This window comes from Phalangium opilio, unplaced genomic scaffold, assembly GCF_054372755.1.
Source record: "Phalangium opilio isolate 3A_F unplaced genomic scaffold, DU_Popi_V2 ptg000042l_1, whole genome shotgun sequence".
NCBI lineage: Eukaryota > Metazoa > Arthropoda > Arachnida > Opiliones > Phalangiidae > Phalangium > Phalangium opilio.
The window spans coordinates 6919043-7150164 of NW_028324166.1; the positions used below are offsets into that span (position 1 = coordinate 6919043).

General features: G+C 37.9%; 21 protein-coding genes and 4 long non-coding RNA genes across 43 annotated transcripts; 12 read left to right on the forward strand and 13 right to left on the reverse strand.

The window, feature by feature from the left end:
- The first annotated feature begins 8897 nt into the window (after positions 1–8897).
- Positions 8898–10038, forward strand: LOC149678755 (uncharacterized). Of its 3 annotated transcripts, none has more exons than XM_089836698.1 (4): positions 8904–8998; positions 9126–9202; positions 9259–9325; positions 9748–10038. In XM_089836698.1, the coding sequence occupies exons 1-4, from the start codon at positions 8909–8911 to the stop codon at positions 9922–9924; spliced, it is 411 nt and encodes a 136-aa protein (XP_089692824.1). In that variant the 5' UTR covers positions 8904–8908; the 3' UTR covers positions 9925–10038. The 3 variants fall into 3 exon arrangements, 2 of the variants coding, with proteins under 2 accessions (XP_089692824.1, XP_089692825.1); XM_089836699.1 differs by having other exon boundaries at positions 9751–10038; XR_016366133.1 differs by lacking the exon at positions 9748–10038 and adding an exon at positions 9359–9461 and having other exon boundaries at positions 8898–8998; positions 9126–9290.
- LOC149678756 (uncharacterized) lies at positions 9975–12371 on the forward strand. Its single transcript, XM_089836697.1, has 4 exons — positions 9975–10118; positions 10183–10403; positions 10809–11119; positions 11183–12371. The coding sequence occupies exons 1-4, from the start codon at positions 10082–10084 to the stop codon at positions 11556–11558; spliced, it is 945 nt and encodes a 314-aa protein (XP_089692823.1). The 5' UTR covers positions 9975–10081; the 3' UTR covers positions 11559–12371.
- A 5582-nt stretch (positions 12372–17953) lies between these two features.
- LOC149678757 (uncharacterized) lies at positions 17954–21860 on the forward strand. Its single transcript, XM_089836700.1, has 9 exons — positions 17954–18135; positions 18202–18228; positions 18331–18473; positions 18584–18660; positions 18725–18791; positions 19957–20123; positions 20185–20319; positions 20390–20602; positions 20848–21860. The coding sequence occupies exons 1-7, from the start codon at positions 18129–18131 to the stop codon at positions 20204–20206; spliced, it is 510 nt and encodes a 169-aa protein (XP_089692826.1). The 5' UTR covers positions 17954–18128; the 3' UTR covers positions 20207–20319; positions 20390–20602; positions 20848–21860.
- A 769-nt stretch (positions 21861–22629) lies between these two features.
- Positions 22630–23293, reverse strand: LOC149678758 (uncharacterized). The gene is made up of 3 exons (XM_089836702.1): positions 23035–23293; positions 22843–22976; positions 22630–22779 (listed from the first exon to the last, which is right to left on the reverse strand). The coding sequence occupies exons 1-3, from the start codon at positions 23291–23293 to the stop codon at positions 22726–22728; spliced, it is 447 nt and encodes a 148-aa protein (XP_089692828.1). The 3' UTR covers positions 22630–22725.
- A 760-nt stretch (positions 23294–24053) lies between these two features.
- LOC149678759 (uncharacterized) lies at positions 24054–24677 on the forward strand. Its single transcript, XM_089836701.1, has 2 exons — positions 24054–24521; positions 24592–24677. The coding sequence occupies exons 1-2, from the start codon at positions 24054–24056 to the stop codon at positions 24604–24606; spliced, it is 483 nt and encodes a 160-aa protein (XP_089692827.1). The 3' UTR covers positions 24607–24677.
- A 20452-nt stretch (positions 24678–45129) lies between these two features.
- On the reverse strand, positions 45130–157543 carry r (carbamoyl-phosphate synthetase 2, aspartate transcarbamylase, and dihydroorotase rudimentary). Of its 2 annotated transcripts, XR_016366145.1 has the most exons (3): positions 157367–157543; positions 150308–157276; positions 45130–45143 (listed from the first exon to the last, which is right to left on the reverse strand). XR_016366145.1 is itself a non-coding variant. In XM_089836710.1 (2 exons), the coding sequence occupies exon 2, from the start codon at positions 157190–157192 to the stop codon at positions 150434–150436; it is 6759 nt and encodes a 2252-aa protein (XP_089692836.1). In that variant the 5' UTR covers positions 157193–157276; positions 157367–157543; the 3' UTR covers positions 150300–150433. The 2 variants fall into 2 exon arrangements, 1 of the variants encoding a protein (XP_089692836.1); XM_089836710.1 differs by lacking the exon at positions 45130–45143 and having other exon boundaries at positions 150300–157276.
- On the forward strand, positions 56562–59544 carry LOC149678761 (uncharacterized). Its single transcript, XM_089836721.1, has 7 exons — positions 56562–56986; positions 57084–57160; positions 57217–57282; positions 57731–57899; positions 57965–58105; positions 58175–59346; positions 59409–59544. The coding sequence occupies exons 1-4, from the start codon at positions 56957–56959 to the stop codon at positions 57786–57788; spliced, it is 231 nt and encodes a 76-aa protein (XP_089692847.1). The 5' UTR covers positions 56562–56956; the 3' UTR covers positions 57789–57899; positions 57965–58105; positions 58175–59346; positions 59409–59544.
- Positions 66913–71496, reverse strand: LOC149678762 (uncharacterized). The gene is made up of 7 exons (XM_089836708.1): positions 71349–71496; positions 71200–71267; positions 70981–71062; positions 70808–70912; positions 70179–70310; positions 69241–70090; positions 66913–67692 (listed from the first exon to the last, which is right to left on the reverse strand). Exons 1-7 carry the CDS (start codon positions 71418–71420, stop codon positions 67241–67243), a joined length of 1761 nt encoding a protein of 586 aa, XP_089692834.1. The 5' UTR covers positions 71421–71496; the 3' UTR covers positions 66913–67240.
- LOC149678763 (uncharacterized) lies at positions 74535–80033 on the forward strand. The gene is made up of 8 exons (XM_089836707.1): positions 74535–74949; positions 75018–75112; positions 75197–75469; positions 75605–75686; positions 75756–75860; positions 76358–76489; positions 76578–77397; positions 79083–80033. The coding sequence occupies exons 3-8, from the start codon at positions 75420–75422 to the stop codon at positions 79697–79699; spliced, it is 1806 nt and encodes a 601-aa protein (XP_089692833.1). The 5' UTR covers positions 74535–74949; positions 75018–75112; positions 75197–75419; the 3' UTR covers positions 79700–80033.
- LOC149678764 (uncharacterized) lies at positions 80765–87554 on the reverse strand. 7 transcript variants are annotated; one of them, XR_016366141.1, is made up of 4 exons: positions 87055–87554; positions 82417–85714; positions 81335–81448; positions 80765–81096 (listed from the first exon to the last, which is right to left on the reverse strand). It is a non-coding gene; the product is annotated as an uncharacterized LOC149678764 (long non-coding RNA). The 7 variants fall into 7 exon arrangements; XR_016366142.1 differs by having other exon boundaries at positions 80765–80858; positions 80962–81096; positions 81335–85714; XR_016366140.1 differs by having other exon boundaries at positions 80765–85714; positions 87055–87301; positions 87359–87554.
- LOC149678765 (uncharacterized) lies at positions 83449–104978 on the forward strand. 3 transcript variants are annotated; one of them, XR_016366134.1, is made up of 8 exons: positions 83492–83631; positions 83710–83778; positions 83924–84005; positions 84075–84179; positions 84659–84790; positions 84880–85699; positions 88211–89413; positions 104630–104978. XR_016366134.1 is itself a non-coding variant. In XM_089836703.1 (7 exons), exons 1-7 carry the CDS (start codon positions 83585–83587, stop codon positions 89062–89064), a joined length of 2109 nt encoding a protein of 702 aa, XP_089692829.1. In that variant the 5' UTR covers positions 83449–83584; the 3' UTR covers positions 89065–89909. The 3 variants fall into 3 exon arrangements, 1 of the variants encoding a protein (XP_089692829.1); XM_089836703.1 differs by lacking the exon at positions 104630–104978 and having other exon boundaries at positions 83449–83631; positions 88211–89909; XR_016366135.1 differs by lacking the exon at positions 83492–83631 and having other exon boundaries at positions 83740–83820; positions 104630–104977.
- LOC149678766 (uncharacterized) lies at positions 95951–98214 on the reverse strand. Its single transcript, XR_016366143.1, has 3 exons — positions 97193–98214; positions 96939–97116; positions 95951–96261 (listed from the first exon to the last, which is right to left on the reverse strand). It is a non-coding gene; the product is annotated as an uncharacterized LOC149678766 (long non-coding RNA).
- Positions 99153–104536, forward strand: LOC149678767 (uncharacterized). Its single transcript, XM_089836705.1, has 7 exons — positions 99153–100061; positions 100145–100212; positions 100347–100428; positions 100498–100602; positions 101105–101236; positions 101326–102127; positions 103647–104536. The coding sequence occupies exons 1-7, from the start codon at positions 100017–100019 to the stop codon at positions 104246–104248; spliced, it is 1836 nt and encodes a 611-aa protein (XP_089692831.1). The 5' UTR covers positions 99153–100016; the 3' UTR covers positions 104249–104536.
- LOC149678768 (uncharacterized) lies at positions 100038–120191 on the forward strand. Its single transcript, XM_089836704.1, has 7 exons — positions 100038–100063; positions 110726–110793; positions 110928–111009; positions 111079–111182; positions 112171–112303; positions 112393–113257; positions 115203–120191. Exons 2-7 carry the CDS (start codon positions 110744–110746, stop codon positions 116009–116011), a joined length of 2043 nt encoding a protein of 680 aa, XP_089692830.1. The 5' UTR covers positions 100038–100063; positions 110726–110743; the 3' UTR covers positions 116012–120191.
- Positions 102042–102719, reverse strand: LOC149678769 (uncharacterized). Its single transcript, XR_016366144.1, has 3 exons — positions 102681–102719; positions 102580–102605; positions 102042–102180 (listed from the first exon to the last, which is right to left on the reverse strand). It is a non-coding gene; the product is annotated as an uncharacterized LOC149678769 (long non-coding RNA).
- Positions 121193–123194, forward strand: LOC149678770 (uncharacterized). Its single transcript, XM_089836718.1, has one exon. It carries the CDS (start codon positions 121241–121243, stop codon positions 122399–122401), a length of 1161 nt encoding a protein of 386 aa, XP_089692844.1. The 5' UTR covers positions 121193–121240; the 3' UTR covers positions 122402–123194.
- LOC149678771 (uncharacterized) lies at positions 125062–129468 on the reverse strand. The gene is made up of 2 exons (XM_089836711.1): positions 129238–129468; positions 125062–127870 (listed from the first exon to the last, which is right to left on the reverse strand). The coding sequence occupies exon 2, from the start codon at positions 127844–127846 to the stop codon at positions 125456–125458; it is 2391 nt and encodes a 796-aa protein (XP_089692837.1). The 5' UTR covers positions 127847–127870; positions 129238–129468; the 3' UTR covers positions 125062–125455.
- Positions 129867–130844, forward strand: LOC149678772 (uncharacterized). Of its 2 annotated transcripts, XM_089836720.1 has the most exons (3): positions 129885–130070; positions 130189–130301; positions 130371–130844. In XM_089836720.1, the coding sequence occupies exons 2-3, from the start codon at positions 130202–130204 to the stop codon at positions 130706–130708; spliced, it is 438 nt and encodes a 145-aa protein (XP_089692846.1). In that variant the 5' UTR covers positions 129885–130070; positions 130189–130201; the 3' UTR covers positions 130709–130844. The 2 variants fall into 2 exon arrangements, with proteins under 2 accessions (XP_089692845.1, XP_089692846.1); XM_089836719.1 differs by having other exon boundaries at positions 129867–130070; positions 130189–130844.
- Mcad (Medium-chain acyl-CoA dehydrogenase) lies at positions 133182–145950 on the reverse strand. Its single transcript, XM_089836709.1, has 14 exons — positions 145789–145950; positions 140902–140992; positions 138818–138915; positions 137660–137729; positions 137221–137321; positions 137030–137110; positions 136796–136926; positions 136100–136208; positions 135948–136019; positions 135799–135867; positions 134989–135084; positions 134736–134912; positions 133498–133569; positions 133182–133417 (listed from the first exon to the last, which is right to left on the reverse strand). Exons 1-14 carry the CDS (start codon positions 145807–145809, stop codon positions 133346–133348), a joined length of 1260 nt encoding a protein of 419 aa, XP_089692835.1. The 5' UTR covers positions 145810–145950; the 3' UTR covers positions 133182–133345.
- A 1108-nt stretch (positions 157544–158651) lies between the features above and the next one.
- On the forward strand, positions 158652–165639 carry mdlc (RING finger protein mdlc). The gene is made up of 3 exons (XM_089836722.1): positions 158652–158986; positions 160346–160574; positions 164926–165639. The coding sequence occupies exons 1-3, from the start codon at positions 158814–158816 to the stop codon at positions 165580–165582; spliced, it is 1059 nt and encodes a 352-aa protein (XP_089692848.1). The 5' UTR covers positions 158652–158813; the 3' UTR covers positions 165583–165639.
- A 1058-nt stretch (positions 165640–166697) lies between these two features.
- thoc6 (THO complex subunit 6) lies at positions 166698–177597 on the reverse strand. The gene is made up of 12 exons (XM_089836723.1): positions 177408–177597; positions 172792–172868; positions 171734–171785; positions 170324–170416; positions 170016–170064; positions 169509–169586; positions 169145–169247; positions 168405–168457; positions 167513–167581; positions 167344–167454; positions 167151–167276; positions 166698–166834 (listed from the first exon to the last, which is right to left on the reverse strand). Exons 1-12 carry the CDS (start codon positions 177521–177523, stop codon positions 166751–166753), a joined length of 1011 nt encoding a protein of 336 aa, XP_089692849.1. The 5' UTR covers positions 177524–177597; the 3' UTR covers positions 166698–166750.
- Positions 177598–182609: 5012 nt separating this feature from the next.
- Positions 182610–205871, reverse strand: LOC149678776 (multidrug resistance-associated protein 1-like). 7 transcript variants are annotated; one of them, XM_089836726.1, is made up of 22 exons: positions 205311–205863; positions 205158–205230; positions 204659–204835; positions 204398–204511; positions 204201–204338; positions 203996–204133; positions 203210–203268; positions 202813–203115; positions 202327–202501; positions 202012–202266; positions 200663–200866; positions 199347–199493; positions 197512–197602; positions 196904–197274; positions 193455–193622; positions 192464–192648; positions 192144–192246; positions 191508–192032; positions 184829–185028; positions 184617–184743; positions 182954–183723; positions 182610–182884 (listed from the first exon to the last, which is right to left on the reverse strand). In XM_089836726.1, exons 2-22 carry the CDS (start codon positions 205200–205202, stop codon positions 182773–182775), a joined length of 4407 nt encoding a protein of 1468 aa, XP_089692852.1. In that variant the 5' UTR covers positions 205203–205230; positions 205311–205863; the 3' UTR covers positions 182610–182772. The 7 variants fall into 7 exon arrangements, 4 of the variants coding, with proteins under 4 accessions (XP_089692852.1, XP_089692850.1, XP_089692853.1 ...); XM_089836724.1 differs by having other exon boundaries at positions 205158–205863; XM_089836727.1 differs by lacking the exon at positions 205311–205863 and having other exon boundaries at positions 204659–204856; positions 205158–205193.
- Positions 205872–208713: 2842 nt separating this feature from the next.
- On the reverse strand, positions 208714–211249 carry LOC149678777 (uncharacterized). Its single transcript, XR_016366150.1, has 4 exons — positions 210940–211249; positions 210711–210842; positions 209494–209751; positions 208714–209412 (listed from the first exon to the last, which is right to left on the reverse strand). It is a non-coding gene; the product is annotated as an uncharacterized LOC149678777 (long non-coding RNA).
- Positions 211250–217136: 5887 nt separating this feature from the next.
- On the reverse strand, positions 217137–218484 carry LOC149678778 (uncharacterized). Its single transcript, XM_089837203.1, has 3 exons — positions 218191–218484; positions 217907–218130; positions 217137–217548 (listed from the first exon to the last, which is right to left on the reverse strand). Exons 1-2 carry the CDS (start codon positions 218475–218477, stop codon positions 217911–217913), a joined length of 507 nt encoding a protein of 168 aa, XP_089693329.1. The 5' UTR covers positions 218478–218484; the 3' UTR covers positions 217137–217548; positions 217907–217910.
- Positions 218485–218941: 457 nt separating this feature from the next.
- LOC149678779 (uncharacterized) lies at positions 218942–220165 on the reverse strand. The gene is made up of 5 exons (XM_089835931.1): positions 219993–220165; positions 219752–219913; positions 219516–219687; positions 219088–219308; positions 218942–218998 (listed from the first exon to the last, which is right to left on the reverse strand). Exons 2-5 carry the CDS (start codon positions 219908–219910, stop codon positions 218942–218944), a joined length of 609 nt encoding a protein of 202 aa, XP_089692057.1. The 5' UTR covers positions 219911–219913; positions 219993–220165.
- Positions 220166–231122: the final 10957 nt, after the last annotated feature.

Sequence of the window (231122 nt, forward strand, 5' to 3'; positions counted from 1 at the left end):
AATCACATTTTAGTTTTTTCATTAGAAGGACTAGATAGTCTAAAGGTAATTTCATTGCGAATTGCTCAAGCTTCAATCATTAGAATCCTAATAGCGCTACTAATAAATCATAAAAAATCAAGATTATTAACAAGAATGATAATAAGTATAGTTTACTATAGACAAAATATATTAATATATGACGTAGTGCATAAATGTTTTTGCTTAAAATGAAAATAAAAGTTTAGTTGGATATTTTACTTTTTTAAAAGTGTTTAAACGAAGTCCTACTTTGTACCTTGGCACGAAGTCGGGTCGATTTAAGTAAGTTTAACCGCTTAACACACACGAATGTTTGTCCAAACGCAAAATGAAGGAAATTCAGTTAACATGAAAAAAAGTAAAATTCCGTGCCGCTTCCACCTATAGTCGCGTCTACTTCACTTATTTTAAGTGATTTACTCAGAAATGTTCCTTTTGTCCGCAATGCGGCAAGTTATAAATTTTAAGTTATATAAACTTCGATAAAACTCATTAAGCACCGTTGCCATGGCATTTAGTTGGGTCGATTTCAGTCATAATAACGTCTTAGGTCATGATTGTTTCCTTAGGCTAAAAAGAGGGAACTTAAGTGCACAGGGAGGAAAAGGCCTTTTTAAAAATAAAATTTTCAGTGCGTTTCTCTCGATTTGAGAAAAGCGCATACTGGTATGGTGCAGGGCGTAGTCAAGTGCAACGTTTAGGATATACAAGTTTTGCTCCGGCACGTCCATTACTTGTCGCACGATTCAAATAAAAAGAGGCGCTTAGGAATTCGAGTTCTCGCATTATGAGTGCACCAAATATATTTTGCTGTAAGTAATGAACTTTAAGACAATAGGTGAGGTTTTTGAGTATTCTAAATCTAAAGATATGGTAAAGCGTACTCTTCGCTAGTCATACAACTTCTACGTTTGTTGCTAGCATTTAGTCCTGCAAAGATTCCTGAACGTCTCTCAAATATGTTTATACAGTCTTGAACATCGCTCTGCTGAATAATATCCCTTGATTCAGACACCCGTTGGATTCGGTGTAATTGAAAGATCAATCAAAATGAAGGATATGCGGTTTGGAGTAGTCGCGGTAAGAGTGTTTAGTCAATGACAAAAGCATCTTTCAACTCGGCTCCAAAACTAAAAATCGAGATTTTTCTTGAAATATTAAATTTGGCGATAACGTTGTTCTAAATTTTGTTTTTCGCTTAGGAAACTGAGGATTTTGAGATTGCCAGATATTTCTACACTTCAATTATGGAGTTTTTCCGTAAAAGGTTTAACATTAGGTAAACATCTATTACTTTTCATCTTAAGATGTTGTATGAATAATGTATATACTTTATTGGAAGCACCGAACTCGTGTCCGTACCTCTAGAAGTTTTACAGAAGTTTCGAAATCGGAGTGATTTACCAACGGTAATTTTTAGAATTTCAATCTCGCGCAACAACGTGGCAGGCGCTGCACGCACGCGCGAAACGGAAGTTAATATTGGCACGTGTAAGGCAGGAGTGGCAATTAGAGACGGATTTATTCCTAAATTAACTTGCATTTGACCAAATTATCTAATATTGTGATTTGATACGAACCAATTCTAAATAAGAAACATTAAGAAAGTAAAAAAGAAAACAGTTTTCGACGAATCGAACTTCGGGTCCCTCATGTATGCCGCCTAGAATATAAATGGCCCCCTCTAAAAAGTAGCCTTTGCACTCCAACCGTAGAGTACTGTAACGTATAATGTTAACAAATAGATATAACTTACTAATGACTTATCCTTCTGCAGCTCTAAATTGATCAATCAAAGAAGTAAAATTTGTTTTGTATTCTTTTATCAGGAAATAGGCCTGATGTTTTTTCCTTTCCAAATCGGTACTTTGTATTCTCCGGAGATGAAATGGCGACTCACGACCGTTAGTGATTCAATAATTCAATTTCGACCTTTATCGTCTCTTCGATCCCGAAAATGACCAAGAAACCATCTCTATCTTTCCTCAACATGGAAGGACAAGTAACATAAACTTAATCCGTATACTCCAGGGAAATACAATAATAACTTCTTTCAACATTAACTGCAGTTCTCGATAACTTGGGCAGTGAGTCTGTTGGCAGTTTCCATCATCTTGGCTTTGGCCACGCCCAAAAATGGACGAGCATTCGTCATGAGTTTTGTCGAAATGATCTGGAAGAATTTACTCCTCTTTTTCTTCGAACGTAAGCATATTTCGAATTTAAATGGTGTAATAAATCCATACTTGAAACTGACTGGTATTTGTGGTCACAGCGTACAGCCGTGTCGAGAAAGCGATCGCGTGGCACGTAGCCGCCATGTCCTGGCTGATCGCGACCACTTTCATTTTCTTCGAAATATCAGGAAACCTGAAGTCGGATTTCACAGAGAAGGAATATGATACTGTCGACACTGTTGACCAACTTCTCAAGAAAGGTTTTCACAACGTCTGGTTCTGGGACGGCACTGACGAATTAGGATCTTTTCGCAAAAAAGTGAGTAAAGTAAGACACCAAGAAATCGGCGTTTGAACACGAACCAGAAATAATTTTTTTCTTTGCTTCTGAAATTACCGAATGATTTAAGTAGGACTATTAGCCTCATTTCTAGGTCAACGTAATCATCCCAGAAAGCTCAATACTTCCGATGGTGAACGGAGTTATCGGAGACGAGTTCGTCAACGTATCAAGAAACGTCGGGGACAACAGAAAGTTCATGATCATTGGTACACTGATAATTCAATATCTTCTGCTTGAAAATGAAGAAATTAAGAATAAAATTGAATACGCGAACAAATACTACTTCGTGCCGTCCATAGAAAATGCGCATTTGGGTTTCGTCGTTTCCTACAATTCTCGCAATCAAAACTCATGGAGAAAGTCAACCTGATGTAAGGTTAACGTATCAACATGGCTATTGTCGCTTTTAACGCGTGATCTTTTTTCAGAATTGAATTAATCACAGAAAATGATCTGGGATTCGATCACTTCTACAAAGCGCGATACTCGATGGATCTTATCGAATGGAAACAGCCAGTGGACGATTTTTCAACGATATCCGTGAAGGAAATCGAAAGCCTTCTTTCTCTGTACTAGGGCGGAAACATCATCGCCTTATTGGCTTTAATTGTGGAATATGCCGTTTGGCTTCTGATTTTGATGAAGAAGTCGAAAACAGATAGAAGAGTCTCAACACGACATCCCCATAGAGTTAATATATAATCTGTTTTACAGCAACTGAAGATAGTCAAAACTGTTAATAAAAAGGTTTTGTATGCTGAAAGCTATGATACTGTTACTAAAAAACATACAGACAATTTAAGCCGGGTCTTTCTAAAAATAATAACTGACCCTATTTTTAAATGACACCTTTTAGGATAGGCTAAATCACAATTTAGTTTTTCAATTGTATTGACTAGAGAGTTTAAAGGTAATTTTATTACGAATAGAAAGAAGACATTGTTTACCTTGTAACGTTAAGAACTCTACCACTAAATCATTCAAAATGAAAATCATTAATGATGATAAGCATAGTTAATTATAGTCTAAATACTTTAATATGTGACGTACTGTATATAAAGGCTTTTCCTTAAAATGAAAATAAAGTTTAGTTGGATGATATTTTACTTTTTTAAAAGTGTTTAAACGAAGTCCTACTTTGTACCTTGGCACGAAGTCGGGTCGATTTAAGTAAGTTTAACCGCTTAACACACACGAATGTTTGTCCAAACGCCAAATGAAGGAAATTCAGTTAACATGAAAAAAAGTAAAATTACGTGCCGCTCCCGTCTATAGTCGCGTCTAGTTCACTTATTTTACGTGATTTACTCAGAAATGAAAATATTCTTTTCGTCCGCAATGCGGTTAGTAAGTTATAAATTTTAAGTTATATAAACTTCGATAAAACTCATTAAGCACCGTTGCCGTGGCATTTAGTTGGGTCGATTTCAGACATAGTAACGTCTTAGGTAATGATTGTTTCCTTATGCTAAAAAGAGGGAACTTATGTGAAAAGGGAGGAAAAGGCCTTTTTAAAATAAAATTTTCATAACGAGTCTCGCGATTTGAGAAAAGCGCATAATGGTATGGTGCAAGGCGTAGTGGAAGACATACAAGATTGGCTCCGACGTGTCCACCACTTGTGCGATTCAAATTCCTTCATCCTTCGAGAGGCGCTTAGGGATGCGAGTTAGTGCTAATAACTTCTACAGCCTCTATAATATTACCATAATTAATTTACGGATGTTGTATATCAACTTTGTTCTACGTCTTCTCTAAATCTAATTTTGCAAATCAGTCAACATGAGTGATATGCGAGTGGGAATAATTGAGGTAAGAATATTTCGACAACTAACTTTCAAGTTTCTACAACTTCAAAACGCGGATGTCGATAAGTTTTCACCCTAAAGGACTCAAATCCTTTACCATTTGTTAAAAATTACCATTTTCCTTTTGTAAGGAAACTAAGGCATTTGAGATCTGCGAGAAACTCTACTCTTCCCTAGGGGAGTTTTTCAGTAAAAGGTTTAACATGAGGTGCATATCTGACACGCTTTTTCTTAACGCAATAATAAATGTTAACTTTTTTCAAGCGTCGAACTGGTGTCGATAAGTTTGGATGAGGGTAATGAGATTAGGAACCAGGGATATTTACCTGAGGTATTTTAAATAATTCGAATCTTTGAAAATTAGATGTAGAAACATTAACGTAATATGGATTCAAAATCTGGCCCAAAAACGGTACATTAACGGATGCGAGGTGGCACCAAATGAAGTTGGAAGTAGCTAGTGTGGGGAAAAGGAGTTATAGTTCAATCGAGAAAACCGAGTGGTGGGTTTGAAATTTCACCCATGCGCAGAGAGAAAAAATACGAACTACCCTCTCACTCACAAGGTTAGGGGGTAACAAGACTTATTTTTCTCCCTGCTAGGGGGACGTTAGATATGGAAATCTATAAAACGTTAGTATTTATACAAATCAATGTTTGAACATCCTATTTTACTACGCAATTTTAAATGAAAACATAAGTCTATTATGTAAGGTCCCCATATGTGGGGACCTTACATAATAGACTTATGATGAAAAGGATAGTACTTGAACTTTTTTTCACGCAAGAAATATGGGGTTTGTATCTTTTCGACAGAAAATAGACGTGCTGTTTTTTCCTGTGCAAGTGAATAATTTCTTTACTCCCGAGATGAAATCGGGAATGACGAGCGTTTATACTTTCATATCAACCTTTATCGTCTCTTCAATCCCGAAAATGACCAGGAAACCATCTCTGTCTTTCCTCAAAATGGAAGGACAAGTAATGTGAACTTGCTCAGTATATTAAAAAAAAAAAAGACAATAAAAATTTCTTTCAACATCAACTGCAGTTCTCGATAGCTTGGATGGTGAGTCTATTGGCAGTGTCGATCCTCTTGGCTTTGGCCACGCCCAAAAATGGCCAACCGTTTGTAATTATTTTCGCCGAAATGATCTGGAAGAACTTTGTGATATTTTTCTTCGAACGTAAGCGCTTTACAACTGATATGGTATTATATATGCTTGTAACGCGACTTGTATTTGTGGTCACAGCGTACAACTGTGTTGAGAAAGCGATCACTTGGCGGGTGGGGGCCATGTCCTGGCTGATCGCGACCATTTTCACTTTCTTTGAAATATCAGGCAACCTAAAGTCTGATTTCACCGAGAAGGACTACGATACTGTGGACACGATTGACAAACTGGTCAAACAGGATTTTCAAAATGTCTGGTTCTGGGATGGGTCTGACGAATTAAGTTCTTTGATCAAAATAGTAAGTGTAAAAATACACCAATCGAATTTACCGAATTTAACCATAATGCAAGATTGATATCAGCAAAAATAAACAAAATGTGAAACAAGAATCAAAACGTAGGCGACGTGTGATTCGCGGAAAGAATATTTACAGACCACTCCCCCGCGGAATTCTAGGGCACTCGCGTATTAATACTGGGGCGAGCGGCAGGCCCCAACCTATAATTACTTGAAACTGGTGGTCTGGTAAAATTGCGCAATAGAAACATATTTCACGGGATAAAGCGTTCTTCTGTCACGTACCACGGAGAGGACGGGCAAGTGGGGATCGCGTTTGCCTTATTGGCTTTAATACTTGAAAAGGTCACTTCTCTTCTTCTTTCTGTGAAGAAGTTGAGAAGCACGAAGAGAGCCTCAAAACGACGCTTCCGCGGAGTTACCAACAGACTTGTAATTCCTTCAGCATCAGCTTCTCTTAACGAAATCCCACTAACATCACGGTCTTATAAGAAACACAACTCTGTCAGCATGGATATGTATATGTACTAACGTATAATGGGTTCACATCTCTTACTTTACACAAGGCATTCCGCTTGGGCGCCCATTCAGAAGAAATATATGAATTGTAACCTCCTCTCCGTAGCCTTGTGAGTCAGAAGGAAATTTGTAATTTTTCTCTCGGAGCATGGCCGAAATTTCAAACCCACCATTCGAGGTTCTCCGGAGGGACATAGTCCCTATTTCCAACGTGAAGTAAAGGATAATGGGTAAAGATGGGAGATTTGAGATAAATAGGCGCAGTAACTGCGGAACAGCTCAGGTCCGGTGGGACGCTAGAAAATGGGTGAGGCATACTCGGAAAAATGGTGCATGTGTCTCTCAAATTTTGCATCCTCCCCATCATCCTCGCTCTCACTTTAAGGTACAGTAGATTTACACAAGTTGAAGTAGATCATATTTTTAAATGAAAGCTTGAGTAAAAGTTACATTACATTTCGTTTTTCAATTGTAGGGACTATAGATTTTATAAGTAATTGCCCGAGCTTCAACTATTAAAAAAATTGAAATATAGCCTACCTCACAACGCTAAGAAACGTTACAGCGCTACTCTAGATCATACAAAATTATTAACAATAATAAGTTTATTATAGTCAAAATATTTGAATATATGGTGTGACATATAAATGCTGTTGCTTAAAATAAAATGAAAATAAAGTTTAGTTCCTTAATATTATATTTTTATTAGTGTTTAAACATAAAGCCTTGGCATGAACTTGGGTCGATTTATAGGGAGGTTGAAGTGGAAAATAAAGTGGTTTTTTATAGATTCTTCTTCTAATTATAAGACCAGTCTGCATAGTGAAACATTCATGAAATATCTCCGAATTAATTTAAAATTCAAATTAGGTTCATATTTTAAGGATAATTTTAAATAAGACCTCCGACCAATCGCGTAACCTTTCGTTAACAAAATTATCGTGGCACGCATGCTCCATGTCTCGCGAGGAACTTTTATGAAATTTCGCGATAAATTTCATTCAACACGGAACGTGTCAAGAGAATTTTGTTAACGGGAAGGCAGGGCGTTACGCGATCGGTCGGAGATGCTTATTTCAAATTATCCTTAAAATCTGAACCTAATTTGAATTTTAAATTAATTCGGAGATATTTCATGAATGTTTCACTATGCAGACTGGTCTCTTCACCCTCCATTTAAGTAAATTCAATTGCTAAACTCAGGCACGTTTCGCCAAACACAGAAGGTAGGAAATTCCGTTAAATATAAAACCTTAAACGTGCGAGAACTATAATTTTGTATAATTAAGAACCGTTTCCGCATATAGTTGGGTAAGTTTAGTTGTTAGTAAGGGTAAGTTTAATTGTTAGTAAGGGTAAGTTTAATTGTTAGTAAGGGTAAGTTTAATTGTTAGTAAGGAGTATTTCTACCGTGAGTTTCGTCCGTAATGCGGCAAGTAAGTCATAATTACCTTTAAATACACAAAAATGCCTGAACGTAATTATAAACGTCGAGAAAGGTAAGTCCAACTGCTAAACTCACGCGTGTTTCTCCAAAGACAAAATGAAGAAAATAAGTTAATAAGACCTTAAGTGTGCGAGAGCTATAATCTTGTAAAATTACGTCCACTTCGGCCTGGAGTACATTGATTTCTTCTACTAGGAATCTTCAACGAGTACTTTTCTGAGCATTTCTGCTTGAATAAAAGGGGACAAGGTGTTGAAACCATCACCCATGACGTCATGGATAACGTAATTGAACTTAGAAACAACATGATATTGACGTAGCTTGCGACCTACGAGCGTCGAAGCCGAGTGTAAACAAGTTCTTTTTTCGTGTTCTGAAGGAGTAAACCTAGGGTAGACGGTTGTCCTATATTAGCCAATGAAACTCGAGGAAGGAGTAGCGGGGGCTTTAACAGAATTTTAAGCCTTTCACCTAATTTTAAATCATATATTAAACTGGGGTCTATGGTCACTGAAAGATTCCAAGTGGAAGAAATCTTTGTAATCCTCCGAGACTTCATTAAGCGCAGTCGCCTTAGCAATTACTTGGGTCTATTTTTACCTAATATAACACCTTAGGCTACAACGCGGAAACTAAAGCGCATACCAACAGAACCGCCATAAAGTCTTTAGGAATAATCGGCTTCAAAACTACCACGGAGAGCGTAATTGGTAGGACATCAAATTTTAAAATAAATTTCCAATAACTTTTCTCTCGTATAGAGATATATCAATTCGGGGGAAAAGGAGAGATTTTGAGGCGGGATTTCGCTAGTCCCCGCCTAGGCGCCATATTTTGCGGAAATTTAGCATAGAGTTCTTCAGCGGCCCGCACAGAGGGAGGGTGAAAACCGGCTCCGTTTATTGGCTGGCCCAACTGTGACGTTTCCCCCCTTCAACTGATATAGCTCTATTGAGAATAGCGTGGCAAGGTGTAGTCAAATGCCTCATGAAGACATACAAGACCAGATTGGATCCGACGTGTCGACTGCTTTTTACGCAATTCAAATTAAGATTTAGGGATGCGAGTTGGTGTTGATAACTTATAAAGTCTCTATAATATTACTCTAATTAATTTACGGATGTTGTATATCAATTTTCTTCTACGTCTTTTCCTAATCTTATTTTGCAAATCAGTCAACATGAGTGATATACGAGTGGGAATAATTGAGGTAAGAATATTTCGACAAATAGCTTTCAAGTTTCTACAACTTCAAAACGCGGATGTCGATAACCATCAACCCTAAAGGACTCAAATCCTTTACCATTTGTTAAAAATTAACATTTTCCTTTTGTAAGGAAACTAAGGCATTCGAGATCTGCGACAAACTCTACTCTTCCCTAGAGGAGTTTTTCAGAAAAAGGTTTAACGTGAGGTGCATATGTGTCACGCTTTTTCTTAACGCAATAGTAAATGTTAACTTTTTTGAAGCGTCGAACTGGTGTCCATAAAATTGGATGAGGGTAATGCGATTTGGAACCAGGGATATTTACCAGAGGTATTTGTAATAATTGGAATTTTTGAAAATTAGATGTAGAAACACTAACGTAATAGGGAATCAAAATTTGGCCCAAGAACGGTACACTAACGGATTTGAGGTGGCACTAAATAAAGTTGGAAGTAGCTAGGTGGGGAAAAGGAGTTATAGTTCAATCGAGAAAACCGTGTGGTGGGTTTGAAATTTCAAATTTCACCCATGCGCAGAGAGAAAAAAATACGAACTTCCCTCTCACTCACAAGGATGGGGGTAACAAGACTTATTTTTCTCCCTGCTAGGGGAACGTCAGAGATGGGAATATATATAACGTTAGTATTTATACAAATCAATGGTTGAACTCTATTTTACTACGCAATTCTAAATGTAAAGACTGGTCCTTGAACCTTTTACTCGCAAGAAATATGGGCTTTGCATCTTTTCAGCAGAAAATGGACGTGATGTTTTTTCCTGTGCAAATCAGTAATTTCTTTACTAGCGAGATGAAATCGGGTATGACGAGCGTTTATACATCAGTATCAACCTTCATCGTCTCGTCGGTCCCGAAAATGACCAAGAAACCATCTCTGTCTTTCCTCAACATGGAAGGACAAGTAACATGAACTTGCTCCATATACCCTAAAGAAAGACAATAACAATTTCGATCATCATTAACTACAGTTCTCCATATCTTGGATAGTGAGTCTACTGGCAGTGTCGATCCTCTTGGCTTTGGCCACGCCCAAAAATGGCCGAGCCTTTGTCCTTATTTTCGTCGAAATGATCTGGAAGAATTTCGTAATTTTTTTCTTCGAACGTAAGCGCTTTACAACTAATATGGTATTATATGCTTGTAACGCGGCTTATATTTCTGATCACAGCGTACAACTGTGTCGAAAAAGCGATGACGTGGCGCGTTGCGGCCATGACCTGGTTGATCGCGACCACTTTCATTTTCTTCGAAATATCAGGCAACCTGAAGTCGGATTTTACAGAGATAGAATACGATACAGTCGACACCATCGACCAACTCGTCAAACAGGATTTTCACAACGTCTGGTTCTGGGATGGGTCTGACGAATTAAGTTCTTTGAGAAAAAAAGTTAGTGTAAAAATACACAAATCGGTAATTTCGTAAATTCATTTGAACTACTACTAATATTTTGAGTATTGAAGCATTTCTTTACCAAATTTAACCATAACGCAAGGTTGATATCAGCTAAATAAATAGAAATAAAAAAATGTAAAACACGAATCAAAACGTACGCGACGTGGGATTCGCGGAAAAAAATATTTAGAGACCCCTCCCCCGCGGAATACTAGGACACTCGCGTATTAATACTGGGGCGAGCGACACGCTCCAACCAAATTACTTGAAAATGGGGGTCGGGTAAAAACATATTTCACGGGATAAAGCGTTCTTCTGTCACTTGCCCCTGATGGGACGGGCAACGTCTGATAGGTTGCCTAGTTTCTAATATAATGAGAAAACGTTTTTGAAAATTAGGCCAAAACAAACGAGAAGCGCTACAGTAAGATACTCAGCGGAATCCTAGACAGTTCAATTCTCCCGCCAGAGAACGCGCTTTTAGGAGACGAGTTCGCAAAGATCGTCAAAAATGAGGATGGAAGCACGAAATTCATGGTCATTGGGTCAATGAATATTCAATTTCTTCTGATTGCAAATGTAGAAATGGGCAATAAAATGCAATACGCTAACCAATACTACTTCTCGGAGACCATAGACGATAGCTTTTTGGCTTACCCCACTACGTCAAATTTTTCACAATCAAAATTCATGGAGAAAGTCAACCTGATGTAAGATTGACGAAACAAAGTGAGGCGTTTGTGACATTTAACACTTCATCAACGTCGTTTCAGGGTAGAGTTACTGGCAGAAAATGACCTCTCATTCGGATTTTTCTACCAAGCACGATATTTAGTCAATCTGGTGCAATGGCAACGGCCAATGGAAGAGTTTTCAACTATTTCCGTCAAAGAAATCGAAAGCCTATTGTCTGTGTACTTCGTGGGAATCGCGTTTGCCTTATTGGCTTTAATACTTGAAAAGGTCACTTCTCTTCTTCTTTCTGTGAAGAAGTTGAGAAGCACGAAGAGAGCCTCAAAACGACGCTTCCGCGGAGTTACCAACAGACTTGTAATTCCTTCAGCATCAGCTTCTCTTAACGAAATCCCACTAACATCACGGTCTTATAAGAAACACAACTCTGTCAGCATGAATATGTATATGTACTAACGTATAACGAGTTCACATTTCTTACTTTACACAAGGCATTTCGCTTGGGCGCCCATTCAGCAGAAATATATGAATTGTAATCTCCTCTCCGTAGACTTGTGTGTCAGAAGGAAATTTGTAATTTTTCTCTCTGCGCATGGGCGAAATTGCAAACCCACCACTCAGGATTCTCCGGAGAGATGTAGTCCCTTTTAGTAAATGGCGATGGGGAAAGATGCGAGATTTGAGAGAAATGGGCGCAGTAACTGTTGAACAGCTCAGGTCTAGTAGAACGCTAGAAAATGGATGAGGAATACTCAGAAAAATGGCACATATTTCTCTCAGATTTTGCATCTTCGCTCTCACTTGAAGGTACAGTAGATTTACACCTAACAGAAGTTTTCAAAATATTTTACACTTCGCCTTTAAATAGTTTTCACTTCAATATAGATTTAATATGAATAAAATGTCGACAAAGCTTGGATTAGGGCCATTAGACTAAAAAAACCAATACCATTATTATTCATGGAACCTAAGCCTTGGCCCAAATGGCACAGAAATGACTTTTTAGATTTACTTTACCAGTAACAATTTGGACAAATCTCTGCAATTTCCTTCTCTCCCGAATAACTAAGAGTTAAGGGAATTATAAACATGAATAATAACAATTATGTTTACTGACCCTATTTTTAAAAACTTTAGGTTTTTCATTAGTATGGACTAGATAGTTTAAAGGTAATTTCAATGTGAATTGCTCAAGCTTCAGTTATTAGAATCCAAATAGCGCTACTTATAAAAAATAAAGATTATTAACAATAATGATAATAAATATAGTTAAATCAGAGGTGGATTAGGGGAAGTTACGAAAGAGGCCGAATTTCTGGATGGGCAAATGCTTTATAAAAGCGATGGGGGAACATAGAGCTACTCTTTATTTTTAATCCCCCCCCCCCCAAAATGAGAGAGAATTCGCGAGGATAGCAGGGTAACGATATCGCCACCTAACGGATTGAAAATAGCGTCTGCTTTAGTGTATGATGTACAAGGCTTACTCAGTCAAGAGTTGTTTATAGTTAGAAATGGAGCAATCGTCGGGAGGCGCGGACTTTCCCATTATTAAGAAGTTAATAGAACAATTAAAAAATGATCTCAGCTATTTTGTGACTTCCTCTGAAACTAGAGTAGCGTTGGTGGCCCATTTTTTAAGTTCCAAAGCAGGGTAAATACCTTTCCCTTTTAACATCCGATTTCTTTGGTGGTATTGTGACGGGGTTTATTAAAGTCAAGCACTGGGTTGAAACTGATTTAAAGCGCGGCAAAGGCTTAGCTATCTTTTCCGATTTTTCGCTACTTTTTGTCGGTTTTTTATCTATGTTACAACCTACAGACTTATTTCTCATATTTTGTTTGACCATTAAATAAAAATTACATTGAGTTGATACTTCTTCATAACTTTTAGAGCTGTTAATACTCATAACAGGTCGCGAAGAGTTTTCAAGCTTAACTTCGGAGGCCATTTTCTCAATTTCCCGTGTTACTTCTCTTAACATCCACCAGGTAGAGACCTTAATCTTACTTCGTTGAAAGAGGGGAGGAATTTTAACCCACCCAGCCGTTCCTCTTCCTCTCTCTCGTAAATAAAATGCCCCCACAGTGAGCCCTACGGCTCGTTCATAACTTCCCCTAATCCACCTCTGGTTAAATATAGTCCAAATATTTTAATATATGTCGTAGTGTATAAATGCTTTTGCTTAAAATGAAAATAAACTATAAATGGGTGAAATTTTATTTTATTTTTAAACTGTTTAAACATAGTCTTATTTTATACCTTGGCATAAAAGTCGGGTCGATTTAACTAAGTTTAACCGCTTAACTCACGAATGTTTATCCAAACGTAAAATGAAGGAAATTCAGTAAACATGAAAAAAAGGTTCAAGAGCTATAATCTGGTAAAATTACGTGCTGCTTCCACCTATAGTCGCGACTATTCCTTTCGTACGCAATGCAGCAAGTAAGTTATAAATTTTAAGTTATATAAACTTCGATAAAACTCATTAAGCACCGTTGCCATGGCATTTAGATGGGTCGATTTCAGTCATAATAACGTCTTAGGTCACGATTGTTCTTTAGTCTACAAAGAGAGAACTTAAGTGCACAGGGAGAAAAAGGCCTTTTTAAAAATAAAATTTTCACAACGAGTCTCGCGATTTGAGAAAAGCGCATAATGGTATGGTGCAAGGCGTAGTGGAAGACATACAAGATTGGCTCCTACGTGTCCACCACTTGTGCGATTCAAATTCCTTCGAGAGGTTCTTAGGGATGCGAGCGAGGGGTCGGACGTTTAGGAAAAAGTGTACGGGATTTCATTTGATTTCATCGGATATTGTTTGATTTTGTCGGATTTTGTTTGATTTCAGAATTCGATAAAATCTAATGGAATTCATTGAATTTTGAGATTTTTCCCGTGGTTCAGTCGGATTTTGCTATTTTTACCGTGATTTCGACGAATTTTGCGATATTTCCCTTGATTTCGTTGGATTTTGAGGTTTTTCGCGTGATTTCCTTGGATTTTGAGATTTTTCCCCGTGATTTCGTCGGATTTTGTGATTTCTTTTGATTTTGGATTTCGTGAAATTTGTAATGGATTTCACGATTTCTTTACTGATTTTGTGATTTCGCTTCTAATTTCATGATTTCTATGTTGATTTCGTGATTTCTTTGTTGATTTTGTGATTTTATGATTTCTTTACTGATTTTGTGATTTCGTTGCTGATTTCGGATTTTTTATTCGATTTCGAAATCAGCATTGATTTCGGATTTCTTAAATTGGATTTCACGGGTACGGGATTTCATGAATGGCCGACCCCTCGGATGCGAGTTAGTTCTAATTACTCCTAAGACCTCCATAATATTACTCGCATTAAGAAAGTAAGAAATATATCTTGCCGAAAGAAATTAACTTTGAGAGTACTTTTACTTCTTGGAAAGATACAGCGACCGCGATCGAAGGTCATTTTGGTGCCCCTCATTTAAGTCACAAGAAATGTGATTGGGGCCTCACTCTTTAAAGCTTCTGCACTTCAGCTATAAAGCGCTATAACATAAAGACTTAACAATTAGTTTACGTAGCTTTAAATTGATCAGCAAAGGATGTTGGTTAAATGTTTTCAGGAAATAGACGTGATGTTTTTTTCCTTTCCAAGTCAATACTTTGTATTCCCCGGAAATGAAATGGCGAATCTCGGCAGTTTATGACTCGGTGTCGACCTTCATTATCTCTTCAATCCCGAAAATGACCAAGAAACCATCTCTCTCTTTCCTCAACATGGAAGGACAAGTAACATAAACTTATCCGTATAAACAAAGGAAATGCAATAACAATTTGATTCAACATTAACTGCAGTTCTCGATAACTTGGGCAGTGAGTCTGTTGGCAGTTTCAATCATCTTGGCTTTGGCCTCGCCCAAAAATTGCCGAACGTTCGTCATGAATTTTGTCGAAATGATCTGGAAGAATTTACTCCTCTTTTTCTTCGAACGTAAGCATATTTCGAATTTAAATGGTGTAATAAATCCATATTTGAAATGCGACCCGTATTTCTGTTCACAGCGTACAGCCGTGTCGAGATAGCGATCGCTTGGCGAGTGGCTGCCGTGTCCTGGTTGATCGCGACCACTTTCATTTTCTTCGAAATATCAGGCAAGCTGAAGTCGGATTTCACAGAGAAAGTCTACGATAATGTGGAGACCATCGACCAACTCGTCAAACAGGGTTTTCACAACGTCTGGTTCTGGGAAGAATCGGACGAATTAGTATCTTTTCGCAGAAAAGTAAGTGCAGAAATACATAAACCGAAAAGGTAATTGAACACGAGCAAGTGAACATTGTCAAAAATGTTACATAAAACCAACGTCGCCCATAGGGATAAACGGTTGACTTCAACCGAAATTTTAATTAATGTCATGCACTTGATCCATACGGGAAAAAGCTTACGAATAAATTAAAATTCTTCTATTTTTGCTTCTAAAATTAATGGATGATTTCAAAAGAATTATTAATCTCATATCTAGGCCAACGTGCCCATCCCAGAAAGCTCAATACTGCCAATTGAGAGCGGGGTTATCGGAGACGAGTTCGTCAATATCGCGAAAGACGTCGGTGTCAAGAGAAAGTTCATGGTCGTTGGGACACTGATATTGCAATATCTTCTGCTTGAAAATGTAGAAATGAAAAATAAAATTGAATTCGCGAACAAATACTACTTTTCGCCATCCTTAGACAATACGCTTTTATGTTTTCCCGTTTCCTACAATTTCTCGCAATCAGAAGTCATGGAGAAAGTCAACCTGATGTAAGACTAAAGAAACAGAGATGCTTCTGTAATTGTTTAATTTGTAACACACAAATCATCATTTCAGGATAGAGTTAGTGGCAGAAAACTACCTCAGATTCCATCACTTCTACAAAGCGCGATACTCTCTCGATCTCATCAAATGGAATCAGCCAGTGGACGATTTTTCAACAATATCCGTTAAGGAAATCGAAAGCCTTCTTTCTCTGTACTACGTGGGAAACGTCATCGCGGTATTGGCTTTACTTCTGGAAATTGCATTGTCGCTTGTGATATCACTGAAGAAATCGAGAACTGCAATTAAAGTCTCAAAACGACGTTCCCATAGAGTTAATCTATAATCTGTTTCATAGCCCCTGAGGATAAGTTAAATCTGCTGTTAACATTAAGGTTTTGCATGATGAAACGCTACTAAAAGGCAGACAGACAATTTATGCTTGGTCTTTCTTAATATAATAAGTTTGAGTTCTAACTGACCCTATTTTTAAATGACACCTTGAGGGAGAGGTTACATCTCATTTTAAATTTTCAATTGTATTTACTAGGCCTAGAGAGTTTAATGGTAATTTCATTGCAAATTTCTCCAGCTTCAATTAGAAATAAGACAGTGCACCTTATAAGGTTAAAAACCCTAATGGCGCTACTAATAAATCCTTAAAAATCAAGATTATTAACAAGAATGATAATAAGTATAGTTACATATAGTCAAAATATGTCATATATTAATTTATGTCATATATATTAATATATGACGTAGTGCATAAATGTTTTTGCTTAAAAAAATGAAAATAAAGTATAATTGGATGAAATTTTGGTTTTTTTTAAAGTGTTGTAACACAGTCTTATTTTATACCTTAGCATTAAGTCGGGTCGATTAAAGTAAGCTCTTAACTCACGCGTGTTTTTTCAAGCGGAAAATGAAGAAAATTCAGTTTATATGAAAAAACTTTTGAGAGGTATAATCCAGTATAATTACGAGCCGCTTTCACCTACAGTCGCGACTATTTCACTTATATTAAAGGGATACTTTCTTTTAATTTCATTGCAATAAATCCCTATAAGGTTAATTTATTTCGATAGATAGACAAATAAGGATTCTGAAAATATATATGTTTTTATATTTTAGTTTAATTAATGATTTTTAAATTACGATTAAAAGATCCAAAATGCTCTTGTTTTGCGATCATCAGGGCACCTGGTGACACAGAGCCGAACCACCGAAAAACGTTACTAGTTCGTCTCTACCAATTTCTCCGTAGTGTTTTTCCTACTGGTAGGGGGATTCATTCTGTGAGCGCAGTATGATACAGATTGACGGGAATTGGTATGGCTGCACACCAAATTCTTCTACTTCAGAAGAACTACCCTCAGATTCGTTTATTATAAATTGTTCCGAATTTTCTGATTCCAAAGAATCAGAGTTCGAACTTTCATCCTCAGATTCAGGACCGGAATGATTAGAAATACTTTCTCGTCTGACATTCTTAAGCATATAAGCAGACGACGATTCACCAGGCAAGCTGACCTAGATTCTCGTTCCTACTACTTTTTACTCCTTAAACGACAGTTTTCATTCCAACTACTACCAACCAATCAGAGGCCGAACTTTACCTACGTAGGTAATGGGTTGAAAATGGTGGCCGATTTTAAATCTGGCGTTCAAAATTTCAATTTTTATTCACGTTTATTTTAATTAATAAATTTTTCTCGCGATTTCTACTGACCCCCATGTTTTTAGGGGTGGTTAATTTATAGAAAACCAATGTTAGTGTGACCAACTCAGATAAAGCCGATTCTATCCCTTTAATATTAAGTGCTTTACACAGAAATGTTCCTTTCGTCCGCAATGCGGCAAGTAAGTTCGAAATGTTACCTTATATAAATTTCGATAAAATTACTTTAGGCGCGGTTGCCTTGGCATTTAGTTCGGTCGATTTTAGTTAAATGAACGTCTTGGGTCACGAGTCTTTCTTAAGGCTAAAAATCGGAAACTTATGTGAACACCACCTCAACTGCCTTAGGAATAATCGCGTTGCAAACTAACATTGTGAACGGAAAACGTTGCATAATAGGGAGGAAACCGCCTTTTCAAGTAAAAATCCCCTCTTACGTTTTCTCTCGATTTTTCAAAATGGCATAATGGTATGGGGCAAGGCTTAGTCATGTGCAACGTGGAAGACTTGTCCACTACTTGTCGAGCGATTCAAATTAAGAATTCTCCTTCGAGAAGCGCTTCGGTATGCGAGGTAGTACTAATTACTTCTAAAACCTCAATATTATTACTCGCATTAATAAATATATCTGGTGGAAAGTAACGATAATGAACTTTGAGAGAAAAGGTAGTATTTTTTGTGTCTCTAGCGTTCCAAATTTAAAGATATAGTAAAGCGTTCTTTTCACTAAATCTACGTCTTCTACGTCTGTTGTGGCACGAATGGCAGGAATTTTGTGCTGGGAAAGCTCCTGTTGGGCTTTGAAATACGCCCGTGTCACGTTTTATCTGTTCTACATTCATATACCCGTTTTATTTAGTGTAATTCAAAGATCTTTCAGCATGAAGGATATTCAAGTTGGAGTTATCGAGGTAAGAGGATGTAGTCGATGTTTGAAGCATCTTTAAACTCGATTCCGTACCTATAAATCGAGATACTTCGTGACAGATTAACGTTGTTCTAAATTTTGTCTTTCTCGTAGGAAACTCAGAAATTTGAGATCGGAAAAAATCTCTACGCTTCGGTTGAAACGTTTTTCAGTAAAAGATTTAACATTAGGTAAACATTTACTACACGTCATCTTTAAAGTCTTGTATGATCAAATAACATATTTTACTCGAAGCATCGATATCGTGCCCGTACCTGTAAAGGTTTTAAATACGTTTCGAAACCGGAGTGAGCTATCAAAGGTAATGATCATAATTTCAAACGTCAACGTAGCAGAAATATCACTTTCACAAACCAGTTGTTAATATTAGCACACGTATTCATTAAATAAGGCAGGAGTTGTCAGTTGAGCGAGTAGCATTTTGAGATAAATTCATCGCCAGATAGAACTAACAGCGGGTCCCGTGTTCATTGCATGGTTTTTCGAAACATGGTTCCTAAATTGATTTGCATCTGACAAAATTATCTGATATCGCGACTTGATAGAATCCAGTTCAAGATAAAAGTTTTAAAGAGCGGCACCAGATACTTGCGGCTAGGAGGATAAAGGGGTGAAGGAGTCTTCGACTGCCCGATTTCCCATTGAAACGCACTTACAGATTATCGGCCGTGGTTTCCCCCGTTCTCTCTCGTTCTGGGAGATTCATAGCCGCGCAACTAGTTCCGCGCACATCGTCATCGGGCGTCGTCTTTTCTTTTGATTTCATTTTTGGTAAAGGCTGCATTTTTTAGTGCTTTAACGGAACATTTGTCATTATTTCATTTTTTATTAATTGTAAATTATTTGTTCTTTGATAAAACTGTTGTAGAGGTTACGCTTTTTTACTCTATCCCTAAACCAAAAACTTAAGTAAAAAAGTGTTTAAGATGGAGAGTAGAGATAACATCCGATAACATTAAAAAATATCATTCTTTCCCCAAATCTCTTACTTTTTACAACGCCGCCTACATATAGGCGGTGTTGCTTCTAAGGCCTAAGCTAGCATGAAAAACCCGCTCTTTTTTGAATTGGGATTTGCGTGGTCACGTGATGCGCGTAACCAAGGTCACTAGGTGCGCGTGAACGAATCTCCCATGGGAGAGGCCGAAACCTGAGCTCTAAGAAGGGGCAGTCGAAGACTCCTTCACCCCTATATCCTCCTAGCTTGCGGGAGCTCAAACGGCAGACTTGCTTTTACTACTTGGAAAGCTACAGCACCCGCAAGCCTCTGGTTCAGCCCTTAGATTATACAGTTTTCAAAGGATCGAAGGTCATTTTTCTTGCCCCTCACTAAAAGTCACGAAGAATGTGAGTGGTCCTCAATCCAAAAAGCCTCTGCACTTCAGTTATGAAGCGCTATAAAAAATACCTAACATTTAGTTTACCTTTAAATTGTACAGAAAATAATGTTGGTATAATTTTTCCAGGATATAGACGTGTTGTTTTATCCTATCCAAGTCGAAACTGTGTATTCTTCGGAGATGAAATGCCGAATCACGGCCGTTTGCGATTCAGCGTCAACTTTCATACTCTCTTCAATCCCGAAAATGACCAAGAAACCATCTCTCTCATTCCTCAACATATGGAAGGACAAGTAACATAAACTTAATCAGTTTAATACAATCAATAAAAATTTCTTTCAACATTAACTTCAGTTCTCAATATCTTGGGTGGTGAGTCTGTTGGCAGTTTCCATCATCTTGGCTTGGCCACGCCCAAAAATGGGCGTGCATTCGTCGTGACTTTTTTCGAAATGATCTGGAAGAATTTACTCCTCTTTTTCTTCGAACGTAAGCTTCTCCGAATTTAAATGGTGTAATAAATCCATATTTTAAATTCGACTTGGAATTCTGGTCACAGCGTACAACCGTGTTGAGAAAGGGATCGCGTGGCGCGTAGCAGCCATGTCCTGGTTGATCGCGACCACTTTCATAAATATCAGGCAACCTGAAATCGGATTTCACTGAGAAGGAATACGATACTGTGGACACCGTCGACCAACTCGTGAAAAAGGGTTTCAAAAATGTCTGGTTGTGGGATGGCACTGACGAATTAGCTTCTTTTCGCAGAAAAGTAAGTGCAGAAATACATCAACCGAACGGTAATTGAACACGAGCAAGCGAACATTGTCAGAAATGTTATATAAAACCAAGTCCTTCATAGTGGTATAGGGTTGACTTCAACCGAACTTTTACATCCTTTTTAATTACACTCACTCGATTCATACGAAAAAAAGATAACGAATAAATTGAAATTCATGTATTTATGCTTCTAAAACTAATGGATGATTTCAAAAGAACTAGAAATTTCATTTCTAGGTCAACGTCTCCATCCCAGAGAGCTCAATAATTGCGGTTGAGAACGGGGTTATTGGAGAAGAGTTCGTCAACGTCGCGCAAGACGTCAGCGACAACAGAAAGTTCATGGTCGTGGGGACACTGATAATGCAATTCCTTCTGCTTGAAAATCTAGAAATGGATAATAAAATTGAATTCGCGAACAAATACTACTTTTCGCCGTCCATAGAAAAAACGCTTTTGGGTTTTGCTGTTTCCTACAATTTCTCGCAATCAAAGTTTATGGAGAAATTCAACCTGCACACAGAATAAAAATGTTGTAAAATAAACACTATGGTAATGGCAATAGCGTATGCCATCAAGATGATGTTAATTTAATTGCGCATCCTCCCTGTTTTTAATACCGTTAACAATACTGTTTTTCTAAACAGTGGAACTAACAGCTTTAAGTATTAATTGTTCGTGTATTCAGGGGCGTTTGTAGCTTTTAAAATAACCGCTTCAGAGGTTGTTTCAAAGACAGTCTTAACCGTTGATTATATTGTAGGGGTCAATGAAAAAACCAGCACTATATGCTGTTTTACTACCAATAAATCACAGTTACATAAAATGTCTGCTGCTGTAAAACTAACAGCAAAATATGTGGTTTTAAACTCACTAAGCACTGTGGATTAAAACGTGGTTTGCTGTGAAAATAAAAACACATCATGCTGTTTCAAACCGCTTATGGTACACTAAAAACAGGGTTGCTGTAAAAATAACAGCTGTTAGAACAGTTTTAAATCCCGGAGCTTATTTTGATAAAGACGCTCTTTGCTGTTAAACTAAAAGCACTCAAACGTTTTTTAAAAACATTAAGCTCTGTTGGTTAAGATGCAACTTGTCATTTGTATAAGACGACTAGCTGCTTTTAACAGACTGTCCATTTGGGTAAATTTATACTGGATGCTGTTAAACACTCTTAGAAAATCTGGTGTGCTTTAACATCTTTAAAAGTAGTTTATATGGGTCCAAATTTGACACCATTACAGGTGTTCATTAGTAGTAGGGACTATACAGATATGCAGACATCCAAGATGGCCGCCACCCCAAGATGGCCGCCCTCTCCTCATCCACCAAACTCAAACCAAAACTTTTCAGACAAGTCTGGACTAGCCCGAGCTGTTAGTTTCAACCCCCATGACATCATCTTCTTAACTTAAACCAAAACTAAACCTATAGTCAACCTTGACGTCATTCCCTGGCTTGCTAACATTGGGTGTTGCCCTTTAACCACTCCAGCTTTCTGTAAGCCTAAAGTTAATAAAAACACAGATTTTAAGACATCAAATATTTACTTTTTATAAGATGTACAGATATGGGTGATAAATAAATACAGAATATATATTACAAAATAATCAACAACCAACAAGGATAAACAAACATGTTTTAAAGAGTTCATTTTTCACGTTGACCCTGTATCGTTATTTGACTCGGAAGTGCAATCGGCGGAGGGACGTTTGGGCTTATTTTCTAATTGTTTTCTGTTTCGCCGTTCAATTTCGTAAAGAGTTAACAAAACGTTGACTATTAACCCGTAAACAAAAAAGAAAATGAGGCACAACATATTGCGAGGGCTATGATAGCAAATGATATTTAAATTGCTAGTACGTGCTATATGTAACAAACTAGAGAGGTAAGAGGCAGTTTTAATTGGATCCTATTTGTCACCTTAGGCGGAGCGTAAGTAAAGAGATAATATCATTGGATAGGTTAATTAAGGTGGAGTTAGAAAATAAGCCTATAATTATAAGTCTGACAAGAATAACAAATATAGAAATAAAGATTTTTTAATAACAAACAATATAATATATACAATAACAAATATTTATATGAAAAACCCACCACCATTTAAAAAGATTAAACACCGGTCGACCCAAACCCCCCACTGCCGCGTGCCGTCGGGGTCAAAGTCTAGAAACAACATAAAAATGTGTTACGTGCTGAAACCTAAATTAAAAACTTGAAAATATTTACCGCCGTTTCCACCGGTCTTAGCAATATAACCGGGGTCACTATCAATTGGGCAAGCCTATTGCCCCGCCGAATATTGTAGGCGGTGTCCCCGACGTTGGCTATGACGACTTTTATGGGTCCCCGATAGTCGGCGTCTATTATTGTTAAGAATTATTATACTTTTAAGCACTATAAAATAACTAATAAACATACCTATCGTCCCCTCGGCGACAAACAGCCCTTGGGCTGTTAAGCTGCTACGGCCAACAAGGCGGCCGTAGCTGTTCTCGGGCAGCATCACGCCTAACCCAGTCGACACGATTTTGATACCGTGAGGGTCGATTACGGTATCCACTGGACAATATAAGTCCAGTCCGGCCGACTGGGGGGTGGCACGACGGGGAGTAAGCGCTGCCGGATGGATTTTAATCACGGGCAGGCAGGGCAAACGAGGAGCGGTAGAGAAAGACATCTTAAAGTTTTTGGGACTGGTGTTTCAGAAACAGAAGTTAAACAACTGATAACTTTCATTTTGAAACACGGGGCTTATATACAAAATTAGCGAGGTCAAATCTAATAGTGTCTAGCCAATACTTTCAAGATTTTTAAAATTTAATAAATAGCCAAAAAGTTAATTAGATATATAGGTATAAAATTACAAAATCTCTCCGAGGTCTAAGTTTTTTTTTCGTATGCAAAAAAAGTTGTCTAGGTGTGTTTTAAATAATTCAAACGAGATCGTGTTATATAAAAAACCCTTTAGCGAAGGTTAAAAAGAAGTTACTTTGATAAATGCCTAAGGGGACAAATATTATTCGTATGCAAAAGCTTGTTTAGGCGTGTTTCGAATAATTTGAATAATTCTCACGAGATCGCTTTATATAAGAAAAACAATTTATTAGTGAAGGTTAAAACTAATTACTTTGGGAGGGACGGAAATTGTTTTTTTTGACATGATTTAAATCTAAATAAATGTATATTAATATTAAACTATAGAGGTATTTTTTATATAGATAGATATCCTAATGTCTTCTATAATCTTTAGTACCAACTCCACAATAAAAAAATGTTTTTAGGTCAAATTAAAAATAGCGTATCAGACATAATTATATTTTTTAAATTCTTAATAAAAAAAAACCATGTCTAAGCCTGTATTCTAAAAAAAAATGGCCCTGAGATTTTGGGTATAAAAGCTTGAGCATGGGTATTGGATTCTCACAATCGATCCAGCCATGAACAAGTACCAAGAGTCTCAATCTATGTTTGAATCTCCACCTTCTTCTCCTAATAATCGACAAGGATCCAGCAACGGTCAACGAACGCTGAGTCAATTTGTAAAACCCGACCCCGTTGAGATCCTCCTCGATTCTGACGACGAGGAGTTTGTCCAGGACGTGTTGCAGAAACACGTTGTCGGCGTCAACGGGGTTGAGGGGTCCTATCGCTTGAGAAGCGACGGGCAATATTTTGAAACTAAAATCCCCCCGCGAAAAGGGGATTTCTACATAGATATCAGTATATATAAATTTAAAGACATAAAAGACGCCCAGGCGGACAAACTGTGGGAGTGTAGACATAAGCGGCTAAAAAGAGTCGTTGACGCTAAAAACAAAGACGCCGTCAAACTTCTAAACGCTTTCCATCGCTTGGTGGACGACGTGAAGAACGACGCAGAAGCCGCTCAGCAGCCGCCAAGCAAAGTAAGTATCTTATTAACAATAAATTTACAAACCAAACATTTTGTTCCAATTTTTTTTTTATTTCTGATAGAGATTCAAAAAATGAGTTCGAGCAGCGGCAGCAGCGGGAGTGACTCGGAGGGTAGTGGAGGAGAGGAACACGCACAGGTAAACCGGTACTACACAATTGAGCGGCAGATTGACAAAACGAGTCGCAAGTGGCATTGTAAACAAATCGATTTGCGTATAGCTTTCAAAAATCTGGAAGACATTCCAACGCGAGATTTTTTTCGAATTTTTCGAAAAATTCTCGACGAAGTTATACGTAAATTAGTAACCGAGAATCCCGGGTATAATCGGGTTCGATTTGTTTTAAGCTCCCCCGGATTGACGACCCCTGTTAATATTAAATTTATAAAAATTGACAAATTCACCAGTAAGCGAATTATGCGCACCATCTATAGAGTAACGCAATCTAGTCGGGACTTTGTCTTTAATGGGGAAGATTTTCAGTTTGACATTATTTTTCTAAACCTCGATGCTAATATAGGGACTTATTATAAATCCATAAAAAATAGAACTTTGGTTAATTTGGATTATTTCGTTAAGCAAAATAACCAATTTATTTTTATGGAGAATAATGATAATCTCTGTTTTGCTCGGAGTTTAGTTCTGGGTAAAGAGATGGCCGATCGCAATTTTTATCAACAAAATAAGCAAGGTCTGCCCTTTAACCAGGACAATTTTAACAAACTGAGACGCAATAGCACTCTTCAAGGTAATATTGCAAAAATCTTGCACAGGAAAGCCGGAGTCCCCGAAGGTTTTGTTACTCTAGAAGATATTCAAAAATTTCAAAATTATTTAGTTCCCCATTATCGAATCGTAATCGTTGATGCTGCGAATAATTTTACCATATTTTTCAAAGGCCCCCAAGCTCCTAAATTTATCTATCTATTAAAAATTGGCGACCATATCCACCCCGCAAAAACTTGGCACGGCATGATGGGCGGTTGTGTCTCTTGCGATTTATGCTTAAAATCCTTTTACAAATACGAATTGTTAAAAGAGCATAAATGCCCCGAGGATACAAAACCTTATATATGTTTTCGGTGTCAAGGAGAAGCTTTTCATTTAACCAACGAGGATGTTTTAAAACGTTGCGACGAATGCCACCGCTACTTTTTCCCGGGCCCCTGCTACGAAACTCATTTACTTAATGGCACCTGCGCGAGCCAAAAACGATGTTTAGAATGTGGGCGACTGATGGGTGACGACCACGACTGCAATCCCGAATGCTCTCAATGTAAAATAGTCCATCCGCCAGGTGAACATTTTGTTATGCCTTTGGAAACCAAAATGAAAGCCTCGCGGTTTATTTATTACGACATTGAGACTATTCTTAGAAATAATATCCACGTCCCCATTTTACTAGTTTGCGACGTAGAGACTGAAGCTGGCTTTGAAACTAAAATTTTTTACGGCGCTAATTGCGTCGAGCAATTTTTAAATTATTTATTTAGCGTAGAGCAGGTAGTTTTGACTGGACAGAAACGTAAAACGTACCAACCGCGCTTTACTAACACTCAAGTCGTAGCTCATTACGCGAAAGCTTTTGATAACTTCTTAATTCTTAATGCTTTAGTCCATAGACACGTCACCCCTGCCGTTATTTTTGACGGTAGTAAAATTTTAATGATTCATCTCGAGGGACCGCAAATTAGATTCCTCGATAGCTTTAATTACATTAGTCAACCTCTGCGTAATTTCACCAGCATGTTTAGCCTCGGCGATGTGGCGAAAGGATTCTTTCCATTTGATTTTCATACCGAAGAAAATCTTAATTACATTGGCGTCATCCCTGAAGCTTCGTACTTTAACGTAGCTCAAATGAAAGCCAATGATTATCGAGATTTTCAAACTTGGTACGCGTCAATGGAAGGATCTATTTATAACATCAAAGAGGAGCTTATTAAATATTGCATTCAAGACGTCAAAGTTCTAAGACAAGGCGTCGAAGCTTTTAGAAAAATTTACGTAGATCTAACAAAATTAGACCCTTTTTGCTTAAAAAATATTACTTTGGCGGGTGCTCTAACCACTATTTATCTTAACAATTACTATAAACCTTACAGCATGGGTATTGTTCCTTCTAACGGCTATAACGCAAAATTTAATCACAGTCAGATTAGCTTAAAATATCTCGCTTGGGTGGAGAAAACTGAAAATATAAAATTGCGCACGGCTTTAAGCTACGGGGGGGAGTACCGCGTGGGTCGCTATTTAGTCGACGGCTATAGCGAAACTCCTCCCAAAATCTACGATTTCCACGGTTGCTACTTTCACGGTTGTCCATGCCAAAAACTTAATGCCTACAATACCCAACTCAAAGCCAGCAACAGATTTCTGTACGAGCGGACCCTAGATAGAGAGCTGTTTATTAAAGAGAAGATGGTCGGGTATGAATATACCTCGATCTTTGAGTGTCAATTTGCTAAGCTTTTAAAAGAAAACGCCGAAGCAAAGGCTTTCTGCAAAAGTTTAACTTTTCGACCTCAAATATCAGCCCGTAGCGCTCTCTATGGGGGACGAACGGAAAATTTTGTTCTTAACTGCCACGTGCAAGGTGAGGAGAAAATTTTCTACAAGGATATTATTTCTTTGTACCCGAAAGTTTGTCGCGATTGTCCGTACCCTAGCGGCCACCCCATAATCTATAGCAGAGATTTTGACAAATCGCCAGGCTGGTATTTTGGCGTTATGAGTTGTCGTCTGCTTCCCCCTCGAGATCTCCACATCCCCTTAATTCCCTTCCGCAGCGGTGGTAAATTAGCCTACGCCCTCTGTCGCACGTGTCTAGAATTGCGAGCGGAAATCTGCGATCACACTGTCAACGAAAGGGCTTTCGAATCAGTCTGGCCAACGGTTGAAGTCTATGCCGCTATGGAGCATGGATATAAACTCCTCGATATATTCGAGGTGTACCATTATCCAAAAACGGAATATTTCTTTGCCCAGTACATGACTGATTTTATCGCCCTAAAAGTGAAGAATTCCGGATTTCCCGCTCACGCTCAAACGCCTCTGCAAAAAGAGGCGTATATCGCTGATATAAACAAGAATGAAAAGCTTTCTCTGACCGTGGCGGATATTCAATCAAATCCTTCACTGCGTAATATCGCTAAAATTAATTTAAATTCTCTTTGGGGTCGCATGGCTCTGAATACGGGAAAGATTCGCAGCATCTTTATCAACAATTATTACGAATTGATACGATACGCGAGCGATTACACTCTGGAATTAGTCGACTTACGGCCAGTTACGGAGTCGATCGCTCTTTTATCGTACAAAGCCAAAAGCGATTACGTTTCGGACTACAAACTGGGGTCGGCCATTGTGGGGAGCTTCGTCTCGTGCTACGGGCGACTCGAATTGAACAAGATGTTGCTTCAATTAGACCGCGCAGCCTTGTATTGTGACACCGACTCAATAATCTACCGCCATCTACCGGGAAAGTTTGACATTCCAACTGGCAATCATATTGGTTGCTGGGCGGATGAACTCGGCGGTGATTATATAACTTCCTTTTGTAGTACCGGTGCCAAAAGTTACTCGTTTCGCACTAGCAAAGGAAAAGAAGTCAAGAAAATTAAAGGGTTGACGTTAAATCGAGAAAATCTTGAAAAACTTGACTTTGAAACCTTTGAAAGTGTAGCGATGAATCCGGAAAAGGAAGTTACAGTCAATGTCCCTTTTAATTTTAAACGGGATAAATACAAGCTGCAGCTAGAGGCCGTTAAAATCACCAAAAGATTTCGCCAAACCTCGAATAAGAGATTGTTGAACGCCGATTTGACAACCAGTCGACCCTACGGTTTCAAAGAGGCAACACCCGCTTCAACATCTCTCTCGCATGAATTACGAGGCTAGGCGAAGACATACTTTTGAGGGCTTGTGGGAATCTTGCGTTCCTATCGAAGCCCTGGCCAAAGACGGTTTCTATCTTGCAGATGTAGAAACACAGACGACGCGCTGCGCCTTTTGCGGCATCACCTTGTACCAGTGGCGTTGCACGGACCATCCATCGAGGGAACATCGGAAACACAGCCCATCGTGTCCGATGGTTTCCAAAAAACCGTGCAACAACAAACCACTGCGTCAGGGGTTTCCCGAATTCCCGACCAGCGAGGGCGAGGATGTTTGCGAGCCTCTAATCCAAACATGCCCAGCCATCAACAAAGAGCGGTCGGGAAACGAAAAAGTGCGCGTGCGCATAAATCCGTCGTGTTTTCTTCTGTAGTGCGTGTGTACCAACTACCCTCCGAGTCTCGCGTCAACTTTAACCTCCTCAACGTGCAACGCTTCCGCCAGCGTTGTCTGGAATTAGAAGAGAAACTTTTTAAAAAAACAATTACTTCATAGGGGAATTTTTTTTGGGTAAAAGGGTTTCGTTTATATTGTTTAAATATTTTTTAATTTGTGTTTATTAAGGGTCTTTGGGTTTTGGGTTAATTGTATTTTTGATTATATATATATATAAACTGTCAATTAAAATAAAAATGTTTATTAATCAAGATGAATCCAACCGAGTCAGTCTCGCATTCTTTAAAGTTCCAAACACCCGCCCAGTTTCTAATCGTGGGGCCAACGCAAGCGGGGAAGAGTTTTCTTTTAAGTAACTTATTGCAAAATCATCAGCTTATGTTTGACCCACCGCATAAAAAGGTTATTTATTGCTACGCCGCCTGGCAGCCAAACTATGAAAAATTGAAACAATTGATTCCGGGAATTCAATTTATTCAAGGCTTGCCAACGGCGGATCCGGACTTTTGGGAAATGAATCGCGACTCCTACTTGATACTAGACGACTTAGCTAGCCAATTATTTAAACAAGCTCATATTGCCGATTTAGTGTGCGTGACGTCGCATCATTTAGGGTATACGGTTATTATTATTACTCAACAACTGTTTCCCAAGGGTAGCCAATCGCGGATAATTTCTCAAAACTCTTCCTATTTTATAATAATGAAAAATCCTCGAGATGTCGCCTCTATTAGATATTTGGCGCAACAAATAAGTCCAGATAACCCGAAGCGTATTACGGAGGCGTACAGACTAGCCACTAGAGAACCCTATAGCTATTTGTTAATTGATTTAAAACAAGAAACTCCGGAAAATTTACGATTAAGGTCGCGAGTTCTACCTCACGAATCACCTATGTATGTCTATGTCGATTAAATTTAATTGTCATTTGAATAATGGCCCCACGCGTTAAACGTCGATCAGCAAAACGCTCCCGGCTCGTCGTAGCGCGTCCCTCGACTAAGTTTGCCAAATTTGTCCCTTATTTACAGAGTTTGCGTCAAACTAGCTGTAAACAACGGCGAACCCTCTTAAACAATAGTAGCGCGCCTCAATTAAAGAGCATTCAGACAATTTGTAAGAATTTAAAGGGCGGGGGCATTTATTTGAGTAAAGATCGCAAGAAAAAGCTAGCAAAGTACAAGAAAATTATTAGACAACTCGGATCAAGTACCTTGTCGCAGAAAAGCAAAAAAAAGCTGTTGTTGCAGCAATCAGGTGGTTTTCTTACGACGTTGCTTGCCGCAATCTTGCCTTCGATTGTCCAAGCCATAGCTGCTAAACTATGAAACAAATGGTTCTTGTGCCCGCTAGCGCAGTAACTTCAACAGCTGCCCAAGAGCACTCTGCTTTGGACCGAGAGATTGAGGATATTTTAAAATCGCCATTGAATGCCTACGATAAATTATATAAATATTTAGACGCTTTTAAGAAATATTTAAGTATCGAGAAACAAATTCCTTTACCTAAATTTGAGGTCGTAACACAGGCAATGTCTAATGTCCCCACGCCGCCATTACCGGTCACCCCTAAAATGCCCCCGCGAAAAAAACAATTGTCATGGCTGGGCTATGCCACGTCATCACCGACAACAAGCGCTTCGGGCAGTTCTTTTACTACGCCTAAACGAGCCGAGCCTCGGCAAAAGGTTTTCAAAAGCGAAACGGCTGCGGGGACACCAACACCAGAAGATTTTTACCAACAATTTGGGCCGACCTATGTTGGAGATATGGTGAAACGGCAAGCCGAAGTTCTTGCAAATCATTTGCAAAACACATTTTTCACGCCAAAAAGAGAGCTAGAAGAAGGAGCTGTCGGTTATGCAAATCATGACGACGATTTACAAGAGGAAATTGTCGATGAACAAGAGAATTTAGCGGAGGAAAACGGGGACAATTTAACGGACTTGGAAAACCTGTTTGAGACGGCCTCCGCTAAACAGAAAAACAAGAAAAAAAAGAAAAAACCTCGGAAGAAGAAAGACGAACTCCAAAACTTAGGACCGCTGGTTCCATCTAACGAGAGGAGAAAGAGGCATAATAAATGGCGCGATATTGATTAATAAAAAAATGTAATATTTAGACAAATAAAAAATTGTTTTATTGCGAACAATATCTGTGTACATGTTTTTTTAAATGTAAAGATAAATATAATAAAGCGACATAGTCGTTAAGTTTAAGATTCTGGTCATAGATGGCGTCTAATATCGTCTTTCTAGCTACGCCCCCACAGCGGAGTGCTAGGTACAGACTACAATGCAGACCGCACAGTTGAAAGAATGGATGTTGAATTTGTTGTTTATTGTAAACAACTCGTTTCCCGTATCGTTTTAAATTAACTTTATAGTATCGCGGCGAATTTCCGTAAGTGCAAAACATTTCCACCGTGTCATTGTTAGAAAAGCACGCTATCCAATGTTCTCCAGCCTCTCCAGCTGCTTCATTATTGAATATAAAGCAAAATTTGGACCTTTTTGGCCGTTCTGGGAGTCTGTTTACTGGGAAGCATCCTAAATAGTATGGTCGCGTTCTTTTGTCGCAAGTTAAAAGAGCGTTTATTTGCGAAGTGTTCATAATTTATTCTTGACAAAACCCGTCTCGGGTAACGAGACTTTTTGTAGTTCGGCGCCGTAAAAAACACCCAAAATTTGCTCCCCCTTTAAATCCGCTACGCGATAGACGGGCGGTGACCTGGGTATGACGTCAACAACTCGAAATATTTCGTCAGTAAAGGTGCCTCCCGAGCTGGTTTTTCTAAATACTCTACTAGCTATAGAAAGACGCACGTGATCGCCAACTTTAAGCCTCGGTGCGTATCGATTAATTCCGTTTGATTTCCCGTACAGTTTATTCCAAATGATTGATTCGTTATCTATATTAACATGAACCGGTGCAATTCCAGTAGTTGAATGAACCCGTTCATTATAGGCTTGAGTAATTAAAGGTAAATATTTAACGTAATTTTTATTCCCCGTGGCCGTAATAACCCGGGCAATTTGTTCCTTAATTGTTCTAATAAAGCGTTCCGCTAAACTAGCCTTATGCTGACTCCTGGCAAAATGTATTTGCACATTGTTTCGTTTCAAGAAGGAGGCAAAGTTGCGCGAACTAAATTCCCCACCGTAGTCCGTGTATATTTTTAAAGGGATCCTCTCTCGAAATATTTTTTTAAAAGCTTCGATAACCTCGCCAGATGTTTTGTTTCTAAGAGGTACTGTCCATCCGTAGCGGCTTAAGACGTCAATGACGCACAAAACATAGCGAACATTTTTATTAAAACGTTTTAATTTCGGTAGATCCAACAAATCAGCTTGAAAAACGTCATCGATAGTTGAGGCGTACACTTGGTTAGTTTTGAATCGGAAACGTCGAAATCGATGTTTCGTATAGGCGGGCTGTTTCTCGAGAAAGGCGATTAATTTTGCTTTTGGCACGTCCGGTAAGGCCTTTTGTAATCTGGCTAGCGACCCATAAGCGGACGGATTTGTCACGTCGTAATAAATTTTTCTAATTTTAGCATCCATGTCTTGACAAGTATAAATAACGACTAAATGGTTTCCCAATAAACAACTTTATTTAATACACGCAAAGGTATTTTATAAAAACAATATCAGTTAAACAAATACGATATATCAATACATTTATCTTAATAGCCATAAATCAAGGCATTCTTTAAATCGGCAAAACTGTTGACAAAATAAGCGTAAATATCCTCTTGATCCTCGATCCATCCATGGTCGGTCTCAAATTGATGCAAAATTTTCTCACGATCCAGTTGAGGCAGCGCTTCGTGCAAATTACGCTCGACTCGATCGCTGAAATTTGTGTCAAATTCCGAGCAGCTTTGAGAGTGGCATATTTGTTTTCGACACTCGACGTTGGCGCAAGTGGAAGTGACGTCAAACAAGGTGGTAGTGAGCTCGTTTAAAATTAATTCGCGCATGCGACAGACAGCTATCCCTTTAGCCTTGAGATCCTCGTCAATCAACGGCTTTAAGTCGATCAACGTCTGCCATCCTGTTTTGTTCAGGCTAAATCCTTCGCTGGTGCTAAAGTTGAGGAAATAACGACTGCCGCTACCTCGTTCATAGTATCGAAGATCGATTAGACGTTCATCTTTCGAGTTGACGAAGCATTCCAGCTTGATGCGCTCTTTGACGGGCAACCAAATATGATAGCGAGGTATTTTTCCGTCAAAAAAGGACGTGAGTTCATTTTGAAACCGAAACAAAGCGTACCAGGCGTTAGGTTTTAATATAGTTTTTGTACGCGTATCCGATCTTTGAATTAATATTTTAGGTTCAATAGATTCAATGACGCAAATATCGAGCTTTGGCGTGACGGTGTGTACTTGGTGCATCTTGGCTCGCGACTGATATTGTATTTATAAAGTTTTAGTCTTTTATACGTTGGGGTGATTATAAATAATTTCTCTGTTTTTAGATATTATTAATTGGTTGTTTGGAAATTCGGCCATGACAATGCACGTGACGTTTTCGGTTAGCGGAGAGCTAAATCTTAACGATAATCGCAAGTTACCAGTCTGGGGCATGGAATTTAGACCTAACGAAGCGAGATGCTCTCTACTCAGATCAAAAACAACGGCAAAAAAGCCCTTCTTATATAAATCGTAAGAAATAATATTTCCTCGGTCAAGACCTAATATCTCGAGACCCTCGAATAAAGAATTGTAACATCTAACGTACTGGTCGTCGTCAAAATTGGGCGTAAAGGGGATATCGGGATAATTTTGCGAATTTAAAGAGAATTGCATGAAATCGAGTTTGAAGTGTTGGAGATCCAGGGGGTTGGAAGTTGCTTCCCCTACAAATTTTTTATTAGTAACGAAAGCCACGACAGTTCGCGAGGGTAATTGCCCCGTAAACAAGCTGTCCCTAATAAAATCTTGCGTTCCGGTGGTTATTAAGAAATTTTTCATAACAATAGAGTTTACTTCGTAGCGAGCGTTTATTCCCGAGTTTAACATCTGGGCGTGAGCTAGTTGCAGTTCGGGATTAACCTCAATTTCGCGCGTAAACAAGGTGCATTCCGTTAAATCAATCTTATACTTTTTGCCCTGCTCATTGTGAATAATAGCGAAATCCGCGGAGCTTCGATGAAGTCTAATTCGCACCTCGATATTATCTAGTAAGAATTTGGGCGTTTTGAACATATCCAAAAATAATTCGCCAATTACATCGCACGTCTTTGATTGGGCCACGCGTTTAGCGCGACGACCAATACCATTATCTTCTTTGTTAATATTGGCGTTATCTAAAGCCGTCGCCGGTTCGATAATGGTATCCAAATAATATAACATAGAAGTTAACCAGGAATTGGCCGCCGTTTGTCCATAATTTAAAAGTATTTTAAAATAGGCCATATATGGGTACATATTATTAGGTTGCTGGACAGCGACGCCATTAAGAAATAATTCTACTTGACAAAATAGCGAGGCAATTATTAAATTTGTCACCGAGACTTTCTTTTCCGCATCTGGAACGACCGTGCCGTCCTCGTGCAAAACGCGAAATTTTAATCTCAAAAGAGTTTTAGTCAAATCATTATAATTGTTAGAGGGAGGAATGATAAATTCTACATATTTAGCATTAGTTAGGGGAGCAATGGGATAATGAGCAGTCGTTTTAGTCCCCACAATATTATTATTCACCACTGGCTTTTCAAATACTTCAAAGTCGGAAAGAACACTTTCGTAAGTCGACATGATTAGTCTAGAAAATCGCGTTTAGTGCGTCGCTTAACACGTTTGCTCCGGCTTGTTTTAGCAGTCCTCTTTCGTTTTCGGCCCGTCCCGCTTTGAGTGTTGACGAACCGGTCCACGCCTTTATGTAGTAGGGAATTTATAGATTGTTTGACATTTCTTTTAATCGATTCTCGAGGTGATATTCCGGGGTTTTGGGCATCGCTAATTACTCTACTCGTTAACCCAACAGCTTCGGACGCTAAAGTACTAATGGCCGGCCTAATAAAGGGTGTAATTTTGCGCAATAAAGAATTAAAGATACCGCCAACACTAAAACGACCACCCGATTGGAAAACGTTTGCGTGTAAAGCCGGAAGGGACGATCCTCTTTGGAAATACAGAGTGTATCTATTAGGTACCATTGCTTCTGGGCTATTGACGTCGACGCCTAAAAAACAGTTTAATATATACTTTGCCCAAATTAAACGGAATATTTTCCCCGTAATCGGATTTCAATTCAATTTCAATTTCTTGTATATCGCTAGTTGAAATTGGATAGAAGTCGATATTATTAAATATTTCCTGGTTCTCCTCGTCTAGCAGCGAAAAAGCCGGCATTTTTATGAAACGTAGCAGAGGAGCTTGACCACCACCCACTACTTGTTGACGGATAATATTGGTATAAACAAACATGGCATCGACGCCTCTCATGATATCCGCGGGGTAATCCGAAGTCTCGTTATTAAGATACCGATCTAATTGATTGGCACTAAAGCCTAGCAGTCTCCCCAGCCCCCTCCCGGGTGTTGTTTTGGGAAACAAAATGGAAACCGTATCGTTCAGTTTTGAAACCGTCACGGTTCCGTCTACATTCTGCGTAAATTTTAGACTTTTTCTATGCATCGGCGACATGGCTTCGCCCATGGCACTTAAAACATCGCTAATATGATAATAAACCCCGGGAGGAATTTCACACGCGAAATTATCAACTCGTCTGGCTTGAGACCCGGGTAAATACGGTTGGTCAGCATAGTCGGGATCTTCTGGAAATCTATCCACATCGTATTCGCTAGTCCAAAAATTATTATTATCCGTCAATGTCATTGATCTTAATCGGGGATTTACCAAAGCTACTCCCGAGTGACTGTGTTTAAAAAATTCCCCCTCTTCGGGAATGTTAAATAACTTGGCCATTGGTCCAGCTACCGAGACGCGAACACCTGGCTCTATTTCGAGACGAACATAGTATCTATTTTCCGTTTCCGTTTTGAGAATGTACATTTTAAAATACTGGCGAGGCATATATTCTTGAACACCCAATAACTGATTTATAATTTTTAAATGTAAAGAGAAGGAAATTACGGCCCCGGTCGCCGTCAAATCGCAGGTATATTCGCCCGCGGGTATTTTAATTTTTGTAAAATTAGTCCTAGTAAATACATACATTAGCGAGTCATGAACGCGATAATTGATAAATGTGTCATTAGTTGTTTTGAAATGCGTAAAATTACGCTCTAAAGGTTTAGTGGATAAAAACGTCCCACCAACGTATTCAGCTTCTAAATTTAATATATCACGCAATTCTTTTGGCAAGAGCATTTCAATTTTTGCCGGACAATGGACTCTAAAATAATGCTCCGCTCCTTGCTTAATAACGCTAAATTCAGCATTGTGCAATCTTAAAGGGTCAAAATTGCGCGCCGTTATTTGGAGGTTTTCGGCAATATCTTCGTAAATCTTATAATCATCTGTCGATCTAAACTCGCCTGACACTTTAAAAAAGAAATAAAGCCAGGGTTCTTCCCAAGGGGTATAGCGCTTTATGGTTCTATTAACTCGATATTCTAGATACGCATTGTTTTCGTTTATGGTATATTCTTGTACCGTCATCCTCAAAGGACCAGATTGATTGCGTCCTGTGTAGTATTTATTTGGGTCAAGATCGAGCAATTTAGCTAGTTGGGGAGAAAATTTAATTTCCACCCATTCCGGTGTTTTAAAATTATACATGATAGCATCACCCCGATTATCTATAATGTGATATGTTACTTCAATTTTTTTAAATACTAATTTTTCTAAAGTACGCGTTACAGCTCGATAAAGCCCTTCGGCGTTTTTCTCTGGCGTTTTACTGGCTCTAAAAGTTTGCGGTAAGAACAATATCTTATAGTTATCATAATCTTCGGGGTTAATTTGCTTAGGCTTTTCAGAAATAGTTGGCTCGGGTTTTTTCTTTGGCGGATCAACCGGCTGCGGAAACAAGGGTTTTTCATCAATCGCTGGTGGGGAGGGGGTCGGTAATACGGGTAGCTCTGGAGATGAGGGGGGTGTGGGCGAAGGTGTGGGTGTTAATGGTTCAAAGGGGGCGAGGGGTCTTGACCGTGGGGGCGGTGGTGGAGTGGAGGGTTTTGGGGGTGGTGGCGGAGAAGAGGCTTTCGGGGCTGGTGGTGCTGGTGCCGGTGGAGGAGAGGGAGGTTTCGGGGGTGGTGGCGGAGAAGAGGCTTTCGGGGGCGGTGGTAGGGTTTGTTTCGGGGCTGGTGGTGCTGGTGCCGGTGGAGGAGAGGGAGGTTTCGGGGGTGGTGGCGGAGAAGAGGCTTTCGGGGGCGGTGGTAGGGTTTGTTTCGGGGCTGGTGGTGCTGGTGCCGGTGGAGGAGAGGGAGGTTTCGGGGGTGGTGGCGGAGAAGAGGCTTTCGGGGGCGGTGGTAGGGTTTGTTTCGGGGCTGGTGGTGCTGGTGCCGGTGGAGGAGAGGGAGGTTTTGGGGGTGGTGGCGGAGAAGAGGCTTTCGGGGGCGGTGGTAGGGTTTGTTTCGGGGCTGGTGGTGCTGGTGCCGGTGGAGGAGAGGGAGGTTTCGGGGGTGGTGGCGGAGAAGAGGTTTTCGGAGGCGGTGGTAGGGTTTGTTTCGGGGCTGGTGGTGCTGGTGCCGGTGGAGGAGAGGGAGGTTTCGGGGGTGGTGGAGGAGAGGAGCGTCTCGGGGGTGGTGGAGGAGAGGAGCGTCTCGGGGGTGGTGGAGGAGGGGTTATTTTGGGTGGTGGTGAAGGTTTTCGTTTTGGAGGAGGGGTTATTTTGGGTGGCTGTGGTTGTACAAATACTACGGGTTCAGTCGTAGCAATAGGTATCGGAAGAAAAGGCGTAGTTCGCGGTAAAATAGGTATAGATGGCGGTACAGGTCTATATTCTGGCTGGGGCTTTTTTCTTATCGACGGAACCTCGTGGCTTGTTTTACGTTTAATGGCAGCTTTAGGAATGTACTTGTAGTCAAATTTTTTTTTAAAACTATCTCCAACATTATCAATTTCGATTTCCACGTAATTATTAGTGTAATTTAAACTTATATTTTTAGCATGCTTTGATACAGGATATTTGGATATATATGGAACATCTTCGTAATTATTCTCTTTAAATTCAAATAGCGTGGTCAAGGGGGAATCAGCTGGTATTTTGAACCGTATGTTCTCCTCTCCTAAAACTTGCAGGTAAACGGGAAAGTTTGTATCTAACTGTTTTCCCAGGGCCCCGTCCTTATATTTATTGACTAATTTAAAAGATAATTTGCCTTTTAAATACGGATGACTGTTTACATCATCATTTAACAGCTCGACAAAATTTTGGGGTAGTTCGTACTCTTTGGTCTTGGTATAACGATTGACAGGTATCTCTATTTTTTGATATTCAACAGGCTCTCTAACAGCTGCATCGTTGCCATGGTTTGGGTCACTTACAACCTGAATTTCAAACTTGTTAAACTCTTCGCTTATATTCACCCAATGATTTGGAAATATGATTTCTGCCAACCCAACTTCATAATCGCTACTCAAGTTAAGAGGTTGATGCAAATAATTTTTAAAACTTGATTGGGTATTGTTTGGGTATATATCTAAACACGTATTAGACGCTAAAGTTAAAAAGAAGTCGTCATTCATGACTAACGCCTGTTTATCAACTAACCCCAACTTCTTAAACAAACCTTATTTTATACATAAATTTCATAAAAAGATCGGCCATAGCTCGGTAGACTGGCCGGGATTTGAACTCGCCACCTTTTTAGGTATTACATTAGTAGACCCTGCCTTTAACCACTGAGCTATGGACGATCTTAAAATACACGCCGTTTATCTTCATCAAAAAAACTTTAAAAAATTCTTAAACTTTTAAAGTCGTTACCCTTGAAAAAATCTACGTAGCTAGGTAATTAACCTTACCCGATTCCAATAAAAAAGACAACGCCCTGACTAGTTCGAGCCGGTTTCAACCTGTTTTTAAGCGGTTATTATATAAGACACGCGGCTTTAATAGTACGTTTCAGGGTGTGGCCAATAAAAAAATAAATTTCTTGAAAGCATTGCCTCTAAACCTCTTTTAATATTAAATTTGCCCTTCGTATTTTCGGATATAAGCTCCGTGTTTCTTAAAGAAAGTTATCAGTTGCTCAGCTATGCTCTTAAAAGTCCAGCTAACGATGTCTTGCTTTAACTCGTGCCGGTTTTGCTGGGTGAGTAAAGACCAAACTCAATTTTCCAACGGAAAAGGGACCAATTTCGATTTCTCTAGCTGTCTCTTCTCGGGCATCGCCTGAAAAGGGACCAATTTCGATTCATGGGCTAGATTTACGTAGCTTTTCAGTACAATCATTTGGTCGCACCGAAAAGCTGCGTAAATTTGTGTAAAGTCGCATTTTTTTGGCCCACCACTCAACATCGACCATAGTTCGTGACCAAATGCAGGAGATTAATGTCAAAAATCCAGAGAATTTGGTCACGGACTAAGAAACCAGGTGGAATAATGTTGAGGAAGTTCATGAATCGACCTTCATTGCAGCGTCATTTGCGTCCATACAACGGACTATTGCAATGAAGGAAAATCTAATTTAAGTTAAGTCCTGCTACTTCTTCCGCGGCAAGACTTAATTTGACGTGTTTTCCATTGGTCTCTTGAAAGTTGCGTAAAATTTGTGTAAAGTCGGCTCAGCCATTAGAATGCACGAGCAAAGCCTTTTGGTTGTGGTTCGATTTCTTTCGCAAGGTCGGGCTGACGCTGCAATGAAGGAGAAGTTCTGGCCCAAACAACCAGACCAGAACAAGAAGACCAGGCCTCGCAGTGGCTCGGATGTAACTTCCTTCGGGAGGTAAAGGGTCAACGAAGAATTTTATCGGCCCGTACAACCCGACAAGCCCTGCCACCGCATAAGGTTCTGCGTACCCTGCACCAAATGGAGCACGTTCTCTTCAGTGAGGCCTTGACTTCGATGTCCTTCTCAAACTTAACAGCTGTTCGCTCGATCAACGTGGATAGGATTCGGAGCCGAAAGGCCCAAGATCTTCATGAATCAATGGAGGCATGTACCACCAGAGTGCCTGAAAAAAAAGCTAGTGGCCGACGCCCCGCTAGAGTGAATGCCACGTTGATGTCGTGAAATTGTTAATAAAACGCGGCGCTAATTACGATTTAAAGAGCGGCTTTCAGTTAAGATTTTGACTAAAATATCAAGTTTTGAAAATCAAAATGTCACTTTGAGCAAGATGCTTTTTACGCCAGAGATAAAAACAACTACCTTCAAAATTTCGATTTAAAGACATTAGCGGTAAAAGTAGCGGTAAATATTTCTGGTTTTAATTTAATTTTTGTTTATATTTATATTCTTGTTATTCTCTATTTTATTGTATATATTATTTGGTATTTGTTATTAAAAAATCTTTATTTATATATTTGTCTTTGTTTCTCAGACATACTTTAAAGGTTATTTTTTATGGCGGGAAATTCAAACAAGAATCTTACAAAATAACTAGACTGGTTTATTAAAAGAACTACAGCCTCCGAGGGTTAGCCGAGCTTGTTTTGGGGGAAAAATGGGTAAAACCCCTCTAAAGAGTCATAGCATGCTGAAAGGTAGGGTTGATCAGCTAGGAATTTAGCTTAATCTTTGTTTGCAAGTTTGGTGGATGAGGAGAGGGCGGCCATCTTGGGGTGGCGGCCATCTTGGATGTCTGCATATCTGTATAGTCCCTACTACTTTCATTTACACCCCAGAATGGGTTTAATAAAACTTATTTGAGCAATTAGTGTCAAATATAAGAATAAAATGGTGGAACAGAGGTTCAGTTTAACACTTTTTTAACTCTGATATAGAACCATAAGTTAATTTTTACTCCCATATGAGTGTTGCGCAATTCCTTAAAGGGTGCAGCATAACACCTTTCCGAGTTTAATTAACGCTTTCTGAGTGTCGTATGACACCTTCCTAAGTGGTTGATTTATCAACAAATAGCGCTATGTGCTTAGCAAGGTTCAACCTTCAGAGAACTTAAGAGGACAGTTCTAACAAGCAAGGGTAGTTCTCGCATCAATGTGAAACTACATAAAAAGTTGGCCACTTGATCGACTTAAAATCCAGCGTGAAACTGCATGGTAAGTTGGTCATTTTCACCGACTTCATAACTTCTGAAAAAGGCAGAAAGTTATAAATTTGCATAAATGCATCGGGTATTAAATTGGTTTTTGAGGCCCTAATATCCCAGCAGTAGATACAGACGTATTCGTCAAATTTAATAATCTCTTTTCACGAAGAGTTTTTCGAGCACCAGAAACGCGTTTGACCTAATCTACTCTACCATATTTAAAAAAAGAAAATCCATGGAAGTGCGAGAACTTGGAACAGTTTGACACTAACGACGTTTTTGAAGCGGAAATTTCTCTACTGTAACTAAAGTAGACGATTTAGAAGTTAGTGTTCGGATTATTTTGAGGGGGCTAACTTTGAAATTTGGGGGCGCTATAGCCCCCATAAAAGACCTAGCGACGCCACTCCAAGAGTGTCGCATAACGCTTTTAAGAGTGTCGCATAACGCTTTTAAGAGTGTCGCATAACGCTTTTAAGAGTGTCGCATAACGCTTTTAAGAGTGTCGCATAACGCTTTTAAGAATGTCGCCTAACACGTTTTGTACATTTTCGGTCAATTTTAGAAATAAGTAGGTTGAAATTATAATGAAGAAGAGAAATTGCAAAGTTAAAAAATTGGTTTTAAAATTAGCAATTCACTGACTTTCCAAAATATTTTTATTTTCATTTGGGTCCTTTCATAATAAACGCGGACCTTTTCCAAAAGGCTTAGCATGGTTAGGTAAGGTTAGGTTATATTGCTTCAAGGCTTAAATTAAAGTGCTTCAAGGTTGAAAATAAAGTGCTTCAAGGTTTAAAATAAAGTGCTTCAAGGTTTAAAGTAAAGTACTTAATGTTCAAATTATAGTATCAAAACTTTAATTTACGGTGGATTATACAGTAAAATATACGTTAAATTTATACTTAATAGTGTAACTATCTGTGTTTTTAATTAAACACTACTGTATTCTTCACGGCGGAATCCTTCTTTTCCCGGAAAACAGCAACGTTCTATTAATAATAACATATCCTGCACTTCCGTTTGAGAAATAAAAACTAGCAGTTTTTTCCACAGTCGTTAACATAAAAAACAAGACGGCCCAAGGGCACGTAATAGTAGCCATATCGTACGAGTGAATAGCCCCTCTATACCCTACCCTAATGAGTGGATAACCCCTTTATACCTTACCCTAATGAGTGAATAGCGCTATCTTTTTCAATGCTTAAATGATTTACCGTGCATAAAATCAGAGTGAATAGCCCCTCGATTCCCTACTCTAAACAGTGATTAAATTATAACCGTATAAATTTACTTATGCTGTAATTCTAATATTCCGGCGAATCGAAGAACAGATAGTTTTTAGTGATAATCCCCTCGATGAGTTTACAACATAGACTTATGCCGATGCACACTTATCGCATCTTATAAATTTCTAACAAGGACTTATGCCCAGAAACTTTTGAAAGAGAAAGTTTAGTTATAGTGATTACGCATTTTAGTGATTATCCCCTCGAATTACCTTAAGCAATGCTAAAATGATCAAACGCATAACGCTCATTTAACACTATGTTAGCTCTATCTAAACCCACATTTGAATTAACCGCCAAAACGTTCCAGTTAAACATAACATAGATGACGATAGCTACCGAACGAGAACGAAACACATGAGGAGCGGGGAAAATCGTTATCTACTTAATTAGCACATACATAAAAAGAAAATAAATATAAAAATCCCAAACATACAAATTCATAAGTATCCGACCCCACAGATAAAAATTCAAAAGTATCCGACCCCACAGATTAAGAGGTACCCCACCCCACATCACCCCGACATTTTAGAGATAAGAATAAATAATAAAAAACTCGGAGTTTCTATCATGTCTCTATGGTTCAGTTGGTAGAATGTTTGCCTATTGCGCTACCGACCCGGGTTCGATTCCCGGGTCTGGGACCCTATTCTGTAAGCGTTTTTGCCCGTAAAGTTTTCGTGAACCGTAAAGATTACGGTCGGCAAAAACCGTTTGGTGAAAAAGTCTATTCTGTAACTTTTTGGACGAAAACTTAACGGTAACGGTAAACGTTAACTTTTCGTGAGCTCGAAGGCATCCGTTAGGGATTTTACGGTTTAAAAAAGCATTGTTAAGCCTATTTCAAAAACACCATTATAGTGGTATAAGCTTAATTGTTTACATATGTGTTCATTTTTGGCAATAATTTCAATTACGTTTCGAGAGTGATATTTAAATGGGCCTACCGATTAATACAAATGGAAATTCTTCGCGTTGCTGTGCAAGAAAGAAGGCAATGCTTTGCGTGTCAACGCGTTTTCCGTGATAAATAAAAGTTAATTTAATTAAGTTGACAATTTATAAATAATTAAATAGTGAAGAAATACCAAGCCAACAATCTGTCAATAGTTCAACTTAAGCCTAACGAAAACGGTATGATGAAATTTCAACGGGAATTCAAAAATTAACGGGAAAAATGTTTTTACTTAACGGAAAAGTTATAGAATAGCATTTTTCTCGAATTTTCATTTGGCCGTTATGCCAAAAACGGAAAACTGTAAACTTAACGGGAACCGTAATGTTTACGGGAAGGATCGAGAAAATTACAGAATAGGGTCCCTGACCTGAAAAAATTTTAATTAAAATTAAATCTCCAACCGAGCCCAGTAACCCCTATGGGTAGGTTGTGGTAATATAAAGTTCCTTTTAAGCTAAAATCTGACGATAACGAAGCGACAACCCCGGCCACTACTACTACTACTACGACGGCTCGGGTCAAACTAAGAGCCTATCGTATACTACGATATGGCTAAAAACAATGTTTTGCTGTATATTTAAAATTAAGGTAATGTAATTTCAAAAAACAGCGACTACCTGTATACATTAAGGCTTGTTAGAGGTTTTTCTGGATAACAGCATTAAACAATCAAAAACATGGTGAAAACTATCGTTTCTTTGACATTAGTTTCTCAGTGTGTGATGTAAGACTAAAGAAACGAAGATGATTCTGTAATAGTGTAATTTGTGACACACAAATCATCATTTCAGGGCTGAGTTAGTCGTAGAAAACGACCTCTTTTTCCTTCACTTTTACAAAGCGCGATACTCAATCGATCTCATCAAATGGAATCAGCCAGTGGACGATTTTTCAACAATATCCGTTAAGGAAATCGAAAGGCTTCTTTCTCTGTACTACGTGGGAAACGTCATCGCGGTTTTGGCTTTACTTCTGGAAATTGCATTTTCGCTTGTAATATCACTGAAGAAATCGAGGACTGCAAGAAAAGTCTCAAGACGACGTCCCCATAGAGTTAATCTATAATCTGTTTTACAGCCACTGAAGAGAAGTCAAAACTGTTAATATTAAGATTTTGCATGCTGAAAGCTATGAAACCGTTACTAAAAGACATACAGACAATTCAAGCCGGTTCTTTCTTAAAATAATAAAATGACACCTTTTGGGACTAGAAACACGGTATTATACCTTACAACGTTAAGAACCCTTATATTAAGCATGGGCGAATACTCGAGTAACACGAATAACTCGATCGAATATCGAGACGAATAACCGTCTCGATATTCGATAAGCCCCATTTCGGGTATTCGAACGAATATCGAATAGTGAATTTTACTATTCGGGCCTACTATTCGTTAAATATTCGACTAACTATTCGTTAAATATTCGATTAACTATTCGTTAAATATTCGATTAACTATTCGAGAAAACGAAAATATTAACCCTAAAAATGTTTTAAAAAAGTAATGGCAGTTACACTTTTTAATGTTTCTATGGGAAAATAGGCCTGAAGTGCTACTACTCTATAGCGCATCTAAATTCTAAATATAATTTAAATTGATTTTAATTCATCCTTCTATTTCTGACTATTCGATAACTATTCGATAAGGGCAATTTTAAGTTAAGCCTAATTATTCGATATTCGGTTCCCAAACAACTATTCGTCTCGGTATTCGATAAGAAAATTTTTCACTATTCGATATTCGTCTCGACAGTCAAAAACTGGTATTCGCCCATGCTTACCTTATATCGTTACTAATAAATAATTCAAAAATCAAGATTATTACTAATTAACGTAATAACAGTCAAAATAATTTAATATATGATGTAGCAAATAAATATATTTGGTTGAAATTAAAATTAAGTTTAGTTGGATACAATTTTATTTTTTTTTAAAAGGTGTTTAAACATAGAAGACTTATTTTTGTACCTTGGCATGAAGCCGGGTCGATTAAAGTAACTAAAACTGCTAAACTCGTGTTTCTCCAAACGCAAAATGAAAAAAATAAAGTCAATAAGACCTCAATTGTGCGAGAGCTATACCTTGCCATAATTACGAACCGCTTCGGCCAGAAGTACAATGATTTCTTCCACTTGGAATCTTTAACAAATAATTTTCGGAGCCTTTCTGCTTGAATAAAAGGGGAGGACGTGTTACGCATAACGCGTTTCAACTTAGAAACCACGTGATATTGACGTAGCTATCGACCTGCGCCGTGACTCCCGCGACCTATGAACGTCGGACCCGAATGTAAAGAAGCTATTTTTATGAGTTTTGAACGAGTAAACCTACGATCCACGGTTGTACCATATTTGTCAATAGCCAATGAAACGGGAGGGAGGAGGTGCGGGCGAATTAAAGGCCTTCCCCCTACCTTAAATAAGATATTAAAATGGATTCTATGGCCTCTGAAAGATTTCAAGTGGAAGAAATCTTTGTATACCTCCGAAACTTCATTTAGCGCTGTAACCTAGTCATTTTGTTGGATCGATTTCGTCTAAAATAATTACTTAGGTCACGATAAATTCTTCAGTCTACAAAGCGGAAACTAAAGCGAATAACACCAGAAACGCCATAGTGTCTTTAGGAATAATCGGTTTAAAACTAACAGATAGTAGTGAATGGAGAGCGTAATACGTAGGACATCACCATTTAAAATAAAATTTCCCTTAAGTTTTCTCTCTTATTGATAAAAGCAAGTAATTGTGTGTGTGTCAAGGCACAGTCAAATGCCTCATAAGAAGACATAAACGGATCCGACGCGTCGACTGCTTTTCACGCAATTCAAATTAAGACTTAGGGATGCGAGTTAGTGTTTATAACTTACAAAGCCTCTATAATATTACTCTAATTAATTTACGGATATTGTATATCAAGTTTCTTCTACGTTTTCTCCTAATCTTATTTTGCAAATCAGCCAACATGAGTGATATACGAGTGGGAATAATTGAGGTAAGCATATTTCGACAACTCACTTTCAAGATTCCAGAACTTCAAAACAGCGGATGTCGATAAGTTTTCACCCTAAAGGACTCAAATCCTATACCATTTGTTAAAAATTAACATTTTCCTTGTAAGGAAACCAGAAATTTTGAGATCTGCGACAAACTCTACTCTTCTCTAGAAGAATTTTTCAGAAAAAGGTTTAACCTGAGGTGCATATCTGTCACGCTTTTTCTTAACGCAATAATAAATGTTAACTTTTTTCAAGCGTCGAACTGGTGTCGATAAGTTTGGAAGAGGGTAATGCGATTAGAGATCGGGGATATTTACCAGAGGTATTTTAAATAATTAGAATTTTTGAAAATTAGATGTAGAAACACTAACGTTATATCAGAAGTATATTAAATTAGCCTAGGTTAATTTAATGGACTTATGGTTATATGGATTCAAAATTTGGCCCAAGATCGGATGCGAGGTGGTAATAAATGAAGTTGGAAGTAGCTAGTGTGGGGAAAGGAGTTATAGCTCAATCGAGAATCCTGATTGGTGGGTTTGAATTTTCACCCTTGCGCAGAGAGAAAAAATACGAACTTCCCTCTCAGTCACAAGGTTATTATATTATTATAATATTTTTCTCCCTGCTTGGGGAACGTTAAAGATGGGAATCTATAAAACGTTAGTATTTATACAAATCAATGGTTGAACATCCTATTTTACTACGCAATTTAAACTGAAACCTTTTACACAAAATAAATTTGCGGTTTGTATCTTCTCGGCAGAAAATAGACGTGCTGTTTTATCTTACGCAAGTCAATAATTTCTTTACTCCCGAGATGAAATCGGTAATGACGGGCGTTTATGATTCGATTTCGACCTTCATCGTCTCTTCGGTCCCAAAAATGACCAAGAAACCATCTCTGTCTTTCCTCAACATGGAAGGACAAGTAACATGAACTAACTCCATATACTCTAAAGAGAGACAATAACAATTTTTTCAACATTAATTACAGTTCTCGATATCGTGGATGGTGAGTCTATTGGCAGTGTCGATCCTCTTGGCTTTGGCCACGCCCAAAAATCAAAATGGCCGACCGTTCGTCCTAACGTTAGTCGAAATGATCTGGAAGAATTTCCTCCTTTTTTTCTACGAACGTAAGTGCTTTACATTTCAAGTGACGCAGTATTTTGTTCTGGAAAATCGACCCCTATTTGTGGTCACAGCGTACAACCGTGTTGAGGAAGCAATCGCGTGGCGCGTGGGGGCCATGTCCTGGTTGATGGCGACCACTTTCATTTTCTTCGAAATATCAGGCAACCTGAAATCGGATTTTACAGAGGTAGAATACGATACGGTGGACACCATCGACCAACTCGTCAAACAGGATTTTCACAACGTTTGGTTCTGGGACGGCACCGACGAATTAAGTTCTTTGATCAAAAAAGTAAGTGTAAAAATACACCAATCGAATTTGCCGAATATAACCATAATTGATATCAGCAAAAATTAATAAAAATAACAAAATGTGAAACAAGAATCTAAACGTAGGCGACGTGTGATTCGCGGAAAAAATATTTACAGACCCCTCCCCCGCGGAATTCTAGAGCACTCGCGTATTAATACTACTGGTGGTCTGGTAAGATTATGCAATCGAAACATAGTTCACGAGATAAAGCGTTCCTCTGTCACGTGCCCCAGACGGGACGGGGAACGTCTAGTAGGTTTCCTAGTTTCAAAGATAATGAGAAAAGAATTTTGAATTTTTAGGCCAAAACAGACGAGAAGCGCTACAGTAAGATACTCAGCGGCATTCCAAAAAGTTCAATTCTCCCGCCAGAAAACATGCTTTTGGGAGACCAGCTCGAGAACATCGTCAAAAATGGAGATGGCAACACGAAATTCATGGTGGTTGGGTCAATGAATATTCAATTTATTCTGATTTCAAATGTAGAAATGAACAATAAAATGCAGTACGCTAACCAGTACTACTTCTCGAAGCCCATAGATGAAAGCCTTTTGGTCTACCCCACTTCGTCCAATTTTTCAAAATCAAAGTTCATGGAGAACGCCAACCTGATGTAAGATTGAAGAAACAAAGTGAGGCGTTTGTCACATTTAACGCTTTGTCACATCGTTTCAGGGTAGAGTTACTGGCCGAACATGACATCGCATTCGGGTATTTCTACCAAGCACGATATGCAGTCAATCTGGTGCAATGGAAACGGCCAATGGAAGAATTTTCAACGATTTCCGTCAATGAAATCGAAAGCGTGTTTTCTGTGTACTTCGTGGGAATAGCGTTTGCCCTACTCGCTTTAATTCTTGAAAATGCCACTTCTTTTCTTCTTTCTGTGAACAAGTTGAGAAGCACGAAGAGAGCCTCAAAACGACGCTTCCGCGGAGTTACCACCAAATTTGTAACCCCTTCAGAAACAGCTTCACTTAACGAAAACCCAATAACATCACAGTCATATATGGAACACAACTCTGTCAGCATGGATATGTATATGTACTAATTCCTATATGGGTTCCCACCAGACTTATAATTCCTTCAGAAACACTTAACGATATCCCAATAACATCACGGTCTTATAAGAAACACAAGTTGGGAAAACCAAAATATTACCTCTCCGAGTCAAGAGGTCTACTACTACAAACTTATTTACCTAGATATGGAATTATTTCACTTTTTTGAAGTAAAAATTTACGAAATATTGAAGCAGTATTCCAAGCATAGCGAATATACAGTAAAGCAGACGACATTTTACATCCAATAAGGATAAATCTTGGACACATGGAAATCAGTCAATGGGGAAAAGAACAGGAAATGAAGTCTATATACGCTTCAGCTGTTTACCCTATATTCTGATAGCTACATTCACAACTGGTTTGCAGTGCAAACACTATCGTCTCGTCTCACCTCAACAATATTCTTAGTTTGCCAACATGAATGTTAACGTTAATTAACACCAAAGCTAAATTGTAGCTAGACGCACTGATAGTCATCAATGCGCACCACAAAGGGAATAAAAACTCTGTAGCTTAGCCCTACTAATATAATTACCACCATGATCTTTTCTTCTATTATAAAATCTTACCCTGAATATTTAAGAGTGTATTTAACTTTCGGCTCACTCTGAACCGTTGATGTCTCTTCATTTCAGACACGAAAATCAAAACCCATAGTTTACTTCACCACAGGCCTCAATTATTTACTCTTTATTTCACTAAGCCTATTGCGGGTAATACTAGATATACCCGTCGAAGTCTAGATCTTGGCTTTCTTCATGAAATCACTAAACCAAGGATTATTCTATATACAGATGTAGTATAGCTTAAGTAATATATAAACAGCCATTTCAAAAAGCAATATTAAAAAAAATCCCAATAACAGAAATAATGAAACAGAGCTTTAAAGCTACAGAAGTACTAAATGCATCATAATTACGAAAAATACTTCCACATATTCACTTTATATTATGGAAAAAGGCAATATTAAGGTTCTGTATGATTTCTTAACACATCAACACAAGGCTAACTGCTAACGCGACGCGCTAGTGTAACAATGGACGGACACACACAGACAAAAACATAAGCTTCTTTTTAACTCTTTCCGTATTAACTTTGAGTTGAGAAACAAGATTATCTTAAATATTAAAATAAATATAATTAATATTAAATATTTTCTTCGTCAGTTGTTTGCCTTATTGAGCGTTACATCGTTTTGGTAAAGAACAATTAAACATTCTTGAGAGACTTGACTAATATTGGCGTTTGAAATGAAGCATACGCCGGTTGCTTCGCCTTACTCAAATAGGTAGTATATAAAGGATTCGAATCGCAGCTGTAGATAAGAACATCGCAATTGCGTGAACCTTGGAGTAAGACCCCTCCATTGGAAGGCTAGACGTTTCTCGTAACCCTAGCCGATCGCCGCGTATGTCTTAACCATAAGGATGATGGTGGTGTTAGAAGCCAGGTGTACAGACTGGTGTCCATGTTGGATGGACAAAAACAAAGATCAAAAGATGGTGGTGTTAGAAGCCAGGTGTACAGACTGGTGTCCATGTGGGATGGACAAAAACAAAGACCAGAAGATGGTGGTGTTAGAAGCCAGGTGTACAGACTGGTGTCCATGTGGGATGGACAAAAACAAAGACCAGAAGATGGTGGTGTTAGAAGCAAGGTGTACAGACTGCTGTCCATGTGGAATGGACAAAGACGAGAAGGTGGTGGTGTTTAGAAGCCAGTAAGTACAGACTGGTGTCCATGTGGGGTTGTTAGACAGGCAATGGAGTAACAGCCTGTAAGTGGAATACAATTTCCGGGACTGTAAATGCGGTCAGGAAATTGAATACACGTTTGCTCCGATCTGCAAACTGCGAACGCGGTCACGTGGGTGTAACAACGGACAGACACACAGATACGTCGAATTTAGAACCTCTCCGTGACATACGTCACTCGGAGAGGTAACAACCCTGTCAGCATGAATATGTAGAGGTTAACGGTAATAGTTAGTATAGGGCGCTGTCGGTTCAACTCTGTCAGCATGGATATGTATATGTACTAACGTATTATGGGTTCCCATCTCTGACGTTTCACAAGTCATTTCGTTTGAGCACCCATTCAGCAGAGATAAATATGAAGTGTAACCTCCTACCCATAGCCTTATGAGTCAGAGGGAAATTTGCAATTTTTTCTCTTTGCGCATGGCCGAAATTTCAAACCCACCACTCAGGATTCTCCGGGCCAGAGAGATACAGTTCCTTTTCCCGGCGTTAAGTCAAGGAATTTGATGGGGCAGATGCGTATCTGTTTCGGTCAGATACCGCATCCACCGCTCGTTTTTCTCCAGAGTATTCCTCCCCCATTTTCTAGTGTTCCACCCGAGCTGTTCACAGATAGCGTGCATATTTGTCTAAGATTTCGTATCCTCACTCATTATCCTTTTCCCTTGAAGGTACTGCAGATTTACACCTTTCAGAAATCTTAAAACTATTTTGCACCTCACCTTTCAATAATTTTCATATCGATATAAATTATTTGAATGGTTTAAATAAATATAAATAGTTTTATTGTAATATTGACGTTCAAATTAAGGGTTTTACTATATTTAATTTGATTAAAAAAATGTTGTTAAAGCTTGGATTAAGGCCATCAAGCTAAAAAAATCAATACAATTATTATTCATGGAAACTAAGCCTTTGGCCCAAATGCCACAAGAGTGCGTTGTTTTTTAGCCATATCGTAGTATACGATAGGCTCTTAGTTTGACCCGAGCCGTCGTAGTAGTAGTAGTAGTAGTAGTAGTAGTAGTGGCCGGGGTTGTCGCTTCGTTATCGTCAGATTTTAGCTTAAAAGGAACTTTATATTACCACAACCCACCCATAGGGGTTACTGGGCTCGGTTAGAGATTTAATTTTAATTAAAATTTTTTCAGGTCAGACCCGGGAATCGAACCCGGGTCGCTGGCGCAATAGGCAGACATTCTACCAACTGAACCATAGAGACTTGATAGAAACTCCGAGTTTTTTAATTATTTATTCTTATCTCTAAAATGTCGGGGTGATGTGGGGTGGGGTACCTCTTAATCTGTGGGATCGGAAACTTTTGAATTTTTATCTGTGGGGTCGGATACTTAGAATTTGTATGTTTGGGGTTTTTATATTTATTTTCTTTTTATGTATGTGCTAATTAAATAGATAACGATTTTCCCCGTTTCCTACCGCGCTCCTCATGTGTTTCGTTCTCGTTCGGTAGCTATCGTCATCTATTTTATGTTTGACTGGAACGATTTGGCGGTTAATTCAAATTTGGGTTTAGATAGAGCTAACATAGTGTTAAAGGAGCGTTATGCGTTTGATCATTTTAGCATTGCTAAAGGTAATTCGAGGGGATAATCACTAAAATGCGTAATCACTATAACTAAACTTTCAAAAAGTTTCTGGGCATAAGTACTTGTTAGAAATTTATAAGATGCGATAAGTGTGCATCGGCATAAGTCTATGTTGTAAACTCATCGAGGGGATTATCACTAAAAACTATCTGTTCTTCGATTCGCCGGAATATTAGAATTACAGCATAAGTAAATTTATACGGTTATAATTTAATCACTGTTTAGAGTAGGGAATCGAGGGGCTATTCACTCTGATTTTATGCACGGTAAATAATTTAAGCATTGAAAAAGATAGCGCTATTCACTCATTAGGGTAAGGTATAGAGGGGTTATCCACTCATTAGGGTAAGGTATAGAGGGGTTATCCACTCATTAGGGTAGGGTATAGAGGGGCTATTCACTCGTACGATATGGCTACTATTACGAGCCCTTGGGCCGTCTTGTTTACTTTACCAGTAACGATTTTGAAAAATCGCTATACTCACCCGAATAACCAAGAGTTAAGAGAACAACAAACATGAATAATACCAACTAAGTTCAAACAAAGTCTTACCTTTGTACCTTGGCATGAAGTTGGGTCGATTTAAGTAAGTTCAATTTCTTAACTTAAGCATGTTTCTTCAAGCGGAAAATAAGTTAATTAGACTTTAATTGTGCGAGAGCTATAATCTGATAAAATTACGTCCACTTCGGCCACGAGTAGATAGCTTTCCTCTACTTGGAATCTTTAACAAATAATTTTCTGTGCATCTCTGCTTCAATAAAAGGGGAGTTATAGAAACGTCACCCATGACGTCATGCATAATGTATTTGAACTTAGAAACCACATGATATTGACGTAGCTAGCGACCTATGTGCGTTGAACTCAAGTTCTCTTTGCTTTTTCTGAACAGTAGCCAATGAAACGGGAGGAAGGAGGGTCTGGCGGTTTTAATAAAGTCTTAAGGCCTTCCCCTTACCTTCAATAAGATAATAAAATGAGTTTATGGTCGCTGAGAGATTCCAAGTGGAAGAAATCCATGTATTGCTCCGAAATTTCACTTAGCGCTGTCGCCTTAGCATTTAGCTGGGTCGATTTTAGGTACAAAAACGCCTTAGGTCACGATTTTTTCTTCAGGCCACAAAGCGGGAATCTCCAGAAGCGCCACTTGTGAAAAAGAGTGTATGTTTACGCGGTTAAGAAAACTTTACTTCAGTTTACCCACTTCTATAAAGCATAAAATTGTTTGTACAACCCTTTCAATGAGGGTTTTTCAGTTCTTTTAAAATTGTACCCAAATCTTTACAAATATGTCAATCATGTATAGCTTAAGCCCACAGCAAGGGGGAGTTTCTCAACGTCATTGGGTTTAGAACCCAAGTTCTTCGCTCGTTGAGAACTTTCCATTGCTATCTACGTCGTTGGGAAAGGTAATCGGTAAAGGCCCCCCAGGTCAACGTCAACGTCGCCGTAACCTAGCAAAAGAGCCAAGGCATGAACTATGCCGACTCTCTGGCGACGTTGACCTGGGGGAAACACCTTATAAATTGAAGGATTTATCCTTTGTACTTCAGAACGACACGAGCTAGCCAACGAGTACCTCGCCCAATAACGTAGCATCGTACAAGTATTAACCAAATCGCCAATACTTAGTTGTTAAATAAAGAGTTGTTATAGTTAAAGAAGTCGTTTAATTTAGTTAAGGAAGTTTACTAGCCTTAAGACTTGTTTCAGTCCGGGTCTTAAGTCAAAACTCGCTCTCCCAAAAGAACCCTAACGAGGAAATAACATCATCAAGCGCCTAGAAAGTCGCCAAATCGGACTTACGGGTGCCCTTTTTCTTCATGGTGACCGAAACCGAGGGACTTAACCGCTATTAAGATAAGTGAACTTTCGTAAAACTAAACTAAAACAAATTAACCAGTCACGTAAAATCTCGTGAAATTAACCAGTCACGTAAAATCTCGTGAAATAAATCAGTCACGTAAAATCTCGTGAAATAAATCAGTCACGTAAAATCTCGTGAAATAAATCAGTCGCGTAAAATCTCGTGCAACAAATTAATCAGACGCGTAAAATCTCGTGCAACAAATTAATCAGACGCGTAAAATCTCGTGCAACAAATGAATTAGACTCGTAAAATCTCGTGCAACAAATTAATTAGACTCGTAAAATCTCGTGCAAACTAATTAAAATAACATTAAATCGCTAATTACCACGAAAAATCTCGTGGAAGAAAATTAAATTAAATCGCTAATTACCACGTAAAATCTCGTGGAAGATAATTAACTAAATCGCTAATTATCACGTAAATTAAACAGCTAATTAATTACGTAAACTCTCGTGAAAATTAACTAAATCGCTAATTATCACTTAAAATAAAACAGCAAATTAATTACGTAAACTCTCGTGAAATTAATTAGAATAAAGTAAAATGCCTAACAATAACGCTTCAAATAACGTGTCGGAGTCGAACACCAAAACATCGGTACCGGACGGACGAACGAGCGCGCCTACCGGAGGAGCAACTAACACGACCACTAAAAACGCTTTACAACTAGCAAAAGCAAATAGGAAAAGTACGCGAAGTGCCGCGACTAGAAAAATAAATCAAATTAAAACGTTGATTAATGATCCAAATACGAGTGTGGATGACTTAGAAGACGCGCTATCCAGTTTGGCGGAAAAGGAAGAAGACCTCATTAAAATTGACGCACGTGTCGAGGCCCTAATTGAAGATGACCAAGAAATGGAAAAGGAGATAGAAGAGGCGATCTTAAGAAGGGAGGAGATATCCGACTTAAGGAGAAAAACACAGCGGATAATCCAGAGGAAGCAGACCGCCACCCAAACCAACGCGACGTCCAACTATTCGACGTCAACGGTTTACAACGTCTCAACCCTAAACCCACTGGCGCCTCCGATGGTCCCTCAGTTAGCCTTACCGGCAGGATCGCCCGCAATAATACCGCAAAATCCGGCGCCAATTCAGCCGCCACTCCCGACGCAAAACTCGGCGTCCAACAACCAGCCTTCACCTTCAGCTAGTCATCAAGTTCCGGTCATCGGGCCAAGCCAACAAAACATGGTACCGCAGCAGCAACCAATCAGCGCGGGAAATTTCCCCAACTACAACGGCAGTTACGGCACCGAGGTGAGACTACCTACGTACACGGTCCCAATATTTCGCGGGGAGCATACAAAATGGAACGCCTTCTGGTCAAGATTCAAAACAACGATAGAAAACAACCAACGACTTAGTAAGGTAGAAAAACTAATATATCTGAACTCTTTCTTGGAGGGGGAGGCTTTTGAAGCCATTGACGGGTTAACAGAATGTGACGACTCATATGACGAAGCCGTCAAATTGTTGAAAAATAGATTTGATAAGAGTAGGATCGCGGTGCATGTACACATGAATAAACTAAGGAGTATTGAGCCAGTAACCAGTTCGAGCAACGTAGATGGTCTTAGATCAATGCTAAATACTTGCGAAGTAAATCTACGATGTCTCAAGGCCCTTAATGTTAATACGACCAATCAAACATCCTTTCTTTGCCCCACACTATTAGAATGTATGCCAGAAGACATTAGGACTGCATTTTGCGTTAAAAGGGGTTATATGGGGAATAATGATTGTTTAGACGCGGAAGAACTAGTTGCATTTCTGAAGGAACAAACCGAGAGTAGGGAAATGGCACGCTTACTTAGGTCATCGAACAAGTGATAAAATAACCTGATAACCTAATAAGAGCAACAAAAAACAAACAGACAAAAAGTAAATAAAAAAAAATAATAATAATAATAAGTAAATAAATCATAATCTCTGCAATTTAGAATAAACCATTAAACGCGTAAACCAGGGTGATACTAGTGAGTATCACCGCGGGGAGTGTGAAAAAGAGTGTATGTTTACGCGGTTAAGAAAACTTTACTTCAGTTTACACACTTCTATAAAGCATAAAATTGTTTGTACAACCCTTTCAATGAGGGTTTTTCAGTTCTTTTAAAATTGTACCCAAATCTTTACAAATATGTCAATCATGTATAGCTTAAGCCCACAGCAAGGGGGAGTTTCTCAACGTCATTGGGTTTAGAACCCAAGTTCTTCGCTCGTTGAGAACTTTCCATTGCTATCTACGTCGTTGGGAAAGGTAATCGGTAAAGGCCCCCCAGGTCAACGTCAACGTCGCCGTAACCTAGCAAAAGAGCCAAGGCATGAACTATGCCGACTCTCTGGCGACGTTGACCTGGGGGAAACACCTTATAAATTGAAGGATTTATCCTTTGTACTTCAGAACGACACGAGCTAGCCAACGAGTACCTCGCCCAATAACGTAGCATCGTACAAGTATTAACCAAATCGCCAATACTTAGTTGTTAAATAAAGAGTTGTTATAGTTAAAGAAGTCGTTTAATTTAGTTAAGGAAGTTTACTAGCCTTAAGACTTGTTTCAGTCCGGGTCTTAAGTCAAAACTCGCTCTCCCAAAAGAACCCTAACGAGGAAATAACATCATCAAGCGCCTAGAAAGTCGCCAAATCGGACTTACGGGTGCCCTTTTTCTTCACCACTAAGTCTTTAATAATTATTAGGTTTAAAACGTAGTGCTCCCTTACGTTTTCTCTCGAATTGAGGGAAATGCATAATGGTATGTGGCAAGGCCTAGTCGAAAGCCTCCTGAAAGGCGTACAGGAAGACCTTATCGGCTTCGAGGTGTCGATAGTTTGTCAAGCAATTGAAATTACGACGCCTCCTTCGAGAGGCGCTTAGGGGTACAAGTTAGTAATAATTACTTCGAAAACCTCTATAAAATTGCATTAATTAATTTACGGACGTTGTATATCAATTTTCCTTAACGTCTTTATGTAATCTAATTTTGCATATTAGTCAGCATGAGTGATATAAGAGTGGGAATAATTGAGGTAAGAAAATTTCTACAACTACCTTTAAAGTTTCCACAACTTCAAAACGCGTATTTCGACGAGTTTCAACACTAAATAACATATTTCCTTTTATAAGGAAACTAAGGCATTTGAGATCTGCGAGAAACTCTACTCGTCACTACCGGATGGTTTCAGTAAACGGTTTAACATGAGGTGAATATCAGTCACGCTTTCTTTTAACGCAATAGTAAATGTATACTCTTTTGAAGCGTCGATATGGTGTCCATAACTTTGGAAGAAGCTAATAATAAGATTTGGAACCGTATTTACCTGAGGTATTTTAATAATAAGATACGAGTACCAAGAATGATGGGGGCCAGACTTCCATAATGAATATGTATAAATTAAATACGAACGAAATATGGATTCCAATTTGTGAGGTGGTTCTAAATTGAGCAGCGTGTAGTTACTGGTTAGGCCACGTGGCGAAAAGGAGGGAGCTCTGAAGAATCATGACTGATATAGGTTTGAAATTTCGAAGAGAGAAAAAAATAGTAGCTTCTCTCACTCACACAAGGTTGAGTGGGGGGGGGTTAACAATTCTCTCTCCTCAACGGGCATCTAAGCGAAATGCGTTGTGGAACGCAAGAGTATTTAGTATAAACGTTAGTATTTATACATATCGATGGTTGAACAGCCTATTTTACTACGAAATTCCCATTGAAAAGACTATTACATCAGTTTTTACAGTTAAAATATATGGGGTTTGTATCTTTTCGGCAGGAAATGGACGTGCTGTTTTTTCCTATGCAAGTCAACAATTTCTTTACTCCCGAGATGAAATCGGGAATGACGAGTGTTTATACTTCGATATCAACCAACCTTCATCGTCTCTTCGGTCCCGAAAATGACCAAGAAACCATCTCTGTCTTTCCTCAACATGGAAGGACAAGTAACATGAACTTGCTCCATACACTCTAAAGAAAGAATTACAATTTCTTTCAACATTAACTGCAGTTCTCGATATCGTGGATGGTGAGTCTATTGGCAGTGTCGATCCTCTTGGCTTTGGCCACGCCCAAAAATCAAAATGGACGACCGTTCGTCCTAACGTTAGTCGAAATGATCTGGAAGAATTTCCTCCTTTTTTCTACGAACGTAAGTGCTTTACATTTCAAGTGACGCAGTATTTCGTACTCGAAAGCCGACGCGTTTTTGTGGTCACAGCGTACAGCCGTGTCGAGGAAGCGATCGCGTGGGGGCCATGTCCTGGCTGATCGCGACCACTTTCATTTTCTTCGAAATATCAGGCAAACTAAAATCGGATTTCACCGAGATGGACTACGACACTGTGGACACGATTGACCAACTCGTCAAACAGGATTTTCACAACGTCTGGTTCTGGGATGGCACTGACGAATTAACATCTTTGCGGAAAAAGTAATATACTTGAAGGAAAGATTTAGGTAACATGACATTATACCTTCAAAGAACGGCCTTTCTCTAAATATACAAGTCACGTAAAAAAGTTACGTATGAGGCAGAAGTGTTTGGGGGTGGGGAGTACGTGTTAGTTTTGTATATGCCAATGTATTCATGTTTTAAAACTCGCTAAGGTAATATTCGTGACATCGAAGGGTCAGGAGATGTTTTCAACGACAACTATAAATAAATAATGGCAACCCAGCCTTTATACACATAGTGCCCTTTCAGTATGAAAATGAATCTCTCATTCTAGCTACCGTGCCCGCATACCCCATGCCCCTCGCCAACCCAACACAAAATGAAAAATATTAAAAAATGATAAAAGATCTCTTAATTCGGAATAATTAGCAATAACGAGAACTACAGTTCCTCCATTGGTTAAGTAGCGTCTGCAAGCCCTGGGGTTTGGGCAAAGGATTGCTTACATTTCAGTGCCTACATAGACATGAACTCTTTCCTTTTTTAAGTGTCCTATAACACCCGGGCTTACCTAGTTCCTTATATAATGTGAAGGGTTTGCTTGACAATTAGGCTGAAAGAAACGAGAAACGCTACAGTAAGATGCTCAGCGGAATTCCGGACAGTTCAATACTCCCGCTAGGAAACATGCTTTTGGAGACGAGTTCGCCAAGATCGTCAAAAATGAGGATGGAAGCACGAAATTCATGATCATTGGGTCAATGAATATTCAATTCCTTCTGATTTCAAATGTAGAAATGAACAATAAAATGCAGTACTCTAACCAGTACTTCTTCTCGAAGCCCATAGACGAAAGCCTTTTGGTCTACCCCACTACTCACATTTCCATGGTCTACAGGAACGTTTCACTCCGACTCCGGTGTTCGAAACGGCCAGGATGATTATAGTGTCAGCCGCTTCGAAGAGAGTCTTGTCCACTTCCTGGACTTATTTTGGTAAATAGGCCATTAAATGTTAAATATTCTATCCTTCCGACGTCATTGTTGCGTATCTACAGGCATCGCAGGACTCAGTTGTTAAGGAATGGTTAGAAGCACTCGACAAGGACAAAATTTTCACCAGTCCTGTGGAATATCTCGACCGTGATGGATACATACCACTACTTTCTGGGAAAAAAGCCCTGATCACGAGAGACACTTTTATGATTTGGTTCTTTGTACAATTCTTGACTTCCGATGACGAGAATAAAGAATTCCTCCTGAGCAATGGAGGACTTTACTTTTCACAACAAGAACTTGCCTTCGAATACTTACACCTCATGTACAACACGTCTTGGATAGAAAGCAGTCCCATTGTGCACGAGTTCGCCCAGCTGGCGTAGGTATGAATTTTATCGTAAAATGATTAAGATAATTGATGTATGTTCTATTGCAGAATGGAGCCATTATTCGAAATGCGAGCGTTGAACTATTTGGATCTCGAAGTGCGTCACTTGGAACAAACTGTTGAAAAGCGTGGCTGATTTGGACCTGAGTAGCGTCAGCGTTCCCTTCTACTTACTTCTCATGCTGTTGTCAGGAACAGTAGCCGTGGTCACAACCGAAGTATTCTTCAACGGATTTGCTTAAACATTAAATGCCTCACGAGACGAAATTGAATGCTTTGAAAATCTAAAAAATATTTTGCACTTCATTCAAGCACACCAACAATAAAATGGCTAACTTGAACGTCACTTCAAATTTTCTATTTAACCATACTTATAGGTGGTAATTATGCCCTTAATGATACACACAGTTGCAATCGAGTGTTAAATTAATTAGCAATGCAATACAAATTACATGTCTTAACCGCCTTTAATATAAAAAGTCATGGCTTTAGTTTCACTAACAAAACTTTTTGATTGAATAGTTTGACGTCTTTATGAAAGTTCTGCCTTAAAGACAAGTTGGGAAAGCCAAATTATTACCTCTCCGAGTCAAGAGGAGGACTACTACTACAAACTTATTAACCTAGATATAGAATTGTTTCTCCTTTTTTTGACGAAAAAAAAATTACGAACTATTAAAGCAGTATTCCAAGCATAGAGAATATACAGTAAAGCAGACGACATCCTTTTAAGATATGTCTTGAACACATGGAAATCAGTAAATAAGATAAAAACAGGAAATGAGGTGTATAACTTTAGGAGAGATATAACCTTTTAATGTTTGAAAAGGCCCAATAATCTGCGCCTCAACTGTTAACCCTATATTCTCATCGCTAAATTCACAACTGGTTTGCAGTTTAAACACTATTGTCTCTTTCACCTCAACGATATTCTTAGTTTGCCAACATGAGGGTTAATGTTAAATATCACCAAGGCTGACTTGTGGTTAGACGCAATAAAAGTCAATGCGCACCATAACAAGAATGACATGTTGGGAAACCAAAATAAACCTCTCCGAGTCGAGACGAGGGCTAACATTATCGATAAAAATGTTGAATCAACAGAGTTCAATCAGCCAATGAGAAAAACCGGAAATAAATATCACAAATTTGGCGACATATTGCAAAGTGCATTTACTAGAGAAACAAAATATTCTTTTAAATTAAACTTAAACAAGTATAATTAAGCTGAAATTAACCCAAAACACAAATTGTTTTTGATAAAACATCGATAACTTAAAATTAAACTAACAAAATAAAATTAAAACTACACTTATCTTTCACCGAGCCTCCATTTTAATTTTTACCTCTCCGAGTGACGAATGTCACGGAGAGGTATTACACCGGCCGTGTCTGTGTGTCTGTCTGTCAGACCCCACGTGACCGCGTTCGCAGTTTGCGTATCGGAGCAAACGTGTTCCCAATTTCCGGACTGCATTGACAGTTCACGGAAATTAGGGTTTGTCTCCTCTGGCTATTCTACTTGAGTTCCAACACCACCAGCTTTGGTTTTCGACCACTCCACATGGACACTAGTCTGTACTTGCTAGCTTCCTAGCACAAACATCTTCTGATCTTCGTCAATTTCACCTTGCACCAGCTTCTATGCACCACCATCTTCTGTTCTTCGTCAATTCCACATTGACACCAGCTTCTATGCACCACCATCTTCAGGTCTTTGTCCATTCCGGCTTCTTTTCCTTCGTCACCGTTTGGTTTCAAGATATACGCGGCGATCGGCTAGGGTTACGAGAAACGTCTAGCCTCCCAATGGCAGGGCTTCCACCATCGGTTCACGCGAATGCGTTTTTATCTATTATTGGTTTCAAGATATACGCGGCGATCGGCTAGGGTTACGAAAAACGTCTAGCCTCCCAATGGCAGGGCTTCCACTATCGGTTCACGCGAATGCGTTTTTATCTATTATTATAATGGAAACAAATCGTATATATATCCCAAAATTTGAAAAAAGCGGGCAAGAGGGGTACCCTTCACTTTAACGTCAATATTAGCAAAGTTTCGATAATAGGAACAACTTTATTTTAAACGATTTAACTATTTTTAAAGTTATTTACTGGCGATTAAAATAATTAATATCATTTATATTTAATTAATTATTTAAGATAAACTTATTTCTATGTACTGACACAAGTGAGAGTTAATATAGAACGAGTAATGAAGATTGCATCTGAATCGAAACACTACACGCATATCAAAGTTAATATAAAGCGAGTAGGATGAAAAGATCTCTTACAAAACGGTAACATTTCGTTTTGGCAGAATATTAAATGGAAATAGGTACTTAAATATTTTTCGGCATTACGATTGTGTAGCTATAAAGCTCTGTTTCATCCCAATATTCCAAGAACATCTTTTGATATTAACATTTAAAATTTGGTGTTTACTTTTTAATTCATCTTTACTACATTTATATATAGTGTAAACGTAACTTTTAGCTTCATTAAATAATTAGGATGTTAATACTTCATCTCTCCATACGTGTTGAAACGACTGGGTCTATGAGATAAGATAACCTAGATTTTAACCAGAATTGACCTTGTTTCATGTCCTCTTATAGGAGGTCTTAACGGTTCAGAGTGAGCCGAAAGTTAAATACACATTTAAGTGATAGATATTAGGTCCTCATTAGATAAATACACATTTAAGTGATAGATATTAGGTCCTCATTAGAATCATTGAGGATACGCAGGAAATTATTAAACGCTTTAAACTTTACAAATGATCATGGCAATATCTCGCCGGTTAGAACTATGTATTTCCGGTTTGTCTCATTGGCTGGCGGACCGGTGTTTGGAAAGTAAATTCGTCTCGGCTCGGAGAGGTTTATTTTGGTTTCCCAACTTGTTAATACTTACAATTATTTCAATTGTCACTTAGAAGCATTTTTTCCATAGACGTTAGACACGGCTTCAAACAAAAGAACTTTGGTGGACTGGCAACTTTGACGTTGTTGTAACAACGTAATTACACCTACAGATTACACCTACATTTGACAAGACTTAGTTCACGATTTGATAAGGCTTAGTTCACGATTTGATATGGCTTAGTTCACGATTTGATAAGGCTTAGTTCACGATTTGATAAGGCTTAGTTCACGATTTGATAAGGCTTAGTTCACGATTTGATAAGGCTTAGGTCACGATTTGATAAGGCTTAGGTCACGATTTGATAAGGCTTAGTTCACGATTTGATAAGGCTTAGTTCACGATTTGATAAGGCTTAGTTCACGATTTGATAAGGCTTAGTTCACGATTTGATAAGGCTTAGTTCACGATTTGATAAGGCTTAGTTCACGATTTGATAAGGCTTAGTTCACGATTTGATAAGGCTTAGTTCACGATTTGATAAGGCTTAGTTCACGATTTGATAAGGCTTAGTTCACGATTTGATAAGGCTTAGTTCACGATTTGATAAGGCTTAGTTCACGATTTGATAAGGCTTAGTTCACGATTTGATAAGGCTTAGTTCACGATTTGATAAGGCTTAGTTCACGATTTGATAAGGCTTAGTTCACGATTTGATAAGGCTTAGTTCACGATTTGATAAGGCTTAGTTCACGATTTGATAAGACTTAGTTCACGATTTGATAAGACTTAGTTCACGATTTGATAAGACTTAGTTCACGATTTGATAAGACTTAGTTCACGATTTGATAAGACTTAGTTCACGATTTGATAAGACTTAGTTCACGATTTGATAAGACTTAGTTCACGATTTGATAAGACTTAGTTCACGATTTGATAAGACCAGGAGTTCATAATAACCTCCCTTCGGGGGGGAAGTATGAAACTGGCCATAGAGCTAATGGTAAAAATCACGAACAACAAGATTCTGTAGTTGAACATAGAAAGGATTAGACTGTTTATGGACATACAACCTTACAGTATATCGTAGTGGTATCTATGCTCCTTGGTTTTCGTTCCAAAACTTCCGTTGGCTGGGATCTCCGTCGAAAAGAAAAATGGCGATATGGTGGACGTAGAAACACGTTGCAATTCTTATATTAAAGATACTGCGAATAAATTTGTCCAAACCGTTTTAATTTAACCACGGAATTCTCACTCACAACTATCACAACAAAACATTATTGACGATCGTTTAAATGTTTTGTAGAAAACTAGAAACCCCGACTAAAAGCCAAATTTTTAGCCAAGGCTTAATTTACACCGTTCCGACAGAAGCAGACGTGAGCCATTTTTGCTCCCAAAATCACAAGATAAAAATAGTACTAAACCGGAAGTGTGTAAGTTAATGCGCGTGGGCGCTAAAAAATGGGGTAACTATTTCTTTGGGAGTTAATCGGTGTATGAATCCGCTGAGCTTTACAGCGAAACTTTGTTGTTACGGGCTTTTTAACCAGTTTCGTACTTCGGATTATTATGAACGCCTGGTATAACTTGAATACGTATGTTCTATTATTCAACCGACATACACAATAGACATGGACGTCTTTGGATTCTTATACCGGATGTTTCATTGAAACCCTATATCAAGCATCTTTTACAATCCCCACCCCCGTTTTTGTAAAGGGTCTTACTGAACGATGATTTAAAAAAATCTAAATCAAATGAAATTGATGAACTACTTCATTTTCCCTTCAATCCGCCACTACGTACTAGTTCAATGTTTCGTAGAAACCCATTTGTTCATAAAAATGAAACAGTAAGTTTAAGCCCGTAAGTCTTCAAGCTTTAAACATGGACTTTGTAAGTCTAAAAAGAACCAGCAAAGACATCCCTTGCAACCAGAGAACAGTCCCCCAACCCACAAAAATATGAAATGTTATGAATATATATTAGACTAGTTTCCCCGCGTTGCCCGGGTGTTTTAAGGAACTATCTATGTCGACAATAAACAATAAATAGGCTTTGCGCCCACTTCTATGAAATAGCTTCGTTATATTGTCTCAATTTTCTTACAACTTTCAAAATCAATGTTACGATCATAAAGCTAAAATGTTACTGGTCCAGAATATGATGTTCTTAACACGCTTAATGGCTAGGGGTTCGCCGCATTACCAGTCTATAGACGACTACAATCAAACCACTTGAACTTCTAAAACTTTCCCATAGTATTATCGACATTCGGAAAGAACAAGCATGCAAACCAAGAACTTTCGAAAATATATTTAGACTAAAATTGGATCACTAAGGCGGTCCTAAGACAATACAGAATGCCACTTAAAATAATAAACGTATGATAACATACGTGGCAATATGAACAAACAGTAATATTCAGCTATTAAACCTCTATACGTGATACGCCTACTAAGCACTGAAAAAACAACAAGCAAGAATGCAACGGTGAAGTTATAGCTAGCGACAAATTTCCAGTCTTTGTTTTTCCTTTTGAAAACATTCAGTACCTGAGCCGATGACGAAGTTCAAGTAGTTAAAGACGCAAATGACGATCCAGGACCTTTATCAAGTTTCCACGTTAAAACCTGAAGAAACTTCGGACAATTCAAGTGGTAATGAAAGTTCCGATGTGTCTGGTGGCAGAAAGGTATCGTTCCTTTCAACCGAATTCCCAATGGACCGAAATCCCATTCGACCGAATATCCCCCAATGATTTTAGATTTCCAGCCCAATGGCTATATTCCCGATGGACCGAAATCCCAATCGTCCGAATATGCCCCTAAAAAATACATGAATATAACTTGAAACACTGTAGCCGTCAGCGATTCGGTGGTGTAGTGGATACGATGTTGAATTGCGAAGCGATAGGTTGTTGGTTCGAATCTCCGAAAGGTATGTTAATAATATTAAAAGTAAACGTTTCGTGATACTAATTAAAACGCTCACTTTCATTCCTTTCAAGGCAAGAGATATATAGAATTAATAATCAAATTGTGCTTAAAATGAAGTACAGTCTTAATGGTAGTTCCATCAATGTCTTTAAATTAAAATTTTAATATTTTGGTTTCGGGTGGGTTAGGTTAGGTTAGGTTAGGTTAGGTTAGCTTAGGTTAGGTTAGGTTAGGTTAGGTTAGCTTAGATTAGGTTAGGTTAGGTTTGGTTTGGTTCCAATAATTCGTTGACACCTTTTCCAAAATATGCTCCTTTTAATTAGCTACCACCTTTTCCAAAATATTCTCCCTTTAAATAGCTCCCGCCTTTTCCAAAAGATTTTAATGGTAGTTCCATCAATGTCTTTAAATTAAAATTTTAATATTTTGGTTTCGGGTGGGTTGGGTTAGGTTAGCTTAGGTTAGGTTAGGTTAGGTTAGGTTAGGTTAGGTTAGGTTAGGGTTAGGTTAGGTTAGGTTAGGGTTAGGTTAGGTTATTTTAGGTTAGGTTAGGTTAGCTTAGATTAGGTTAGGTTAGCTTAGCTTAGGTTAGGTTAGCTTAGATTAGGTTAGGTTAGGTTTGGTTCCAATAATTCGTTGACACCTTTTCCAAAATATGCTCCTTTTAATTAGCTACCACCTTTTCCAAAATATTCTCCCTTTAAATAGCTCCCGCCTTTTCCAAAAGATTTTCCTATTAATTAGCTGCCACCTTTTCCAAAATATTTTCCTATTAATTAGCTGCCACCTTTTCCAAAATATTCTCCTATTAATTAGATGCAACCTTTTCCAAAATATTCTCCAATTAATTATCTGACATCTTTTCCAAAATATTTCTATTATTGCTAATAAATTGTTCGTGGTAAGAGGCGGGCTTTTAATACTCATATAAATAATCTTTTTACCTCCAAACAAGGTTGGATTGGGTTAGGTTAGGTTAGGTTAGGTTACGTTGGGTTAGGTTAGGTTGGTTAGGCTAGGGTAGGTGAGGTGAGGTTCGCCGTAATTAAAACGTAGTTAAAATAAGTGCAGTAATACATTTTCAACTCACATTTATTTTAACAATAATAAGTGGTGAAATTAAAAATATATTTAATGCAAAACCACACAGTATGTCTTCTTCCAGTTCAATAGAATTTCGGTCCAATGGGACTATAATAAAATCGCACTTTTGGCTACGTTCGGTCGAATGGGACCCCAAAAAAAAACCCCTTCTGTCGAATGGGAATTCGGTTCAATGGGACCAAAGCGGCAGAAATGGAACTCGTTCGAAAGAAAAAAAAAAGCTCAAAAGTTTGGATATGCGTTTGGAACAATTCGAAAAAGGTATCCAAAATTTATTATGGTTTTTTCTAATTTTAGTATCCACTATGTGAATTTTATTATATTTAATATAAAATTAATTCTGAAAATGGGATTGTAAGAATTGGATACAGTGCCCCAAGTGTCTTGTCTTTGAAAATGTGCTCCGCTTCCATTAATACCCTTCCTAACAGAAAAATTTAATGGTTTGTTACACAGTTTCGGGGTATTCATTACAGAAGAGGATGAAAGATTGTTTTTGTCGTGCATATTTAAAATGTAAATCCATCTATTCATTCATGTGACTTTTACGTTTATGTACTATCACGTGACATTTGTGCCTGCATCCATATTCAGTTGTCACATTTGAAGGGTTTTTTACCACTGTGAATGCGTTCATGTCTGGTCAAATCATTCTTCCACCTACTTGCATAGTCACACTCATCACATTTGAAGGGTTTTTCACCACTGTGAATGCGTTGATGAGTGATCAAATTATTCTTCTGCGCACTTGAATAGTCACATTGATCACATTTGAAGGGTTTTTCACCGCTATGAATGCGTTGGTGTGTGATCAAATTATCCTTCTTTTTGCTGGCATAGTCACATTGATCACATTTGAAGGGTTTTTCACCACTGTGAATGCGTTTATGCGTGGTTAAATGGGACTTATGCCTGCTGACAAAGTCACACTGATCACATTTGAAGTGTTTTTCTTCGTTACCCATTCTAACGCGACGCTGTAGACCACTTTTATAATCAGTTGAATATTTGGACCCAGTTGAGCGTTTTTTCTTGAATTTCCCTACAGAAAATTATTAATGAAATATAAAAACGACACATACACCATTTACCTTTTAGAATGAAAAACACTGTAACATCCAAGCGCACTTCATAAAAAAGGATAATGCTAAGGCCTACGAAAACTAAGTTTTAAAGAAAAGAAACAGTACTGATCAGGGGGTTAGCCGATGAATAAACGACCTTATCAACCAAAAGAAGATGTACATCAACTGAAATGCAGGCCCGCGAAACTAGAAAGGTCGTATTTTCATATTCGACTGATGTTCGGATAATCAAATACTAGCGGATGCTGCGAGAACACAAGTTATACCAATTTATTTCGTTATGGAACCCCGGCCCTCTCTCTTGTGACGTCTAGTTTCAGTTTTCACTTCGTTTCTCCGCTTGGCAAAAGCCACCCCCGAGTTCTAATTAATGTTATATTTTCCAAAGAAACACTAATCACATTTGAAGGGTTTTTCTGGTCCGCGTATTAATATGACGTTATAGATTTCATCCATACTAAGTTTAATCTTAAATTAATTTAGCCTGGATAATTGGTTCAAATAAGCTACATCGAGGATGTCAAAACAAGAACAAAAAACTCGGTAAATTTAAGTACGTTCTTAATTAAAGAGGAAGAAAGAGGGAAATTGAGCTAAACATTTTCAGATATAAATCCCAGACACTTTTCAAGATTATGCCTGACTATTTTGAGTTGCATACCAGAGCCCACTTCATCGTAGCATTGCATTGAGCGCCGCATGGTTTGATTGAAACTTTTTACGACACGTATCAAACCCCCGAGATTTTTGCCAATTTTACGTAAATCCCTCACTCAGGTATAGGGATCTGCCTATTTACACCCGGAATGAAATGGGTTTCAGTTTTTCACCTACACACCATAAATGGCAGTAGCGTATTTCATTTGCCGCTCAATGCCGCTAGATAATCTCTAGCTCGGACTTCCGTTTTCCAATTACCGAGCGCTGGATCCGAGATCTCATTGGTGTACAGAACAGATAGCTCGCTAAATTTATTAAAAAACGTCAACGCAGCTCCGGAAAAGAAGCGGATTTTATGTCATCAAGAGCAAATAGAGAGCGGTCTCATAGCAGTTAAATGGAATACGCTATTAGACCAGGGTTCGAATTAAAAAAAAACCCAGCCCAAAAAAACCCCGCGGGTTTAATTGGCTTTTACCCACCATAAAAAACCCATTACCAGAAGGGAATAAGAGATCTTGAATTTTGATGAATTTGAATGCTAGATCGTTTAAGATATTTGTTGTTTCAACTTCAAAAGTATTATTTAACAATATACATCATTTTTAATGAAACATTTTAAGACATTTTTATTAAGCTGTTACTTTTAAATGACAATTTCTAATACGAACGCTACAGCTAAAATAAAAAAAAAAACCAAAAAAACCTAAATACGCAATAAAACCCGGTGGGCTGGGTTTTTTTGAACCCTGTATTAGACTTTACACCGAGAAAGCGGAATTAATTGATTACCATATTTCCCCCATCCTAGGAACTCAAGACTATTAAAGTATAAAATGACTTACCAATTTCCGAACAAGGCGATGAGGTATTACCTTCGAAATTCTTTGGAGTGACATCTTCACGTGTCTCCAAGTTGGACACCAAACTATTGCTTCCAACTTCAATCGGAACTTCGGGTAAATGGCTTCTCATTGAGGCGGAGGTCGATTCTGATATTTCACTTGGGTTACGACCAAGTTTAGGTACACACACTGGAACACTCGATGACCTCGGATCAACAAACTTCCGCTTTCGCAAGCGCAGTTTCATAGCTTCATTTAGTCTATTATAAGTTTTCCTCGCACCTGTCAAGGTGATTCTGGATTGGTTATCATCGAGATCGTTTTCTAGGGCTCCTTCTAGAGAATCGATTTCGACATTTGCGTCAAGATGATTTTCGACTTCAACATTAAATTCTGGACCACCAAATTTCGGCGATCGAGTTGCCATATCCTCAGTTTCTCCCTCAGTCGAGACATTTTGTGATTTACGATAAGAATCTTCGTTAATGTTAATATTGTTCTCGAGAGGTTCAGGTGGCGAATAGCTTTTTGTCGTCGTTGTGTCAGGGGATATTGCGAATTGGTTTTCGACCTCGAGGTTAGAGGGTAAAGGCGCGCGTAGAGGCAAATTGTTACTCGTAATTTGCGTTATAAGCCCCTCATTTTCAGCCTTTTTCGAGGTAATTTTAGTTTCAGTGTTTGTATCGTGAACCTCCGCAACATATTGACACTCAGAAACAGTTGATTCTTTACACGGAATGCCTTGGACAATTGGAAGGGTTAACTCCTGGCCATTATTTCCGGGATCATTTTCAACAGGTTCAGTTTTCACGTAGTCATCGTTGGCTAATTGATGTACTCCACATTGCTCCTATTTTTTAAATAATTAACAATAGTTCTTAAACTAATTAATTTTTCTATTGACCATGAAGATGAAGAATGTTCCATTATTTCCATACCATCAGATCTTCGATCCTCCTTTCCAGCTCTTTAATGAGCCTATTGAGCCTTTCAATTTCGTCAACTTGCTTATTTATCGTTAATGAAGTCCTGATTCTCTCTTTTCCCATTTTTGAAATCAAAACATTACACTAAACAAAATAAGATTCCATTGCAAAAATTAATTTTAAGGATTGCTCTAGAGTTCACTCTGTGTTAAGAGAGGATGAGGAGAAACTTTCATTACTCTTTCAATAAAGACTTATCCCAGAAATTTTACCCACTAAAATCAAATTCCCTGACTTTTCCCTGACTATTTCGGCACATTTTTAAATTCCCTGACTTTTCCAGGTTTTCCCTGACCCGTGGCAACCCTGCAATATTCTTGGGACTTTCTTGGCCTGAACGTATTTTAAAGCAGGGAAGAAGGGGGATCAGCAAAAAATTCCCTTAGCTCTGAGCCAATCATGATAGGGACTTCACCAAGGACCTTAATTATTCACCCACCCCATAGAGTTTGGTTCTACTTTAAGGTACACCAGATTCGACCACTCATCCATTTAAAATGGGCCATGGTCCCAAAAACGTTATCATGATATTTGCGCTTCATTTCACACTACTAAATAAAACCCTATGCTTTGAAAAATACCTTGGCTTCTAGTTCCCTGATTCGATCATCCTTGGCTTTTACTTCTTTGATCAGATCATCTTTGCTTAAGTGATCATAGTTAAAATTTTCCTCATCTTTAATTTCCTAAAAATAAAGTTTCCGTAATTTTGTATTTCCCAAAACTGGGAACATTCCAATGATTTCGCAAATACCTCTTTAATGGCCACCCTTTGAAGATTGACCAAACTCATTTCGGAATTTTGGAAAGAGAGTTTGTGAAATTGTAAATCTTCCCTAAAATAAAATCATTTAAAAAAAAAGAACAATTAACAAGAAAGATCTATTTCTTTTCAAAGTATAATAGTTTCGATATGGTTGGATCCATTACATGCCCTATTGAGATCCAAGTCGCATTAATACTCTTCACTTACCAGCTTAAACGTTCCACCATAACGCGACAATCTTTCATAAAATCCATCATACTTCTAGCACAGTTTCCCTGTTAAGATAACATAAGTAACATTTCAATAATAATAAAAATATGGCCATAAACACAGATTTAGCGTTAACAGTTACTCACACTGTTCCGTTTTTCGTGTCTTTGCGAGAAAGAATTTCCACTTTCATTAAGAGCTGAGTTTTTCTTGTACATACACACTTTGTCACTTACTTCAATAAGAGCGCAACTTCGCAACAGAGAGAACGTGTAGCAGACAGGTTTAACTTTTTCCTAACGGCCGTAGATTATAGCAGCAGTCTGGGTCCTCTGGGAAATAGCACACTTCCTCTGGTCCAAAACCAGTTTATTAATTGCTTGGACTAGTTTTTTAATTCAAGAAGTGGGGGTTACTGGTCCTCAGGACCAGTTTATTACTTGCAAATCTATAGGAGAACAAAGGCTGGGACCAGTCCGGAGACCAGTAAATTATTTCAGACACTAGGGGGTCACTGGTCCAAAGGACTAGTTTAAAAAATATCCTTATTTCCCAGAATGTCAGGCAGAAGTCTGGGAAATAGCACACTTCCTCTGGTCCAAAACCAGTTTATTAATTGCTTGGACTAGTTTTTTAATTCAAGAAGTGGGGGTTACTGGTCCTCAGGACCAGTTTATTAATTGCAAATCTATAGGAGAACAAAGGCTGGGACCAGTCCGGAGACCAGTTAATTATTTCGGGGACTAGGGGGGGTCACTGGTCCCAAGGACTAGTTTAAAAAATATCCTTATTTCCCAGACTGGATAGCAGTCGGGGAAATAAAGATATTTTTCAAAAACTAGTCCTTGGAAGTTGGGACAGTGATCCCCCTAGGGTCCGAAATAATAAAGTGGTCTCCTGACTGTTCCCAGCCTTTGTTCTCCTATAGATTTGTAATTAATAAACTTGTCCCCAGGACCAGTAAACCCCACTTCTTGAATTCAAAAACTATAATCCCACCAATTAAAAACTGGTTTTGGACCAGAGGAAGTGTGCTATTTCCCAGATTGGTAGAAAAAATATGAGCAGGGCAAGAAATAGTCACAGGACACTGGACATTGTCCAATAAAAATTTAAATTGTCCGATAAAAATGTTTTAAAAACAAAGAGGGTCAAAGTTCATTTTGACCAATAATTTTTCCGAAGTTTTGATAGCTTGACTATGCAACATTATTAATATCCCAGTCAAAGGGGAGGCCTTACTAGACGCTTTCCTTATTTACAGCCCTGCTTGTGGTTCTTCCGAAGTTTTGCTTCATCATATTCCAGTATCATGTCTGGAAAGTGGAAAATAGTGGAAATTCTGCATGACTTGAACCGCAAACAATATCTATAATCGTTTTCAAAGCCAACTAATATAATTTAAGACCAGCTCTTTGAAAGTAGGTATTTCACGATTAAATCAATCCATATTGCCAAATTAAATATCTCCCAAAAATTACAAGAGACTCGCTCTAATCAAAAATAATTACAATACAGAGCTTATCGAAGTTAATTTAAAAAAAAAAATTTTGCATGGAAAAACCTCGAATCTGCCCCACCCCCAACTGTGAATTTCCTTAAAAATAAGTATGTGAGTGAAAAACTATAGCGCAAACACCAGAGGTCCAAAGCGAGACCTTAAAATTTTACCATAGTGCCTCTTTTAGGTTCCACCAGGTTATAGCAACAAGAACTACCATTTACATCTCACTAACCTTAACCCACACTCGGAACATTCGCATCTTCAAATTTTACCCCACAAATCGAAAAGCCGAAGTCAAAAGTCATTTAGAATGTTTTAGCAGACGACGCATAGGAGGATCACTACTATTTTAGAATTTGGGGTAATTCGGGAAAATTTCGGCATATCTAACTGTAAGGTAAAATTGTGTCCCCCAGTAAGTTAAGCAAGAATAAAATTATGCAGAATACCATGCAGACGTCATAAATATTTTTTTAAAAAAAGAAACCAGTCTGGGAAAATTTTTTAAACTAGTCCTTGGAGAAGTGACCCCCTAGTTTGAGAAATAATAAAACGGTGCCCAAGACTCCCCATTAGTTTTCCTAAACATTTTGCAATTAATAAACTGGTTTTGGACCAGAGGAAGTGTGCTGTTTCTCTGAGTGCCACTAGCCACCAGCACACCACATCTTCCAGTCTGGTAAAAAAGTATGTCAGTGTGGGAAATAAGGCGGTGGCACAGGGCAAATGACCAGTTTAAAAATTGCCTGGAACAGTTAAAAAATTAAATCGGAGAGGGGTCAAGAAAATTCAAGGGTAACCAGAGTACAGACATTATCTCAACTATTTAATGACCCTCTTCTTTAGTTTAGCAGACGACGCGCCCTGGTCAATGGTCATGGACCAGTTTACTTATTCCAGGCCAGGGGGTCGCTGGCCCAGTGTCCAGTTTAAAAAATATCCTTATTTCCCACCCTGAAGTATGTTATTCCTTAAAGGGATACTTTCTTTTAATTTCATTGCAATAAATCCCTATAAGGTTAATTTATTTCGATAGATAGACAAATAAGGATTCTGAAAATATATATGTGTTTATATTTTAGTTTAATTAATGATTTTTAAATTACGATTAAAAGATCCAAAATGCTCTTGTTTTGCGATCATGAGGGCACCTGGTGACACAGAGCCGAACCACCGAAAAACGTTACTAGTTCGTCTCTACCAATTTCTCCGTAGTGTTTTTCCTACTGGTAGGGGGATTCATTCTGTGAGCGCAGTATGATACAGATTGACGGGAATTGGTATGGCTGCACACCAAATTCTTCTACTTCAGAAGAACTACCCTCAGATTCGTTTATTATAAATTGTTCCGAATTTTCTGAATCCAAAGAATCAGAGTTCGAACTTTCATCCTCAGATTCAGGACCGGAATGATCAGAAATACTTTCTCGTCTGACATTCTTAAGCATATAAGCAGACGACGATTCACCAGGCAAGCTGACCTAGATTCTCGTTCCTACTACTTTTTACTCCTTAAACGACAGTTTTCATTCCAACTACTACCAACCAATCAGAGGCCGAACTTTACCTACGTAGGTAATGGGTTGAAAATGGTGGCCGATTTTAAATCTGGCGTTCAAAATTTCAATTTTTATTCACGTTTATTTTAATTAATAAATTTTTCTCGCGATTTCTACTGACCCCCATGTTTTTAGGGGTGGTTAATTTATAGAAAACCAATGTTAGTGTGACCAACTCAGATAAAGCCGATTCTATCCCTTTAACTAGCCCTTGGGATTGACATCCCCCTAGCGTCCAAAATAATAAACTGTTCCTTAGAACCAATAAAGTCCACTTCTTGAATTTAAAAACTGGTCCAAACAATTAATAAACTGGTTTTGGACAGGAGTTAGTGTGCTGTTTCCCATACTACTAGCCTTGGCCACTTGGCGGGAAAATTTTATTTGTGTCCAGTGTCCTGTGCTTATTTCTGGCCGTGCTCATATTATTTCTGGTCCCAGTCTGGGAAATAGCACACTTCCTCTACAAGGAAATCGCTGTTTTCTTGATGTTTACTTGATGGACTCGAGACGTCACAGTGATGTAAAAGGTAGTTGTACGTAAAAGTGACATTTTGAAGTTAGCGCTGTTTTCAAAAATGTAATTGGGGAACTTGGGGAAAAGTCTTACTGGCCCTCAAAACGTCACGAAGCGCAAATGGCGCTATTCAATCATTAAAACGACCTCGCAAAAAATGAATTTTTGTAAGAAAATTATGTCTATTTCAATGGTAGAAGTATTTTTGTATTGAAAACTAATACAATTACTTTAGGAATAGCATTATTGGAATTTAATTTTTAAATCCCGCGCCAACTTTTCGTCTGTCAAATGTTCAACAACTAATTGCAAATCTGTTGGAGAACAAAGGTTGGGACCAGTCCGTAGAATTTCGGACCCTAGGGGGATCACTGGTCCCAAGGACTAGTTTGAAAAAATATCCTTATTTTCCAGACTTCTTTCTGTGGCCCTTAGGAAAAAGTTAAACCTGTCTGCTACACGTTCTCTCTGTTGCGAAGTTGCGCTCTTATTGAAGTGAGTTTCCATGTACAAGAAAAGCTCTTAATGAAAGCAGGGATTCTAGAACTGTTAACGCTAAATCTGTGTTTATGGCCATATATTTATTATTATTGAAATGTTAAATATGTTATCTTAAGAGGGAAACCGTGCTAGAAGTATGATGGATTTTCTGAATGATTGTCGCATTATGGTCGAACGTTTAAGCTGGTAAGTGAAGAGTATAATGCGACTTGGATCTCAATAGGGCATGTAATGGATCCAACCATATCGAAACTATTATACTTTGAAAAGAAATGGATCTTTCTTGTTAATTGTTCTTTTTTTAAAATGATTTTATTTTAGGGAAGATTTACAATTTCACAAACTCTCTGTACAAAATTCCGAAATGAGTTTGGTAAATCTTCAAAGGGTGGCGATAAAAGAGGTATTTGCGAAATTATTTTAATGTTCCCTGTTTTGGGAAAATACAAAATTAAGGAAACTTTATTTTTAGGAAATGAAAGATGAGGAAAATTTTAACTATGATCACTTAAGCAAAGATGATCTGATCAAAGAAGTAAAAGCCAAGGATGATCGAATCAGGGAACTAGAAGCCAAGGTATTTTTCAAAGCATAGGGTTTTATTTAGTAGTGTGAAATGAAGCGCAAATATCATGATAACGTTTTTGGGACCATGGCCCATTTTAAATGGATGAGTGGTCGAATCTGGTGTACCTTAAAGTAGAACCAAACTCTATGGGGTGGGTGAATAATTAAGGTCCTTGGTGAAGTCCCTATCATGATTGGCTCAGAGCTAAGGGAATTTTTTGCTGATCCCCCTTCTTCCCTGCTTTAAAATACGTTCAGGCCAAGAAAGTCCCAAGAATATTGCAGGGTTGCCACGGGTCAGGGAAAACCTGGAAAAGTCAGGGAATTTAAAAATGTGCCGAAATAGTCAGGGAAAAGTCAGGGAATTTGATTTTAGTGGGTAAAATTTCTGGGATAAGTCTTTATTGAAAGAGTAATGAAAGTTTCTCCTCATCCTCTCTTAACACAGAGTGAACTCTAGAGCAATCCTTAAAATTAATTTTTGCAATGGAATCTTATTTTGTTTAGTGTAATGTTTTGATTTCAAAAATGGGAAAAGAGAGAATCAGGACTTCATTAACGATAAATAAGCAAGTTGACGAAATTGAAAGGCTCAATAGGCTCATTAAAGAGCTGGAAAGGAGGATCGAAGATCTGATGGTATGGAAATAATGGAACATTCTTCATCTTCATGGTCAATAGAAAAATTAATTAGTTTAAGAACTATTGTTAATTATTTAAAAAATAGGAGCAATGTGGAGTACATCAATTAGCCAACGATGACTACGTGAAAACTGAACCTGTTGAAAATGATCCCGGAAATAATGGCCAGGAGTTAACCCTTCCAATTGTCCAAGGCATTCCGTGTAAAGAATCAACTGTTTCTGAGTGTCAATATGTTGCGGAGGTTCACGATACAAACACCGAAACTAAAATTACCACGAAAAAGGCTGAAAATGAGGGGATTATAACGCAAATTACGAGTAACAATTTGCCTCTACGCGCGCCTTTACCCTCTAACCTCGAGGTCGAAAACCAATTCGCAATATCCCCTGACACAACGACGACAAAAAGCTATTCGCCACCTGAACCTCTCAAGAACAATATTAAAATTAACGATGATTCTTATCATAAATCACAAAGTGTCTCGACTGAGGGAGAAACTGAGGATATGGCAACTCGATCGCCGAAATTTGGTGGTCCAGAATTTAATGTTGAAGTCGAAAATCATCTTGACGCAAATGTCGAAATCGATTCGCTAGAAGGAGCCCTAGAAAACGAACTTGATGATAACCAATCCAGAATCACGTTGACAGATGCGAGGGAAACTTATGATAGACTAAATGAAACTATGAAACTGCGCTTGCGAAAGCGGAAGTTGGTTGATCTGAGGTCATCGAGTGTTCCAGTGTGTGTACCTAAACTTGGACGTAACCCAAGTGAAATATCAGAATCGACCTCCGTCTCATTGGGAAGCCATTTACCCGAAGTTCCGATTGAAGTTGAAAGCAATAGTTTGGTGTCCAACTTGGAGACACGTGAAGATGTCGCTCCAAATAATTTCGAAGGTAATACTTCATCGCCTTGTTCGGGAAGTCATTTCATACTTTAATGGCTGCTTCTATTTAGGTTTAATGGCTGTTTCTATTTAGGCCCAATTTTTGGGCTTAAACAGAGTATATGATTTGGTAAGCTATTTAAGCCCAAATTTTGAGCCTAAATAGCCTATTACTTTATGAGTACTATTTTATTTTAGCCCAAAATTTGGGCCAAAATAGCCCAAGTCTGTTTATGCCCAATTTTTGGGCCTAATGAGAACAACTGCGGTATTGGACTACATAAGCCCAAAATTTGGGTTAAAATAGCTAACTAGAAACACTATACTAATAAATTTGGGCCTAAATGGTAAGACGTTGGAGACCGGGTATTTAGGCCCAAAATTGGGCTTAAATAGACAGGGACTATTTAGGCCCAAAATTAGGGCCTTTATAGGCACTTCGTACTTTAATAGTCTTAGTACCTAGAATGAGGCGTCATATTTTCACCCTAGGATGGGGGATATATGCTAATCAATTAATTCCGCTTTTTCGGTGTGAAGTCTAGTAGCGTGTTCCATTTACCTGCTGTGAGACCGCGCTCTCGATTTGCTCTGGATGAGCTTCTTTTCCTGAGCCGCTTTAGCGTTTGTCTTTTCCCCTCCTAATCGACGTCTAAACAAATTTAGGGAGCGATCTGTTCTGTTACTGTACAGAGAAGCATTAATGAGATCTCGGAACCAGCGCTCGGTAATTGGAAAACGGATATCCCAGCTCGAGATTATCTAGCGGCATTGAGCGGTAAATGAAATACGCTAGTGGCACTGCTGCTTTGTAGGTGAAAAACTGAAACCCATTTCACTCCTGGTGTAAATAGGCAGATCCCTATTTTAAGGTTCATACCTGAGTGAAGGATTTGCGTAAAATCAGAAGTCCATTAAATTAGCCAGGCTAATTTAATGGACTTCTGGTAAAATTGCCAAAAATCTCGGGGGTTTGATACGTGTCGTAAAAAGTTTCAATCAATCCATGCGGCGCTCAATGCAATGCTACGATGAAGTGGGCTTTGGTATGCAACTCAAAATAGTCAGGCATAATCTTGAAAAGCGTCTGGGATTTATATCTGAAATTTTTTAGCTCAATTTCCCTCGTTCTTCCTCTTTAATTCAGAATGTATTTAAATCTAAGGAGTTTTTTTGTTCTTGTTTTGACATCCTCGATGTAGCTTATTTGAACCAATTACCCAGGCTAAATTAATTTAAGATTAAACTTAGTATGAAATCTATAACGTCACATTAATACGCGGACAAGAAAAACCCTTCAAATGTGATTAGTGTTTCTTTGGAAAATATAACATTAATTAGAACTCGAGGGTGGCTTTTGCCAAGCGGAGAAAGGAAATGAAAACTTTAACTAGACGTCACTTGTGTTCTCGCAGCATCAGCAAGTATTTGATTATTCGAACATCAGTCGAATATGAAAATACAACCTTTCTAGTTTCGCCGGCCTGTATTTCAGTTGAAGTACATCTTTTTGTTGATAAAGTCGTTTATTCATCGGCTAACCCTCTGAATCAGTACCGTTTCTTTTCTTAAAAACTTAGTTTTCGTAGGCCTTATCCTTTTTTATGAAGTGCGCTTCAATGTTACAGTGTTTTTGATACTAAAAAGTAAATGGTGTATGTGTCGTTTTTATACTTTATTAATAATTTTCTGTAGGGAAATTCAAAAAGAAACGTTCAACTCGGTTCAAATATTCAACTGATTATAAAAGTGGTCTACAGCGTCGCGTTAGAATGGGTAACGAAGAAAAACACTTCAAATGTGATCAGTGTGACTTTGTCAGCAGGCATAAGTCCCATTTAACCACGCATAAACGCATTCACAGTGGTGAAAAACCCTTCAAATGCGATCAATGTGACTATGCCAGCATAAGGAAGGATAATTTGATCACACATCAACGCATTCATAGTGGTGAAAAACCCTTCAAATGTGATGAGTGTGACTATCTCAGCAGGAGTAAGTCCCATTTAACCACGCATCAACGCATTCACAGCGGTGAAAAACCCTTCAAATGTGATCAATGTGACTATGCAAGTACGTGGAAGAAAGATTTGATCAGACATCAACGCATTCACAGTGGTGAAAAACCCTTCAAATGTGATCGGTGTAACTATGGATGCACTCAAAAGGCTTATTTAATCACGCATCAACGCATTCACAGTGGTGAAAAACCCTTCAAATGTGAACAGTGTGACTATGAATGCAAGGACAAGAGTAATTTTATCAGACATGAACGCATTCACAGTGGTAAAAAACCCTTCAAATGTGATTAGTGTGTGGATGCAGGCACAAATGTCATGTGATAGTACATAAACGTAAAAGTCACACGAATGAATAGATGGATTTACATTTTTAATATGCAGGACAAAAACATCATCCTCTTCTGTAATGAATACCCCGAAACTGTGTAACAAACCATTAAATTTTTCTGTTCGGGAGGGCGTTAATGGAAGCGGAGCACATTTTCAAAGACAAGACACTTGGTGCACTGTATTCAATTATTACAATCCTATTTTCAGAATTAATTTTTTATTAAATATAATAAAATTCACATAGATGATACTAAAATTTAAAAAACCATAATAAATTTTGGATACCTTTTTCGAATTGTGCCAAACTCATTTCCAAACTTTTGAGCTTTTTTTCTTTCGAACGAGTTCCATTTCTGCCACCAAACTCCTCGGAACTTTAATTTCCACTTGAATTGTCTGAAGTTTCTTCAGGTTTTAACGTGGTACTTGATAAAGGTCCTGGATCGTCATTTGCCGACGGAATTATATTTTTCTGGCGCGGAAATACTCTGAGTTTGTTTTGAGAGCCTTTTATCCATTTCTAAATTATGACATTAACACCCGATTCGTTATTCTTAACTTGCTCCGCCATAACGTAAACTCCGATCGTCTTATAAGATATCCGTATCTCTATTGGCTGAGTAACTCGCCACAAGCGGACCCAATCTCCAATCCAAAAATTGAAGTTTCGTACAATTTTTAAGGGGGGTGGAATTTTTTTTAGTGAGACCCAGCCTTCCGCGGCTGATGTTAGTTGGCGCCGAGAAAAAATGTTAGTTCAGAAAAACTTTGGGTGTTCAACTACCATTTACTCTACAGTAAATACATTCGGCCTAGCCTTGGGATATCAAGTTTTAGGAACACTCGAGATGAGACGTTCGTTAGAGATAACCTGACACACAATACCCTCATTCCTAGGCTGGAAAGTTATGTCCTTTTAGATCATCTCCTTTTGCCTATGCCTATATTTAAAATAAATATTCCTACTCACAAATGTATGTGCAACTTTGAGTATATACTCTTAAATGTAAAAAACATGCTGTCACATGTGGTGGCAAACAGTGGTTTATTTTGTTTAATACACACATTTTAGAGAAAAAATAAACGGAATTATCATTTCGCCTGCTTCCTTGAATTTCTTCTAAAAAATTTATAATAAAACGTTTTAAAGCAAGTCTTGGCTGTGGTTTAGTTCAAACAAATGCCACTAGATGATGCCATAATCGAGGGATAAAGTGACAGACCTTATAAGCTTAGCAAAGGGTAGATTTAGCTCCGCCCTCATGGACGAGTTCTGATTGGCTCCTGCCTTTGGCAAGATAAATTTACTTATAGAAGATCAGCCAGAATGTTAGGGGTACCACAGGAGCGGTCATTTGCTTTAACGACTTGAAAATTGAGCAATAGTGGATTTTAAAGGAGATTTTTAAGATGTTCAAATCTGACTTTAAAGTACAGCAAGTCCGTATGTCTAAAATCAGTTTATTAGACTACTTTTTAATTCAAACCTCGATCCTCACTGGTCCCAACCACTACTTTAAAATCCCAACTTAAAGGGAATTGGTCCTTGAGACAAGTTTAATTATTCAAGACTCCAAAGTTTCCAAGTATGCCTACCATATTTCGAAGCCTGTTCCAAACAAAATATTTGAGTTTCCCGCCAAGTGGCCAAGGAGCGTGGCTAGTAGTAGTAGTAACCTGGGAAATAGCACGATAACTCTTGTCCAAAACCTGTATATTAATTGCAAAATGTATAGGAAAACTAATGAGGAGTGTTGGGGACCATTTTATTATTTCGCAAACTAGGGGGTGGTAGGATTGCACTTTGCGATACCCCATCAACTAACAATTGTTTCTGACTAATTAGACCATGGGGAGTTCGAAAAAAATGGTAAAATAATTCTAAGCCCGCCGCAAGTTGGTCAAAAAAATTTTTGAAAATTTTAAAATTGCATGTTATACCACCATTAAGACCGCAACTAACTAAATGTAAACATCAGTATTTAGGAAAAGGCATAATATTATTTGGGAAGTAAATGAAGATAAAAAAACAAAATTTTGGAAAAAGCGTAATATTATTTGGGAGGTAAATAAAGATAAACAATAATATTTTGGAAAAGGCGTAATATTATTTGGAGGTAAATGAAGATAAACGACAATATTTTGGAAAAGGTAAAATATTGGTTGGGAAGCAAATAAAGATAAACAACAATATTTTGGAAAAGGTGTGATATTATTTGAAAAACTAAATAAATGTATACAATATTTTGGAAAGGCATAATAGTGTTTGAGAAGTAAATGAAGCATTTTTCTGAAATATTTTTCCCAAATACAATTACTCCTTTTCCAAATTTTTTATGTTTATCTTCATTTACTTCCTAAATAATATTACGCCTTTTCCAAAATATTCTTCTTTGGCTTCATTTACTTCTAAACTAATATTTTACCTTTTCCAAAATAATTATGTCGTCGCGAATCCTTGTTATAATGTTTATCCCCCTCCTGTAATTTTTCAAGATTGAGTGCAGAACGCGTTTAGGCGCGCAGCGGTCTTAATGGTGGTAAGTACATGCAATTTTAAAATTTTAACTAACTTGCGGCGGGTTTAGAATTTTTTCACTATTTGTTTCGAACTCGCCGTGGTCTAATTAGTCAGAAACCATAGTTAGTTGATGGGGTATCGCAAAGTGCAATCCTACCTAGGGGGTCACTGGTCCCAAGGACTAGTTTAAAGGAAATTCCTATTTCCCAGTATGATTTCTTCTGTATTAAATTTTATGTCGTCTGTATGGTGTTCCGCGTAATTTTAGTGTTGCTTAACTTGGCCACTTAATGGGGGATACAATTTAACCCTAAATTTATGCACGGAGCTGTATTGTAGTCCTACAATACACATGCGTGATTTATGTATGCCAAAATTTTCCCGAATAACCCCAAAATTCTAAAATAGTAGCAATCCTCCTATGCGTCGTCTGCTAAAACATTCTAAAGAACATTTAGCTTCGGCTTTTCGGTTTGTGGGGTAAAATTTAAAGATGCGAAAGTTCCGAGTGTGAGATGTAAACAGTAGTTCGTTTTGCTATAACCTGGTGGTAACTAAGAGAAGTACTATGGTAAAATTTATAAAACAGCGATTTCCTTGAGATTTTCGTTACTGAACGTACCCACTAGGGGTTCACTGGTCCCAAGGACTAGTCATTGCCGCCACTATTGTATACAATAGAGGCGGCAATGGAATGGACTAGTTTAAAAAATTATCCTTATTTCCCAGGCTTCTTTCCAGTCTGGGAAATAAGGATATTTTTTAAACTAGTCCTTGGGACCAGTGACCCCCCTAGGGTCCGAAATAATAAACTGGTCTCCGGACTGGTCCCAGGCTTTGTTCTCTTATAGCTTTGCAATTAATAAACTGGTCCCGAGGACCAGTAAGCCCCACTTTTTGAATTAAAAAACTAGTCCAAGCAATTAATAAACTGGTTTTGGACCAGAGGAAGTGTGCTATTTCCGAGCAGGCTGGGAAATAAGGGTATTTTTTAAACTAGTCCTTTGGACCAGTGACCCCCCCTAGTATCTGAAATATTTAACTGGTCTCCGGACTGGTCCCAGCCTTTGCTCTCCAATAGATTTGCAATTAATAAACTGGTCCCGAGGACCAGTAAGCCCCACTTCTTCAATTAAAAAACTAGTCCAAGCAATTAATAAACTGGTTTTGGACCAGAGGAAGTGTGCTATTTCCCAGCCTGTTTCCGAGACTGCTTCTTTCCACGGCCGTTAGTAAAAACCTGTCTGCTACACGTTCTCTCTCTTGCGAAATTGCGCTCTTATTGAAGTGAGTTTCCATGTACAAGAATTGAAGAAAAGCTCATAATGAAAGTGGAAAATCTTTCTCCCAAAGACACGAAAAACGGAACAGTGTGAGTAACTGTTAACGCTAAATCTGTGTTTATGGCCATATTTTTATTATTGAAATGTTACATATGTTATCTTAACAGGGAAACTGTGCTAAGAAGCATGATGGATTTTATGAAAGATTGTCGTGTAATGGTCGAACGTTTAAGCTGGTAAGTGAAGAATATAATGCGACTTGGATGTCAATAGGGCATGTGATGGATCCAACAATATCGAAACTGTTATACTTTGAAAAGAAATAGATCTTTCTTGAAACCTTTCTTGTTAATTGTTCTTTTTTAAATGATTTTATTTTAGGGAAGATTTACAATTTCACAAACTCTCTTTACAAAATTCCGAAATGAGTTTGGTCAATCTTCAAAGGGTGGCGATAAAAGAGGTATTTGCGAAATTATTGGAATGTTCCCTGTTTTGGGAAAATACAAAATTAAGGAAACTTTATTTTTAGGAAATGAAAGATGAGGAAAATTTTAACTATGATCACTTAAGCAAAGATGATCTGATCAAAGAAGTAAAAGCCAAGGATGATCGAATCAGGGAACTGGAAGCCAAGGTATTTTTCAAAGCATAGGGTTTTTTTAAGTAGTTTGAAATGAATCGCAAAAATATGAGGGGACCATTTTAAATGGATGAGTGGTCGAATCTGTTGTACCTTAAAGTAGAACCAAACACTATGGGGTGGGTGAATAATTAAGGTCCTTGGTGAAGTCCCTATCATGATTGGCTCAAAGCTAAGGGAATTTTTTGCTGATCCCCCTACTTCCCTGCTTTAAAATACGTTCAGGCCAAGAAAGTCCCAAGAATATTGCAGGGTTGCCACGGGTCAGGGAAAACCTGGAAAAGTCAGGGAATTTAAAAATGGGCTGAAAAGGTCAGGGAAAAGTCAGGGAATTTGATATTAGTGTGTGAAATTTCTGGGGATAAGTCTTTATTGAAAGAGTAATGAAAGTTTCTCCTCATCCTCTCTTAACACGGAAAACTCTAGAGCAATCCTTAAGATTAACTTTTGTAATGGAATCTTATTTTGTTTAGTGTAATGTTCAAATTTCAAAAATGGGAAAAGAGAGAATCAGAACTTCATTAACGATAAATAAGCAAGTTGACGAAATTGAAAGACTCAATAGGCTCATAAAAGAGCTGGAAAGGAGGATCAAAGATCTGATGGTATGGAATTAATGGAACATTCTTCATCTTCATGGTCAATTGAAAAATTAATTAGTTTAAGAACTATTGTTAATTATTTAAAAAAATAGGAGCAATGTGGAGTACATCAATTAGAAAACGATGACTACGTGAAAACTGAACCTGTTGAAAATGATCCAGGAAGTAATGGCCAGGAGTTAACCCTTCCAATTGTCCAAGGCATTCCGTGTAAAGAATCAACTGTTTCTGAGTGTCAATATGTTGCGGAGGTTCACGATACAAACACCGTAACTAAAATTACCTCGAAAAAGGTTGAAAATGAGGGGCTTATAACGCGAATTACGAGTAACAATTTGCCTCTACGCACGCCTTTACCCTCTAACCTCGAGGTCGAAAACGAATCCGCAATATCCCCTGACACATCAACGACAAAAAGCTGTTCGCCACCTGAACCTCTCGAGAACAATATTAATATTAACGATGATCCTTATCGTAAATCACAAAGTGTCTCGACTGAGGGAGAAACTGAGGATATTGCAACTCGATCTCGGAAATTTGGTGGTCCAGAATTTAATGTTGAAGTCGAAAATCATCTTGACGCAAATGTCGAAATCGATTCTCTAGAAGGAGCCCTAGAAAACGATCTCGGTGATAAACAATCCAGAATCACCTTGACAGATGCGAGGAAAACTTATGATAGACTAAGTGAAACTATGAAACTGCGCTTGCGAAAGCGGAAGTTTGCTGATCCGAGGTCATCGACTGTTCCAGTGTGTGTACCTAAACTAGGACGTAACCCAAGTGAAATATCAGAGTTGACCTCCATCTCAATGAGAAGCCATTTACCCGAAGTTCCGGTTGAAGTTGAAAGTAATAGTTTGGTGTCCAACTTGGAGACGCGTGAAGATGTCGCTCCAAAGAATTTCGAAGGTAATACATCGTGGCCTTGTTCGGAAAGTCATTTTATACTTTAATGGCTGCTTCTATTTAGGCCCAACTTTTGGGCTTAAATAGTGTATATGATTTTGTAAGCTATTTAAGCCCAAATTTTGGGCCTAAATAGCCTATTACTTTATGTGTTCTATTTTATTTTAGCCCAAAATTTGGGCCAAATTAGCCCAAGTCTGTTTATGCCCAATTTTGGGGCCTAATGAATACACCTGCGGTATTGGACTACATAAGCCCAAAATTTGGGTTAAAATAGCTAACTAGAAACACTATACTAATAAATTTGGGCCTAAATAGCTGTCTGCATAATCATGGCCAACTTAGATTACCGGTGGTAGAAGGCCTGCCAGCTTTACCCGAGCCCCATGTTAAAAAACGACAAGCAAAATCGCCCCTAGTTCCGACTTTCGCCGTTAGGTGCGCTACCAACCCAGTTTTCCTCATAATGCTTTTTCTATGGGAAAAAAAAATTCGGAAGTGGACTCGGTTTAAGAGCATTTTTAATATATTTGCCGATTTTTTTCGTGGCCGAATTTTAAATGAGAAGTCAAGTAAGTTTTAATTTATATTTTGAGACCAATTTCATAATTTTCCGTCCGTTATTTGACGAGTAATCAACATTCAAAGTTGGGGTTGTTTTTAAGGCGGAGAAATTAAATTTCTCGGAAAACCTAAGCCTTCGTCCAACGGCGCCACTAAATTTTACTGTAAACTTCCTTCAAGACCGAGGCTTAACTCTAAATGGCGCATTTCTCCGCCTCAAAAACAACCCCAACTTTGAATGTTGATTACTCGTCAAATAACGGACGGAAAATTATGAAATTGGTCTCAAAATATAAATTAAAACTTACTTGACTTCTCATTTAAAATTCGGCCATGAAGAAAATGGGTAAATATATTAAAAATGCTTCCGATTTTTTTTTCCCATAGAAAAAGCATTATGAGGAAAACTGGGTTGGTAGCGCACCTAACGGCAAAAGTCGGAACTAGGGGTCATTTTGCTTGTAGTTTTTTAACATGGGGCTCGGGTAAAGCTGGCAGGCCCTCTACCACCGGTAATCTAAGTTGGCCATGGCATAATAGAGGCTATTTAAGCCCAAAATTTGGGCCTATATAGTAAGACGTTGGACACCGGCTATTTAGGCCCAAATTTTGGGCTTAAATAGACAGGGGCTGTTTGGGCCCAAAATTAGGGCCTTTATAGGCACTTCGTACTTTAATACTCTTAGTACCTAGAATGAGGCGTCATATTCTAATCCTACCCTAGGATGGGGGATATATGCTAATCAATTAATTCCGCTTTTTCGGTGTGAAGTCTAATAGCGTATTCCATTTACCTGCTATGAGACCGTGCTCTCGATTTGCTCTAGATGAGCTTCTTTTCCGGAGCTGCTTTAGCGTTTGTCTTTTCCCCTCCTAATCGTCTATACAAGTTTGGCGAGCTATATATGTTCTGTACCACCAATGAGATCTCGGAACCAGCGCTTGGTTATTGGAAAACGGAAATCCCAGCTCGAGATTATCTAGCGCCATTGAGCGGTAAATGAAATACGCTACTGGCATTGCTGCTATGTACATGAAAAACTGAAACCCATTTCAATCCTGGTGTAAATAGGCAGATCCCTATTTTAAAGTTCATACCTGAGTGAAGGATTTGCGTAAGATCAAAAGTTCTAATTTAATGGACTTCTGGTAAAATTGGCAAAAATCTCGGGGGTTTGATACGTGTCGTAAAAAGATTTTATAAAACCATGCGGCGCTCAATGCAATGCTACGATGAAGTGGGCTCTGGTATGCAACTCAAAATAGTCAGGCATTATCTTGAAAAGTGTCCGGGATTTTTATCTGAAAACGTTTAACTCAATTCCCCTCTTTCTTCTTCTTTAATTCAGAACGTACTTAAATTTACCGAGTTTTTTGTTCTTGTTTTGACATCCTCGATGTAGCTTATTTGAACCAATTACCCAGGCTAAATTAATTTAAGATTAAACTTAGTATGGATGAAATCTATAACGTCACATTAATACGCGGACCAGAAAACCCTTCAGATGTGATTAGTGTTTCTTTGGAAAATATAACATTAATCAGAACTCGGGGGTGGCTTTTGCCAAGCGGAGAAAGGAAGTGAAAACTGAAACTAGACGTCACAAAAGAGAGAGGGGGTTCCATAACGAAATAAATTGGTATAACTTGCGTTCTCGCAGCATCCGCTAGTATTTGATTATCCGAACATCAGTCGAACATGAAAATACGATCTTTCTAGTTCCGCGGGCCTGCATTTCAGTTGATGTACATCTTCTTTTTGTTGATACGGTCGTTTATTCATCGGCTAACCCCCTGATCAGTACCGTTTCTTTTCTTTAAAACTTAGTTTTCGTAGGCCTTAGCACTATCCCTTTTTTATGAAGTGCGCTTGAATGTTACAGTGTTTTTGATACTAAAAAGTAAATGGTGTATGTGTCGTTTTTATACTTTATTACTAATTTTCTGTAGGGAAATTCAAGAAGAAACTTTCAACTCGGTTGAAATATTCTACTGAATATAAAAGGGGTGTACGGCGTCGCGTTAGAATGGGTAACGAAGTAAAACCCTTCAAATGTGATCAGTGTGACTATGCCAGCACAACGAAGAGTAATTTGATCAGACATGAACGCATTCACAGTGGTGAAAAACCCTTCAAATGTGATCAATGTGACTATGTCAGCACGCATAAGTTCCATTTAACCACGCATCAACGCATTCACAGTGGTGAAAAACCCTTCAAATGTGGTCAGTGTGACTTTGTCAGCAGGAATAAGTCCCATTTAACCACGCATAAACGCATTCATAGCGGTGAAAAACCCTTCAAATGTGGTCAGTGTGACTATGAATGCAAGGACAAGAGTAATTTGAACACTCATCAACGCATTCACAGTGGCGAAAAACCCTTCAAATGTGATCAGTGTGATTTTGCAAGCAGGCGGAAGAATGATTTGATCACACATCAACGCATTCACAGCGGTGAAAAACCCTTCAAATGTGATGAGTGTGACTATGTCAGCTGGCATAAGTTCAATTTAACCACGCATCAACGCATTCATAGCGGTGAAAAACCCTTCAAATGTGATCAATGTGACTATGCAAGCAGGTGGAAGTATGATTTGATCACGCATCAACGCATTCATAGCGGCGAAAAACCCTTCAAATGTGATCAATGTGACTATGCCAGCACAATGAAGACTAATTTGATCGCTCATCAACGCATTCACAGTGGTGAAAAACCCTTCCAATGTGATCAGTGTGACTATAGATTCAGGCAGAAATGTCATGTGATAGTACATAAACGTAATAGTCACATGAATGCATAGATGGATTTACATTTTAAATACGCAGGTCAAAAATAATCTCTCATCTTCTGCAATGAATATCCCGAAACTGTGTAACAAACCATTATAAAAGCGGAGCACATTTTCAGGAACGAGACACTTGGGGCACTATATCCAATTGTTACAATCCTATTTTCAGAATTAATTTTATGTTAAATATAATAAAATTCACATAGAGTATGCTAAAATTAAAAAAACCATAATAAATTTGGGATACGTTTTTCAAATTGTTCTAAACGCTTGAGCTTTTTTTCCTTCGAACGAGTTCCATTTCCGCCACTAGACTCTTCGGAACTTTCATTACCACTTGAATTGTCTGAAGCTTCTTCAGGTTTTAACGTGGTACTTGATAAAGGTCCCGGATCGTCATTTGCGTCTTTAAAGGGATAGAATCGGCTTTATCTGAGTTGGTCACACTAACATTGGTTTTCTATAAATTAACCACCCCTAAAAACATGGGGGTCAGTAGAAATCGCGAGAAAAATTTATTAATTAAAATAAACGTGAATAAAAATTGAAATTTTGAACGCCAGATTTAAAATCGGCCACCATTTTCAACCCATTACCTACGTAGGTAAAGTTCGGCCTCTGATTGGTTGGTAGTAGTTGGAATGAAAACTGTCGTTTAAGGAGTAAAAAGTAGTAGGAACGAGAATCTAGGTCAGCTTGCCTGGTGAATCGTCGTCTGCTTATATGCTTAAGAATGTCAGACGAGAAAGTATTTCTGATCATTCCGGTCCTGAATCTGAGGATGAAAGTTCGAACTCTGATTCTTTGGATTCAGAAAATTCGGAACAATTTATAATAAACGAATCTGAGGGTAGTTCTTCTGAAGTAGAAGAATTTGGTGTGCAGCCATACCAATTCCCGTCAATCTGTATCATACTGCGCTCACAGAATGAATCCCCCTACCAGTAGGAAAAACACTACGGAGAAATTGGTAGAGACGAACTAGTAACGTTTTTCGGTGGTTCGGCTCTGTGTCACCAGGTGCCCTCATGATCGCAAAACAAGAGCATTTTGGATCTTTTAATCGTAATTTAAAAATCATTAATTAAACTAAAATATAAACACATATATATTTTCAGAATCCTTATTTGTCTATCTATCGAAATAAATTAACCTTATAGGGATTTATTGCAATGAAATTAAAAGAAAGTATCCCTTTAACTACTTTAACTTCGTTATCGGCTCTGGTACTGAATGTTTTCAAAAGGAAAAACAAAGACAGAAAATTTGTCGCTAACTATAACTTTACCGTTGCATTCTTGCTTACTGTTTAGCTGAATAATACTGTTTGTTCTAATTGCCACGTATGTTATCATACGTTTATTATTATAAGTTGGCATTCTGTATTGTCTTAGGACCGTCTCAGTGATCAAATTTTAATCTAAATATATTTTCGAAAGTTCTTGGTTTGCATGCTTGTTCTTTCCGAATATCGGTAATACTATGGGAAAGTTTTAGAAGTGGTTTGATTGTAGTCTTCTATAGATTTGTAATGCGGCGAACCCCTAGCCATTAAGCCTCTTAAGAACATCATACTCTGGACCCGTAACATTTTAACTTTATGATCGTAACATTGATTTTGAAAGTTGTATGAAAATTGAGACAATATCACGAAGCTATTTCATAGAAGTGGGCGCAAAGTCTATTTAGTGTTTATTGTCGACATAGATAGTTCCTTAAAACACCCGGGCAACGCGGGGAACTTAGCTAGTCTAATATATATTCAAAATATTTCATATTTTTGTGGGTTGGGGGATTGTTCTCTGGTTGCAAGGGATGTCTTTGCTGGTTCTTTTTAGACTTACAAAGTCCATGTTTAAAGCTTGAAGACTAACGGGCTTAAACTTACTGTTTCATTTTTCAAAATTGAACTAGAACGCAGTGGCGGATTGAAGGGAAAATGAAGTAGTTGAACAATTTCTTATTTGATTTAGATTTTCTTTTAAATCATCGTTCAGTAAGACCCTTTACAAAAACGGGGGTGGGAATTGTAAAGCATGCTTGATATAGGGTTTCAATGAAACATCCGGTATAAGAATCCAAAAACGTCCACGTCAAAGTTGCCAGTCCACCAAAACTCTTTTGTTTGAAGCCGTGTCTAACGTCTATGGGAGAAATGCTTCTAAGTGACAATTTAAATAATTGTAAGTATTAAAAGGAAACTGGTGGCTCGGTGAAAGATAAGTGTAGTTTTAATTTTAATTTGTTAGTTTAATTATATGTTATCGATGTTTTATCAAAAACAATTTTGTTTTGGGTTAATTTCAGCTTAATTATACTTAGTTAAGTTAATTTTAAGGAATATTTTGTTTCTCTAGTATTGATTTAGTTTGTAATACTAGTTTTAATTCAATAGTTATTGGAATTGCAACGTTTAGGGGCGTTTTTAACTTTTTTGGCGAATATTCACTATTTTACCCAAAAATTTTAAATTATTCCTTTTTTATGCCTTTTAATGTAGATTTATATTACTTTAAATGTAAGATAGGAAACATTAGACGCTGAACGCCATGTGAAGTTTTATCTTAATTTGTTAGTTTAATCTCAAAGTGATCCATGTTCCTACCCAAGAAATTGTTTTTTTTTTTCGGTTAATTTCACGTTAACTAAGTTTAAATTAACGTAACATCGGGGTTCATTATAGTTAATTTAGCTGACAAATTGAGTTTCCATAAATAATTCACCCTAATTGCAATGCATAGTGGAGTTTTGGATCCGGACCTTGCCGAACATTCACTATTTTACCTCAAACTTTCGCTCTGCTTCAGTGGTTGGAATAACGTTTTACCGAAAAATGCTCAATAGTCACTATTATACCACAAACCTTCAATTTTCACTACTATTAGTGTATTTTAACTATTATTTAGATTAATTTAAACGTAAAGTAGTAAAAATGAGGTTGGACGCTACAAATCGTGCATTTTTAATATTCACTTATTACTTTAATTAAAAGTTATCCGTGATCTTACCCAAAGCTGTTGGTTTTGTGTTAACTTCACGTTAAGTTGAATTTGGTAAATGTTTGGTGGGGCCCGGACCAATACATAGATAGCATCATGCATATGATGTATATAAATTCCTAACGAATATTAAGTAATGGATCTTTCCTATTTACGAGGCCGCCTTCGATAGTGGGATTTTTTTTAGTAGGATAGTAGTAAAAATAGTAGTATTTTTCCTAGATCAAAAAGCTAGACCGATGACGGAGAAAATGCTATGAACAGCTCTATTTGAATACTCATTAGGCATATTTCAGAAGCAACGTTTTCGTATGATTTTACTGTTTTAACAGTTTTTGATTATTTAACCTAATGTTCTCAGCAAAATTTCCCAAAAGAAATTCATTTTGTACTATTAATGCGCTCAAAATAACGAAACATATGTCACCAAAGTGAACTTCCCCACATCTTGGCCTCTCAACTAGGTGTCTATAGTCGCCCTATTGTGAGGCCACTCCTAATCTCGTCTGTCTCTACACGGAAATCAGTAAACCCCATCTCTACTGGCCTCTCAAGTAGGCCACTACTGACGCATAGTTGAGCGGCCAGTGTAATAGTCCATGGTTCCATTTTGCTTGTTTATTCTCTACTGGCCTCTCAAGTAGGCCACTACTGACGCCTAGTTGAGAGGCCAGTGTAATAGTCCATTGTTCCATTTTGCTTGTTTATTCTCTACTGGCCTCTCAAGTAGGCCACTACTGACGCCTAGTTGAGAGGCCAGTGTAATAGTCCATGGTTCCACTTCGCTTGTTTATTCTCTACTGGCATCACAAGTAGGCCACTACTGACGCCTAGTTGAGCGGCCAGTTCTGGTTTATTCTCTACTGGCCTCTCAAGTAGGCCACTACTGACGCCTAGTTGAGAGGCCAGTGTAATAGTCCATGGTTCCATTTAGCTTCTTTATTCTCTACTGGCCTCTCAAGTAGGCCACTACTGACGCCTACTTGAGCGGCCAGTGTAATAGTCCATGGTTCCATTTAGCTTGTTTATTCTCTACTGGCCTCTCAAGTAGGCCACTACTGACGCCTAGTTGAGAGGCCAGTGTAATAGTCCATGGTTCCATTTAGCTTGTTTATTCTCTACTGGCCTCTCAAGTAGGCCACTACTGACGCCTAGTTGAGAGGCCAGTGTAATAGTCCATGATTCCATTTAGCTTGTTTATTCTCTACTGGCCTCTCAAGTAGGCCACTACTGACGCCTAGTTGAGAGGCCAGTGTAATAGTCCATGGTTCCATTTAGCTTCTTTATTCTCTACTGGCCTCTCAAGTAGGCCACTACTGACGCCTACTTGAGCGGCCAGTGTAATAGTCCATGGTTCCATTTAGCTTGTTTATTCTCTACTGGCCTCTCAAGTAGGCCACTACTGACGCCTAGTTGAGAGGCCAGTGTAATAGTCCATGGTTCCATTTAGCTTGTTTATTCTCTACTGGCCTCTCAAGTAGGCCACTACTGACGCCTAGTTGAGAGGCCAGTGTAATAGTCCATGATTCCATTTAGCTTGTTTATTCTCTACTGGCCTCTCAAGTAGGCCACTACTGACGCCTAGTTGAGAGGCCAGTGTAATAGTCCATGATTCCATTTAGCTTGTTTATTCTCTACTGGCCTCTCAAGTAGGCCACTACTGACGCCTAGTTGAGAGGCCAGTGTAATAGTCCATGATTCCATTTAGCTTGTTTATTCTCTACTGGCCTCTCAAGTAGGCCACTACTGACGCCTAGTTGAGAGGCCAGTGTAATAGTCCATGATTCCATTTAGCTTGTTTATTCTCTACTGGCCTCTCAAGTAGGCCACTACTGACGCCTAGTTGAGAGGCCAGTGTAATAGTCCATGATTCCATTTAGCTTGTTTATTCTCTACTGGCCTCTCAAGTAGGCCACTACTGACGCCTAGTTGAGAGGCCAGTGTAATAGTCCATGATTCCATTTAGCTTGTTTATTCTCTACTGGCCTCTCAAGTAGGCCACTACTGACGCCTAGTTGAGAGGCCAGTGTAATAGTCCATGGTTCCATTTAGCTTGTTTATTCTCTACTGGCCTCTCAAGTACGCCACTACTGACGCCTAGTTGAGAGGCCAGTGTAATAGTCCATGGTTCCATATAGCTTGTTTATTCTCTACTGGCCTCTCAAGTAGGCCACTACTGACGCCTAGTTGAGAGGCCAGTGTAATAGTCCATGGTTCCATATAGCTTGTTTATTCTCTACTGGCCTCTCAAGTAGGCCACTACTGACGCCTAGTTGAGCGGCCAATGTAATAGTCCATGGTTCCATTTAGCTTGTTTATTCTCTACTGGCCTCTCAAGTAGGCCACTACTGACGCCTAGTTGAGAGGCCAGTGTAATAGTCCATGGTTCCATTTAGCTTGTTTATTCTCTACTGGCCTCTCAAGTAGGCCACTACTGACGCCTAGTTGAGAGGCCAGTGTAATAGTCCATGATTCCATTTAGCTTGTTTATTCTCTACTGGCCTCTCAAGTAGGCCACTACTGACGCCTAGTTGAGAGGCCAGTGTAATAGTCCATGATTCCATTTAGCTTGTTTATTCTCTACTGGCCTCTCAAGTAGGCCACTACTGACCCCAAGATGAGCGGCCTGACACTTAACCTAACCTAACCCAACCCAACCCAACCCAACCCAACCCAACCTAACCTAACCTAACCTAACCTAACCTAACCTAACCTAACCTAACCTAACCTAACCTAACCTAACCTAACCTAACCTAACCTAACCTAACCTAACCTAACCTAACCTAACCTAACCTATACTTATCTAGTTTGAACGTTAGGACATATCTGTACTGGCCTCGCAATTAGGCCACTTAGGACACCTAGTTTAAAGGCCAATGTGATGCTTCCATTTCGTTTTTAATATTTATTCACGAACGGCAAAGTAGCCGACGATAAAAACATAGATAAGAAACCCATGTATTGTCCCTAGTTTAATTTTGCGTGTTTATTCTCTACTGGCCTCTCAAGTAGGCCACTACAAACGCTTAGTTCAGAGGCGCGTGTAATTGTACACGGTTCCGTTTTGCATGTTTATTTTCTAATGGCCTCTCAAGTAGGCCACTACCAACGCCTACTTGAGAGGCCCGACATGGAATTTCACCCGCCTCGCCTAAACCTAACCTAACTTAACCTGGTCTAATCTCGTTTGAACGTAAGGGCATATCTGTACTGACCTCGCAATTAGGTTAAAAGCCAATGTATTATTCCAACATTTCGTTTTGCATGTTCATTCTGTACTGGCCTCGCAATTAGAACACTTAAAACGCCTTGTTAAAAGGCCAGTGCATTACCCCATTTTATTTTTCCTGTTTATTCACGAAAGGCTAAGTATGCGCCTCTTTACACGGAAAAAGACAGTAATATAGCAATGTTTTGGAAAAGGCGGCAATTTATGATTAGTGAGAAATAATTTGGAAAAGGCGGCAATTTATGGTTAGTCAGCAATATTTTGGAAAAGGCGGCAATTTATGGTTAGTCAGTAATATTTCAAAAAGGCGGAAATTTATGGTTAGTCAGTAATATTTCAAAAAGGCGGAAATTTATGGTTAGTCAGCAATATTTTGGAAAAGGCGGCAATTTATGGTTAGTCAGTAATATTTCAAAAAGGCGGAAATTTATGGTTAGTCAGCAATATTTTGGAAAAGGCGGCAATTTATGGTTAGTCGGCACAATGTAGCAATTCATACTATTTTCTCCATCATAGGTTCCGCTTTTCCTCGTAGGGGGAATACTACTATTTTTACTACCATCCTACTAAAAATTTTACCACTATGGAAAACGGCCTCTAAAATAGGAATGACCCTAAGTAATAAATTTATATATACTACATTATATAGTATATTTATTTAAAGAGCAGATGATAGTGGTGATTGAAGCCAGACTGGTGTCCATATGGGATGGACAAGAGACCAGATGATGGTGGTGTTTAAAAGCCAGTAAGTGCCTACTGGTGTCCATGTGGGATGGGAAAAGTCCAGGTGTGGTATAATGTATAGAAGCTAATAACTATAGAGTGGTGCCCATGTGGGATGGACAAATGACTAGAAGATGGTGATGTTAGACGGGCAATGGTGTAATAGCCAGTGTAAGTGGAATACAATTTTCCAAATTTCCGGTCCGTAAATTGAGAACACATTTGCCCCGATTTGCCAACTGCGAACGCGGTCCCCTGGGGTGTAACAACAGACAGACAGACGCGTTGAAATTAGAACCTCTCCGTGACATACGACACTCGAGGAGGTAAAAATATGGTTTAAAGAGCAATTATTATAAATTAGTTACACTGCTCTTCCCTAGATGGCACATGGGCATGGTGACAAATTTATATAATAACAAGGAGTTCAACTTCAAATTTAAATATCTTTAATTTGACAGTGTATATGTTTATTAACCGCATTGAACTAAAATAATAACTATCATTTTTATATCAGGAATCGCGCAGAACTCGATTACAAACTAGGAAAACTGACAGCAAATAGACGAAAATTGTTGAACTCTACTTTTTAATGTTGAATATCTTAAAACTGGCACGCACAATCTTAATTAAATTGTTGTTAAGCGTATAAAACTTTACCAGAACGGTTCAGTTTTTACCAGTTAGTCAGTCTAGACAATCAAACCTTATAAAACTGCAAAATCGCATTTGATTGTTTCCTAACATTCACTATCAATTTAAAGGTTGAATATCTTAAATATGGATATAATTTAAATACCTTGTTAAGCGTATAAAAATGAACCAGAATGTTATTTTAAAATATTCAATTATCGTTGTCCGTCGTATTTTTGTTTATAATTAGCGTTAAAATCTATTTTTAAAAAAGACTTAGGACTTAAATTAGGTTATACCTATTTTCTCCGTCACGAGTTCTCGAAATTTGAATCCCCTTCATATTCTGCTAAATCTGTTGCCACAACGGTGATGGCGGAAAAAACAGTAAGTGCCGCCAATTTTGAACAAGAGACCACTTCCAAACAAAATATACAAACATCAAGACTATGTGAAGACATGGGTAATGATCAAGGTCTGTAAATGCGCAAAAAATGATAACATTAACCATCCCATAATCGTGCCTATATTTAAAATAAATATTACTACTCACAACTGTATGTGCAACTTTGAAGTATATACTCTTAAATGTAAAAAACATGCTGTCACATGTGGTGGCAAACAGTGTTTATTTTGTTTAATACACACATTTTAGAGAAAAAATAAACCAAACGGAATTATCATTTTGCGTGCTTCCTTGAATTTCTTCCAAAAATTTTATAATAAAACGTTTTAACGCGTCTTGGCTGTGGTTTAGTTCAAACAAATGCCACTAGATGATCCCGTAATCGAGCCATGGAGTGACAGACCCTATAAGCTTAGCAAAGGATAGTTCTAGCTCCGCCCTCATGGACGAGTTATGATTGGCTCCTGCCTTTGACAAAATAAATTTACTTATAGAAGATCAGCTAGAATGTTAGGGGTACCACAGGAGCGGTCATTTGCTTTAACGACATGAAAAATGACACAATAGTGGATTTTAAAGGAGATTTTTAAGATGTTCAAATTTGACTTTAAAGTACAGCAAGTCTGTATGTCTAAAATAAGTTTATTAGACCACTTTTTTAATTCAAACCTCGATCCTCACTGGTCCCAACCACTACTTTAAAATCCCAACTTAAAGGGAATTGGTCCTTGAGAGTAAAAGTTGAGACACGTTCAATTATTCAAGACTCCAAAGTTTCCAATTATGCCTACCATATTTCGAAGCCTGTTCCAAACAAAATATTAAAGTTTCCCGCCAAGTGGCCAAGGAGCGTGGCTAGTAGTAGTAGTCTGAGAAATTGCACACTACAAGTTTATTAATTGTTTGGACCAGTTTTTAAATTCAATAAGTGGGCTTTACTGAGGGTACGTTCTGTCACAGCCCACTCGATCACGCAAGTTGCACGCGCTATAGAAGCCCGTCCAAACGATTTTTTTTACATGTTAACTCGCGAATACGGCGCGTCACATAGGTTCGGTCTAAACTTTCAAACCCGTCTGGTTTTAACATGGGCGTCTATGGGAGGGGACCAGTTTTTTCAACGTTTTTGGCAATATTAGTGCATCTACTGGTTCAAATCTCTTGAATTTTTAATGAGACGTGTATTGAAAGGTTTGATATTATCCTGTAAAATTTCAAGTCTTCAGCTATAATAGTTTTTTTTATAAAAAATAAAAATCATCACATAGTAGAGAAATTGAAGGGGCAAAATTCACTACTATGTGATGATTTCTATTTTTTATAAAAAAAACTATTATAGCTGAAGACTTGAAATTTTACAGGATAATATCAAACCTTTCAATACACGTCTCATTAAAAATTCAAGAGATTTGAACCAGTAGATGCACTAATATTGTCAAAAACGTTGAAAAAACTGGTCCTCTCCCATAGACGGCCCTGTTAAAACCAGACGGGTTTGGATTTTAGACCGAACCTATGTTATTCTCATTTTTAGGGTCGATTGAGCGGGCTTCTATAGCGCGTGCAGCCAGCGTGATCAAGTGGGCTATGGTTCTGTAGACTGTAACGAAAATCTCAAGGAAATCGCTTTTTTCTTGATGTTTACTTGATGGGCTCGAGACGTCACAGTGACGTAAAAGGTTGTTGTACTGTACGGACAAGTTAGCGCTGTTTTCGAAAATGTAGTTGGGGAACTTGGGGAAACATCTTACTGGCCCTCAAAACGTCACGAAGCGCAAATGGCGCTATTCAATTATTAAAACGACCTCGCAAAAAATCAATTTTTTTTTTAAGAAAATTATGTCTATTTGAATGGTAGAAGTATTTTTGTAATGAAAACTAATACAATTACTCTAGGAATAGCATTATTGGAATTTAATTTTTAAATCCCGCGCCAACTTTTCGTCTGTCAAAAGTTCAACAGTCAAGCGCTACGTCACGCCATCAAAAAAACCATATCGATTCTCCATGATCGATTAGATGGTTTTTTTGATGAGCAAGCGCTGAGCATCATGACGTCAAAATCGGAAACACGAAAAATCGTACAGTGGGGAAAATCTGGCATCGCTTAGTAAGCGCTGTCATCAAAGAGGTTTACTGAACATACCCTGGTTCTAAGGAACAGTTTATTATTTTGGACGCTAGGGGGATGTCAATCCCAAGGGCTAGTTAAAAAAATATACTTATTTACCAGACTGGAAGGAGTGGTGGCTGGTGGCTAGTGGCACTCTGAGATTAGCACACTTCTTCTGGTCCAAAACCAGTTTATTAATTGCAAAATGTATAGGAAAACTAGTGAGGAGTTGGGGACCATTTTATTATTTCGCCAACTAGGGGGTCACTGGTCCCAAGGTCCAAGGACTAGTTTAACGAATATTTCTATTTCCCAGACTGGTTTCTTCTGTATTAAATTTTATGCGTGTGCATGGTATTCCGCGTATTTTTTGTGTAGCTTAACTTGGTCCCTTACTGGGTAATACTATTTTACCCTAAATTTATGTATGCCGAAATATTCCCGAATTACCCCAAAATTCAAAAATAGTAGAAATCCTCCTATGCGTCGTCTGCTAAAACATTCTAAATGACTTTAAGCTTCGGTTTTTGGGGTAAAATTTAAAGATGCGAAAGTTCTGAATGTAGGTTAGTGAGATGTAAATAGTAGTTCGTTTTGCGAAAACCTGGGGGTAACTAAGAGAAAGTACTATGGTAAAATTTAGAAAACAGCGATTTCCTTGAGATTTTCGTTACTGAACGTACCCACTATCCACTAGGGGGTTCACTGGTCCCAAGGACTAGTTTAAAAAATATCCATATTTCCCAGGCTTCTTTCTATGGCCGTTAGGAAAAAGTTAAACCTGTCTGCTACACGTTCTCTCTCTTGCGAAGTTGCGCTCTTATTGAAGTGAGTTTCCATGTACAAGAAAAGTTCTTAATGAAAGTGGAAAATCTTTCTCGCAAAGACACGAAAAACGGAACAGTGTGAGTAACTGTTAACGCTAAATCTGTGTTTATGGCCATATTTTTATTATTATTGAAATGTTACATATGTTATCTTAACAGGGAAACTGTGCTAGAAGTATGATGGATTTTATGAAAGATTGTCGTGTTATGGTGGAACGTTTAAGCTGGTAAGTGAAGAGTATAATGCAACTTGGAAGTCAATTGGGCATGTAATGGATCCAACCATAACGAAACTATTATACTTTGAAAAGAAATAGATCTTTCTTGTTAATTGTTCTTTTTTTAAATGATTTTATTTTAGGGAAGATTTACAATTTCACAAACTCTCTTTCCAAAATTCCGAAATGAGTTTGGTAAATCTTCAAAGGGTGGCGATAAAAGAGGTATTTGCGAAATTATTTTAATGTTCCCTGTTTTGGGAAAATACAAAATTAAGGAAACCATATTTTTAGGAAATGAAAGATGAGGAAAATTTTAACTATGATCACTTAAGCAAAGATGATCTGATCAAAGAAGTAAAAGCCAAGGATGATCGAATCAGGGAACTGGAAGCCAAGGTATTTTTCAAAGCATTGGGTTTTTGAATAGTGTGAAATGAAGCGCAAATATTAAGAGAACTTTTTGGGACCATGGCCCATTTTAAATGGATGAGTGGTCGAATCTTTTCTACCTTAAAGTAGAACCAAACACTATGGGGTGGGTGAATAATTAAGGTCCTTGGTGAAGTCCCTATCATGATTGGCTCAAAGCTGAGGGAATTTTTTGCTAATCCCCTTCTTCCCTGCTTACGTTCAGGCCAAGAAAGTCCCAAGAATATTACAGGATTACCACGGGTCAGGAAAACCTGGAAAAGTCGGGGAATTTAAAAATGGGCCGAAAAGTCAGGGAATGTGAAAAATTTCAGCAAAGTCAGGGAATTTGATTTTAGTGGGTAAAATTTCTGGGGATAAGTCTTTATTGAGAGAGTAATGAAAGTTTCTCCTCATCCTCTCTTAACACGGAAAACTCTAGAGCAATCCTTAAAAATTAATTTTTGTAATGGAATCTTATTTTGTTTAGTGTAATGTTCAAATTTCAAAAATGGGAAAAGAGAGAATCAGGACTTCATTAACGATAAATAAGCAAGTTGACGAAATTGAAAGACTCAATAGGCTCATAAAAGAGCTGGAAAGGAGGATCAAAGATCTGATGGTATGGAATTAATGGAACATTCTTCATCTTCATGGTCAATTGAAAAATTAATTAGTTTAAGAACTATTGTTAATTATTTAAAAAAATAGGAGCAATGTGGAGTACATCAATTAGAAAACGATGACTACGTGAAAACTGAACCTGTTGAAAATGATCCAGGAAGTAATGGCCAGGAGTTAACCCTTCCAATCGTCCAAGGCATTCCGTGTAAAGAGGATACTATTCAAGAATCAACTGTTTCTGAGTGTCAATATGTTGCGGAGGTTCACGATACAAACACCGAAACAAAAATAACGCAAATTACGAGTAACAATTTGCCTCTACGCACCCCTTTACCCTCTAACCTCGATGTCGAAAACCAATTCTCAATATCTCCTGACACAACGACGACAAAAAGCTATTCGCCACCTGAACCTCTAGAGAACAACATTAACATTAACGATGATTCTTGTCGTAAATCACAAAGTGTCTCGACTGAGGGAGAAACTGAGGATATTGCAACTCGATCGCCGAAATTTCGTGTTCCAGAATTTAATGTTGAAGTCGAAAATCATCTTGACGCAAATGTCGAAATCGATTCTCTAGAAGGAGCCTTAGAAAACGATTTCGATGATAACCAATCCAGAATCACCTTGACAGATGCGAGGAAAACTTGTAATAGACTAAATGAAACTACGAAACTGCGCTTGCGAAAGCGGAAGTTTGTTGATCCGAGGTCATCGAGTGTTCCAGTGTGTGTACCTAAACTAGGACGTAACCCAAGTGAAATATCAGAATCGACCTCCGTCTCATTGGGAAGACATTTACCTGAAGTTCCGGTTGAAGTTGAAAGCAATAGTTTGGTGTCCAACTTGGAGACACGTGAAGATGTCGCTCCAAATAATTTCGAAGGTAATACCTCATCGCCTTGTTCGGAAAGTCATTTTATACTTTAATGGCTGCTTCTATTTAGGTTTAATGGCTGTTTCTATTTAGGCCCAATTTTTGGGCTTAAACAGAGTATATGATTTGGTAAGCTATTTAAGCCCAAATTTTGGACCTAAATAGCCTATTACTTTATGTGTTCTATTTTATTTTAGCCCAAAATTTGGGCCAAAATAGCCCAAGTCTGTTTATGCCCAATTTTTGGGTCTAATTAGTACACCTGTGGTATTGGATTACATAAGCCCAAAATTTGGGTTAAAATAGCTAACTAGAAACACTATACTAATAAATTTGGGCCTAAATGGTAAGACGTTGGAGACCGGGCATTTAGGCCCAAAATTGGGCTTAAATAGACTGGTACTATTTAGGCCCAAAATTAGGGCCTTTATAGGCACTTCGTACTTTAATAGTCTTAGTACCTAGAATGAGGCGTCATATTTTCACCCTATTATGGGGGAAAATATGCTTATCAATTAATTCCGCTTTTTCGGTGTGAAGTCTAGTAGCGTGTTCCATTTACCTGCTGTGAGACCGCGCTCTCGATTTACTCTGGATGAGCTTCTTTTCCTGAGCTGCGTTAACGTTTCTCTTTTCCCCTCCTAATCGACGTATATACAAATTTAGCAAGCTATCTGTTCTGTACAGATAAGCACCAATGATTTTTCGGAACCAGCGCTCGGTAATTGGAAAACGGAAATCCGAGCTCGACATTATCTAGCGGTAAATGAAATACGCTACTGGCGTTGCTAATTTGTAGGTGAAAAACTGAAACCCATTTCACTCCTGGTGTAAATAGGCAGAACCCTATTTTAAGGTTCATACCTGAGTGAAGGATTTGCGTAAAATCAGAAGTCCATTAAATTAGCCAGGCTAATTTAATGGACTTCTGGTAAAATTGCCAAAAATCTCGGGGGTTTTATACGTGTCGTAAAAAGTTTCAATCAATCCATGCGGCGCTCAATGCAATGCTACGATGAAGTGGGCTTTGGTATGCAACTCAAAATAGTCAGGCATAATCTTGAAAAGCGTCTGGGATTTATATCTGAAAATTTTTAGCTCAATTTCCCTCGTTCTTCCTCTTTAATTCAGAACGTATTTAAATCTAAGGAGTTTTTTTGTTCTTGTTTTGACATCCTCGATGTAGCTTATTTGAACCAATTAATTTAAGATTAAACTTAGTATGGATGAAATCTATAACGTCACATTAATACGCGGACCAGAAAAACCCTCCAAATGTGATTAGTGTTTCTTTGGAAAGTATTATTATTATTTATTTCGCACCCAAAGTTACTGGCAACCACAGAGGCAGAAGAGCCTATCGAAGGTGGTTACCATCGGCTAACCCTCTGAATCAGTACCGTTTCTTTTCTTAAAAACTTAGTTTTCGTAGGCCTTATCCTTTTTTATGAAGTGCGCTTGAATGTTACAGTGTTTTTGATTCTAAAAAGTAAATGGTGTATGTGTTGTTTTTATACTTTATTACTAGGGAAATTCAAGAAGAAACGTTCAACTCGGTTCAAATATTCAACTGATTATAAAAGGGGTCTACAGCGTCGCGTTAGAATGGGTAACGAAGAGAAACACTTCAAATGTGATCAGTGTGACTATGCCAGCATAAGGAAGGATAATTTGATCAATCATCAACGCATTCACAGTGGTGAAAAACCCTTTAAATGTGATCAATGTGACTATACAAGCAGGCGGAAAAGTGATTTGATCTCACATAAATGCATTCATAGCGGTGAAAAACCCTTCAAATGTGATGAGTGTGACTATGTCAGCAGGCATAAATTCCATTTAACCACGCATAAACGCATTCACAGCGGTGAAAAACCCTTCAAATGTAATCAATGTGACTATGCCAGCACAGCGAAGAATAATTTGATCACTCATCAACGCATTCACAGTGGTGAAAAACCCTTCAAATGTGATGAGTGTGACTATGTCAGCAGGAATAAGTCCCATTTAACCACGCATCAACGCATTCATAGCGGTGAAAAACCCTTCAAATGTGATCAATGTGACTATGAATGCAGGCAGAAATGTCACGTGATAGTACATAAACGGAAAAGTCACAGGAATGAATAGATGGATTCACATTTTAAATATGCAGAACAAAAACAATCTTTCATCCTCTTCTGTAATGAATACCCTGAAACTGTGTAATAAACCATTAAATTTTTCTGTTCGGGAGGGTGTTAATGGAAGCGGAGCACATTTTCAGAGACAAGACACTTGGGGCACTATATCCAATTGTTACAATCCCATTTTCAGAATTCATTTTATATTAAATGTAATAAAATTCACATAGAGGATAGTAAAATTAAAAAATCCATAATAAATTTTGGATACCTTTTTCGAATTGTCCCAAACGCATTTCCAAACTTTTGAGCTTTTTTTCTTTCAAACGAGTTCCATTTCTGCCACCAGACTCCTCGGAACTTTCATTTCCACTTGAAATTTCTTCAGGTTTTAACGTGGTACTTGATAAAGGTCCCGGATCGTCAATTGCGTCTTTAACTACTTTAACTTCGTCATCGGCTCTGGTACTGAATGGTTTCAAAAGGAAAAAAAATGACAGGAAATTTGTCGCTAACTATGACTTCACCATTGTATTCATGCTTGTTGTTTTTTCAGTGCTTAGTAGGCGTATCACGTATAGGTTTAATAGCTGAATATTACTGTTTGTTCATATTGCCACGTATGTTATCATACGTTTATTATTATAAGTTGGCATTCTGTATTGTATTAGGCACGTCTCTGTGATCAAATTTTAATCTAAATATATTTTCGAAAGTTCTTGGTTTGCATTATTGTTCTTTGTGAATATCACTATCGGTAACACTATGGGAAAGTTTTAGAAATGGATTGATTGTAGTCGTCTATAGACTGGTAATGCGGCAAACCCTTAGCCATTAAGCCTGTTAAGAACATCATACTCTGGACCCGTAACATTTTAGCTTTATGATTAACCACTATTTAAGCGTCGTAACATTGATTTTGAAAGTTGTAAAAAATTGAGACAAAATCACGAAGCTATTTCATAGAAGTGGCGCAAAGTCTATTTAGTGTTTATTGTCGACATAGATTGTTACTTAAAATACCCGGGCAATGCGGGGAAACTAGTCTCATTGATATTCATAATATTTCATATTTTTGTGGGTTGGGGACTGTTCTCAGGTTGTAAGGGATGTCTTTGCTGGTTCTTTTTAGACTTACAAAGTCAATGTTTAAAGCTTGAAGACTAATAACGGGCTTAAACTTACTGTTTCATTTTTATGAACAAATGGGTTTCTACGAAATATTGAACTAGAACGTAGTGGCAGTTTGAAGGGAAAATGAAGTAGTTGAACAATTTCATATTTTTAAATCATCGTTCAGTAAGACCCTTTACAAAAACGGGGGTGGGGATAGTAAAGCATGCTTGATATAGGGTTTCAATGAAACATCCGAAATAAGAAACCATAAACGTCCACGTGAAAGTTGCCAGTCCACCAAAGTTCTTTTGTTTGAAGCCGTGTCTAACGTCTATGAAAAAATGCTTCTAAGTGACAATTTAAATAATTGTAAGTATTAAAAGGAAACGGGTGGCTCGGTGAAAGATAAGTGTAGTTTTAATTTTAATTTGTTAGTTTAATTTTAAGTTATCGATGTATTATCAAAAACAATTTGTGTTTTGGGTTAATTTCAGCTTAATTATACTTGGTTAAGTTAATTTTAAGGAATATTTTGTTTCTCTACTATTGGTTTAGTCACAAGTAGAATAATCTTACACCAAGTTCCTATGTAAGATTTTTTGCCGTAGCCTCTGGTTCTGAAAGTTTCGTACAATTTTTAAGGGGGGGTGGGATTTTTTTAGTGAAACCCAGCTTTCCGCGGCTGATGTTAGTTGGCGCCGAGAAAAAATGTTAGTAGAGTAAAACTTTGGTTGTTCAACTACCATTTACTCTACAGTAAATACATTCGGGCTAGCCTTGGGATATCAAGTTTTAGGAACACTCGAGATGAGACGTTCGTTAGAGATAACCTGACACACAATACCCTCATTCTTAGGCTGGAAAGTTATGTCCTTTTAGATCATCTCCTTTTGCCTATGCCTATATTTAAAATAAATATTCCTACTCACAACTGTATGTGCAACTTTGAAGTATATACTCTTAAATGTAAAAAACATGCTGTCACAAGTGGTGGCAAACAGTGGTTTATTTTGTTTAATACACACATTTTAGAGAAAAAATAAACGGAATTATCATTTCGCCTGCTTCCTTGAATTTCTTCTAAAAAATTTATAATAAAACGTTTTAAAGCAAGTCTTGGCTGTGGTTTAGTTCAAACAAATGCCACTAGACGATCCCATAATCGAGGGACGGAGTGACAGACCCTATATGCTTAGCAAAGGGTAGATTTAGCTCCGCCCTCATGGACGAGTTCTGATTGGCTCCTGCCTTTAGCAAGATAAATTTACTTATAGAAGATCAGCCAGAATGTTAAGGGTACCACAGGAGCGGTCATTTGCTTTAACGACATGAAAAATGACACAATAGTGGATTTTAAAGGAGATTTTTAAGATGTTTAAATCTGACTTTAAAGTAAAGCAAGTCTGTATGTCTAAAATCAGTTTATTAGCCCACTTTTTTAATTCAAACCTCGATCCTCACTGGTCCCAACCACTACTTTAAAATCCCAACTTAAAGGGAATTGGTCCTTGAGACAAGTATAATTATTCAAGACTCCAAATTTTCCAAGTATGCCTACCTATTTCGAAGCCTGTTCCAAACAAAATATTTGAGTTTCCCGCTAAATGGCCAAGGAGCGTGGCTAGTAGTAGTAGTCTGGGAAATAGCACCCTAACCATTGTCCAAAACCAGTTTATTAATTGTTTGGACCAGTTTTTACCTCTCCGAGTGACGTATGTCACGCAGAGGTTCTAATTTCGACGTGTCTGTGTGTCTGTCTGTCTGTGTGTGTCTGTCTGTCCGCTGTTACACCCACGTGACCGCGTTCGCAGTTTCCAAATCGGAGCAAACGTGTATTCAATTTCCAGACCGCATTTACAGTCCCGGAAATTGTATTCCACTTACAGTCTATTACTCCATTGCCTGTCTAACAACTCTGTTCATTTGTCCACCCCACATGGACACCATTCTGAACTTACTGACTTCTAAACACCACCATCTTCTAGTCTTTGTCCATTCCACATGGACACCAGTCTGTACACCTGGCTTCTAACACCACCATCTTCTGGTCTTTGTTTTTGTCCATCCCACATGGACACCAGTCTGTACACCTGGCTTCTAACACCACCATCTCCTAGTCTTTGTTTTTGTCCATCCCACATGGACACCAGTCTGTACAGCTGGCTTCTAACACCACCATCTTCTGGTCTTTGTTTTTGTCCATCCCACATGGACACCAGTCTGTACACCTGGCTTCTAACACCACCATCTCCTGGTCTTTGTTCATCCCACATGGACACCAGTCTGTACACCTGGCTTCTAACACCACCATCTTCTGGTCTTTGTTTTTGTCCATCCCACATGGACACCATTCTGTACACCTGGCTTCTAACACCACCATCTTCTGGTCTTAATTTTTGTCCATCCCACATGGACACCAGTCTGTACACCTGGCTTCTAACACCACCATCTTCTGGTCTTTGTTTTTGTCCATCCCACATGGACACCAGTCTGTACACCTGGCTTCTACTCCATCATCATCCTTAAGGATAAGACATACGCGGCGATCGGCTAGGGTTACGAGAAACGTCTAGCCTTCCAATGGAGGGGTCTTCCTCCAAGGTTCACGCAATTGCGATGTTCTTATCTACAACTGCGATTCGAATCCTTTATATACTACCTATTTGAGCAAGGCGAAGCAACAGGAGGATGCTTCATTTCAAACTTCAATAATAGTCAAGTCTCTCAAGGTTGTTTAATTATTCTTTTTTAAAACGATGTAACGCTCAATAAGGCGAACAACTAACGAAGAAAATACTAAATATTAATTATATTTATTTTAATATTTAAGATAATCTTGTTTCTCAATTCAAAATTAATACGGAAAAGTTAAAAAGCAGTCTATTTTTTTGTCTTTGTGTGTCTGTCCGTTTTCACACTAGTGCGCCGCGTTAACAGTTCGCTTTGTTTTGATGTGTTAATATTCACTTTTTCCATAATATAAAGTGAATATGTGGAAATCTTTTTCGTAATTACGATGCATTTAGTACTTTTGTAGCTTTGATCCTCTGTTTCATTTTGATATCCCAAGAATTTTTTTTTATATTATTATTTGAAATGGATGTTTATATATTACTTAAGCTATACTACATCTGTTTATAGCATAATCCTTTCGTTATTGATAACGAGAAGAACGCTACTATGTCGGCCTAATGAAATTTTATTTGTCAGTAGGCCTAGTGAACCAAAAAGTAAACGCTTGGGTTTGGTTTTCGTTTCTGTAATGCAGAGACATTAACGGTTCAGAGTGAGCCGAAAGTTAAATACACCTTTAAATAACCAGGCTTAGATTTTATAATTGAATAGAGCATCATGGTGAAAATCTAGGCCGCGTTCAGCAGAGCTCAGCGCTGTTAGAAGTTCATGTTTACACTGCAACCCTGTTATGAATCTGGTTTTGAACATAGAGGGTATACAGTTGAGGAGTGGAAAATTTGGGCCTCTACAAACACGTAAAAGTAATATCCCTCCAAAGTTTTATCTCTTTATTTCCCGTTTTTCCCCCATCGGATGATTTTAATGTGTACAAGTATATCCTTATTGGATGTAAAATGTCGTCTGATTTACAGTACATTCGCTATGCTTTGTATACCTCTTTAATATTTCATAAAATGAACTTCAGTATTTGTTCTTAAAAAATGAAACATTTCCATATCTGGGTAAATAAGTTTGTAAGTAGGCCTCCTCTTGACTCGGAGAGGTAATATTTTGGTTTTCCCAACTTGTTAAATTCAAGAAGTGAGGTTTACTGGTTCTAAGGAACAGTTTATTATTTTGGACGCCATGGGATGTCAATCCCAAGGGCTAGTTAAAAAAAACTACTTGTTTACCAGAGTGGTAGGAGTGGTGTGGTGGGCTGGTGGTGGTGGCTACCCTGGCTAGTGGCACTCTGAGATTAGCACACTCTTGTCCAAAACCAGTTTATTAATTGAAAAATGTATAGGAAAACTAATAAGGAGTCTCAGGGACCATTTTATTATTTCGCAAACTAGGGGGTCACTGGTCCCAAGGACTAGTTTAAAGAATATTCCTATTTCCCAGACTCAGGGCCGGAAATAAGCACAGGACACTGGACATTGTCCAATAAAATTTTAAAATGTCCCATAATTTTTTCAAAAACTAAGGGGGTCACTGGACAGTTTGACCAATAAATTTTTTCAAGTTTTGATAGCTTGACTATGGAGATGCAACACTATTTTTGCACACTCCAGTGGACAATGTCCTATAAATTTTCAAGTCAAACAGGGGGTCACTGGACACGTGTCCTATAAGAAATATTTCTTATTTCCGGCCCTGCCCAGACTGGTTTCTTCTGCATAAATTTTTATGTCGTCTGCATGGTATTCGACTAATTTTAGTGTTGCTTAACTTGGCCCCTTACTGGGGGATACAAATTTACTCTAAATTTATGTATGCCGAAATTTTCCCGATTCTTTCCCGAATTACCCCAAAATTCTAAAATAGTAGCAGTCCTCCTATGCGTCGTCTGCTAAAACATTCTAATTGACTTTAAGCTTCGGCTTTTCGGTTTGTGGCAGGGTGAGAAATAAGGCGGTGGCACTGGGCAAATGACCAGTTTAAAAATTGCTTTGACCAGTTTATTTATTAAATTCCTGGGGGTCCAGTGGTCACCGTGACCACTTTTTAAATTCCCCTTCTTTAGTAAAAAATAATTCCCAGTATTGGGTTATAGAAATTAATACTTATAAAACAAATAAACAGTATATAAAACCATCCCTAGAGCCATTTCAGTGCAGCTCTGACAGTATGTAGAAATATTAAGTGGTCATTGACCAGTTTTTTAATTAAAACCCTTGGGCTCTACTGGTCAAATGACCAGTTTAAAAATTTTCCTTATTTCTCACCCTGGTTTGTGGGGTAAAATTTAAAGATGCGAAAGTTCCGAGTGTAGGACGGTTAGTGAGATGTAAACAGTAGTTCGTTTTACTATAACCTGGTGGTAACTAAGAAGTACTAAGGAAAAATTTAGAAAACAGCGATTTCTTGGAGATTTTCGTTACTGAACGTACCTTCTAGGGGGTTCACTGGTCCCAAGGACTAGTTTAAAAAAAAATATCCTTATTTCCCAGGCTTCTTTCTACGGCCGTTAGGAAAAAGTTAAACCTGTCTGCTACACGTTCTATCTCTTGTGAAGTTGCGCTTTTATTGAAGTGAGTTTCCATGTGCAAGAAAAGCTCTTAATGAAAGTGGAAAATCTTTCTCCCAAAGACACAAAAAACGGAACAGTGTGAGTAACTGTTAACGCTTAATCTGTGTTTATGGCCATATTTTTATTATTATTGAAATGTTACATATGTTATCTTAACAGGGAAACTGTGCTAGAAGTATGATGGATTTTATGAAAGATTGTCGCGTTATGGTCGAACGTTTAAGCTGGTAAGTGAAGAATATAATGCGACTTGGATGTCAATAGGGCATGTAATGGATCCAACCATATCGAAACTATTATACTTTGAAAAGAAATAGATCTTTCTTGTTAATTGTTCTTTTTTTAAATGATTTTATTTTAGGGAAGATTTGCAATTTCACAAACAATCTTTACAAAATTCCGAAATGAGTTTGGTCAATCTTCAAAGGGTGGCGATTAAAGAGGTATTTGCGAAATTATTGGAATGTTCCCTGTTTTGGGAAAATACAAAATTAAGGAAACCATATTTTTAGGAAATGAAAGATGAGGAAAATTTTAACTATGATCACTTAAGCAAAGATGATCTGATCAAAGAAGTAAAAGCCAAGGATGATCGAATCAGGGAACTGGAAGCCAAGGTATTTTTCAAAGCATGGGGTTTTTGAATAGTGTGAAATGAAGCTCAAATATTATGACAATTTTTTGGGACCATGGCCCATTTTAAATGGATGAGTGGTCGAATCTGGTGTACCTTAAAGTAGAACCAAACACTATGGAGGTCCTTGGTGAAGTCCCTATCATGATTGGCTCAGAGCTAAGGGAATTTTTGGTGATCCCCCTTTTCCTAGCTTTAAAATACGTTCAGGCCAAGAAAGTCCCAAGAATATTACAGGGTTGCCACGGGTCAGGGAAAACCTGGAAAAGTCAGGGAATTTAAAAATGGGCAGAAAAGGTCAGGGAATGTTAAAAATTTCAGCAAAGTCAGGGAATTTGATTTTAGTGGGTAAAATATCTGGGGATAAGTCTTTATTGAAAGAGTAATGAAAGTTTCTCCTCATCCTCTCTTAACACGGGAAACTGTAGAGCAATCCTTAAAAATGAATTTTTGTAATGGAATCTTATTTTGTTTAGTGTAATCAGGGCTCCCATCTGGTCTCTAAAATACCTAAAGTCTCTACTTTTTGGGTAGGTCTCTAAACCACCCTAAAATTGCCATTTGGTCTCTAAACCACCCTATTTTCAAAAATTCCCGTTTTTAATATTCCATCTAAAATTTTTTGCAACAGTAAAACTATTCTCACTCCGATCCACATTGAATTATTAAACGCTTTAACCTTTACAAATGACCTTGGCAATATCTCGCCAATTTGAACTATGTTTTTCCGGTTTTTCTCATTGGCTGGTGGAACTGTGTTTAGAAAGTAAATTGGTCTTGGCTCGGAGAGGTTTATTTTGGTTTCCCAACTTTTTTGTGATACTTCCGTACAAATAAAGATCTAATTTTGATTTTGAATTGGTCTCTATTTGGTTCCTATTTCCAAGAATTTGGTCCTTATTTTACCCTATTTTTACCGTGAAAGGTCTCTTTTTTCACTATTATTTTAAGAAATTTCTGTGGGAGCCCTGTGTAATGTTCAAATTTCAAAAATGGGAAAAGAGAGAATCAGAACTTCATTAACGATAAATAAGCAAGTTGACGAAATTGAAAGGCTCAATAGGCTCATTAAAGAGCTGGAAAGGAGGATCAAAGATCTGATGGTATGGAAATAATGGAACAATCTTCATTTTCATGCTCAATAGAAAAATTAATTAGTTTAAGAACTATTGTTAATTATTTAAAAAAATAGGATCAATGTGGAGTACATCAATTAGAAAACGATGATTACGTGAAAACTGAACCTGTTGAAAATGATCCCGGAAATAATGGCCAGGAGTTAACCCTTCCAATTGTCCGAGGCATTCCGTGTAAAGAGGATCTTATTCAAGAATCAAATGTTTCTGAGTGTCAATATGTTGCGGTGGTTCACGATACAAACACGGAAACTAAAATTACCTCGAAAAAGGCTGAAAATGAGGGGCTTATAACGCAAATTATGAGTAACAATTTGCCTCTACGCGCGCCTTTACCCTCTAACCTCGAGATCGAAAACCAATTCGCAATATCTCCTGACACATCAACGACAAAAAGCTGTTCGCCACCTGAACCTCTCGAGAACAATATTAACATTAACGATGATTCTTATCGTAAACCACAAAATGTCTCGACTGAGGGAGAAACTGAGGATATTGCAACTCGATCTCGGAAATTTGGTGGTCCAGAATTTAATGTTGAAGTCGAAAATCATCTTGACGCAAATGTCGAAATCGATTCACTAGAAGGAGCCTTAGAAAACGAACTTGATGATAACCAATCCAGAATCACCTTGACAGATGCGAGGGAAACTTATAATAGACTAAATGAAGCTATGAAACTGCGCTTGCGAAAGCGGAAGTTTGTTGATCCGAGGTCATCGAGTGATCCAGTGTGTGTATCTAAACTAGGACGTAACCCAAGTGAAATATCAGAATCGACCTCCGCCTCATTGGGAAGCCATTTGCGCGAAGTTCCCATTGAAGTTGGAAGCAATAGTTTGGTGTCCAACTTGGAGACACGTCAAGATGTCGCTCCAAAGAATTTCGAACGTAATACCTCATCCCCTTGTTCGGAAATTCGTAAGCCATTTTATGCTTTAATGGTCTTGAGTTCCTAGGATGGGGGAAATATGCTAGTCAATTAATTGCGCTTTCTCGGTGTAAAGTCTAATACAGGGTTCAAAAAAACCCAGCCCACCGGGATTTATTGCGTATTTAGTTTTTTTTTTGGGTTTTTTTCACTTTAGCAGTTTCGTTCGTGGTAGAAATTGTCATTCAAAAGTAATAGCTTAATAAAAAGGTCTAAAAATGTTTCATTAAAAATAATGAATATTGTTAAATAATACTTTTGAAGTTGAAACAACAAATATCTTAAACTATCTAGCATTCAAACTCATCAAAATTCAAGATCTTAGTAATGGGTTTTATTAAATGGGTTTTTTATTGTGGGTAAAACCCAATTAAACCCGCGCGGTTTTTTTGGGCTGGGTTTGTTAATTCGAACCCTGGTCTAATAGCGTATTCCATTTAACTGCTATGAGACTCTCTATTTGCTCTTGATGACATAAAATCCGCTTCTTTTCCGGAGCTGCGTTGATGTTTTTTTAACAAATTTAGCGAGCTATCTGTTCTGTACAGATAGGCACCAATGAGATCTCGGATCCAGCGCTCGGTAATTGGAAAACGGAAATCCGAGCTCGAGATTATCTAGCGGCATTGAGCGGCAAATGAAATACGCTACTGCCATTGCTGCTATGTAGGTGAAAAACTGAAACCCATTTCACTCCTTGTGTGAATAGGCAGATCCCTATACCTGAGTGTGGGATTTACGTAAAATTGGCAAAAATCTCGGGGGTTTGATCAGTGTCTTAAAATGTTTCAATCAAACCATGCGGCGCTCAATGCAATGCTACGATGAAGTGGGCTCTGGTATGCAACTCAAAATAGTCAGACATAATCTATAAGTGTCTGGGATTTTTTGGCTGAAAAATTTTAACTCAATTCCCCTCTTTCTTCTTCTTTAATTCAGAACGTACTTAAATTTACCGAGTTTTTTGTTCTTGTTTTGACATCCTCGATGTAGCTTATTTGAACCAATTGTCCAGGCTAAATTAATTTAAGATTAAACTTAGTATGGATGAAATCTATAACGTCACATTGATACGCGGACCAGAAAAACCCTTCAAATGTGATTAGTGTTTCTTTGGAAAATATAACATTAATTAGAACTCGGGGGTGGCTTTTGCCAAGCGGAGAAAGGAAGTGAAAACTGAAACTAGACGTCACAAGAGAGAGGGCCGGGGTTCCGTAACGAAATAAATTGGTATAACTTGTGTTCTCGCAGCATTAGCTAGTATCAGAAGTATATAATACTTCTCTTCGAGAGAAGTGTATCACAAAGCGGGGTAAGTGTAACGTCACTCTTCCCAACATCGGAACATTTAGAGCAAGGTTACAAAACCGAATCACATACACGATAAATAGTTCCCACATCATTACTCTATTAGCGTTTAAATATTTGACAAGACGCGCTTGTGCATTTTTGTCCCACGTCAAGACGAGGTTTGTGGGATGATTTCTGGCGATTTAGTGCCAAACAACTATAGAATTCACCTTACGGTGCGATGCCCATTCGTAGTTTGATGAGCGGGAAAGCAAACTAAAAGGGTGAGCCTGGGAAGAATGATGTTACATAACTAATGTATTAAGATAATACAGAGTGGCATCCTTCTTCTATTATCCCCTTCTGCTAGTATTTGATTATTCGAACATCAGTCGAATATGAAAATACGACCTTTCTAGTTTCGCGAGCCTGCATTTCAGTTGATGTACATCTTCTTTTTGTTGATAAGGTCGTTTATTCATCGGCTGACCCCCTGATCAGTACCGTTTCTTTTCTTTAAAACTTAGTTTTCGTAGGCCTTATCCTTTTTTATGAAGTGCGCTTGAATGTTACAGTGTTTTTGATACTAAAAAGTAAATGGTGTATGTGTCGTTTTTATACTTTATTACTAATTTTCTGTAGGGAAATTCAAGAAGAAACGTTCAACTCGGTTCAAATATTCCACTGAGTATAAAAGGGGCCTACAGCGTCACGATAGAATGGGTAATGAAGAAAAACCCTTCAAATGTGATCAATGTGACTATGCCAGCAAGCGGAAGAATAATTTAATCGCGCATAAATGCATTCATAGCGGTGAAAAACCCTTCAAATGTGATGAGTGTGACTATGTCAGCAAGCATAAGTTCAATTTAACCACGCATAAACGCATTCACAGTGGTGAAAAACCCTTCAAATGTGATGAGTGTGACTATGTCAGCAGGCATAAGTTCAATTTAACCACGCATAAACGCATTCATAGCGGTGAAAAGCCCTTCAAATGTGATCAATGTGACTATGCAAGTACGTGGAAGAATGATTTGATCAATCATCAACGCATTCACAGTGGTGAAAAGCCCTTCAAATGTGATCAATGTGACTATGCCAGCTTAATAAAGTATAATTTGATCAATCATAAACGCATTCATAGCGGTGAAAAGCCCTTCAAATGTGATCAATGTGACTTTGCAAGTACGTGGAAGAGAGATTTGATCAGACATCAACGCATTCACAGTGGTGAAAAACCCTTCAAATGTGATCAATGTGACTATGAATGCACGGACAAGAGTAATTTGATCAGACATCAACGCATTCACAGTGGTGAAAAACCCTTCCAATGTGATCAGTGTGACTATGAATGCACGGACAAGAGTAATTTGATCAAACATCAACGCATTCACAGGCAGAAATGTCATGTGATAGTACACAAACGTAATAGTCACATGAATGCATAGATGGATTTACATTTTAAATATGCAGGACAAAAATGATCTTTCATCTTCTGCAATGAATATCCCGAAACTGTGTAACAAACCATTAAAAGGGGAGCACATTTTCAAAGACAAGACACTTGGGACACTGTATTCAATTATTACAATCCCATTTTCAGAATTAATTTTATATTAAATATAATAAAATTCACATAGAGGATGCTAAAATTAAAAAAACCATAATAAATTTGGGATACGTTTTTCAAATTGTTCTAAACGCTTGAGCTTTTTTTCTTTCGAACGAGTTCCATTTCTGCCACCAGACTCCTCGGAACTTTCATCAAAGAGGAGGGAAATAGCACGGAGCTTCTATTTACAGGGAGAGGAAACTTCATCCCCCTCTAGTACTGTAAACGCTCTTAGGAAACGTAGACACTATTTGTCCATAAAAAGGGGCACATATTTTAACCCCCTCTCGGTTTTCGCTGGCAAAAAAGGGAGCCTATGTAAACAACAAAGATGGCCGCCTTCACTCGTTCGTTGAAAGGCATAAGCCTTGGTGTTTTAAAGGTTTAATTTTTAAATTTTGAATGGACTGCGATTCTAGGCTAATAGTTTGCACAAGAGCGAATGAGGAGAAATGTGTATACCGTGGCTGCAGAAGCGATTCACGGTACAAATCATCATTTAATGGCAATTGAGGAATTGAAGTTCCACCAAGAAAATGACGTCAGACTTTGTTTACATGGGCTCGGGGTGCGCGCGAGGAGCGAAAGCGTTGCGCAGAACCGAGGTACGCTAAGGGCTAGGGGGGAAGTCCGAGTTTCCTCTCCCTGTAAATAGAAGCTCCGTGGAAATAGGGAGAGATAATCGCATAGGCAGCCGTGATCCATCCGTATTGAGAAGAGGGGAAAATTTGTGATACGCGGCGGCTCTTAACGCGCAACTTATTCGCGCACAGTTGACGTTATTGGTTCTCCTCTTTTGGGCTACTGCGTCACCAAAATTGCTCGGAAAGGTTTAAACGTTGTTAAAACGTACGCTTTAAAAATAAAAAGTCGAGGCTTAAGTGAAATGTTCAGCCAAGTGGGCTTTTTTAAGCAAAGAGTTATTTATTTATTTGTGGAATTTATTGGCGATCTTGTCGAGTATCTAAGTTGGCCGTGTGTTAACTGTTATCTTGGTTCGTTGCCTACGTTAACGTGGGCAACGCTTGGTTCTAACATAATGCCTATTTCAGGTAAATTTCCGGTTATTTGTAGTTATTTTTTTTTTTTTTTCCATTATTTCGTCGAGCTAGGGTCACAAGGGACCATACAGCTCCAATACTATATACATATACATAGACAGAGGTGGATTAGGGGAAGTTACGAAAGAGGCCGAATTTCTGGATGGGCAAATGCTTTATAAAAGCGATGGGGGAACTTAGAGCTACTCTATTTTTAAGCCCCCCCCCCCCAAAATGAGAGAGAATTCGCGAGGATAGCAGGGTAACGATATCGCCACCTAACGGATTGAAAATAGCGTCTGCTTTAGTGTATGATGTACAAGGCTTACTCAGTCAAGAGTCGTTTATAGTTAGAAATGGAGCAATCGTCGGGAGGCGCGGACTTTCCCATTATTAAGAAGTTAATAGAACAATTAAAAAATGATCTCAGCTATTTTGTGACTTCCTCTGAAACTAGAGTAGCGTTGGTGGCCCATTTTTTAAGTTCCAAAGCAGGGTAAATACCTTTCCCTTTTAACATCCGATTTCTTTGGTGGTATTGTGACGGGGTTTATTAAAGTCAAGCACTGGGTTGAAAACTTGAAACTGATTTAAAGCGCGGCAAAGGCTTAGCTATCTTTTCCGATTTTTCGCTACTTTTTGTCGGTTTTTTATCTATGTTACAACCTACAGACTTATTTCTCATATTTTGTTTGACCATTAAATAAAAATTACATTGAGGTGATACTTCTTCATAACTTTTAGAGCTGTTAATACTCATAATAGGTCGCGAAGAGTTTTCAAGCTTAACTTCGGAGGCCATTTTCTCAATTTCCCGTGTTACTTCTCTTAACATCCACCAGGTAGAGACCTTAATCTTACTCCGTTGATAGAGGGGAGGAATTTTAACCCACCCAGCCGTTCCTCTTCCTCTCTCTCGTAAATAAAATGCCCCCACAGTGAGCCCTATGGCTCGTTCATAACTTCCCCTAATCCACCTCTGACATAGATAGTTAAATAGTCACAAGGGATCACACGGCTCCAATATTATATACATATACATAGGTAGTTATATCAAAAATTGTGTCTGAGGGTTAGATATTTAGAAATTTTTTTAGTCCTAGTTTAAATGTGGGAAGGGTAGTCGAGGAAACTAGTTCATTAGGGAGTGAATTCCATATGGGAATTGACCTTCGAAAAAACGAGTGCTTCATCGGGTCCTTACGGGAGGGCGGAAGAAACAGCTTAAAGTCGTGGCCGCGGGTGGTATACAAAGTAGGGGCATTTCTAAAATAAGGCTGACCGGGTGTGTGGAGTATGCGAAACAAGCTGACGAGGTCTAGATATGTACGTCGCGATGACAAAGACCCCCACCCCAAGGAGGAAAGTCTAGAGGAGCGAGGGAGCTGCCGTAGATGAGAAGGGATTTTCGAAGCACGAGCTTGGACGTTGTTAACTAATTGGATATCACGGGCTTGATAAGGGTTCCATAGTTGACTACCGAATTCCAATATAGGAAGGACATAACAGTTAAATAGGCGTGTCATTAAGGGATTCGAGATTTTGGGGAAATTAGCTTTGATCGTTGCTAATAGGCCATTGGCACGACTACAAGCTTTCTTGATGTGGCTATGAAAAGTTAAATTGTGGGAGATGTGCACTCCTAGATCGCGACACTCATTGACCCGCTGTATGTTTTGATTGTTAAGGAAGTAAGGGGATGGAAAATTGGCGTCAATTTTTGAACGCTGAATGGACAAGACTAAAGATTTTTGGCCATTGAAGGCCAGACCATTTATTTTTGACCAAGCTTCAAGGCGAATAAGGTCAGACTGCAATAGGTGCACATCATTGTAACAACGGATCACTCGATAAATTTTTAAATCGTCCGCAAAAAGGCATAGCTGGGAGACGAGGTTAGTAGGGAGATCATTAATATATATTAGGAACAATAGGGGCCCAAGTACGCTTCCTTGGGGGACACCGCTAGTGACTGGAAGTAGGGCTGTTCGATACTACTCGATGCCAACTTGGTATCGAGTACTTCAGTCTTTCGATACCGGTATCGAGTACCGTTTTTGGGATCCGATACTGGTATCGAGTACTTTCGAAAAATCCGAAGCATCGAGTACTTTATCCCCCTATCTTTTCCCCCTGGAATCGAAGGAACGTTTCTTTTTGAAACCTGCGGCCAATCATTTGCTTTATATTTTAACACGTGAATGTTTCCCTCGTCGACATAGTTTAGTCTCAATACTCCATCCCTAGAGTAGACTGACGTCAGACGTAGCTTCTTCAACCATAGCCCATTCGATCGCGCACAAAACGACGCAAGCTGCTCGTGCTATAGAATCCCGTTCAAAGAATTGGATTTACATATATAAGCGCGACATTTGAAGAAAATTCGGAGTAACCGAAAATTAATATTAAGTTCTATTGGAGGAGGTATGTTTTTTGGCCAGTTCCTTCGTCCTTTTGATACAAATGACCTGAAATTTAACTTACACGCGTTTCGACGTGTTTTATTATGCTTAAAAGGATTCTAGCTTTCAGAAAATTTATGTGAATAGCGCTAACTAAACTCAAATCGCATCTTAAAAATTAGATTAAATAAATTTAAATTAAATGTTAAAATATTGCAGCAATGCTTTTCCAAGAAATAAAAACTAATTACAATGCTTATTATAATTAAATACGCAAAATGTATCATAGGTGGCGCTTTAAAAAAAAGTACTCGATACTTTGGGTCAGGGCCGGAAATAAGAACAATTTCTTATGGGACATGTGTCCAGTGACCCCCTGTTTGACTGGAAAATTTATAGGACATTGTCCACTGGAGTGTGCAAAAATAGTGTCGCTTCTCCATAGTCAAGCTATCAAAACTTCGTAAAATTTATTGGTCAAACTGTCCAGTGACCCCCTTAGTTTTTAAAAAAGTTATGGGACATTTTAAAATTTTATTGGACAATGTCCAGTGTCCTGTGCTTATTTCCGGCCCTGCTTTGGGTATCGAGTATTTTTTTCTCCGATACCGGTATCGATACCAAAAATCTTCGATACTCCCAGCCCTAACTGGAAGGGGATCACTAAGACAGGCACCAACACGTACCGATTGGGTTCGATGGAGAAGATACGATTGAATCCAACGATAAATTACAAACAATAATTAATTAAGTTATGAGGGGGAGGGTAGTTCAGTTACTGAAAGGGATTTAAATTAATAACTTTAATTGCGACTTTTATTGCAACTGTTGCATTTTTAAAGTTTACCACACAATTTAGTGCCGAAACTGTCTTTCTATTACCCCGAAAAGCCAAAGCCAAAAGTCATTTAGAATGTTTTAGCAGACGACGCATAGGAGGATTTCTACTACTTTTGAATATGGGGTAATTCGGCAAAAGTTTTGGTAAAACATGTTTTGGGCAAAATAGTTTAGTGTTCGCCAGTTTTGAATTAGGTTTGATGAAGTTTTTCTAAACACAGAAAAACAATAACCTATTTACAGGGCTCCCATCTGGTCTCTAAAATACCTAAAGTCTCTACTTTTTGGGTAGGTCTCTAAACCACCCTAAAATTGCCATTTGGTCTCTAAACCACCCTATTTTCAAAAATTCCCGTTTTTAATATTCCATCTAAAATTTTTTGCAACAGTAAAACTATTCTCACTCCGATCCACATTGAATTATTAAACGCTTTAACCTTTACAAATGACCTTGGCAATATCTCGCCAATTTGAACTATGTTTTTCCGGTTTTTCTCATTGGCTGGTGGAACTGTGTTTAGAAAGTAAATTGGTCTTGGCTCGGAGAGGTTTATTTTGGTTTCCCAACTTTTTTGTGATACTTCCGTACAAATAAAGATCTAATTTTGATTTTGAATTGGTCTCTATTTGGTTCCTATTTCCAAGAATTTGGTCCTTATTTTACCCTATTTTTACCGTGAAAGGTCTCTTTTTTCACTATTATTTTAAGAAATTTCTGTGGGAGCCCTGTATTTAGTAAATTCTTCATACATTTAATTGATTTGAAAAAGGCACATCATTCCGATGGCTGACCAAGAAAGAAAAGGTACTATCAAAACTGACAGGGTCACTCGAGGAATGTTGAAAACAACAGATTCAGCTAACAATGAACAAGAAGTCGGCAATTCTAAACAACCAACAGAGTGCGATAACATGTCTAATACTCTTGAAGCTTCTGTACCAGAAGTTTCATCACAGTTATTGGCACAACATAAGAATAACAGTTCTGAAACTTTTGAACAACATATTATGAAAAGGGAAGAAACGGAGATGATAAGAGCTGATGCGGAATATGCCTCAAGAGAACGAGAAAAAAATGGTCAAGAAATGGCTAGAAATCGAAAAGACCCAGCTTATTTAGAAATTGTTAAGGCCAGAAAAAGAGAATTCATGGCACGGAAGCGTCAAGACCCAGAATATGCAGCTAGGGAACGAGAAAAAGCCAGGCTAGCTATGGCAATGAAACGGACAGGAGGTGCTACCAAACCTTTGGATCAATGTATGAAAGAAAGGGGACAAATGGTGATGAATAAACCTGATCCAAATGAGCGAGATAAAGCTCGTCAAGCTAAAGCTAGAAAACAAAAAGACCCAGCGTATTTAGAAATTGAAAGAATCAGAAAAAGAGAATTTATGGCGTTAAAACGTCAGGACCCAGCTTACGTTGAATTTGAAAGGGCCAGAAGTAGAGAATTGATGGCGCGTAAACGACAAGACCCAGAGTATAAAGCTTTGGCACGAGAAAGAGCTAGGCTATCTATGGCAAAAAAACGAAAAGATCAAAAATTTGTTGAAATGGAACGAGAAAGAGCCAGGCTAGCTATGGCCATGAAACGAAAAGATCAAAAATTTGTTGAAATGGAACGAGAAAGATCTAGGTTAGCTATGGCCATGAAAAGAAAAGATGATAAATTTGCTGAACTACACCGAGAAAGATCTAGGCTAGCTATGGCCATGAGACGAAAAGATGATAAATTTGTTGAACTGGAACGAGAAAGATCCAAGCTAGCTATGGCCATGAAACGAAAAGATGATAAATTTGCTGAACTACACCGAGAAAGATCTAGGCTAGCTATGGCCACGAAACGAAAAAATGATAAATTTGCTGAAATGGAAAGAGCCTTAAACCGAGAAATTGCCGAAGTTAAAAGGAAGGGTCCAACAACATGTAGTACTAGTACCTAGAATGATTTGCTGAAACTAATCTGACTGAAATTCTATCTAAAATATCTTCCAAAAATTGTTATTTTAATTTTTGGGTTTCGGGTCAGGTACGGGTACTTGTAAAATTCCCTATCAGGTGCCCGTGCGGTACCCGGATTTTTGACGGGTACTCTAATAATTAGGCCTAGCTAAAAGTACCAATTGATGGGTGCTTTTCGGGGTAGCAAAAATCATATGGAGTACTTATTGGGCCAAAGTATTATTATTTGTTTAAAAATGCTGTAGTAAAAATGTTAAGCTTTAGATCACATTAACATTAATCGTCCTGTTCCAAAATAAGTGATCTAAAAACTAGATAAAACAAGGATTTAAAAGTTATTCTAACACTATTTTTATATCCCCTCCCCCCTGAGTGCCTAACCAATAGAACGATCTCAGTTTTGACGTCAGTGCCTGGGTAAAACGTCACAGGATTAGCTTTGGGTGTGGGCGGCCATGTTTGGTTAGGTTCCATGGGAAAATAGCATGGGTGACGTTACACTAAGGTCTCTGAGATAGCTCTATACCCGATTGACCTAAACCTTGTCACGGGTAATGGGCGAGAAAATTGTAAATAAAAGAATAATTTTGGGTATTAAGAAATAAATTTTTCGGGTTTCAGTTACAAAATTATCATGGCATCTTTCATCTGTAAAAACATACACTTTACATAATTCCCCCAAAAAGTGCTAATAAGATATATTTTTTCTTTTGTTATATTAATTTTGTAAACTTGTGCCCCAAATTATTCCACAATAAAATTGGTCCACGACGACTCTGAATGGTTCTAACCTATTTATGATATCTGTGAAACCTAAGACCCCCGTTCTTCTAATATCATCGCATGCTGTCCACCTAGCGGGAGAATCCCGAAACTTTTCGACTCATAGATCTATGGTTTGAGTTGAAAAGTTTCAATATTGGTCGCGGCGTGGCGCTAGAGAGGCGCTGCCCTAAAAGAACAACGTGTTGTATCTCCATTCCAGTCCATCTGTGTTTAATGGTCATAGGTGAAATCAAGAACGGATTTAAGCTAATAATAACATAGGACACAAGATATTCTGTTTTCATTCGTAGCATGCTTTTGTAAGTTGGTATAGGGACGCGACACTGCCATCTATGACTGTCTGCAGCAGTTATAGGTAGACATAAAAATAGAGCCGGCGACAAAAAAGCTCGACCTAATGATAAGTTTAAGAAAGGTGTTAAGAAAATTTAAATTATCCAAACAAACAAGAAAAATACGCAGGCTTGAAATCTGGAAGAGTTCCTGAAACGAGTAAATCCATTTTTAAACTGAAGGAAGTTTTAATCAAAAGCAGTACAGAGAGTTCCTAAAATATTGGCGTTAAACGCCAAGACCTACTATAGGTATTAGGTAAGGCCAAGAAGTACACTTGAATTAGTATTTTGACTCCATCGGGCCTTACCAGAGCGCGCTATATGCTATTAGATCAGTGACAAATATTAGAAAATGAATCTCATCAAGTATGCGAGGATGGTACCAACAAGTACCAGAGTATTTTTTTGCAAGTTAAAATTTTAACGTGTATCATAAAGGTTGTAAAAGGATACATAAACGCAAACATTTTCATGACACGATCATGATAGGTGGCTAAAACCTTGATCAGATAGATGTCGCCTTTGAAGGTTGGTAATGTAAATACATTGTATATTCCAGATTCCAGAAAGTTCTTTATTTTGTCTTTTATATCAGTAGCACTAGGTTATCGAAGTTCTTTTTGTTGATTTCCTCGAGGTTGGGCCCGCGAACCATAACCCAATAAGCCTGTTAATATTGTCCTAGACATAACATTCTAGGTCATGAACAATACCTAAATTAATCATCCGCTTTGTTGAATTTGACATTAGTAAAAAAAAATTGGATTCTCAAAAACATCAAAATGCACATACTTTATACGAGTTGGCCCAAAGCAGAGCCCAAAGTCTATTTAACATAGACAGGAAATTCTGCCTGATGTGATTTCCAACACCTTAAAATACTCGGGCAAGACCGAATACATTAGCTAGTGTAATAATATTCAAATTAATCTGATAGCCAAGACTTATATACTTTAGTGATGCTTGTTTGAGAGCCATTTAGCAACGTCAATAACAAATTAAACGCATAGCGCGATTAAAATTTTACTGAACGAAGGACTAAGGCCTAGTTTGAACCTTTTGAAGTATATTAAAAAAAAAAAGAGCCAGACCCATGGAGAAATTCCGTTGGCGAATTTCCTAAAGCACGTTTTCGCTTCTCGCATCACAGTTGGTACTGAACGATGTTCTAAAATTTCAAAAACTAAACCAGGTGAAGCTATGATGCGTAGATCCGTAGATCGAACCCAGTTAGGGTCTCTTGATAAACCTTGAAATCTATGAGGATGCAGTCTGGAGTAGATTAGAAATGGTTGAAATGAAGCAATTGTAAATTTATTAAAAGAGAAATTGTAAATTTATTAAAAGAGAAATTGTAAATTTATTAAAAGAGAAATTGTAAATTTATTAAAAGAGAAATTGTAAATTTATTAAAAGAGAAATTGTAAATTTATTAAAAGAGAAATTGTAAATTTATTAAAAGAGAGATTGTAAATTTATTAAAAGAGAAATTGTAAATTTATTAAAAGAGAAATTGTAAATTTATTAAAAGAGAAATTGTAAATTTATTAAAACCTTTTTACACATATTAAAATGTAATCATGCTTGATACATGGAATTTAATTCTTGAAGATTACTTAATTGTAAAACGAAACAATCAAAAGAACACGGATTGGGGGCTACCCATTGCTTCTTAGAAGTATTTCTGCCATCGCCATCAAGCATAAAAGTATGCACTTTTCTTTAAAACACGGATTTTTAAGCCATCTAGCGTTTAAAAGGTGCAAATACGTGCCGATTGATTTGAAGGTTACTTTTAACTTTAGAATTATGTTCGATTAAGGTAGAACATTTTTTCACTTTTAAGATTAAATCTACCGATATAGTTTTACAAAAATACGGACTTGTGGGATAAAAAAACCGCATGAAAAATATTTACACAAGAGGCTTCAAATGAACTTTAAGAACTTCGTACAAAAAAGGTGGTTCTTTCAACCTGATGTAATAGCATCCATGATAATTCCCCAAATCTTCCAGTTTCTTCAAAATAATTGAACAATTTTTAACACCATTGAAATTATTGTGAACATCATTTTCATTTTTGAAATCATAAGTTAAATATTCTAGAATTTCCCGACTCGATGTTCTGAAATCCGGTGAAGAAATCGGCATGTGACTTATCAACGGCTCATCAATTTCTATTTTCACTTCAATATCTTTATAGTTACGTGGACAAGAGACTTCGTGCTTCTTCAAATCTGCAGACATTTTCGTTTGAAATCCGCAATACTTGCATGTCGACATTATTTGGCCGGATTTTGAAGCATTATTTCTCAAAGAACTGCATTCAGTTTCCAAAGTTACTAATGGGTTACTCTGAGTCTGAGGTTCGTCTGGATCTGATTCGGAATATTCTTCGTTGATTTTGTCCATTTTTGTGGAAGAATCGTTACTATTTAAAGATTTGTTATGTTCTGCAGGTAAAGACGCTTGTTTGTTGTACTTAATTTTTCTCTGCCCCGAGGCAGTTTTGGTCATTTTCCGTTTAGTTCCCGATTTTGAATGATTAGGCTCGTCAGCGTTACTCTGAGGTTCGTCTGGATCTGATTCGGAATATTCTTCGTTGATTTTTTCCATTTTTGTGGAAGAATCGTTACTATTTAAAGATTTGTTATGTTCTGCACGTAAAGACGCTCGTTTGTTGTTCTTAATTTTTCTCTGCCCCGAGGCAGTTTTGGTCATTTTCCGTTTAGTTCCCGATTTTGAATGATTAGGCTCGTCAGCGTGCTTCCTAGTGACGTGCTTACTAACTTCGTACTTTGCTTTGGCCGCGTAATCGCAAAAATTACATTTGAACGGACGTTTGCCACTATGAGTTGCAAGATGGCTCTTCAAATTCCCCCGTGTTCGGGTACGATGTTTGCAAATATGGCATTTGAACGGGCGTTCGTCATTGTGAGTCGCAATGTGCAGTTTTAATCTATCCTTCCTTCGAGTGCGGTGATCGCAAATACTGCATTTAAATGGGCGCTCATCACTATGAGTCGCAACGTGTCTCTTTAATTGGTCCCGTAAATGGGTACGGTATTTGCAAATATTGCATTTGAATGCAGGCTCGTGATTGTGAGTTGCAAGGTGTTTCTTCAATATTAGTTCTGTTTTAGTACAGTATTGACAAATATTACATTTAAACGGACGCTCGTCAGAATGAGTTGCAATGTGCGATTTTAAACTTCTTTCCCATCGAGTACAGTATCCGCAAATATTGCATTTGAATGGACGTTCTTCACTGTGAGTCTTAATGTGTCTCTCTAATTTTTGCCGAATTCGAAAACCGCGTTTGCAAACATTGCATTTGAATGGTCGCTTGTCACTGTGACTTGCAATGTGCATCATTATACTACTTTGTTTTCGGGAAAGGTGTTGGCAAATATCGCATTTGAAGGGACGTTCTTCACTGTGAGATGTAATGTGTCTGTTTAAATTCCCCTGTGTTTGGGTACGGTATTCGCAAATATCGCATTTGAATGGAAGTTCTTCAATGTGAGTCGCGAGGTGTCTCTTTAATTGGTCCCGTAAATCGGTACGGTATTTGCAAACATTGCATTTGAACGAACGCTCGTTATTGTGAATTGCAAGGTGTCCCTTCAATATTCGCTCTGTTTTAGCACAGAATTGACAAATATCACATTTAAACGAACGCTGATCGTCATTATGAGTTGCCATGTGCGATTTTAAACTTCTTTCCCATCGAGTATGGAATTCGCAAGCATCGCATTTAAATGGACGTTCGTCACTGTGAATCAAAGCGTGTCTCTTCAATTCGAACCGAAATTTAAAACGTAGTTTGCAAACCTTGCATTGGAACGGTCGCTCGTCAGTGTGGATTGAATTGTGTTTCTTTAACAGCGATAGTGTTTTGAAACAGCGTTCGCAAGTATCGCATTTGAAGGGACGTTCTTCACTGTGATACGCAACGTGTTGTGTCAAAGTTCTTCGTGTCTTGAAACGGTATTCGCATATATTGCATTTGAAAGGACGTTCTTCACTGTGAGACGCAATGTGTTTGCTTAAATTTTCCCGTGTTTGGGTTCGGTATTTGCAAGCATTGCATTTGAATGGATTTTCTTCATTGTGAATCGCAACGTGTTGTTTTAAATTCCCCGGTGTTCGGAAACGGCGTTCGCAAATATCGCATTTGAAGGGAAGTTCTTCACTGTGAGTCGCAATGTGTGTCTTTAATTGGCTCCGTGTTTTGCTTCGGTGTTTGCAAATATGGCATTTGAATGGACGTTCACGTTCTTCACTCTCATTTATGGGTCTCATTTTTAAACATCAGTGTGTTCGGGTCTGGTGTTCACGAATATGGCATTAAAACAGTCACAAAAACAAACAATAATTTTCCTTTAGTCCAAGGAGCATACCCAACGACAGCTTATTCTCTATATACTGTTACAGAGTTGCCTACGTTAATAAAGGCCTGTGCGCGGCGTCGATTTTTATTTTTATTTTGGCAATTTAAGTTGCCAAATTCTGTCACCCGAGGCGCTATTAGCTGGACCTAAACAATTTGAAATGTTCATTTTCTCGCGCTTGGAATTTGAAATGTTCATTTTCTCGCGCTTGGAATTTCAAATGTTCATTTTCTCGCGCTTGGAATTTGAAATGTTCATTTTCTCGCGCTTAGAACTTTAAATACTCGTTTTCGCGCGCGTTTCGGTCCAGCTATCAATGAAATCTCGCGCTAAAATAGGGAGAGAATAAGAAGTTGCGTTTCTTAAAAGTCGCCCCCTTCGAAACCACCGCGCACAGGCCTTGATTAACGTAGGCAACGGTTACAGCATTGGTTGTCAGGACGCACAAAGCTAGTAACCTAGCTTAGTGCGTGTAGACAAGAGACAAAAAAATTCAGGATTTAAATTATCCGCGAGTTTTTAGGTCGAGTGCACGAATCTCTAGGCTTTAGTTTTAAATACGTGTAGTAGGCTATAGGATATTTCACAAGTATTTGAAAATAAGGCCAGAAGTCCGTGCACTTGAGCTAAAATACTAGTGGATATTTGAAATTTTGGAAATACTACTGAAAACCCTGAAGTTTTTCGTCTCTTGTCAGCACGCACAAAGCTAGGTTACATAGAGACCTAGCTTTGTGCGTGCTGACAACCGATGCTGTAACAGAGTATATACAGAATAAGCTGTCGTTCGAGATAGGGAGTTGCCTATCCTATAGAGCTATTTCAGTGGGGGAAAAATTTCGTCTGCTACGAAAATTGGCCTGCCTTTGAGTGTAGGGCGGCCATTTTATGAGGGTTTTCTCTATGGGCAAATAGCATTGGTGACGTAGCCATTACCCCCTCTGAAATAGCTCTATAGCGTGAAACAAATTTCCCCACGCGCATTCATTATCCATGGTCACAGTGTCACTCTACAGAGACTATAACCCCAAGGAGTGGAAGGAATGCCTCAACTTGTTGCCCATTAAACCGGTTTTTCCTGGTACAAGGCGACTTCCGCTAAGCAAAATTAAACGGGCCGGAAGCTCTCATGTACCAATTTAGGAGCAACATCATTATTTGCGCTTGTAGAGCGGGGGACCTGCCACTCCTTGGGGTTTATGGCCTCTATGGCTCTACACAGGCCAAAGGCAGAGTGAACTTTCCTTGAATCACCCCTGGTTAATTCAACTTTGAAGTGTGACTGAACTTATATATACTTACAATTGGTGGAAAACACTGTATTTAGTTGAGTTTTCAAAAGTTTCAAACAAATCATAGAAATAACCCTGTGTTAGACGACCGAGGAGATTGCATTTATACATAGAGGCGGCAATGGCTATTGACATAACACCATGTTAACACACGTGTACCGGCGTCAGTACAAAGCAGAACTTCAGAAGCAGGGTTTCAGACTAGGAAGATTGATACCCTTTACACCAGGAGGCCAGATTACTTAGCACTGCACTTTTGTTAGCCTCCTGGTCAGGGGCGGAAATAAGCGCAGGACACTGGATATTGTCCAATAAAATTTTGAATTGTCCCGTAATTTTTATAAAAACTAAGGGGGTCACTGGACAGTTTGACCAATAAATTTTCCGAAGTTTTGATAGCTTGACTATGGCGAAGCGACACTATTTTTGCACACTCCAGTGGACAATGTCCTATAAATTTTCCAGTCAAACAGGGGGTCACTGGACACATGCCCTATAAGAAATTTTTCTTATTTCCGGCCCTGCAAAGTTCTGGTAGAAATAACCCTGTGTTAGACGACCGAGGCTATTGACAAATGACAACACCATGTTAACACACGTGTACCGGCGTCAGTACGAAGCAGAACTTCAGAATCAGAAGCAGGGTTTCAGACTAGGAAGATTCATACCATTTACACCAGGAGACCAGATTACTTACCACTTCTCTTTTGTTAGCCTCCTGGTATCAATGGTATTAGTCCTCCTAGTCTAAAAACTATGTACACCGTCTACATCTTATTCTGCTCAAGTTACTAACGATTTCCGATTCCGAAGTTATGTTTAGTTGCAGTTCAGGCTTGTCAAGTACATAAGTTTGAATAATTTTTTTTCTAAAATTATACCTTGAGTTAAAAATTTTTTGTAAAATATAAACTTACTGGGAATGCATATTAATATCTTTTATTTAATCCACACGAAATAGGCACGTCACTCCGATGTCTGACCGAGAAGGAAAAAAGACTAATACATCAAAAAATGAGAGAATCACTCGCGGAATGTTGAAAAAAACGCAAGATTCATCTAATAATGAACATGGTAACACTACAAAAGATGAACCAACAGCGTACGATGACATTTATAATAATTTGACGAATTCCGTTGAAGATACTGTACCCCAAGGGTCATCGCAATTTGTTGAACGACGTAACACTAAAACATCTAGAGCTTTAGAACAACGTATAAAAGCTAGGGAACGAATGGCGATGAAAAGAGCTGATCCCGAATATGCTTCAAGAGAACGAGAAAAAGCTCGTCAAGCCAAAGCTAGAAAAAGAAAAGATCCAACATTTTTAGAATTTGAACGGGCCAGAAACAGAGAATTTATGGCTCTGAAGCGTCAAGACCCAGCATATGCTTCTATGGAACGAGAAAGAGCTAGGCTAATGAAAGCATTGAAACGAAGAAATGATAAATTGGCTCAATCGCAAACAGCCTTAAACTGAATAAGGGTAGCCATTATGATATGTTGAAACGATTCCCCACTAATCTGTCTCAAATTGTACTTACATGATTAATAACATTATCAAAATATTTGTGATAATCTTTCATCTGTAAAAATAAATACTTACCTTCATATAATAGACTATTCCATTAAATTTTTGCAGAGAAACCAATGCACAGGGGCGGGGCTATTCACCTCACGCCAAGAGGCGACATCAGACTGAGCCCATGTCCACTTCCAAGTAACCAATGAGATAGACAGAGTTACAATTCAAATCGCCTTACCGCGAAAGACATCGTTTTTTATCAAAACATGACAGCGCCATCTGTGAGCCTCTAGCGGAACTAATTACAACTTTTACTTGCTTATTTGCAATCAGAAACATCGTTATGATTTTTATTTCATCTATTTATTAGATTAAAAAACTTGAGTTTTTATTATTTAACTCGCGTATTTTATTTAACACGTTTAAAAAACTATCTTGACAGCTTGTTACACATATTATAGCAGCAGGCGGTAATAAAAAGGTTCTTCGAGTGATTAATAGGTGGCGCCACCCGTATTTGATAAAGATTTGTAACGGAAAATGTACCGTTGCAGATTCATGCTTGACAAAAAGTGTATCGCGAAACGTCGATCTCAAGATCCCACGTTGTGACTCTTAACTTTAATACATATATTCTATCTCATTGCGAGTAACTGGCTAAGTCGCATTGCCTCTTGTGGTACTTATTTGCGCGAGGGAAATAGTCTCCGATAGAAGCCACGCCCCTGTGGTGTTTGCTTCTCTTATGACATTAAAGGAACTGCAAAGAAGGCATCGGCGGGTGGGTAAAAATTATTTGAAATACGTCACAGACATCACGTGATACCAAGGTACAAAGACTCCTCATAGTGGAACTTGACATCTAGTCCTTGTTTTTCGCGAGATTGTAGCGCCAATTCCAAGAAGTGGTAGTTTTCGAAATAAAACGAACTAAGCTTATTTGAACCACGCCTCTCCTCGATCACGTGCCTCTGACGTATTTCAAATAATTTTTACCCACCCGCTGATGCCTCCTTTACAGTCCCTTTAGTTGAATGGTCTATTAAATCTAAAAAGTGCTATTAATGAAACAGTAGATTGGGCCGGTGAAGTGAACTAATATCTTTTTGTCTACTTGTGCCACTACAAATTATTCCCCGATAAATTTCCTCCGTGAGTGTGAGGAAGTTTTTGAAATATGTGAAATACATATTCTAGTTCCTACTAACAACCATGTTAAAATTAAAACTAACTACTCGTAACATATTGTGGGAAGAAATTATTTATTTTGATCATGTTTTGATAAATATCCGCTACATAAAGGAGATCATGAAAAAAACCAGTGATTTGACTGTACGCTTTCTATGTTTAAGGGAGAGGATCACAATAATGGCTTAAATTTCTATAACTATCAAAATAAAGTTTATGCGTGGAAAATGGTTGTATAAAGTTGTTAACTTCATGAGAAACATTACGCAAAATAAAATTTAAATGTCTTGGTTTGAACAGTCAAAAACTTTAGTTCCATGCTAAAATAGCGTGGCCTATTTCAAGTAGTGCTCACGTTCTAGTTAGCACATGCCTTAGCTAAACCAGAAGTTGATGACTGGGAAGTATAGGACACTAAGGCATTATATAGTATCCATCCCTGCAAGTCAAAATTGCCTATGGCAATCGTAAAAGATGGTCGAAAGTTTCCTCCCCACTAGGAAAACTATCTAATCTACTGAAAAAAATCCCACGCCGAGAGGCTGTGGCACTCAAACTGTGGGGCGTGTTCAAAACTTCTTCAGCGCCAATCGTTGAAAAGCCGTCTGGTTAGAACTCTATGAAAATCCATTACAATTCGTGGGCCTAGGACCCCACACTAGTTTGACCGGAATTTCTAGCTGTTCTTGTCACCGTTTCTGATTCGTTACCTCAAACCACTGGACACACCTTAAAGTTTCGTTTCTTGCCCGCTGTGGCGCTTAAATCAGCCTTCCAATTCAAAATGAGGGAAATGCCGTAGGTGGCGCGGTGATCGGTCCTAATAAGAAGTTGGCTAACAGAGATGGTTCCGGATATGGTTAGAGTCCAATACTTCCCAGGATAAGAAGTCATAAACTTCTGGCTAAACTCGAAGTTCAGAAGGAAGTCAACCTGTAGGAGAACCTCGGGACCCGCGCGTTGCATTAGCACCCTATCTCGGCCAGCTGTTAACGCTTCAAAAGATTTGAATACTTTTCCTAAGTGATGAAATTCGGATTTTGCAGTTTAGCTTGTGATGGAAATAGCCCACCATCGAAAGGTTTTGGGACTCTCCCACTAACTAGGGGCGATGCCATTAGAACAGGGTTTTAGCTTACCATTACAGTCCATCTGTTTAATTGTCTTAATTAGCTTTAATGATAAGTGGAAACAAGTTCACAATTACAGTTTCCCCTTTGTGCAATCACCTTCGCATACCTTCTATTATGTGAAAATATTATTTATTGATATATCAATGCAATACATTACAATTAAATTTGTTTAAACTATAATATAACAAGCTTAATTTAAATTGAAAATTTATGAGCCATATCAGGTCAGTCAATATGTGATCAGCATAGTTTTATTTCATTGTAGATATTCTTAAGCTTTCGCCTTATTTAAAAGTTCACGACTGATGATCATACGTTGAATTTGCGCAGTTCCTTCATATATCTAGAAAGAGAGGGTAAAAGTAACTTAAAAAATTGTACGTTTTCAAACTCTTCGCAGTGAAAAACGGTAAAAAGCGTTACTTGGTATATTTTCGCATCTCTCATTAGTTTCTCAACAGGATACTCGCTGTTAAATCCAGCTCCTCCAAAGATCTATTGATTTGTTATGCTTTATCAGTTTCTCTTTATATACATCAAGTTAATCAGGGTTCGGACGAAAATTTTTTATTGAAAATCCCTGATTTTTGTAGTTTATCTCTGACCAAAGAGAATGTACCAAGAGGAGCAGAAAGTTTAGCCTTTCACAAATTAAAGGGACTGCAAAGAAGGCATCGGCGGGTGGGTAAAAATTATTTGAAATACGTCAGAGGCACGTGACCAAGGAGAGGCGTGGTTCAAAGAAGCTTAGTTCGTTTTATTTCGAAAATCACCACTTCATGGAATTGGCGCTGCAATCTCGCGAAAAACAAGGACTAGATGTCCAGTTCCACTCCATGAGGAGTCTTTGTATCTTGGCATCACGTGATGTCTGTGACGTATTTCAAATAATTTTTACCCACCCGCCGATGACTTCTTTGCAGTCCCTTTAAGGCTTTTGAAAAGCCCTGCCACGGTTTTGGAGTAACTAGATCCGGTTTTTGTTGTTTGGCTTAGCAGCGACGCCTTTTATTGGTTAAATTTTGTCGAAAGCAAAGGGTTCATCTCTGGGTTGACCGTTGATGTACAAAAGGCAATTTTTAAGTAGATAACACGGTCACGTGATCAACCGGAACTAGTTTCTCCAAATTCAGAGCTGGTCCCTATTTACAAAGTTTCTGCTCCTCTTGGTATATTCTCTTTGCTCTGACGAAATTTTGCCAATAGGGAGTGGGCAAAGGGGTGAAAATTTCCCCCATTAAAAATCATGCCTCCGCTTAGTCAATCTAATGCATTCCACGAGCCTTCCACTCTGTAAAGTTTGCCGACATTTTGGTGGAAAGAGGAGCCATATTAAACTACGCCTCTCTGACCTCTATATCCCAGTTCATCACACCTGGCCGATATTTAGCATGGCTCGAAGCATGGTTTGAGCTACTAAACGAAGTCCCTGACATGTCCCTGACTTTTTAGGAGAAAACCTTGAATCCCTGACTATCCCACCATTTTCCAAATTCCTTCGTACGAACCCACAATTTTCCAAATTCCTTCGTACGAACCCACAATTTTCCAAATTCCTTCGTACGAACCCACAATTTTCCAAATTCCTTCGTACGAACCCACAATTTTCCAAATTCCTTCGTCCGAACCCACAATTTTTACGAATAGAAGTAATTTCTTACTTGTACAGCATCTGTGGCACATTTATTAGCAACATCTCCAGCAAGGCACTTAGCGATTGAAGCCATAAAAGTGTTCTTTATTCCGTGATCAACTTCCCAGGCGGCTTTCATCCAAGCCAGGCGTGAAGTTTCAACTCCGATGGCCATATCCGCTAACATAAACTGAACTGCTTGGTGCTATGAAATAATAAAGATAAACCGTAGCCCCCATTGAACATAAGAGGCAATACTGTTGAGCAAAATAATAATTTACCTCTGATATGGGCTTTCCAAAGGTTTTCCTTTCCAAGGAGTACTTCAAAGCTTCATCCAATGCCCTCTGGGCAAGACCAGTTGCTCCAGCTGCAACCTTGAAATAAAAATTTAGTATGAAACAGTGAAACTATAGCTCTCTTCTATTACGAAACTATAGCTCTCTTCTATTACGAAACTATAGCTCTCTTCTATTACGAAACTATGGCTCTCTTCTATTACGAAACTATAGCTCTCTTCTATTACGAAACTATAGCTCTCTTCTATTACGAAACTATAGCTCTCTTCTATTACGAAACTATAGCTCTCTTCTATTACGAAACTATAGCTCTCTTCTATTACGAAACTATAGCTCTCTTCTATTACGAAACTATAGCTCTCTTCTATTACGAAACTATAGCTCTCTTCTATTACGAAACTATAGCTCTCTTCTATTACGAAACTATAGCTCTCTTCTATTACGAAACTATAGCTCTCTTCTATTACGAAACTATAGCTCTCTTCTATTACGAAACTATAGCTCTCTTCTATTACGAAACTATAGCTCTCTTCTATTACGAAACTATAGCTCTCTTCTATTACGAAACTATAGCTCTCTTCTATTACGAAACTATAGCTCTCTTCTATTACGAAACTATAGCTCTCTTCTATTACGAAACTATAGCTCTCTTCTATTACGAAACTATAGCTCTCTTCTATTACGAAACTATAGCTCTCTTCTATTATGAAACTATAGCTCTCTTCTATTAGCTTAACTATCAGTGTTTAAAATTTGATTAACACTACCAACAAGTTTAGAGGTCTTACTTACCGGAGGCCTAGTTTTATCAAAAGCACCCATTGCAATTTTGAATCCTGCTCCTTCTCCAATTAAAACATTCTTTAAAAGAGATTAAACTTAATTACTATATGCGTTGATTAATTAAATTAAAAAGAAAGAAACTCAAAAAATTTGTGTACCTCTTCAGGAACTACAACATCTTCAAATGTTACACCAGCGGTATTAGAAGTACGCTGACCCATATTGATTTCCTAATTTGATTAACAATTAAATGAAGTCTTAGAACATTAACGGTTTCTATGACAACCCGAAATATTACGCGATAACTTACTTTCCTTCCCTTGGTTATGCCAGGAGTGTCAGCATCAACAATAAAACCAGTGAAAGCTTTAGAAGCTGGGCATTTTGGATCGGGATTTGTTCTCGCTAAGACGAAATACCTGTTAAATATGAAAGGTAAAGGATTATATCTGTTTTTCCATTAAATTTCTATTTTAAAGGGTGTGCACGAAAGTGGTATTATGTTACACTTTCGAGTCTCTACTTTCAAAATATCAAGTTTTTAATATAATTGAACCAAAGTTTCTATTTTTAAAATCCATTGAAAAATCACGAAAACTCAGTTTCGATATATCAATGATTTTGTCTTGTCGAGCATGTTCGCCCGTTTGATGACATCACTATGACGTCAGGGGGGGGGAAAGCGCGGGAATTCTATACGCGTCTCGAGCTTCTCGCCAGTCTAAACTCTGGGTCTGATAGCGGAGAGAGTGGCACCATCTCTCGTGAAAAATATATCTGTGACGTCATCCAACGGGAAAAGTTTTAGCCTTTCGTAAAAATTGGATTTCAAATAATTTCGTGTGAAGCATTTTCAAATGCATATTGCGGCCAAATAACCAGCAGAAATCGGAGGGAGAATTAAAAGCTTGATATTTTTGAATTCACACAGAAATTAATTATATCTTTTGTTATATAAATCAGAGCTTTTTCAAACGAAGCTTCTCATTCCTTTTAAAAAGCTTACCAATTAGCCACGCCTCCGTTAGTGATCCACATTTTCTGTCCGTTAATAATCCACTTGTCACCTTTTTTCTCAGCTTTAGTTTTAATACCCGCAACATCCGATCCAGCACCGGGTTCAGTTACGCAATAGGCCTGGAAATAAACGATATCTTTGAGTATCAGAAATACTTTTGTTTGAGTTAGGTTGCTGCTTAAAGCCTTTAGAATACTCATGGTCCAATTGCAATTTACTTACACACATGATTGGCGCTTCAATCATCCGGGTTAAATACTTCTTTTTCTGAGCATCATTTCCAGCTAGTAATACTGGTGTTTGCTGAAAAATCAAAGGTATGAGTTTTTAACACAAAGTTTGGCAAAGGTGAAATTGTAAGACTTCGCGGAGCTTGAATCAATTGGCTACACGATTCATTGTACTTGACTTACACCCAAACCGTTTGTTTCTAACGCTGTCATGACTCCAGTGCATCCATAAGCTATTTCCTCAGATATAAGGCAGGTATCAAACACATTGTGACCTTGACCACCTATAGAAATATAAAGATACATTTAAAATGTGAGCATAAAGGTAAACGAAAGCACCGAGGGGGTGGTAAACCTCGTTGAAAATGTTTGGATTTTCAAAAATTAAAAAAAAAAAAGGTAATTGGAGACGGAATTCATCGGCGAAAAGCGCGGGTCACGTGGTTCCTCAACAAGTTGACTTTCCTTACAAAGTCCCGTTTTGGCATTTATAAAGTGCATTTATAAATCCCGCCCACAAATGTCGAACGCGCACAACGCCCTGCCTTTACATGTACTAAATTGCTTTCATGAGTTATTGAGTTCCACCTCAGATAAGCAATGACCTGTAAATTGTACTCACCATATTGTTCAGGAATTGACAAGTTCAATAGACCTATCTCCCAGGCTTTCTTTATAATTTCCCATGGGTACTATAAATACAAAATAAGAACACTTATACATAGTTTCCACTAAGACTTTTTTTGCCAGTGTTGCCAGGTCGTTGGTAAGTCAAGAGAAAGGCTAGCAGTTCAGTTAGAGCCCGAACTTGACTCACAAAAAGACTGACAACACAGCACTAAAGTTTGAGCTGATAGAAGGGGAAGGAATTTTCTATAGCACTTTAATGAACCTATTATTAAGAAATATAATACCAAACTGTGGAAAATTAATGCACTTTTATTTATTATTAATGGAATTTATAGCCTTTGCGCGAATTTAGGTGACTTCTGATACCGTGTATCCACAAGGTTAACAATATATGTGTAAAAACCAACACAACAAAATTGGGTCAACTCGTGAGCTATAACTGAAACTCCTTTCACTTTAACCACAGGTTGCAGCTAGGAATTTTAGATGCAACACACGAAATTCTAATCAATTGTGTAACGATAAATAATCGCGATGCCCTAGTAAGTAGTTAGCTACCAGGAGGGAGATAACTATAACGGCACAGCCTGATATCTCTCTAGCGCGCACCTACCTCGGCGCACAGCCGAGAAGCCACACGTCGCGAGATCCGTTAAGAATATAGAGCTATCTCAGAAGCCTTAGCGTTGCCCATAGAACCAAAGTGGTACCAAACATGGCCGCCCACTGCCAAAGCTAATCCCGAGACGTTTTACCTAGGAACTGAAGCCACAACTGAGATAGCTCTATTGTCCATAAAATAACTTCTGATTCCCCCTCTCTGTTGCGCATGTGCGAAACTTTGATACCGTCTCGCATAGAATCTTGGCGCGAGGGAAATAACCTAAGAAGGCGGCCTCCTGTCTTTGTGTTGGTTTCTATGCACGTAATTAATGGACTCGTCTATAAGTATAGACTTCCTCTCCATCTAATGCTCACCTCCAAGTGATCTAAGCCCCTCCCACATTTAAGTATCATCGAATCACCAAAACAATTCCCTGGTTTAAAAACTTGTTTTCTAATATCACATTTTTTGACAAATGTACTATCAAAACCGAAGTAGTAATTTTCCACAGCAATAATTAACTAACAATTAAAAAAAGTTTATTACATCTCCAGTCTGGTCATAATGAGCGGCTTTTGGAATAATTTCTTCCCTGGCGAATTTTCTGGCAAGATCTTGATACTGTTTCTGTTCATCGGTTAACTCTGCAGTAAACAATTAAATTATACGTTAATTAGATTCAAAAGATTTTAAGTGATAGAATGAAGTATGCGTATTAATAATAACAATATCTTATAAAGTTATGGTTTGTCACTGGTTACAAACTGGAACTTGTCATGAAGTGACGTAGATGAAACGTCATAGATTCTCGTAAAGAGACGCCTGTCAAAGGCTTAGTATAGACTAAGTATTAAGATGGACTACAAAACAGAGTGTAGGACTAGTTCTCGTACTAGCTCTCAGTAAGTCTCTAGCATTACGAAGTATAGGGTCTTTGCGCGTGACGTCAAGTTACCTACCCGCTTTCCTCTCCCCTTGCCGGCTGCCCGCTCTGGCCACGTTAGGACGCCATGTTGACATCCCCCGAAAACCGGTTTTCGCCTGCTATTTCTTCTCCCTTTTTACTCTCGCGCAAACACCCTATAGGAAGTGCCATACTTATGGAACATTATCTAATGAACTTATGATATAACTATAACTTGCTTTCTAAAAACAGGTTATTCCCCAGAAGTAGAAATAAAAATCAGACTCTTTATAACTGACGTGCCAAATATCCACATCAGTAATTACATAGCAAATAAAAACTACCTTAGTTGATTAATTACCTGTCTAAACTACATATTTCATATTTGGCAAAGGTATCGGGGGGGGGGGAGGGCGATTGCGGTCCAAAATCGTACTAACGTTACTATAAAGTTCCCTTATTGCCATTACTCTTTCCAAGAACAACAACGATCAGGTTAATTACTGATAAAATTTGTCAGGCATTTAACACTAAGGGACAGAAAAAAGGTCTTGATTTTTGACCCCTATTTTCACCAAATCTTTTTTTAGCGTAGGCCTTGTTAGATTTTAAAATATTTTTGGCGCTAATTAAAGCAAGTCTCGGCTGAGGTTTAGTTTAAACAAATGCCACTAGATTCTCCCATAATCGAAAGGTTAGAAAAGGCTTGTTTTAGCTCCGCCCACATGGACGAATTATGATTGGCTCCTCCCTTTGGCAAGGTAAAATTTGTGTGTATCAGATCAGCCAGAATGTTAGGGGCAGGGCCGGAAATAAGCACAGGACACTGGACATTATCCAATAAAATTTTTAAATGTCCCATAATTTTGTTAAAACTTAAGGGGGTCATTGGACATTTTGAACAATAACTTTTTCGAAGTTTTTAATGTCTTGACTATGGAGATGTGATACTATTTTTGCACAGTGGACAATGCCCTAGAGACTTTTCAGTCAAACAGGGGGTCACTGGACACATGTCCTATAAGAAATTTTTCCGGCGCTGGTTAGGTGTGCCATAGGACCCGACATTTGCTCTAACTGTCGTTCTGGATATTTCTATTACAACCACTTTATCTTGTTAATTAAGCTGGAGCCTCCGAAATGAACTAGGCCCATACGTGTCACGAAGCGAGAATATTTTTTTAACCAATTTAGTTCGCCGTGGTTTTACGCATGGGGGCGCTTATATTACCGTAAAATAAACAAAGTTCAATCCCGTGACCCTGTCGACTGCTTAAGGATTTGGGCCAAGGTTGCGGATTGTAAGTATACGTTTTTATTACTCTTACTGAATTATTTTATTTGAAATAATTCATTTTGTTGTCATCAATACCATCTAACCGAAAGATTCAGTAAAAAGTGAATAGCCCCAAAAACATTTAAGTTAATTTTAGGATGAAACTTTTCTCTATCATAAACATTTTATGACTGACCCCTAAAATGTCAACGATAATTTAAGGAAGACCCCTGTCACAACGGTAATATAAGTGCCATCTTGTACACATATATGGTGAAAATATTTTCCTAAACAAACTGGATATTTCCCAACATATAATTTGACATGCATGGGCCTAGTTCATTTCGGAGGCTCCGATTAAGCTATAGTCTTAATATTATGAATGACGAGAGCTCAAAAGAAGTGTCACGTGATATTCAGTGTGTGCCCATGGCATTATATTATATTTACCAAAATTATATCCATTTTGTAATACTGCAGGTGTTGTTGATAAAGTTTTACGTTGAATGGTTTTAAGGCACATTTTTTGTACTGGTTGCAGCTGTGGGAGAGAAGTCAAAGATAAACAATTAGAAATTGTTCTTTTTTAATCATTTATATGTTACCATAAGTTTATGAGATAAGTTCCATAAGTGTGACGACACTACCTATACTTCGTAGTGCTAGAAACTTACTGAGAGCTAGTTCGAGAACGACAAGCGAGAATTGATTACTCGGTTTAGCAGGACTTCCATTTTCCTAGTTAGTCTGTACTAAGACCTTGACAGCACCTCAAGAGGCGTCACTTTACGAGAATCTACGACGTTTTACCTACGTTGTCACTTCATGACAAGCTCTCAGTAACCAGTGATAAACTTATGGAACATATCTTATAAACTTATAATGCTAATTCTCGCGCATGTGCAATGATTACAAGGTTTATGATACATTTTGAATGACAGGTAGGTATTGAAAATAAAATAATACGGTTGCAATTTTAAATGTTCACTTAGTATTTGTTCTTTTGATAGTAAAATAAAAGAGTAAAGAAAATTGAACTTTAATCATAATTTAACGATAATCTTTAACTTCTTTGATTACAAAATTCATTTCAATAGTATTAAAACCGCTACTGCGTGATAATCTAGATTTTCCATAGTCATTTTGTACCGTTGTATCGAACAGCTTCAATAAAAGTCCAAGAACACACCTCCCTTAACGTCAATAGAGATAAAGAGATTGAAAACCGAGCTTTAAAGGGGTACAGACTCGTTTTTTGAAAAATAGCTAATTTTAGTTTTGAAATATCTACTGACTTCATAACATAAAAACTAAAACTAATTTAGACCTGAATCATAGTAACAATTAAAATTGAAATTAGTGCAAAGTTATGACGTCACCCACTAGTGCGACTTTCGTGTATAAGAGTGGGAACAATTTCGTTTCTCGCTAATTGCTAGCTTTAATCCTTATACCTTACCTAAAATTATTGATTTTAAAGGCAGAGCTCCAGGCAAAAGCGTTCTATCGAACTAAAAACCGAGTATCGACCTTGGCGATTTTAGACACTTCAGAGTCCCTGCTGGGGCACAATTTTATTGGTTCTAGCTAACTGAAATATGCCACGCAAAGTGGTTTTAGGGATCTCAAGATAAATAAAGGATTTCCTCCAGAGGAATTCCAACATTCGGAAGGAAAACCATTTTAAAAACTTTCTATTGTCTACCTTAAGTTAGCTCTAAAGGGGGCGTGGTTGCTCCATTGTTAGGGAGTCGATACTCGCTTCGCTTTTCAGTTCACAAAAGCCCTTTATGCTGGAGCTCTGCCTTTAAGCTAAGACCATTAAACACAATATGAATAATAATAAAGTTTATTGACGGGTAAAAAATAAAGCCAGAGGCTTATTGTGGCCCGACTCAGGTACAAACACAGATGGACTGGAATGGAGATACGGGCGCGTGGTTCTTTTAGAGCAGCGTCTCTAGCGCCACGCCGAGACCATTATTGAAACTTTTTAGACTCAAACCATAGACATAACGTGATCCTAAGACCATAATGAGTCGAAAAGTTTCGGGACTCTCCCGCTAGGCGCGACGACAAGCGAAGGCATTAGAAGAACGGGGTTTTTAGGCTTTGAGAGCAGTAACTGCAAAAACCTTTTGACTTTCTCGCCACCTATTAGCGACATGTTTGTCTAGCGATTTCACGAGTTAAAGGGACTGCGAAGAAGCTAACAGCGGGCGGGTAAAAATTATATGAAATACGTCACAAACACCACGTGACAACAAGATACAAAGACCCCACATGGAGTGGGACTGACACCTAGTACTTGTTTTTCGCAGATTGCAGCGCCAATTCCCCAAAGTGCTTGTTTTCGAAATAAAACTAGGTAAGATTCTTTGAACCACGCCTCTCCTCGATCACGTGACTGACGTATTTCAAATAATTTCTACCCACCCGCCTATGCCTTCCTTACAGTCCCTTTAAAGCGCCACCTTTCAGCGAAAAAGCTAGAACTGCGGTCTTAGATCAATCCAAATTCGACTGACAAGAATTTTTTACGGAGCTTTCGGGTTTTATTAATATCAGAAAAAGCAGGATGTATTAAATAAGTACATATTCCGAATAATAAATTTGTTCCTTCCAATACGTGTAAAATAAGTTCATTTTAAAAATATTATCGATATCTAGTGCCTACCCTTTAAGAGATTAAGAATTACTACTTAATACGTCAATAACACTTTTTTTTGTATAAAGTTCTTTAAGTACTTATGAATTTAACCTTATTTATAGAGATTATGGCAATATCGTACAAATACCACAATAACTAAACAGCCTGTGCCAATCAAGTAAAGACATTTTCCCCATAGATAAAACCTTATCTTTAGATATTTTTCACGAAAAGGGGCTTCAGAAAATTCGTCCCTCTCTCAGGTCAAACTTCATTGCAGTGTTGTCAGGCCCGGTATCTGCGAGTCAAAGTCGACCTAGTACCGACTCAAACTAAACGGCAAGCCTTTTTATCTACCATCTCTTGACTCAACAACGGTCTGGCAACACTGGGGGAACGGTGGAAACCCCCTTTAATGGAAAATATGTATAACAATAAAATGTTTGGTAATTTCAACCTTGACACTATCTTAAACCTCTGCTAAACGGAGTTTACGCGCATGTGTAGTAAAAACAATTGAAGATATAACAAACAATACGTATGAATTTAAACTTATTCACACAACCAAAAGGAAAAGTTCAGGTAACATAACATTATACCTTAAAAGAACGACCTTTTTCTAAATTAAAATATTAAATCATAAATGATCTCTTATTGCAAAATAATTAACATTTAATTATTCATAAAAACGTTACTACTGTGCCGCCATTTGCTTAGTGGCGTCTGCTAGACTGAACCTCTTAACCCTACGGGATTGGTTGAATTCTCACAGGATGAGAGAGGTATGGGTGAGGGACAGGGTTCAAAAACACGCGGGTTTTGTTAAAAAAACCCAGCCCACCGGGTTTTATTGGGTACTTGGGGTTTTTTATCTTTAGCAGCTGCGTGCATGGTAGAAATAGTCATTCAAAAGTAAATGCTTCATTAAAAAAGTCTTAAAATGTTTCATACAAAATAATATTAAATGTTAATTTTGTTAAGTTGAAACAACAAATATCTTTAAAATTAAATTATTCTAGCATTCAAATTCATCAAATGAGTAGTTCTCTTTTTAAGGCTATTTAAATGCTAATTATTTTGTAATAAGAGATCATTTATTTTTCCTTTTATATTTAGGAAAAGGATACCTGAACTTTTCCTTTAAGCTAGCTAAATTAATTCCATTATTTACTAGTACACTCTAGAGAGATAAAACATGTACATTATATATGCAAAACTGTTTGTCAGAAAGGCAGAATTTCTGCCAGGCGAAAAATGAAATGGAGAAAAAACAAAAATTTAAAGGAAAATTTATCCTCTCAAAATGACCTTAAAATTGTCAGCTGTAAACGCAAACCAGTTTACTTAATTTAAATTCAAGACCAAAGATAATATTAAAACTGCATCAATAAGATAATTAAAATAACTAGCCTATAACAAACGCAATAATTATATAACCAATATCGGAGTACTTCGCACCTTGTACGAAAATTATGTAAGAGCTTTAACTTTAGGCACTGAAGTTAAAGCAAGACTAGTAAGAGGGGTAAGAATGGGGTTTTTGACCTTATCCAAACTATTCAGGTAAATTTGTGACATTTACAGTTTAATCTGTTTGTGAGAGACAATGACTCTTTCGTTTAAGATAATTGTGATCAATAGTAAAGGGGAATTTGTGTGGATATTAATGCATCTCAGTCACAATTCGCTGTATCCATTATGGGCCAAATGGTAGTATTCCCCCTCCACGGATTTTTAAAAGTTTGTACTCATTTCTGATAGTAAATGAGGTGGGGAACACGATGCCGTCAAAATTTTTCACCGCAAATGATTTAAAAAAAAAAAAAAAAGGTAGCACATATTACTTACGGTTGTTTGTATATTTGATATTTGGGGCGCATAGACTTGTTTAGATTATGTTTGGGATATTTTAGGTTCAGGTTCAGGTTAGGTTAGGTTCAGGTTAGGTTAGGTTCAGGTTCAGGTTAGGTTAGGATAGGTTAGGTTCAGGTTAGGTTAGCTTAGGTTAGGTTCAGTTTCTATTAGATTTCTCCTTTTCCAAAATATTGCAATTTTCATAAAAAAAAAAATTCAAAAAAAAATTTTCAAAATCATTTGCGGTGGAAATTTTTAACGGCATCGTGTTCCTCACTTCATTTACTATCAGAAATGAGTACAAACTTTTAAAAATCCGTGGAGGGGGAATACTACTATTTTACCATTTTTTCTGTTAATTTTTGAATTAAAATGAAATAATCCTATGAAAATTGCCTTGAATTCACAACGGAAATAGATTTATGGCACCCCATGTTATTTCCCCATAGAGCTTAATACAGTCGAAGGCAGAGGGCTGCCATTACCCTATTCTGGATTTAATACATTATTTTAAAATAGGGGGTCTGTGTCCTTATATTGTTTTATAACTGCCTTGAGGGACTGCCTGACTGGCCTTTAAGCTGTAAAATAATTTCATATCTCATAAACTTACGTTAAACTTTGAAGACTTGGCATCTTACTGAAAAAGCTTATAATTAAACCATGATAAACCGTAATTTCTCAAAGCAAAATACGCGGAAATACTTGGCAAATTCCCGAATAAAGAAACGAACAAAATAAAGTGACCCAATTAATTGTAACAACGTTATGAAAAGAAGGTAATAATGCTAACGCAAAAGGATAAAACAAGAAAATTCAAAGTATTTACGAACCTTTCTTAAAACTGTAGACATTTTCAAGGTATTATAGTTCAAGTTAATTGAAAGTAAAAGACAATATCGACTCAAACCTCTTCCACCCTCGACAGTCGGGAAACTGAATTACTGAAATCAAGTGACTGAATACTGCGCTGTCAATTGATTTTTAATGATTAGAGATAGCTACAGCGGCTCCCTCTTTGGGCCTTTCAGCTCAATTATTTAATAAAATTCTTATCAGGGACAGGGTGGGAAATAAGCATTTTTATAAACTGGACATGGCCAACGAACCCTCCCCCCCGGCTTGGAACCCCTAAATGGATTGGTCCATCACATGGACCAGGGCACGTCGTCTACTAAGCTAAAGAAGTGTATTATTAAAATACTTGAGATAATGTCTGGAGTTTGGATACTAATTTGTACTTCCAAAAATTCAAGATTCAAGAAACTTTTTGAAAAATCGTATAATTTGAACCGCTGACCCCCCTCCGATTTAATTTTTAAACTGGTCATTTCCCTGTGACACCTGCAAAATCCAAGGTTGGTGCGATGGCCTAGCAGCTTGAAGGAGACATAGCCCACTCCATCACGCGCAGCTCGCCGTAATGGTTTTTTAAATATAATTGTAATAAAACTTTGTAAAATGACAAAATATATGAAAAGATATTTTTTAACTTCACATTTTTAATTTGGAAATGAAAGTCATAATTGAAAAACGAAAGTCTAAATTAAAAAATTGAGGTATCGAAACAATACCACAGTATGAATAAAAATCGCCTCCTGTAAAAATACTCTAGTATACTAGGCCTATACCCTCCAAGTTTTCTCCTATAAATACGCCCACGTTGTCAACACCGATTTTAAAGCGGGAAAGGCGACGAGGTAGGCAGGTTGGCGGCTTTGTAGCTGTCAAACTAACCTAACCTAAGTTAATGTAGAGTGGGTATTTGTGGAAGTCATTTTATGGAGATTATCTTGCACGTAGCCCACTTTATTTCCGTTATTTCAAAATAATCTCCATTGCTTGTTTCGGAGTTATTTCCGTCAGCTTTTGGTTAGGTAAATACTGACTTGTCGGTTAGTTAGTCCATGGGTATTGTCTTTTCAGAGGTTCTCCTAGGGAAAGGCAAGTCTGTGGACATAATGGCTTTCGGGCAAGTTGGTTCACACAAAATAAAATGGTTGATGAACAATAAAGCTGCAATTCAAATTAATGATTTGTAGCAATGTTCGTTCAACCGACAAACCTATTTTAAATTAAGCATACTTCATAAAATAAGCATACATGAATCCAAAGCAATTTAAAATTTCATGAAAGTTTCTTTACAGAATTATAAACACAAAGTATAAAAAAGGGGTAGATAGCGGTGGTAAGATTCCCTAATTTAGGGAACCGACCGCAAATGGTCACAAAACCAGATACATAAATTCTTCACCCATGAGCTATAGCAGAAGAAAATAAATCGGGGATAGAGTCAGGGATTTAAATTTTCCTTCTAAAAAGTCTGGGATAGAGGCAGGGATTTAAAGTTTCTTTCTAAAAAGTCTGGGATAGAGTCAGGGATTTAAAGTTTCTTTCTAAAAAGTCTGGGATAGAGTCAGGGATTTAAAGTTTCTTTCTAAAAAGTCTGGGATAGAGTCAGGGATTTAAAGTTTCTTTCTAAAAAGTCTGGGATAGAGTCAGGGATTTAAAGTTTCTTTCTAAAAAGTCTGGGATAGAGTCAGGGATTTAAAGTTTCTTTCTAAAAAGTCTGGGATAGAGTCAGGGATTTAAATTTTCTTTCTAAAAAGTCTGGGATAGAGTCAGGGATTTTGTTTCTTTCTAAGAAGTCTGGGATAGAGTCAGGTATTTAAAGTTTCTTTCTAAAAAGTCTGGGATAGTCAGGGATTTCGTTTGGTCTGTCAAAGCATGCTTCGAGCAATGGTAAAAATGGGCCAGGTATGATAAACACCTTAAAATGGTCAGGGATATTGGCAAATTTGGTCAGGGAAAAGTCAGGGATTTTCAATATAAAAATTTCCTCCGAACCCTGTAAATTGGCTATAGTTACAGGCTCTCTTTATCTAGAGGCACATATTTAATTTCTTTTATTAACTCTAACGATTGGCATGCTTCCACGAGAACTTTCTTGGTATATAAGACATGGATTTGTCTAATAATGAAAAGGACCATGGTCTATTATTTCAAAAGAGGATAAAAGTACTGAATATTTCAAATGTCTTTCTACAATACTTCTGAAATTAGGAACAATAAACTTCCCAGATCCTACATGTTAAGCATATCCGTAAAGCAGACAGGTATACTATCCGTCAAGTGATACTAGTCTTGTAATAGAATTCTATATCACAACGTCATCTGCTTCAAAGATAAATTTAACGTCTAAGCTCGGGAAAATTAATTACTCATATCTTTGGATAGTTTCAATTTGAAATATTATTTCAAGTGAACGTTTCTACTAGTGTTAATACAGAAATTAACTCTTGAGGCATGAAGGCTAGAACCAGAATAGTTGCAAAAGTTATATATGTTTGAAATCACAAGGAAACAAGTGAATATTGAGGAATTTTATCATACTTCAAGGGATATCAAGATAGAGCAAAATGGGGGTCCAGTGGATCCCCTACAGGGTGACTTTCCTTACGTACTCCAGGTTCGGCTTGGCCAAGGGAGGAGGCATTTGTGGGCGGGATTTATAAGTGCACTTATAAATACCGCCCCCTAGCTTTCACCAAGCCAAAACCCGGAGTACAGGAGGAAAGTAGGGGATCCAATGGACCCATGCTTAATTTGTTTTAAATTACCAAGAAATTGTTAGGGGGACTAGTACCATGAATCTATATAACTATGAATACAGCTGCGTTACGCTGTCTAGCCTCTCCATAAGGTTTGGGCGGGGCTTAGCGAAAAGAGAAATCAGTCACGCGTCTGCTAGTGTTAGGAGCGAGAGAAGGGAGGGGGAGTCCGGGGGTGTGTAAATTCGAAACGTCACTTCCTCTTGTCTTTTGATTGGCTATTAGAGCAAAGCAAAACGCGTCAAAGCTAGGAGGGTAACACCCAAACCAAATCGACATGATAGAAGGGGCATATGATAGAGCTGTATATTCATATGCTAGTACATATTAGCAGGAGTGATATTAAGTAAGACTAAATGATTTTTTTTTAAATCTGTATTGCAACGTAACAATTCTTTCAACTGACATTTTATTTATATCAAATCTCATTAATATCTTATTTAAATCTTTGATAATCTTGGAAATTGGGGACTGCAATAGATTTCCCATTTATTTCTTGTTCGGCTAAACCAGAATAGCGAAGTGCTTCTGTAAAAATCCGCTGCAGTTACAACAGTTTCCAACTAGATTAGGTTATCTGAGTCAAAAAAAAAAAACAGATAAATGCATTAAAATAACAGCATTTGGCGGAATTTATCCTGTAAAAGAAGTTTTTGACGTACTTTTTTTGATGTTGGGTTGACTAATGACATAGGACAGTCTGGTACTAAAATTAATCTTAAAAAAATTAGTAAAGTATATGTGACACCAAGAAGTGATATCTAGTTTATTAGGGAGAAGGTATAAGATGCCTTAGTATCCTCGCGCCATAGTCCCAGTCCCCCTTTCAAAATACAAGGGGGGATGTAAAAGGAGGCCGGGCTATTTCGCTTCTCCTCAGTCGGAAAATACGTAATTTTCGTCATTCGCGTCGTGCAGACGTGAGTTTACAAGAACCAATGATACGCTGGTTGTAACTTAGAGGCGGGGATTAACTCCGGACCTACGTTTGGACTGGAAATGTGGCGAATTTATACCTTCTCCCTAATCAACTAGATATCACTTCTTGGTGACACTTTCTTTAAAGGGAGGGTGAAGTAGAAACTAAAGTGATTTTTTATCGATTTATCTACTAATTATAAGACCAGTCTGCATAGTCAAACATTCAGGAAATACTTCCGAATGATTTTAAAATTCAAATTAGGTTCAGATTTTAAGGATAATTTTAAAGAAGGTCCTCCGACCAATCGCGTAATGCCCTGCCTTTTTGTTAACAAAATTCTCGTGGCACGCTCCGTGTCTCGCGCCATGATTATCACGTCGCGCGCGAATTTTATTAAATCTCGTGATAAATTTCATTCAACACGTAACATGCCACGAGAATTTTGTTAATAAAAAGGCAGGGCGTTACGCGATTGGTCGGAGGACCTTCTTTAAAATTATCCTTAAAATCTGAACCTAATTTGAATTTTAAAATCATTCGGAAGTATTTCCTGGATATTTGACTAAGCAGACTGGTCTTATAATTAGTAGAAAAATCGATAAAAAAATCACTTGATTTTCTACTTCAAGAGAAATGACTTTCCACGGATTTTCCCCCCCAAATATGTTTTGAAAACGATGACAACTATAGAAAACTTCTGATTATTTAACAACTGCCTTTGATTTAAAACCTGAAAAAGATATATTTGAAAAATCCATAGAAAGTCATTTTCCATAGAGAAACAATGCCCATAGCAAAGAAATTTCAAAAATTTAAAATTAATTCATTTTATTCATAAAAATCGTCAAAAACAAAAATTACTAGTTAACATATGGCACATATACCATTAATGATTCGAATTATAAATGAACAGTAAAGAATACTTAATAAAATTTTACTACAAAATTATTGTCGTCCAAGAACCATCGCGAGCAAGGCCATTCTGACGTACATGCCGCATTCCGCTTGTCTGAAGTAAGCTGCTCTAGGATCCGTATCAAAATCTGGACTGATTTCAAAGACTCGTGGCAGTGGATGCATTACAACCATTTTCTTTTTGGCTTTAGTCATCAGTTGGGGTGTCACGATAAAATGTCCACACGCCTTTTCGTACTCCTCTTGGCTAGTGAATCTCTCTCTCTGGATTCTTGTCATGTATAAAACATCGGTACTCGATAAAGCGGCTTCGAGGGACGAGATCTCTTCTTGAAGAATTCCTTTAGCTTTTACGTAATCAACAACTGATTGTGGCATTTCCAGATTTGGTGGCGATACATATTGCAATTGCACTTTGTAATGGCTTAATAGTCTAGCTAAGGAATGTACGGTTCTGCCGTGTTTCAAGTCTCCTACCAGGGTTACTACCAATCCATTTACGGTACCAATTTCTTCTCGGATTGTGAATACGTCTAACAAGGCTTGCGTGGGATGTTCCCCAGTTCCATCTCCAGCGTTGATCAACGGGGTTCTGCATATTTTTGAGACTCTAGAGACGGCGCCAGGTTCGGGATGTCGTAGCACGACGCAGTCACTGTATCCCGACATTATGGTTATGGTATCTTCGAGGGATTCACCTTTCTTGACGGAAGATGTACTTTCATCCATGTAAATGACGCTACCGCCGAGTCGTTGCATGGCAGAAGAGAATGAGCAGCTAGTTCTAGTACTAACTTCGTAAAAAATCGACGCCATAATTTTTCCTCTCAAAATATGATCTAGAGGCCTGTCTTTCTGAACGCAAATTCGGAATGTATGCGCCAGGTTAAAGAGTTCGTGTAGTTGGTCGCGGGAAAATGTATCTACAGTTACGATGTGGCGTCCTTGAAGGCCATGCTGGAATACAGATGGATAAAACTTGGACAAACCCAAATGACTGGAAAGTACAGGATCCATGGTAAGACGGTAAAAGGTTGAATCATTGGCTTGAGGTCTAGCTTTGTTTTCCGAGATTCCAAGTTCTTTCAGCATATTCTTGTATATTTCGGACATTTGACTTTGAGCTTCTTTGTTGACACTTGTCGATAGTCCTACTTCTAATGTTGCTTTAGTTTCTATCGGCACTTCAGTGCCGACCACTGGTTCGGTGCCTGCGGGTCCTGCCATAATCGTTGGAGTGGTTCTTCCTGGTGACGCTATAATAGAGCTTGGTAGCATCTGCAATGTTGCACCGGTGCTGGCCACTGTCGGGGCGTATATGGTTGATCTGTCCACGTCTCCATGTTCGAAACAGTCTTGACCATACCCACGCTCTACTAAGACTCTACCATCGACAAAGGCGAGCTCTCCTCTTAAGACAACTCTCCTAACTCTGCCTTTTACTTTATGTCCCGCAAATGGGGTCCACTTTGCCTTACAAAATGGCAAATTATCAGGGATAATCCATTCTTCATTGAGGTCAACCTCAATGTACGTATCTTTTTGATCGGGAAGCCTGAAGATTCTTTTAGGATTGTAGTAGAGTTTGTTAACTAAGTCGTCCATGGTCAAACGACCTTGAGTTACTGCCGTAAGTAGAAGGGGTAGCATCGTTTCCAAACCAGGAAATCCTGGAGGAGCCTTTTCAGACATTTTTTCTTCCAAGGTGTGAGGAGCGTGGTCAGTCGCGAAGCAGTCGATGACGTCCAAGTTTTCCCAAAGGGCCTTTTGATCTTTGGAGGTTGCCAACGAAGGACGAACTTGGCCTTTAGATCCCAATTCTAGTTCGTTATCCTTTGTTAAAAATAAGTGGTGAGGGCAGACTTCGCAAGTCACTTGAAGTCCCTTTTCTTTGGCGTGCTTGATTATAATTACTTCTTCTTCTGTGGCAACGTGACAAATATGTACCGGGCGCTGGTAAAGACTAGCCAGTAATATGACTGAGGCGGTAGTTTGGCCTTCAGCGTGAGCGCATATTGGTAAATTCCGTGGGCAATGCTCAAAAATTTTCATCCAATTTTGAATGCCGAGTAAATGCAATGGTCCAAACGTTGTATTGAGATACATTTTAACGCCGCAAATATTTTTGGCTAAGCTAGGTAGTTTTTCAAAGTTGTCCTGTGTAGCTCCAACAAAAAGGCCGTAGTCGCATCGGGATTTCTGGGCGCATTTCTTGATAATGTTTAAAGATTCTCGATCTGTTACTGGCGGGGTTGTATTTGGCATAACGCATATCATAGTGATTCCACCAGCCAAGGCTGCCGATGTTCCAGTATCAAAATCTTCTTTATATTCAGCACCGGGCTCTCGGAGATGAGTGTGAACGTCGATCAACCCAGGCAATCGTATAATTTGATGAGATGTAAGGCAGTCTATGTGTGTCTTGACAACAGGGTTACAAGACACTAGTCTCAGTGATTCAACGAGCAATTTGGCGCATTTTATGTCAGTAACGAGTGGTATACTGTAATCTACGGCCATACGTCTTGTTTTGTACCCTTGGGTAAGAAAGGATGATACTCTTCGAGCTCCAGAACTTCGCATAGGCAAATTGATAACTAAATCAAATTCTTTTTGAGCCAGAAAGTCGGCGATACTTCTCAGAGTGCCTCTCGTAGTGTTTTCACCAATGTCCGCGAATGGCCACTCTACAGCTTCTATATTAATGCCGTGTTCCGAATAGAAATCCGCAGTTCCAATACTAGCATACAGCTTGTAGCCCATCTTTTCCAGGGTTCTGACACTGGGCAGAAATTCTGATTTGTGTTTATAACTTCCAATTGAGAGTAAAATGGACTTTTCCGGTATAGTGAATCCAGTGCTTATCAAGGCTTTTAGGTAAGCTTCGTATCTGTTCTCCCCGAAACAAGCCACCTCTCCGGTACTCGCCATTTCGACACCCAAAGTGACATCGGCGCCAACGAGTCTCGAGAATGAAAATTGGGGTACTTTAATGCCGACTCTTCCGCCTCCAAAAGTGACGTTGGCAGGTTCGGGCTTTTCACCCATGATAACTCTTGTGGCAAGCGCCACGAAGTCAAAGTTAAGTGTTTTCGAAACGAAGGGAAACGATCGCGAAACTCTGAGATTGCATTCGATGACCTTTAGCTTGTTGTCTTTAGCGATAAGTTGCATATTAAATGGTCCATTCACTTCTAGCGAAGATCCAATTGCGTGAACGATGGCTCTGATTTTGGCTAGGGTTTCGTTATTCAGATCTTGGGGCGGCGTAACCAAAGTGGCATCACCAGAATGAACGCCAGCATTTTCAACATGTTCCGATACAGCCATTACCAACAACTCGCCATCACTCGCTACCGCGTCCACGTCAATTTCTTTGGCCTCCATTATGAATTTTGAAATGACAACAGGGTGTTCTTTGGAAACGGCTGCGGCTTCGCTTAAGTATGTTTCCAGGTCTCCCTCGCAATGGGCAACAGTCATACCGGCTCCACTCAGAACGTAAGAGGGTCGTACTAGACAGGGGTATCCAACTTCGTTGCAAAATTGCTTGGCAGCTTCGAGAGTAGTTAACTCTTTCCATTGAGGCTGGGATATTTTAATGTTGTCCAACATTCGGGAAAATTTAAAACGGTTCTCGGCTCCGTCAATCGATTCCGGTGAAGTTCCTAGTATTCTAGCTTTTTGCCTATGAAGATCCATGGCTATATTATTAGGTAGCTGTCCACCCATGCTCAAAATAATGCCTTCAGGCTGCTCCAAACAGTATATGTCCATGACGGTTTCAAAAGAAATTTCATCAAAATACAATCGATTGCACATATCGTAGTCTGTGCTAACGGTTTCTGGGTTGTAGTTTACCATGATGGTCTTTTTGTTCATTTTTCTGAGCTCTTTGATACAGCCAACGGCGCAACAGTCAAACTCTACCGAGCTGCCAATTCTGTATACTCCTGATCCAATAACCATCACCGCATCGCCTCCTGGATACTCTATGTCGTGAGACTGTCCGTTGTATGTTAGGTACAGGTAGTTTGTCACAGCGGGCCATTCAGCAGCTACAGTATCAATCTGTTTAATGCAAGGTACTATCCCGTTATCGTATCGAAGCTTCCTGACTAGCAACTCGGTGCTTTCTATGCAGGAAGCGATTTGTTTGTCGCAAAATCCCAGTTTCTTGGCAAAGGTTAGTATTTCTGGAGTTAGTGAATCGGGTTCTCCCTTGAATGCTTCTAATTTCTCGTGGCATTTAATGATGTTCTTCATTTTGTACAAGAACCAACGATCAATTTTGGTTAAGTCATGAAGCAGATCGATTGAATATCCAGCTTTTAAAGCGGCAGCCACAACTAAAATGCGTTTGTCAGTTGGGCTTGAAAGTTCTTCGTCACTGACAGTTTGAAGATAAGGGTCGAAACCATTTAGCGATTCATCCATCATTCTTAGCGCTTTTTGAAATGCCTCTTCAAATTTTCTTCCAACAGCCATGACCTCCCCGACGCTTTTCATGGAGCTTCCAATTTTTGTACTAACTTTAGTGAATTTGTTGAAGTCCCATCGAGGCATTTTTACGACGCAGTAATCCAAACTGGGTTCGAAACAAGCGGTTGTTGTTCCAGTTACTGAATTCAGCAGCGTAGGTAAAGGTATTCCCAAAGCCAATTTTGCAGCGATATAAGCCAGAGGATAACCAGTAGCTTTACTAGCCAAAGCGGAACTTCGTGAAAGTCTAGCGTTTACTTCTATGATGTAATAATCTTCGGAATTTGGACTGACGGCGTATTGAATGTTGCATTCTCCAACAACTCCCAAATGACGGACAACTCTGATTGCTGTACTTCTGAGTCTATTATAATCTTCGTTTGAGAGCGTTTGGCTGGGTGCCACAACGATAGATTCTCCTGTATGTATTCCCAATGGGTCAACATTCTCCATGTTGCAAACGGTAATGCAGTTATCGAAAGCGTCCCTGACAACTTCGTATTCCACTTCTTTCCAGCCTTTCAAGCTTTTATCCATTAATACTTGAGTCGATCTAACAAAGGCTTGCGTTACTATAGGAACTAGTTGTTGTTGATTACTAGCGAACCCGGAACCAAGGCCACCCAAGGCGTAAGCAGTTCGAATAAGAATCGGGTAACCCAATTTCGAGGCAGCTTCAATAGCTTCGGGTACTGAATAAACGGCGGTACAAGGAACCGTTTTTTCTCCAACTTCTTGTACGATATCAGAAAATAGCTGCCGATCTTCCGAGTTGATGATAGACTGGATTGGTGTACCCAAAACGTTAACGTCGTATCGTTCAAAGACACCCAATCTTTGTAATTCAACGCCACAATTTAAAGCAGTTTGTCCTCCAAACGTTAACAGTATTCCATCGGGTCTTTCCCATTTAATTACTTGAGTGACGTAATCAGTCGTTATAGGTAGAAAATAAACCTTGTCAGATAAGCCAGGTGACGTTTGAACAGTCGCAATGTTGGGGTTGATAACGACGGTTTGGATTTTTTCTTCTTTCAAAGCTTTTATGGCTTGGGAACCCGAATAATCAAATTCTCCAGCTTGACCAATGGAAAGGCCTCCTGATCCGAGAATCAAAACTTTAGAAGGTCGTTTAAATTCCGGATTAATGCAGTTAATATCAGCTGAAGCTAGTTTCGCCGCTAATCTTTGTTTTACGTTAAGATCTTCATTGCCATTTATTTTCGACTTTACAGCATCGAGGAAGACATCAAAGAGGATTTCCAAATCTTCAGGTCCGGCCATATGTTCAGGATGGAATTGGGTACTAAAGAATGGTTTACTCTTGTGGACTATTCCTTCGTTGGTTTTATCGTTAGCGTTGGTAAAAAGCGGAGTCCATCCTTCGGGGAGTGTACCTTCATCTACGGCAAACCCATGATTTTGGGATGTTATGAAGCAGCGTTTGGTATCATGATGAGTACAGGGTTGATTATGACCACGGTTGCCGTACTTCATCTTGAAAGTTTTAGCTCCAGCAGCCAAAGATAATAATTGATGTCCGAGACAAATACCAAAAACGGGTTTAGGGTCGTCTTGAGAAATTACATCACGAATGTTTTTAATAGTAATTTCGCATTTTTCTGGATCACCGGGACCGTTACTAATAAAAAGTCCGTCGTAAGTTGAAGGGTCCAGGTTGTAATCCCAAGGGACGACTTGAACGCAAGCGCCTCTCTTGATAAAACATCGTAATTGGTTATATTTTAAACCACAATCAACGGCGACAATTTTCGGAAACCCGTTTGGATTGTACAGTCGTGATGTAGTAACGGAAACTTCCTTAACTAAATTTCGTTGATTAGGATCGATGAACGAAACGCTATCCGGAATTATTTTATCTAACACTACTTTCCCTAAAATAGTTCCAGTTTTTCGGATAATTTTAGTTAATTCTCTGGTATCTATGCCTTGAATTCCCGGTACACCGTGTTCTTTCAACCAATCCGAGAGTGACTTAGTTGCGTTCCAATGGCTGTACTGTTCGCTGAGTTCCGCTACAATCAGAGCTGATATCCAGATCCGATGCGATTCGAAAGACTGGGGCAAACCATTTTCGACTCTAACGTTTGTATCCGCAATGCCGTAGTTTCCAATAAGAGGGTAGGTGGGCACCAATATTTGAGCGTGATACGATGGATCAGTCAGCGATTGAGGATATCCCACCATTCCAGTTTGAAAAACCACTTCTCCGCTAACGCATATTTCAGCACCAAAGTGCTCACCGGAAAATACAGTACCATCTTCCAAAATTAAGTGAGCCAACATTTTATGGCTTAGTTATAAACTAGCCCTATCTCTAATAATGGCAGACAATTCAATAATGATAGGTACCCTCTTTCAAAATATTTTCTAGAATGAGAAAATATTTTTCATGAATTTCACGATCATAAAGCTTCAAAGATTGTTTAGTCTAGATTTAAAATATTGAAACAAACTTACTTGAATTTAATTACAGTCTCACTAGCATCCTGTTTCGTCCCTACCACGTTTTAGAAAACAATGAAGACGCGAGAGCAAAGGTACAAATTTTTAGACAGCGTGGAAACTTCTCGGCACTAGCTACTCCACGTGTTTGCCATATGCGGTACTTTTCCACTGACGTCATCTAATCAGGAGAGACCGGGAGGCGGGAGCGGGAAGCGATAAAAGCGAGAACCATAGACATAGTAAATGCATATCTATGGCGGGAACAAAATCGAAGCCACCTATCGGCAAAGAGAATGGAAGTAGAGGAGTGGAAGGAATGCCTCAACTTGTTGCCCCTTTTTCCTGGTACAGGGCGACTTCCGCTAAGCAAAATTGAACGGGCCGGAAGCTCTCATGTACCAATTTAGGAGCAACATCATTATTTGCGCTTGTAGAGCGGGGGACCTGCCACTCCTTGGGGTTTAGAGTCTCTATGCTGGCGCAAGGTACAAACTCACCAATTTAGATGTTATAATAGCGTGATCGAATTGGCTATGATAGTCCTCCATCAGAACTTCATTTCCCGTTGTCTTTATCTGAACTCCTTTGAGTAAATACACGAAGTGGAACTCGTACAAAAAAAACTTTTTCGAAGACTGCTGAATGCTGATAGGCCTCGTTAGCGAAGGAGTCATTGCTAGTTTGGTCCAAACCCAGTTTATTGCTAGGCTGGACCAGTTTTTAAATTAAAGAAGTGGGGGTCTGGGGCTACTGCTAAACGGGACCAGTTTAAAGCTAAGTTTGGACCAGTCCCAAGCACCAGTTTGTTATTTTGGAAACTTTGCCTTCCATCCCGCTTTTAAGCACTGTAGGCTTGGGGGTTAATAATAAGAATGCGCAGAGACAGCCCGATACTCCCGAGTCCCTTTCTTACATCGAAAGGGTCTATTTCTAATCAATCTTATTGACCCTATCAATATATTTGCTTATTTCCGTCCTTAATTCTTTCAAATCATAGCCAACTTGATCACGGGCTCCACGACGCAAGCTGCTAGCTATATAGAGAGCTTTCAGTTGGAGGAGCTGAGTCTCGTGACATAATTTACGCTGCCATATTGGTGGGTTAAAAGCAGGAATGAAGCTGAGACCACTCAATAGGGCTACCAAAACAGCGGTAAGACTTGGGAGGGTGTGACATACTACTATCTCATCTGAAAGCTCTCTATAGTGCGAGCAGCTTGCGTCGTGGAGCGCGTGCTCGTGTGGGCCATGTTCAAATGCAGGCTTATTATAGTATTCTAATGTCTATGTTCAAATGAAATGGTTGAAGCAGACGACGCTTCTCTACATTTCGAAAATTTTAACCGAGAAGCCGTACTGCCATTTTGCGTGGAGTTATTGAAGTTTTAGGGAATTAATAAATTGGAAAACTTTATATCTTTATTGTGGTATAATATTTAGCCTACCCAGTGAACCAAGTATGTCAGAGGAGAAAACGTGCAAGTTTTTAATGAAACGAGGAAGAAAAGCAAGTGCCAGAATTCGTCAGGTGAAAGACAGCTCTAGTGATAGTGATGATGAAACTGTCGTGGTGAAAAGAACGAAGAAGTCTGGATCGAAAAACCCTATGGTTCATGGAACGAAATCGAAAAGGTAACATAGAAGAACATTAGTCTAGTGAATGCGCTTTTGCTTATGAGCGCAGGGTTTCAATTCTTGTTCAGTGCATTAGTGCATTATCTAATTGAAAGGGCTTAAGACTGCAACCTAACCCCCATTGCAGGCTGGGAAATAGCACACGTCCTCTGGTCCAAAACCAGTTTATTAATTGCTTGGATTAGTTTTTTAATTCAAGAAGTGGGGGTTACTGGTCCTCGGGACCAGTTTATTAATTGCAAATCTATTGGAGAGCAAAGGCTGGGACCAGTCCGGAGACCAGTAAATGATTTCAGACACTAGGGGGTCACTGGTCCAAAGGACTAGTTTAAAAAATATCCTTATTTCCCAGCCTGCCCCACTGTATAGATAGTGTGTACTCGGTGCCTACGTTAATCAAGGCCTGTGCGCGGTAGCTTCGAAGGGGGCAACTTTTAAGAAAGGAGGCTTCTTATTTTCTCTCTATTTTACCGCGAGATGGCATTGATAGCTGGACCGAAACGCGCCCGAAAATGAATATTTCAAATTCCAACAGGGATAGAGTCGATATATCAAAAATCCCTGATTCCAAGCGCGAGAAAATGAATATTTCAAATTCTTTAAGTCCAGCTAGTAGCGCTCTTAGGTGAGAGAAGTCGGCAACTTAAATTGCCAAACGAAGAATAAAAATCGGCGGAGCGCACAGGCCTTGATTAACGTAGGCAACGGTGTACTAAATGGGACTAGAGAAATTTATCATCCGTTTCTTAGCTTTAACTGCGCTTCAGGGTTGCCAGAAATTTGTGAGAGCATCTTAGGTTTGGAACTGAATGATCAGAATTAAACAGAACTACAAGTTTTTCAGTCTGCATGTTTTATAGCGTTTTCCTTTGTGTCCTCGCGGAGCGCTCCCAAGGAGCAATAAAAATGGTAGTAGTAGTTTCCAGCTTCGTTAAAGACAGTTTTTGAAGAATAGGATCTCCTAGTTTTATTCCTCCATGGGAGCGCTCCGCGAGGACCCTAAGGAAAACGCTAGTAGATAGCAGTTGAATTTCTCTCACATGTTATTGTCAGCGCACAATTTATAGACAGCTTACAGTTGTCTGAGTAGTATGTCATACCCTCCTAAGTCTTACCACTGTTTTGATAGCCATATTGGTGGGTTTCAGAATTCCTCTAGCCCACCAATATGGCTGAGTAAATTATCTCACCAATCTGAGCTCAGGCGAAATGTCTCTATTTATGATGTGTTAGATAAGGCAAGGTTCGGGAATGTTAGGTAGCCTTGGAGGTCAGGTTTTGTTCTCTGAGTCTAGAGGAACTCTTGAGTTTAAAAGGTCACTTGATCCCCTTCATATAAAATATATATAACTATAGACTTGATGCATTACAAAAAGACGACGCAGAAGAGAGCGGTAGCGATGCAGAATCAAAAGCTGACATATCAGTGTCGTATAAATCTACAGGAACATTCGATGGTCCCAGCGATATGGGAGCAACTGCGACTGTTCAGACTGAAACTGAAAAGGACAAGGATGCTCAAAGTATATTTGAAAGAGCCCAAAAGATCAACAAAGAATTGAAAGATAAAGAGGATGATGATAAAGTAAAGAAATTTCTATTTTACCCACAATTCCTATAGTTAGGCCTACATAACTATTTTTCTATATTTCAAAACCATCCTGTAAATTTCTGTAATTTCAACACCATATTATCAACTTTTATAATTTCAAAACCAGTTACCATCCTATAAAATTCTTTAAGGGTCATTCCTATTTTAGAGGCCGTTTTCCATAGTGGTAAAATTTTTAGTAGGATGGTAGTAAAAATAGTAGTATTCCCCCTACGAGGAAAAGCGGAACCTATGATGGAGAAAATAGTATGAATTGCTACATTGTGCCGACTAACCATAAATTGCCGCCTTTTCCAAAATATTGCTGACTAACCATAAATTTCGGCCTTTTCCAAATATTGCTGACTAACCATAAATTGCCGCCTTTTCCAAAATATTGCTGACTAACCATAAATTGCCGCCTTTTCCAAATTATTTCTCACTAACCATAAATTGCCGCCTTTTCCAAAACATTGCTATATTACTGTCTTTTTCCGTGTAAAGAGGCGCATACTTAGCCTTTCGTGAATAAACAGGAAAAATGAAATGGGGTAATGCACTGGCCTTTTAACAAGGCGTTTTAAGTGTTATAATTGCGAGGCCAATACAGAATGAACATGCAAAACGAAATGTTGGAATAATACATTGGCCTTTAACCTATTTGCGAGGCCAGTACAGATATGCCCTTACGTTCAAACGAGATTAGACCAGGTTAGGTTAGGTTAGGTTTAGGCGAGGCGGGTGAAATTCCATGTCGGGCCTCTCAAGTAGGCGTTGGTAGTGGCCTACTTGAGAGGCCATTAGAAAATAAACATGCAAAACGGAACCGTGTACAATTAGACGCGCCTCTGAACTAAGCGTTTGTAGTGGCCTACTTGAGAGGCCAGTAGAGAATAAACACGCAAAATTAAACTAGGGACAATACATGGGTCTCTTATCTATGTTTTTATCGTCGGCTACTTTGCCGTTCGTGAATAAATATTAAAAACGAAATGGAAGCATCACATTGGCCTTTAAACTAGGTGTCCTAAGTGGCCTAATTGCGAGGGCAGTACAGATATGTCCTAACGTTCAAACTAGATAAGTATAGGTTAGGTTAGGTTAGGTTAGGTTAGATTAGGTTAGGTTAGGTTAGGTTGGGTTGGGTTGGGTTGGGTTAGGTTAGGTGTCGGGCCGCTCATCTTGGCGTCAGTAGTGGCCTACTTGAGAGGCCAGTAGAGAATAAACAAGCAAAATGGAATCATGGACTATTACACTGGCCTCTCAACTAGGCGTCAGTAGTGGCCTACTTGAGAGACCAGTAGAGAATAAACAAGCTAAATGGAACCATGGACTATTACACTGGCCGCTCAACTAGGCGTCAGTAGTGGCCTACTTGAGAGGCCAGTAGAGAATAAACAAGCAAAATGGAACAATGGACTATTACACTGGCCGATCAACTAGGCGTCAGTAGTGGCCTACTTGAGAGGCCAGTAGAGAATAAACAAGCAAAATGGAACCATGGACTATTACACTGGCCGCTCAACTGGGCGTCAGTAGTGGCCTACTTGAGAGGCCAGTAGAGATTAAACAAGCAAAATGGATCCATGGACTATTACACTGGCCTCTCAACTAGGCGTCAGTACTGGCCTACTTGAGAGGCCAGTAGAGAATAAACAAGCAAAATGGAACCATGGACTATTACACTGGCCTCTCAACTAGGCGTCAGTAGTGGCCTACTTGAGAGGCCAGTAGAGAATAAACAAGCAAAATGGAACCATGGACTATTACACTGGCCTCTCAACTAGGCGTCAGTAGTGGCCTACTTGAGAGGCCAGTAGAGAATAAAAAAGCAAAATGGAACCATGGACTATTACACTGGCCTCTCAACTAGGCGTCAGTAGTGGCCTACTTGAGAGGCCAGTAGAGAATAAACAAGCAAAATGGAACCATGGACTATTACACTGGCCTCTCAACTAGGCGTCAGTAGTGGCCTACTTGAGAGGCCAGTAGAGAATAAACAAGCAAAATGGAACCATGGACTATTACACTGGCCTCTCAACTAGGCGTCAGTAGTGGCCTACTTGAGAGGCCAGTAGAGAATAAACAAGCAAAATGGAACCATGGACTATTACACTGGCCGCTCAACTAGGCGTCAGTAGTGGCCTACTTGAGAGGCCAGTAGAGAATAAACAAGCAAAATGGAACCATGGACTATTACACTGGCCGCTCAACTAGGCGTCAGTAGTGGCCTACTTGAGAGGCCAGTAGAGAATAAACAAGCAAAATGGAACCATGGACTATTACACTGGCCGCTCAACTATGCGTCAGTAGTGGCCTACTTGAGAGGCCAGTAGAGATGGGGTTTACTGATTTCCGTGTAGAGACAGACGAGATTAGGAGTGGCCTCACAATAGGGCGACTATAGACACCTAGTTGAGAGGCCAAGATGTGGGGAAGTTCACTTTGGTGACATATGTTTGGTTATTTTGAGCGCATTAATAGTACAAAATGAATTTCTTTTGGGAAATTTCGCTGAGAACATTAGGTTAAATAATCAAAAACTTTTAAAACAGTAAAATCATACGAAAACGTTGCTACTGAAATATGCCCAATGAGTATTCAAATAGAGCTGTTCATAGCATTTTCTCCGTCATCGGTCTAGCTTTTTGATCTAGGAAAAATACTACTATTTTTACTACTATCCTACTAAAAAAAATCGCACTATCGAAGGCGGCCTCGTAAATAGGAAAGATCCTTCTTTAATTTCGAAATCATCCTATAAAATTCTACAATTTCGAAATCATCCTATAAAATTCTACAATTTCGAAATCATCCTATAAAATTCTACAATTTCGAAATCATCCTATAAAATTCTACAATTTTCAAATCATCCTATAAAATTCTACAATTTCGAAATCATCCTATAAAATTCTATAATTTCAAAACCATCCTATAAAATTCTAGTTTCAAAACCATCCTATAAAATTCTATAATTTCAAAACCATCCTATAAAATTCTATAATTTCAAAACCATCCTATAAAATTCTATAATTTCAAAACCATACTATAAAATTCTATAATTTCAAAACCATCCAATAAAATTCTATAATTTCCAAACATCCTATAAAATAATACAATTTCCAAACCATCCTATAAAATTCTATAATTTCGAAACCATCCTGTAAAATTCTAGTTTTAAAACCATCCTATGAAAATAGAATTCTATAATTTCAAAACCATCCTATAAAATTCTAGTTTCAAAACCATCCTATGAAATTCTATAATTTCAACACCATCCTGTAAAATTCTATAATTTCCAAAACATCCTATAAACTTCTACAATTTCGAAATCATCCTATAAAATTCTATAATTTCAACACCATCCTGTAAAATTCTATAATTTCAAAACCATCCTGTAAAATTCTTTGATTTCAACACCATCCTGTAAAATTCTGTAATTTCAAAACCATCCTGTAAAATTTTTTTAATTTCAACACCATCCTGTAAAATTCTTTAATTTCAAAACCATCCTGTAAAATTCTATAATTTCAAAAACATCCTGTAAAATTCTTTGATTTCAACACCATCCTGTAAAATTCTGTAATTTCAAAACCATCCTGTAAAATTTTTTTAATTTCAACACCATCCTGTAAAATTCTTTAATTTCAAAACCATCCTGTAAAATTCTATAATTTCAAAACCATCCTGTAAACTTCTATAATTTCAACATAATCCTGTAAAATTCTATAATTTCAACACCATCCTGTAAAATTCTTTAATTTAAAAACCATCCTGTAAAATTCTATAATTTCAAAACCATCCTGTAAACTTCTATAATTTCAACATAATCCTGTAAAATTCTATAATTTCAACACCATCCTGTAAAATTCTTTAATTTAAAAACCATCCTGTAAAATTCTATAATTTCAAAACCATCCTGTAAACTTCTATAATTTCAACATAATCCTGTAAAATTCTATAATTTCAACACCATCCTGTAAAATTCTTTAATTTAAAAACCATCCTGTAAAATTCTATAATTTCAAAACCATCCTGTAAACTTCTATAATTTCAACATAATCCTGTAAAATTCTATAATTTCAAAACCATCCTGTAAAATTCTATAATTTCAACATAATCCTGTAAAATTCTATTATTTCGAAACCATCCTGTAAAATTCTATGATTTCTAAACCAATACTATAAAAGTCTATAGCTTCAAAACCATCCTATAAAATTCCACAATTTCGAAACCATAATATAAAATTCTATAATTTCAAACAGTCCTGTAAATTAATTTCAAAGCCATCACATGCAATAATTTAATACCAAAAATTAAGCATAAAAAAAACACCTCTTTTCAGGTTTACCGAGGTTTGAACAACTACACGCAATTTATCTCTAAGAAGGATACAGCTCAGGGTAACGCTTCAAGCGGAATGGTACGAAAAGGACCAATACGCGCGCCCGAAAATATCAGAGCAACTGTACGATGGGATTATCAACCCGATCTATGTAAAGATTACAAAGAAACTGGCTATTGCGGTTTTGGCGACAGCTGTAAATTTATGCACGATCGAACCGACTACAAATACGGATGGCAATTGGAAATGGAACACGCAAGTGCCAGTAACGAGGACCCGAATAAATACGAAATTGATTCGGATGATGAGAAACTTCCATTCAAATGTTATATTTGTAGAAAAACATTCAAAGATCCTGTTGTAACAAAGTGCAAACATTATTTTTGTGAAAAATGCGCGCTGGAAAATTATCGAAAGTCCACGCGGTGTTACGTTTGCGCGCAACAAACCATGGGAGTCTTTAACCCTGCAAAGGAAATTATCGCCAGACTGAAGAAAGAGAAAGATGATAAGTCCGATGATGATGATGCTGATAAAGACTCTGATGATGACGTAAAAGAACAAAAAATGGAAAATACAGAAAAGCCAGATTCGGATGATGACGACGATCATGATAGTGATGATGACGACGATGATGGTCAAGATGAAGAGGATTAAGTTAGTGAATTGTAAATTTAATGTAAAACTGAATGATATAAAGGAAGTTTTCTTGTATCGCTTTGTTGTAATTATTAAGCTATGGAAAAATTTGGTATTGAGCTACAAGCTTCTTCATCCGTAGACAGGGTTCATACAACTTTTGGAAAATCGATTTTCCTGAAATTTCCCGGTTTTTTTCTCATGTATTTGTAGGCGCAGGCGCAAGGCCACCTATTAACTGCAGGAATGATTTTTTTTTCTTGGAGTAATAACTACGGGATTGGTTATTTTTAGTTGGAGCGACAACTTCAGGTCAAACTTACTCAAGCATCACAAATTCCCCTGAATTTGACAAAAAATTGCAAATTCCCCTGAATTACACTAAAAATTCTAAATTTCCTTGAATTAGACTAAAAATAGCAAATTCCCCTGAATTAGACTAAAAATTCAAAATTTCCTTGAATTTTTAGTCAATTTACAGGGTTCATACAAACCTGGAAAAACCAGGGAAATAAATAGTTGACAAAAAACCTCAGGGAAAATTCAGGGAAATTTGGAATTTTTAGTAAAATTCAGGGAAATCCGGGAGATTTGCGTCAAACAGGGGCTAAGTAATTAAGCAAATTGTTCGTGAACATTCCCTCCATAGGATTAAAATTACACTATACTTTGGAGGCTTATAACTCTGGTTATATTAGAGATACAGGGATGTCCTTTGAGTATGTTATAGTCCTATTTACCCCCCCTCCTTCGTTAACATTTGCACCATAGGATACTCCGTATACGGGAAAACCTGGAAAATTCAGGGAAGTATATTGGGAAAAACCTGGAAATCTCAGGGAAATTTGTTTTCCAAAAGTTGTATGAACCCTGATTTATTTCCCTGACATTTCCAGGTTTGTATGAACCCTGATGGATACCATTTTTGTAGTCTAGAGAAACAATTCTCTGAACGTTTTATGGCAGTCTTTTCCAATCGTTCATTGGTGATTTCGCGATAACGTATATATTTACATTTTTCACGCCAAGTCGTCAGCAGCAGACAGCTACAAATGTATGCCGACGAACGACGACTGGAAATGAATTACATTACATTTTATCAGTACGATTTGATATGAATTGCCATATCTAGCTTCATATGAAAATGAACAACTTTAATAAAAATGTTAGCATTCACTCATAAAATTCAAATACATGAGAGAGAAAAGTCACGGTACATGAAGTTTGTGCATACATCAATTTTGTTGCTTGTCCCAGTAATGCTTAGTAACTGGAAGAAAAAAATAGAAACATTTTTTAATGTCACTTGATCCCTGTATGAACGAGAGTTTGGAAAATCCAGAGAGACTGGACATGTGACATGACAGGGTTGCCACTGGATAATTAGTTCCTACCCATTACAGAGATCAAAAAGGGGCAACTATAATGACGACGACTTTTTTTTGGTTTAGAGTCTGTTTCTAAAATATTTGATAGGAAGATGGCGCTACAGTACGACTTATAAACAAGATGCTAAAGACCCCCGCAAATTGACGTACAACCGTTCATATTAACAGCATTATATAATAAAAGGAAAATAAGTATACTTTTGGTTGAGTTTTTTCGGATAAACCAATGCTGTAAATGTTAGAACCTGAAGATGGAACTTCAGCTTTAATGTCGCCTGTGTAGCTCCAGTGATGAACTTTGGCTGAGGAGCCACCAGATATTATCTATAACAACCAATGATTAAAGCCTGAAACCCTCCCTAATCTACCAAAAAGTAATTTTTTAAATTACCGTGTCTTCATAAAACAGTGCCACATTAGTTGTACTGTCTGTAACTAATGGAATTGCTGGGTTGAGAGATCGCATATGCCAAAGGCAAAGTGTGGGTCCACCGCCACACACCTGAAAAATGGGGAGCCATTAAAACATGGTAAAAACGATGGTAAAGACATTGATTTACCAGCCAATCATCATTGTAATCTAGAGACACGCAACTTATCCACTTTCCATACCGTGGTCGATTTAAAGACTGCAAAGAAATTTCATTATCAAAGTTTATTGGTATTTTTTTTTATGAAAATATAGCATTTTATATGACGTTTTTCCAGAATTATAGGATTATATAGGATACAAAAATATAAATATTTTCTTTTTTTAAAGGGAGGGTGAAGTAGAAAATCAAGTGATTTTTTATCGATTCTTCTACTAATTATAAGACCAGTCTGCATAGTCAAACATTCAGGAAATACCAGTTCCGAATGATTTTAAAATTCAAATTAGGTTCAGATTTTAAGGATAATTTTAAAGAAGGTCCTCCGGCCAATCGCGTAACGCCCTGCCTTTTTGTTAACAAAATTCTCGTGGCACGCTCCATGTCTCGCGCTACGATTGTTACATCCAGCAAATTTTATCAAATCTCGTGATAAATTTCATTCGACATGGAGCATGCCACGAGAATTTTGTAATAAAAAGGCAGGGCGTTACGCGATTGGCCGGAGGACCTTCTTTAAAATTATCCTTAAAATCTGAACCTAATTTGAAATAATTTTAAAATCATTCGGAAGTATTTCCTGAATGTTTCACTATGCAGACTGGTCTTATAATTAGTAGAAGAATCGATAAAAAAATCACTTGATTTTCTACTTCACCCTCCCTTTAAAGAACCAGTACTCCGAAAATGATTATTTATTTATTTCCCACCTTTTTCTGATCTAGTAGTCGAGTTTACCCCAAAATATAGGCTATATAGGACAGTTTTAAAAATATAGGATTTTATAGGAACTATAGGACTCCTGGGGGCCCTGCAACTACATCATAACAGTCAAGTAAATTTTGTTAACATATAGACTTACTTCATGCTTGTGAGGATGAATGATGTTGACCGCTTCACCTTGTTTCCTTGTATCTATTTAATTAAATATTGTTACACTGGTCAATCCGATATAATCATTAAATTTCAGCGGAGTAGGTAGACGTGACAAAATATTTTGGGACTCTAGGGAGAGGTTGATAATTTAAAGGAAAAATTAATCGCATCTAGTACATAGAAGACGGGTTGCTTGGCATATCGCTAAAGTATATACTTTGTACACAATTTGTATCGCTAAAGTATATACTTTGTACATAATTTGTAATGTAAGCCTGTAAATTTTCAAATACATACTGGTGTGCCTAAATTTTTGGTGGCACACTGAAATTATCTTTGCAATTAAAAATCCGTACAAGACGGCACCCTCCATTGAAAAGAAGCTCGATTTGTTAAAAGGTAAAAAAATTGTGAATTGACTTGTTAATAATTATAAAACCATTGGTAAATTATTATAAAATATAATTTTCTCCATTTTGTAATCTTCTATCGCTTTAATAGCACTTTTTTAACATAACGAAAACATTGTGTACTCGTTAACATGGACTAAACCTTAGACATGAAATAGTTGCCATTTTAAACTGTGCGAATAATGCGCAAGGTCTTTGAGGTCGTACAGCTCGACAGTTACAAGGTAAATTCTCTATGGAGGCTCAGTATAATATTATAAATCCTCTGAGAGGTAGTTTATCAATGCTTTGTTATGAATATAAAATTTAAACATACCCCAAACTCTTACACTGCCATCTTCACTACCAGAGACACACTCCTGTCCAGATGACGACATGCAAATACTGTGAATATAATCTTCATGGCCATCATATACTGCCTAAAAAGACTTCAATTAAACTTCTTGAGTACTAAAATAATCCATCATATTCCCGATACGTGTGCCAAGGCTTAAAGGGCGACTTTGAACTGACAAATTAGCTCATAAGGATACGTCGTCTGCTTCACAGAAGAATCATTCTATATTTTCGACCCTGAAGCAGATGACACGCAATTTTCAGATAAATATGTCAGTTAAAAATCGTGATTTAAGCCTTGGCACACGCATCGGGAATAAGTTGGATTCAGATGTTATACTTACTAATTGCGATCCAGTTTCAAGGTCAAAGGAATAAATTCGGTTATCACCGCAACCAGCAAAGAGAACTGGTTTGGATTCCTGAAATAACATTCACAATGTTAACAAAGTTCGAAAATGTCGAAGATACACATTTTTCATTAAAGAAACAAAGTTTCCCACTGAATTCTAAGCTACGTTTCAATGATTTTGCTAAGCCTTGGTGGAGAGAGTTAGATAGAGAGGCTAATCTCTATGACAACAAAGAAGGCCTCCCATTATTCTTAGCCTTTCGATAGGGTCATACAACTAAGTTGGCCAACTGTGTATTCAAAATATAAGCTAGTTCTCACAAAAATGAAATCAGAAAACATTGTCGAAAAATTCCGCAATGTGGCAGCACTTGCCACGCCCCTATTAAAACGAAAGGTATTCTGGGAGACATGGCCTACCAATAAAACTTCTCCATTTAACTCTCTTCTCCAAGGTTATACCTAATAAAATAATACTTCACTTGTTGCTTCATAATACCTTTGAACTTATTGCCAGAGCATTTACTTCAGGCTTTGTTAAATTTTCTCTAAAAGTAGAAACAATTTAGTTAAGACTATGTGAAGAAATAAGCACAACTAAGGTAAACTTCTTATTACTTCACAAATTGTGCTCCAATAGATGGGTTACACACATGGAGGATTCATACTATTCACAGCAGGAGGCCGGGCTACCTGGAGGACAAAAACAGACGGGTTACAGGTAGCAGGGCCGCCTGCTGTAAATAGTATGAATCCTCCATGTGTGTAAACTATCTCTATTCTTTGAGTAAAATAATATATAGTTACTCTTGGCTAATTTTCCATGCTGGACCTAGCGACTTGGCTTCTTTCTTTTTTAAATCTTTCCAGTTCCACAGTTTTAGTTCACCAATACTTCCTCTGAATTACAATAGAGAATGATTTTTTTAACAACTACAATTTCAATGAAAAAAACATTAAACCTAATTTAAAGCAAAGAGTGGATCCAGTAGATCCCCTACAAGGTTTACTTTCCTCCTGAAGTCCGGGGTTAGCTTGGCGAAGGCTAGCCCACAAATGCCTCCTGCCTTCGCCATGCCAAAACTGGAGTTCCTAAGGAAAGTCACCTTGTAGGGGATACACTTTAGCTGTGCTATGCTTTAACTGATGTGTCATTTCAAAATGAAAATATGTATTATTTATAAAGCCTATGATAACACACTTATTTTTGCATAATATTTTATAAAATTTTCAAGATCACGATGATATTCTTAAGGGAAAGCGCGGCTAGCTATCTTTTAATCTTTTCACCACCAGATGCCTCTGGGTTGGAAACTTATTTGTGCACTAGTTTTTAATGATCAGATCATAAGGAATGTTCCATAAGTTTGTCACTGGTTACTGAGAGCTTGTCATGAAGTGACGTGGGTGAAACGTAATAGATTCTTGTAAAGCAACACCTGGTGAGGCTATATAGGAAGACGGACTGCAAAAACCGAGTGTAATCAATTCTCTTGTCGTTCTCGAACTAGCTCTCATTAAGTGTCTAGCATTACGAAGTATAGGAAGTGTCATACCTATGGAACATATAAACTTATGTCAGATTTATTACAAACACCACAGTAGATCTATAAGTTGTGGCAGAAATATATAATACTTCTCTTCGAGAGAAGAGTGCCACAAAGCGGGGTAAGTGTAACGTCATTCTTTCCAACATCAGAGCATTTGGAGCAAGGTTACTAAACCAAATCACATACGCGATAAATAGTTCCCTCATCATTACTCTATTACGCTTAATTATTTGCCAAGGCACGCTTGTAAATTTTTGTCCCATGTCAAGATGAGGTTTGTGGGTTGATTGCTGAGGATTTAGTACCAAACAGTTATAGAATTGACCCCACGGTGCGATGCCCAAAAGAAGTTGGATGAGCAGGAAAGCAAACAAAAAGGGTGAGCCTGGAAAGAATGACGTTACATAGCTAAAGTATTAAGAGGATACAGAGTGTCATCCTTCTTCTATTATCCCCTTCTGGTTGTGGTGATTTAAAGAGTGCAAATATCCTAGGTTTTGTAAACCCATTAAAGCAACTATATCAATGCTCCATGTAAAATTGGTAAAGAGCAAAATTATGTCTTCTACCATAAGCCTTTGCGGACTATGGGAAATGTTTACCTATGTCAGCAATCAGTCATTTTTAAAAACTTGTAACTTACTATTACAACGTACTATAAACTTACGTTATTAACAAATCTTCAGTTGATGTCATTGCATATATGCAAGATTTATGAGCTGTAAAGGTATTGAAAAGTTTCAGATGAGATGTGAAAGACCTAGGCTACATATTTTATCTATGAATAGTGTCATCATAAGTCACTTGCTCAGCTATCTACCCTTGTGACGTAGAGTTATCCTCTTTCCCATATCGCGCCCCATTTATAGGGAAATGGTAATTTTATTTGGTATTTATACAATTTCAAAATATTTCTTTGATAACTGACTTTCTAAAAACTTAAAATATCCTTATTTTGTTTTAAATAAATAAGAATTATTGTTTTTTATATTTATCCTCTGTCCAGGAGCTATTATAGGCTCTTATGCCCGTGCCGGTATGTTTTATGTTTGTTTATGAAATAAATAATGGTAGTAAGCAGAAGGCACGTTTCCATACATAGTTGTATTTAATCTAAGACACAGATAGACTGGAATGGAGATACAGCAAGTGGTTCTTTTAGGGCAGCGCCTCACTAGCGCCACGCCCCGGCCATGGATTAACTAACGCTAGGGATTGTTCACTAACCGTGTTTCCCATGTAATTCTATCGCCAACTACATGTTCCGAATTATTCCTTGACTCCCCTCTTCATTCCCCCAATTTATTGGACCAAAACGGATGTAGATATGGCGCCATCTCTCGGCAAAATAAATCGTTTTTGCGGATTTTAAAGATGGCGGCTTCTAATTTTAGGCGGGATTTCAATTTTTGACGTCATAGGACACGTGATATTTGGTCCAATTTTCTTATAACTTCCTGTTAGGGATAGTAGCTGCGGCTAGGGGGAGTTTGGAACATGTATACTTTATCTTTTAGGGGGAACGAACAATCCCTAGCGTTAGTTAATCCATGCCCCGACCAATACTGAAACTTTTTCAACTCAAAAAACATGATCTTTGAGTCGAAAAGTTTCGCCAAACTCCCGCTAGAGGCCACAACAGGCGATGCCATTAGAAGAACGGGTTTTCTAGCTAGTCCATCTATTTTTAATGGTCTTAAGATTTAATCCAAGGTGGTGTCATACCTTCGAATTGATAAACTGGAAAACTATGTTGCTTCTGAAGTAGAAAGGCCTCATCATTATTCAGAAATGGTGTTAAACTAAAAAAAAAAAAACCCAAAAAAACAGTTGATGATTAAAAATTCAAATGCGAAAATTAATTTAATGAGACTATGGGATACTTTAAGGCAAAAGTTTATAGATATAAAAACAAAAAGTGCAACATCTAAACTGAGAAGCAAACTATCCTCCTCTCAACGCCTTACACAAACTAAAGAATTAGATAAGAGCTTCTTGACGTCATAGGTTAATAGAAAGTAGTACATGATGCTGGCGATCTAAAAATTACTTTTTGGTACTATAGAGCTATCTCAGAAGGCTTATTGTGACGTCACCCATGCTATTTTCCCATAGAACCAAAGCGGTACCAAACATGGCCGCCCACTGCCATCGCTAAACCCGTGACGTTTTACTTATACATTAATTAAGAAAATCCCGTCAGGGATTTTCTATTTATACTCAATCCGAAATCGTAATGTTAAACTCTATGGAGCTTAACATTATGAGGTGGAAAAAGTTTTCCGAGTTAGACCCAAGGTTTCGCGACCAAGGGGGTACACTTTTTTCACAGCCTAACTTTACAGCACTAGCAAAGGCTGAAAAGGTATAGTATCTCATTTCTCGAAGTGTAAGGTTAACTTGGCCTTTTTGTATAGGTTTTAAAAATAAATATTTTAAACCACGCGCTAGCTCACGCGCCAGCACGCGCTGCATTTCAATTAAAGTTTCAATTCAAATCTCGCGCTTAATTTCACCATTTTGATTCTCTAATTAAGTTCACGTGATTTTTTTAAAACTTTTTGGGCCTAATTTTTGTCTTTCTGAGCCTAAGGTTAAATGATCACAAAGAAATAGTTGGAGAATTTTTATAATTTTCACATGGTTTCAACGAATATTCAGCATAGTGTGTTTTTATACAGTGCATTGTATTATCCGACCATTCCAATTTCCAAATGTAAGTTACGATTTAGTGAAATACTATATAATTAGTCTTAAAAAATTGGACGAATGAGTTTCACTATTCCAGAACTAATTTATTCCCAAATAACGTTTCTCCCCAAAAAGGGACAGATATTATACAAAAACGAGTTTTGCTTCGCAGTCCTTAAAAAACTGCATTTATACACAATCCGCGACACTTTTTCAAACCCACAAATGGCCAGAAATTAGAAATTATTATATGTATTGCAATTTGAAATGAAGTTTAATCGTTATGAAAAATTTGCTTTTAATTGCGTAGTTTAAACTTTTGTTATGATTGGAAATTTTACAACAAAAACGGGTATAAATGCGGCGTTTCGAGATAAAGGGAGCTTAGATTTTCACGTATGAAATTATATAGAATCTGTTCCCCTAAAAACTTATCCCTGACAAATAATTAAGGCGAAAAAATACATATTGAGCTTTTAGGATTTTAATTTTTCAGGGTGGAAGAGATAAGAACACTTATTTCGAGTAAAATGTCGCTTTACTACTCCTGCTTTACTACTCCTAAAATGAGGTCCCTCATTCTGATTTGTGGCTTTAAAAGCAGTGTGGTATTTCTGACATTTATCATACATTCAGAAAAGGTGTTCTTATATGTGTGTTGTTACATCTTGTATAAGTTTTAAACTTCAATTCGAACTCGAGTCATAATCGTCCTTGATTTAGCTCTTTGTTCCGAAACGCCGCATTTATACCCGTTTTTGTTGTAAAATTTCTAATCATAACAAAAGTTTAAACTACGCAATTAAAAGCAAATTTCTCATAACGATTAAACTTCATTTCAAATTGCAATACATATAATAATTTCTAGTTTCTGGCCCTTTGTGGGTTTGAAAAAGTGTCGCAGATTGTGTATAAATGCAGTTTTTTAAGGACTGCGAAGCAAAACTCGTTTTTGTATAATTATAATAATAAAAGTCTTTATTTGGATAACTCTTTCAGAGAATCTGATTTACAAAGAGGTCCAATTACTTAAATTAAATTAGCAATAGTAGAATTATAAAACAAAATAAAAACTCAATTTACACAATTAATTCTAGGAGAGCGGTCGCTCTCTTAGATAAGACCTGATACTGCCTCTAATACCAGTTTGGTAATCGCGTCCTTAAATTTATTAAACGAGTCAATTTGTTTGATATCCGGTTTAAGATTGTTCCACATAGTTATACCGCGAAGTTTGTAGCTTTTTTTACGGAGTGATGTCTGTAGCTTTTCAACATGGAAGTTGAGGTTAGATCCACGTGTCGAAAACTTGTGCATTGACGTAACAACTGAGATAGCTCTATTGCTAGCATCTGCTACAGGCTTGTTCCCTGTGCCAAGGTCGGGAAGGTAATCATTCGCAGAGGGGGGGGGGTGGACACTATCTCAGAAGCCTTAGTGTGACGTCAACCATGCTATTTGCCCATAGAGAGCTTTCAGTTGGAGGAGGAGCTGAGTCTCGTGACATAATTTATGCTACCATATTGGTGGGTTTAAAGCAGGAATGAAGCTGAGACTACCCAATATGGCTACCAGAACAGCGGTAAGACTTGGGAGGGTGTGACGTACTACTATCCCATCTGAAAGCTATCTATAGAGTGCTGTCAATTGTGACGTCAGATCCAAGGTTAAACGTCACAAGTCTGCCCTTAGCAATGGGCGGCCATGACAGTTACCGTTTTTTCTTTATGGGAAAACAGCATGGGTGACGTCACACCGGCGCTTCTGACAGCTCTCTATAGAATCAATGTGGTACCAAACATGGCCGCCCACTTCCAAACCTAAGCCCGTGACGTTTTACCTAGGCACTGACGTCACAACTAAGATAGCTCTATTCTGGGATAAAGGAGGGCTTTTCATATTACAAGGCACAAGCATGTTTCAACGAAGTGTACTTTTTGTTTTTATATCTATATACTTTTGATTAAGGTTACTGATTCTTTACAGTTTGAAGGGTCTTGCAACTTAGAGAAAAATAATGATCTTTGAACCATAAAACAAATACTGGTTGAAAGCAAATGAGGAAGCAAACTTCCCTTGTTTATAGTGTTATTTGGAGAGGAATTGGAGCTGTGTATAGAGTAATGGCAGTACTACGTATGCAAATGTCACACCCTTCTATCTCTTAGCTGAGTGTCATCCCCCTACTGGGCGCGTACAGTAGTCCAGTCTTGCATGAGCGCGACCAGATGGAGGGATACACAGTCTACACCACCTCAGCACCTCTCTACCGCCACTAGTCTATTCATTTCACAACAACGGTACTTTCTCTCAATATCAGAAGTGAGATGAGACCAGAAGTACTGAGCTAACCAAATTCTTCACTCGGCGAAAGTGAATATTCTTGATAACACACCAACGGTTGGCCCTCTGGTAGCGGTTTCTGAAATTTCCCCTCCAAAACGTGAGACGCTCGCGGTGGTTGACGGCCGAACTAGATTCAAGGAGCCGCGTCCGTGTTCCGCGGCTTTAGGTTGAATGGAAGGGGGTAAGAAATGTTTTTGGAACTCGACCAATTTTTTTCTCTCTAGTGTAGGCGCGTGGGAAGCGGCATAAAATCCTCAAATTTGTTCACTAGTGCCAGGATCTACTATCAATGCTAGAGCCCTTCACTTCTAGTCTCATCTCACTTCTGTCAATATTAATCTCTGGGTACATGCATGGAAAATGGATTTCCAACAAGACCAAAAAGCTTGCTAACAAATATGCATTACACCAGAGGATGTGAGACGGCTATGAACCGAGGTGGAAATAGCTAGCTCAAGGGTATGATTATAGTTTGTGGGTAATCAGCCATAACTGACGTAAATCGCCGAGTATTAAGTGGAAACTATTTTTACAGTATATATCAGACCTCGGGGACTTCCGGAAAATATGTCTCAAAAAAAAAAAGAAATTTTTTTTTTTTTTGGTTATAACATTTGGGGGTGACGAGCTAGGGCTTGAGAAGCATTAGAACTCCATAGGGAAGCGATAAACAACAAAATTTTGGAAAAGGTGTAATATTATTTGGGAAGTAAATGAAGATAAACAACAAAATTTTGGAAAAGGTGTAATATTATTTGGGAAGTAAATGAAGATAAACAACAAAATTTTGGAAAAGGTGTAATATTATTTGGGAAGTAAATGAAGATAAACAACAACATTTTGGAAAAGGCGTAATATTATTTGGGAAGTAAAAGAAAGATAAAGAACAACATTTTGGAAAAGGCATAATTTTAATTATAATTTTTTTTTTTTTTTTTTTGAGACATATTTTCCGGATGTCCCCGAGGTCTAATATATACTGTAAAAATAGTTTCCATTTGATACTCGGCGTTTTACGTCAGTTATGGCTGATTACCCACAAACTATAATCTTACCAGCTCAAGTGTGGAAAAGAGAACTCTTGAGAATCCTTAGTGGGCACTGGTGGGTTTGCAATTTCGCCCATGTGCAGAGAGAAAAACTACAAATTTCGCTATCACTCACAAGGTTGGGGTGCTACAAGCCATGGTGTTACAAGTCATATTTTTTCTCTTGAGAGGGGAATCCATAATAAGTTAGTATCCTCCATACAAATCCATGATCTACTCGTTTCATATTTACAGACTACTTCAAATTATACTCACTTGAATAGCATAACTTTCCCATAGTTATTTGAAGCAGCAAGAAACTTTCCGCAGGGAGAATAAACTTGCGCGTACACAGTGGTATAAAACTGTTTTAGAATATTTAAATTAGTCATGGTAATATTTCAATATTTCGGTACGGCTTTGCCGAATTGTCACAATGCCACGGGGAACACTATTTTACCCCGAAATTGTTTTTGCCGAACTTTTGCCGAATTACCCCGAATTCTAAAATAGTAGAAATCTCCCATGCGTCGTCTGCTAAAACATCCTAAATGACTTCTGGATTCGCCTTCGGCTTTTCGGGGTAAATTAGTGACCGTTTCGGCACTTTTCGGCACAAAAGAGTGGGGTAAAATATAAAAATACGGCCCCCACACTAAAAGTCGCCATTAAATCAAGCAATCATTCAAATCCATTTCAGAAACTAAATAAGCCTAACTAAACTACCCTCTCTCGCCCCAACGACTATTAAAATAATAAATTTTTCGGCAAAGATCAAAAACTCAACTAAACATTGACATTAATGTGAAATGTTTATTGAAACTCAATTTATAAGCTAAATCTACTCTACCGAACCACAATCCAAAGATAATTTCAACTTAATTAAGTATAATTAACGTAAAATTCGACCAATAACATACAATTTTTGGACAAAAATTAAAATAACTTTTAATTAAACTACATAATTAAGATTAAAACTAAGCTATAAGCTGGTAAACCCCCTTTTTTCCTATTTAACACTGAAATTAAATTATATTATCTTTATAATACATTAATATTCAGGAAATTCCAAAGTTTGGGATAGGGTTTTTTTCGGCAAGGATTGAATTTTCAATTAAACATTGATATTAAAGCAAATTATTTATTGAATCTCAATTTATAAGCTTAATCTACTTTGCCGAACCACAATCCAACGTTAATTTCAACTTAATTAAGTTTAATTAACGTAAAATTCGACCAAAAACGTACATTTTTGGGACAAAAATTAAAATAACCATTAATTAAACTGCATAATTAAGATTAAAACTAAGGTATAAGCTGGTAAATCCCCTTTTTTCCTATATAACACTGAAATTAATTTATATTATCTCTATAATACATTAATATTCAGGAAATTCAAAAGTTTGGGGTAAAATAGGGGTTTTTCGGCAAGGATTGAATTTTCCATTAAAAAGTTATATTAATGTGAATTCTTTATTGAATCTCAATTTATGAGCTAAATCTACTCTGCCGAACCACAATCCAATGTTAATTTCAACTTAATTAAGTTTAATTAACGTAAAATTCGACCAAAAACGTGCATTTTTGGACAAAAATTAAAATAACTTTTAATTAAGCTACATAATTAAGATTAAAACTAATGTATAAGCTGGTAAATCCCCTTTTTTCCCATTTAACACTGAAATTAATTTATATCATCTTTATAATTCATTAATATTCAGGAAATTCCAAAGTTTGGGGTAAAATAGTGGTTTTTCGGCAAAATATTATCATAATGTGTGACATGAAAAAATATGCCGAGTCTTTGAAGAAGCGCGAAATTCAAAAGTTTGGGGTAAAATAGGGTTTTTTCGGCAAGGATTGAATTTTCAATTAAACATTGATATTAATGTGAACTATTTATTGAATCTCAATTTATAAGCTAAATCTACTCTGCCGAACCACAATCCAACGTTAATTTCAACTTAATTAAGTATAATTTTTATATTTTACCCCACTCTTTTGTGCCGAAAAGTGCCGAAACGGTCACTAATTTACCCCGAAAAGCCGAAGGCGAAGCCAGAAGTCATTTAGGATGTTTTAGCAGACGACGCATGGGAGATTTCTACTATTTTAGAATTTGGGGTAATTCGGCAAAAGTTCGGCAAAAATAATTTCGGGGTAAAATAGTGTTTGCCCAATGGGACCGTTAAATTCGAATTTATAGTTAAGCAGAACATATCGATGCGGTTTTACATTGCGGAATTTGCGGGAATCGGGAATTCGGGATCAAGGGAAATAAGAATTTTTTTCAAGTTTGGGCCGGCGGCGGCGAGCAGTCTGGGAGTGGGAAATAATGATATTTTTTAAACTAGTCCTCGGAACCAGTGACCCTCTAGCATCCGAAATAATAAACTGGTCTCGGGAGTGGTCCCAGCCAGCCATGGAAATAACACAGGTTTACAGGTCCAAAACCACTTTATTAATTACTCAGACTAGTTTTTTTATTCAAAAACCGAGGGTCACGAGTCCTAGGGACTTGTTTATTAATTCTAATTTTTGTTAAATATTGAAAGGGGACCAGTTTATTAATTCAAGGTTTTCGTCAAATTTCGACTCCTTTCACATTGCAAGGAGTCTTAATCTTATTTCCTAATTATCTCTACTCCTAGTCGTAGTTTCAGATTAGAAGTAATCAGTACAGCGTTGCCAGACGTACGATAATTATAGTACAATGTGATAATTTTAAGAGTTTTTTTCGAAGCGTACGATAGTTATGACGCTGTACTAGTACGCTAAATTCGATAATTCGGCTTCGGCGTACGATAACTGTACGATAATTTAGCGGGAAATCAAACTAATCTGGGCACAAAAGGCTCGCTAGAGGAATAAAAAAGGTGAAATAGGATGAAATTATTAATGTTTTAAGTCCAAAGGCAGGATGAGAGAAACGTTTGGAGACGTTATTTGTCCATATTCTTCAGGACCCTTGTAATTTGTACCGATTTTAGTAAAAATACAAGGTCAATCAGAACACCGCTATTTTGAAGGCGCTCGGAGCGTACGATAATTTTGGTTGAAAATCGATAATCTTTTGGCTTTCGTACGATAATGTAGTCAAAGATGGCTAAATAAAATTGGTAAAAATTATTTGGGACCATGTAATTTTATATTTATAAATAATTTTAAAGTGGGACCAGTAGTAAAATAAATCGCACAGGAGTAACTGGTCTTAGGGACTAGTTTGAATATTGTTGATGTAGGGGTCGCTGGTCCCGAGGACTAGTTGGTAAAAAAACCTTATTTCCATGGCTGGTCCCAGCCTTTGTTGTCCTATAGATTTAAAATTAAAAAACTGGTCCCGAGGCAGAGGCGTAGGAACGGGGGGCGGGGGGTACAAGGGTATATTGTACCCCCCTAAAATTTTACTAGAGCGCCTATATAGGCCAGAAAGGGCGCCAAATTTATAATCAAAGGGCACCAAAATGATATTGAAGTAAAAAAAGAGGTCCTATAAATCCTATAAAATCATATATTTTAGAAAGTTTCCCATTTATCCTATAAAATCATATATTTTAGAAAGTTTCCCATTTATCCTATAAAATCATATATTTTAGAAAGTTTCCCATTTATCCTATAAAATCATATATTTTAGAAAGTTTCCCATTTATCCTATAAAATCATATATTTTAGAAACTTTCCTATAATTTCACAAATCGTCCTATAAAGTCCTATGTTTTTTATTTTCAAGTAATTATTTATAATCCCAGCTGTATGACGTTTTAAAAGCTGGATTTGCGGGATCTTATTTGGTCAGATCAAAAAATCGCGGAACTCACTTCGTTCGCTAGAAGATTTTTACCTTCAATTTTAGCATAATTGAATTGAAATAATTTTTTTGGGAGGAGGGGCAGGGAAGTAAATTGAAATGATAGCAATTACTTTGAGTTGCGATCAAATTGAATTTCGCTTAAGACCTTTCAACTGAAATTTCTAAGCTCGCCGATTAAGCTTAGTTATAGCACAGACCTTCCAAAAATCTTTAATTATGAAAAAAATTATGAAAATAGGTTTTCTCTGAAAAACCACTCTACCTACCTGACCCTTTTTTTAAATAGCTTAAAAGGTATGGGAATTTACAATTTCATATCATATTTTAGCACAAAAGTGGTATTATATTACACTTTCAAGTCTCTACTTTCAAAATATCAAGTTTATGATATAATTGAACCAATGTTTCTATTTATAAAATTCATTGGAAAATCACGAAAACTCAGTTTCGATATATCAACAATTTTATCTTCTTGAGCTTGTTCGCCTGTTTGATGACATCACTATGACGTGAGGGAAAAAAGCGCGGGAATCCTATACACGCGAGGTTTACGCGTCTAAACTCTGGGTCTGATAGCGGAGAGAATGGCATCATCTCGCGTGAAAAATATATGTAACGTCAGCCTACAGGGAAACGTTTTAGCCTTTCTTAAAAAGTGGATTTCAAATAATTTCATATGAAGCATTTTCAAATGCATATTGCCAAAAAACCAGAAATAGGAGCTCGATATTTTTGAATTCACAGAAATTAATTCTATCTTTTGTTGTATAAATCAGAGGTTTTTCAAACGAAGCTTCTCATACCCTATAATTTAGTCATTTTCAGTCACTTTTAAGTCTTTTTGCTTATAGTTTTTTTTTAATTATTATTAATTTTTTCCAAGTAAATCTGAAAGTTTGTCTTCTGAGTGAACCCTTTAGTATTTGATTAGATCAAGATTTGATGTAACGCACTTTAAGGGATCTTACATTCTCACTAAAATAAAATTTTCCACTATGAGTGCTATATAATCTTATAATTTGATGAATCCGGTCCTATAAAATCCTATAATTTTGCTGACAAAGACTCAAAAAAGATTAAATCATTTAGCAATTATCTAAACATATCCAGAGAGGATTGATAAGATTCATAAAAATTTCTTGTGCAGAACATTTTACACAACCAACATCTATTGGACACCGAGTTTTGGAAAACTATAATATTTCACTGTAATTGAAGTACAGTGTTTCAACTTTTTTCAATGAATTTTCCGACATAATCCATATTTAGGCTGTACCCTCCTAAATTCGAAACGTTCCTACGCGCCTGTCCCGAGGACCAGTAACCCTCCACTTTTTGAATTAAAAACTAGTCCAAGCAATTAATAAACTGGTTTTGGACCAGAGAAAGTGTGCTATTTCCTAGTCTGCCGGCGAGTGCGACCACTGCCGACCAGGGCCAGAAATAAGGAAAAATTCTTATAGGACATGTGTCCATTGACGCCCCCTTTGACTGGATAAATTATAGGACATTGTCCATTGGAGTGTGCAAAAATATTGTCGCGTCTTCATAGTCAGAAATGGTATTTCCAAGAGTTTTGCTATCACTGTCACTCGAAGCCACCATAATTTGAAGCTTAGTGGAAGCCTGGAAGGTAAAATTTTAAAAGAAGTTATTTAGTCTTTCAATGACTTTAAATAAACGTATCATTTAATGACGCTTGTACAACTACTGATCCAAGGAGTGAAGATATTTTAACCCGCTCTATTAGAAATAAAATGAATGATAAAGGTCATTCCTTAGACTCTTAACAAACTACACATAACATTTGGTGTACAATTTAAGGGTGATCTAGACTATGTTGGCATCTTTGGCCAAATCGTAGAACATTGATTGTTCATTCCTCAAAAGAGCGTCTGGAGAGTCGAATTCCACAATTCGGCCCTGATCGAGAACCATCACCCTATGAAGAGTTAAGAGATATCAAATTAGCCAGTCATTATAAGCCGGTTTTATAGGTAGGTAAGCTAACTTGTCGTAGTCCAAGATGGTGTTTATTCTGTGCGCGATGGTGATGATGGTAGAGTTAGCGAATTCCTTCTTGATGGTCTCTTGAATGAGATCGTCGGTGTCCATGTCGACAGAGGCCGTCGCTTCGTCCAAGATCAGGATCTTGGTGTTCCTCAACAAAGCACGAGCCAAACAGACCAACTGACGCTGCCCGACGCTCAAGTTGTTACCTCCTTCGGCCACGGGGTGATCCAGTCCCTGCTCGAGTGACGCCACGAAGGACTTCAGGTGCGAGTGTTCCAGGGCGGCCCACAGTCGCTGGTCATCTTTTTGTCCAAAAGGATCCAGGTTAAGTCTGAGCGTGCCCGAGAAGAGAACGGGCTCTTGGGGTATGATGGTCAGCCGCGATCTCAAGTCGGACAAGCCCAATCCCTCCACTTCCACTCCGTCTATGACGATCTGACCGCGCACCCCCTCGATGAGACGGAAGAGCGCCAGCGTCAGCGACGACTTTCCAGCGCCTGTCCGTCCCACCACGCCCACCTTCTCTCCGGCTTCGATATTTACATCAATGTCCTTCAAGACCAAATCCAATCCTTCTCGGTATCTGGTACTGTAGTTATGGAATGTGATTTGTCCACGTTGAGGCCAGTCAGATGGGGGTTGAGATTCTGGTTTCTCCCACTTGGCCTCGGACTCCAAACGAGAGTATTCATCAACCCTTTCTATAGAGACGACATTTGATTCCAAACCCGTAATAGCCGCGATAAACCATTTGAACGAATTTAGAAGCTGTGAGATCAATATATTAAATTAACACCCAATTCGTAGAAAATAAATAATAGTTCCACGTGACAGAAAAGTCTGCGCATTTCCTTTTAATAATACAGAGGAATTTCTTATTAGCCAATTAGATTGAAGAATATAATAGCTTTCCTGTATCAGACCTGATAACGACTTGAATGTAAGGATAATGGTACAGCACCCAAAGTATATAAATTCAAACAAGAAGTCTCGGTCAAGTAGGGGAGAGGGTGTCAGGTCATATCAGTTTCCTCAATTTCCGACTCCCTTTACAAGAAGTATTACACTCTCGGGGAAGTTAAAAAGCTTTTCAATTCCACGACATGAAATGACAATTAAACGTTTTCTTGAAAAACGTACCAGAATGGCGGTCAATCTAGCTTCTATTCTAACCTAAAAAACATCGTCGCTAAACTTGATTTCACCGTTTTGCTATATCAATCTCCCATTCAAATCCCTGCACACAATTCCAATTAAGTGACGTTTCACCAATAGTTAAACGAAAAACCAGCAGAGATTTTTAGCTTGTGGAAAAGGTTTTGATTTACTCGCTTCGTCTTTCAGACGCTCCAACTTTTTCACTCAGCTTGATGGCTCAATCAACTAGTTGAATCGTGTGAATAGAAGCTGGATGAGTTGAGCCACCAAAACTCAACATTTTGATTTGAAAGAAAAAAATTCGAGGGTTATTTCGTAGTCGTAGGTACCAAGGAAGGTGGCGCTTAAATAGTTTCATTTGGCGGTAAAAGTTTAGTCGTTTGAAAAGGAAGGATACTAAATTTTTAGCTTCAAAAGCTGGATAAGTTGATGACACGTTTTGTCTCATCTAGTTGAGTCGTTTAATTGGATCGTCTTAAAGTGCCTTTAATTGTAGAGCTTACCCGATCGGAATTAGCCAAGATCAGTCCTACAAAATCAGCTGACAGAGTCCCTTTGCTCAAAACGATGAAAATTGCGGTGCAAAACATCAAGCAATTACCCAAGACATTGTAGCGTACTGTCAGCCATCTGGAAAAAATTGCATTTTATTGAATTGGAGAAATGAGTAGGAATTTTTTAAAGACGCAATTACAATAATCTGTGAATGAGATACCTTTGAGCCATGTTCATCATGTAGTTAGCGGCAGTGCATTCGTCTATCAGTTTTAAAAAGTGTCCTTCGAAGTTCTGTCCGGCGTCACACGCCCTGATGACAGTGCTGCCAGCCACCGATCCCCCCACGTGCGAAAACAAGAAGGAATTTCTCAAGCTTGTTATCCGCTTGAATTGACGATTGCTCGACATCAAGAAACGCTGCAAAAGACATTGCACAAGTTTTAGAAGTAGTGGTCACGAGCACACCGCGGATAAGACGTGCATGTTTTCTACACTATTTGCAACAAGTGGAGTAAAAATTTTACGTATTAGCTAGGTGTGGTTGGCGGTGGGCTGGGCGTGTTAGTTTCGTATGTGCTAATGTAGTACACACAGTATTCATGTTTTCTAACTAAGGTAATATTCGAAATGGCCAACGGTTGGGGTACATTACCCTCATGCCACACCTAGCTAAAAAGATCTTTTCGTCTATCCAGCATCCACAGACAAACCACAAACATACACAATCACAGATCACAATCGTAAAGCCAGTTTCACAACGATTATATAAACACTTTAATTAAACGGTTCAATATTTCAAAGATTTGCAGTTATTTTATTTTCGCGGGGAAAGTGCTTGGTGAATAAGTCTCAGTTTGGACAGGCCTCTTTCTCGTCAAGTAGAATATCTTTCTCAAAAATCATACAAAATATCTGCTAACTAGTCGATAATAATCTTGCTTAAGTTTTAATGCTCTCTATTATTAAATAGATCAAAATCGGCTACCCCTTAGTCGATACAAATGCCGTGGTGGAAGTAAATAATTTTGTGTTTCGGGAAAAAATACTAGATGGCGTTGAAACTCGTCTCTTGACGTTGTTGCCAGAATATATTTTTGTTTGAATTCTATGCGCGAAGCCACTGGAATTTACAATCCTAAGCCGGGAATGACAAGGGATAACAATACAGAACTGGCGTCCTTGGCGGGAGCCGCCGGACCAGCCGAGACACAGTCAACACAGGGGGTCGCTCGGCGTGTTGAGGATTATAAAAGGACGAAAGAAAACTCTCCAGATATGGTCAGTAGCCCTATCTTGGAACGCTTTCTCAAACTCTTTGGAAAGTCAGATTTTTCAGAACCAAATAAGTTACTGAAGTGAACAAGCAGACCAATACATTAAGTTTGAACTATTGCCGATCGATTGCACCCATTTTCAGATTGCTAAGACGCATACGTTTCCTGCAAAATTGGTTTTAGTATAGGTCGATTTCAGCCCTAACTTAGAACGGTTCATCCTAAATTGGAACGCCCCGTACCCCGTCCTAATTTGGAACACCCTAATTTAAATCCGAAAAAATTCTAAGCTTTTGTAACTAATAATAAGCAAATATAATTTGTTAGCGATGCTACGACCATCTAGCGACCAACGCCTACCCTTTTATACCTGAACATATATTTTAAACGGCACTGAGTGTCATCTGCTTGAAGCTCCAAAAATTGGCGCGCTGTCAGTTCATTACAGCGCTCTAAATTGAATGCGCTCTAACGCTTATGTACGGTATTTCAAATGAAATAATTACCAAGTTAAATCAAAGTAACCTACACTGCTATGTTTTTGTGGCGAAAAAACGTTGTCGAATCTACATTTTACATCAAGTGAGTGATGATACGGTGTTTGGAAGTATAATTAAACCCAATATCACTCGGCCAAAAATGCTAAATCAGCTAAAATTGGCATCACGTGTATGACTAAATCTGGATACTGGGCTAATAATTCCCGTATCTTTTCCGCATTTTCATGTGCGCTTACGGGACTAAAATCATTAAACAGGCATCTTCTAAAGTCTTTTTTGTTGTCCTTTAGTGAGTGAAACATTAGTTATGGATGTAAAAAGATAGAGGAAATTTCCGTGTTTCGGGTGTTCCATTTTAGGCAAATGAAGGCATATTTTCTATTCGAGTTTTCTCAATAATGTTTAGGGCTAACCTGGCGTTTAAAGTGTTTAATTTGAAGAGAAACATCCGAAGTTTTCAACGGAATTGTTTTCGTAAGCCTATGTTTTTTCCTTTGGCCGTGAAAGCTTATTTCCCTAGACCCATGGGAGAACTTTCCCTTCATTTTGGAAAAATGCTAATTATGCTTGTATCTTCTCTGGATTTTATGATAGAATCTTAAGGCCGTGTTTTATAGATAGAGGAAATTTCAATCTTCATAATGAGCCCTTAAAATATTCATTTGAAGCTCTCAAACTTAACATATGACGATTTTATGAAAAGTGATCCAAATTTGAGCTGTTCCAAATTAGGGCGGCTGACCCCTAAACCAGTTTTCTTTGCTTAGTATTAGAAGTTCACAACTAGACGTACAAGGAGCTAGTCACTCAGATTTCATTTAACTATCAAACATCGAGGAGCTAATTACTGTCACATTTCGGGGGTTAAGATTCATGATTTTAGCACTGCCAGGGGTATCGTAAAGTCGGAGAGCTTCCCCACATTATATAGTTTTCGTCTTAAAAACCAGAATGGTATTTTGTGACCTTCGCAACTCTTCCTTTTTACATCAAAATATGGATTCTAATAAATCGTGAGCCTATGGAATTTTTGGTTGTCTCAGTCTCACTATGATTCTTCTGTATGTACGATTCTAATAATCTACTCTTTACGGTAGCTCTTTTTAAAGCTTATCCACCTACTTTTTTTTGGAAATTTACTTGACACAACCCATTTCCTTAGTGACCATGGAAATTTAGAGTGAACTACGTTATCATTTTGTAGCTTGGACAGGTGTTTTGGGCTTTCACCTTAGTGTTCCCGACCTTATTTCGTAAACTATAGCTCCATATATTCTTCTGCTACCATATTACAATTAGAAAAGCATTCCTGAACCCCTTTCTTTGGAAACATCTCTAGTCAAAATATTCTTACGTTTGGGACTGTTGTTGTAAATTAGAAGTCAAAGCGAGCTTCTTCCTCAACTTTTGATAACGAGGCTTACGGTTTTTGCGACAAGTCTCTCGACCTCTACTACCCCCTCAACAAATACAAAACTAAACTGTTCACTATCTCATAAAAGTACAGCGTCTAAATTATCGTACGCCGCGAAACAAACCTTTCAAAATTATTGCGATGTACGCTGCTAAAACATTCAAATACCTGAAAAATTTTACTAAAAACCCCCAGGGAAAATTTCGCGATTTCAAATATATACCTTTTTGACTAAAAAAATAGGGGTAGGGAACCCTCAGTATCGGCAGCACAAAAACACTACAGCACCAAAAAGCAAGATGTTTTAGTTATACCGCATTGGTCTATACACCATTTTGATAATTCTAAAGGAGAAACGCGCGGTATAAAACTCTGCCTTCCATCTCGCTTTTTTGACCCCCACCCCAGTTTTTTTCTCGTCGAAAGGGTTTTTAAGGCCCGTTTTCAATCAACTTTTTCCAAGCTTTCCGCTGTGGCTTTTTAATTAAAACGGAAAAGCTGAAACTCGTATCGTTTTCAAACAAGCTTCAGATGAATAAAAAATTAGACGTCATTTTCTTTTCAAAAAAAGTCCTAAACCCTAGCAAAACGCGCCAAAACTGTTTGAGCGGCAAAAGCTTAAAGAAAATGAGAAGCAAATATCAAACTCATTTAGATATCTGCTTCTCGAAGGTTTAAAGGGAGACTCTCAGCTGAAAATCTTAGTGCCATGTTTTATTTTTTCCTGGTTCATTTCAATTAATTATGAAGTCTCAAATTTATTTCTGATTTTTCAAACAATTTTTTCAATGAAAATTAAATTTTTTTAAATTTGTTAGGCTTAGCAATGGGTCTCGATTTTAGCGCACTTACCTACAGGCCAATAAAAATCTCTTTAGGGATAGAGCCAAATCAGCCAATCCCGTGAGGGTTAGAAAATATTAAGTGGTATGTTGTCTGCTTCAAACAGGAAAAGCCGAGTTCCCAAGGGCGGGAAATAAGTATTTTTTTAGAGTGGGCTCGTTACCAGGCTTGGAAATAAGGTTTATTTCTGAACTAGTCCTCCGGACCAGTGACCCCCGATGTCTTAAATATGAAACTGGTCCCGGGACCAGTGACCCTTCCCCAATTTATTTTTCTACTGGTCCCCGGACTTGTGGTCGTTCTCTCTTCTAAAAAATCTCTCTCGGCTTAGGGTTGTATACACAACTGGACTCCTGGAGTCGAAATTTATGTTAAAATGAAAATAATTAAAGAGGTCCCCATATCAATTTTTAATAAAAGTAGGAATTAATAAACTAGTCATTGGGACCAGTGACCCTCACGTTTTGAATTAAAAAAGTGGTCCAAGCTATTAAGAAACTGGTTTTTGACCTGTAAACCTGTCTTATTTCCTAGCCTGCTCGTTACCAGTGACTCCGCGGTGCCCGTCGTCTGCTAAAGTTTGAGGAGGATAGTAATTGTGTTGCAGCTTGACACTGCTGAGTTGTAAAAGATGGGTTTTTAATTTTTTCCATCACGAAGATCACAAAAAATAATAGTAACAATAATCTAAGAACACAGATCTTCCCATTCCAAAGGCTAATAACTAGACACTCATGATATACAACAAACTACGGCCCGCCACATTTTAATATAATAAGATTACGAGGATAATTTGAGTTTAAGTGAAACGAATAAAAGCATAAACCTGCTAATTACTAAAGTTCCTAATCCGCTTATCGTTAGACGATCGAAAACGCGTCTTTCTTTCGAGTGCTAAAAAGTAGAATACATATTTCTGAACCTAATGCAGACGACGCAAATGAGACTCGCCCGAGGAAACCTTTGGGGGTTGACTCTGATTGGCCGGTAGGTCGCTTTATCAGAATTCAAATGCATGTTTTGGATACAAAACTTCAAATATTGTTTAATACTATAAATAGCGCTTCAAAAAATCAGAAAAAATTCAAGGCGGCATATTTTAACATAAGGAATCAGAATAAAAATACTTAATTTTTGCCAATAGTGTCCCTTTAAAGCCTGAAAAGACGAAAAGCTGAATTTGAAGCTTGTTTGAAAACACCAAGATTTTTTGCTTCGGCTTTCCGCTGCCACTTTTGAAGCAAAAGCTTAATTTTTGTTCAAAAAAATCTTGATTGAAAACGCGCCTTTATCCTCGTCTTGAAATCGGACAAGAATGACGTTACTGCTAACGCGTTATGGTGCGATTTTTACACGTTTCACCATAAGCGGACCAGTTAGCGATGTTTGAGGTGATAAGAGCATAGAGAAAGTAAGGTGTTACATCTTCCTTTCTCTATGATAAAAGGGGTTTCAAAGGATTAAACACGCCCTTTCTTAGGGTTTCGAAGAACCAATGGAGATAAGGAATAGAGAAAAAACCATTAGGGTAGCGACATCCTCTGGATTTTAGCCGAACTATCGTTATTTTAGGTTTATTGAAGATTAAACAACAACCACTTAGGATTAAACATTTCTACAAACTCTGTGGATAGATATTTAGATTAGCTATCCAATGCAATTTATTTGGAAGAAATGGCTTTACGGGTTTATGAGAGGTATCGACAAAATACATAGAAAAATACTATTTGAAATAAATGTTTGTGACTAATTTTTAAATAATGCTACATTTTTTTCTTTGAAGCTCCACTGGTAGAAAAGACTTCAAAGTAATTTATAAAACAAGACGACCCAAGGGCTGGGCTCGTAACAGTAGCCACATCGTATCGTTCTTAACAGGCGTACAGAAAATTTGAGTGAATAGCTACCTTTAACTGTTTAAAGATTATTACTTTTTTAATTCTGTTATAATTATAATAGTGTGACACGAACGGAAAACGTGAGTGAGTACCCCCATTGTACTGTGGTAAAACGAAATACCCGTAAATACCCATTAAAAGAACTACTGAAGATCAGAGTGAATAGTCCCTCGATACCCTAGCAAAAAATTATAACCCTAATCCTTCTTCAATAAAATTACTTACGTTATAATTGTAATATTGCTAGTACTTTCTTTTAAAATTCTTCTCGATTTGTGGAGAAATACACGTAACTTCTAATAATAATAAACACCTCTTTAAGACCATTCTAAATATAACGTCGGTATTTACTTCCTTTTGCTTTTTAAAAATTCCCCTCGATTTCTTTGAATTTTGAAACAGGGGAGCGGGATTGAAAGCGTGAAACCCTTATTGTCGACGGGTGTCGGGAATTTTAAAGGGAGTCTTAAACCGTCCATTTAAATTAAGGCAATACTATAATCCTCTCTCTCGCTTTAAATATATCGAGCAAACGTAAAACACAATTCACAATGATTAACCTTACTAGTACAATTAAATGCTATGCTTAAACTTACTATTATCCCCATCCTTTTAAAATACACGAACGAAAAACATAATCTCATAACAATTCTCCCACATTAACTCTCCCTTCAATGACGAACGAAAATTTTTAAACTGCCAAAGGCATTTACTGTGGGACACAACGCCGCCTACAATACCACCAACAGGGCAGGCCAAACTAATACCCACATCGTAGATGTGCATCATACGATGTGGCTAAAAAACGGTGTAGCTCTACGCTAAACCATTCACTTAAACTTCTGATACAAAAAAATGACCATTTTTGAAGCTAAAACCGTTGACTTCCACCTTAACCACGACAATTAACATTTGAGAGTGATATTGAATAATTAATTATGGCAGGAGACTGAAATAGAGTTCCTACCTGAAGTAAAAGGTATCCAATGAACCCAACAATGCAGGGAATTACAAATAATGGTAAATATATTGCAATTCCTAACGGGAAAGCAACTAAAAATGTCAATCCCCAATTGGTTTGCATTAATGTTCCAGGTAACTGCTGGTCGAGGGCGTCGATATCTTGGGAGAAACGATTGAGTATCCTTCCAACGGGGGTCGTGTCGAAGAAGGACATGGGAGATCGAGATACGCTATCGAGCATTTTCAAATGTAGACAATTTGCCGCTCGTAGACAGCGAAAGATGTTCATTATAATAGCGATAAATAATAAAATGGCTTGGCTTAGACCGAGAACGATTAAGACTGCTATACGGGTTGCCTTTAAATCTGGGTTGGCTTGAAAATCTTCCTTGGAGTCCGCGCACCACAGAGAAAGCCAATAAACTGACACGAAATTGAAGACTACAACACTGGTGATTGTTACTTCGAAGATCACAAACCAAGTTATACCATAGGCTTTAAAATATTGTTTGTATTGTGATACGGATATCTGAAAATACGCAAAAACATTGTCACGATGAAAAAAGAGAGTTTAGTTCTTAAGAAGCAAAAAAAAAAAAAAAACTCCGAAGACTCCTCTCGTATATTAAAGAGCACATACATTTCCTTCTTTGAGTGTCTCTTTAGTCATCAATTTTGCCTCTTCACCCGAGACTTTTACTTGGGATGCTTGATGAGATCTCTCAGCTTTGATATTTAACGTACTAAAAAATTCCATAAACCAAAATTCATAAATTAGCAAAGCGTGTTCAACTTCAAAATGGCTATTTCTACAAAGAGTAAACGCCACATGGCGGTTGTCCACAAAGAAATTCGCTCGGATATTTTATACAGTACATGGTTAACTTCCATTGAAGTTTTTTCGCATTTCTGTTTCGAACTAGCGGTAAAAAGTGCAGATATGACCCCAAATTTACTCACGACGGTTCTTCTTTATTCTCGTCGCTCACGTCACTCATGTGTTGACTGAAATAATCTCTGGCCATTCCCTGACGTCTCATGATTTCGTCATAGGTTCCCCTCTCGATGATTCGTCCGTTGTTCATGAAGAAGATCTCGTCCACTTCTCGGATGAAGCTCAAATTGTGCGTCACCAAAATTCTTGTCTGCAAGAGATTGAAAAGCTACTTGTCAAGCGAGCAAAGAAGTTCCAAACAGACGCTTTCAATGGTAAGCGACTCATAAACGTTATATAGAGCCTTACAGCACCATTATGTATTATCATACAAAAACGAGTTTCGCTTCGCAGTCCTTAAAAAACTGCATTTATACGCAATCCTTGGTGACACTTTTTCAAACCCACAAAGGGCCACAAATAAGAAAATATTATATGTATTGCAAATGAAGTTTAATCGATATGAGAGGTTTGGTTTTAATTGCGTAGTTCAATCTTCTGTTACGATTCGAAATTTTACAACAAAAACAGGTAGGACTATGAATGCGGCGTTTAGAAACCAAATTTCCTTACGCGCATTATTTATCCATGTTGAAACTATTAATGAAATGTAGTGCGTGCTGGCGCGTGAACTAACGTGCAATTTAAAAATAATTTTTTTGAAACCTATACAAGAATGAACTTAACTTTGCACTACGAGAAATGAGATACTATACCTTTTCAGCCTTTTCTAGTGCTGTAAAGTTTCCTTGTGAAAAAAAATGCCCCCTTTGCTCGCAAAACCTTGGGTCTAACTTGCAAAAATTTATTGACCTCGTAATGTTAAGCTCCATTGAGATTAACATTACGAGTCACTATTATTCAATTTGAATTAATTTAAATCCAAATCTATGCGAGATGTCAGCTGAATTTAAATTCACAGTAAAGAGGCTGATTGTTCATCTACTAGCGGGATTTAAACGAAACGACTTGGTTGCTTAGCGCTTTCAAAGAAAATACAATAGTAGCTTTATTTACTTTGTTTCGAAGAAATCCTTTTGGTCCAATGACTTCATTGAAGAGATGTTTGGCCACGTGCGAATCAACCGCCCCCAACGGGTCATCGAAGAGATAAACATCGTCATCGCGATAAATTGCTCTGGCCACGTTGACCCTTTGCTTCTGACCACCACTCAAGTTGATACCCTATCATGGAAAATCAGTAAACAAACACATTACCATGAGTTAATAATATTAACTCATGACATTACTAACGAAGGTCACCATCTATGGAACTATGCATGAAACGTCGCAACGACAGGCTATTATGTTTTTCGATCTATTTCTACAAAAAGTCCTTCTAGGGAATGCTTTCATTTAGTGTGCGTTTGATAATATCCACTATCCTATGTTAAGTGAAACCTCTCATGACTATTAGCGTATCGAAGGACTTGATAGTGTAATCATGTTAAGCCGCACCGGATGAAAACACTGCTGATGTGTTACTTCGTATGAAATTTAATATTGCATATTCATTCACCTCCAGCTTTCATCATTTTAAAATGCGCGTTTTATTTTTATTTCTAAACGTCTTTAAGAAGCCAGGAAGAATAAAAACCTTTCTCTTTTTACCCACATCGTATGATGTACATCTACGATCAGAGCTGTGCTAATTAATTAGTTAGCTAATTGAATTTCTAATTAATTAGCAACATTTACTAATTGAAAATGGTAATTGAATTTTAATTACCTTAGTGCTAATTGAGAAGTAATTCTAATTAATTAGTATGAATCGGAAAGGTAATTATCTAATTAAAATTTAATTAGATTTAGGATTAACTAATTAGCCAATTGGATTTTCAATTGATCTTTTACGCCAATTTGTTGTAAAAAAAATCGAGGAATTAACTGATGATTCATCAATTTGAATAAGAAAAAACCTTATTATATCAATGAGGAAGCCTTAGTGCTACTCTAAATTTTTCAGCTCCTCAAATATGAGAGAATACTAGTACTAGTAGAAAATTTCGTAGTTCTTAACTGCCCCATTTCGAAATTTCGACTGTTTTACCTACTCGAATTAAAAGCAGTGCTCATGTATTTACTACTTAGGAGTCCATTATAGGAACTGTGGCAAGAAAATGAAGAAATGAGACAAATTTTAACATGACGGAAGGTTCGAGGCTTGTCTCATTTTTCGAGAATAATTCATGCCTTCCGTACCCGTTTTTCAATGGCATTAAAACATTAAACTTTGCATTACCAAAGTACTAAATCCATGGGCACTTTTAAACTTTTATTTTTACTTATGGTTTCTTTTTTACCTTAATTAGAAAATAGTAATTCTAATTAATTAGTTTGATAAATAAATGTCTAATTTCTAATTGAATTGAATTAGTTTCTATGTCTAATTGCTAATTGGCTATTTAATTAGTTCATAAATATTTCCCTAATTGCTAATTGGCTAATTAATTAGTTCAAAAATATTTCCCTAATTTCTAATTCTAATTCAATTAGTTGTCAGCTAATTAGCACAGCTCTGTAGACTACGATGAGGGTATTAGTTTGAGCTGCCCTGTTGTCGTGCCAGAATACTCGCCTTTGACGGTATAAAAGTTTTCGTTCGTCATTGAAGGGAGAGTGAATGGGAGAGGATTGTGGTGAAGTGATATTTTTCGTTCGTGAATTTTAAAAGGATGGGGATTATAATTGTAAGTTTAAGCATTGCATTTATTCATGTACTAGTAATGTTAAGCATTGTAATTTGCAAATAGTGTTTAACGTTTTTCTCGATGCATTTAATGCGAGGGAGAGAGGATTATAGTATTGCCTTAATTTAAATGTGAGGTTTCCTACTCCCTTTAAAATTTGTCACCCGTCGACAATAAGAATTTCACGCTTTCAATCCCACTCCCCTATTTCAACATTCAACGAAATCGAGGGGAATTTTAAAAGCAAAAGCAATTATATACTGACGTTATTTTTACAATGGTCTTTAAGGCAGTGTTTATTACGATCCCAGAAGTTACGTGTATTGTCCAGAAATGGAGACGAAATTTAAAAGCAAAAGAAAGTATATACTAGCTTGTGTACCCTTTATATTACAATTAAAATATTAAAAATTTATTGAAGGATTACGAGTTTTTCTGTACGGGTAATCATTTCAGCACAGTTAAAGATAGCGCATAGTGGGGCTAATCACTCAGATTTTTTGTATATCTTTTAAGGGCTAGACATATGTTAAGGGTAATCGTTTTAGCACAGTTAAAGTCTGCACATCGTGAGGCTACTCACCCATGTTTCCAGTTTATGTCGCTCTACTACAATTACAACAGAAATTAGGATGGTGGGAAATAATATTAGCACAGTTAAAGGTAGCGTATCGAGGGACTATTCACACAAATTTTCTGTACGCCTGTTAAGTACGATACGATATGGGTACTATTATGACCTCAGCCCTTGGGCCATCTTGTTTAAAACCCAACCGTCCTTAAATGCCATAAATCAGGGATCAGTAGAAAAGGAGACGAGTTGTTTGGGTTGAACCAACACAGCAGCATAAATTGGCTTAACGGACGATTTTTTCCTTATCAAGGTTTTATAAATATTCTCACAAGAGGGTTGACAGTTCGTAGTGCCAGTTTTGCGGGAAATCTGATGCCGCTTGCCACGTGATAAGTTATAACCAAGTTTTACATCATCCCCCTTTCTTCCATTATTTGAGTTATGATTTACGCTTGTCATTCTAGAGAGGGCGAACAATTCTACTCCTATTCTACTTCTCCCTGCACTGGATAGGATTGCCAAAGCCAGATTCCACTCCATTTTTACTACCAATGACTTAATCTCCTTTTTTTGACACCGATGCCACTTCGGCGAAAAATAAAATTTTGTTCATAATTCAATTGTTTCCTCACAACATTTTAGTTTCAACCAGAATACATAGATTTCTTCCACTTAGAACATTTAAGAAGCCATGGACCCCACACTAATACCGCTAACTCTCCTTTTTCGCGTTTCATTGGTTATTCGAAAGTATATGGAATTCGTCGACCCTAGGTCTACTAGTTCAGAACACGCAAAGATAACTTGTTTACAAACGGGTTCCAAGCGCATAGGTCGTGGCTCAGGTCACTATAGTTTCGTCAATGTTACGTGGTTTCTAAGTTGAAATAAATCACTCATGGCGTCAATGGTGACAGTTTCTACACCTTCTCCCCTTTAATTCAAGCTCAAAGGCCCAGGAAATGACATGTTAAAGACTTTAAGTGTCTCCACCCTCTATCCGCTCGGTCCCTAGTTTGAAACGACTAGACATTTACCGCCTTCAGGAGATGGCTAAGCCAACGATGGGGGAGGAGCTACACACTACTCGCCATGTGTTTCCACCATCAAGGGAACACCGAGAGTCCCTTTATCCATTCCAACCCCCTCCATACATTCCTGGTAGAAGAAATCTATGTTTTCCTGGTTTCAGCAATTCATACTCTTTCTCCGATCTCCGTCTCGTCGTCAGCGGGTAGTTGGTCGAGATCTGGTTGTAAGGCGCATGCGCGTATGACGCTGTCGTATCTTTCCTGGTCCATGTCGTCGACGAAGAGAATGTTCTCTTTGAGAGAGGCGTTCTGGATCCAGGGTTGTTGAGTGACGTATCCCACTCTCCCGCCCACTCTCACCTCCCCCTCCACCTTCTGCATCTCGGACACCAGAGCGGACAAGAGAGAAGACTTGCCACAACCCACCGGACCCACAACGGCCACCGACGAACCGCGGTACACTTTCAAATTGATGTCCTGAAGAGACGCCGCTGTTTCGTCTTCCAAGTCCCAATGAAACGTTCCCTTCTCAATCTCAATTGCTGAAATTTTTGAAAGAAATAAATTGATGTTAACATTGGTCAAAATTGACCAATTGTGAATTCCAAATTATTTTTAAACAATTTAAAAGCGACTTAAGGCTTTCTTCTTTAAGAACGACGTGTTGATTGGCTTATTTTACAAATAAGATTTTTTAAGTCATCCGCTTGTGTAGGAATAGCTAACGGAAATAATAAGCGATCCATCTCGTTTCTCAAGTCCCTAATAAATTGACATACCAAATTGGGCGTTGCTAGCCATCTTCTCCACGTAATGCATGGTTTCTCCACGGCTCAACAATTTTGCGATTCTTCTAACCGAAACGTGTGTCTGCAAAGAATTACTTTGTGTATTTGCTTCACTTTCAGATTAATTAACAAAAGGGAAGGTCAACGTGACAATCCTGTGCAATTATCTTTTTAAAAACAATACTTTAGGGCATACTGGTTCTCCCAAATTATGATGCAAATAGCGAGCGAGAAAATAGTCTAATAATGAAGATGTTTTAAATCTAATAATCACGGCTTTTTACCGATCCGAGTGACGATGACGTCTCGGAGGGGTATTACACTATATGTGTCTGTCACCCCGTTCGCAGCTGGCAAGTCGGAGCAAACGTGTTCGCAGTTCACAGAAAGCAATAGTGACTTCTACTTCATTATCATGGTTAGTATTGAGAAGTACGCGGCGATCGGCTTGAGTTACAAGAAATGTTTAGCTTCCCAATGGCGGGGCTTCCACCAAAGGTTCAAGCAATTGCGGGTTTTCTTATCATTTATGGGGAATCGACCAACTTATATACCCTAATTTTCCAAAATTTGTTAAAGATTCATACACTAGAATTTAAACGTCAACAATGGCTATGTTTAAAATGATTTTAGGAATATCGTTTTTTAAAACGACTTAACTGGAATTAAGTTAAATTTCTGACGATTAAAATAATATCAATTATATTTATTTCATTATTTAAGAAAAACCTTTTAATTGGGTAGATAGCCCTCGTCTCGACTCTAAGAGGTTTATTTTGTTTTCCCAACTTGTTTGAAATTAGTTTACCTGTGTTTAACTATTGGCCGTACTGTTCTTGTTCACTTCATTGCGTAAAGTTAGTAAGCCAATAAGGGACTACGTATTATACGTGAATTATTTTTTTACTTGTAAAGATTTTTTAGGGAATTTAATGTCGTTTACAAATGATCTTAACTCGAATACAAAGGAATCGCAAAGAATAACTTCTTTTAAAATTAATTTACTTATGTTATTATTAAATAGTTAGACGAAAACCGAAATCTTGAGTGTGTACCCCTCGTTGCGAAGTCTTTAAAGGGAGGGTGAAGTGGAAAATGAAGTGATTTTTATCGATTCTTCTACTAATCATAAGACCAATCTGCATAGAGAAACTTTATAGTACTCGTTAACGGTGAATTCACCGTGCAAAACGCAGTGATTCTAACCGATACACCACGAAACGAAAGCCTTCAAGACGCTGTTGTTTGAGTTTATATTGTAGAGAGACTTTTCGATAGCACTCGTGCATGTGTATAGATTTTTGGAGACAGAATGACGTCAGCAAACCAAAGCCGGTATTCCACTGAGAAAGTTTTTACTGTTTCACTCTCGTGAGCCTGTACATTCCAATTGAAATGCGAGGGTGATCGATTGGCTTTAATTTTTCCGTTTATTAAAGTAAGACTTTTGCACCATCAATAGATGACGTGCAAAAGGAAAAATATTTTAATGACTCTACCCGATTAAATGAACCAGAACAGTATATACGGGCAGTATTTAAAAATGGGCAAATTTTTTTTTTTTTTCAAATGGCGCAGCTAAAACTGCCTGTGATTGCGCTATTGAGTCCTCTGCTACGTTTTAAGGGGGCGAACCGAAACATTTAGTTATATTCTATATATTTTTGATAACATTCAAATTTATGTACCAAAACACTCCAAATAGTTACAATTTTTCAAAAATCCAGACTATTACAAACCATTGACTATAGGAAAACAGTGAATATATTTAGTAGAAGAAGAAAATATTAGATTTATCTTTTGACCCTCCCTGACCCCGTACTTACCAGTACTAGGGTATTTATTAAATCCGGAAACGCATACATTGACATCGCTAATAATCGAACCAACTGATAGGAGACGAAAGCTTTCCTTGCGGTGAGAACGTTATCATCGTCAATTAACACGTAAACGGTGAAACACGGTGTAGTTATCTGAAAATTTAAAAACAATACCAGTAGGAACTCAAAATCATTATGGAGGTAAGTGAGTGTGCAAGCCCTGAAGGTTGAATAGTTGACCAAAAAGATACGAGGACCGACAACAGTGTAAACCCTTGTTCTTATTTCATCTCTAAAATTTGGCGTTATTGCTTTCATTGAGCCTGGCGAAACTGTCAAGATTTCAGGGAAATCTGCCATTTTGAGGCGAGTTAGAAAGTTGGAGAAGAAACTGGTATGAGGAATTCCATAGGATTGCTCTGAGATCACTTTATTTCGTCACCAATATTGACAAAACTAAAAACGGATTAATGTTAGCACATAAATCCGGTTTTCCAAAAATTTTTAAGATGGTGCTCAAATCGACCTTGAAGAAAAAAAACGCAACATTTACGGATCGTTATAACATGATGATTTACTAAGCCATCCGTACTGATCTTGTCGTTTAATACAGAGCAGAAATTGGGCCGAGAGCTCGTCCAATAGATAACACGACTCCGAGGAAGAAGCGATCTCGATTTAAGAGAGAACACTAAAAATGTCTCAGAGCACTCAGATAACACCCTGAGCAGTCGATGGAATTCGCTATTAGGGAGCTAAGGGAGTTGAAAATCTCGACAGCTCTATGAGCCCCCATCATCCATAACATAAGTTTATGATGCCTCTAAGTAGAGAAATGGCTGCTACTCCTATGGCAATAGTGTTTGTCTGGCTCCCTTTAATGAAACCCTATTCTCTCTCCGTATCATTTATCACGTCAACTTCAATACAAAATTGTACCGCCTAGCCTAGCATTTCTTTTATCCCTTTAAAATGTTTCAGGACTGAAACCGCCTCTATCTCACGAGAGAGAGGGATTTTGGGGTTGCTTAAGTAAAATTCGTCCCCCCCCCAATGCCTGCCTATACTAAACGTAAAAATCTCCTTTATTCCAGTGGATGATTTTTTTTTCATGAGACCAATTTAGTAATCGTCTCGACCGCTTGGTGGCTGCACCGCGACAGTAATTTCAAAATTTTCTCTCTTCGGATCTTAGCGCTATACGAGTTCTGACGTCACAGTAGCCTGCAGAAGATGCCCAGTTGTAACCCGTATTTGTGTACTTAGAGGCATGATGAACTTATGTCCATAATAATAGCCAACTTTAAAATTTAAAGAAATACCAAAAACGGTATAAGAACAGCTATGAAATTGTTGATTCCTTCGAAGAATGCTTGTTTCTTCAGAAGTGTAATTTCTTTATTCCTTATTTCAAGAACAATTCTCTGGAACGACCTCTCCCAGGCGTACAACTTCAAAACGCGGATTCCGTTCAAGATTTCACTCATCATTTTTAATCTCTTGTCCTTCAGCTTCATCAGCTCAATCTAATAAACCAGATAATTAAAGAAATCATTCATAGAATCTCTGCCGGTGGTAAAAGTTAATATTCGCCTAAATAAAGCGTTTCAGGCGAACTGTCGTATGTTAACATGCGAGTTACAATAACCTGGGTATTTACAAGAAACCTTTCTGAGTACGTTATGTTCTTCGCAATTATAGGTACTATCAGGAATGTATGGAGGGGTGTTGGAATGGCTAAAGGAGCTCCCGGTGTACCCTTGATGGTGGAAACATATGGCGAGGCCTTATTTTTTTTTTTTGAAATATGTAGCTCCTCCCCCATCGTCGGCTTAGCCATCTCCTGAAGGCGATAAATGTCTAGTCGTTTCAAAACTAGGGACCGAGCGGATAGAGGGTGGAGTTAGCAGAAGAATTTTCACTTTTTTGGCAGCCAATGAAAGTATTTAAGCGGGAAATAATCGTATTTCGTCAGTCTATGACGTCGCTAACATAAAATAAGCCACGCCAGATGTTTCCAAGATCATTTCACGCCTATTATGATTTGACCTTAGCCATTCCAACTCCCCTCCATTCATTCCTAGTACTACAATCAAAGCGCGCTATGGCTGTACCAGAGAGGAGTAGAAAGGAGAGGAGTTGCTTGCGCTTTTTAGACTGAGAAACGTGTAACGTTGGAATTAGAAATCAATATTAAAACAACTTGCATGACACGAAGAAACCAAACACACCTCTTCGACGCCCTTTCTCCCAGTTTAGGCTTGCTGAGTAGAATACAAGAACATCAATCCGTCTCCATTTCTACTCCTCGATAGCTGTACTAACCGAGTTTCCTTTGTCTAGTGTAGGCAATGTGAGACCAATCTACAAAGTAACAAGCTCGAGCCTATTTTGAGGAGTTCGTTTATTCGAGTGCTCGTAAAGTGTTCTATAATATTTTGAGGCATCTTCGTTTTTACCGTCTCTGAATGTAAAAGGCGTATTTATATTTTACTTTCCACAAAGAACGCGTGCGCAGATGCCTTCCATCTTTGCTTTTTCTCCCTTCAACTTCTTTTTTGATTTCAAACTTTTTAAAAGTATTGTAATAAATCGATTTGAACCTTTAATTGATGCTTTCTACGGGATATTTGTTTATGGTCTAGCGGTGTTTTGGTTGTATAATATTTACCTGCAATTCTTTGTATTTCTTGGTGCTGAGATAGTTCAGGGGCAGAAGAACGAAAATTGGTATGATACCAGCAAAGGCCGAATAGCCCAGTTCTTCATACAGGAAGGCGAAACACAGTACTAATTGTACCGGGACCGACCACAAGAGGCCCAGTTGCGGCGACAGAATTTGGAATCGGTTCGTGTCCACGTACATCGTGTTCAGTATTTCGCCCATTGTCAGGTCACGTCTATCACAGCTCGTCAAGCGAAATGTCTGCTTCGACGAATCTCACTAATGAAATAGCGTTCCACTAGCACGATAAAACTAACTTACTTTCTTGTACAGAACGTGCATGGTGGCGGATTTGAGTCTCAGTCCTAGTTTGGTGTGGAAAATGGCGCTGCCTTCTTGCAAAAAAGATTGCGCGAGACCGGCCAAACCGTAAAGGCAAACGTAGAAAATCCCTCTCCATAGAGGATCTTCGCTCATCGAGAAATCAATAATGGAACTGAAAGTTAACCGGTTAAGTCGATTCCAAAGTCTACTTAATTCTTTGCAATTTCAACCGCTTTTTGAATCAGTTTTTAAGAATATTCCGAGGAATGAATTCAGAAACAGAAAGTATTATTGCTCATGCGATTGGACCTTTCTCACGAGCAAAGAAGCAACTGATAGCAACAAAGGAACTTAATTACACGTTCTAGTGAAAACCATGTACAATCTCGTTCTTTTTATTTGAATTTTGTCTTATATTCTTGATTTCACATAAATAGTCACCTATGATGTCTTGACGTTTCTTGTATAGAGAAAAGTACTTACCCTGTCAAGATGGCAGGACCGAATGACACTACGTCGGACAGAACTTGAAAGACCAATCCAGCAATCAAGCAAGGTCCGACTGTCCTTAACAAAGGCCAAGCGATGGATTTGCTTTGATATTTGGTGCTGTTTCGTTCTTCCGAAAATCTCTTCATTTCCATTTCATCGCCGTCACTTTTGGCCTCATCTTGGGGTTTCCAGTGTTTTTCGAATATGTGCGAGACAGTCAGCGCTTGCTCCACGTCATTCAAGTCGTACACATCCGATGGCTCCAGGTTTTTCTTCCAACCTTTCCACAGGGCGCTACAATTCGTTTAAAATAGAATGAGCTGCGCTGTTATGACTTCTTCAGGTAAGGTCATTTTCTATACGAACGCAAGAACGGGATGAGATTTACCTGGTAAGCCATGAATGAACCATGCGAGAACAAAACGATGCGTCATCTTCACTTGATTTCTTTTGGTTTGAAAATTATCATAAAAAATAAGGCATCTTAATAGAAAAAATTAAGTGCATATATGTTTCATAACATGCATCCAAAAAGTTTATAGGAATCATCGTGTAGCCTTTTTCTCATCGGATCTAGGCGGATTTTGAGGGAAGATCTAGACTATCATATCTCGCTAAACTTTGAACCTTGAGCGCACCTAACCTCGCGTTGCTCCCAACCAATGAAATCTCAGTTAGAAAGACGTCAGAATTACAAGGTTTGACTGATAGTACTCACACAAAAGCCGCGCAGAGAATAACACGGAATTTACAGGGACACAATGATTCTGATTTGCTGTATGCATTTCTGTCCTTATGCATGCTGAGAACGATGATATGTATAAATACTAACGTATTATGTATTCCCACAAGCCATTTCGCTTAGGCGCTCATTCAGCAGAGAAGAAATATGAATTCCAACCTACCAACCTTGTGAGTGAGAAAAAATTTCCGGAGAGATATAGTTCCTTTTCTCCATGTGGCCTAGCTATTTCCGCCTCGGTTTATAAATGTCGCGGCCAGCTTTTTTGGCCTAGTTGGGAATCCATGATACGTTAGTATTTATTCATATCTATGCTGAGAGCTGAATCGAGAACGAAAAGCGAGAAGTGGAAAACAACTAGAGCTCCTAGCAACCAGTGTCAAACTTATAATACATAACAACTTTAAATAAAAAGTCATGCCGGAGTATTACCATTTGGCCTTCGATTGCGTACATATGTTTCTCGTAGTGAGGAGAGGAGTCACTCATAGTGTGTAATACAAGAGTAATTACTACTAAAGGGTAAATTACTGACTCAATTACCAACCCGAAATAGTCATTTTTATCGTTCTGAAATATTTTGCGTTTTAACTTTGCCGCAATATTATTATAAAATGTAAAAGAGACCTTAGCTTACTTGTAAATAGTATTTCATGATGGTGGATCTCAGTGTGATGGTTTGCGTTAGTGTTAAGAGAAACCAAAAGCATGTCAGGATTCCGGACAACACCGCGGCACCCCCTCTGCCGAAAATTATCAGAAATAAAGCCAAGATCTGCAACACGGGACTTTATTTTATTTCATCAAAACATTATGGATTTTTAAATGTCTTACGTAAGTTCCAAATTGAAGGACGACCGCCAAATTGTCAACGACTTGAAAATCGCCGTAATATATTTGTTTACCAAATTTTAAGGCACTAATTGCGGCCAGTAACAAAACCAAGAGCTGAAAATACAAAGCAAAACTAGTACCTTCGTTTTCGGAACTTTTCGGACATTCCCAAGAGAGAAGTAATCAGTGTCGGGAAGGTGCTCTTCCTGTGCAGCGCATATTGTGCCGAACAACTATAATCCTCGCTGAATAAGGACTTACACTTTTCATAATGGAAAGATGAGAACAACGGACGCTTCGACGTTCCGACTTTGCTATCAGCCCGATTTCCAATGGTAGGAAGAGCCAGAGTAACACGCATGGCACCCAGACCAGAATGGTCTTTTGAAAACAAGGAGTGAAGTCAGGATCATCGGTGTACCATGTCAAATTGGCGTCCTATTAAAAAATTAAAACCGACTTGATAATTAAACACAAATGCCATCAGTTAGTATAATTATTGCCCTGATCAAAGAATTGTGGTGATAGGAACTGACTGTATCGTAAATGTTTCGTGACTTCTGTCATCATAAAGTAGCTGAAGGTAACACTAATCACACTGTTAACTTAATATGTTTAATTGGATTTCGATACTAGCCTAAAATGATATATTTTTTATAAATTTAGTTCCTTTGGCTCAATATCATTGATGTACTCGCGAGTACTAATTTGGTGGGCCTGAAATTGATGGAAAAAAAAATAAATAAAATAAAAAACATACCCAAAATGGAGATTCACAAAAGTCATCCAATATTAAGGAACCCATATTAGGGCGATTAACACTAAAATATTTGCTAAAATAAAATAATTTGAACAATTTATTTAACAGGTCCGTCGCTGTGATTTTATCTGGCGACTAACTAATACTTCCAACCTTTTCCAATAAACCGTAACGCTGATGGCATAAAACTGTACATTCAGACCTTGATCGTAAAAAACAACAATTCCAGAACGAATTCGTGTACATTGGAGCTGAATAAGAAGATTCCAGACTTCATGAGATAAAATCGTTCTTCTATGTACTGTACATTTTGTCCTTATTCAGAGGGTTAATCTTTGGATAGCTTATTACAGACTATATATTTGAAGAATTTAAAGAGTAAAACTAAACAGTTTATTCTCGTAAAATACACGAATCCATAAATGAAAAGAAGAATTCGTTTCAATTTGACGAAAGATACGATAGGTCTAAATATCAAATTACAAATAACAAATCAGATAACCATGTCAAGGCTTTTAAGAATGCATTGCTGTTCTAAAACTAAATCCAAGACGGTGGACCTCAATTGAAGATAGTCAGTCCTGGATTAAACAACTGGGCTTATTGAAGGTGACTTATATCTTGCCATTGTGACGTTGTGAGCCTTTGGGGACACCACATCTACGTTAATCCATCGGGGTCCTTGTCACGTGTCCACTAATGGGTCACAGAGTCTATCTTCCCGCAAACTAGTCCTGAGGTTTCAAAAGTTTATGTTTCGCTTTAAAAATCAATTCCATAAAGATTATTTCATTTAGCTTTACAAATTCTCCGATTTCGAAGCAGTTGATGATGTTTTCAAATTTTTGGAATAAACACTGACTATGCGTAGAGGAAGGAAATACACACCTCTGTACCGCAGACCTTGTAAACGCGAGTGTTCAGCATCCAAAATAAAATTACAGGCTTCTCGCTTTCAACGCTTTTATCCCTCCTTTCGCCAAGCGTTAATTTTTTCGATGAAATATTTGGGATTAAAATAACCATTCGTTGATGTTATATTAATATATATAAATTATTCCTTCAATAATACACAATCGCTAGGATATTTGAAATAAATGTGGAAGATGAAAGGTAAATTTAAGGGATAACAGAAAAGTGGCTAATAATAGGAATTTATTAGCAGGGGTGCCCATCATTATTTTTCCAAGAGAGGCTGAGGCCCAAGGCAACACCAAGGAGCTAAGCGAAAATTTTTATTCCTCATAGGAAAATTTAAAAAATAGGATTTTGTAGTAGAAAAAGGGTGTTTTATAGGAAAAATAGTATACTAAAAATCCTCATATGTAAACCTATTTAGCTCTTTGTAGAAAAATCTGAAAAAAACTAACCAGATTTTACTTCGAAAAAAAAACTTAATGTAAATACTATGTGTGAAAATTACAGAGCGATCGAAGCGAGCTCCACAATTTCGCTGTCTTTAAATTTTATCTCGATGAAAGAGGTAAATTTTGACAAATTTGGCTTTTAACTATACGAAAACTTTGACTAAGTTAAGAGTAGAGGATATAAGACTAAGTCAAGAGTATAGGATATGAGACTAAGTCAAGAGTAGAGGATATAAGACTAAGTCAAGAGTATAGGATATGAGACTAAGTCAAGAGTTGAGGATATAAGAGTAATAAGACTAAGTCAAGAGTATAGGATATGAGACGAAGTCAAGAGTTGAGGATATAAGACTAAGTCAAGAGTATAGGATATGAGACTAAGTCAAGAGTATAGGATATTGAGTCCGAGTATTCTTGCCCAATTGTTTTTGCGCCCCACCGGACGATGGAGGCCAGTAGTCTAAAACGTTGTGTTTCAAGAAATAGCTAAGAGGGCTTTGATTGAATGTATCTTTTTGAAAAAAGTATGCAGAACCAAATTCGAATCTCTTAAAATTAATTTAGATTTCAAAGAGATCCTTCCTATAGTTTATATTATAAAATAAAGTTGCTAATCGATCGACTTAAAAACGATTTTAATTGAAAATTTCAGCTTTAGATTTGGGCCTTTCTTCCCCCCTTTAAAAAAACTTACTTATTTTTCATCATTCATGTTTACCAACTAACACTGGTTGCAAATTTGTGTAAAAAATATTCCTAGCACGTCGTAAGAATTAAGGGAGAACTCTAGCGATTTGAAGTACGCAGATAAGCAACTAGAGGCAGCACTTTACATTTTTGTTTTGCCTCTGAAAATCGTCTCTTGAGAAGGCGGGTTTGGGGTGAGGTGAACGGTAGACTGTCAGGTGCGAAAAATATCATCACAGAGATGCCCAAATAAACTCCATGGAGACAGTCTAAGCTGCTAATGCAGGAGAAACTATTTCTACGGAACCAAAATAATAAAGGCTAAAACTGTCGAACCCTTCCTAGAAAAAGCAGGGAAGGTTAATCCCTAACAGGACGAAGAAACTGGGGGGGGGGGGGTCTATGGTTTGGTATTTAAAATTCGCCCACCTTCGAGAACGGATACACAAGGTAAAAGTTCTATATACACGAGAATAGCCTATTCAAAAAAAAATCTTCCCCCATTCAATAGAAGGACAGTGTAGAGAAAGATAATATGACGGTAAAATTTGGGGAGCATGGGGTTATACAAGGGCGTGGCCGAATGATTGACAGGAAGTCCTAGAAGTTAGAACTCGCACTGGGTTGAGATAAGGTTTATATCAAAAGCCAACTCATACATAGTGGTGCCATCTTCATAAAACCTGAAAAGGTGGCTTCGGATTTCAAATTTCGCATTTAATTTAAATCTATTTAAGTCACCAAAGCAAATCATTCGCTACAAAGCCTCGGTACGGACCGCTGACAATTGGAATTTTGCAATTCGAGTGTTTAGAACTGGAGATTTCAGTTCAGGGAGTTCTCTATTTTAAATTAAAATTAACGAATAGTAATTATACTTAAAAATTTCTAAAAACTATATCAATCGCTACAATAGACATTAAATTTATTTTTAAAACAAACCGCAATGTTCTATCTTATTTAGTTATCTTGTATTTAGTTCAAGTAAAATTTGCCTTTATTTCTTCAAAACGCTAGACTTCCCCCTTAAAATAAAAAGAAAGGCTTATTCTCCTATCAGTCTTGAAGAACCAAGGGGCAGTATTTACTAACGGGCTCGTGACGGAATATATGTATGGAATTTTAAAAATACAATGAAAACATAACAAATATTTCGGAAGATTTGCCCTTAGATGTAGAGATATTTAAAGGGATATTAGCGTTTAATTTCAACTACTATACTGCGTTTAATGATGCAATAAATACTCAATCCGCCGTTTGTCGGTATCTACTTCTGGAGAAAAGTGTAGGGTGACCCTTTGTCCAATATTTTGAACATTTCCCAATAATTTCGATTATTTTATTTTAGGGCTAACCCTTGCTTTTCTTTAGCATCGGACCCCTTTAAATATTGGTACAACTTTAGGGGGGTATTTGTTTAAAGGGAATAAAGTAAAGAAAATGTTTATTTGGCCAAAGATTTCTTAGGGAAAATTGAGCATTCCAAAAAATATGACAAAAGATTTTCATTCAAAAGTCATTTTATTATAAATCTATACATACTTTGGTAGTATGTTTTAAAATATTTCCTTCAAATATAAGGGACAAGAGTTCATTCATAAAATGTATTTTTAATACAATTTTACAGTATAAATCATATTTAACGCCTAAAGTTTGGTATTTTGTTATTTAGCTTAAATGTACACGATTACGTTTTGAAATCCACTTGTATTATACGAACGAGCCTCGAGATCTTAATGTATGGAATTATACTATCAATAAAACGGTTTATTGGAAAACGTTGAAAGGATTAGCTAGTCCTCCAAAAAACCGCCCAGCACCAAGCTTATTAAACAAATTGATTAAGCTAATTTATCTTAATGTTATTCATTTTGAAATGAATTCATTCATTTTGGATCACTTTTGCGAATCTCCTTTTTGAGTATGTTACGTGTTTATTACTTTTAAGATTTTCAGGACTTTAAAAATATAGTACGCTAATTATAGTGAAGCCTTATCGGCGTTTCTTTTGAATTATGGAATTTCTAATTGATTTTAATAGGAAACCAATTTAACTTGGTATACGGATAACCCGGATTTCACTCCGTGTTTCCAAAATACAATCTTAATTTTGGATGCCACACGCACTATTGTGGCTGTTTCTCCCATTGGAAGTGTCGCTGACCTCGAAGTTAGAACGAAGAAACCTTCGTTGTTCCCATCTAATCATTTCCAAAAGCGTATATCGGTTATTCAATTTTACAATTTTATTATTATAAAATGAACAGGAAAGATTAACTAACTTGGAAATAGTTTTTCATGATGATGCATCTCAGTGTTAAAAGTTTTGGTTAGAGTTGTGAGAAACATGGCAGTAAAAATTTTGAATAATCTTGAATTTGAATCTAGCGTTGATCGTTGCGAAGAAGTTTAAAAACATTTGTTTGCGAAGTTCGGAGTTTGAAGGACGACCGTCAAGTAGCCATCAATTTTCAAAATCACCGTTGAAATCCGTTTTCTGAATTTTAAGACTCCAGTTGAGGTCATTAAGGAATCAAAAGCTGAAACGAAATTACTAAAGTTGTGGATCACGTCTGTGCTACTTGAAATGTCATAACACGTGTTATTAAACAAAGTTTCGGAGATTTTTCTTAAAGGTGTGATTGTATCAGTAATCGTCTTGAGGGTGAGAGAGACCAAATTGTCCTTTATACAGTGATACCATAAGGTCATAAGATATGTTCCATGTTGTCAATGGTTATTGAGAGCTTGTCTTGAAGTGACGAAGGTGCACGGTGAAACGTCATAGATTCTCGTAAAGCGACACCTGATGAGGCGTTGTCAAAGGCTTAGTAGAGACAAAATAGGAAGATGGACTGCAAAACCGCGTGTAGTCAATTCTCACGTCGTTCTCATACTAGCTCTCAGTAAGTCTTTCGCATTACGAATTATAGGTAGCGTCATGCTTATGGAACATATCTTATAAAATTATAGTAATACTAATTATTAGTAACAACATCAATGAAGATTCAGCAAAAGCGAAAGTGGGGAAATACTAGGTTCAAAAAAGGGTCCATGCCAAAACACGATGCGATTACACTGTTGGGGTTCAATCGGAGGCTCCGGTTCAATTATTTGCTTGGTTGAAACTGGCCAATAAGAAATCCGATGTGATTTTGCTTGAAAATTAAGAAAATACGGACTAATAAAATGCAGGGTTTTTCAAGTATTTAATAACCCAAACAGTTAGGGGTTTTTGTAATAGTTTTGAGCTTATTTTATTATTCTAAAGCGAATAGATTTAATTTATTTGAATCCTTCATGCTCCCTTTAGAAGCTTTCGAAAGTCGAGATTTCACGACAAAACAATCTGATAATTATTGCGAAAACAACGCCTCAGACAACGCTTATACTGAATGAAGCTAACAAGGTCTTGGTCTTATCGATACAATCAGAAAATATTACGGATGACACGTTGTAAAAGGGATCTATACGATAAAACTTCACTAAGTAGACTTACATTTTTGACGATCAGCAACACTTCCAATGGACGAAAGAACCACAATACTGCGTGTGGCAACCAAAATAAGATTGTGCTTTGGAAAGACGGAGTGAAATCCCGGTTATTCGTCTACCAACTTAAATTGGTGTCCTATTTAAATAATTGCAATCTTCATAAGTCAATAAAATTTAAATATTCGAATTTATTTCACTATAACATATCTTAAAAATTATAAACGCCAACTTACCAGAATTGGAGATTAACAAAAGTGATCCAAACTCAATGAGTCCATTTCAAATCGTATAACATTAAGATAATTTAACTAAAGCAATTTTATAGTTTAATAAACAAGTCGCTGAGTGTCAATCGAACGACTAGCTAATCTTTTCTACTCCTTCCAATAAACCATTTTATTGATAGTATAATCCCCCACATTAAGATCTTGAAGCTAGTTCGTAACACAAGTGCATTTCAAAACGCATTCGTCTACATTTCAGCGCAATAACAAAATGTCAAACTTCAGGCGTTAATACCGTTTTTATACTGAGAAGAAAATACATCTTATCAATAAACTCTTGGCCTTAATATGGAAAGATTGTATAAACAAGTTGGGAAAACCAAAATAATACCTCTCCGAGTCGGGGAAAAGACTAGTATACGACTCAATAAAGAAATACTAGAGCAACATTTTTTCGCTTTGTTTTGTCTAACGAGGCTTAAGTCAATGAATAGTTTTCTCTACATTGTCAAAATATATAATCATCCGCTAATCCTAGGTTTCAAATCATTACTTTCAAAGAATATATAAGTTCTATGTTAAATTTTATTCTCTGATGCATATCACTAACCTGATAACGATTAGCCCTTTCACTGATCTAATTGCTACCATGATGCTTTTTTCTATTATAATATCTAAATATGATTATTTAAACGTGTATTTAACTTTCGGCTCACTCTGAACCGTTAACGTCCCTTCATTACAGACACGATAATCAAAACCCAAAGTTTACTCCACCTCAGGTCTCAATTATTTACTCTTTGGTTCACTAAGCCTATTGCGGATCAAACTTGATTTACCCGACAGAATCCAGGCCTTAGATTTCTTCGTGAAATAACTAAACCAAGGATTATTCTATATACAGATGTATTATAGCTTAAGTAATATATAAACAGAAATTTCAAATAATAATATTAAAAAACATCGTTGGAATATCAAAATGAAACAGAGCTTTAAAGCTACAAAAGTACTAAATGCATCGTAATTACGGAAAAGATTTCCACATATTCACTTTATATTATGGAAAAAGTGAATATTAAGGTTCTGTAGGATTTCTTAACACATCAAAACAAAGCGAACTGCTAACTCGGCGCACTAGTGTGACAACGGACAGACACACACAGACAAAAAATGGACTGCTTTTTAACTCTTTCCGTATTAATTTTGAATTGAGAAAAGAGATTATCTTAAATATTAAAATAAATATAATTAATATTTAATATTTTCTTCGTTAGTTGTTCGCCTTATTGAGCGTTACATCGTTTTAAAAAAGAATAATTAAACAACCTTGAGAGACTTGACTAATATTGACCTTTGAATTGAAGGATATGACTGTTGTTTCGCCTTACCCAAATAGGTAGTATATAAAGGATTCGAATCGCAGCTGTAGATAAGAACATCGCAATTGCGTGAACCTTGGAGGAAGACCCCTCCATTGGAAGGCTAGACGTTTCTCGTAACCCTAGCCGATCGCCGCCTATGTCTTAACCTTAAGGATGATGGTGGTGTTAGAAGCCAGGTGTACAGACTGGTGTCCATGTGGGATGGACAAAAACAAAGACTAGAAGATGGTGGTGTTAGAAGCCAGGTGTACAGACTGGTGTCCATGTGGGATGGACAAAAACAAAGACCAGAAGATGGTGGTGTTAGAAGCCAGGTGTACAGACTGGTGTCCATGTGGGATGGACAAAAACCAATACCAGAAGATGGTGGTGTTAGAAGCCAGGTGTACAGACTGGTGTCCATGTGGAATGGACATAGACGAGAAGGTGGTGGTGTTTAGAAGCCAGTAAGTACAGACTGGTGTCCATGTTGAATGGGCGAAAGACTAGAAGATGATAGTGTTTAGAAGCCAGTAAGTTCAGACTGGTGTCCATGTGGGGTGGACAAATGAACAGAGTTGTTAGACAGGCAATGGAGTAATAGCCTGTAAGTGGAATACAATTTCCGGGACTGTAAATACGGTCTGGAAATTGAATACACGTTTGCTCCGATTTGGAAACTGCGAACGCGGTCACGTGGGTGTAACAACGGACAGACAGACAGACAGACAGACACGTCGAAATTAGAACCTCTCCGTGACATACGTCACACGGAGAGGTAAAAACTGCGAACGCGGTCACGTGGGTGTAACAACGGACAGACAGACAGACAGACAGACACGTCGAAATTAGAACCTCTCCGTGACATACGTCACACGGAGAGGTAAAAACTGCGAACGCGGTCACGTGGGTGTAACAACGGACAGACAGACAGACAGACACGTCGAAATTAGAACCTCTCCGTGACATACGTCACACGGAGAGGTAACAAGTCGGGAAAACCAAAATATTACCTCTCCGTGTCGAGAAGATTATATAACCTTAAGTATCCAATGAAAACGTCGACCTTTTGCCCTCATCCTTTCCCGCGCTTTGCGCTTCCGCATTTCATCCTTACTCTCAACATTATCTTCCTCCATTTTACATATAAAAATCAAATACAAAAAGAAGTGGCAAAAACCTGCTGGCTCTTTACAACCACTTAATTTGACTTAATATCCAATTTCCAACAACAATAATATACCGGTAGTTTAATTGACAACCTACTAGCATCGAAATTCTCATAAGGAATGGCTCTCGCGGATAAAAAACGGCAATTTTCAACTAGGTGGGCGTTATCTCATAAGATTTGAAAAATATCATTTGTCTTTTTTACCAATGCCTAACCGTTTGGATTTTTTAAAGCAGTCTTAGCACCAAAAAATATTTTTGAATGAGGATAAAAAAGGTCTGTCCTCTCGTAATTTTTTAAGGTTTTATCATGATTACTCTATACAACAGTAACAAGGAGTATAAACGCATTAGTGGAAGCAGTATTTTTTTCCCAAAACAATCTCGCTTATGTTTATGCAATGAATGAAATATATCACAATGCACGGGCCTTGATAGATATAGGAGGCAATGAAGGAAATATATCGCATGCACGGGCCTTGGTAGATATAGGAGGCAATGATAATCTCTCTCTTTGCACGAGAGGTTTATCTTTAATATTTAAATAAATATAATTATTTTTAATTATTTTAATCTTCAATAATTATCATTAATAATAGTTAAATCGTTTAAAATAAAGTTATACTTATTATCTTCTCAAACTTTGCTAATATTGACGTTTAAAGTGAAGGGTCCCGCTTTCTTCAAATTTTGGGGTATATATACGATTCGTTTCCATTATAATAGTAAGGAAAAACCGCAAATGCGAAAACCTTTGGTAGCGATCCTACCTTAGGGAGGCTAGACGTTTCTCGTAACCCTAGCTGATCGCCGCGTATATCCTAAAACCAAACGATGATAATGGAGTAGAAGCCAATGATACAGATTGGTGTCTATGTGGAATAGACGGAAGACCAGTGGATGGTGGTGTTAGAAGGCAGTGTAAGTGCAGACGGGTGTCTATGTGGGATTGACAAAGAACAGAAGATGGTGGTGATTAGAAGCCAGTATGTACAGACTGGTGTCCACGTGGAATGGACGAAGACCAGAAGATGGTGGTGATTAGCAGCCAGTAAGAACAGACTAGTGTCCGTGTGGTATGGACAAAGACCAGAAGATTGGTGGTGTGAGAACTCAAGTAGAGGAGCCATTTCCGTGACTGTGAAAGCAGTTCGGAAATGGCGAACACGTTTGCTCCGATACGCAAACTGCGAACGCGGTCACGTGGGTGTAACAACGGACAGACAGACAGACACACAGACAGACAGACAGACAGACAGACACACAGACACGGCCGTTACAGAACCTCTCCTGGACTACGTCACACGGAGAGGTAAAAACTTCTAATGATATGCAATCGCCGATAACGGAAAATGTAGAGCGTAGTCCTTAAGCTCCACCGTTTTCAAAGCATAGGCCCAAAATCTATTTACTTTTTGGAATACACAGGACTTTAGTACTGAGACCTGCTTTAACACATGTGGTCCAAATGAAAAACAAAAAATGATGTACGTTCGCTCTATTTTTATTAATACGTGTACATGAAACTAGCGTTAAAGCACAATTTTGATAGCGTTAAACTGATAGATTATTGGATGTCTAAAATCTAATCAAAGAAGTATTAATTGTAAAATTAATTGCCCCACAAAATACAAACACTGAACAGATGTTGCACTCTTACAGGGTTGCCACCAAATTTATAGATTGAAATTCCAGTTTACCCCTGACTATTTTCTACGATTTTCCCTGACTTTTAAGGCCCAATTTTTATAGTCCAAAATATAAGGTGTGATATAAGTAACAAATTTAGTTTAAATCGCATTTTATGAATATTAGATGCGATTTCGGCGTCTGGTCAAACGTGATCCTGCTAAACGGCGTTTAAAACATCACCCAGCTTAATGGTTGAACCACAGATATTTTAGCAACTTAAACTCTTTGATCCATTTTTAAATTCCCTGACTTTTCCATGTTTTCCGTGACCTGTGGCTACCCTGTCTTATTTGCATAGTTTGGATATTCGAAGAAAATATTATTTTATGTTATTATCCCTTTGAACAACTGTTTTTCGAAATATTATCTTATCTTAATCAGAAGTGAGATGAGACCAGAAGTACTGAGCTAACCAAATTCTTCACTCGGCGAAAGTGAATATTCTTGATAACACACGAACGGTTGGCCCTCTAGTGGCGGTTTCAGAATTTCCCCTCCAAAACGTGAGACGCTCGTGGCGGTAGACGGCCGAACTAGATTCAAGGAGCCGCGTCCGCGTTCCGCGGCTTTAGGTTGAGGGGAAGGGGGTAGGAAATGTTTTTGGAACTCGACCAATTTTTCTCTCTCTAGTTTTAGCGCGTGGGAAGCGGCATAAAATCCTCAAATTTGTTCACTAGTGCCAGGATCTACTATCAATGCTAGAGCCCTTCACTTCTAGTCTCATCTCACTTCTGTCTTAATGAAAGTCTACTTGACGCCCCTTGTTTTTATTGAAACCCAGACGGTCCCAGATTCGATCCTGGACTATGACACCGGATGAAACAAACACTTCTTTGTAGAGTTTGCACGTTCTCTCCCCACATGTTAAAGGAGAGCGGTGATATCCGCTTTCTCCTTTCATTCAAAAACTGACCGAGGTTAACGTAAATAGTTAGTATAGGGCGCTGTCGGTTAGCTGTGGCATAGAGCAGTCTGGGAAATAAGGATATTTTTTAAATTAGTCCGTGGGACCAGTGACCCCCCTAGTGTCCTAAGTGATTTACTGGTCTCCGTACTGGTCCCAGTCTTTGTTCTCTTATAGATTTGCAATTAATAAACTGGTCCCGAGGACCAGTAACCCCCACTTTTTGAATTTAAAAACTAGTCCAAGCATTTAATAAGCTGGTTTTGGACCAGAGGAAGTAAGCTATTTCCCAGACTGGCATAGACGCTCTACGCATTTTAAAGGGGCCCGCCTGTACTTAAGCCACATGTACTCTTAGAGTAGACATCCCTTCATAGACAAAGCTTAGGTTATTATTATTACAAATAATTGTTTGGCCATTTCATTCTCTCTTAACAAATTTTAATCTTAATCTTTTCATTTGCTTTAAAATATATAAACGATTGCAAAGTGTCTGAATAACGTTAATAAAACTTCTATATCATCCTTCCAATATCATCTGAAGGACAAATAATTCATCGTTAAAATTAACGTTTTCAAAATATATGATAAACGGGTTGAAAGCTAACACTCTAAAAATTTTGTTATCGATCTGGAACACTTGCAGTTCCCAAGGTCTCATCAATGTCCTTTACTACAGTCACACTCATCTGCATGTGTACCCTCCTCTATGAGAGAGTACGCTCTAAAATGTTTAGTTTGACAAAAACGAAGTTCGCCTTAAAGTCGCTAGGTGTAATATTAGTTTTATTGATTTCAAATGAATAATTTTCATTTTAATGTTACATTTTATGTTTAAAATTCTCAAAAAACACCAGTATTTTTACTGTTCGATTAAAAATGTATACTGTATATCATTATATTTTATTAAATTATTAAGAGCATTAGCCTCCAACAGAGGGAACCACAAAAACCAGTCTTGTAAAGTGTTAGCGACACGTCTCAACCTAAAATTTCAACTATGAAAAAGCTTATTATACTCATTTGGAAAACCCACTAGACTAATACTACTTTAAAGGCTTGAACTTCTTTTCACCACATTTAATATAAATTTCGGAAATTCGCAAAATAACTATTTTGTCTTAAAATTTTAAATATCGTTCTCAAATAAATATTTAAAATTAAAAACACTTTATTTTTCAATAACAATCTGAATTTATTTTTTCAAAAGGCGCTAAATTGTGCTCGAAATTGATGTAAAACATCATTTCTAGAGATATGAGATTACGCCTTAATTTGTAACAAGATGGGAAACCAAATTTGACCTCTTCGAGTCGAGAGGAATAGCATCTTCCCACTCCCTATTGCTTTTTGTTGATAATTAAAAAATTACAATAACAAATAATGAAAGCGTTATAAAATGGAAAATCTACCACTAATGAAGAAACATTGGGGTGAATATTTATCCAGATTGTGCATAATGCAACGTATTCAGTACTCGTTTTGTGTGACCTTTAAAGTTGGGAAAATAAACGAGTTTTAAAAAATACTGCAAGAAAATTAGTAGCGTAAGTTCATAAGATATGTTCCGTAAGTTTGTTACTGGTTGCTGAGAGTTGGTCATGAAGCGACTTAAGTGAAACGTCATAAATTCTGGTAAAGCGACGTCTGGTGAGGCACGTCTCTCAAAGGCTCAGTACAGACGAAATAGAAAGATGGACTGCAAAAACCACGTGTAATCAATTTTTGCGTCGTTCTCGAACTAGATAGAGCTGTCTCTAGCGGTAAGAAGTATGGGTATAGTGTAATACTTATGGAACATATCTTACGAACTTATGTTGGCAGTAATAACAAAGCCATTATTACAAACGTTTCTAGTAGCAGCTAGAGATCCATTTGATTAAAACTTCAGAAATGAAAACGGCTGTGGCAATTCCTAAACCGTACAAAAATAGCAAGAATGTCCCGTATGTTTCGTTGATTGTCAAGGCTGAAAGGCTTTTCATTGGCTTTTTCCAAACAACTCTCGAAATGTAGAAGTCGTTTTTGAAAAACAGGTAATCCGTGAATTTTGTCTCGGTGGCCATGTATGTTCTAAAACAATGAAATTAACAAAATGCTCATCAAGTAGATAAGGGATCAATAAATCCTTACCCAAGACTCATTTGCTCCATAAACTCTGGGCAGCGTTTCAACTCTTTACTGCCAGGAAAGACAAAAAGTAGAGTTTTGATTCGCTTTGTGTTGAAGTAAAAGACTAAATTTCTCAACTCAGGGTCGCCTTCCAGAAGAATTGACATAATATTGTCTAGGTAAAACTGTGGTATAAAGATTGCAGATTTTCCCAAAAATACGTCCCGATAATTTTCAACGTCTAAGAAGCCTTCCAGACTCACATATTCAACTCTCGAAGCGAGGGACAATTCCGGTTGAGTTACCATTATAGACTTTTCCTATAGTAACACCGCGATTATCACATATGGCTATTATAACCAAGAACAAGTTGGGAAACCAAAATAAACCTCTCCGAGTCGAGACGCAATTAAGAGGTTTTCTTAAATAGTTAAATAAGTATAATTGATGTTAATTATTTTAATTGTCATTAATTTACCTTATTTTTTTTTTTTTTTTTGCTAAGCTTGGTCTAGGAAGGGATGTCCACACTAAGTCAACTCGCGACTTATTTACAGGTGGGCCCCTTTACAATGCATAGTTAAATCGTTTTAACAAACTTCATTACAAAAATAATTTTAAACATAGATATTGTTGACGTTTGAATTCTGCCTCTTTAACAACTTTTTCAAATTTAAGGCGATTGATTCACAATAAATGGTAAGAAAACCCGCAATTGTGTGAACCTTTGGTCGAAGCCCTGCCATTGGGAGACTAGACGGTCCTCGTAACCCTAGCCGGTCGCCGCGTACTGCTCAATAATCCTAACACGTTTGCTTCGAGTTGCCAACTGCGAACGAGGTGACAGACACAGGTACGTCCAGTGTAATACCTCTCCGTGACGTCATCGTCACTCGGAGAGGTTGAAACTTAGCTTACCCATTCTTCGAAATAGGTGGCGGAGTTATCCGTAAGGCTAAATCTAATTTTTCCATTGGTGTATTTGCTGAAACTTTCTAGACTGTCGATCAAGACGTGTCCGGTTGAGTACAGTTCCGTTTTCAAGGCGGATCCCATGAATATTGATATAATTAAAATGGCATTCAACCACGAACCGATGATGATCCTCCATGAAATGCATTTCGGAACCCGAAGAAAGGCTAAAACATAATTTGAAGTTCGTCTTTTAAATTTAGGCAAGATCCATATGGGGTAAGAAGAAAGGTTAGAAATCGAAATGGGCTCAAAGTTTGAGGAAATACGACAAAAGTCGGAAGCCTATAGATGGCGACCTCCCCGTGTCCGCCGATGGTGACTGTTACACTAGCACCCCCACAACCCATCCGTCACCAAAGGTTAGTACTTACGCTCGAAGAAAAAGACGCAAACGAAATCCCATGAGAAATTGAAATAATTTCCAACTTTTTGACGAATAGACGTTTTCTTTTGACGTCTTAGCTGACCCGTGTTCGTAACAAACTCGGAAATCTTTGCCAAGAGCGGTAGAACGGAGATACACAAAAGAAGCAGATATAACACCTGAAAAAGACAATTATCTTTCGCGAAGTCTATAGGGAGTATTCGCCTCTCTTTCGATTCTTACCTCACTATCAAGGGTCAAGAAAGACATGGAATAATTTTCAACTTCAGCAGGTGGCCCAGTAATTAACAACAGCTCTGAAGTCAAGAATACTGGTGAGTAGCACCAAAAATTGTCTTTCGCAATGTCCGAAAGCTCCACGGGAAATATAATGCCTGACATATTCTTTAGAGAAACAATAAAATGTCTCTTACTCGTGCTCGAACAGGGTCAATTGGGTGTTTTATTTTCTTCAAATTTGTACCTCAATTCGTGCGACCGAGGTCCCTTTTGCAGTCAGTTCACTATAAGGAATAGCTACGTGCTCTAATCTGAGTATTCGATAATTAAACAGATATTTTATATGTATTATCAGAAGCTCGTAACATTAAAAGTGTATTCAGAACTATGTTCCTAACTTTAATAGTCAATTAGAACCTCTTACCAAATGTGGATGAGAGGGAAAGTATGAAAATGGCCATAGAGCCTGTGTTTAAAAACGCCGACATCTAAGTCTCGCCAATAACTATTTAGTTTACTAGTGACTGATGGACTTGCAAACTGGCGACTGAAAGTAGTTCAGACATTTAGGCTCCTTGGTTTAACCTTCAGGGTTGACGCGATTACAAAACAAAATGGAGGCGATTGTAACGTCACATAGCTTTAAAATAATGTTTCTCAGGGCTGAGTTTTCACTTCCAACAACGTCCACAGATTTTTTCGAACATGCTTCATGTAGGTTTAATTGAGTTAAATTACCGAGATTTGATTTAAACGTATCTAGTTTTACGTGCTCTACTATTGCTTTGATAACCTTACTTAAATCCATATTGTACCTTCAAATACCTTTTAAAACATTACCAGGTACTCTGTCCTGACTACAAACACAAATCGAGGAAGTTCTAGCATACACAATAGTAGACGAAGGTAACCGCATAACCGCGAATTAACACAAGATTTATTTTAAGGGAGTGAACAGGCCCAGTATAGCTACGCCAATAAAACGGTCAACTACGGCGAAACTCTGATGACTCGCGACTTTTGGCCATTTTCATACTTTTCCTCTCATGCACTTTTGCTCTTACTTAATGTTAAACAGTTTGAGATAAAACTCGTCCATTAATTTGAACAATTGTACCAATGACTCTTGGTATTCAAGTTCCTAACAAATAATTTTACAAGCTTTATATCCTGATTGCTGACTTTCAATTATTTTATATTACCTGGCATACTACAATTGGAATAGTCACCAGCTTCGTTGACCTGAAAGATAAATAATTATTGATTTTATAAAACTTCAGAAATAAACTACACTATCTAAATAATTTGATAAATGATATGAGTAACTTTCATTACTTGTATTTGAAGAAGAGATCTTCGCTGTTATAGACTTTGGTGAAATTCACACCAAACATATTCCCGCAATCCATAGTTTGTCCGGTGTCAAAGAAAGATTTTATGACGATTTCTTTTAAGGGATATGATTTTCGTTTCACAGGAAATCCATCAGGAAAATATTTTTAGTTCACTTAGTTTAACGATCGTACTGAAGTCCAGATGAAAGATATTTTTCTTGACGTAAAACAATTATCTTACACTATACATTTCATTTGAAATTTTAGCTTTCGTGTTAACTTTAAATGATTTTTTGTGTACAGTCTGGAAGAAAAAGTGCTTTGATTTCGAAGGAACTTTTGTGTACAACGTATTTGACGCATTTCGATTATTTACCCATGCATGTAAATGGAAATCCAAATGTGAGTGTCATGTTTCTTAAAAATGTGTTGTAAATGATAAATTCCGTTTTTAGAAGGGAACGTATATTATTGATTTCTTATATTTTTTAATGTGTTTGCGTATTTTTATATTTGTGCCAAGTTATCACGCAAGCTGAAGTATTAGGCTTAACAAGTTGGAAACACCAAAGTATTACCTCTCAGAGTCATGACTAGAACTACCTACAAACGTATGCAATTATTGCACTTTACTGATTGCAAGAAATATCAGATTCAAAAAATATTTTCAATGGAGAGCTCAAATTTCTTTTATAATTCTGTTAATTTATTTTCCCAAAGAACTATTAACAATCTTTTTTTACTTAAGAATAATAAAAAATCTGTCAGCAACACTTTACAGTCAGTGAGAGGGTATTTATGCGTTTATGACATGAAATTTTCACACTCGCGTGGAAATGTAATTAAAATTCATTAAACTTGGGAAATATATGGATTTATGGTTTTTATTTCTACAAAAAAATTGCTGATAGAATAGTTTGTCGTCATCTTTATGACAGTTTTGACTCGTACGACAAAAATACAGTTGCAGTTTCCGTTTGCAAATCTTGAGAATAAAATGCAAATCGAAATTGAATTTCGTTGCCCATAATTGTTTTTTCAAATCTAAAATATTATCTTTGGTTTTAAAAATGAAACCATAAAGATAGATGTATTACAAGCTAAATTACAATTAAAAACTTTTCAAGCGAGTCAAGTAAGTTAAAGATATTGTATTTTCCTCTAAAAGTTCAAAGATTTGATTGTAATAATTGCTTGGAAACGTTCAAAAAAACCTGACCTATATTTTTTCGTCTGTAGGCTTATTATGAAGTAAATATTATGATAAATCTACCAATCGTTCCTTCTTCATGGTTGAATTGTGTTTTGTTAATCCAGTCGTTGAATGGTAAATATTACCTTTTCAAAATATTATATTTTAAACCTTGTACGTCCAACATTCTAATCATGATTTATGTTTTATTTCAAAATCCGATTGTTCAGGCGACACAAAAAAAGTAATCATGGATTTCCAATAACTCCATTTAAGGTACGACTTTTCTGGGTCTCGTACATAATCCCCCTGGACATAATCCCCCCGGACAAAATCCCCCTATTTTGGATTTGCCAAGACTTTTTCCCCCCGATTTTAGACGTGTTTGTACAAAATCCCCCCAGAGAAAACGTCCAGGACAAAATCCCCCAAAAGGAAAACTGTTCAACAAAATCCTACCGAAAGGATCATTTTATTGAAAATCCCCCAGATAATAGGCATTTAGAAGTAAAGGTAAACGGAAGCCCAAATCCAAAGATTATCTTTAATAATGCAAAAGTATAATTCACAAGAGTAAAAGGTATTGCAAACAATGTTCCTAAACCAAAAGAAGTAAACTACTGATTTTGTTTTAACTTATTTCCAAAATTCCAATATTTTGGAAAAGGCGGCATTTTATGGTTAGTCAGCAATATTTTGGAAAAGGCGGAAATTTATGGTTAGTCAGCGATATTTTGGAAAAGGCGGAAATTTATGGTTAGTCAGCAATATTTTGGAAAAGGGGGAAATTTATGGTTGGTCAGCGATATTTTGGAAAAGGCGGAAATTTGTGGTTAGTCAAAAATATTTTGGAAAAGGCGGCAATTTATGGTTAGTCAGCGATATTCTGGAAAAGGCGGCAATTTATGGTTAGTCAGCAATACTTTGGAAAAGGGGGAAATTTATGGTTAGTCAGCGATATTTTGGAAAAGGCGGAAATTTATAATTAGTCAGCGATATTTTGGAAAGGACGGAAATTTATGGTTAGTCAGCGATATTTTGAAAAAGGCGGAAATTTATAGTTAGTCAGCGATATTTTGGAAAAGGCGGAAATTTATGGTTAGTCAGCGATATTTTGGAAAAGGCGGAAATTTATGGTTAGTCAGCAATATTTTGGAAAAGGCGAAAATTTATGGTTAGTCGGCAATTCATACACTTTTCTCCATCATTGGTTCCGCTTTTCCTCGTAGGGGGAATACTACTATTTTTACTACTATCCTACTAAAAAAATTTCCACTGTGGAAAACGACCTCTAAAATAGGAATGACCCCTGAAGGGTTCGTCTCCAAGGTGGGGATTTCGTTTCGTACGCGGGGGATTTTGTCTCCAATTTGGGAGGGATTTTGTCTCCAGTTTGGGGGGATTTTGTCTGCAAATGGGGGGATTTTGTCTTATGCCCATTTGGACGGGGGGAAATTTTTGGGGGGATTATGTCCAGGGGGATTATGGGAGTCACCCGACTTTTCTCGATGTTACCCACCATTACGATTTGAACCTTCGCAATAATTTAGTAAGCCAGAGAATGAACGTGATCATGGGGACGCATCTACCAAATTCTGCATTATAAAAACCACTGACACGAACATTCGGTAAGCAAGTGCAATTCTGTTCCATCATTATCGCTCGTAAGTTTAAGAAACGAAATGTTGGCTTTACTTTATCGAATAAACCTTGTAACTTTCTGAATATTTACGTTCATTAATCGACAATTATAAAGTGAATAGCGTGAATTGCGCAACAAAAACTAGAGTAAAGTAGCTTAACAGAAAAATAACTCCGCGAGCTAACATAAAAGGATGAGTGAGTCATGGATTCAATATCGATAAAGACGCTCTCGAAAAACCACTATCGCGACATACACAAGATCAATATAACAAAATCTAGTAACACACAATCTCGAAAAGACAAAATCTCGAGAAAATTCAGCTCGAATAGCCAAAATTGCCTGTCGAATACCAAGAATCTCGAGAAAAAAAAGCTTCAATACCTCAAAATTAAAAAATATCTATAATAGAAACAAGTTGGGAAACCAAAATAACCTCTCCGAGTCGATACGCAATTAAGAGATTTTTCTTAAATAATTAAATAAATATAATTGATATTAATTATTTTAATCGTCATTAATTTAGCTTAATTATAGTTAAATCCTTCTGAGAAACTTCATTTCTAAAATAATTTTAAACATAGCTATTGTTGACGCTTGAATTCACGCGTATGCCTTTTTAAGAATTTTTGGAAGTTTAGAGTATATAAGGCGATTGATTCACAATAAATGTTAAGAAAACCGCAATTGCGTGAACTTTTGGTGCAAGCCCTGCCATTAGGAGGCTAGACGTTTCTCGTAACCCTAGCCGATCGCCGCGAACATCATAACCTAATGATGATAATGGAGTAGAGACCAATATTGTTTTCTGCGAAAAGGTTTGCTCCGATTTGCCAACCTCGAACGCGGTGACAGGCACACGTACACAGACACGTCCAGTTTAATACCTGTTCGTGACGTCTTCGCCACTCGGAAAGGTAACAACTCAAAGAATACGGCATTAGGCACTTATGCCCTCTAGTGACCTGAACTATGAATCAGACGATAATCAAAACCACAGCCCGCGCGCTCACGGACGTCATCGACTTAGCTATGCCAAATCAAAATCTTCTCTCAGTAAATGTCAGCCGATCACGTGATCATATTTTTCACTAGGAAAACCACGCCGTGAGATTCAAATGGACTAGTACTATTTCGAGGTTGTGCTTTTCAAGATTCGAGTAGGATACCTAAAGGGGGACGGTGAAAAGATACATTTCCTGATTTGTCCATTCTCAACATATTTAATGTAACATTTCTAGCCTCTTAATGAACATTGGTTGTTTATAGGTTGAACTCGGAAACGAAATTGAAAGACGTGCTTAAAAATTACTAAAGTTATTTATTGATGTTTTATTAAGCCAGATATTTTTTTTCCTCTCGTACTTTTGAAAAGTCGAAAAAATACCAGCAAATCTTTACAGCTTTTGATGTAGACCCCAAAATGGCGCTGAATGAAATGGAATTTCTTGGAAATGATCGATATTTGAAATACAGGTACAGAATTTGCATTTTCAAATAGTAAATTTTATTTATCCTGGATTTTAAAAATCGCGTAAATTATTATAGGTACGCCAATGGGACTGAAATTAACTAAGCAACAACAAAAGTGAGTTTATAAACATTCCTACGCGACACATAATTATTGTCTCGGAATTAAAGACGTTTTTCTCAATGACATTTGCACTTTCATTTCTTGTTCACAATCGTGGTAGATAATGGGCAAAGAGACACAACAGAAAATCATGGCGGAATATTTGGGACGATCCCTCAACACAAAGTAAATTTCATATTTGGAACTATTAATTGGGGCCAGCGAGAAAGAATCGCCTTAATGCGCTAATACTTGCTAGCTCGTTTAACAAAATGGTCTAAGAAAAGTGAATATTCGAAATAAATCGAACCGACGGGCGAAACCGTTGAGTAATAGAAAAAGATATCAACAATACTTTAATTGTAATCTTAAAGGAAAGCGCGGGTCCAGTGGATCCCCTACAAGTTGACTTTCCTCCTTAACTCCGGGTTTAGCTTGGCGAAGGCTAGTGGGCGGGATTTATAAGTCCACTTATAAATCTCGCCCACCAATGCCTCCTGCTTTCGGCAAGCCTAAACTGGAGTTCCTAAGGAATGTCACCATGTAGAGTATCAACTGATGCCGCGCTTTGCTTTAACCAATCTCAGAAACGAATATCAGCTAACTTATATGAAGACTTATAAAATTATGTTAATATCATATTGTAATAGAATTTCATCAATTACTTGCAGGGTCATGTTGAAAGAAGTTAAATTTATTGAATTTAATGAAATATATACTAAACCTGCTGTTTTCAAAGTAATTTTACAACTATTATTGAAATTAGGGGTGTGTGAATACCACTTTTTGGGTATCAAACCGGTTACCGAATACCAAAACATTTTCCTTACCGAATCAAATAGTTTATTCCATATCGATTACCGAATAGTTAGAACTTGGTAATTGTTTTACTACCCGATTAAACGCGAATAATAAACCCTGATATTCGCCAATAGTAAAGTCCCTATTCGCGAATAGTTAACCCTCATTGGTGGCCAAGTATTTCTTAAAATTTTTGTAGGCACTTGCTGTTAGTTTTTGATAGGAGACACATAAAATTGGGGTGATATTTTTTAAAATAAGGTGCCTAGGACCTAAATTTATGGTAGTCGAACTTTAACCAAATAGTCAGTTCGGTATTCGATATTCGTATCGAATAGTGAAAATGGGCTTATCGAATATCAGATCGAATTATCATAATTAAATAGCTTATTTAGAAGTTTTTTCAGTTTTTATCCAAAACAATTTATATTTTTGGTTTAATTTCACGTTAATTATAATTAACGTAGGATTGTGTTTCGGTAGTGTTCATTTAGGATATAAAATGAGTTTCAACCTTATTTCCATTTTTAGTGGAGTTTTTGATTCTCGCCGATCCCTAAATATTTAATTTTGAAAGGGTAACCGCACACCTCTAATTGAAACGCTTTTATTAATTACTGAATTACGGAGTTTTATCCATTCGGTGGTTTTAGAAATTTCATATCTTTACGGCAGACATGCCACGCTCATTTTTCGATAAACGACTGGAATATTTCACTCCGTCTCCTCCCATCGGAACGCTCAGGACGATTATCCTTTCGGGTGCCCCGAAGAAAGTCACGTCCTTTTCCGTGTCCTTTTTGAATATGGACACTTCAGTAAATTTTGCTCAAAACACAATCCACTCTGTCAAGTTCATTGATTTTTATTCTCGGTTCAATTAGGTGGTGGTTTTAATCGTGTGAACCGTGGCCCTTCTGTCACTTTTGCTCGTCGTTCACTCCATCGTAACAAACAAATACAAATCGTTGCCCACCAAGAGAGTTGTCAAGAAACTGGCCCTAGAAATCCTGGAAAATGTCTGGGAGAACACGTCGCTCTTTTGCGCCGAACGTAAGCGATTAAGTGTTGTTGTTTGTTACTAGGTGATGTCAAACTAAAGAACCACTCATTTTAATAATAATTGATTAAACTTTATTAAACCAGTCAACTCCTTTCTGAAAATGCCGGAAACATACTGATATATCAAGTGTAATGTTTTATGCTTATGTTAGAAACGAGTCGGTCTTAATAACATAACACTTGGATTTAATTAATACTCATAAACTACGCGTTACAGTAAACACAACCCTGCATCAGCTTATACTACGCAATAATCTTTTATATCGGTTTTGTCGTCTGCTACAAGATGGGTCAGGGTTGGACATAAGAATTCTACATTCCTCTTTTCTTATGAAAAATAAAGGTCTAGGACCTAGGTGATAATAGTAATAGTAAACACTGGTAAAGAAACATATTATACAGTGGTAAAGAAACCTTATACAGGTGGAGAACTACACACGTTACATGTCTTCTATAAGCCGCTTGGGCACCGAACGGGTTTGACGCAAGTTGTATCGCGGGGTCCCTTGTACTGAAGGGAGAAGAAGCTGGTCGGTTGTGGGTTGAGGATGGGCGCTTGCTGGTGAGTCCAGAGCTGGAGCGTCGCAAACGTCGCTACTTGCGCTTGGCGATGGTGACGATGGGAGAGGAATGTACGAAACGGGGGTTTGAGGTATACGTTTGTAGAACGAGGTGTTTCTGGTCAGGCTATGACCGTTTCTTTCAGCTGTTACCGACGATCCGCGGATTGAAGTATTACTGTACGGGTCGGGATTGAAGTGTGGTGATAGTTTATGGGTGCGGTGTGTTTTGACAAGTACTTTATCGCCAACTTGAAGGGTGCTTGGTTTTACATTGCTTCGTTGATCATGGTAACGCTTCATGGTAGCTTTGGCTGCAGCGTCTCTTGTAACTATGTCGGTGAGAGACGGATCCGTTGATGTAGTGGTTTGATTCGTTGAAGGAAGTTTACTTCTAATGGATCGGCCAAACAGGCGTTCTGATGGTGGAGTGCCTGTGGTACAATGAGGTGTAATGCGATAGCTGAAGAGAAAGTGTTGAAGCTGGTCTTGCCAACGTGTACCCTGCACTTCTGCAATGCGAAGTGTCTTGTTCAAAGAGGCCATAAAGCGTTCTACGTTGCCATTTGCTTGTGGCCAAAGAGGCGTGACCTTTTGGTGCTTTATGCCTAAGTTTGATAGGTATTCAGTAAACCCATAGGAACTAAATGGTGGACCGTTGTCCGACTTGATAACTGTGGGTAGGCCAAAGATTGAGAAGATGTGGTCAAAAGCCCTGACGTTGGTTTCTAGTGAGGTAGATGTTACAATCTCGGCAATTGGAAATCTGGAGTATTCATCCATGATGACCAGTAGGTAATGACCGTTTTTAAATGGTCCAAGATGATCTACCGCTAAATGTGACCAAGGTTCATCTGGTAAAGGCGTCATCTTCAGTGGTTCCTTAGTGTACTGAGGTGTTACGGTTAAGCAGGGTAGGCACGACTTCAAGACTTGTTCGACCATAGAATCCATCTTGGGAAACCAGACTTTGGTTCTAAGTAGTTGTTTGGTTTTCACTAAACCCAGGTGACCTTCATGGGCTATGGATATAACCTGTTGTTGAAGAGTCGGTGGTACGTATATCCTATGTTCCTTTAGGATGACGTTATCATAGACAGTCAGTTGATTCCTAACTTGCTTCAGAGCTCGAATAGCTTCGATATCAACCGCCGTGTTCTTAGGTTTCTGGTCCCATTGGTTTTTGATTAGGCATTGAATGGCATATTGTGTCGTTTGATCATTCTTGGATTCTTTGACAACTTCCTCGTAAGTGATGGCTTTCTGGATTGCTTGTTGGAGAATCATACAGATGTGCTCTTCCGTCGCAGGTGAGAGACATTTCATACCGGTTGCAGGAAGCGGGTGTCTGGACAGATAGTCCGCCGGATTGAGCTTACCTGGCTGGTATTCGAGAGTTAGATCATACGGTGAGAGCCTTAAATTCCAGCGCTCGATTCTGGCAGAGGTTTTGGCCTTGGGTTTGCCAAGGAGCGTTAAGAGCGGAAGGTGGTCGGTAACCACTCTAAACGGTGCTCCATGTAGGTACAAGTGAAAATGCTCACATGCCCACACAACAGCCAATGCTTCTCGTTCCGTCTGGGAATAACGGGTTTCCACGTCGGTAAGCGCTTTGCTGCCAAATGATATGATGGAGTGTTGACCATGTTTGTCTATCTGTGACAAAATGCCTCCTAGACCGGTGGGGCTGGCATCGACGTGCACAACAGTGTCCTTGAGCGGATCGAAATACGATAAAACTGTCTCACGCGAAAGGTGTGCTTTTAGAGAGTGTATAGCCGTATTCTGCGCCTCCGTCCACAGCCATGTTGCATTCTTTTTAGTTAAAGCGCGCAATGGTTCCATTACATCTGAGAAGTTTGGTATAAACCTTCCGCAATATGTAGCAAGGCCAATAAGACTTCTTATCTCATCGGGGGTGGTTGGATTTTTGATGGTTCGTAATGCGTCAATTTTGTTTGGATGTACGCTCACACCTGACTGAGTAAAGACATGACCATAAAATTCGAGCGTGGTTTGGTTAAACTCGCATTTTGAGCGATTTAAGGTGACGTTGTTCTCTTCGAGTCGTTTTAGAACTTTTTCCAGTGCTTGATCGTGATCAATTTGACTTTTCCCAAATACTAACAGGTCATCAGTCACATTTAGGGAACCCTCGATATCCTGGATCAAACATCTGATCAGATGGTGGAATACTTCCGCAGCTGAGCTTATGCCGAAACTCAGTCGCTTATAGCGGTATAGACCTTTGTGGGTGCTAAAGGTCGTAATCGGTCTTGAGTCTTCGTCTAATTCGACCTGGTGATATCCCTTGTTTAGATCTAGCTTAGAGAAGACTGTAGCCCCATTGAGCTTGTGAATAACATCGTCAATGGTGGGCATGACGTGTCGCTCTCGTATTATGGCGGTGTTGGGTAGTCGCATGTCGACGCAGAGTCGTACTTTCTTCTTCGTTGTCTTCACTGGCTCTACTTTAGCAATATTTTTATCCTTGACAACTAACACGATTGGTGAGACCCAAGGAGTAGGACCAGTGACAGGCTCTATAATGTCAGCGCTGATTAATTGACTTAGTTCATCTTCGAGAGATTCTCTTAGGTGGAAAGGAATGCGTCTGTGAGGTTGCGCTATCGGTCGAATCAGGGGTAAATAACGAAAGGAGTTAGAGACGCTAGCTTCCGTAGTGTAGAATACAGTGGGACCTTGAAACGTCATAGAATTTGTAACTAACGTAGTGCCATCTTTGGAATTGTATTGTAAATAAGAGCAGAACCTTGAAAGTTTTGCCTTAAAATCTCGCACCGCAAGGTATTCTGGGTAAAGTAAAATGGCGGGTGTCGAACTGTCGATGTTGTGAAGTCGTCTCATAAATCAACCCAATATAATTATTATATTCAATCGCGAGTAAACAGCGATTTAAAGAAGAAAGATAAGTCAACAATTTACAAGAAATCCTCAAAATGTGATCAAACTTGTTTTGCCGTAAGTGCGCGGTTACAGACAGAGTCGGCCCAGTGAGCCAAGGCTTAGTGGGAACTGTGGGATCAGGATCATCGACTGTATCTGTGACTAAAGAAATTAAAACAACTAAAACTGTATTGAAGGATACAAAAACGACATTTAATTCCATTTCATTATCGAATAAGGAATTTACCAAGTTGCCTGTTTCTAATTCAAGTGCACCTTAGAGAATAAACTTTACTCTAACCC

Bases quoted from the DNA above. Each gene is read 5' to 3' on its own strand.
- LOC149678772 (XM_089836719.1), top strand. From the start codon at position 130,202: ATGTCTGACCGAGAAGGAAAAAAGACTAATACATCAAAAAATGAGAGA.
- Mcad (XM_089836709.1), bottom strand. From the start codon at position 145,809: ATGTCTACAGTTTTAAGAAAG. The intron at 140,993-145,788 runs GTTCGTAAATAC...TCTCTCCCACAG, and splicing joins TGTCTACAGTTTTAAGAAAG to CTGCAACCAGTACAAAAAAT. The intron at 137,111-137,220 runs GTAAGTCAAGTA...TTGATTTTTCAG, and splicing joins TAGAAACAAACGGTTTGGGT to CAAACACCAGTATTACTAGC.
- LOC149678776 (XM_089836726.1), bottom strand. From the start codon at position 205,202: ATGGGTTCCTTAATATTGGATGACTTTTGTGAATCTCCATTTTGG. The intron at 183,724-184,616 runs GTAAGCTCTACA...TTGATCTCACAG, and splicing joins TCTTGGCTAATTCCGATCGG to CTTCTAAATTCGTTCAAATG. The intron at 182,885-182,953 runs GTTAGCTTACCT...AACTCTTCATAG, and splicing joins ACCATCTTGGACTACGACAA to GGTGATGGTTCTCGATCAGG.
- mdlc (XM_089836722.1), top strand. From the start codon at position 158,814: ATGTCAGAGGAGAAAACGTGCAAGTTTTTAATGAAACGAGGAAGAAAA. The intron at 158,987-160,345 runs GTAACATAGAAG...ATATAACTATAG, and splicing joins CATGGAACGAAATCGAAAAG to ACTTGATGCATTACAAAAAG. The intron at 160,575-164,925 runs GTAAAGAAATTT...ACCTCTTTTCAG, and splicing joins ATAAAGAGGATGATGATAAA to GTTTACCGAGGTTTGAACAA.
- LOC149678779 (XM_089835931.1), bottom strand. From the start codon at position 219,910: ATGTCAGGCATTATATTTCCCGTGGAGCTTTCGGACATTGCGAAAGAC. The intron at 219,688-219,751 runs GTAAGAATCGAA...TGTCTTTTTCAG, and splicing joins TCTTGACCCTTGATAGTGAG to GTGTTATATCTGCTTCTTTT. The intron at 218,999-219,087 runs GTAAGCTAAGTT...CCTCGTTCGCAG, and splicing joins CCACCTATTTCGAAGAATGG to TTGGCAACTCGAAGCAAACG.
- LOC149678757 (XM_089836700.1), top strand. The intron at 18,474-18,583 runs GTAAGAGGATGT...TCTTTCTCGTAG, and splicing joins TTCAAGTTGGAGTTATCGAG to GAAACTCAGAAATTTGAGAT. The intron at 18,792-19,956 runs GTAATGATCATA...TAATTTTTCCAG, and splicing joins ACCGGAGTGAGCTATCAAAG to GATATAGACGTGTTGTTTTA.
- LOC149678763 (XM_089836707.1), top strand. From the start codon at position 75,420: ATGATGGATTTTCTGAATGATTGTCGCATTATGGTCGAACGTTTAAGC. The intron at 75,470-75,604 runs GTAAGTGAAGAG...ATTTTATTTTAG, and splicing joins ATGGTCGAACGTTTAAGCTG to GGAAGATTTACAATTTCACA. The intron at 75,687-75,755 runs GTATTTGCGAAA...CTTTATTTTTAG, and splicing joins AAAGGGTGGCGATAAAAGAG to GAAATGAAAGATGAGGAAAA.
- LOC149678756 (XM_089836697.1), top strand. From the start codon at position 10,082: ATGATCTGGAAGAATTTCGTAATTTTTTTCTTCGAAC. The intron at 10,404-10,808 runs GTTAGTGTAAAA...TTTGAAAATTAG, and splicing joins TAAGTTCTTTGAGAAAAAAA to GCCAAAACAAACGAGAAGCG. The intron at 11,120-11,182 runs GTAAGATTGACG...ACGTCGTTTCAG, and splicing joins ATGGAGAAAGTCAACCTGAT to GGTAGAGTTACTGGCAGAAA.
- LOC149678762 (XM_089836708.1), bottom strand. From the start codon at position 71,420: ATGTACAAGAAAAACTCAGCTCTTAATGAAAGTGGAAATTCTTTCTCG. The intron at 71,063-71,199 runs GTAAGTGAAGAG...ATTTTATTTTAG, and splicing joins ATGGTGGAACGTTTAAGCTG to GGAAGATTTACAATTTCACA. The intron at 67,693-69,240 runs GTAAGTCATTTT...AATTTTCTGTAG, and splicing joins ATCGCCTTGTTCGGAAATTG to GGAAATTCAAGAAAAAACGC.
- LOC149678759 (XM_089836701.1), top strand. From the start codon at position 24,054: ATGAACAAGTACCAAGAGTCTCAATCTATGTTTGAATCTCCACCTTCT.
- LOC149678778 (XM_089837203.1), bottom strand. From the start codon at position 218,477: ATGGTAACTCAACCGGAATTGTCCCTCGCTTCGAGAGTTGAATATGTG. The intron at 218,131-218,190 runs GTAAGGATTTAT...TCATTGTTTTAG, and splicing joins ATGGAGCAAATGAGTCTTGG to AACATACATGGCCACCGAGA.
- thoc6 (XM_089836723.1), bottom strand. From the start codon at position 177,523: ATGACTAATTTAAATATTCTAAAACAGTTTTATACCACTGTGTACGCG. The intron at 167,455-167,512 runs GTAAATCAATGT...CCCATTTTTCAG, and splicing joins ATTACAATGATGATTGGCTG to GTGTGTGGCGGTGGACCCAC. The intron at 167,277-167,343 runs GTAATTTAAAAA...TGGTTGTTATAG, and splicing joins CACTGTTTTATGAAGACACG to ATAATATCTGGTGGCTCCTC.
- LOC149678755 (XM_089836698.1), top strand. From the start codon at position 8,909: ATGTTGTATATCAATTTTCTTCTACGTCTTTTCCTAATCTTATTTTGC. The intron at 8,999-9,125 runs GTAAGAATATTT...TCCTTTTGTAAG, and splicing joins TACGAGTGGGAATAATTGAG to GAAACTAAGGCATTCGAGAT. The intron at 9,326-9,747 runs GTATTTGTAATA...GCATCTTTTCAG, and splicing joins ACCAGGGATATTTACCAGAG to CAGAAAATGGACGTGATGTT.
- LOC149678761 (XM_089836721.1), top strand. From the start codon at position 56,957: ATGAGTGATATAAGAGTGGGAATAATTGAG. The intron at 57,161-57,216 runs GTGAATATCAGT...ACTCTTTTGAAG, and splicing joins AGTAAACGGTTTAACATGAG to CGTCGATATGGTGTCCATAA. The intron at 57,283-57,730 runs GTATTTTAATAA...TCTTTTCGGCAG, and splicing joins TGGAACCGTATTTACCTGAG to GAAATGGACGTGCTGTTTTT.
- LOC149678767 (XM_089836705.1), top strand. From the start codon at position 100,017: ATGAAAGTGGAAAATCTTTCTCGCAAAGACACGAAAAACGGAACA. The intron at 100,429-100,497 runs GTATTTGCGAAA...CCATATTTTTAG, and splicing joins AAAGGGTGGCGATAAAAGAG to GAAATGAAAGATGAGGAAAA. The intron at 100,603-101,104 runs GTATTTTTCAAA...TATTTTGTTTAG, and splicing joins TCAGGGAACTGGAAGCCAAG to TGTAATGTTCAAATTTCAAA.
- LOC149678768 (XM_089836704.1), top strand. From the start codon at position 110,744: ATGATGGATTTTATGAAAGATTGTCGCGTTATGGTCGAACGTTTAAGC. The intron at 111,010-111,078 runs GTATTTGCGAAA...CCATATTTTTAG, and splicing joins AAAGGGTGGCGATTAAAGAG to GAAATGAAAGATGAGGAAAA. The intron at 111,183-112,170 runs GGTATTTTTCAA...TGTGGGAGCCCT, and splicing joins ATCAGGGAACTGGAAGCCAA to GTGTAATGTTCAAATTTCAA.
- LOC149678765 (XM_089836703.1), top strand. From the start codon at position 83,585: ATGAAAGTGGAAAATCTTTCTCCCAAAGACACGAAAAACGGAACAGT. The intron at 83,779-83,923 runs GTAAGTGAAGAA...ATTTTATTTTAG, and splicing joins ATGGTCGAACGTTTAAGCTG to GGAAGATTTACAATTTCACA. The intron at 84,006-84,074 runs GTATTTGCGAAA...CTTTATTTTTAG, and splicing joins AAAGGGTGGCGATAAAAGAG to GAAATGAAAGATGAGGAAAA.
- r (XM_089836710.1), bottom strand. From the start codon at position 157,192: ATGTTGGCTCACTTAATTTTGGAAGATGGTACTGTATTTTCCGGTGAG.
- LOC149678758 (XM_089836702.1), bottom strand. From the start codon at position 23,293: ATGTCTTTCTCTACCGCTCCTCGTTTGCCCTGCCTGCCCGTGATTAAA. The intron at 22,977-23,034 runs GTATGTTTATTA...TAACAATAATAG, and splicing joins TGTCGCCGAGGGGACGATAG to ACGCCGACTATCGGGGACCC. The intron at 22,780-22,842 runs GTAAATATTTTC...TGTTGTTTCTAG, and splicing joins TAAGACCGGTGGAAACGGCG to ACTTTGACCCCGACGGCACG.
- LOC149678770 (XM_089836718.1), top strand. From the start codon at position 121,241: ATGGCTGACCAAGAAAGAAAAGGTACTATCAAAACTGACAGGGTCACT.
- LOC149678771 (XM_089836711.1), bottom strand. From the start codon at position 127,846: ATGAGACCCATAAATGAGAGTGAAGAACGTGAACGTCCATTCAAATGC.